Source organism: Strongylocentrotus purpuratus, unplaced genomic scaffold, assembly GCF_000002235.5.
Source record: "Strongylocentrotus purpuratus isolate Spur 01 unplaced genomic scaffold, Spur_5.0 spur5_scaffold_9, whole genome shotgun sequence".
Taxonomy (NCBI): domain Eukaryota; kingdom Metazoa; phylum Echinodermata; class Echinoidea; order Camarodonta; family Strongylocentrotidae; genus Strongylocentrotus; species Strongylocentrotus purpuratus.
In genome coordinates, this window is record NW_022145615.1 from 9,047,295 (window position 1) to 9,270,964 (window position 223,670).

A 223,670-nucleotide genomic window follows, 5' to 3' on the forward strand; every position below is an offset into this window, starting at 1 on the left:
GGGAGGGGGTGGGATAATGGGGAGGGGGTTTGGAAATGAGCGTGGGTTGGGGAGGGGGGAGGGGGTGGGTTAATGGGGAGAGGGTGGGGGTAATGGGGAGAGGGTGGGGGTAATGGGGACAGGGTGGGGGTAATGGGGACAGGGTGGGGGTAATGGGGGAGGGGGTGGGATAATGGGGAGGGGGTTTGGAAATGAGCATGGGGTAGGGAGGGGGAGGGTGGGGTAATGGAGAGGGGTGGGGTAATGGGGTGGGGTAATGGGGAGGGGAACTGGGAGGCAATTACTTCAACTCTATGCTAAAATGGTTTCACAAGCAGACTTTCTCTTGACTGTTTGACCATAAAAAGAAGGGGAAAGGGGTGCTTGGAATGTGAGGATAGAGAAAGGAAGAAAGGGGGAAGGAAAGAAAAGAGAAAAGATGAAACAGGGCAAAGAGGAAAGGAATAAAAGAGCAAAGAGGAAATTGGAAGGGGGAAAGGTGAATGAGGAACGGGAAGTTATACAGGCCCCTGGGAAGAAAGCAAGAAACTCCACCTTCACTTAAAATGGTGTCACAGATAGATTGGGGGAAGGCAACGTACTGGGTTATACATTGATTCATAACTTGATGAGGACTACGTGATATGACTAGCAAACCCTGTTATGAGGCAATTGGATAGCCCCAAAAGCGTAGGAAACCACATGCATCATAATCCCAGTGCTGAAGGCTAAGATAGGAATTACACAGCCAGCTTAAAGGGATAGATTATTTCCCAATCTGATAAATATCTACTAGCACATTTAACACATTTATACGGCAGTCTATCAAATATTACGTTGATCAATGTAACCTAAAGCTGTATGTTTATCTGTATTAAAAAGTGCATGGACACAGATAACTTAAAATATCATTTCAATCAGATAATGGATTGCACTAAAAAAAAAATAATCCTGAAACATCAAAGCAGTATTATTATTTCCAAACTATAAGAAGTATTATGGATCAAATTAAAATCTACCCAATGTAATATCTTCATAAAAGTTATTTTTTGTTTCATTGATTATGTGTACTGTACCTAAATGTAGAAATGCTCACTTGATATACAAATAAAAAGTTGTTTCAGCTGTAAGATAAGAATGTCGAAACTATAAGGCTTACAAAAACGCTATATATTACTGCAATGGAGGACATCTGTTAGAAAAGAGAATGAGCATAGCATGAACTATTGAGGAATGGCCTAATTTTGAGGGTAAAATGACAGAAAAACAAAATTATGACAAAATAAAAGTGCTGATTTGGAACATAAAGTACTCGGTCAATCTAAACCTAAAACAGAACAATGATGCAAAGATAGGCCTCGATCATAAACAGGATACGATCAGAGAAAAACAAAATTATGAAAAATCATTGTGCTGATTTACAGCATAATTAGTCGGTCAATCCACATGAAAACAGCTGCATCCTGTGGTCAATAAAGGATGAGCTTTTTGATCGGTGTCCTTTGAGAAAGATGAGAGATGGATTATAACGGGCTTTTGATCATAGATAGCAGACGCAGCTCCAGGATTTTGTAAAAGAAAAGGGGATACATTTCCCCTAAAAACCTGACAAGCACAACAAAAAAAGAGGCCATCAGATATTTTGGGCGACTTAAGACCCTCCAAAATCAAGAGGGTTGTGGGGTCCCCATATACACAAATCTATGATGAGCATAACAAAAGGGGGGGGGGGGGTTCCAACCCCCTGTGATATCCTCCCCATGGACATACCCCAGGATAGATAGCCATTACATGAACAAAATAGAGCAATAATCCTCTTTCCTGTTCACAATAGTTGAGTGATGCATTAATTCTTTATTGGCTAGAATTTGTGAAAGTTGATATGGGTCCATTAAGTGCAAGGATTTTTGGATTTTTGGACAGGGTTGATAAATGGTGCAGGATGTTGAACCCTTTTTTGTAACTGTTTGTTCATCAATTTCCCCTTAAATATTTTAACAAGCAAATAGTCACTATCGAAGTCACTATCATGTTTTAGAATGATTTGTGTAATACGTCTTGTCTGATAATAATTGGGAAAAAATACTTAATCATCAATTATCTTATCCTCTCTCATTGTCCAGTTTTTGCTATGAATTTGTCAGAATCGTTGTATAATAAATCCATTATGACCTGTTGCTATATTAATGCTCATGAGTTTTGTTGCAACCTTTAATATAACATTTACCTTCACATTGTTGCAGAGACTACATTGTGCAAAAGGAAAAGGAGGGGTTTATTTATTGATTAATTGCAGCTGCAATTATATGTTTAGGTGCAAAATCAATACCGTTTTATAAAAATCATTTCTTGGCAGTAAATTACTTAAATAACTGTAAACTCATGACTCATTGAATGTTCATATCCTGCACTTTCTCGCCCCTCTCTCAAACCCAGTTGCCAGAGTCTGGATATGAAACAAAATCTTAACCTCCCATGCTTGAAAAAACAAAACAAAACAAAACGAGAAAAAAATATTCACAGAGTCTCTAAGGTGTCAATTCACAGGAAATTCAAGAAAAATCAAAGAGATATAAACTAAAGCATGGTTCCGGAGAAAAATAAATAACAACTAAACCAATGACACTTTACATAATTCGTTATTCAAATTTATGTACTGCTTTATGTAGATTGGAGAGAGGGATTTAGGAGAGGTGAGCAAAGGGGCTCGATCTTAATACTCTTTAAGTCTCTTTTTGTATGTGCTCCAATTGCCATAGCTGATACACTATTTTATACAGGCTGCTTCATTACAAAACACTATAGAAATGTCAGCATCTGAGTTGCATTGATTTGACTACCGTGAGCTTAGACAGCTAAAAACCCTTGTCCTATTCCATTTCTTTTCCAAACCATACCTCAAATGGGAGTGTCACGGTGACAGCTACGAGAAGAGAAAGCCAATACTCTGTTATTAAATCCAATGGCATTGAGGGGGTATTAGGGACGTAATACTTAGACCTGTTAAAATATGATATCATTCTGAAATCAATCACCTCTAAATGCATATCATTTTCAGGCTCCTGTTACTGAATTTCATTCCACCAAAGCCATGATGTATCTCCCTTTCATGGAAGGGAATTAAGGGAAAATTACAAGTCAACCATTCCCATTTAGCTCACTGGCGTACATGGAGTATACCTTTTCTTCTGCTTTAGGGGAATTTAATGTCACATGGACATCCTACACTAATTGAAAAATGGTTGGTGGTTAAATATCAATATTGTATTATTTTTGTCATTCTGGCTTGACCAATATCAATCACTTTTGACCAGAGTTACCAGAATTACTGTTAGTTACAGGTAGTTATAACATTTCAAGGCTAAACTTGAGCTTTTTCGTACCAGACCTCTAATATCTTGCTTGTATCTGGCTATCTCTTTACCTTTGTGATAATATGCCACTGAATAACTCTATTTCCCTTAACTGAAACTTGAATTCGTCTCAACAGTATATTCATTCATTCAAAAGCACAGAGATTCATGTGGAATATAAACACTGTTTCGGCTCACATGTAAAGGCCTATAAAGCTAAAATGTATCATGTTTGTAATGTCACGGGCACAAGCAGTCAATCAACACAAAGTGACATGCCTCATGAATTATATTTTGCGGGGACCATATCTGCATCATCATCCTCATCATCGTAACTGATGTGTGGCCAAGTGTGAGGCACAGTTCTAGGTGGGGCCTCAGGAAACGAGAGCCCCCTAGCTCAGCCACTGCATGTTCTCATTAAAGATAAAGTTGAGCTTTTATTGGTCATGGGAAATGAATTGTGAAAGTATGGAAAAGGTTGATTTTATTGTACATAGAAATTCACGTACAAAATTAGATTTTGATGTGATTCCAATTTCATGCACTGCTCACAGAAATGAGTTTATGAGACTACACATGCATATAATTAAGGCAAAACATTCTACTATGATATTATTCCAAAGTGATATAATGTACATAGCAGAATGAAAAAGCTCACAGATAATCTTAAACAATCACTCTACTTTCTCTTTAAGTAACAAAAAAGGGTTTCCTGTGGGAGGGGGGGGGGGGGTTGCGCCCTACCACAGCACAGATTAAATTAACAGGTGAGCCTGATAGGCCGACACACATGGCTCTCACATATGGCTTAATGCTAGAGGTCCGACCCATTATCTGGGTGCAGGATTTCATAAATAGGTGAACAAAAATAGCCTTTCTGGCTTAATCAAATTGGCAATTCATTTTTTGTTTGTATGAATAAAAAGTACATGTATTTTTATAAAAGTAATACATTCAGCAATTTTGTTAAAGCCCCTCTAAAGTGTTGGGAGCCCCAAAAATGTGATAGCAAAATTTAACTCAAAATTGTATTATAATTTGAAAGAGGATATCATTTACGACACACATTTCTGCAAGGATTTTCAAAACAAATGTGTTTGAAGTCTAATATTGATGAAAGAATACAAAACTTAGGTTTTCTGCGTACAACAGAAACACAAAATTATGTATTCTTTAATCAATATTTGTCTTTAAACACATTTTTGGCTATTAGCTGGTTAAAGCAAAAACACTGATAATCTGAAACAAATCAGATGTTTTTTTAAAGATTAAGTTTTAATATTTCCTATTCTTTATAATTATGTATTAAAAAATACTGGTTGTGTCCAGATGTAACAGATGTTTGTAGAACGTTATCTATACCCTGAACAAGGTTTTGCAATGCTGTATACGTTCTGTACATTGTCTATGAAAGAAAAACAACACACACTCACACATGAATAGAATAAACAAATTTAATTCATGTCAGTTTGAGGTAAGATCAAGGTTTCAACAAGGTTTTACCCTCTTTTTCCACTCCCAATCTAACCTTGGTTATCATTCAATTATCGCACAAGTGCTAACACAATAGGTCAGGCATGCTTATCATATCAAGTCTAGTTGAATAGCCAAGGACTCGATCAAAGAGCAATGTTTTCAAACGCATGTCATTATCAACAGGCTGCCTGAGGACACTGTACTTCTAGAGTACATGTTTTGACAAATTACTTGGCAAAAGGACTGTTTGATTTCTTTCACGCACTATCTTTTGACAAACATGCTTCTATTGTGCAATTTGAGATATCCATTTCCTTTACCGGTAATCAAATTTGCAAACCCCTCAATGTTAGCAAATGTTTTGTTCTTAATCTTAAGTTTCTTTATCATGAATATTGAACTGAAAAAAATGAATTTTGATCCTCTCTTAGTGATGTGAAAGCAGTGTAGAATTGTTGTTGGAGTATGTAAGAGTATGAGTATATAAGAATGAGTGAAATTTGACAACTATTTTGCCTCGGAAATAACTTGAGTAAGGGAATGCTTTATATACGCTGCCAACTTGATGAGTACAGCACAATTGTGACTTTCTCTGTTTCAGATTTATATATGCTCTGCTGTCTATTTCTTCTCTTTACATTTTGCTTGAATCTCTCATTTATTCAAAACAAAATAATAAAAGATACCAAGCAAAAAGGTGAGTGTAAAACTTGTTTTCAATCACAGGAGATAATTTTTGTAATTCATAAATTTAAGCAATTTATTTAAGTTAATTTTCAAATATTCTATTTATTTATTTATATCCATTTTACCAGATATTCTTTCAATTTTCAGAGCTCTTTTATACAATTTCTACTGTTTACTGCTCTCATGTATTTTTGTTTTCCTCTGGACAGGGGGACTGTCCCTTTAATAAGCTGCCTTCACACGATTCAGATATAATGATATGCAGCAAACTATGGTGAAAACATAAGACTGAAAAACAAGCTTCTAGCCATGCAGGCATTGCCTACAGGCTCGAGTATAGGCTGGCCTGATTCATCCCATTTTTCTCCAGAAGCGCAAAATCACTCAGTCTAACCCTCCCGAGGGAAACATTCCCAGTTGATCAGCGGCTGACGTTCAATGGCTCCAATCTCAGACAACGGTTCATCTCAGATGATGAGGGCGAGTTGCTTGGCAAAGATCAACTCGGTGATGGTTCGATCAATCGGGACATAGATAGTGTGTGCATGTCTGTTGCTTGTGTGGTCACATTGTGTTAGACTCAAGACATTCAGACTGTGCTAGCGACTCAGGACATCCAGACTGTGTTAGCGACTCAAGACATTCAGACACATTTCACAGTCTGTAAAGTTTTCATTAAACAGAGAGTTCTCTCCCTTCCAATAAGCTGCAATCTCACAATTCACACATGATGAAACACAGCAAAGTATGGCGAAAAATATAAGATTGAAGAACAAGCTTCTAGTCATGCAGGCAATGCTATATAAACACTACAGACTCAAGTAGGCTGTCACAATTCATCCCATTTTTCTCCAGAAGCGCAAAATCACTCAGTCTACTCCTCCCGGGGAAAACACTCCCAGTCGATAAACTGACGTTGAAAGTTGAGTTGCATTGCAAAGATAAACTAGGGGTCGGTTCGGTCGGGATAGATTGTATGCATGTATGTTCCCTTGGTGGTTATTTCACACATTTCAAGCAATTTATATTTACATAAATTTGTCAAAATCACATTGTGTTTAATAGCAGTTTCAGATATTTGGACATATTTTACTGGACATAAAGTTTCTTATTCAATTCTTTAATGTAACAAAAACTCTTAAATTAAAGGGGAATTTTTTCTTGCACAACCTGTTCATATCTTCTTCTGATAAGCAGTCTGCAGGAAGTGGAAGAATCCCCTTTCTAACTCTAGTCATTCAAAGATTATACAAATACTTCAGAGAAACCTGATCCAACAAAATGTCTTGCACCAGTTAATTATTGTCTTGTTCTTGTCTTATTCATGATACAACATTTGCTCCAGCAACAATTGCTCAAGCTTTCATTAGTTAAAAATATAGAGTTAGGGTTAGGGTTGCTATTTGGTTTAACATTAGTTTAGGGTTATTAAGGGTCAGAATATGGTGTACCATTAAACCAAAACTTTCGCAAATTGTTGAGGATGACCTTTTTCTTAGCCAAAAATATTGTAAATGGAAACAAAATGCAGTGTGGTGCCTGGATGGTCCAGGGATGAAAAATGAGTTTAGGAATTCAGTAGTGATGTGCTATCACAAGTCACTGGAGAATGTGTCCTGAAGATGAAACCAATATTAAAACTGATTGATTGTTCATGCAGGATAGCGCGGGGCGTGGGCACAACGGACGGACGACGGAAGATACATTTCCCTCGACAGCTAACTACATTCCTTGTACATAATTGGCTGGGGTAATCAAGGTGTTGGATTACTGGTATGTATATATAGACATATATCAGGGTTGCATTACAGTGATGTGGTGGAAGTATATAGACCGAAACAAGCATTGATGTCATTGGTTCTGTCATTATAGCCCACTCATATCAAATCTATCCAATCTTTTATTACAGAACGCTGGTAATAAAGAATGAGGTAAGTATTGCAGGTCGAAGCCTGTAAACATATGTATCTTCTACCAATAAAGTTGTTTCTAGATTGTTTGCAACCATGCATGTTTCCTTATATTAGTACACCCCAAACATTGTTTTGTTTGCACTGATGGCACTGCCCTGTACATATAAATACATTTACATTTTTGTGTATTGTTTGTTTGTTTGTTTTTGTTTTTGTTTTTGTTTTTTGGGGGGTGGGGTTGATGCTCAAATTTGATCGTAATAGTATACTGAATGTTTTGGTAGTGAGTGTCGAACAAAGAAATGGGCACATATATCACCATGGCATTTTACTTTCACTGTATCATAATAATTCACTGTAAATGGATTAAAAAAAAATCACCCTACCTTCTATGACAACAAAAAATGTTGAGTGCATAGCATTAGTTAACTTGGAAAATGGGGTGGGGGAGAGAGGTGGCTCAGCCAAGGCTGCGACTGCTGATTGCGCCAATGGACTGAATATCGATCTACAGATGATGAGAAGTGATCATATATCAGGTGTCATTCCTGATTTCAAGAGGAGATTCAGAGAGACATTAACCCATTTACATATATCAGCAAGGTGTTCAGACCACTACTGATTCTACGATCCATACTCTAATGACAACTGTTCTGCGATCAATTTTTTCCACATTAACCAAAATTCCGACATGTACACTTCATGTACACTTCAACCCAGCACATTGACATTGACACTTATCCAAAACCTTACCATAGAACTAACATATAATGCAATAACAACCCTAATTACCCTATAAATATAACCCCACTTGTATGCCTTTGATGGGGGGAAATCCCTGAGCAAAATGATAACGAACGATTGTCAGATCACAGGGCCCTGTGTTATAAAGAGTTGCAATTGATCTGAATCAATCGCAAGTTCGCACTCTCCTATCTCTTATGTACATAGTTGCGATTGATATCAATTAATGGCCAATAAGTTGTGATTAATTGAAACTGTTATTAGATGGGGCCCAGGTGAAACAAACCACCACCAGAGGAGATTCAGAAAGACATCACTCCACATACATCGGTGCAGAGTGAAGACTATTTGCACCTCCACACTACATTTACAGGTATGTGGAAGTTGTAATTGCATGGCATATTTCCTTTCAACAATCTTGAGGCTACAGCAGGAGTGCACCAGCATAAAGCAGCTCAATTCTACAAACCAGGCAATTGGCTGACCATGCACAAAGTGTTCACCTTGAACAAATGCGTAAATAGTATATTATGTAGAAAATAGTAAAAGGGTTGCTTTCCTAGTAGAAAAAATGATGGATCACATGAATTGCTCTCAACCAATATAATTATATGAACAAGAAATTTTCTACAGGAGATATATCGTTAGCAGACATCTTGATTCAAGTGGTACTTGCGATATGAAAATAATTGTCATTTTCTCTGAAGAAATAGCAAGAACATATTATCTGCCCGAGCCAGAGCCATGTAACGGTATACATTTAAGACTTAACACGGCTTCTCAGCAGATGATATTCTCTAATCTAAGAATATCAAGGCTAGCTAGGCCATCTGCCGTGGTATTTGTTCTTGATTCTAAAGATATAGGTCAGCATCATCAGGCATGTCTTCATCAGCTCCAGATTGCAAAATATCCCGCTATTTGAACTATCCTGATCACAAATTATTCAGTTAATTTGCGTCTTCATCAGCCCGAAGTTGCAACTAGCGGGATATTTGGTCGAGATAATCATCCCAATATATCTTGGGCTAGTTTGCAAAATATCCCGCTATGTGTCCGGTGCCTCCTCACCAGCCTGAAGACTTGAGCTAATCTCGAGCTAATTTCTCAAGCTCAAGTTTCAAGTTTCGAGGTCAAGTCTCGAGCTGGTGAAGACGCGATTTGTAACTTCAGGATTATTTCCCAAATCAGAAATAGTGGGCTATTTGGCAATCTCGAGCTGATGAAAACAGGCCTCTAGAAGGAGATGATAAGCTGTTATTCAAGATGATGGGCCGTTATCAGTTTATGATGCATCATTGTTTACTGAAGCAATCTACTTGACAATGTGATAACAACTTACAAAGACAAAGTTACATATGAAATTAAAAGAGAGATTGACGACTGTGGGCAAGTTTGCATTTAGCTACATATTCAATGGGACAAAAATTGGACTCTTGAAGTTGAACATATGCAAAAAAAAAACTATTCCTCTGTGATAAAAAAAAGTTGTTCATACATAATTTATACAGCATCATATGTATTTGATACAATACATATGGTAAGTGGCTAAAAGGAGTGAAAAGGTTTTCTAATTAAAACAGCTTTCAGACCCATACTCTAACATACTAATATAATCAGCTTGGCAGCATAAGAAAGCATTCCTTGTAAAATAGCAAGAACTAACAACTAGCCACTTACTTTTCCTTCGGTTCCCACACTACCCTTGGCGTTGTTCCATGCGTCAGACGAGAACAAAGCACTAGCATTAATACAAATTGGCAACTTGAGCGGCAAAGCACGGCTCTAACACCCTGGCTGTATGCTATATCGGTATTTGATTAAATATCCATTCACGCAGTCAGTAGCCTGACACTGCCTGGCCTTGGAGGTGTCTGATCAATTCAGGGATCATCGAGGCCGACACCCACAAACAGCTGGCCAGCCGTGGAAGGGTTTTATCTGATGGGCTAACCAATGCATATTACATTCGTGTAGATAAGTATCACTCGGTAATGGACTGGGGACAGCTAAGTAAGAGGTGTTAGAGATTTGACTGACATATCACCAAATAATATTGCAATGTATCAATCTTGAAGCATGCCTCAGGATTGACTGACAAAACCACAAATACACAATCCCATTGTACAGACCAAGTTATGAAATATAATAGATTTCAGTGGCATAGCAACATTATGATCCCCCCTCTCTCTCCCTCTCTCTCGTTTTTTGTCTCTCTTACTTCAGCCTTTAATGCATTAGACTGTACTCAACCCACCCCCTCTTTCCCAATATCCCCTTTTCTCTCTCTCTCTCTCCCTCTGTCGATATTTATATATATATATATATATATATATGCAAATATATCTCTCCCTATCTCTCCCCCTCTCTCTCTCTCTCCCTCTCTACTGCCAATGGCAATGACAACAGGGAGATCACAGCACCAAGTGCACATACCCCACTCCTTTATTTAAACTCCCCATCCTGAACATCCATTTTTCTCAAGTAGCTAGAAAACCTCTGGCATGACACTTCACATTTAGGAAGAACATGTTGAGGCCACATGTGGCCAATTAAACGTCTCCATGAAAATGTCACAGCATAATGTGAATTACAAACCATGCAGGTTTGGGCTTAAAGAGATGACGGTTGGGTTCAGCTGGAAGAATACAATTTATTGGCCTTCTTATTTTTGCCATGTCAGTTTAGGAGAATATCCCATAGTAGTATAGTTCCCTGGAAAGAATTGCCTTTCAAATGTACTCATTTTCAAAATACGATGAGAGAAAAAGTGAAAGGTTGGATAAAACATTCATATCACACGTTTGTGTAGTCTCAGATACCCATTTCTGTGTGCATTGATGTAATTTCCAACAAGGATCAGTATTGTTTCAACACCTCAAAGTTTACGTCATTAACATTCCTCAATTGCTCCCAAGTGGATTTGTTCATAATGCAATTCCCCATGACCAATATTCCATTTTATCTTTAAAAAGGCAGCCCGTTCTTAATTACTTCCATGCTGCACCTATGAGATTGGAACTTGAAGAAAGACCACCTCGAAGAAGTGCTTCATGTTTCAGACACTTGTGTGAATTACAGAGTGGAAATTAACTGATAACAAATATTTAAAGTATCAATCTGGCATGTGGAAATTCAATAACGATATCTAAAGGAATCATTTGGATATATATTAAGAGCTCAAAACCATAGTCTCTGCATGTGTGATCCATGTTTCTTTCTACCAGCCATTGCATCAAAAGTTTTGTGCAGAATGTCACATTAGTTTCCCTTTTCTGATGAGTATTCCAACCATATGGTCGTCATAAGGGCATATACTATCTGTTGGAAGCCAAAAGTGCATTAAATATGCGTTGAAGTACCGGTAGTATTTGAATTATGCACTTCTGGCTCTTAACAGACGATATGGTGGTTTCTCTCATAATTTACTATAATTTCATAAAAAACAACAAATAACCATACAGGCCCAACATTGACAATATATAAACATATAGTATACAAATATATACGCTGTATTGTGAGGTTCTGGTTGAAACTATGGGCAATAGTACTTTTTGCTGAGGGGCATAGCCACAAAGTAAATTCTAACCTTAAGGTATTTTAAGTTTGTCTGTTGTGCTTTGTTTGTTCTTTCATTTGTTTTGCAGTGGAATGTCACGTTTTCCTTTTTCAAGAAATCAAAAGTAGAATCTCTAGTCGAAATATATTAATTCACAGAGGAGGCCTAGCTTGCTGCCCACAACACAGAATTGATTAATAAAGTACTAAACCATGCACAAGATCCAACTAGAAAAAATTCATGTAAAATGAACCCCTGTAGCTTTACAACTAGTGCTGTAGTCAAACGTTTAACCGTCCGGTATCCGACCGCCCATGGCGGATTCCGTTTTCAATTGGACGGTTTCGTTTTCCCGTTTTTTTTTTTTTTTTTAAGTTTCGATTTATGCCCCTCCACCTGGCACTATGCCTGGTAATGTCTCCCAGCTCAGTAATCGGTGTGATGACTTACCACTTGGAAACTAGAACAACACTCCAATTTGTCTGTCATCTTGGTTTGAAAGTAATCTTTGTAATAGATCTCAATATATATTCATCCAAGTTTAACACATGGTGTACCACAAGGTTCTATCCTAGGTCCTCTACTGTTTTTAATTTACTTTAATGATCTTACACATTATTCTAAAACGACATTGTTACTATTATTTCTGACTAGTTCAAAAGCACAAATCGGCGCCTTCAGTTAAATCACCTTCCTGCTTTTTCACACGGCCAAAAAAAAAAAAAAAAAAAAAAAAAACGATTTTTTTTTTTTTTTTTTTTTTAATTTTTTTATTTTATTTTTTTTAATAAATCGTTTAACCGAAAACCGTCCGGTTTTGACAGGCGGTTAAACGGAATTGGAGATATCCGTGATGTTACAGCACTATTTACAACCACCCACACAGGTCGACAGGTTGAAAGTCAAGGGCCATAAATCCTTCCAGGGATGCCATTCCTTATCTATAGAAGATGTAAACATGTTTTCATGAAACCCTGCACCATCGGAATCAATCACAAAATTAATGCTCTGTGTTGTCACATCAACTCTGAGGTTTTCTGAAAGCAAGACACATTAAAATGCAGGATTTCAAGCAGCTAATATACTTGGTTGGGGGAAACAGGGGAAAACCAAGCTGCAAGAATAGATAACCCTTTGCTATGTTATTATTGTAAAATTGTTTGATGGAGAAGGGTTAACTTGAAACTTGAAACTCTCTCTCTCTCTCTCATCTTTTAAACCTTCCCTCTTTTCCTTCCTCCCTCCCTCCCTCTCTCCATCTCTCTCTCTCCCTCAATCCCTCCCTCCCCCTCACACTCCCTCCCTCCCTCCTCTCTTTCAATCTCTCTATAAAACAACATCAACAGTCTGGAAGCAGCCTTGTAGGAGGTGTTTATTTTCACACATTTCATGCATTCTACACAGCTGGAGGAGCTATAGGCCAACCAAGTCCCTTCATCCTACTTCAATATCGACACATTGCCCTTCAACTTGTGCCAATCTAGGCCTATACCAAAGGGTGTTTACTATATGTTCAATAAAAAATAACGGCTATTCAACAAGTGCCATTATAAACCACTGCAGTGTCTGTGCTAAATCTTTGGCAAGTGAAACTTAAAAAAGTATAGCTGCTTTATAACAAAGGTCCTGTGCAAACTCATAAAATCTGTGTGTTGTTGAGATACAAAATTGAAAAGAAATTTAAGCTTAAATATGTTTGAAATAACTCATGTTAAACTGCAGTGTTTCACAACAGCATAAATGCGAAGGATATTTGCAATTCTTCAGAGATTATTGAGATCTTAACTTGGCCTTTTCATCGAACAAAATTATTCAAGAGGCACATGTACATACATGTGGAAACACAAATGCATACACACCTACAACAAACTTGAAAGGATAATGCAATCATTTTCTCCAGCTTATATCTTTTTTAAACTATTTTATTAAACCCTAACACTGTCACAGGTGGACACAATCCGTCTAATTTGAATAACTAAGTTATCTCATACTCTAATGACAGTTTGAATTCAACAACTGGAGTTATATAAGAATTTAGTCTATACGCCAAGTGCTTCGAGACACAGTAATGACCACTAACCACTTAAAATCTAGTACGTTCATACACAGGTTCTTTATATGGTGTGCACGCCCCTTTCACTGTCTACACCATGATTCTTTACACGTTTCTTTACACAAAATATCGTCTGGTCTGAATGGACCATTCATTACTCACATTCTATCTCATTAAGCATCTGAGATTGGAAATGATCCTAATATGATATAAGTTTGCATTCCTTCTCATTCCACATAAGAGGGTCCCGGCCGGGCTCAAGGTAGTGTCCCTAATCCTAACACCATGATTCTTTATACGTTTCTTTACACAAAATATCGTCTGGTCTGAACGGGCCATTCATTACTCACATTCTATCTCATTAAGCATCTGAGATTGGAAATCATCCTAATATGATATAAGTTTCCATTGCTTTTCACCATGATTCTTTATATGTTTCTTTACACAAAATATTGTCTGGTCTGAACGGGCCATTCATTACTCACATTCTATCTCATTAAGCATCTGAGATTGGAAATCATCCTAATATGATATAAGTTTCCATTCCTTTTCACCATGATTCTTTATACGTTTCTTTACACAAAATATTGTCTGGTCTGAACGGGCCATTCATTACTCACATTCTATCTCATTAAGCATCTGAGATTGGAAATCATCCTAATATGATATAAGTTTGCATTCCTTCTCATTCCACATAAGAGGGTCACGTCCGGGCTCAAGGCAGCGTCCTTAATCCCTCGTGACAGGCCTTTCCCCCCTGTCCCAGGGATTAAGATATTAGCGATAACGACAGAAGAGGCAAGTTCACGGTGCAGCGGTGACCAAACCCTTAATGAACAACGATTGACTGATGTTAGGCAGAGAGAGAGAGAGAGAGAGGGGGGGGGGGGGGGGGGGGGGGGGACAGAGAGACAGCGAGAGGAGGGAGAGGGGAGAGGGAAGAGAAAAGGGGACCTTTCATAGCACATCAGAAAAGTTATGAAGCACTTGCCTCATTGCTTTATAAGCACCATTTTTTATCATTATTATTATGACGTAATTTCATTGATTTGGAGCTGTTTTGTTAGATATGCATATTCAAAACTATGCAATTTCAAATTTTAACCTACTATACAGGTATGTATATTTGAAGAAATGCAGTCATATTTGTTTGTTACTTTAAAGGTGAGGCCTAGCTAAATTAAGTAGAGAAAATTAAATTACTGCACTTATTTTTGCTTCAGAGCAGAAGATATGGCTTGAATTGTGCATGCAATGCACATACAACTCACACTCTTCGATAGGTCCAGAAAAAACAAACCCTGTTCAATTAATTAATTTTTCTCTGCTCTCAGCAATATAATAGAGTCATGCATATATGAATATGTTCATAATTTTAATTTCATGTTAACGCCCATCGGACCGAGTTCCAAACCACTATTCGTGTGAACTCTCATACAACGAGGTGAAGGAGATCGACTACCCTAAATAAGTTTACAGGATGTAGTATTGTCTAGTGCAATGATGAAATACACCTGTCAAACATCTGATAGGAATGATTAGAGAAATCATGAATTGAACTACAAAAGCACCTGTTCCGATCTACAAATACACAGAACATGACCTTATTACAGGAGGTCGATAGATCTAGCACTAGTGGCGGAATGGGCCATTTTGTGTTTTATTAAAATGTCATGTATGCTTTAAGTCTAGTTTAAAATCCCTTAAACTGCATGCGGTGCGTATTCACTAATGTACTCACAAACCTGAATTATTTGTATTGACAAACTTCATATTTCATGAATGAAATATTCATAAGATTATTGCTTCTCTAAGTTAAATCTTACAAACTTTCTTCTCTAAAACTAACTGCCCTAAGCAGCATAAAACAACATTTTGAAAGTAAATGAAGATCCATTAAACAGGACAAAATTATAACATTCCATATTATGAGATAATCATATAGACATCAACCAGACTTTAAATTGCCTACCGACCCATTTGTTGAATATGTGATCAATTTATTAAACCCTAAAATAAATCTGGTCCTAGAAGAGTTAATAAAGGAAACACCCAGTTCCCATCGGCAATGGGTAAATGAATGCCTTTCTGGCTCTTAGTCGACAAATTGATCAAGTACAGGTGAGTGTACATCCCCCATCAATTCAAATTGGAGACAGGCTATAGGTATTCCTTCATACAAGTATTTACCGAATGGTGAAGCTAAACACTGAATGACTGATGCGAAAAATGGCTTTCCTGATCAGTTGAATAAATAGAACCAGGTGCAAAGTGACATATTTACATTGTTCATGCTGTCTGTTCAGAAGCAGAAGGGAGTTATCTCTATGTAAAAGTATATGGATTAATGCCCTCCTGGCTCTACACAGATGATGTATGGTGCATTTATATCCAAGACCAGAGTACTGTTCGTTGGTGCCATATGAAAGTGCATGTTTTCTTGATTTAGAAAAATAACAATTTAGATTCACTAATCGTATATACACAAACAACTCTGTTTCAAATTTGTGATTTTACTTTTTTCTTTTTTCTTCATTCTATCTTGTTTAATATATTTTGTTGGGGTGTAATTATTATTGATATTAATATTATTCATATTACTTTAAAGGTAAAGATCAGTATTGGAAACGCCCCAATTTCAAAAAAATGAAATGGAAGCTGTTATTACCAATCATGTGAAAGAATTATGTTTTGACTAATACATGATGGTAAAAAATTCGCCAGGCAACGGCCTACTAATTTATATATTTGGTAAATTAGTTTATCTATTGGTGTGTGAGAGATAAACGCACCTGTCGCGCACGTGTGCGTAGTCCCATATACATCTTTCTGTGTACAGTGCTTGTAACTTTACGAAGACTGGGCCAAATTTCTTATCCTTTTGATTATTCCAGAACCTTGCAATACACACCAATACTTATATGCTAGATGATCAACCTTTTCTGATAGATTCCACAACGTTTCTTTCACATTGCAATCGCAGGACCATAACTGGTCTTTATCTTTAAATTTGTATTTCTGTTGTGGAGGAGTTAACAGTTATCTTGAACTAATCTATAAAAAAAAGAGTTCTCTATCTTAGTAAAGAGCTGCCTCAGCAAATTATGATTTATACCCTTTTTAAGGGTGGGGGTATCTTTAATACACAGAGCTTTAATCTGTAAAAGTCAATTCTATACCTTAAAGCTCCTTCAGCTGAAAAAGATTGTTTTCTTTCTTCTAACAATTGACAAAAGATAATCATCTCAAACTCATTAAATTTAAAGGCCAAACAGACATATGTCCCTGACTTGCCAATAATTGCAAGAGATAATTCAATTGATTAGTAAATAAACTTACAAGGTGAAGGCTCAGAGCCAGACATGCCCTAATTCTTTGTACAATGATAGGGGTTAATGTCCTTTTAGCATTCAAGTGACAATGTATCTAGACGTTTGACTTAATTATTTATAGCCTTGATTGATTTCAAGGGTTAAAATAATATTATTCAATAATGATATAGGAGAAATAGATACAGAGATTACCTTATCTGAGTATTTTTATAAGAAATAGAAAAACAAGACCCCCCCCCCCTCTCTCTCTCTCTCTGCAATAACAGGATTATAAAAGATATAAATCTAAATAGGTATAGCTCATGTTTTAACAGAGCCATGAAGCAAGCTCTGATACAAATGAAATACATTACAAAATAATATTCCACAGAATAAAAGAGTGCATTGATTGAGAAAATGAGCATACCTTCAATTTGACCATGAATGAAGTTGGCCGGCTGATCAAATCTCTCTCAAAATATTGCTCCTAAAATCCACTAAAATTCACCAGAGTTCCAGAAAGCATCGATGCGGAAAGAATGTATACAAACTGTCTGCCGACAATTGAGTTTAAAGAACTGTGTTTATCACATTGAAAAAAATCATTCACCTAACCCTGTTGAGAGCATCTCCGTAAGTGATTTACTGCAAATCTGTTGCTTGTGTTTACTTGCGTAGTTGCAGGGAACGTGCTCCTCATCGAGCACAGCCGACAGACCCCCGAACGGCTATTTGCATGCTGCTTCAAATGATTGCAAATGATGAGAGGGGGAGAGTAGGAGAGAGTGGGAAAGACGACGGACGTGCCGTGCTCCATAAACAATGTTAGCCACTACTAACATGCATGTAATACCATCGCAATCCAATAGACGCAGCCATCGTGCTACTTGAATATAAATATGCAGAGGAGATTCCTGTGTGTGTAGACCACAAACATATTGTACTGTGTGTGTTGGAGAATGAATGCCTTAGAGTTTCAGCGCACCCAGCCACACTCTTATCTGAGTTATGAGGTCTAATAGATAATCATACAAACATATTCAATTAGTATTCATCATTAATATACATTTGCTTGACTTTTGACGATGTGCATTGTTTATTTTACTATCCAAATATACACAGTATGTATGTCTAGGAAATATCCTTGAAAAGTTCATTTTAAACATCAAACAAATAGACAAATGGGTTCAATAACTCGATCATCTTCTTGTTAAAAAATATACAGGTTGCAGTTCAATATATTTTTCTAATTAAACACAAACATATATTTACAATATGTGATATTGATAGTTTTTAAGATGTATGTATTTGATGTAAGTAGACACAGAGGTATATGAATGTCAGTAGGCAACAACCCCCCCCCCCCCATAAAAAAAACAGACAACAAGGTGAGAAGCATATGAAGTCTAAGGGAATATTTTGGCAAAAGTGCAAAGGAAATAGATAAAAAGTAAGAAAAGGGAGAGGAGAACACAACTACAGCATCAACATTTCCTGAACAATCACGTACTAAAAGTCAGCAGGAAAAGAAAATCGGACAATTATAGAAGCTCTTTAGAAAAACTTTTCTATAAACACAGCAAGATTCTCCAATATCAATTCTAATATCTTTATCCTTTTCCACAGCCATCAAAAACCTTTCTAAAGCTATATTGCAGTCCACTACAGTGTCTTTGAACATTACAAGGCTATCTACTTGCACATGAAAAGAAGACCTTGGTCTGTCATATTATACACACGTACAAGAATGGCTAAGAAAAAAATTACATCTCTTTAAGATCGAGGTCAACTCTAAAAGATCTAAAGAGCTAGGGCCTTGAAGGACTTCATGTCAATTAGAAAAGCCTTTTAACAACTGCTCAAATGATTTTGGAAAATCTTACAATTTTCAGGAGGCAACTTAAACTTTACAGCGATTTAAGTTATCTCTAAATGTATCCTATAAATCATAAGACATAAAAAGGTAAACTCACAAGGACCCTTAAATAACAAAATTAAGTGTTAAAAAATAAATATTCAATATACAGTGTGGCATGGTTAAGAGTAAAATCACATTTTTGATGACTTTTGTTAAACCGAATTATTATGTTCTCTGATTTCATGCATCGGAACTCATTGATAATTTTTTTTAGGGTTGGTTTGCTTATCACTTCTCGTGTCTCTTTTTAATAATTCAGGGAAGCAAATAATGACCAACGATCAGACCACACCTACTCTTTTTCTTTGACAAAATGTTTTTAAAACCACAAGAGAGGAAAAAAAATATCTATAAAGCCATTCACATCATTATACTACAAGGTGGCTATGTACAATAACGAGGACACGAAACGTAATTAAGAGCATGACTCGCTGACTTGTGAACGGGGACTCCCTAATCAAATCAAAGCAAATAGGCGCATCTCACTAAACAGGCCATCGAGCAAAGAAAAAGTAATCATGGAATCTTTTGTGGATGAAAATGAGGATTAATTAGAGTGCGTGGCGCTGGGCATTGCCTCTGTAATTCCATGCATGCTATTGAATAGTAGTTAACGGGTGATTATCTGCAAGTGCAGCAAAGCAATTTCAATCAATTTATGATATGGGATTATTGTTTCATAAGGCCTGTCATCATCAGCTCGAGTTTGCCAATAATAACCCGCTATTTTCAGACTCAGGATATCAACCTGAGCTCGAAATTGCGTCTTCACCAGACCGATACGCTCATCACAAACCAGCTCAGATGGGCGCAACATAGTCCGCTACTTCCCAAATAGCAGGATATTTTGGAAACAAGAACAAGATTTCTCGGGATATTAGAAGTACTTACTGAATGCTTTGCATGTCACTTATGACTGATGCAAAGGTAATACTAGAACTTTGTACCATAAAGCACCTTAAGAATCCCCTTCAATGAATATGTGCACTAAACATAGTAGATATAAATATTTCTAATTTCTATTTTCATTACACTGTGTACCTGCAGTTATTGTGAGTGCATTCTTCAATGTACAATCATGTTCTCTACGTTTGGCATATCTGTGAACATCTGTTCAGAGCCAGGAGGGCATTATTAACGTTGTATTATAGTATATATGAGTTAATACCATTGTGTATGCTCTAAAAAGTATATGAGTTAATACCGTTATGGCTCTAAAAAGTGTATGAGTTAATACCGTTGGCTCTAAAAAGTATATGAGTTTATACCCAGCGCTCAAAATACACGGGGGCGGTGGGCGATTCGCCCCCGTGAGCTACATAATCGCCCCCGTCAGGTTGCTCACGGGGGCGATTGCAAAATTAAAAATCGCCCCCGTGGAATTATAAAACAAAGATTATCTTTTCTGTTATAACTTTAACACAATATTGAGTTTCAATTTTTAAACCTTAAACCAATGAAATGGAACTTAGATTAGCGTGCAAGATTTCTCGTTTTATGAGTAGGCCTAGTTATTACCGATTCAGCTCGCAGTGCAAACACTGCAAACAAAAAAGAAAACAAGGTTATTTAATAAAAGGATCATGTGACAAATAATCATTGTGATTCAAATTGATGCAAGGATTTTTTTTTTGAATAAGCAATGCTTTTCACCAGAATATTCTTTGTAAAAACGACTTTTACAAATCTCAGCCCTGCAAATCTGCCACTGTGTTGTAAGATCACTTTCAGATTAGGAGAAGTGTATTCTTTAATGAGTATTTTACATTGAATGGAACGTCTCAACTCAGTAAGCATGGCTGAGATTTGTAAAAGTTGTTTTTACAAAGAAGATTCGGGTGAATAGCAGTGCTTATTCAAACAAATATTCGCATCAATTTGAATCACAATCATTATTTGTCGCTTAATCCCTTTTAATGACCTGTTTTCTTTCTCGTTTGCAAGGGGAGAAGAAGATATGTCACGTTAAAGACATCATAAAGATCAGTGTTGTATGCGTATATATTATATACACAGGCCAGTAACAGCTATGTAGCTTGTAAATTTGTAAGAGGGAAAATGCTGATTGAAATGATAATGATGAAATAGCAAATAATTGAGGAGTATCATAGGTACCAATTCAATGGACTTTTGTATACAAAAAGAGCCCCCGTCAGTACTAAAAGAGCCCCCGTGAGAAGGCTCACGGGGGCTCTTTTTTGGGGGGAAGAGCCCCCGTGGACAAAAAATTAATTTGAGCCCTGTTTATACCGTTATGGCTCTAAAAAGTGTATGAGTTAATACCGTTATGGCTCTAAAAAGTGTATGAGTTAATACCGTTATGGCTCTAAAAAGTGTATGAGTTAATACCGTTATGGCTCTAAAAAGTGTATGAGTTTATACCGTTATGGCTCTAAAAAGTGTATGAGTTTATACCGTTATGGCTCTAAAAAGTATATGAGTTTATACCGTTATGGCTCTAAAAAGTGTATGAGTTAATACCGTTATGGCTCTAAAAAGTATATGAGTTTATACCGTTATGGCTCTAAAATGTATATGAGTTAATACCGTTGTGGCTCTAAATAGTTTACTAATTAACCTTTCAAGATAAATCTAAAATTCAGACATTCATTGATTTGGCACCTCAGTGACATTTATTCATTGAATTATGTAGAGATGTCATGGTCTCGTGGAGACGTCTTCAGATAGCAGATCACATGGTTCACGGTTTAGAGTCCCGCTGCTGCACTAATGTCCTTTGGCAAGATATTAATCTATATTGGCTACACTCCACTCAGGTGTGAAACGGGTACCGGTAGGAAGGAGTTCCTTGAATGCGGTGAGCACCGGAATCGGTAGCCTAGCAGACCTGGAATTATATTGGAGTGCCCTAAGCACATTGTGTGGTGGATATTTGCGCTATAACAAAATCCAATATCATCATTATTATTAATAAATCCCTAAAGTAAACTCATTCAATATGTCATTCTAACAAACAATGTGGTATTAAGAGAAAAGGTGCAATGGCTTCCTTATGAAATAAACAAAGACAAAAATCAAAACTTTAATTTCCAAGATCACCTTTAATTGCATATATCATTGATACAATTTATATAAACAAAAGAATGGAATAATTTACAAGATTAAACATGAACATTTAAAATGCAATCATAGAATAATTACAGCCTCTGATTATCAAATGATTCTATAGAAATTTAACCATGGTAACGTAATAACATTATCAGGAATGCTCCTGTGCTGAATTCATTGAAGAAAAAAAAAATAATGATGATGTATGACCCTAAAATCCTTTCACAATAGCAAATAAACTAAAGAGGTATCAGAGATAAAATTTGTAAAAACTTTGCATAAAGTGTGGTGCAAAACTTGCCAAAGTTATCTACAAATTGTATTTTGGGGAGAGACATTCAAAGTCATCTTACCCCACTTGTTACATCTATTTCTGTCCTTGACAATTTGGATTGATTTTTACTTCATTTACAAAGCTAAATAGTAATTCATAAATGCCCCCCCCCCAACAAAACAAAGAGAAAACAAACAGAAACAAATGTCCAATTGTTTCTATTGTGCTTTTTGTTAGTTTCTTTTACTGTAAATGTGAATCGTGTAAATTTAAACTTAATATTTTCATCATATTAATCATTGAAAATAATGAGTAAATTAAATCAAATCAATTTACAATTCATAATCCACCTCAAAATGTAGAAATATATTAGCAGACTTCAATAATCCTTGCACTACATCAATGCATGTCCATCCATAACACACATCAAGTTGTTTCATATTATAATATCTATTTACATAATTCTTTAAGATTAGACGAAAACCGGATTCTAATTAGGACAGGTTATATATTAGCCTCATGAAACATTAAAAACATGTGGAGAGAATCGATACATGCCTATGTTTCCACACCTCCCCCCCCCCCCACCCAATTTTTTTTTTTTTAATGCATGGAAATTGTAATTGTTAATACCTGAATTGGATTCATTGCAAATCTGACCCAATTTGTATGAAATACCTTTGAAAAGACAAAGCTAACAATTTGAAGTATCAGTAGTTAACAAAAAATAATAGTTATAAGTCTGACCCGATACCTATTTACTTTTCAGAAAATAAAAACTTTCCATTCGTAATTTATAGGAGCATCTAAAATTGGGATTGATGTGTCCAGTATTCAAATAAAAGCCATGTCATGAAAATATGAGTACAAGGAAAAATATAAATGTTCATTTATAATTATGATTAATGTGTTCAATATTTCAATTAAAGTCATGTCATGAAAATATGTGCAAAAGGAAAATATAAATGCACATTTTGTGAATATAATTATTATTGTGATTGAGAAAATCGAGTTAATAGATACATGGATGCCTATATATGAATAATATGTGTATGCCTATATGGTAATGATGAACAGTGTGTTGTTTCGAACCAGAAGTCGTCTACTTTTATTGTTTATCTAATGTGTGCTTTAAATACAATACTCACATAAAATAATTTTTTTTTTTTCAACGCCAAAAGCATCCATTTTTTTCTCTAAATGCGTACATTATACTAATGGAAATGCTGGATAAAATAATGATGGAAATGCAAGAATACTAATGATGGGAAAGTTGAAATAACAATATCGTCGCTGTTTTCACAAAGTGACGGTAGAGAAAAAAAAATTGCATTCACTTTGCATTACGATTTTCCTCACTACCGTCACTTCGTGAAAATAGGGACGATATAATTCATCAAGCAAGAACATGGGTATGAACCCAAACATTTCTGGGTCCTTTTTTTCAGGAGGTAGAAAATGAAAATGAATTTCATCAAAATATATTGATATGCTATGCAAAATGACAAATTGCTACTGTTGGGGGAAAATGTATTTTGGACTTGCTGAATTGGTAAAAAAACTAATGGATTTGGCACAATCGATCACATTTTATTGCCCTTTCCCCCTTCCTCCTTGATACCCCCCCCCCCCAAAAAAAAAGAAGACATATCATAACAGATTGAGATATGAAATGTAAGTGAAACAGAAGTGAAAGATAGACTATCAGAGAGAAGAGCAATATACTCTGTCAGAATTAAGTTACAGGCATAAGAGCTATACAAATAGGGGGTATATATACTTAGATAAATGAGGACTAAAATTATAACAAAGAAAGAAAATTAATTTGATATATAGAACACAGAATTTACAATTTTCTTTCTTTTTTTTACATTATCTAAAACAAAGTCCAAATACTGTACTTTTACTCCAGATTATACTATTTTACTTTCTCCCTCCTGATAATAACATGATTTGTGTCATGCACAATCTCCTATCACAATCTGTTTAAAAAAAAAACTATTAAAAAAAACTCTAGCAGTGTCATGCACATGTAAAAAGTCAATATCATTTTGTGCTTTTGGAAGACAAGGGGTACAAATTCTAAATCCTAATGCACTTGGCAAAACTATTTAATATCACAGATGAAAACAATAAAACTTTGTACCACACACAAATATGGTTGAACTGTATTCAGTGTGCATATATATCTAAAGATGACAAAAATATAATGCTTGCAAAATAAATTATTAATACAGAGTTTTCCATATTTAGTCGGTAAATATTTGATTGCGCTCTTGTAATTGTACAAAAATCCCCCCCCCCCTTTTTTTTGTATGCATTTTTATTTTTTAAAACAATTTTGTCTCCTTTCCACCTATTAAGTATCTATTAAGCATTAAGTATTAAGTTTTTTCTTTCTTCTCCTTTTTGTCTCCATGTTGTTTCTTAGTTATTTATTTTTTACATGGAAATAAGATTCTCTACATGTGCAGCTTATATGTTTCAAACCAATGTAGCTTTTATGTGCATGAAAAAAATTGTTCTAAAGAGCTTATTTCTCTTTCTTATCGATAGAAATAAAGCACTAACGACACACACTTGACTGAGATAATAAGCACTAGCATAAAGAGTTAGCTTAGAAAATAAACAATCTGCAATATCTAACAAACTACATATTTGAATGAAGACTGAAGCTTTGTAAAATCAAAGGGCGACTACAAGAAATATATTTTGTGACTAAATGAAGCAGAACAAATCGACCTGAAAACTTTAAACATGGCTAAGAAATAATGATGTCTGCCATGAAATATTATTGCAACCTGAGCAGCATCATATACAAAAGAAAATTGCACAATATAATGATGTTTATTTAAGTGGTGCAATAGATAACCAGTTTGATAGTGTTTTTAGTTTTTATTCTAATTTTTAGTAATATTCTTGCAAACTAGTTTTATCCTTTTCTTACCTACAAGCATGTCAGCAGTTTGTAATTGTAAACACTTTTTATATTCAAATGATGTCATGTATTCGAAACAGGATATTTAAGGGGGTTGGCAATTTTGCATTTCTAATAGGAAGGTGTATTTTTCAAGTGAACTCAACGGTATTGTATCAAGTTGTACGAGTGTAGTACATATTATGATGAGAACATACACACAGAAAAGACTTGAATTGAGTATGAAATTGTTTACAAAATGTACATGGTAACATAAATATGGCGTGATATTTTTTCTGCTGGGTGAATGCAATATAGTGTAAGTGTTTTTCATTTTTCATTTTTCTTCATACAGCTAATTTAGACATATGGCATATTCTCTATTATAGAAGGGCAATTTAGGAAAACATTATAATAAAAGCGGCGTGACAAATAAAATAAAATAAGATGATTAACACACAAAAGATGAAGAAGATCTATTTCTCTCATCGGTATTGAAAAGTATTCCTTTAAATACATTGATTGATTGATGAACAGCGGCATATGTAATTTATCTGGGGCCCATTTGTATTCCCTTCACTTGATATCTTTTGTCTGTGGACTGCTGTTCTTATCGACAGGGCCTAAATGCATGCTATCGATGGGAAGCTTTTGTTTCAAAAGACAATGACAGAAAGAGGTTAAGGCCAGACGAGACAGACAGATGGTTGATTTTTTTTTAAAGCAAGGAAATGAGGAAAGAGAAAGGGTGTCATCCACAGAGAGAGAGAGAAGGAGAGAATGTGAAAGGAGAATTAGAGAAGAGCAGGGGAGGAGACAGAAGAGAAATAGAGAGATGGAGAGATAGAAAGAAAGAGAAAGAGAGAGAGAGGGAGAGAGAGAGAGAGTTGCTTGAAGAGACGAGAGATAATGAGTAAAACATTTGTTCAGGTGTGCAAGTATATGTGTGTGTGAGAGAGGGGGAGAGAGAGAAGGGGGAGAGAGAAAGAGAGGGGGAGGGTGAGAGAGAGAGAGAGAGACAGAGAGAGAGAGAGAGAGAGAAAGAGAGGGGGTGGGAGGGAGAGGGAGAGAAAGAGAGAGACAGAAAGACAGACAGAGGGGGAGGGAGAGGGAGAGGCCGGAGAGTTAAAAAGAGAGGAAAGCAGTTAAATTATTGTACAGGCAGCAGAACAGGACAAAATAATGCAATAATGAAATATATGTAATAGGAATCGAAGACCAAAATGGAATCAAATGTTAATGTGTACAATGATATATTACAAACATTGCAAATTAGATAGGAAATAATTATTCAATTGTGGATTGATTAAAAAAAATGTTGTTGGAGGGTGGGGGATTTAGCAAACATGCATGACAGTTGACAGTAATAAGATGTTAATGTCACCAAGACATGAAATAAAACGTCAACAAAAAATATCATAATGCATAATAGTGTACATGAATTGTATGATTTGTTTGTCAAATAAACATTATTGGGTGTTGGGAAATATATCATGGAATTAATGTGTCATGATTACATTTCAAATTACGTTTCAATTTATTTAAAAAAATCATAGCATAAGTATATAGTCAATAACGAATGTGTCAGTACATACATATTGTTTGATGATGATTGATGAAGGTAGTGGTGAGTAGACAAATATTTTTTTTAAATTCAATCACACATGCAAGGTTTAAATGGAGTATTGAAGAAAAAAATGTAGCTTGAACGAACGGAGAGGGAGGTAGATGAATAGACAGTGAAAGATAGGGAAAAAGCATAAAAGGTTGAAGGGTGTACAGAAGACAATGTCATGTTAGAATTATTTTTTGTTTTTGTTTAAAGTATATGATTTAGAATTAAATTTTTAATTGTTATTGAAGTTAAGAGATTTGATGACAGTTATGACAATAACATGGAATAATAATTGAACAATTTAATGACAAAAAGAATGAGCAAAATTAATTTGAAATTGGCAGGAGGGGAGGTACAGATGGTGCAAATCATAAAAGTACAGTAAGATTCAATCAATGGTAGCATGAGAGGAGAAGAGATAAAAGGAGAGAAGTCGGGAGAAAAGAGAAATAAAAACAACGTAAATCATGAGAAACAGAGCATTATATCAAGCCAAGACAGCAACAATGAACACTTGAATTTTACAATAATATATATATTATATTATATATTATATATTTTGTATAAAAGCTGCGCTATATAAATTTATTATTATCATTATAACAAAAAAATGTCAGAACTTTTATAAAGATGGTCATGGATATATTCTTTTTTTCTTTTTTTTAGGGGGGGGGGGGGGTCGAGTTGGAGCGGGTCATAATGTCATTAAGAGAGGAATTGGTGGGTACCGTCATTTCAGGTTCAATTATGAATAGCACATGACTAAAGAGTGATATACAATAAAGGTGTACCATGCAAATGAAAGGAGATAACAGATTATTTTCCATAATTTGCTGAGGAGACTGGCTAATCAAGGATGCCCTCTATAGACCAAAGACAATATAGCCAACATTTCAAGATTTTTACTGCATTCCAAAATATTTGGAGAAACAACTAGCTATGTTTACAGGAATTTTGAACTATTCCGCCTGCATTCAGATTGTGCCATAATAAGAAATAAAACCCTAAATGAATGATTATATTTATATCAAATATACAAGGAAATGAAGTTGATACATGCTTATAACCAAATGGATCCTAGCTATTCATTAATCCAAGCAAGGCGAAATAATGTTTAAGGTATAGACTTTATGTATCGAGGATATGAAGTCCATAATTACTCAAATGCTGAAAATCATTCAATAAGTTACAGAAAGGAGGTAAATTTCAAAATCTTCACCTAGAGTAAAACAATATACATGTTTAATGATTTTGTTTCCCCTTCAATTAGTGCGAATCATTAATGTATTTCCTTTTCTATTGATCTCTAGAATGATCATTTTGCAACGATTAAACAAAAATGAATAATAGTGTAAAGATAAAACTAGAACTTTTATTTAACAACTACCAATTCCCCCAAAATAATGTGCTTGTTCTTTTTCCTTCATATGGCAACGATATTTACATCTTTAATCTTTTACTCTGACATCCATTGTTCTCTACACAAAAAAATAGATCTCTGTGTTATAATAGCCATAATGAATAAAACTTGACACTATATTCATACTTAGGAAGAGTATTCAAATCATATAACAAAATACATCTTATTTACAACCAACATAAAATGATTTTGGATAAATTTAGTAAAGGTTACTGATATCTATTTGTATACACACCTCATTAATAACTGATTGTCATTATAATAACTGCTTTAATCTTTTTTATATTTACAAATAATAACAGTCAAAGCTCTTCACAGGAAATCTTTTTATATTGATTTACGTCAAATGATTTATCCGCAGCTTAATCAAAGAGACGAAACATTCAAATGTATTATCCTTGCCCCTTCAGGCATTCATTTTTGAGACAAAACAATGAATTCATAGACTAAACTTTGTGCGATTCAGGAAGACAGTTTGCATCTATAATCCAATTACCTTCATCACTGCACACACACACACACACACACATAATTTTTTGTTTAATTTCTAAATGTTAGATTCAGTTCATATACAGACTATGGTATCATACATGTATAGTCTTTATTCCCTGTAAATTGAAGCTGTAAATTTAGAGCCACTTTAGTATGTGTTACATGTACATATGTATTAATATATTTGTGAGAAACGTCAACTATGGCAATGAAATGTTGTTCTTTTTGTCTCTCAAAGAGGGTTACGAGTTCATTCATTGGAGGTGATTTCAGTTTCATTTAACACTAATTCCAATAGGTTTTATCCACATTTATCAAAGTTCTAGTATTGTAAAGGTTAAAAAATAGAATTAAGAAAAAGACATATAATATACTCTATTGAGCTGCTCACTCTTTCAGTTAGTGTGTGTGACAAAACAAGGCAGAGTTATGAACTACTATAGGTGCAACTTTGGAAGACAACATTGCAACTGAACAAATATATTCTATCCATAACAAAACAAGTACTATTATTCATCGAAGCACACAGCAGACATTAAAAACACACACTTCTTGAAAAGTGGAAGACAAAAAATGAAGTCTGGATAACCATGACAATTACTGAAGACAAGATTATTTCACATTTTACACATGTAGTTGGATGCTTGAAAAAGTTTGTTCTGTGTTGAAATCTATGACTTGTCACAAAAGTTAAAGCTAAACTTTAGTACTGGTAATGCGATTGCATTGTGAAAGAAAAGGTGTGAAAGGATCAGAAACAGTTGATCATGTAGCATGTAAGTATTGGTGTGCACTGCAAGGTGCTGGAGTCATCAAAATCATAATAAATTTGACCGAGTCTTGGTAAAGTAACAAACACTCACATAGAAAGCTATATATGGGACAACACACATGGTGTCGGGGATGGTACTACCTTGGTTTCCTTGTCTTTCTATGCTCATTACTCAGCCAGTATACTTTTTCTTCCAAAATTGTTTGGCACATGTCATTTATTTGTAATCTTGAACATTCAGTGTAAGTTTCGTTTGATTCTGTGAGAATTATTTTTTTTTTTTTACCAGTACTGGAGTTTATCTTTAAGAAAAGTATTTCTAGTGAACAACAGAGGGCACTATGCAACTTTGCATTCATATGATCATTGATGCTGTTGAGTCTGCCTCCTGTCGCATTCAAATCAATTTTTAACCCCATGAAAGACATTTCCATGTTCCTGTAAATCCATATAACATGAGATTTTATATGCTAACTGTAACAAATTATGTCAAATTTGATGATGGTTTAATCTAAAATGTGTGAACATCCAGAAAAAGCAGTCTACACTTAACCTGAGAAACACAAATTTCCTAAACTTTTTTCATTCATTAGTATTACCGGTAGTCAGCTATCATTACGTATTATCCACCACTCTTTAAAAGGTAATATTTAACACTTAGACAAGCTTATTCTTGTATTTGAAGTAATCATTAATCTTTTTTAGAATATATATATCTATATCAGGATATACTGCAGGAATAGAAACACATCTAGAATCAACAATAGTAGTAATTTCGTAAGAATTCCATGATTGCTATCAATCTACCGTAAATGTACACTGCATCTCAGCACCCTTTCAAATTGATTTCCTCATAGGATATTTTCAAAATTGAACTCGTACATTTGACAATCAGTGTAATATCCAGTAACTTTTAGAATTTGCTTTCTTTTTCATTACCTAGAACTCAACACTCAACACAAATGTTTAAACAACATTTTTTAACGCCCCACTGCACTAGTTTGGCCTAGTCATCTCAGAGCCACCAAAAGGGCATCACCTCGTATTCAACCCGTCATGAACGTAATAAACATCCTTCTGGCTCTCGAACATGCATTATAGAAACCTAAGCATGAACTATCAAGAAACACCCAAACACAACCATCACCCCAACCACCATCAGCAATATCTCCTCTTCACTCGGTGTCTGTGTATTTGGTTGTAACTGCCCGTATGAATCGGACATCTTTCCCAAGATCTTTTCTTCTAGAGAATTTGATATTGTATGATCATCGCTTCTACTAACATCATTCACAGTTTGATCTCCTGTCTTACGGCTACGTGCATAGTTAGATACATCTTTATTGCTCTGATTGTTATTGCTATCGTTAGTAGACACAAGAGATGCAACACTGACATTCACGGTGTTAGGGTCAACTACGGTGTTACTAACTGTACACAATGGTGTTAATTGGGTGTTCTCAGACTGCAAGGCATTTTCTACTGATCTTACACTCTTTTCTACACTTTCTACGTTGGAGGTTTTACTATCTCTCCCTCCCTCTTCCTCTACCTCCTCTTCCCTTTCCTCTACAATACTATCTACAATACGTCGACCACTAGTGCCATCATAATCATCAGTCGACACCGGTGCTTCATCACAAGGTGTTAGTGTCAAGGAAGCCTGTTGTTAGAGTGCAGTCACATTACACCAAACACCAACACCACCACCACCACCCAGATGAGCGTAAAGTTTAAAGCCACAGCAGTCATTGCGAAGCAGAATAATATATACATTTGTAATAATTTAATATTTTTAGAAGATGTTTTGCGGAGAGATGCAAGGAGCGAGAGAGCCGTGTGCGTGAGCGAGCCAGGAGCAAATCATAAGTGATGGTGTGAGAAAATATAAAAGAAACAAAACAAAAACAGAATAAATGTAACTATCAAATAATGTATAACTCAAAAAAAATAAAAATAAAAAATAAACATGTTATATGAACGGAAGTGACATTAGGAACATTTTCTGAATTCGGTGAAAAATTAAAATGGCAATATAATGAATGAAATGATATTATCAACCAAGATGATTATCAAAATGAAAGATACCTCATACCACAAGAAAGAGAATGAATTCTATGTTAAATTATCATTTTACTGAAATAAAAAATATCTGAGCATTGGAATAATTCTAATAATATCATTTTGTCTTCAATTTTGTCTTTGTTGTAATACAAGGACATTTTAATTATTTGATTTGAGTAAGGAATTTATTTTGAATATACATATATGTCGCATTGTTAGGTATGTAAAGTCTTTCAAAGAAAAAAGAAATCCACAGCCTGTCAGTGAGTGACCAGCCAATTGACTGGTACAACATCACTTTAATTGTTAGTCTATTTGGTGTTTTCTTTGACTATATGTAACAACATCCTGCAATATCACTATTACCTTAACTCCTAAGAAAGTTTGGGACCTTGGCAAATCCAAATTTACATTTTTGAAATACATGTATGTGTTGGCAATCCTATTTCATTTTGTTTTTAATTCCCGTCATAGTTGGGTTGTGACATGTAACTCCAAACTGAAATTGAATTGTATCACACAGCTATACTGAGACCCACATACTGAAATCCATCTCGAGTGTATTGGAACAAAACAAATAAAACATAAAACTGAGATGAAAGGAAGAGAACATCTGAACGAAAAGGTATGAAATGAAGCATTTTCAACAAATAATGGCAAGCAAAGGAATAAGCAAGCAAGCATTTATTTCTTTAATGTGGTATTATTATGCAGTATGATACATGCACATGCATTGCAGTTGAATAGCAGAGCTAATTTTAAAAAAAATTTCTTTGTTATGACAGCAAGCTGCTAAATAAGTTACTGTCATGATTTGTGCATGCATTTTACCCCAAATAAAATATTGCTATAGTTGAGTGATTATACTGGCACATTGACATTCTTATCATAAGATGATCATGGCATAACCATCAAACTAATTTGCGATCTGCAGGTAAATATACCTGCTTGAGCATCCTCGAATATGCTCTCTTCTAGGTGATCAATCATTTACTGCCTGTGCATCAAGATTGTGGAATGGTCTTCCCCAAATCCTTCACTCTTGTCACTAGTTGTCCACTTTCAGAACTCAAGTTAAACCTATTTCAAATTGCTTACAATTAGTCACTGCTTTTTTGTCTTTCCCAGTTAGAATCATAAACAGACATTTTTGGTAGTTTTTCAGTCTCATCAGCGCCTTTGATTAGGCAACTAGATATTTGCGCTAAATAAAAGCCTGGATTGGATTGGATAATGTTTCGTTTAGATTCCCTTTCTCCTCCAACTCTAATGGACACTAATTCACTATAAGTTAAGCTAGAAATGTTTTGATATAAACTGCAGACATTCACCTTTAATAAATGAGAATTTAAAAAAATGTCAACAAGTACTTTCATATTTGAAAAGAACAAGTGTTGCTGCCATCTCCTGTTGACAATGTTATAGTCAGTTCAGTCTTTCTCCCATTTCACTTTTTTGTAAACCCAAATACAGTACTTTGAAAAATGAAGAGAACCAGAGTGAAGTGGTACTTCCTTCTAAAGCTGACAATAAAAATGTATCAAGTTTGAACAACAACTCGTTTGACAATGACGTCATGAAATAAGTGAACTGCATTTATGCTGCAGTTTGTAAATGAAGCTTTATGGTCCATTTCAGAAGAAATGATAGCCATTTTCATGTTAAACTCTACATATACACCTGCATACCCTTATATGACATTAGATGCACAAAGAACCAATTTCACATGTATCCTTAACCAGTTTTCCAGAGACTCCAGCTACATTTATCTCAGGCAAAACAGGTTAAACGGGGCAATTCACAACCTGAAGTTTATAATCTGATGAAGCAAACCAAATTACCCAATAACACGCATATTACGAGCATGAGGGATCCTTATTTCATGATGCATGGATATCACTAATCTAGGGTGGGCTATGAGGCAACCGGTTCCCCATCATTTCATTTTTCCAGTGTTAGTTTACGTTCAACAACAGCCTGGAAGAGCAAGAGGCCTATATTTTCGCTTTTCATTACCCCTGCTTTCTTCCCCAACTGTATTAAAAAAAATAGACACTGAAATCTCAAGAGCATCTTGTTATGGTGAGTTACAGTACATGTACATTTATATCGCGCAAATATACATAAATAAGATTATATATCCACGGGGATGCTTGAGGTCCTTACAAAGTATTAGCCAAGCTTTCCTATAAAGGCGCTGAAGCATTATTACCAGGCCCCCATCTTATAAAGAGTTGCGCACTTGATCCAAATCAATTGCAAGTTCTCCAACCAATCGCAGGTTTGCAGTCTTGATATCAATTGCCAATAAGTTGCGATTTATATTAACTCTTTACAAGACGGGGTCCAAATATCCATTTAATACACCAGTGTCACAAGTGGCAATTGCGCGTAATCGCCTGGGAACTCATCATAAAAACCGATTGCAAATGCACAATATGTATGGACGGCAAGCGGTTTGACTCATACCCATCTGAGATAGTAAAGATAATTCCTAACCAAGAGCTTTTGAATGCATTGAAAACATGACATACCTTCTTTCTCAGAACTCTGATACGGCTCTAAACGAAAGAAAGCGGATGGTTTGAAACAATTACAAAGAGCAGGTCGGGCAAATTGTGACAATGATGACAATGATGATGGGTGTTTTTTTTTTATATTGTTCTTATGAAAATATACTTTCTTTGGTGAGGGTTCCACGATGCAAGTGGACTGGGGCAATGCATGAATGTACAAACAATGGTCATTGTGTCACAGGAAGGTTTCAAACAACAACATTAAAACATAAACAACAAAGACAGATACATTCAATGTAAACCAAAACACGATATCTACATGTTACCACTCACCTCCCCCTCCCCCTCCCCTCTCTGCCTCCCCCTCCCCTCTCTGCCCCCCCCCCTCTTCAACAACCACAAGAAGGCCCCTCAATCATTAAAATATTTTTTTCCATCAGGAACCTATTTGCACTTCATCTGGGTAGAGAGTAGGGAATGCAGATTAAGGCTTTGCAAAGAGAAGATAGTCCTGTGACAGGGCTTTGACCCCTGACCCTTGTGGTCCACAGGCAACTGACCTGATGTATATATCTACATACTAGACCATCACACCTCTACTGTACACACTTGAACAAAAAACTACATGTATTTCCCATTTGGAAGCCTGTCATGATGGTTAAACCTGGCTGCTAAGTATGCTTAACGTTCTGTCCAAAAACTTGGCCATCATGCCTTACCGAAAGGCACCAGGCGTTGTTCAATGTTCATGAAATAGACACACACATTTAACAATAATTCATTGCTCTTAAAGAGTGGGAGTAAAAAATAAATCCTTGTGCCAATTTCTCACTAGTCAAAAAGGTCTTAAACTATTTTCTCAATGCCATGGAAACTCCCTATTACATCATACGTCCTTGCAATGTTGTATCACGATAATGACTAAATGGAGACATACAAGTATGCCACGACAAAGAGGCAGACCGAATTGCTAGTCGAGCCAATTATTAATTGCTCTATCCTAATCATGTTGGCTCAAATGTGACAGTAGTAGTTAAAGGCATCGTTTAACAATGTTAAATCTGTGATGCATGGCCCTACATGTACATGTTTTCAGTGTCTGTGACATGATGTAATATTGAAGCCCTACAAAAATTGCGCTTCAAAATGATCAAGAAGTGCCTCAAAAAGAAAAAAAATTTGAGTGACCGGCTTTACTATACTCATTTCCCCCATGAGACTGTAGTGTTATAAAAACCGTTGAGGAAAACGGCTTTTGAAATTTCAATTTCCATTCATAAATATCTTGATAATCAGACAGGTGATCTGCTTGTAAAAGTCATGGGATTCCTGACTGACCTAAAGGTTTATAATTATGACTGCAGCATGAGCTAAATCCAGGATTTTGTTTAGAATCTGAGGCAAAGATACCCAATCCCTTTTAAATAAAGGAAGTTACCGTCTGTTTGGAACCAGAATAAGGGTATTAGGTCATATAATTTACACAGAGTTAGTGCCCTATGGCTCCTAACAGATGTTATGTTTGTTGCATCACATGCCCTATCACTTTATTCTGGATAAGATATTCGGCCTGGACAAATGCAAAGTGCAAATACAGAATATATGTACATAACAGTATACAGCACATTACCAACCCATAGAGTACTTACATGTAGTATATAGAACATAGTCAACAGTAAACTGTTTTAACACAAAAATCAGGGGATTGAAGGGAGAAACAACCACAGAATATCGTCAAGGTCACTTCAACAGAAAGACGACCATAAGTTGTTAGACAAAACAACGAAGTACAGCACCACAATGTATGTACATTTACATTTGACTACCGGTATACATGTACAGTATTATGCACGTACGATACAAATGTATATCTGTGATAAATACAATGTATTGCAGATCATGCAAAATATGCTATATGTGATGTTTTATTTCATTCTTTATGACTCATGATTTACAGCATACTGTAGGTGGCTAACCAAGTTGGTCCAGTAAGAAAAAGTCCTTCAGTTAGATCTAAATGATTATCCAGAAGTTCACATAGAAGGATACATCATATTTCTAGTGTGCTTTAACACAGCTGGAAACTGGCACCTCCCCCACCCCCCACCCCCCCCCCCCCCCAAAAAAAAAAAAAAAAAAAAAAATTAAAAAAAAAAAAAAAAATTGTATTCTTTCAAATGCTGCTTGAATTTAACTTTTTCATTTTTTGGCCTGCAAATGTGACATTGCACCTTACAGTTTCACCAAGCTTGATAGACTATGGAAGATAATGAAATACCAACTCACCCCGTTGACATCCACTGTTGTGCTAGCGCTTCTTAGTCTGGCATTCTTGGAGAGTTTATTGCATATCGATACCACTTTCATTGATTGCTGAATAGAAGAAAGGGAGAGAGAAATATAACTGTAAATTGGCCTTGTGTCAGACTATATCACCATGTAGATGTATAGAATGTAATTATTGATAGCATTGCCTTTTTTTGTTTATATTGCGCAATTACAAACAGTAGCCAGTTAATGTATCGACTTATGAATGTTAACAGCTGGTCATAACAGCAGTCCATGTAAGGAGAGTCCCGAATAGGTTAATCAAAATGGTTCGCTGCTGCTCAGATGATGTTATGTATCATAATTTTGGGGGTTGAGAACTATTCACCAAATAATTGGACCCAGGCTATCGTGGTATTTGACCCCGGCCCCCCCTCACTCAGTGTTATTTAGGGTACGCATATGCGTGTTCCCAGCAACCCCCCCCCCCCCCCTTTTCAGCAAAATTCTGATGTGTAAAGTCAATACGGGTAGACCTTTTTCTTTTGTTACGAGCCGGAGAGTTTGGGAACGTGCATGGTATCCCTCCGTTCACGGAGTGGGGGGGTACATGCCGTAAAAAATGGGTGACCATATAATGTACATGGAACCAACCAAGGTTATACGAGGTAGCATTTAGCTTTGGACCAGGTGTATGAACAACTGCATAAGATGAGTAATGAGTGTTGGACTATCATACGGTTGGACTACATTAGATAAACTAGCCTAGATTTGGACTACAGATCTAGGACTTAAAAAAACACAAGTCCTAGCCTATCTTGCATTTAGGATTCGTTAACAAAAAAAAGTGATCAGGGATTATGAAACCGATAGATGGTTATAGTGGACACTGTAGCTTTGGGTTGGTGTGTGGACCATGATAAAGACTTGGTCCTGGTCTATTTAAGCTAGTCTACCTTCCATCTCTTCTTAGCGTTGAACTTCCTCAGGTTCTCCAATTTGAGATGTGAGGTCTGTCTCTGCACCTTCTGCTTCTTGCTTCGAGGCTGCAATGGAACGAAAATGCAAAAAAGGAAAGACATTATTTGAAAAATGAATCAATTTGTCAGTATATCCAACTTAAATCATCTTTCCATAATGCTATTATATTCTAATCATCTGTGAACTGGCAGCTTAACGTATATTGAAGATGAAATTATGTTATCATTATCAATTAAAAAGAAAACCCTTGGAGAAAAAAAAATGCCTCTGTGAGTCACTACATGTATATACCAAAGGTCTCTATTTTTAGTCAGTTTTGATAAAGATAAACAATTGTAGACAAAATGAGCCAAATATTTATCTAAGTCCTATCAAATATCCAGTATCTATTTTCAAGAAAATCAGCTTCTCTATGACAAGACAAGCAAGTTTATCCATTTAATGATGAAGCTTAATGTCCTTAGTATACACATGCACTGATTCTTTTGATACAACAAGCAGATGTATTTATTTGAAAGAGAATCAGCTTCTCTATGACAAGACAAACAAGTTTATCCCTTATTAAAATAATGCAGCTAAATGTCATTAGTACAGTACATGTGCACTGTATCTTTAAAAACAGTAGTAGTATTTACATTCAAAGTACGAGGATTCAAGTTTAAAATGTAACTGTTTCACCACTTCATTCTCATCTTATGATTTAGGCTAACTTTTGATGACAAAAGATTTTTTTCTTCACATAAGGGGTGCATGTAAAAAATAATCCACCATTCATTGATAAGTGCATGCAGTTCACCTCAACATATGTATGACTAGGCTTGCCAAATCATCGTTATGATTCAAGAATAAATCTAGATACTGGATCAAGAGGTATAACAGATTCTAAGGTTGAACTTTCTTGTATCTTTTTTAACCTTACGTCTAATTAACACCCAAGGTTATAAATTCAATTAAGAGTTAGAATAAAGAGGGTAAACCAGTTTAACGTTTATCTACAGGTGCGTATGTACTCATATGACTAGACCTGCTCTTAACCTCAATAATTTTCTTTGCAAGTGTTGGATCGGCAAGCAGTAAGTTTCACAATTAAATTTCTTTTTCTATTCAAATGCGCCTTTGATTTTCACCAGTTTTCATTTCTTAATAACGGCAAATTTAATGTACATGTACTTGGGGCTTCAAGAGATAAAACGTAGGGGGAAGTAGTCATATGCATTGTTTGAGTGATCTGTCTCTTTTAATTTAGAGGTCTTTTAAAGTGTAAGCCATTAAGAATGACCCCATTATGACTACCCTGCCTGGTAATCCTGTAATCCAAAAACAAATCTCCTAGACAAGTGTACTGTGAGATGAAGTTTTTTCGATTTTCTGTTCAGATTATTTTTTAGTGAGAATTGTTTATCTTGTTCATAGCGTGCTGATGAGAACAAGCTTCAAGGAATATAAGGAACAAACCATTTTTTTAAAATTTCTCTTAATTCCCCCCCCCCCTCTCTCTCTCTCTCTCTCTCTCTCTCTCTCTCTCTCTCTCTCTCTCTCTCCTCCTCCTCCTCCTCCTCCTCCTCCTCCTCCTCCTCCTCCTCCTCCTCCTCCTCCTCCTCCTCCTCCTCCTCCTCCTCCTCCTCCTCCTCCTCCTCCTCCTCCTCCTCCTCCTCCTCCTCCTCCTCCTCCTCCTCCTCCTCCTCCTCCTCCTCCTCCTCCTCCTCCTCCTCCTCCTCCTCCTCCTCCCTCTATTCCTTCCCCCTCCCGCCCTCTTCACCCTTCTCCTTATTCCATTCGGTGTTCCCCTCCTCCTTCCTTTATACCTCTTCTCCTTTCTCCCCTACCTCCCCCTCCCTTACCCTATTCTCCTTTGTCCCCTACCTCCCCCTCCCCTCGCAGCTGCTCCTTTAATAAAAACTGGGTTTTCCCTCCTTAATCCAAAGAAAAATCACCAAAACCAGCATTAAGTTTGGAGGAATCAAGTTTCCCTGTGCCTGTTTCACCATTTCTGTTTAGCCTAATCCTACAACCACACCCTATATTTGTAAAAGTGAGTTCACTTTGGACAGATGATCTTCTGTATCATTTAAATGACGAAGCAACCGTTTCAATCAACAGTCCAACAAATGTATGGATGTATCAAATAATGGACACAATTAATCAAGACATCCTTTTGGGTGGTTGTCCGTTTTGTGGTGAACATTTCAGATCTAAATATATTTGTGATCAAGGTAAGCCACAATGCTAACAGCTGTAAAGTTGTTTTTTTCTTCTTCTTGAAATTGTATTTCTTGAAGAGGGAGAGATGAGCACTCGATCGAAGTGAAAATCTTTGAAATCCCTCAGACAAACTTTTGTTTTCTTTTATTGACTTGACTTGACTTAAATTTAAAGATAAACTTTAGTACTGGTAATGCGATTGCATTGTGAAAGAAAAGGTGTGGAAAGGATCAGAAACAGTTGATCATGTAGCATGTAAGTATTGGTGTGCACTGCAAGGTTCTGGAGTCATCAAAATCATAATAAATTTGACCGAGTCTTGGTAAAGTAACAAGCACTCACATAGAAAGCTATATATGGGACAACACACATGGTGTCGGGGCTAGTACTACCTTGATTTCCTTGTCTTTCTATGCTCATTTCTCAGCCAGTATACACTTTCTTCCAAAATTGTTTGGCACATGTCATTTATTTGTAATCTTGAACATTCAGTGTAAGTTTCGTTTGATTCTGTGAGAATTATTTTTTTTTTTTTACCAGTACTGGAGTTTATCTTTAATTTATTGTCAGAACTTCACATGTTGCGAAGTATAGATGTTATCTTCTTGTACATACATGTACATCATTAAGGTGATAATGTATTTCAGTATTGGTGTTATGTGTTAGCAACTAAAATTGCTTCTTTCATTTCTCTTCTTTTTTTCACTCTTGGAAATATTTATTGTTGCTATTTATGAAAACTATTGAGGGTGTATGATAGATATAAAGTCTTAAAGGTCAAACAAAGCTTTGGGAAATTTTTAAAATTCGGTGGATAGGGATTCTATACAATTTGATATGTTTGGATGACCCTGTGAATGTAATATAAGCACAAGAAAATTTAGCCCCTATAACACTTTTGCTTTTGAGAAAAATTGAATATAAAATTTACTGGTGCTCCTGGTAAATTTTGATGACTTTCAAATAGCGCCTACGGCCGTACAATGGTAGCTGCGACCATGACAATCTCAGAATATGTAGTTGTGATATATTATTTCCAAACAGGAATAGCTAATTGGTCGATTTTAGTCAAGAAACGATGTTTTATAGCTTAATTCATATCTTGACCATGAGAGGGAACTATACAACATAAAGAGTTTATTATTTACAATTTCATAACGTTAGACTTGATTTCAACTGCGACAACGATCACTGAATATTGTAGGATCGCATATGCTTCCAAATGACCCCATACCCAAACTTTGTATTACCTTTAATGGCCCTTTAGGCTTGAGTACCTATCCACATTTTATCCCTAACTCGTGATACTATGAATACCAAGATCTTACCATTATCCACGGATGTGATAGGCACTGGTCAACAGTTGCACGTTTCCTGATTAAAAAAGAAACAAACAAAACAAAAAAGTTTAATATGAGGGTTAAATAGCACAGCAATAAACAGTGTGAAACTATCACTATCAAACATATCTAAGATTGCACAGATAAAACATACATGTACATATGGAGTGTGATAGCTTCATGTTATTTTTACATATAGATTCTTCTGATTTCCTATGGCCCATGGGTGTCGATACTTACGTAATACCTATTCATCAGGGGGGGATGAATGAATAGATCATCCCCCCCTGATGAATAGGTATCAGTTACGTATCGACACCCATGCTATGGCCACACTTTCTGATGAAAACCAGCCCTAAAAACCACAATGAGCGGACACCTTTCTCTAGAGGAAATAAATGCCAGATTTTTCCCCTGACCATCATGGTAATCTAAAACAAGAGGATGAGAACGTTTCCTCCAATTATATCCTGCCCAGGGGCTACAGTTGATAAAAGAAAAAAAATGTATAAGCTTAATAAGATAAAAAGGTAGTTGTACTCCTGATGTAGATACAATGTAGGTCTATTCACACACGAATGAAAGATGAGATTCAAATTGCGATTCAAATAGCGATTCAATCTCAAGGGGAGACAGGGGCTATTTACACATGGGATACACGTATAGAAAATATGCTTTGTTAGCTTCTGCTGAGCTTGGGTATTAATTAACACATGGTGCATTACCAATAATTATTATCATTGATTCTTCAGACAAATAAAAAAGAAGTTGGTGAAATGTTTAATGTGATTTAATTTTCACAGTAACATTCTAAAAAGTCTTCATTACATGGAATTTTGATCAAACTCACAAAATGTTATGTGTGTGAACAGCCCTCATATTTGGTTGCTTGGACATATCTTTTTTTAGAGGGATAGAGTGCTGACTTGAATAAATGATGGTATTGATGATGATAAGAGTGTGCAGCCACAAAGAAAAAGAGGAGAAAGAGATGGAGGACATGATGGAATGATGGAATGAAGAACAGAGTGAGAGTCACAGACACAGAGACAGAACGATAGAAATGGAGAATGATAAAGAGAGGGATGTAGAGCTAGAGGGGAATGGATAGGGAGGGCGGCTGCCTGTTTCATATACAGTGAAGCCTGTATATAAAGACCGCTCAAGGGAAACTTGAAAAGTGGTCTTTATAGACAGGTGGTCTTCAAGTACAGGTTCCTTTAGACAAGGTTTCGAAGAGAAACCATATTTAAATGAAACAAAAAAAATTGTCTTTATAGACAGGTGGTTGCTCTATACAGGTGGTCGATAAAGCAGGTTTGACTGTACTATTGAGAGTCACAAAGTCATTTTGTAACTTCAAATACAGAAGGGCATTTATAACTCCCTTTGTGTTAAAGTAATTGAGTTAAAGCCATTCTTGCTCCAAACACACTATATTCAGTTTTTAATGAATATGAATCAAAAACATTCTAGCTTTCAGCAAAGGGTAACAAAAAATAGCAATGGAAAAGGAAACAGAAAATTTTGGAATAGAAACCTTGGGTCTTTGAGGAGCAGGTGATCGATGAAGTCTTTGGCAAGCTCGCTGGTGGAAGAAAAGAAGTCGTCATCCTCGAAGGAGTAGTTGATGGCCGTTACATTCTCGTACGTCTCTTGTTGATCATCCCCTAGGAATGGTGACAGTCCGCTCAGTCTGAAAGGGGGAGAAGAAGGAAGAAATTGATTTACTTTAATAGCATTATTCATAATGGAGACATTGGAATCAATATTCAGGGCAGGGTGTGGTAATATTCTTATGACTAGTGAGGTTGAGGGGGAGGGGGCGGAGGGTGGGGGAGATTCAGTCTGATAGATAAAAATGAAGAGATGAACTCAATTCAATTTCCAAAGAAATTGATATTGATTACTCTTGAGGATAGGCAGGGGTTGACTAGAATTCTTCTGACATAGAAGAAAGAAGACTCAGTTTGAAAAGGGGAGAAGGAAAAGGGAAATTGATTTAATAGCATCATTCTTAAAGACTTTGGAATCAATATTCAGGGAAGGGTGGAGGAATATTCTTACGACTGATGAGGTTGGAAGAGAGAAATTTACTTTAGCATCATTCATAATGGAGACATTGGAATCAATATTCAGGGAGGGGTGGAGTAATATTCTTATGACTGGTGATGTTGAGGGGGCAGGGGGCGGGGGAGATTCAGTATGATAGGATGAAAGTGAAGAGATAAACTCAATTCAATTTCTAAAGAAATTGATATTAAATACTCTTGAGGATAGGCAGGGGTTGACTAGAAGTCTTCTTACATAGAAGAAGGAAGACTCAGTTTGAAAAGGGGAGAAGGAAAAGGGAAATTGATTTAATAGCATCATTCATGATAAAGACATTGGAATCAATATTCAGGGAAGGGTGGAGTAATATTCTTATGACTGGTGACGTTGGCTTGTCGGGGGGGGGGGGGGGGATTCAGTCTGATAGAATGAAAGTGAAGAGATAAACTCAATTCAATTTCCATGATTCCCCATTTTAAAGAAATTGATATTAATAACTCTAGAGGGTAGGTAGGGGTTGACTAGAATTCTTTTGACACAGAAGAAGGAAGACTCAGTTTGAAAAGGGGAGAAGGAAGAGAGAAATTGAATTAATTTACCATTTTTAACTCATTTCAAAATTACTCTCCATAGTACGAGGAATGTGGAATAAAGAAGGAAGAGAGAATTTCAACTCATTTAAAAATTATTCTTCATGGTACAAGAGAGGGGCGGAGTACCTTGATATCCTGACAACAAAAAGTAAGAAAAGACAATCTTACGGTTGACAATCCTTTAACCATGAAATTGACTACATTCAATCATGCAATGCCCTAAATGTTCATTGTTATAAAGTGTACATGGTTTTTGTTTTCTTCTTCCTCTCTTCAAGATGAGAATGCCGATAGAGTTGATTGCTTTATATTTGGCAGATTTTAAAGGCATCATTAAATCTGAGATGCACGGCCCTACCGTGTTACCAGTGTCTGTAATATGGTGTAATATTGAAGCCCTAGACTAATTGCGGTTCAAAATGAACAAGAAGTGCCTCAAAAGAGTAAAAATCTTTGAGTGACCGGTTTTACCACACTCATTTTCCCCAATAGACTGTAGTGTTATGAAAACCTTTAGGAAACCCCAATTTTGGTTTTGATTTCCAATCACAAATATCTTGATAATCAGACAGGCGATCGGCTTGTAAAAGTCATGGGGTTCCTGACTGACCCAAAGGTTTATAATTATCATTGCAGCATGAGCTAATTAAATCCAGGATTTTGTTTCAGAATCTGAGACAATTGTTACCAGATTCCTTTAAGTAGTATTCATGTTTCCATAGTTACCTTGGTCTATTTACATAAACCAGGCACTACAAAGTAATCTAACTAGTAATCCCTATACAAATGATCATTAAAAAGAAGGGGAATAAGATAGGAGAGATTAACATTGCATGTGTACTACAAAACAAAAGGAGGAATAATAACAAAATGCATGGCAATTAGGGGAAGGTCACTTTCAAAGTCTTATAACAGTGAATTCAACATGTTCAAGTGACAACTGCTAAGTTGCAATCCCATTCATGCCTTCAATTACCTCATATTGTTCGCAATTATTTGTAAGAAATATATACAAAATGTATTTAACCCTAGACTGCATTTAGAAAGTATATTCCAAAGTTAAAGCACAAAGATATAAATATAGTATTCATATATTCTTAGACTTCAATCTGTTTTTAAAGATAAAGACCAGTTATGGTCATGCAATTGCATTGTGAAAGAAACGTTGTGGAATCGATCAGAAAAGGTTGATCATCTAAGAATATAAGTATTGGTGTGTACTGCAAGGTTATGGAATTGTCAAAATGATAAGAAATTTGGCCCAGTCTTGATAAAGTTACATGCACTGTACACAGAAAGATGTATATGGGACTACCCCAACACGTGCGCGACACATGCCTTATATCTATCAGGTTCAAATAGATATAATAATTTACCAAATATATCAAGTAGTAGGCGGTTTCTCTACAAAATTTGTATGATCACGTACTAGTCAAAACATATTCTTTCACATGATTGGTAATAAGAGCTTCCATTTCATTATTTGAGAGGGAGGCGTTTCCAAAACTGGTCTTTACCTTTAACAAAAACTTTAATTTTCAAATGCAAGAGTATGAATTCCCTTTAAGCTCCACCCAAATAGAGCATTACACCTGGATGTGCACAATAATAATAATGATGTTCTAGAACAGATCATGTTGAGCTTGCAGTGAACAGTTAGACAGTAATGGGATAATTAGCAAGTCTAATTGAATTATCATAATTAATACATCCATATTCTTTGCTCATAAGGCTACTGTGTAGAGAGATAGACACATGCAGTATGGATACACATCAAATGCATGGCCGTATGTATTATCTCATTCTATCTTAGCCAACACTAAAGAGGTGGTCGAGTTCTGGTTAATATGAAACACGATTTTGAGTTTTTTCATTCTTTTTATGCCAATGCAAGAGTATCACAGAAAAAATATCCCCTGGAAAAAAAAAGGATTGCTATTTGAATGCCCTCCTATTCAAAACACGACAAGAAGGAGCTGCAATATGGTTGGACCCAGCTTCATACTACATATGTTTGTATAATCCCATATATATATTTTTAGGTGCAGTGCATGTAACCTTAAACAAGAGTGGGTCCATTTCTTATTAAGTTAATGATTCCAATTCCTCACTGGCAGTATACACCAATTATTATGTAGTTGTACATGTAATACCTAATCAGTGCACCCTTCTCTCTTTATAAGACGGGGTGCTTAACTCAACTTTATCTTTGATATTATGTTCGTTTCCTGTCAACATTATGAAGCTGTAAGGGTCATTGAGTGCATTCCAGTTATAAATTAAACAATTTAATAAATTATCAGATCATATACTTACATTGACAATAAATTGAATTGTTTATGTCATAATACAATAATTGTAAAATTAACCAAGCTAGAAGTACTCAACAATAACAAACCGTTTATCACTCCAAAATGTTTTTAAAAAATCAATATAAAAAAGGTCAAGATCCATTAACTGTGCAATTCATAACCATGTGGGCATCATGCAACATTGGAAAACTGACAAAATACATCCCACAGCATGACGTCAATATAAATATTCACTGAAGTCAGGAAGGAATTGATTATAAACAAAAAGGATCTGAAATGCCTTCAAGTCTTTAATGGTCCGTGACATCAATGAGTTTTATTCGGAGCGTGGAAGGCGAACGGCTGGGCAAATGGTTATTCATGACAAAGGCTGTTGACACTAATTAGAAAATGAATGGTTTAATGTTTTCCTGTAATGGGCAATTGCATTCTGACATAACTGGAGAAGTACAAAAACAAGAAATGTGGAAGGTGATAATTTAATGCCTGAATTAGTTGGCTTTTGAATAGCAATTGAATGTTTGTTTGCTTTGTTGCTGTTGTTTTGGGGGAAAGGTTTTTTTTTACAGTATCTTTTAAGGTACAATTTTATAGTGCAAAAGTAAGTACCGGTAGAGAAAAATACAAAAAATATGATATACACTAAGATATGTATTATACAGCTTGCTGTTAAAAACCAAAACAAACTCCACTGAATATACATTGGAAATTTTCCTCTCCCTTCCCTCCCTCCCTCCCTCCCTCCCTCCCTCCCCCTCCCTCCCTCCCTCCCCCCCCTCCCTCCCTCCCTCCCTCCTTAGTTTCTCTCCCTCTCTCTTTCTCTGTAGAACCCAAAACAAACAAATGAAGATCTCTAACCCTCCCTCCCTCCCTCCCTCCCTCCTTCTCTCCATTTCTCTCCCTCTCTCTTTCTCTGTAGAACCAAAAACAAACAAATGAAGATCTCTAACCCTCACTCCCTCTCTCTCTCTCTCTCTCTCTCTCTCTCTCTCTCTTCTCTCTCTAACAGCCCAGGCATGGATTGACTTAATTAGGACAGGGTTGACATTCACTTTGACTTGGTATTAGGGGTTTGTGTAACAGGATTATATGGGACCCAGGCTATAAGGGATTATTGGATTATATCTCTTACAGGAGCATGTCTTGTCTAGCTGTCGACCCACAATTTGGAATCATTTCCTCTGCGATGACTTCAGTGACGTTACCGTATAATAAGACCCACAGCGAACCCAGGCGTGCCTCGAAACCGTACCGCGATCCGTTTAAGAGTCATTAAATTGCCTTACCTGTATGTAACTTAAAATGTGCCTTGAGGCAGCTTAAAGAGAACTAAAGTGGGTTGAAAGAGGCCCTCTGTAGTGTGGTAATGCAATTTTATTGGTATGTTTAGCTTTGGGGAGGGTTGATCTACTATAGATGTAGATGTATTTTGTACATTAATTCTTATCCATTGATGATTTGCGTTGCATTAAAGGTAAAGACCAGTTATGGTCATGCGATTGCATTGTGAAAGAAACGTTGTGGAATCGATCAGAAAAGGTTGATCATCTAGCATATAAGTATTGGTGTGCACTGCAAGGTTCTGGAATCATCAAAATGATAAGAAATATGGCCCAGTCTTCGTAAAGTTACAATCACCGTACACAGAAAGATTTATATGGGACTATACGCACACGTGCGCGACATGTGCGTTTATCTCTCACAGACCATGTAGATAAACTAATTTACCAAATATATCACAAATTAGTTTCCCGGCAAATTTTTTATCATCATGTATTAGTCAAAACATATTCTTTCACATGATTGGTAATAAGAGCTTCCATTTCATTTTTTAAAATTGGGGCGTTTCCAATACTGGTCTTTACCTTTAAGGAGGACAAATAATATGAAATTTCACCATCCGATCATAACTATCTTGATAATCAGACCGGCGATTGGCTTGTAAAATTCATGGGATTCCTGACTGACCTAAAGGTTTATAATTATGATTGCAGCATGTGCAACTAAATCCAGGATTTTGTTTCAGAATCTGAGGCAATGTTACCGAGTCACTTTAAAGGTGGATTAAAAGTAATGTACAAGTAATGTGAGCAAGTAACTAATCTTGTTTGCAATGCACTTACCAGAGAAACATGTACTCCATTAATCCTACTGTTTTGCTTTTCCTGTTTTCATAATTAAAGGGAAACCCTTTTTTCAGTCTTTGCAGTGGATATTAAATTTCATTTTCCAATTTCATCCTTTTAGAGATGTCCATGGTCAGCACACAGCTTGTATTTACAGCAAGCTTCAGGCAAGTACTAATACAGGAAGTCATTCTGCTTTTCCTTTTTGCCTGGTCCTGTGTCTATCCGTTTTCTTCTTCTGTGAAACTGTTCTGCATGTAGTGTATGTAATATGCTGATGCGTGTTTTTGTGTGAATACAGGTGTATGTTTTTATTACTACTGCCTGTCGATTAATTTTATTCAAACTTCATTTATGTTTATTTATTTGTTCATATTTGTACAGGGTACCTCATAATAACCTTCTCTTTCTTAGAGGTACTTCTAATGTATTTGTTTCTATATATTCATTATGTAATGTTTTTTGATGGAAAATAAATTGAAATTGATATTGAAATTGAAATTCATATTGAAGTTGAAATTGAATTCTTTTTTTGTTTTAACTACAGTTGACTCAAAAGAAACAAATAAGACCAGCATGTGCACTGGTTGAATAATCACATTGCTGCTGAAAATGCAATGCTACACAAAGATCAAGTAAAAAACAAACAATTGCAAAAAACAAGCAGCGTTACTGCTACATCAGCAGACTCTTTGATGATTGCCTAACTGAAACTTGAGAAAAATGTGCATGGATTTGGTACATGGACTAGTAAACAATGCTTTGCATAATTTCATGTATTTGGAATTTTAAAAAAAATCACTTTGTTGACTAGCTCCTTTAAGAGCATCCAGTTCTGTGAAAGGCCGTTACTGGCCGGACACCCACAGCACAAAGACGGTACTATTGATGACACAAAAGATCTGTCGCTGTTCACAGAGTACATCATCAAGTTTCAAGGTATTCTCCACTCTCTGTCAACATCCGCCCCTTGCAAGTGTCTTACTCACGCCGAAATCTGAACCGCAGCTAATTGACAAGCCTATATCCAGCCTTATACCAGCAATACCATGCTAGATAAGTCATCGTAATTGTATTAGCTTTTCTGTTTTTTGGTGTAGCTAGTACCGATGGGGACAGGGTTTGTGGTCCTATCTTTTTGTTTTTCAGAATATTACAGAGTTTGTGTGCGATTCTTTCAATGGTAAGTAGTTTGGCATTTGCATGGTGTTCCATTTTTCATTATTCTTTCTCATCATGCATCTTTGAGATACTGTTGTTCAATGTGCATCTTGACCTAATAACTTTTCCATCAATGGTCTCTCTTCCCCACACTCTATCCAATTCATTCACGCTACCTCGTTCTCTCTCTCTCTCTCTCTCTCTCTCTTTCTTTCTTATCCCTCCCTTTCTTTCTTTCTTTCTTTCTCCTTTTCTCCCCCCCCCCCTTCTCTCTCTACATATATGTTTCCTCTCTTTACCCATTCCTCTCATCTAGCTCACTTGCCATTTCTCCACTCCAGCCTTCCTTCCCTCTCTCTTCCTCAATCCCCTCTACCTTCTCTACCTTCTCTACCTTCTCTCTCTCTCTCTCTCTCTATCTCTCTTTCTCTCCCTCCCTCCCTCGCTCGCTCCCTCCCTCCCTCCCTCCCTCCCTCCCTCCCTCCCTCCCTCCCTCCCTCCCTCCCTCCCTCCCTCCCTCCCTCCGTGTGTGTGTGTGTCTCTCTCTCTCTCTCTCTCTCTTTCTCATACCATTACAGCCAGCCCGAGTTCCCCCTTTAATAATGGCAGGGGAGGATAGAGGAAGGAAGAGGAAAAGCAGTAAGCCATTCTTAGATTTCCTGCTGACAGCCAAAGACTTCCGCTCCCTGCATCCGTGGATTCATGGATCACCAAACTTCCCGAAGAGGGTTTCCCCTTGCACTATGAGATACGGATGATGCAGTTCCTGTTCAGATTACGGAATCTAAATCTGATTCCTCTACTGTGAGCCTATGTGGTTTTATACGTTCGCACTCTGGTGGCACGATTAGTGAAAGTTCATATGAACTCAGAGATATCTTATCCACTGAGTTCTTGATACCATGTATGGCACAAAACAGTCAATTGTTATTCTTATACATAGCCCCTCTGTATGGTCTGGACTCCCTGACTGTACACTTTAAACATGACTGTAAAAACTCCAGGAGATACCACATACTGGGTAAATAAATTAATGATTTTTTTTTTGCTTCAACAAAATGAAATTTTGTCAAGTTTTATTAAAGCGCTTTTGTCATTAAAAAGCATCTGCATTTCTAAACCAGCATAAGTTTTGATAAAATCAGAACAGTCATGAATATGCCAATGAACAAGTACAAATACATGTCTACTCTAAAGCATAAGGGATTTTCGTACTTTGCATGTTTTGTCCAGATAAATCCAGATCACTCTTGCTTTATCTCAACTAATCTCAAAGAGATGGGAACAGCAGCATACACAATATGTGCATACATTATAACATGCATTTCATGTTGGCTACATTCTGTAAAAGGGCAAAATATCAAGAGTCATATACTATATGGCATGTCTGATAATTTCACATAAATCCAGATTAATTTTTATTAAGCTAGGATAATCCAGATGCAACAAACACAGTCATACACTTGTAATGTACGAACAACTACACTAATAGATAACATCGTCAACTGTCTCAGCTATAAAAAAAAAAGCAAACAAGTCGCTGAATTATATATTAATACACCTATGATAAAGATTAATACTTACAATATGTATGTGATTACTCCGATGGCCCTGTATAGGATGGGGGAAAAATGTGAAAGAGAGAGAGAAATAAAGAGAAAAACATAGAGAAAGGGAGAGAAGGAGAGAGAGAAGGAGAAGGAGAGAGAGAGAGAAGGAGAAAGAGAGAGAGGGAGAGAGTGGGAAAGAAAGATGGGATTGGAGGGTAAGCCAGAAAAAATAAACAGAGGATAAGGAGGAAATGTAAAGAAAAGGATAAACAAAAGAAACAAACGTTAATATTCATGTAGCCTACAAAGGTACACAATTAAATATTGCAAATTCAATTCATTCACAAATCATTCTGTTTGGAGCCAGGAGGTCATTGAATGAGTAAAATCATACAAATCAATGTCCTTCTGGCTCAAAACGCACAAAACAAACTGTATTTGTTCCGTTTCCATTCAACTTTTTAGCCTTTCATATCTCTCTCTCTGCCCCTCAAGAGCACTAATGTTTCAGCTGAAAATATTCTACCCTTGTTAATTCCTCCTGCGTTGTTTCCAATGTGTCTACCGTACTTCATTCACGGGGCCTGATCGCGACACCTGTCCCTGTTCTGGGTTGTCGAACCCAATAACACAAAAATTGATTATCGCATCGCATTTGACAGTCCCCTTGGCCTTAATTTAATATCTGGCTGCGAGTGAAGGGAGAGGGTAGGAGAGCTAGGTGCCTTCAAAATCTCAGTATAGACATCATAAAAGTTGATTAGATGCTATCTGACAACGCTTTGGAAGTGTCTGGTTTATTTTTATCTTTTTGATTCTATATTGGTGTAAGGAGGTTGTATCATGACATGAAGGCAATACCATGGACAAAAATATATTGTTATCCCTACTGTATGTGCATGTACTGTATTATAGAAGCATAGAACAAATAAAGGTACCTTTCAATGCATAGGAAACTAAATTACAAAATGAAACATGAAACTCCTACATGTATGTATCTCTGCTACCTACAAAGTTGAAAATGTAAATAAATTGCTGAATGGATTATTTCAATCCAGAAAGTCTCACATAGAAAACTAAATCTGCCGACTTGTCAATTATCACACTGTAACTGGGAAATGAAAAACATCAGTATGACTGACTGATATCGAATAGACATTTTCCTCTAAAAAGCCTTTTCAGCAAAAAAGGAATGGAAAGGCACATGACAGGGCATACCAAGCAAGTATCCGATTGGGGAAGGGGGTGGAGGGGGGGGGGGGGGGGTAAAGTAGATCCAAGTATAGAGGGCAAGAAAGGAAAGGCACCCTGGTCCCATGACCATGCACCTCCTTCTCTCCTAAAATATCAAAATAAAGCTAATAAATGAAGGAAAAAAAACAATAACAGAAACCATGCAGAGAGATTCCATCACATGCCATATTCATGCTGCTGACATAGCGCTTGGGTGCCTGCCTTTCATAGGCCCAGCCGTGCGTGGCCCATTTGAGCCGACCGACGGTGGCGATAACCTTTAGCGCCAAACGTCACATCACACGGACCGCTGACTTTGATAACAATGGGCTGTGAAGAGTCCTGTTCAGGAAATTTAACCGACTCAACGCTAATGTAAAATCAATAGAATTGGGGACTTACGGGAGCCGAGATTGACTTAATAGATTGATCCAGGGTTAAAGGCCAGTGTATACAACTCCTGTATAATACTACTAGGTCTGTATCTTAGGCGCCAGGAGAGCGTTAGCTCTGTGTGAAATATCATTGTAATAATGCCCTTCTGGCTCCAGACATGGTAATCTTTCAAATGCACTGAATGAAGAGAAATGAAAAATTAACTTTAAAAAGAAACTTAAGAGAAAAGAGAAGATAAGTGTGAAAATATTTTACAACTGGTATCTGATTCTCCTCTTTATTTTATTTTTTTGATTATATGATGAATCAGGGAAGCTCAAGCTCAAGTTTTTTTTTTTTTTTTAATGGCAATTAAACTTGCACTATATACACTGCCCACAATAAGGCTTGGCACAGACATTATTTTCTGGGTTTGGTGCAAGATCCAAGAGCTTGGTAAAACAAAGAAATCCATCACAAGTTAAAGGGTAAATACAGGCCCATTTATGGACCCAGGGTGCACTGGGTGCCATTTCTATTGTTCTTGTGTTCCGGAATCATATCAACAACAAAATCTAAACTTCCCATTCAGTAAATTATCCTTTCTTTGATTCAATAATAAACAAAAACGACTACCTTTAAGAGCAAGTGTACGAAGCGGTTTTAATTCCAACTGAATTAATACAGAAAAGGTCACCTGCATAACATTGCTAAATGGCTCCAAATCAACGTGTAACAAAAAATGTTGGGAAGCTTTTTGCTTTGAATTCTATTCTTTTTATAAACACCTACAAGGAATTTGTGTAAGAAACTAAAAAATCAATTACAGGATCAAAACGATCCATATAAGAATAAAGGCGTGGGCGACTATGCGGGATGCTTTGTGAATGTTACTATTAAGCCCATACATGCTGACAAAGATTCTATGAAATGAAGTTCTCTGGGAAAAAGTTCAAAACCAGCAGGTTTATCGGACAATGCAAAAAAATCTCCGAAAGAATAAGTAATGTTAACTGTGCATCGCACCCTCTTTCTGTTTAAAGTAATATATGAAAATTAAAGTTGACTATGATGATGTTACTTAATAATGTACAAAGTTGGTGCACATCCACAATTAAAAGCACAGGTTGTTATTATATACTTTTTTCTTCTTTTTTTCTCTCCAAATATTTTGTATATGGAGAGAAACATGCAGATACATTAACTTTCTGTCCACATACTATATACACACTGTACATGTATGGGCAGGTGTATATATATTTGCCCTTAAAAAATGCACTACCGTAGTTGTGAAGTTTATTTCAGTGATTAAGTGATTATAATCTACAGACAAAAAAAACTTTATTAGAGATTGGTTGTACTTGTACTTTCAAACCTGCTTTGCTAAACCTTGAGTACAATAGTGTTAAAGGTAAAGACCAGTATTGGAAACGCCCCAATTTCAAAAAATGAAATGGAAGCTCTCATTACCAATCATGTGAAAGAATATGTTTTGACTAATACATGATGATAAAAAATTAGCCGGGAAACCGCCTACTAATTCATATATTTGGTAAATTTGTTTCTCTCATGGTCTGTGAGAGATATAGGGTAGTCCCATATACATCTTTCTGTGTATAGTGCTTGTAACTTTACAAAGAAAGGGCCAAATTTCTTATCATTTTGATGATTCCAGAACCTTGCAGATGCTAAATGCTAGATGATCAACCTTTTCTGATCGATTCCACAACGTTTCTTTCACAATGCAATCGCATGACCATATTAGCTTTAACGGTCCACACCCTTTTAATGCATGTGTTACAAACATTATAAGTGACACAGTTACATGTATGAGTCATGAATGTTAATAAAAAGAGGTCTGTAAACTTTGTTTAATGTCTTCTCTCTTTGATATCACACTTCAAGATTTCATGCTGAGATCAAGAGTGTTGACTTTAAAAAAGGGTCCACTCAAATATGAAAGTTCTGCATAATATGAATTTAGAGAAACATGATTTCTCCCACATAATGCACAGTGGGACCAGAATTCGGAGAGTCACCAGTACAAAGATGAGGATTCAGTTGTTTTTTAATAACTCAATGCAAAAACTTTTTTCAAGCGTACTTTCATGAAACAATGTTTTTTCCACCATGAGCACAAGTGAACCCAAACATATTCAAACCTGTATTAGTGGTCACCTCTCTGTAAAGGTCACCTGTTTATAATGGCTATGTCTATTGTCTTCTTTGAGAAAGAAATGTGTGTTGTAGAACCTGTCTAGAGAGGCCACCTGCCTACAGTGGCTGTTTTTGCTGTTTTCTTTGGGTGGCCTTTATAGACACATTTGACTGTACTTTAAAAATGATACAGTACTTACAATTATCCCACTTTTACACTATTCAGCTATGCCACTATTAATTATTTGCATATTTATGTTTAATAAGCATACATATAATCCAAAAGCAGATCTGCTTTCAAAATGATACTAATATACTTTTAACACTTGCTCTGTTCAGCTATATATTTGTAATACTATATATATTCATATGACTTCTATTCAAACATGTATATGATCATAAAGTTTCCATAATCTTGTATATTACTTTTTGCACATTATAATCTGTGTCAATTCCATCCTGGAAATGTAATGGAATAATTCAATATAGAGAATCAATATAAAATGCTACTCAGCCTTTAATCCAACTCCCTTAATAATACAATCTTCACAGACAGAAATGACTTCAACATTCTGCTTTTGTTCGCATTTCTTTCTTTAACATGCCTGTTGAAATGATACAGCTCAATTTATCAGTCCGTAAATGCCAGAAGAACAGAGTCATCTTTCCGAAACATGAAAACATGTCAACAGTGACATCGGCAGAAGACAGAAAAAAATGCATCCTCCCAGATTAGAAGACATCATGAAACGTTTCCAGTCGGCTTTCCAAACTTGATTCCTTTTCCGCACCCTGTCTCAAAACAGACCTTCCCGGGATTACGGCATTATCCTCCGCAAGATCGATACCAAGATTTGTCCAAGTTTATTCCTTGATCAATCTGACCTGGATATGGTTATCTTGAATTGGCATGCATCAATGTGGGTAAACCCCCAGATTATGACTAATGTTGATGAGGATCACATGTTATGTTTATTCCCCTCCTGTGCCTAGCTAATGTATCCATGTTAACATCAGATTGTTCTTCTTCTTTAATGCCTCAGTTTTCATATTTCAAACTGCTGAACTGGGTCATAGTATGAGAATGACAATATCAAATGCTGAAATAAAAACTGACCTTATGAAGTACTCTAAAAGCATTGTAAGGTAAATTTTAAATGCAATGTATTTCTAATTTGTACTGCCTGTATAATTCACTTTCTACCGGAATGTTTTGCCTAGGGATCCAGAAAACCGTTTTTAGGGTAGATGCACCTCTTGTTGGCATAGAGCACTGGTTTGCATAGAAACACAGTAAGTGACCAATGTAAGCAACAAAGAGACTCCACAACTGACCATCAGAAATGTTTATTGTACACCAAATATATATGGACTGAAACAGATGTACTTTCTTTCAATGAAATTGATATCGACATTCCACCATATTTTTTAAATAACTAAATTTCTCTGCCATTGCACCATGGTGCTACAGTTTTAGACGATTGCTCCCCTTTAATGGTGAGGCGTAAAGGGGAAAGGTTCTTTGAAAGGGAAACATTTGTTCCTGTGAAGGGAAACATCAAGTTCCTGCTTTCCTGTCATACATCTAGATGGTGCATGACACCCTGTGGAAGGTCTGCTGAACATACGCTCTACCAGGAAGTCTTTGAGGGATCACCGAGGGGTTCTTGTTGCCAAGTCGACTGCTTGCTCTCCCACTCATGTTGTCCATACAGATATCTACCATATGTACATGTAGGGTTGAAGAGTGTTGTTTGTAGGATGTACAGCGTACAGGATATATGTGCTCATTTTATCTCTTTTATCTACTACAAAATTGAAGTACACTGTAAATACAATGCATATGCACACATTTTTAAAAGTGACAAAGTCAACTCTGGCAATAAGTTGACCGCAGCAGGTAAAGGGTTAATGTTCCTTTGCCATTTTGTTTATATCTGGCCAAATGAAGAAAAAAACAGTATCTATAATGTAAAAGAATTATCCAAAGAGGAGTCCACAGACATTTAAAAGGAATTACAGTAAGACATTAATGCTTCTCAAATCAGACACACTCTTTACAGCTCATGTGCTTCCAAACCATCTTGAAATCTTCTTTTTTCCTCCTAAAATCCTCTCTGCATTGTACATAGCATCTTTAGAGTACAGAACTCTGTGGTACATGAACCTGTACTATGTGACACATGCATGCAGCCACTGTTAATGCATAGAAAGTGTCAATTTACATTCAGGGTGCATCATAAATGCAGATAAGGAAGACTGAGAATGTTAAGATGGGATAGGGATGGGAGAGGTAATAGCTAAAAGGGAAGTATATTTTAATTCTCCTCTTGTCGAAAACCACATTGAACATCGACCAGCTTTAATACTAAAAGCTCTCTCAGGCTTGGCATCCAATCTGTCAGTACGTGCTCTTAATGTGTGAGTCGTCCCACCCACGCACAAATGTGTCATGTACCTCGTTCATGTATACGAACAAGCTAGAACAGAGTACCTGCAGACCAAAGAACTATCAGGAATGGGATTAAGGGCTTTGCAATAGTACTTCCCCTCTCCCACTTTAGATGATCCAGCTTTACACCCTTAGCAATAGAAACCTACACCCTTCACATGGAAAAAAAGGGTGAACAGAGAACAAATTCAGGGCTAACAAGTCCTCTGGAATTGATCATTTTCCTTTTAGATAAAGAAATGCACACCCCATCTCTAACTTGCCATGCGGTGCATGCAACATAATGAAAGATGAACATACGTGTGTATCAAAAACTGACCAAAGTAAAAGCATATTCCACCCCCCCCCCCCTCCAAAAAAAGGGGGGGAAGGGGCATGGGAAGTGAGGGAGGAGGGGGGGGGGGGCAGAGGATGGACACGAATCTAAGAAGTCATTTGGAATTGACAAATCACTTTTCTCTCATTGAACAGAGAGGATCGTGCCATTGTCCAATATTCTGATGACTCGATCAGTACCATAAAAGACTTTCAAGGCAATCCGGATGAATTTTTACAATAATTCAATAAAAACATCTTTGAAGGAAAATTCATCTAAAATGTTTAATGATGCTACATGTATGTACCAACAGAATAATTGTTTGATAGTAATTGTAAATTTCAATATCATAATCGTGCTTAAATTGCTTCTTCATTGATCCTATGGTAAAGCAAGACAATTTCAGATATGTTGTCTATATGTAGTCTACAATTAGACAGACTTCAGAAAGCTCTATCAAGTCAGGTTTTCCATTTTCTCCACAGAACAATAAAGTGAAGGTATATCTCTACAATTCAAGCATTCTTTCACCAAAAAAATATCAAAGCTGTATCACTTTAGGACCAATCAAGACCAATCAAAATGTGTCCCTTCTCCAACATTTCATTTAACCAATTGCTCAAAGGAGACCTATTGCAGTAGACTGAGTAACTGAAGAACGTGGCACCATTAAAATAAATTTGATTAATAAAAATGAAACATACTGTCTTGGCAGCATGGTGGCAGACATACGTTACCCGGTCTCTCATCACCGTAAAGTTATGAATGTTCGAGAGACAAAGCTGTCGCGGGAGGATGCCCAAATTATCTCTCTTCCATCTCTCATCAAATGAAATCGGCCGGGAGGGACGGATATATTCAAGTCACGGATACAAATCCCTTCTTCTTATAGACACACTCCATTCATTCAGACAACCATAATTCATTGTACAGCTGTACCAGAATGCTTTAGCTATACAATAAATAATAGATTTTTCCCTAGTCTGAAAGTGGTATAAAGAGTAAACGTTGTCTGTTTGAGCAATTTTACAAACAAAAACTTGATAATAATTGTAATATTCTGCTTTAATATAGCGCTTAATACATCAATGATGTCTCTAAGAGCTATACAAATATATTATTACCCCGGTCATCGGATTCAGGCTTGCCCGCACACAATGTATGCACATTCTCGACTCCCTGGGAAGCATTCCACAAACTACATTAACTTTCACATCCTACCAGGTACCAATTTAACACCTGGGTGGAGAGTGGCAAATGTAGATTGACGTCTTGCCAAAGGACGTTAGTGTCGGGTGGGATTTGAACCCTGTACCTTGTGATCTGCAGTCGGGAGACTTATCCACTGGACCACAACACCTCTACAGCATCAGAATCCCGCTCTAGCCCGCTCTAGTCCGTAATTCCTATTATACAAATACTGTATAACTGGGCAGGGCTCATATCGTGAGTGTGCACTGACGATTGACCAGCTGTCATGTCAACTGACCTCTTCAAGTTCGTGTTTCATACATCGTTTCTTTAAACGTTTTAGTTTTCTAGTCTGAATGCTCCTTACGCTATACAAAGAATCTTTACATGATGTTTCTTTATAATACGAGTTTCATATAAACTTCCTTCAATCTGAACAGACTAATAGCAGGACACGGCTTGCATACTTGGACATTTTTTTTTTATGAGAGTGGATCTGCTGGGGGCTAAGTATAGAGAGCCTTAATTAGCGGACTCTCATTGCCATTTCAAATGGTGTTTATATTTCGATTCCCATCTCTCTAACTAATGTACATGCAGCCAAACCATGATGGCTATCTATAGAATGGCCCGTACATTAAAATCTAATGCCCCTTTTTTTGCTTCTCAATTGCTCCTTATTTATTACTCATCCTCATTTCTACCCCTCTTCTCTAAATGACCTATTTACTTTAAATGACCTATGTACTTTAGGCTTGTATCAACCTTACAATTCAGGAAGCATGCTTTATAAATTCATCCACTCCTATATAGGGACTTCCTCAAGCCAACTAATTCTGGACAAAATGTTCATTGTAAATCCTTGTTGTTTTCTCTTACTTCTTTTCTACTGGTGCTGTATTATCAATAACTGTGCATGTTTGAATCGTAGAGCATTTTGTAATCCTTTTTGCAAATGTTTTTTTTTGTATCCATCCTTCTTTTGGCATCTATCATTTTATGATTCATATTTTTTTCCCCTTTTCTTATAAGATTGGACCTTTTTTCTTCATTCTTCTAATCAATGCATTAAACTCAGGACAATTTTTTTTCAGAAGATAAACATTACAGCTTTCTCAAGCTTTGCCCCTCTATAGCAACACCAGTTGAAGAAAAAAGTATCCACATTTTTAAAAATACTGTTTCTGCAAGAGTGTCCTTCAATTGAACTACAGTCACAATAAATTTGAACCAAACAAAAGACTATTTTGTTGTTTTTCTCCACATAATGGTTTCAACAACAAAAGGATGACCTTTTCATGGCCTCACATTACATTATTAATCAGTTACAGCTCAATGACTGAATACAGTAGCAACTCGTGCTGATATGGTGCCAGCACCTTGATTTTATTGTCTGGAAACATTGAAATCATACCATGAAAAAACGTTCATACTTCTTATATTCAAGTTTCTTGTTTGTTCTCTACTACGGTGAGAGCTGCAAAGAGATACTAGGCCTGTCCTCATTAGCTCCAGATTTCCAAATGGCCCACTATTTCTGATTAAGGAAATAATCCTGAAGTTACAAATCGCGTCTTCATCAGCTTGAGACTAGACCTTGAAACTTATTTTGCTCAGCGTTCGCGCATATAGTGTGAGTCTTCGGGCTGGTGATGACGCACCGGACAAATAGCAGGATATTTTGCTAAATAGTGGGATATTTTGCAAACTAGCCCAAAATATCTTGGGATGACTATCTCGACCAAATATCCCGCTAATTGCAACTTTGGGCTGATGAAGACGCAAATTAACTGGATAATGCAATCGGGATAGTTCAAATAGCGGGATATTTGGCAATCTCGAGCTGATGAGGACAGGCCTATACTGTGACAAACACACTATCGGGTACTTGAAACATAAGACAGTGACAAGGACAGAGCCGTCGTGCTCATGCAAGATGGTTGCAATGATAGAACAAGTTTACCATTTGGTAGAGAAAGAAGACACCAATTTGTGTCATTGTACCCTTCATCCTCTGAAATACGTGGGAGTGGCAGTACCTACAGTACATGTTCATATAGCTGGTAGACTGTACACACCTCCACAAATGGTATCCTACAGGTAACAACTGAATCATTCATACCCTTTATAGGTACTATGTCCCATTTGCAGGCCAAAAAAATGAAAAGATTAAATTCCAACAGCATTTGAAACATAATACTAATTTAGAACTTCCTTTAAAAAAAGGGGGGCTTAAAAATGTCTTTAAGTGGGAAAATAACGACTATAAGTTGTCAAATCGACTTAGGAGCTATAGAGCCAGTAAGTAATAGTCTAATTTTCAGACCATTGTACCGAATGGTCGTACGTTTTATGCTGCAATCAGTTTATTTTTGGCCATTACAAGAAGTGGGTTGTTAAATGCTCATGTACCCTTTACAGCTCATTTTATGTATGTTATTACCAAAGAAGAAAACAAGCGAGTCAGTCACTCAATAGTGTCTGACTGTGAAGTCTAGCAAGTAAACAGGTTTCCTTGCATAATCGAATATTAGGACACTGCTAACGTTTACATTTCACAGATAGGACATACATGACATATTCATAATTCCTGCAAAGTTCTACAGAATTTGATATTGGCTGCAAAAGGGACATAGTATCTTTAATAATAACAAGTTTTGTAATATTTGAAGTTTGTGAAAAATTGATTCACCCCTGATTTTATGTTTCTTGAGAATGTGACATACATGTATTAAAGCTTACATCTAAAAGTATTCAACAAAGGCCCTATAACTTAACCAGTCAACTTTTTTTTCTTGAGTTACAAATAAAAAAAAATTACAAGGGATAGGACTAATTTACTTGTCAACTGTACATTTGAACAAAGACATACTTTATCTTTGATTCAGAGTTTGAATATCCCAAAAGTGGTCATGTATATACAGTAATGATTCCATCCCTGACAAAAATTTCATTTACAATAGAGACTACTTGGTATGAATATTTTTAATACACAACAAGCATGTGGTACAAGCCTATAAAAGTAGGAAATAATGAACTCAATTTGAGTATTACCAATGAATTTGAACGTTTTTATTATTTAGATATCCTAAACCCTAAGTTTTGATTTTTAAAATGCACGGTGAAATTCTTTCACAAGAAAACCACACCATCAACCAATCAATTTTTATCAACAGAAAATACTAGGCCTCTATATCATCACACTTGCTAGATTATAAGCCTGGAAATTGATGTTATTCCAACTGAAAAAGGAATTTTCTCCATCTTCTCCTCTCCTCTCCATCTCACGTCCCCTGAAAGACGTCACAGAACGGTCTTCTTTCCCTGGGATGCAATGAATCATGACGCCAAAGGAGCGATTATCGTCCTCCGCTTCAATTTTCATTAGCCCGGCGCTGGCAGCCGAAAAGTGCGAAATCATGGATATTTCAGAACTGATCGTGCCAGAACAGCACGGATGAGTAGCCATTTGGAGGAAATTCCCAGATGTACCATCACCCGCCGCCGTTGTCGTTGGACGAGGATCGTGAGTGGCGTATAAAAAAACATCATGCCATGTGCCTCAGAAAGAGCTGTGAACTGGATATGATGGCCGATTACACTTTGAGCAAATAGAAAAGGCAAATGTACTGAGGAGAATGAGGATCAGAAATTTAACCCTTAGAGTCCAAAATTCACTCAACCGAGTTGATTGAACCTGTTAACTGCTGAATTTTCCCATAAAAGCTTTAATACAACAGGAACCTCAGGATTTGGTACGTAAGGGGTTAAGAAGCGAACCAACTGGATTATGTAGGCAATATGGGTTTCAAATTGATGGTATTATCTACATGTAGCTGGATTCGCATTCCAGGTCGGAAGATATGGTGGAAAAAAGAAACAATTAAAGAGCACATTAAGTCTTGACAAGACATAAAATGTAAAATATTAGTCTCCCCAAGACTTGGAAGGTGGGGACCCATTTTAGTACAGAGTACTTCTTACCGTATGCACTGTATAGAGCTTTCTAAGAAAACAGAAAGTGGCAAATTTAATTACCCAGATATATTAGGCTAACACAATCATTTTCAAAACCTTCTTTAATAACAAAGGTATGATCTAGATTAAATGTTGCATTTTAAGGTAGACAACTGAATCCATAATAGAAGGAATATAATGATGCAACTAGAAATGGGTGAATAAAAAATCGGTGCATTGTCCGCAATGGTACATACATGCAATGCTTGAGTAGTTATTTTATCCACTAAAAGCTATATTGTGCCAAATTTATTGAATTAATAATCAGTAGGCGGCCTGATCTTTAAAACTGCCGTCAGTAATTAATTTGGGGTGTTCCAATTAACTTCTGACAAGATAATTCCCTCTGCCAGGTTTTGTTCAAATTTGATGAGTCATCTCTCAATGAATCATATTTTCATTTTCTTCTGCTATTGTTTCTGGAATCTATTAGTGCCTGTATGAATAAAGATTACAGTATAACCTAATGCCGAGTTGTGCTTCGTTTTGTCTGGTAATCAATTAGGGATGAACTGACTAATGCAACAATGTATGCACCAAGTAGGTCAGAGACATTTTGGCATACGGAAGTGGGGAGAATGAAATCACTCGAAAAACTTAAAGCAGAAAGGACACAATGTACCGGGTAATACTAATGATGATGATGATGATATTGAAGATAATATTAATAATAATTATAGTAATAATAATACGTCTTGTTGACAAGGGGTAGCATCATTAATAGTATTAATACTGTTTTCCCTGAGGACTGGCCCTGTAATCATATTTTTACCTGGCTTTGGCGTATACATGTGAAGTTACAGATCGTTTTAAATGTCAACTAAATAATATAGTGACGTTAAGGTTCAGTAGATAGATGTAAGTCCCAAGGCTGTTGATCATAAGGTACAGGGTTCAAATCCCTGGCACAGTAATCATGTCCTTTGGTAGGTCATTGATCTACATATTTACATCCCCCATTCTTCAGCTCTTCCCGTAGTAGCCCCCTCCCCCATCCACCACATCCTCTAACTGCAGTACTAGCTGCACTGCAGCGGGATGACGGCAAACACCAGTTATTCATTACCACCTCATCCTCGAGACAAATCACAATCCCATAATGCAAACTGCAAATCCCATCAGTCCTGCCGTGCTTCCCCCATTGCTTCCCAGAGATATAATATTACGCTCTTTTGCTGGTGCTTCTCACAAGACACCGTCCACTTACAGCCGAGATCTATCACAACATTTCACGCCCTGCTGCTCTTACGTACACAACTTTCAATTCTTAAACTCAGCTTCTTTTAATCATAGGTGATAAAATGACATTTGTTCTGACAACATTTGCTCTGATCTTTATCTCATCAAACATAGAAAGATATAGGGCTAGGGTTAATTGTAATTGGGTTTGAATAAATAGGGCTATCATGGTTAGGGTTACATTTCACAAATGGGTTTTATGTTATTTTAGGATTAGGGTTTCATTTTGCAAAAGAGTTAATGTTTAGGGCTAGGGTTACATTATGCGAATTGGTTTTAATTGAGCATGGAACAATTGTTACCGATGCATGTTTTGTAGAACATTATTATTTCCTTTCATCCAGGTACATGTAGGTGTCTCTCAATACATACTGTGCTGCAGGTAAACTCTAGGCTATATTGTGTCACAGATACAGGGTTAGGAAATTGACTGGGTTTTAATGATATTTGGGTTAGGTATAGTGTTAGGTCCAGGGGTATAGAGTAAGGAGTTCAATAAGTATGGGAAATTAACCGCGGAGCAACTTCCGCCAAACTTCTTTCATTTGCGTAGGTGTCTATCCGGACACACAGTATTGGAGGTACCAGACGCACACCTGTTGTAGACAGCATAAAAGGCGTTCACTCGTACAATTCTTTTTACAGAGTTGACGCCTTACTGACTATCAACAGATGATGCAAACATTGGGCAACCACTTGCTTATGGGAACCAAGTGGCTTCTGTATTAAGTTTATGGAGGTGAGAGAATTCAGTTGTCAAGGGGTTAAGTGCATGCAGTAATGGTGTTTTGGAGTGGATGGGAAATAAAAATAAACCTGATGAAACTGCATGCCTGTGTGCAGGGAAGCATTGAGAGCATGTCCAGTCAACAACTCATTTGTGAAATTTGAAGTACCCCGTTTGGGAACATTAACAAAATCCCAATTACCATAATGAGGTTTCCGGGATACTGATGTAATGATGCATAAAATATCCAATCAAAACCAGCAATTCTGTAAAGTGGTAATAACCATTATTTATAGAATTCGAGGAATTTCCAAATCAACATAAAGGAAAAGCTACTAAACTTGACTGTTTTAATACCGGTAGTTGAATTGTGGTGTTGAACATATAACATTTTTTCTTCTTTTCATTTTTTATAATATAAATTCAATGTGAAAGGGGCGGTCCCCCACCCCCCCCCCCCCGATAAAATAGGTGGGCATGTTTTTGGTTGTTGCTGTTTGGTCTATAAATAGTTCTTACCAATTAGTCTATTCCCATCTACTCCCAGCCCGTCTACTATACCCATGGTCTAATAATCATTTCATCTACTTATCATTTGGTCTAAGGACCATTTAGGCTAATATTCATTTCGTCAAATTTCCATTTCCAGTAAGTCTGCTACCCATATGGTCTAATTTCCAGACGATTTAAAACCCACTTTGTCTAATGCCCATTTTGTCCACTATCCATATGGTCTAATAATTATTTAATCTTGAATAGTATTAAACATCAAATGATTTTTAGACTCATAGACCATATATGGGAATATAAACAGACTAATTGGTGGGTAGAGGAACTGGTTGTAGACAAAACTGCAATTCACCATGCTTTTTGCACTCTTTAAAAGCATATAAAAGAGTTTAGGGTATGTGATGTTATGTGTTCATGTACGTCAAGTTTCTAGAGTGGAAAGTGAGGTAACCCAAACCACAAAGCAAGTTCCTGATTTTAATAGGCATGTTTTCATCAGCTCGAGATTGCCAAATAGCCTGCTTTTTCTGATTTGGGAAATAACCCCGAAGTTGCAAATCGTGTCTTCATCAGCTCGATATTCGACCTTGAAACTTGACCTTGAGAAATTAGCTCGAGGTATTTTGCTCAGCGTTTGCGCATAGTGCGAGTCTTCTGGTTGGTGAAGACGCATCGGACAAATAGCGGGATATTTTGCAAACTATCCCAAGATATCTTGGGATGATTATCCCAACCAAATATCCCGCTCATTTTGGGGGGATGAAGACGCAAACTAACTGGATAATTTGCGATGGGGATAGTTGAAATAGCCGGATATTTGGCAATCTCGAGCTGATGAAAACAGGCCTAATGTGAAAAGAATATCAAACGGAAGGTGAGCATTGTTTCACTCTTTAAAAGGAAAGATAAGAGATCAGAGTATGCAACGTCGCATTACATAGATGTTGTAGATTGGAAAGTGAGCGTATCCTTACCACATATCCGTGTTCAGGCTCAACGGCTCAAAGTTGATGATCTCGGGCGCTGAGGGAGGAAAGATATTGGGATACGATCAGGATTATGAGGAATGAAGATAATGACGAAATCAGATTGCAAATCTCACAAAGACAGGTGTTCATACCCTGACGCAAGATACACAATTCTAGGAACTAAACCAGATGTATCTAAATATATATCGATACTATTAAAGATTTATCAATGAAACATTGAGTTCCTACCTAATATTTTGTCTCCTGACAGAAAGCAAGGAGTTGTGCTATATAAGTATGGTATATTATTAATATTATTATGTAAAATTATATGAGCCTGCACCCTACTGTCCTGAGAGGATGTTAGCACAAGCCAGACTCTTCTCATGTTACAAACACTTTAAAACAACCTCTGTAAGAAGATTTCATTATTTATTTTAGTTTATACTAATATTCTCTATTTTACAGATATATGATCACATGACTGATCACCTGATACTTACCTACAAACTCTGCAGTCCCCATGATATCCCGTATGTCTTCTCCTGGTTTGATCCTCCTGGATAGCCCAAAGTCTATCAGCATGATGTTCTGAGTGTTCCGGTTCAGCAGCATTATATTCTCAGGCTGTCAACATGAAAGAAAAAAGAGGCAAATGATTTCATTTATATACAATTTATAAGATTTTAATCATTTTATGATAGGATAAATTGTACTTTATAGAAATGTTGTTTACGGTATTTATAAAGAAAGGAAGTGACAAATCAGTTGCATATATATCAAACATTGGATGGTGAGGTGTCGTGGTCGAGTGGATATGTTACCGGACTGTGCATCACAAGGTCCGTGGTTCGAGTCCCGCTGCGGCATTAATGTCCTTTGGCAAGACATTAATCTTCATTTGTCACACTCAACCCAGGCGAGGTAATTGAGTAGCTATAGTAGGATTATTCCTTGAAATGCATTGTGCGCTGAAATTGGCTGCCGGAGCTTAAAATAGGGTAATAATTTCCAAAAAAGCTCTATGGAAGCACATATACTTTATATCATAATGTGTTTATGCACTATACAAGAATGGACTATTACTAAATGCAATGTAATGAAACCTGTTATGAGAGAAGTGAATAGTTTAATGTATCGCTAGATGATGTTTATACCGTAAGTCAACCCTGATGGCAAAATGACCTATCATTACTCAAAACGATGCAGTTACTTCCATTTCACTATATGACATATTGTATTTGTTTTGCTAGTATACACGTACAGGAACAAATTTGATCTATTATCATAGACATACATGTATAAAGTCATATCATACAAAGCTTTCATGACATGATATGCTTGCAAATTTTAAGCACCAATGATTTTCATTTGATTGTCAGTTGTGATACAAATATTAACTGAATCTTGAATCTTTGAATCTTGAATATATCTGAACCTCTCGTGATATTTTCTCATTATACAACATCATCAAAAAAGAATACACCATACATATATATCATTCCTATATGGGTTTTCAATCTCCATCTGATATAGTTCTTTACAGTTGGTGGTACTTAGCATTTTTTTACAGATTTAAGTCAGATTTCTTGAACAACTCAATACAATATACGAGAAATCAACTCATATGATCATCAATTCAGAATTGCTTTCAGATTGGTTTTTCTAAAACTGTGTCTCCGTCCTAGAAATGAACATCGTCCATAAGCCCTGTCTATTTTCATTTCTCCAAAACAGCAAGATGTCCTTCAAAAATCAATAAGGTCTTCAAGCATATTGATATCTACCCATACTACTACGACAGAGCCAGGGGGAGTAATAAAATCAGGGTATACTGGTAGGGATATCAATATATGCGGGTTGGTCGCCATGGTTTAGATTTAGTTCTGATCTAAATCTGGTGATGGGAAAATCAAATGAAATGATGGATGATAAACCAATGGTGAGTATGACTTGACATAAAAGACAAGAGCGAACAATCACATATCTAAATGGAAAATTAATGAAGATGGGTCAAGTTAATGACATCCATGTATGAAATAAAATGATTTGGCAAGAGCACAACTATATATTTTTGATGCAATAAAGAGAAAGAAAAAATTAAAACTAAATGAAATATGAATTTTAAAAAATGTAGATTTCAAATAAAATCAACTGGTTTTTCATTTCATTTAAAGAGGGTTTAAGGGGATTTTTAACATAGTACAATAGCATGAATATAAAATATGTTAATTAATGACCAATTATGCTTTATCAAGATTTAATCCATGATCATTTTTGGAATATCAGAAAGAAATTAGAAATTGTCTGTTAAATTTATATTCTTCAGAATGAAAAGCATATTTTCCCAAAAAACAATTTACCAACAATAATGAAGTTTCCAACATGATTCTCAAGTTTGATTTAATATGTACTGTTAAAAGACACTGAAAACAAAAATCTGAACACAGTTTTTGGCTAGCAAAACATAACGCAAGATGGGTATTGGACAATGCGCTAAAATTAACAGCAAATAGGTGCAATGATTCAAAGTTTGGGAAAATCATGGAGAATACACCTGTAAACAAGGATGTTACTTTCAAGGAGTACACAACCAAAAATAAATCACACACTAAATATTATCATTCTAAATTCGTGTACTACAGCTATGGATCAAGTTCAATCTCAGAGGGGATAAACTGCAATAATATGAACTCATAATCTGATTAATAGAGTCCCGACCGGTTCAACTATTAGGCTGTGACAGGGAAATCTATAATAAGGCACAGACTGACGTGGTATCGCCAGATTATTATTAGGTCACCCGCCGGGACTCAAGTTGTGATTTTAATCATTACTTTATCCCTCTTATTTATTCCCTGTGTGGAACCTTAAAGGGAAGCTATAGCTCCACAAGAATGTTTTTGAGAATTCAAATTTTTAAATTAGTTTCGTTCAAATGCAATGCCACTTAATACACGTGTACCTATCTCTGACTGTGCCTTAACCTTTTGCTTGCTATAATATCAGGACCTAATGGCACAGACGCTTTTATACCATGTGCGTCAATATGCACAAAACAATGGACACCAAATGCATGACAATAGGATTGCTTTGTGCAACGTACACACCCCGTGTCCACACACAACATTTTCCTTGATTAGGCGTGATTAGCTATACCGTTTCGGGATAGTTATACAATGAAATTGTGTGTGTGGACGCTTACTAACTATACCTTGTATAACAAAACGATGCCCAAACATAAGTTTCGTTATACAACGTATGAATAATCACGCCTAATGACGGAATATGTTGCGTGTGGACGTAACTTGTACAACGTAGTCAAACTAGAACGGTATAACTGGGCGGGGCTAAACGTGACCTCGAGCGAAAGGAGACCTGATCTCTCATTTCCGCTTCCATTTCATGATCGCAGTAGCAAACTGCGCACCTATACGACATTTCGCTGTAGAGTTTCAGGATTACTTTCTTCTGTGTGTGGACATCCTAGAATTTATACCATGATTATACAACGTTTCTTGTGTGTGGATACCCTGATTTTAATAAGATGATTCTTTATACAACGTTTCGTTATAGAGTTTCGAGATAAATTGTTTTGTGTCTGGACACGCTGACAATGACTTTACAAATAAAAGAAATCCCATTTCTGGTCTTGGTTTAGCTCCATGACAGCCCGTTAATAATACCTGCATGTTAGATAAGTCTTGCACATAGTACCAGTTAAATGATCTTGAAGCCTTTGGTATAATCCTATAGTATTTACAATGTGGCGCATAAAGATTATTTGTGAACAAATATTGAGTTAACAAGTGGAAGTGAGGAGCGCAAATCAATTCACGAACAGACACATGTAAGCATATCATATAAGTGAAAATAAAATTGTCTTCAACTCCAACATGTTCATGACATCTCCATTTTCCCCTGTAATACTACAAGACTTTCAAGTTCTCATAATGCAGTGCACACCTTTAAATCTCCTATTCATCCAACTAAAGCATTCTTTATCCCAATCAGTCTAAAATCTTATCTTATTAACATCTCATTCTCATTGAATAGGTATTAAAGGCTACAAATGCATTCCTAAACACAGAAAGATGTAAGCCTTATCATTAACATCATTTTGACAAGGAATGTTAAGCTATAAAAGCATTCCCAACCAAAGAAGGTATAAGCCTGATAAATGCTTTTAGTTGATGGATTATCTTTACTCAGAAATTATCTACTGTTATTGGAAGCTTGAAAAATGATAGTCTAAATTTAGCTCCATCACAAAATTCTAATAGAGCAAAGGGGACGTCTATGTATAAGGTTTCATATGATTTTCCACAGCACAACTCCCCCCACCCCTAACATCACTACAAAACAGGTCCCCAATTTATTTGTGTGAATCTCGCCCACCCCCCCCCCCCCCACCCTTTATGTTTCCCCCTGAAGTTCTGTCTTTCATTTCTTTTTCTTCAGATTCACTGACAAGAGAGGAAAACGTCCAAGTCCCAGTATACTGGCACTACATTTTCACAAATTTTGTTTTCCTTGTTATAGATTTTTTGAGTAAGAGTCACCCATAACATATGAAAACTTTTCTTGCTTTGCTTTGCCAAAGTTATCTGCATATTGTTTTCTCTTCTTACAAAATCCTAAATCCACCCTGTATTTTACATAATTATATTTACTGACAAATAATGTGAACATGTAAACAGCAGTTTAGAAAACAAGGGGGTTTGTGATGGGTTCTCTGTGACATTTCTGAACTGTCATAGACTTTAATTGAAATTCATCACCTTTACACTTCCAAGGTCCATCATATATTTCAAAGGGAAGAGAATTCCCCCAAAAGTTCTAAATCTACTAAGATTTTCGACAACAATGTTGAATTCTCGGGCCTGCTTTTACTTTAAAGGACAGTCGACCTCAAGTTCTTTGAAAATGAGCTTTGCTTAACCTCACACAGAAAGAGGATCATCATTATTAATGATGATGAAAAGCAGGGAAAAGCTACATTCTAAAAAGGTGCTTCCCGGACTCCCCTCCCCCCCCCCCCCAATTTAGCTTGTCTTCATCAGGCCCAATTAACCAAGTGGTCCCTTTTTACCGGTAGATAATTCAGAAGAAGTCCGAGTTCATTTTCACTGTGAAATAGTTGGCAATTTCTGGACTGTTCTATATATACATCAAGACGACATGGGATATTAGTTTGCGCTCTTGATCGCTCCAAAATCTACAGGCTTGCCCTGGATCTGCCTTCGCTGGATTTTTTTTAAACTTGGCCTAATGGAAACGCCCCTCACATGATGTCAGGGGGGGGGGGAACAGCAACATTCTGATATATAGAGAGTAGAAAGAAAACAAGGATTCCACTGCACTGAAAGAGGTCTTTGTGATCCTGTTGACATTATTCTGCAAGGTCCCTGGTACCCTAACAGGTCAGACAATAGGCACCTTTGAATGGATTCTGATGCGCCCTTTTGTTGTAGCAAGGTCACATTAAACTGCATTCATCACACAAGACATTTGAGTCCTCCAGATTATGTGAGACGGTATGTTTAAAAACATGGTTTACCTAGAAACATGCCTCATTAACCAGCATCCCGGGTTTAACATTTTTGTGAGTCTTATCTTTGTCGAACATCGAATCAATTGTGCCAAAATCTGTTCTGACATGTTGGAAAGGAATCTTTGAAAGTGTCAAGCAACAAACAGCTTAAACCGAGCTACTTAAATACATATGTAACAGCTAACAACATCTTTTCACTTAATTTTCACCACTTATTCTATAAATGAAATTCAATATTTTTCATAGCATGTTTTACTGAGATGAAAGTGAAAAACATGTTGATGTGCTATATCTCTAATTGTTTTTTTGGCCATGGTTGACCAAACAGGGTTAATTGGCGAGCCAATTAACCCTGATATTTTTCATGGACGTGACCATGTTTTTGAGTATAGACTGAAATACAAGTACATTACATCACACCAAAGTACACTAGCGAAATATTTTGTTTGTTGGGATTATAATCTGGCATTCTGTGGTAACGTTCTGTCAAGGATAATTGAATTATTAATCCTATCAGATATGGCTGATCAGGGAACCACGAACACCAATATAATCAATTTTTTCATGTCTGTATGACACTTGCAATTGCACTTTGCAGTACTTGCTCAGCAGCAACTTTCTCCACAAACTGGATTCTAAACTTAAAGGTAAAGACCAGTTCTGGTCATCCGATCGCATTGTGAAATAAATGTAGTGGAATCAATAAGAAAAGGTTGATCATCTAGCATATAAGTATTGGTGTGTACTGTAGGTTCTAGAATCATCTAAATGATAAGAAATTTGGCCCAGTCTTGGTAAAGTTACAGGCACTGTACACAGAAAGATGTCTATGGGACTACTCGACACGTGTGCAATATCTATTCGGTCCAGATAGATATAATATTTTACCAAATATATAAATTAGTAGGCGGTTTCCCCGCAAAATTTGTATCATCACGTATTAGTCAAAACATATTCTTTCACTTGATTGGTAATAAGAGCTTCCATTTCATTTTTTGAGAGGGGGGGGGAGGGCGTTTTTCAAAACTGGTCTTTACCTTTAAACCCTGAACCCAACACTAACCTAGCCTCTTGTCGATGCCCTCGCGCTGTTGGAGTCTCTAAATTATGACGAGCGAAGCGAGTCAGAGAAAACGAGGCGCTTGCGCGGAGGGCCTCTTGACAAGTGATCTGAATTTCTTATGTTTTACATTGTTTGGCGAATATTCCGTCCCAGCAGAGTTAGGACGAGCGAAGCGAGTCAGAGAAACTGAGGCGCTTGCGCGGAGGGCCTGTTGACAAGTGATCTGAATTTCTTATGTTTTACATTGTTTGGCGAATATTCCGTCCCAGCAGAGTTAGGACGAGCGAAGCGAGTCAGAGAAACTGAGGCGCTTGCGCGGAGGGCCTGTTGACAAGTGATCTGAATTTCTTATGTTTTACATTGTTTGGCGAATATTCCGACCCAGCAGAGTTAGAGTTAGATTTTTTGAGAGGGGGGGGGGGGGGAGGGCGTTTTTCAAAACTGGTCTTTACCTTTAAACCCTGAACCCAACACTAACCTAGCCTCTTGTCGATGCCCTCGCGCTGTTGGAGTCTCTAAATTATGACGAGCGAAGCGAGTCAGAGAAACCAAGGCGCTTGCACAGAGGGCCTCTTGACAAGTGATCTGAATTTCTTATGTTTTACATTGTTTGGTGAATATTCCGACCCAGCAGAGTTATGACGAGCGAAGCGAGTCAGAGAAACTGAGGCGCTTGTGCGGAGGGCCTCTTGACAAGTGATCTGAATTTCTTATGTTTTACATTGTTTGGCGAATATTCCGACCCAGCAGAGTCCAACTCTAACTCTTAACCCCCTGCATGGTATACCCAAAGTCCCTAACCCTAACAACCAATTGCAATCCCTACCCTCAAAAATACCTTAGACGGAGGAACTGTCACAGAAACAAATGTCTGGTCCCCTTTTGGGCTCAATTCTGAGAGCAAAAGTATAGTGTAATTTCATTCAGGGTTCTACAGCTTTCATATTTCATAGGGCTTCACAAGTTCACAAGAGCACATATATTTGTTTTCATATAAATAGAAAAGAGTTGTTGCTAGTAGTTATTGTAGAGAATATTGTGTTGTTTTCTCAATAAGCAAGTTGTTTAACAATAGTGGCGGTAGTTGAAAGGATTTGAACTTATCACAAATACATAAGAGTTTTTATTCAATAACATTTCAACCATTACAATGAGTACCGTACATGTTTATTTTGCCTGTAAGATACGATTAGTATTTATCAATGTGCGGATCTTTCTCCTCTTGTTTTGTTCATCAGATATTTCCACTCTTGAAAATTCAGTTAAAGGGCAATCCTACCTTTGTAATAAGTTTATTGACATGAAATCACAGATATATGCAGTCCCATAAAGATAGGTCTACTATTCCTTTAACATTCAGAGAAACTGACATTGTGTCATTCAGATCAGTGGTGAATTGTGAGAGAAGGACATCACAATTTTAATATGACCGCATTGCCAAATTTGTCTCAAAGATTCCATGATTTTCATTATTTTGAAAGATTCCATGATTTTCATTATTTTGAAAGATTCACAACTTTCTTATTTGTTGTCCGATTTATTTTAAAACTTACACTGAATTGTTTATCTAATTTTGCTGCTTCTATTAAAACAAATTTAATATCAGGGTGCCCTTTAAGTATTTGTGGTAACGTGTCAGTTTAGAGTCTGTATCTGCAGACTATTACAGGTATTGAGCCTCCAGTGCATGGCTACTTCATAATGCATTTTTTTGTTAATGATGCTAAGTGGTGGAACTAGGATTCTTCAGAAATTGAAGGGGGGCTGGGGGCTGGGGGCTGTGACAAGTTCTAATATTGTCTGACAAGCAAACAAAACAAAATGAATCAAAAAGCAAAGGATCATATCAGCCTATTCTTCTGCTTTTCTTTCTTTGCTTCGATCCTCTTTCCTTCCCTGCCTGGTGCCCCAGGGCTGAATCAGGCACTGATATGCTACATGTACAGTATGTGTATTGAAATCTCTGTCTGTGTGCATATCAATGAAGCTTGACTCTATCATTAGCCGCAAAAGAATAATGATTGGAATCTTTTCAAAGCTTGCGGTTTCGACCGGCACCGTACACGTGGGAATCCTCCATCCTGTATTAAAGCCCTATTCATAACATAAAATATGCAGTATTGTCATTTCCCCCAATTAAGTGCAGGCTCCTATACCGGCAAGGATTGCTGGAATCTGGTTGCAATGAAATTATGAAACCTACAAAAATCCATAAATCTGAGACAAGCTGTCCATGAATGCAATAATTTCATGGATCAATCTCTTCAGATCCTGGGCACTAAATCCCAGAACACATTAATCAAAATGCTACAGATCAAAGGAGAAAAACATTGTTATTTCTATCTCTCTTCGCAGACATCATTTTTCTAGAGCTCCCCTGATCGCTGGGTCATCACTGAATTAAAGCGTCACTGTTACAAGGGATAATTGCTTCTGATGTCAAAATAGCGATGCTGTCATAATCAATGTGTCACCAGTAATCTGCCGTTGAGCCTAACCGTCTCGATGACGTCAAAGTCAGGGTATACCATACTGTATGATATATGCTAAGGATTAGATTGTTACACACCACTTTTAATGCATGAAATAGATTTTGGTTTTTTCCTTCTCTTTTAGTATAACCAATTTGCGTTTGTATTCTTTCATTTTATTTTATTTATTGCTTTATTACTATCATTGTTTCTTTTAAATTTAAAGAGCTTCAAGAAGTCTTCTTCTTCTTCCATTTTGAGTACATACCTCTTTACAGAGTATTATCGTACTATACACAGGGGTTTCCCCCTACTCTTATACAAATAGTGCAGTGGGTTCTTAACGTGCAAAGGTGGTGACTCTTCTCTACACAAGGCCTCCATTTAACGTCCTATCCGAGGGACAGAGTGTTTACCACTTTAACATAGCCTGCGTCTACGAACAAGGGGAGGGGCAAGTTAACACACAATGCAGGCTTCAGTCATCCGCCTGGGTGGGATTTGAACCCGGGATCTTTGGTTCGACAGGCACACACTTTACCGACTGAGCCTTATTAATAATTATAGAACTTATGATGGGAGGGGTCGGTGACTGCTTGTTTTCTTCAAAATGCATTATTATATGTGACTGCATTCATTCTTCTATATTAACCTCATAATCTGATATCCCTTAATTTCACAGTTCATAACTTTTTAATAACAGGATACATGTCATGATATTATACCAGGCAAATATTATTATTATTTCTACATGTATATCCTGAAACCAATATGTATATTAAAAACATTAAAGGTATTACAAAGTTTTGGTAAATTTTGAAAATTGGCTGGATAGTGATTCTTTACAATTATGATATATTTGGATGCCCCTATGGATGTAATATAAGCACTTAAAAATTTAGCCCCTAAAACACTTCTCCTTTCGAGAAAAATTGATTATACAAATTTACCGGTGCTCCCGGTAAATTTTGATAAATTTCAAATAGCGCCTACGACCATACGATGGTAGCTGCGACCATGAAAATCTCAGAATATGTAGTTGTGGTATATATATTCCAAACGGTAATAGCAAATCAGTCGGTTTTATTCAAAGAACATTGTTTTATAGCTAAATTAATATATTGACCTTGAGAGGGCACTATACAACATAAAGAGTTTATTATTTACAATTTCATCAGTTTAGACTTGATTTCAACCGCGACAACAATCACTGAATATTGTAGGATCGCCTATGCTTCCAATATGTTCATTTGAACCAAATTCATGACCCCATACCAAAACTTTGTATTACCTTTAAGGAATAATGGTAATGCATTCATGAAATGGATTGCATTTTATGTAACGGTAAGTCAATTTTTATGCATGTAGGTAAATATATAAAAATTGTACAACGTTTAATAGTGTGTTTCGTTTTATGTTCTACATGTATGTGCACTGTAATTGTAAAATTATTGTACTTTGTCACAAAAACAATGGAAAACAGGATTTGTATGTATTACATGGATCAATAAAGATGTAATGAAATAAATGAAATGAGATAAATCAGTATTCAAAGGGGGAAAAAGCTTCTTTTAGTCAACAAAAACTTTCTGAATATTGTAGTTTCAGTCTTTTTTCAACAATTTCAACCAAGAAAAGGTGTACACAATTTCAACCGAGAAATTTTTTATAATTTTACAATTAAATAAAGTTAATAAACAAACAAACAGATGGCAGTTAAGAGCAGAAAAAGCTCAAACTCCAATGTCACACAGGCCCCAAACACAAATGTATGGTTTACTGTTACCATTGTAATGCCATGCAGGATAACCACAAATTTTAGTATAAAAAGAAGCCTGAATGGAAGAAACGTTTGACAAAATGGGACAGATTTGTTTAGCGGTTTGACTTTCTTCACGCCCACTGTTGGTTTAGTTCATCAAGGACTGTTTCTCTTGCTTTGTTTGATGCACCACTTGGCATATTTTAGCCAGCAATACGGATGTTCCCATGGGACCATGGTAGTTTAAAATTTAAGTTTGCAGCACCTCATCGTTTTAAACAATGACGAACTAACAACGCACACAGGATCACTTGGGACAGAAATTATGAGTGTTCAAACTACTAAACTATAAGTTGAGCAAGTAGTCGTTTTAATTTCAGGCTGGTGAAAACCCAAAGTTAATTTTGTCAGAATGGCCGGCACATGATATCAAGTGAAGATCCCTCAATCTCCCCCTCCTTTTGCCAAAAGACAAAAGATTATAGGCATTTTACTACTTTAACAAACTTAAAGGTAATACAAAGTTTTGGTATGGGGTCATAATTTTGGTTCAAATGAATATATTAGAAGCATATGCGATCCTACAATATTCAGTGATCGTTGTCGCGGTTGAAATCGAGTCTAAAGTTATGAAATTGTAAATAATAAACGCTTTATGTATAACTAGCTCCCTCTCAAGGTCAGGATATTAATTATGCTATAAATCAATGTTTCTTGACTAAAATCGATAAGATTTGCTTTTCCCGTTTGGAAATTATATACAACAACTACATATTCTGAGATTTTCATGGTCGCAGCTACCATCGTACGGCCGCAGGAGCTATTTGAAATGTATCAAAATTTACCGGGAGCACCGGTAAATTTTTATAATCTATTTTTCTCGAAAGCAGGAGTGTTTTAGGGGTTAAGATTTCTGGTGCTTATAATACATCCACTGGGGCATCAAAATATATCATAATGGTAAAGAATCACTATCCACCCAATTTTCAAAATTTCCCAAAACTTTGTTAAAACTTATAAAGTTTCAAAACCATAAATACGCCCACACAGCCCTAATTGACTACAAGGTAAAAGTTCAGTACCTCAAAGTTTAAAACCACTAGCTCTAACTTAAAGTTGATGGACTCTCATGTGAACGCGACTAAAACGTACATTCATGGAAGGACGGATGAACCATCGCTGAATGTGGAGATTGGCAAAACAGATAGTATACACACTGCATGCCGTTCTTTTATCAATGGACGGCTCTGTTTGCACTCTTCTTTCTTGTTATTGTTGTTATTTGTTTGTGACAAATCATCCACTGCATATTTCCCATCATTGCTGCAGTACATGCATGCAAGCAAAAACTTCACACCTCAATTGCCTTTCAAATCTTTGTATACATGTGTGCCTTCTAACTTGTTTCGCCATGCAGAAATGAATTAACCTGTAAATGATTTTAAAGATACTATGTCCCTTTTGCAGCCAACATCAAATTCTTTAGAACTTTGCAGGTATTATTAGTATGTCACGTATGTCCTATAGATCTGTGAAATGTAAATGGAGTATGCTAGTATTCAAATTATGCAAGGAAACCCATTCAATTTCTAGACTTCACTGTCAGACACTATTGAGTGACATTAGAACTGACTTCTTTTTCTTTGGTAATAACATACTGTACATAAAATGAACTGTAAAGGTTACATGAGCATTTGTCTACATCAATAACCCACTTCTTGCAATGGCCAAAATCAAACTGATTGAATCTTTGCACAGCATAAAATGTATGACCATTCGATACAAGGGTCTGAAAATCAGACCATTTACTAAAAGGATTGCAATCCCTAAAGTGATTTGACAACTAACAGTCGTTATTTTCCCACAAAAAGACATTTTCAAGCCCTTTCGTTTTGAGGGAAGTTCTATAAATTAGTATTATCTTTCAAATGCCGATGGAAATTAACCTTCTCATTTTGGGGGCCTGCAAATGGGACATACATGTAGTACCTTTAACATTTGTTGTATGTGTGCCTTCCCACTTGTTTCGTCATGCAAACATGAATTAACCTGTAAATGATTTTCAGGCTTCAATGTGTTGCACAATACAGGAAATGATCTGACAGATTATAAATAATCAGTGGCGTCTATTCAATGATATTTGTATCTTTGCATAGCGTGTGTGAAAAGCCAAAAAAGTTTAATAGTCCGGGGCTAAGCAAAGTACGAGGCTGAAACAAGTGTGAAAAGCATATATCTCAGAGAGTCTTCAGTGAGAGAAAAGTCAAAGCATTACATAAGGCCTGTTGGTCATAAAACTTAAGAATAATCCTGGTGATTGACAACACCTGATATTGGTTAACACCTGAACAGAGTCTAATTTCCCATTATAAGAGCCCACTTCTATGTGCCTTTAACTAATTTTAGTTGCCTAAAAATCTAATTTGGTTTCCCTCAGACATAGGACAATTGATGTTGTCACGCCATGCTATTTCGCTAGAAATTATGTCTTAGCATATGTCATCATACCCATAAAAATACTGTGTTAATACCAGATAAAGAAGAGAGAAATCTAAAAAATAATCCCAAATCAAATAAGACTTTGAACCTTTCTTATTCTCTGAACCCTTTATGGATGTGAATTCATTATTGTCTTTTGAATACACAACTAAATGTCAAAACAGGAACGTGATGAAATGTTATAGACCCTGATGTATCCTCACATAAGACCCGTCTATAAATGTACATTAGCTCGAGTTTGCCAAATAACCCACTATTTCAACTATCCCGATCGCAAATTAACCAGTTAGTTTGCGTCTTCGTCAGCCTTAAGTTGCAATTAGCAGGATATTTGGTCGAGATAATCATCCCAAAATATCTTGGGCTAGTTGCAAAATATCCCGCTATTTGTCCGGGGCGGCTTTACCAGCCCGAAGACTCGCACTATGCACGAACGCTGAGCAAAATATCTTGAGCTAATTTCTCAAGCTCGAGTTTCAAGTTTCAAATCGAGTCTCAAGCTGATGCAGACGCGATTTGTAACTTCTGGATATTTCCCAAATCAGAACTAGCGGGCTATTTGGCAATCTCGAGCTGATGAGGACAGGCCTATAGAGTTTCTTGTTCTTAATAGACATGAATTGTTTGTCTAATTTTGAAATTCAGCACCCAAATATCTTGTCTGTTTAGAGTTGTCAGTCCCAGAAATGGACCAATGAAACTAAAAGCATATTGGCTGAAAGAATTTGGGGGAATTAGTTCCTGTTACAAAAATGCATTGATATTTGCTTATAACATGTCCTTCAAGATTTTGTTGATAAAGTCAATTATACGACAACCATATTATCATCGCACAGAAGCATCACACAGCAAATATTGGGACGATAAAATAAAATATGATATAGAAAAACAAACAAATTAAATGCCACACTCAAACATTTTACTAGAAGAGTTTCATACATACAGGGAGCAGAATCATTCTAGATCTAGCCAGTTGAGACATGTATCTAAATTGGGGAAAGCACACTTCACACTAAACACTCTTTGAACCAAATAACTCACAGGTACATGTATGATGAAATCATAGGGAGGCAAGTTTCCATTGGGCTGTCATGCTGTACATAAATATCAAATGTTTAATATAATCATAAGGTGTGAACTCAGGGAGGTGTGGATTTATGAAACGATTGTTGAATATTTATTTGAAATTGAGCATCTACACAACTAAAAAATAATTAAAATAATGAACACTTTCTCCAAACATATCATCAAAGAGAAACCAGCCCATTAGCCTTAACCCCCCTCACCCCCCCCCCCTCCCTCCCTCAATGGAAAGAAAATGAAAAGACAGAATGAAAGATTGAAATCAAGAATGAATTTGTGAAAATAATCGAAAATGAAATTTACAAACGAAATAAAACAAAACAAAATCAAAATTATAAAAAAAGTTGATTCTTACCTTAAGATCTAGGTGGCAAATGTTCCTGTCGTGCATATGTTTCAGAGCCTCGAGAATCTTCTTGACAAACTGAGCTGCCACCTCTTCGTTGACATGGTCCTCCTCTGCCAGATAGTGGAACAGTTCTCCTCCCGTTACCCTGGTTACAGAAGAAAAAGATGTGGTTACAGGTGATGTTAAGATGAAGAGCTTGGAATCATCTTTGAGGAGGCGAGTTTGCTCAATCGGAAAAGCGTATGCCTGTCGAACCAAAGATCCCGGGTTTGAAGCCTGCGTTGTGTGTTAACGTGCCCCTTTCCTTGTTCATAGACGCAGGTTATGTCAAGTGGAAAAAACTCTGTCCCTCGGATAGGTCATAAAATGGAGGCCCCGTGTACAGGAGAGTCACCACCCTTGCACGTTAATAACCCATTGCCCTATTCGTATAACAGTAGGGGGAAACCCTGGTGTAATGGTCCACCTGCACACCCCAACCAGGCCGAGTATACGGCATAGATCTGCAAGAATCTTCAGTATTGAAGGAGGCAGGTTATCTTGAAGAAGAAGAAGAAGAAGAAGGGTCAATTATACATTAAGTAGCCATGCTGAGTAAATTTGTACATTTTCATAGTACAATCAATATGACATGACTAGCAAACTTTCTCTCTATTTCTTTTTTTTTCTGGGGGGGGGGGGTAATTAAAAGCAATTTTTATTCAAGAAGTGTGCATACAAACATCCCTACTTTAAGAACTACAGTGTGGTAATGATCCTGTGCTACTGTAGTACATGTAAGCGTGAATATCATTAGAACATAATCTCTTAAAGTGTTATTTTATGAATATATCTCAACTACCACAAGACTTTCCGATCGGTGCATTGAGGCAGATTAAGCTACCGGTAATGTTAATCGCCAATTTTCACCCAAGAGCAGTTAAGCATGATAGAGGCATATTCCTGGAGAAATGGCAGCCACAACCACTAATCTATTATCTATTACCAGTCGATAATCTATTCTGCTGCACATACTTAATAGAAAAAGGACAAAATACATCTACATCAGAGGCAATTTTTACTACATGTACATACAGTACATTTGAACATCTATAAGTATGAATGTATGTAAATACGCAATGTACTGTTATTAGCTAATCCACTACCTTAAAGGTACTATGTCCCATTTGCAGGCCAAAAAAATGAAAAAGTTAAATTCCAACTGCATTTGAAAGATAATACTAATTTAGAACTTCCCTAAAAAAGGTGGGGCTTGAAAATGTCTTCAAGTGGGAAAATAACGACTATTAGTTGTCAAATCGACTTTAAGAGCTATAGAGCCCAAAAGTAATAGTCTTGATTTTCAGACAATTTATTGTACCGAATGGTCATACGTTTTATGGTGCGCAAAGATTCAATCAGTTTAATCTTGGCCATCACAAGAAGTGGGTTATTGATGTAGACAAATGCTCATGTACAACTCTTTTCATGTATGTTATTACCTAACAAGAAAAAAAGCCAGTCAGTCACTCAATAGTGTCTGACAGTGAAGTCTAGCAAGTAAACGGGTTTCCTTGCATAATTTGAATATATGAGGACACTGCTAACGTTTAAATTTCACAGATCGGACATACATGACATATTCATAATTCCTGCAAAGTTCTACAGAATTTGAGGTTGGCTGCAAAAGGGACATAGTACCTTTAATGTATAATGTAAATTGTTCAACCTATTTTTACTAAAGATACATTAATATATTGTAGTGTGAATATAAATGTTCATGTACAGTATAGACCTAGATTTAATGTTGAGTGTCAGTCACATAAAGATCTGTCACGTTCGTTCAGTGGTAGAATTGACACCTCCCACTCGGCAATGAGCAGGATAAAGGAAAGAGCAATTGAATCTCTACGGATTTCCTCCTCTACATCATACGGAAATCGGCTATCTAGACAAGAGTTATCAAATAAATGAACCTGAGCTACTGTTGTTTGCTTTATTTGTACTTTTTCTGCTTGCTTTCAAGTTTCAGCCATTTGTATATCATGGAATATCAAAGAGCTGGGTATTTGCTCCAGTGCTTCATCGATCCTGTCTTCCCCTTGATCAATCTTTCTCTCTTGTCTGCTTTCTAAATCCGTCTATCCTTTCTGTTTTCTCTGACAAAAGTGACCCACAAGCTCTCAGCCCCTCCCTCCTCCCCTTTATCTACCCTCCCCCTCTTCCCCTCTCCAGTTTTGGGCAATAGTTTCATATAAAACATGTGAAGTGTTTATCCTTCTTTTTCTTCTTTGACAAAAAAGGCCCTCTAGATCAAATCTCCTCCCTCCAGCTGCCTTCATCTTATACCCCCCCCCCTTCCCCCCCCCCTCCCCCCCCCCCCCCCCCAAGCCCCTCTCTGGTTTTGCCATGTTATGTGTTTCTTATAACTTTCTACAAGACTTTGACATCGATCAAGTTTTACATCTTCTGTTGAGTTGAGAATGTGAGTCAATGCTCTTCTTGATCTCAGTCTCCACAGTCTGCAATATATATAGGACCACTTGCAAATATATCATTCAGAGTTGGCATACAAGGAATTTACCCCTTCCACAAAAAAGGGGGGATCGATGGAGTGAATTCAAATCTAGTTGGAGGAAAGGAAATAAAATATTCAATCATCGTCCTGTTTTCCTGTACGTTGTAAGCTAATTCCTACATTGTACAAATGGTATAGATGTGTATTAATGAATGAATTTACATATAATCTATAGGATTTCCTAAAACATGATATGTGTATACATATTATGCTTCGACCTACATGTATTGCTTTTTGTCTCAACTTGGTGAGATACAATGACAGACACCCGATATCTTTTTCGACCATCAAAAGATCCTTGGTGTCAAAACAACGACACTTCTGCTGGTATATACATGTACCCAATGAAAAATCAAACTAGTCGGCATATACCTGTACAAATGTATTTCCTCCTCCAACAGCAGAAAAATAAGGAAATATTGAATCACTCTGCAGAAATGCCACAGCTAAAAATCATCATAAGCTCACTAATGAATAAGGAAGAGGAAAATGAGCTACGCATCTTGTGTGGTGTTATTAAAAACGTTCAACCTTTTAGCAGTGACAAATATGAAACTACTCAATAAAACTATTAATACAGGTACATACGTAGCTACTGCATGTGACTCCTTAAATGTGAATATATCAGAGATACAATCTAATGTATTTTTCTTTGCATTACATTGTATCTCTGTCAAGTATTTTTAACTGATTTTGGCAGTCACTTTGTTTATTCGATGTCCATCCCTGGATATCAAACATATGTCAAAGTACTTTACTATTTTCTTTTTTTCTTCCCTCTTTTAAATTTTAAAGTAGCTGTACAGGTAGGACTAAAAACAGATTTTTTTTTTTTGGTAGGTGTGTACAACAGATAACGTGTAGCATTCGTGACATCTTTCATTAAAACTTATTTCCCTGAAAAAAATTATTAAAAAATCTAGTCCTCAGTTGCATCAATATTTGCCATCAATATTAACTTATAACTACCAAGGTAACATCACTGAACAGCCAATCAAATCAAGGTTTCCATGGAAGTTACCATTAATGGCAAAATTACCATCAATGGTAAGTTTTATGATGGGGCCAGGGTAGTAAAGTTTGCATTTTTTCCTTCTCCATATCTGTCTGGAAATTAATTATTATTAAAGCATCACCATGATTCACCACAATGCAGCCTTCTGCATACATGTTTACGCCTAAATAAATGTAGTTTACGCCTAAATAAATGTAGTGACAACTCGTTTTTGTGTGTCAGGGACTGGCACAGATGTGTAGAACATCTGGCATTCAATTATTTCCTTCCTTCATATATGATGTATTCCAATGCAAATGTACATTGAACTACTGTTGAACAAATACCGGCACGTGTGAATTTTGCCTTGGCCTAATTCATTTCATTTGATTTTTTTTCCTTTGTATTTATTACTATACTGCATGGGTGAAGGTGAAAATGTTTACAATATGATAAATGATGTGCTATAGCATACATTTCATCTGCATGCAGTGAAAGGGCTCTATACTGTACGCTAATTTTACATGGAGTGTTGATTGAAATCTTTAGGGTTTGCAGTCTGTGTACATTGTACGTGTAGGTATGTTGGGGGGCCCTTTTTAATATCAGGCTGAATTATGGAAGGGATGTAACTTATATGTACTGAAACTTTAGAATGAATGCCTTTCTGACTGTCAACAGATGACATGAAGTACAGTATAAAGAACAATTCATAGGGTAGTCTGAGCTACAGGCCACTGAACGAATGCCCTAGAGACGGACAGCACGCAAGACCGGCACTGTCGGTCTAGTAAACCTTCTGACAAGTGTTCACCAGACCGACATTGTCAGTCGCATGGGCTGTTGGTCTCCCGGGCAATCGGTCTTGTGGGCCATTGGTCTCATGAGCCATTAGTGGACTCTCACTCTCCTGGGATGCTCAAATTTTTTGCTGGGACCATATGCTGAGAAAAAATGAAAACAAATCTTAACACAGCTTAAAGGTATAGACCAGTTCCGGGAATGTGATTGCATTGTGAAAGAAACGTTGTGGAATCAATCAGAAAAGGTTGATCATCTAGCATATACAGTGTAAGTATTGGTGTGTACTGCAAGATTCTGGAATCATCAAAATGGTAAGAAATTTGGCCCAGTCTTGGTAAAGTTATAACCACTGTACACAGAAAGATGTATATGGAACTATACGCGATATGTATACAGTCTGGATAGATATATTAATAGCGATCAGTAGGCGGTTTCCCGGCAAAATTTGTGTCATCACGTACATGTAGTTAGTCAATATTCTTTCACATGATTGGTAATAAGAGCTTCCATTTAATTTTTTTGAGAGGGGGGCATTTCCAAAACTGGTCTATACCTTTAATAACACCATTTCTGCTCTCAACAGATGATGCAGAGTGTCTGATTTAAAACAGACCAACAAAAATTAGTGAAGGTTGTCAAAAATTGACTCACAACTCAAGGATAAGCACCACCTCCTTCTGCAACTCGAAGGCATCATGCAGCGAGATGATGTTATCATGGGACAGCTCCTCAAGGATGCTGACCTCCCGGACGATATCCTCTCGTTTGACCCCTCTCCTGCTGGCAGTCGACCTCCGCTTCCGGATGAACTTCCCCGCGTAGTCCTTCCCCGTGCTCTTCTCGGTCACTTTCTTCACCTCAGAGAACTGGCCACTGGATGGAAGGAAGGTAAAAATAGAATTGGAAAATGGTTTATTTTTGATGATTTTGTTTGTCTAGAGGACATGCTACAAATCATTAGTCACAGGTCACAGGTGGTCTTAGATGAACTGGGGGATGGTTCACAAAGATTCTAATTTGAACTTATCTCTAAGTTGGACTTTTAAATTATGGAGAGCCATTTGTAGTCTTTAAATAAAAATATGTTTAAAAGCACAAAGTCAAATATTTTAGACTTTTCATAAATTCCACATCAAGAACATGAAATCTCCCATGATAATAGAAAATATGAATGATTTGAATCAACATTGTACGCCTTTCAAAAGACTTTTACAACATATTTTCAAAGATGCTAACGGCTTTCCATAATTGTTAAGTCCAACTTAGAGATAAGTTCAACTTAGGATTTTTGTGACACACCCCCCTGGTCCATCAGGGAGTTTAAGGACAGGGATATTCTTGAAAGCCGTCTAATACACATTGGGAAAGGTATAAACTAGGGGCTCAAATACATTGAATAGTCCACCAAATATGAATTTCAGAAACATTTTATATGAACACAATTTGCAGAGCAGCTATTGACAATCATCCCTCAGATAGGACTTCAAGCTAGAGGTCTCCTCCTTGCTCAAATACGTAACAAATTATTTGCTTTTATCACAATAACCCTCATAAAATAATTAAGAAAATGGATTTCATCTCTCTTTGAAATTCTGAAATACCTGTATATATATTTTGACAGCAATCCCATTTAAAATCACAACACCATACATAGTACAAGTAAGCTGTATACATACTGTATTATGACAGCAATCCCATTTAAAATCACTTTACAACACCATACATAATACAAGCAAGCTGTAATAGAGCATATAACCTAATTACAGGATTCCCCCTCCCACTTGATCAATAATGATTAACATGCGTATGATTGACATAAACTTCATTATTGATTTTGCTTTCAGCGTAATTGCCATTCAAGTACACTTTTCAGGAACGCTATATAAGCACTCTAAACATCTGTGCTGAATTTGGCATGCATGCGTGCCTGTACAAGTTCAGGTACATTTAACAATACTGTGTCACTAAAATACAGGGGAGCAGTGAGTGATCTAACTCTGGGAAGCTTGAAAAGATCTCCTGGATATAAAAACATAAAAAATAAAAAAATTGGTCAAAAACAATATTAATAATTAGAAATTTTTTGAATACCAATTAAAAAAAGTCTCATCAGCATCAATGTGTTCTTTCCAAGGGCCCTGCAATTACCCTAGCAATTGCAAGGTACACCAGGGAATAATTTTCCTGGTATCGCATCGCAATTTGCTATGCATTTTCGCATGACTGCTATACAAAATATCTTTTGTGTAGCAGTTTTCTTCCATAGGAATGTACAGAATTTCATTTGAAATATTTATCCATCGGCTGAAATTGCTAATCAAAAAATTTGAGGAAAATTATTCCCTGTACACCTTGGTGAAGAGTGGAAAATGTGGACTATGTCGTCGGAAGACGTTAGTGCTGGGCTAGGATTTGAACCCTGAACCCTTGGATTGACATTTTATAGATGCAATGGAATGAAACATGTACATGTAGTATACCATTGTATCACAACACCTCAACAATAAAGTGGATGAATTAAAAATACAGTGAAACCTGTCTGTAATGACCACCAAAGGGAGACAAGAACAGTGGTCTTTATAGGCAGGTGGTCTTTACATGTACATACAGGTACCTTACATGTGTCAATAAGAAACCATTTTCAAGGGAAATTTGTTTTTAATGTGGTCTTTGTAGACAGGTGGTCTTCTTATATACAGGTGGTCACTAAAGCAGGTTTGACTGGATGAGAAATAAAATTTTGTTCAACCCTATGCCTGTACCAATTTAAGAGGGTTCCCAAAAGAAAACAAGTGGTAGAAGTGGAACAAATAACAAAATAGAAGTGTTTATATAAATCTCTATTTTTATCATTCCCATGTTTAATGATGGAGAAGGTTAATTATGTGTAAATCTACTTGTTTTCTGCACACAAAAAATGGTTGGAATCCATTGCCACAGTCCTGTTTTCGACCTTCTACACGTATATAAACTCATAAAGAGCTGTAAACACTTTGTACTGTTCATGTAGCACCATACAGTCACACTCATCACACCCGTAAACCCTGGCTGTCATATTCATTCCTAATCAGACGCCGGAGCGTTTGGGAAAGTGACAGATGAGACAGACAGACACATTTAGATATTGATCATCTCAAGAATAAACACCATGATCTGCTTCCAATTCTCATCCAGTCTACCCAAAGTTCCATCATCGCCACTATACACTTCCACTCATCACCACTTCATTGCAGTGAGCTTTAAAGGGAAAGTCTACCCCCAAAATAAGTTTGTTTCGATAGAGGCAGAATAATAAGAAAATCAGGTGAGTGAAAGTTTGAGCAAATTCTGAATGAAAATAAGAAAGTTATGAATTATTGAAGTTGTGATCAATCAAATACAAATTGGCAACTCTGTGACTTATTATACGAGCTCTCCTTCATTTGCTTTGTGCATAATATTCCATAAAATCATGTTTTCTTCGTTATTGATGACGGAATATATATTTGTTTCTTGCAGGGGGAGTATAGAAACATATTTGCAATTATTATATTTAGGGTGCATGTATGGTTGAAATTTTTCTTGAGGGAAAATGAAAATTTTAGATTTTTTTAGTACTGAGCAAATGGAAGTTGAGCTCGCATGATACGTCATAGAGTTGCCAATTTGTGTTTGTTTGATTGATCACAACTTCAAAAATCCTAACTTCCTTATTTTTAATCGGAATTTGCTCAAACTTTCACTGACTTGTTTCTCTCATTTTTCTACTCCTATTAAAACTAACTTAATTTCAGGGTGGACTTTCCCTTTAAAGACACTCTTTCACATTTCGGTGTGAAAATAACAAGTGGCTGTATAGTGCATTTCAATCTATAGTTCCATGATATACATTGGACAGTGCCAGGAGTCTGGATAATTAGTGTCCAAGGATAATTTGTCTTCTTTTTGTTTGTGTACTTGTTTTGAAGTGTCCTTGTTTTCTGAGTGCTTTTTTGGAAGACAACAATCATATGGAGTCTATTAATATGGACCAACAAAAGAAGTTATTATTTCTTAAAGAAGTTATTCACAAGATGTTTGTTTTGGGGGCTGTCCATCATGTAGCCCTAATTTGGTAATTTTAAATAGGATCTTCAGTTTTCATCATGGTAACTATAACGTTTTTTTAGAGAATTCAACAAAATTTATAAAAAATATGAAGATGATATTAACACAAATGTAGAGCTGTCAATGGCACAGAAAAAGTTAAATACATCTGAGAAAAGGGCATAGAAATAAGGAAACAGGCTCTCTTATTCACCACACTACTTGTAGAAGACATACTGTACATGTACGTAGTCAACATTTGTGTTGATACTTGGTAGATGTAAATTTAGTTTGCTTACACTGTAAATAACACAAACTGCATCATTATCATTTGTCATTTTCTCTACCCCCTCCCCCCGCGCCCCCCCCCCCCCCCAAAAAAAAAAAATTTAAAAAAAAATTTAAAAAATCTGTTAGCAGTAGGCCTACTCCGGATTACATGTACCTTCCCTCTAAAACATACAAAATACAAATCCCAAAACGCTCCCTCCTACACAACCACCATCCAGACAACCTCTCGTTCTCGTCCCCCCTCCCCCCTCCCCCCCCCCCTCTCCTCCCCCACCCTCTTGTTCCCGACATCGTGATCGTGTGGCCCCATGATTGAGTATTCAGCACACAGAGCGCCCGGCTTGAGTTACCCAGTCTGCATAGCCTCTCGGCATGTCAAATTGCTTCTAACAGCAATCAATAGTAACGTCATCACTTTCCATGTTCTTCAGATGCACTTCCAGGGCCTAAAAAGCAGACCTTTCAGAGTGAGGAAAAAAACGGCCTATAATGTCTCAAAGGAATTCCTTCTATACTACTATCTGACTTCTCAAGGTATAATATAATTTTGGGAATTAGCGTTCATATTCCTGTACAATCATGTACGGTTTCCTTGTCATTAGTGCAGGCAGTATATTTTCCCTTATTAATAACATCCTATTTCATCTGCAATCAATAGTAACGTCATCACTTTCCATGTTCTTCAGATGCACTAACAGAACCTCAATTTCAGAGTGAAAAGAAAAAGCCTAAAATGTTTTGAACGAATTCCTTTTTTGGTACGTACGTACGTCATCATCCTGGAATGACTGTAAATGTAAAGCATAAATCAACATGAACATTCATGTGAGTTTCCTTTTCATATTGGATTTCATGTCTGCATGTAGTATGGAAATGTCGGAGTACATGTATGTGCTTCAATAAGACCTTCCACTACAATATATATACATGTACATTGTATGTACACATCATTGAACAACACATGTACACATGTAGTTGTACTTAAATCGAACACGTTTTTGTTTGTTAAATATGATGACGGATTTTTATCAAGGTTATCTTATTGATTGCTGACACAAACATTACAAAATGACAATTTTTTAATGCTTCAGAGTTCACGGTATCATTTTCCAATTTTAAAAAAAGTAGTCTGTAAAATATACTGAAACTCTCTTCAGTATAGGCCTACATTCTCATAAATTTGTTTAGTCTAATTGCTCTGTAGTGATGATGCTCTGTTGTTCATACTGTATATTTTGATATGTTGTTTTTGAGGGTGAATAAAGACTGAACTGAACAGTTCATGCACACAATGTATAAAATGTGAACCATTTTCTTTATTGGGGGTTATTCTCTATTTGAAAGACTCTCCCAAGGCATTCAAGGATCCATGTGTGCGCAGAGCGCACCCAATCCCAGCCGTCGGCACTTCTCCCGTCAAGTGCGACGGGCCCCCTGGTATAGGATCCATCCAGTCGACGCACCCCTTGTGAATCTACTCATGTTCTTTGTAGAACATTCTCAATGTCTTCGCCTACTCAAGGAATTGGTATTGAACTTTGTTCACTGCTTGAGTAATATGATCGGGGACCACCTAATTGTCTTTGTGTCTGGGTCGATTAACCCTGTTAGTTAGTACCACAGGCTGAAAATATGATAATGGCCAAGGATTTTAAAGTGTGGTGTTGCCCTAAGTATAAATGTCCGATTTTGTTGGTTTGAAGTTAAACATGAGTTCTGGTATTAATCGCAACTACATGTATGTACATAAGAGATAGGAGACTGCAAACTTGCGATTTATTTTGAATCATTCACAACTCCTGTGATTACATCATTAAACAAAACTGTCAGATTTTGATACTGAACATAACACATTGTGTATGTCGTGTAGTTTCATTAAAAATATCTTTTTTTGTTGAATTGACTCAGTCATGCTAGAAGTATTACATTCAGTGAATACAGAAGAAAAAAAATGTTCACACATGTGGTATGATGATGAAAGTTTGTTTCAAAATGTTCAGAATGGTCATACGAATATGAGGCCAAGGGTATTTGAAGGGTTACCTTTTATCCAGGAGACATATCTTCCCGCTGACAATAAAAGAAAGAGAGAGTTCACAAATTATATTTCTCCTTTTACAAAACTCAACCTTCTCTTTAAGTGATAACTATCCATTATATTCTGCAGAATCTTAGCGGTTGAGCCTCTTGTATAATGCTTATCAATAGCACCCTGAATTAGATCTGGACTGATATATTGATGTATTGGACCGACATGTTTGCACATGTTTTGTGTAGAAATTACTGATACTCTAAATACACAATATCTGATTAAAACGGAAAGAAGCTATCATTTTTCTAAGTGTTCTGAATAAATATCATTGCATTCTCTTCCATTACATATCTTCTTTAAGAATTGTTATCTATATAATACCAGCATGCACATGCACATATAGAGTCTACATGTAAGGACTCTAATCTCTTTTTAGCTGCAGAAACATTGAGCGTCACCTACAATGTGCATGTGCATGTACTTTTCCTACAATGTATAGTACATATTCACAAATTACATGAAATCTATGAAAAAGACCAGCCACTAATATGTATGGCTATCAAAACTGCAAAACTTTGAAAAACATACAAGGTAAAGCAATATTACTAATCGGGATCCAATACAAGCCTCAAACAGAAAGCGTGACAAAATGTGGAGTATGTAACACAAAATGACTTCACATCCGCATTAGACAGTAGAACATCTGGGAGGATAGGGGCCTCTTTGTGTCTATCCGAAGATGCTGACACATTGGTTTCATATTTTAAGGAACCTGTGTACTTTGAATTGAGTCATTCGTCCATATAAGGATGAGTATGGGTCTATGGGATTAAATGGAGTGACGGAGGAGAGCATAACATTGATCAAAATCACAATCACCATATTTTTACAAATCATCATCTTACATGTAATAATCTTATCATCATCACCTATCACCAGCATCCTTTATAACTATCACCAAGTGAAAAAAACTCTGTACATGTAAGGCCATTTAAAAAAATATACATGTTTAGCGTCCCCGCCCGCTTCCTTTTTGGGGCCGCCTCCTATTTTTTCGTATTTGTTATTTTTGAATTTTTTTTTTTTTTTTTTTTTTTTTTTAAAGAAAAAAACATGAAAAACACTGCTAAAATGGCTCTATTTCTGATTTTAAAAAAAAAAATTGTCGGCAACCATCTTGAAAAAAAAATTGCCCCGACTGTCAGGGAAAATGTACCGAGCGGCCATTTTGAGCGGCCATTTTGAAATAAAAAATAAAAAATAAAAAGGGCCCCCTCCTTCCTATTTTTCGAAAAAACAGGAGGCTAAACATGTTTTTTTTTTATTTGGCCTAATCGGGACAATCATTGTAATCATCATTACAATCATAATCATCATCACCATCATCATTACCATCCTCATAACCATCATCACCATCATCACTCACTCACTGACAGCAGTGACCACCATCTATTCTACATCAAAATGCTAGCTGGATTGAAGCGTTACGTTAAACTGTGTGGCTACTGGCTACAGCCTAGAGGAGACGGATCGGAAAGAGATAAACCTCTCAAAGCTAGATACCACAACTTGTCAACAAGTTATCGTTGATCTAAATACTTCCACATTTTTTTAAAGGCAATCCAAACAGCTCAAGGGGATATTGAAACTGCTTTCATCACGACTTTGACGCAAGTTCACAAGTTCATCTCAAATGGTGTCCACAAGGGGATTCAGAGGCAGGTTAGGCAACCTTAGTCATTGAAAGATCCTCATCATACAGTAATTATTAGGCTTGTTTGAGGTCAGAAGTTTAATTCATTCAACAAGATATTGACAAGTACAGTATGGCTGACAGTACAGTCAAGTCCTGATTTAACCCTGATTTCTTATTCCATAATTACGTTTATACATGTACAACCTGTATGTACATTCACAACTTCATGTGCAATAATAAAAAGCAATCATTAACTACCTCATATTGGGACAGGTGCTCTAAATGGTGACTCACATATGTACATAAACATGTGCGCATGCTATGCCACTTTGCGGTGATCAAACCCAACTTCTAAGTTCAATGCCCCATATATAACTTTCTAATTCTTTAATATTGATTTAATTCCTTGATCACTCATTCATCTGATTCTCTTGATTTCAGTTTTTATCCAAATGAAAGACTTTTGAACTTCCCTTTCAAGATACATGTATGTACCGTCTAACATGCTGTAGTAACCACCTGCCTACAAAGACCACTGTTGTCTCCCACAAGAGGCTTTTATAATAAGTTTCACAGAAAACAGATGTACAAATATGTAATCCTTTTCTGTCTGCACCCTTCCCTCTCTCACTCTCTCACTCTCTCTCTCTGTCTCTGTCTCTTATGTAATGCTATTCTGCAAAGTCAATTATCTCATGTACTGTCTGTACTCTTTCCGCCCCCCTTCTCTCTCTCTCTCTCTCTCTCTCTCTCATTCTCTCTCTCTCTCTCTCTCTCTATTCTACTAAGGTGACTGTTGTTTATCTAACAGATAATAGAAAAGACTATTTTTACCTCCTTGTTGGTCATCACTGGCTCTGAGTCATCTCACTTTGATTGCATTGTGTCTGCGTACACAATATGCTGTGTCACTGAACACTTTCATTTGAAAATCTATTTGTGTATGTACTAAATACACACAGAGCATGTACTGAAAGTAGGCCCATATCAAATTTATGATTTCATTAATTTAATTTGTACACTGTTCAGTCTGAGAAACTGGTACAACAATAAAAGGAACATTGCATGATGGAAAAACATAAGTGAAATTTTCTCATCAATACTGAAATAAATTAGATAGTAGTTTTTCGTTCTACAGTACTGTACCTATTGTACAACACATACATGTACATACATGTACAATGTACAATGTATGTCAAAATGTGCTAATTGCTTTCCATTCACTGTACCAACCAATACATTTTTAACAATATTTGATTGATTTGGATTAAGTCCAAAAGATGTTTTAACAAATTGTCTTCTGAGAGTCACAGAGTTGTAAGCTATGAAAACTCAAAGTTTAACACAGATTTAACTACTTCTAGCTCTCACTAGATGAAATAATACATGTATAATCATAAAATGTAAATGTATGTACATGTATATTGAATACCCTTTTAAGCAACTTAAGAAAGTTGATTATAAAATAATCAAGTATTTCATAGTTCTGCAATATATATCAAAAGCTTTCCTTTTTAATAGTATTGAACATATTTCACAACAAACAGTCTCTGTACATTTGTTCAGTGACTTCTCTGCACTAAGTGGGCTAAAGTAACGTCTGGAAATATTTTATTAAGATTCCTAAATCCAGCCTGATCGATGTCATTAGTCGAGTCTAACTGTCACCGAAGGAAGTCATGTGTGACGCACAAAGTCATCCAACGCGAACATTTAATGTACATGTATGAGCCTCAAAAATTTTAGGTTACCCGGTAATTCAGAACACGAGTTCTTAGTCATGCTGAGTAGCGCTGGATCAAGTTCTTCCGATAATATGAATTTCATTTGAATAACTGATAAATATCACAGAGATTTGTACTGTAAGCAGGGCTCGAAAGTCACTGTAACCATGATTTGTGATCTGAGTGGCGACTAAAAAACTCATAAAAAATGCAGTGGAAATTGTAATTTTCATTTCATGTGCATTTGGTATCATTCGCTATTATTGCATCAAAACTTGAATTTCAAACCCACATCAATCATAGTTAGCACTAGAGGCACAAAAACTTGTCGTGAGAGTAAGGATGAGAGGATGAGAGTAAGGATGGGAGGAGGAGAGAAAGGATGGGAGGAGGAGAGTAAGGATGGGAGGAGGAGAGTAAGGATGGGAGGAGGAGAGTAAGGATGAGAGGATGAGAGTAAGGATGGGAGGAGGAGAGAAAGGATGGGAGGAGGAGAGTAAGGATGGGAGGAGGAGAGTAAGGGTGGGAGGAGGAGAGTAAGGGTGGGAGGAGGAGAGTAAGGATGGGAGGAGGAGAGTAAGGATGGGAGGAGGAGAGTAAGGATGGGAGGAGGAGAGTAAGGATGGGAGGAGGAGAGTAAAGATGGGAGGAGGAGAGTAAGGATGGGAGGAGGAGAGTAAGGATGGGAGGAGGAGAGTAAGGGTGGGAGGAGGAGAGTAAGGATGGGAGGAGGAGAGTAAGGATGGGAGGATGAGAGTAAGGATGGGAGGAGGAGAGTAAGGATGGGAGGAGGAGAGTAAGGATGGGAGGAGGAGAGTAAGGATGGGAGGAGGAGAGTAAGGATGAGAGGATGAGAGTAAGGATGGGAGGAGGAGAGAAAGGATGGGAGGAGGAGAGTAAGGATGGGAGGAGGAGAGTAAGGGTGGGAGGAGGAGAGTAAGGGTGGGAGGAGGAGAGTAAGGATAGGAGGAGGAGAGTAAGGATGGGAGGAGGAGAGTAAGGATGGGAGGAGGAGAGTAAGGATGGGAGGAGGAGAGTAAGGATGGGAGGAGGAAAGTAAGGATGGGAGGAGGAGAGTAAGGATGGGAGGAGGAGAGTAAGGATGGGAGGAGGAGAGTAAAGATGGGAGGAGGAGAGTAAGGATGGGAGGAGGAGAGTAAGGATGGGAGGAGGAGAGTAAGGATGGGAGGAGGAGAGTAAGGATGGGAGGAGGAGAGTAAGGATGGAAGGAGGAGAGTAAGGATGGGAGGAGGAGAGTAAGGATGGGAGGAGGAGAGTAAGGATGGGAGGAGGAGAGTAAGGATGGGAGGAGGAGAGTAAAGATGGGAGGAGGAGAGTAAGGATGGGAGGAGGAGAGTAAAGATGGGAGGAGGAGAGTAAGGATGGGAGGAGGAGAGTAAGGATGGGAGGAGGAGAGTAAGGATGGGAGGAGGAGAGTAAGGATGGGAGGAGGAAAGTAAGGATGGGAGGAGGAGAGTAAGGATGGGAGGAGGAGAGTAAGGATGGGAGGAGGAGAGTAAGGATGGAAGGAGGAGAGTAAGGATGGGAGGAGGAGAGTAAGGATGGGAGGAGGAGAGTAAGGATGGAAGGAGGAGCGTAAGGATGGGAGGAGGAGAGTAAGGATGGGAGGAGGAGAGTAAGGGTGGGAGGAGGAGAGTAAGGATGGGAGGAGGAGAGTAAGGGTGGGAGGAGGAGAGTAAGGATGGGAGGAGGAGAGTAAGGGTGGGAGGAGGAGAGTAAGGGTGGGAGGAGGAGAGTAAGGATGGGAGGAGGAGAGTAAGGACGGGAGGAGAAGAGAAAGGATGGGAGGATGAGAGAAAGAATGAGAGGACGCGGAGAAAAGGAGGAAAAGAAGGAGCAAGAGGCGGGGAAGAAGAAGAATAAGGAGAAGAAAAAGAAGAAGAAAAAAATTAGAAGAAAAAAAATAGAGGAAGAAAGATGAAAGATGAAGAAGTAGAAAAATGAAGAAAAAGAAGGCTAAGAGAGAGGGAGAGAGGAAAAAAGGGATATTGCGGAGGAGCAAGAGCAGGAGCAGGAGGAAAGAAGAAGCCGGGATGTGCTGAGCATGAGGGGGAGGGGGAACAGGATTAAGAAGAACAAGAAAAAGGAAACTGTGATGGGAGGAAAAGGTAGACAAAAACAAGAGGAGAGGAATAAGACAAAGAAGGACTAAGTAAGGAGAGGGAGTGGGGAGCGCAAAGATGGGAGTAGGAAGGGGAGGAGGAGAAAGAGGAGGAGAAAAAGAAGAAGAACAACGAAACAAGAACATGAAAGAATCTTGAGGAAGAGGAGCAGAAGAAGAGGAAGAAGAAGGAGACAAAGGAAAGCAGAGGAGAAGAACAACACATAGGAGATTGAGAAGATTAAGAAGAAGAAGAAATACATACATGTGTACAACTGTATGTACAGTCTATACAGCCTAACATATTGAAATTTTAATATCTTAAACCTGCTCCGAACCTCACTGTCAAGCTATGCTGAATTTTAAACAATGTTTCTCAAACCAGATTCAGTACCCTGTACGAGGTACTTAGCAATTTGCCATGCAAAATCCTTTCACTGGCCCCATCTCCCTCTTGTCATTTATTCAAGCACTCCATCGCACATCCATTAAGAAACTTGTCTCTATGTCTCCATCCCCATATTATTCTGTGTCTGAATGTCTGGTTAACACTGTCAAATTCATTTATCTTTGCTAAAACTCTGCGGCTCATCATTATTAGTGTTATTCCTCATTCAATAACAGGGGGGAAAATACACAGGGGCTCGGGGCGAATTGGCCCCAGAAAGTCAAAAAAGAGCTCCCTAAAATTTGCATAGAGTTCAATGTTAAACAAATTACAGGGTGTTATTTTCATGCAAGCAAGCTTGAAAAGTAGCCCCCGAAATTTGTTTAATATTTTTTCCCCTGTAAAATGCAACATAATATCAAATACATTTCAATCGTCACTGATTAGATGCCTGTTTCATTAACATTTAATGCAATAATCTTAATCTTAAAAAGCAGAACAGCATCCCCACTGGGCAAGAGAGGAAGTATAATTCACCTGCCTTCAATTATGATTCTGCTTCTAAAGATAAAAGTTCACCTTTATATACAGGTACTATAGTTATGTGCATTAAGAGCACAATATCTGGAGCAAAATCAGCCGGAAAACTGCTGCAGCTGTTAGTTAGTCAACATTCGCAACTATTCATTTCCTTTCAGGACCAGGATATATGACTGAGAAGAAGGAAAATAGACCTACATGTACATGTAGCTTACTACTACATCAACAGTACTTTTCTTCTTGTTGTTAATGTCACAGCACATACATGTATACATGTACACCTGAAAATGGGTGTTCTTGTTCTTAACTCAAATGTAAATGTATTTCTACAGAGACACATTGTACATGTATAATTTAAAAATTTCCCTTTCTGTCTACAAATTTGAATGTAAAACAAATTAGGGGTCTGGAGCCATAAAATAGGAGCTCATGTTAAAGATAAACTTGAGTTCTAGATAGTAAAAAAAGAAAATGAATTCTCACAGAATCTAACGAAACTTACACTGAATGTTCAAGATTACAAATAAATGTCATGTGCCAAACAATTTTGGAAGAAAATGTATACTGGCTGAGTAACGAGCATAGAAAGATAAGGACATCAGGGTAGTACTAGCCCCGACACCATGTGTGTTGTCCCATATACATCTTTCTGTGTAAGTGATTGTTACTTTACCAAGACTCTGCCAAATTTATGATGATTTTGATGACTCCAGAACCTTGCATTACACACCATTACTAACATGCTATATGATCAACTTTTCTGATCCATTCCACATCTTTTCTTTCACAATGCAATCGCATTACCAGAACTCAAGTTTATCTTTAAGCAGAGACCTGTGAGTTTTGCTGTTGGTGCTGTTGTTGTTGTTGATATGATTGTTGTTGTTGTTGTTGTTGCATTTAATTGTTGTTGTGATTTATTTTGTAATGATATTATTTTTCTTTTTGTTTTGTTTTCGTTACTTTTTCAAGTACTCTCATACCAACACATTTGAATAGAAATTCTCTCCTATTTTTCAACTGTCTTCTGTGAAATGAAATACCATCACCTGTGACACATCACCGTTCCCTCATTGCATTCCTCCTGCCTAATTAGCCCTATAACTGTCACACAGTACTTATGATGTGGTCTGATAATTCGCCTATAGATTTATGAATTTGTTTATTTACTTGTTATCGCACAAATAATACTGATTGCCAATTCAAAATATTTCTGGCATTTCTGATTACTTCCTACCCCAAATAACTTCCTCTAATTTCTAATCTCTGGCAGAGAAAGATATTTTATATATTTATACAAATAATACTAAATCAAGGCACCTACACACTGAGCATTACATATTTCACAACAATTGCTGGGCTACAATGAAAGTTTGTCTAAACACACTACAAAACAGCTTGCCTCATAACCAATCCTGAATAGTTATCCAGATAAAAGAACAAAATTAAAAACATACTTTTTAAGGCAAAGTGGGAGTAGGGATAAGGAGAGTATTCAGTACTAAAGATTTAGAGAACCATTAGTATCCTTCTGCATGTTTTCATTCAACATAATAACTAATAAATACAATCCTGGCAAGGATAAAAATACACAGGGCTCGAGGCAAATTCACCCCCGAAATGCCAAAAAGAGCCCCCGAAAGTCATAAAAGAGCCCCCCAAAATGTGCATAGAATTCAATGCAAAACAACTTAAAGAGTTTTATTTTCATGAAAGCAAGCTTAAAAAGTAGCCCCAAAAATAAACATTTTTTCCCTACCTTTTGCATAGATAGCCAGGAATATTAAGAAGAGCTACATGTACTAGAATCTATCCAAAGTGGGCATACTGATAGATACAGCTTTACGTACATGTAGGCCTAAATATGCCCAGGGGGTTGGGCTAAACAATGCTAGAGCTCACTTTGGAGTCAACCAAGAGTACAGTGTATGTAAAAGTTGTATCTTGTATAATTAGCAAAAGAAGATTCCACTTCTGATTTGAACCATAAAATAGGGGGTGGAATACATGTTCATAGTGTAAGCTGCATGGAAGCCTAAAACTAGCTCAACCATGTCTTTTAAAAAACAGTTGTCTAGTTTACAGTGAGTGAGTCTACAGATGTAGAATGTTAAGAATTTATTGTACCTGTAGTACTGTATTAAGCAAATAATTAACACTGACAAGGACTTTTTAGTCCCAAGAACTTACATCTGCATGTACATGCAGGCGATGAAAAATAAACTTCCAAGGCAGCTTCATTGTCTCATTAACGTGACAAAAGAATTTTATCTCATCCAACGAACAAAGTCCAATTTCTTGCATCTATTTCAATTGGATGTGTAAACATTGGTGGGGACGGCCAGGCCTTCAAATTCCAGTATGTATGTGTGTACACATGTACACTTGTACGTGTAAATGCACATGTATACCTGCTGATTTTTATTATCACAAATCATTTTGATTGATTATCCGTCTCCCCATTTCAGCAAAAATCCAGCTCAAAGGTAATCCATGACACATGTATGTACCTCATGATGAATAAAATCAATACTGGGAAAATTATGATCCCATTCCCTGAATTCATGTAGATCTTGCAAAGAAGAAAGTGATCATATTATCTACAGTGAACAATTCTCCTAAATCTAATTAATTACTACTTTAGCGTCTGGTAGTATTCCCTTATGTATAGTTGTTTAAATTGCGATTGTACAGAGCACGAAAAAGGTATAGATAAGTACTATCTACCTGAGATAGTACTTATTGTAAAGTAATTTTTTGCTGCTACCCCACTTGCACACCCTTGCCCATTGAATATGCATAGCAAAGTAGGTTACATGTCAAATGTCAAATGAGCGTGCATCGACTGTATTACGTGTATGCATGTTGCGCTTTGTAAACTCTAGCTGAAGCCAAACTGTCTGCAGAATCAGTTCTTATTATTATGTAAAATTCACTTTAAATAGACCTTATTGCCCATGTGGGATATAAAACAATATTAACCTCCTTTACTCGGGCAATGGATACAAATTATCATCGCCTCTGTGATCTCAGGGCTACCATCATCCCTCGCCTTGGGTAGATAGTAGCCCCGAGATCACCTCAGCGATGATAGTTTGCACCATTACCCTCGTAGTTGATTAATATTTGCTTAATATGGACATTTATAATCATATCAAATTAACTAATAGTCCTTTTGATAATATAAACAATGTAGCTAACAAGCCCAATGGCAGGCTATTACACCATGTGAATTTCTGTGGTTCCCTTAATCCTTAAAAATCAATTTAACAGGATGTACATACATGTACAAATCAATTGTACAACACTGTTACACTTGTACCATGTCCGCTGTACGATAGTTACTGAGACCGGAGAATGTACATTATACACATGTACACACTTCGACAAAGGCCATCTTCAAATCAAAACACCATTTCTAAGGATTCACTCAACTGTCACTTAATCAATAGCTGAACACAGACAGAAAACTTGCAGGCACAAATGGGGTGGAAAGGCCTGAAATCTCTGCCAGACAGCTATACAATAAGCTTTGATAATAAAAGTCTCAGCTTTACATTGTACATCAATAACGTAGAGAAAGAATCCTGAATAGCTGGACCATTTACCATTGCTTGGCAAGGTCACTTACTGATTTATGGACAATGAAACAAACAAAGGAATCCCAAAAATATATGACCCAAAAAGGGAGGGAAATGGTATAAAACCTACAGTGTACATGTGCCGGGACAGTGTTCCACAGTACATGGAGTCCACAGCATTAAAATCTTTAATGTTCTAATGGTTGATTAGAATCAAGTGAATCTCTGGTGGAAGTATAGGGGCACATACCTCCCCCTCCCCCCCCCCCTCCCCCTTCCCCCTTCCCCCACTTCTTTACTTAAAAGCAATATCAATGGAAGGATGAGCTAGTTCTGGTAACAATTGGGGGCAAATGGGCTGGTGGTGAACATTTTTTCCACTACCGGTAGTCTATTGGTTCATATGAACAACAAAAAAGTCATTGAAAGCCTGTTTTGTGTGTTTCGTATTGGCTTCAAAACAATCCGGGTTTCAAAATATGCATTGTTAGTGCTTTTTTCATTTTTATTTTAGAAACTCCAATCTAAAATGTTGCTGTTCTCGTTTTCAATGACATGTGTGCTAGTGCTCCATGTACATACACCAGAGAATTGGGGTGTGTTTCCGTATCCTATAGGTGCTGTGCCTGGAGTGGTGTGTGGCAATGATTGCATATTTTGGCTCAATCAAACGTACAGTACATTCAAACATCCATTGCATGATTCAAACTTAAATTTACTTGTTCAAAATTAAAACTTGTTTGCATAATGTGTACACACCTAATTGAATCTCTGTTTGTATAACTATTACAAGAACTTAAACTGCAAGTGCAAAACATGCTGGTGGGGAGAGAGGAGAGAGGGGAGAGGGGTGAGAGGGGAGAGAGGAGAGAGGAGAGAGAGGAGAGAGAGGAGAGAGAGGAGAGAGAGGAGAGAGAGAGAGGAGAGAGAGGAGAGAGAGAGAGGAGAGAGAGAGAGAGAGAGAGAGAGGAGAGAGAGAGAGAGAGGAGAGAGAGGAGAGAGAGGAGAGAGAGGAGAGAGAGGAGAGAGAGGAGAGGGAGAGGGAGAGGGGTAGGGGTAGAATCTACTTCTGGTACTCTGGTAGTGATACATACATTGTAGATGATAGTGATGATGATAATGATGACAAAAGATAATAATGATAATAATAATGACAACAATAACACCACAACACAATGATGATGAACATTGATGGTGATGATGATGGTGATGATGATGCTGATGGTGATGATGATGATGATGATAATGATTCATTGATTGTGATGATGATTGTGATGATGATTAGATGATGATGATGGTGATAAATTTTCGATTTAGATGATGATGATGGTGATGATGATGGTGATGATAATGGTGATGATAATGGTGATGATGATGATCAGAATTAATGATGAAGAAGATGATCAAAATTATGGTGATGGAAGAATCCTGGATCAATGAACAGGCTTAGACCTACAACATCATGTATTTTAGTAAAGTAAGTAAGTACACTACTGCCTAAAGGTTTTGGCAGCGGGCTGACCCGATGCCCGAAGCGCGTAGCTGAAGAAACGATGTTCGGGTCGCGCCCGAAATCTACCCGAAATCAGCCCGAAATCAGCCCGAAATCTGCCCGAAATCTGCCCGAACTTGCTCACATTTTTGGCAATTGACACTCAAAAAAAATACGCGACCCGCGAGTAGCTTGCCCGCGCCCGCAGCCCGCTGCCAAAACCTTTAGGCAGTAGTGTAGATAATGGTGATGATAATGGCGATGGTGCATGATGGTGATGATGGTGATGATGGTGATGATAATGATGATAATGATGATAATGATGATAATGATGATTATTGATGATAATGATATGATGATGATGATGATGATAGGAATTATAAGGACGAGAAAATCAACACAGAAAAATGAGAACAAATACAGTGGGCAAAGGGGGTATCAAAACCATTGGATGGAGGAATTAAAGAGAACACTAAATATCAAATATTAATTCACAGGCAAAGAATACATGTATGCACAGCCACCAAAACATGATGTGTAGTGCAGGAAAATTAAAAATCTAAATTTAGAGTTCAACACATGGGGGGGGGGCTGTAATTTAATTTTTGTGATCAAGGAATTTATCTACAGCTACATGTACATGTAGATAAGTATCTCTTTGACAATACTAATAGATTTATAGACTAGCCTTACCCATAACATAACTCATCTAAACTGGGGTAAGTAAGTTTCTTCTCTTCTGTTGTACAAACTTAAATGTTTCGCGCATCATTATGTGAAATCCTTTGTCATTGCCTTTTCAATTTCCAAAGCTGCGCCGCGCCGGGGCTTTTACTTAACCAGCCTTTCACCATCACAATAACACAATAACCCAGTACCGGTACCCATCGCATCGCGCACAAGCACATCCCCGGCTCCCTAGATCGGGGACGCACCGGGTGAAACTGGTCACTCGGTTTCGCTTGCTCTTACCTGCCAATATCTTCTCCAATTTGATAAAACTCTTCCACCGATTCCGTCCGAAACATCGCCATTTCCAAGGACCCTGTATTTCCTCAGTGATTCAAATTTGTAGACATCTCGAACTTGAATATCATAAACATAGTAAGTGATAATTCCAGTGATATACAATCCAGGGAATATTGGGAAGCCATACACTTCTGTCACTGTTAGAAACCACCTTGCATCACTGCACGCTCACGGTGCGCGGTCCCGGTGAAATTCAATGTTGTATGGGTTGCATATGTTTATAGTGCATAACGCATGTGACGTGCATTAGTGCAGTCATCCATACAATAAAGGCGTTCGGAGATTTCTTTACTTTTGTTTACTTTATACAAGAAGTAACTTCTTGCTTTATATGATTCGTCAGATTTTTCTATAGTTTGATCAAGTTGATACATACAAGCGCACACACCACCACCCCTCTTCCCCAGGAGCGGATCCAGGGGCTTGGGGCGCACGCCTCCTTTTTACTTGTACCTTCAACAACCGCTCTAAAGGGTAACTTTTTCACAAAAAATCCCTAAACATGGGTGTTTGCCATGCAAACACCCCCCAAAACAAATACAAATTGTGAAAAATGCATCAAAATGACCCTTAATAAAGGATAGGGGTTTCGAGGCTTGAGCGGCACACCCCCATCCACGTCCAAACCAAATCTGAGTCAAATTTCCATTTGCAATCAGCTCTAGCAAGCCTAATTAACTCCTTCACAAAAGAATTAGATATTTATAAATAATATATCTCTTCCTCTCTCTCTCTCTCTCTCTCTCTCTCTCTCTCTCTCTCTCTCTCTCTCTTTCTCTCTTCCTCTCTCTTTCTCCCCATCTCTCCTTTTTTCCATCTCAACTCTCTCTCTCTCTTTCTCTTTCTCTTTCTCTCTCTCTTTCTTTAACCCCCCCCCCCCCCCCTGCCTCATCTCCCCATTTTCCCAAATTATGAACGACTAATTAAAAGAAGTTGTAACATCTATAATGACAAATTAAATTATATAATGGTAGTGATTCAAAATCCGTTGCAGATTATCATTAAATGATGAAACAATTAGCGTAATAGACGTTGGATAAAATCACAACATGATAATGGATATTTTAAAAAATACAATAACCTGCTGAACGACCGTAAGCTGGCGCTGTTGATTTTGTACGGAGTGCCTTATGGATCTATATGACTTTGCATTGATTAACGACTGATAAAAGAATCGTGGATCTTGAGAGGGGTATCAAATTGATTTATTGGGTAGGGGCCCGGAGAGGATGGGGGGGGGGGGGGGTACTCAGATTTGGTTTTGACGGGGTATGCCGCTGAAGCCTCGAAATCCCTATTTTTAAGCGTCATTTTAGCGGATTTTTCTCGAAGTAAAGCCCACAATTTTGAAAAAGCGGACCCATGTTTAGGGGTATTTTTGTTTAAAATGGGACCTATGTTTAGGGATTTTTGTGTGAAATTTTTCCATTAGAGCGGCACACCCCCGTATGTCTTATATGTGAGTGCTCCCCCCCCCCCCCCCTCCCCCGGGTAGGGGAACGTACACCCGAGCTACCCCCTCCCCTGAATATACCATGTTCTCTCTCTCTCTCTCTCTCTCTCTCTCCCTCTCTCGCTCTCTCTCTCTCTCTCTTTCTCTCTCCTTATTTCTCTCCCTTTTCTCACCTTTTTATATCTTTTGAGTACTCAGTTCGAAGTTCCAACAACAGAATTACACATGATAACGATTTGACTTTTTTATATAATATATAATATACTGAAAGACTCGATGTATTTTTACTTTCCAAAGTAAAATTAATATTCAGTGCAAGTATAAACAAAAATAATATGTAAGTGGAAAGGGGCTTAGACATTGCATTGTACTATGCTAACTCATCGGACTAAAATATTGTACATTTAGTACTCGCCTGGTTACGAACAACATACTGTTACACAAAATTAAGTCTTCAGTAGTGGTGCACTTATACACGGCACTTAAAATGCAGAGACAGAGTCAAACGAATCAATCGTTTAATAAAGAGAGTTTGTAACATTGTTAAAGGTAAAGACCAGTATTGGAAACCCCCAATTTCAAAAAATGAAATGGAAGCTCTCATTACCAATCATGTGAAAGAATATGTTTTTACTAATACATGATGATAAAAAATTTGCCGGGAAACCGCCTACTAATTCATATATTTGGTAAATTTGTTTCTCTCATGGTCTGTGAGAGATATAGGGTAGTCCCATATACATCTTTCTGTGTATAGTGCTAGTAACTTTACAAAGAATGGGCCAAATTTCTTATCATTTTGATGATTCCAGAACCTTGCAGATGCTAGATGCTAGATGATCAACCTTTTCTGATCGATTCCACAACGTTTCTTTCACTATGCAATCGCATGACCATAACTGGTCTTTACCTTTAAGATGAGAGAACATTTTGCTGAGGTAGTAACTTCAATCCCAGATGTAGAATTAAAGATAATCTGAATGTTTGAGTGAAAAACAGACCATTATTAATGATACAAATTGGGAAAAAGTGATCTGATCGTAATTTATCATAATAAAATTTCAGATGAATGTAAATCGTCATGAAAGCAATGAATTTGCTTCATGTACCATTCCAAACATTTAAGTGTTGACAGATTTTAAAAAGCCAGTTTTATGTCTAATTTTCATGAGAAAATGGTTGAGAAAATCCAAAAATTAGTTGGGATAATTTACTGTTATACGCCTTCAAAGAAAACCATAAATATCTTTGTAGTTCCCCGTGTGGTTTGAGTATTTTTTTCAGGATTTTGTGCATGTTAGAGGGTTAGTACAGTATATAGGAGCAATGTAATAAGTAACATTTTATACACAAATTACGTAGTTTTTTCCATTAACGTTCAACAATGTTACCGGTTCACTTTTTAATGTACTCTTTACAATATCTTACGCTAGGCACGTTTTTTTTTCTTCTGCAAAAGGGTTGAAATCGACCTTTTTATGAGAAATGTGTACAGTTATCATGGAAGCTATAAATGCATGTGGAAATAATGGCTTCTACAAAAGGTGTACACGTACCTAACCTGCTGAAATCAGACGAGAGATGTCAAACTACTTAATAATGTAACATTTCGATAAAGGTATTTAAAGTCTGGAGTCCATGTAAGAACTCTGACTCAAAGTTATTGGTCCGAATTCACAAAGGAGGTTTGTATTGTCGACAAACCTAGGTTTTATTAGCGTCATAATTATGACGCGTTTCGACGCGTTTCAAACCAAGGTTTGTACAAAATATATGACGCACATAATCCTATGTTTGTCAACAAACCTCCTTTGTGAATTCGGGCCATTATGTGTGAGATAGTTGGACAAAAGGAGGATTTAGATCACTCTAGAAGCTTCTATGAATTGATCATCAGATCAGGGACAGACTGCCCTACAAAAATCTGGCTAATCTGCATGTGAAGCACATTCTATCCATAATGATTGTTACACGCACATCGTCATCGAAATATCAACGCAACGGGTTGCTATACATTGCATGTTATACATGTAATATCAAGTGAGAACAAGATGGGACTAGTATCCACATTCTTAAGATCTGGGGAAAAATAAAGAGAAATATACGCCAGTTGAGACCAACGGTGGTCTACAAAAACCATCAAAATACTACTTTTAAATTGTTCTATTCGTCAAGAAAATTTCGATTGAATAATTCAATGTTTTAGGATGATTCCTTCGGGAAACAAAGACATCACGAAAATGGAAAGAGTATGTCCACAAGGAAATATTCAAGTAGGGGAATTTTTTAAAAACTTTAAAGAGGGTAATACGTAAAAGGGCGTAGTTGTCTGCAAACTTACTCGACGAGGTATAGTTGTCTTGAAAACGGTTTTTGATTTAGATAAGGGGTCAACAAAAAAGATGTTGTATTGCCCTTTGCGCGACCCAAATATCTTGAAATCTACGGTGGGCGTTTTAATAAGGATTTTTTTTTTTTAAACCTCTTTTTAGAAAAAAAAATGTATCAAAGCATTCAAACTTTGGAAATATCAGCCTAAAGAGGGAGACCAAAAATAGATTTCCGACCGACCGACCGACCGACCCATGTTTTGGCACTTAAAGGGCAATACAACATTTTTGTTAAAGGCCTAACTGCATACATTTCGTGTTCGTAAGTCATAGCTAAAACGAACACACAAACAAACAAATAAGCAAAACAACTGTGTTACGTTTTTTCTTCCTCAAACGTTCTTAACGGGGTATGGTTGGACTCGGTTGATGCGGGAATATATTCTGATGAGAGCGATCTTGATTAATCTGAGGACAAGGAAGAGGACTTCGAAGACGCTGATGAAAGACATTCCGATGTACAATCCCATCAGACCACCGATGCTACCAAGAACGCTAGGGATCTGAGGAGTTAAACAATTTGAAAATACACCAATGATGATGATGATGACAATGATGATGATTGGAATTTAAATTGTCAACTTCACATTTATTTCCTTCATATTGACAAGGTGGTGAACAATGAAAGAACAGTGAAATAACAAAATCCAAAAGCAGAAGGAGGGGAAAACCATGATAGCAATATTTAATGCTTGGGTTGGGAACGCCCTTTAGCTTGGACCAGGGACTTGTCCCTGCTTGGACAATACACAAGGACAATACAAGTAACTTTAAATACAGGGAAGAGAATTAGTCATTGAAGGATAAATTCATGTTTGGTAAGAACTTTTGCTAGTAAGAACCTTTGCGTATATTGTTACGATGGCAACACAGACCCAAGGTATCAGTGTACTAGAATATTACTTATAATAAGCAGCATAAATCTCTCATAAAAACCGGCTGACATGACTGTCCCGAGTCGTATACAATCTTATACAAAATATAAAAAATAAAAGACGGTGATTTTTTTTTCTACAAAAAGGGAGCAACGTCAAATTCAAGACGTAAATATAAAATGATGATGATGATGATAATAATAATGACTATGATAATATTAATAATAATAATAATAATAGCGATAATGATAATGATAATAATATAACGATAATGATCATAAGAAAGTCTTGATGGCGGCCATTAATTTGTAAGATGGTTGCCTGGGCCCTCTTGAGCACAATCTGAGATTCTCTATTTTATATCAAACATATAACACCGGTTCCAAAGATACCTATGACACAAAACACACAGATAATTATGATGTATTTTGTTAGTATACTGCTCCGTTCATACTCACCGTGTACACCGGTACCATTTCTACGACTTCGTAGTTAAGATCTTCATAAAAGATCTTCAAGCGAATCAGATTTTTTCTGTTAATATCAAAAAATGAGCATAAAAGAATGAAGGTATTCCTAATTAATTTTCATTGAAAACGTTTGCAATTAAAATCTTCGCTCTTTTTTTTTACAAACTGTATTTTTGCTTCTTCAGATGACGAATTAGTTCAGTTAGCAGCTTTTTCGGTGGAGCATTATTTTTTTTTACGAAATAGAACAGCATTTTTAACATTTTTGAATTTTCCGTTTTCATCTCGATAAATTTTCTCTCATGTGGTCATAAGTCCTCCAAAAAAAAAATTCTTCTCAGACCATTAATTGAAACATTTTTGACATTCAAAGTAAGTTTAGTGATTACAACTATCAAAAGTTCATAACTTCTTGCCTGTAGATAGACATTGGTAGATTGGTAGATTATATGAATGTGTGTGTGGGTGTGTGTGTGTGCGCGCGTGTGTGTGTGTGTGCGTGTATGATTTTTCTCGACAGGGCATTAAAATAAGATCAAGAGCAGCTTGGTATGAAGATGGAGAAAACAATACGCAATATTTTGAACAGTTGTTAAAATCGAATAAAAGGAAAAGTGTAATTAGGGAGGTGTACAAAGAAAATGGGGTATCTACTAGAGATAAGGAGGAAATTTTAAAGGAAATTAAACTATTTTATAAAGATTTATATTCTTTAAGGGCTGATATAAATCAAAACGACCCTTTCTTTTTTAATGATATTTCAAAATTAAATGAAGACAATAGGGAAATCTGTGAAGGTAAATTAACTAAAGATGAATGTTTGAAAGTTTTAAAAGAAATGAAATTGAAAAAACCCCGGGAAATGATGGGTTAAGAGTTGAATTTGATTATACTTTTTGGCCAGTTTTGTTAGTAGAAGTATTGAATGAAACACACGAAAGGGGGGAATTAACGGCATCTCAAAAACAAGGGGTAATTACCTTAATTGAGAAGGAATCGAAAGATACTCTCCATATAAAAAATTATCGACCCATCACGCTTTTGAATGTAGATTATAAAATTGTATCTAAAGTTCTAGCAAAAAGAATGAAAGAGGTTTTAAATGAAATAATTCATCATGATCAAGTTGGAAATATAAAAGATAGGAATATTGGGGAAGCTGTACGATTGATAGATGACATGTTATTTTATTCTATGCATTATGGGGAACAAGGGAAAGGGTTTTTGTGTGCAGTGGATTTTGAGAAAGCTTTCGACTCTGTATCTCATAGATATTTATTTCAAATATTGAAATTGTTCGGTTTTGGAGATTCATTTATCTCTTGGGTATAATTATTGTATAAAGGGATAAGTAGTTGTGTTATGAACGGTGGTCACTCCACGGGGTATTTTGAAATAGAAAGGGGAGTAAGGCAAGGGGATCCATTATCGCCATATTTGTTTTTGGTTGCCATCGAAATTTTGGCGCATGCAGTAAGGAGGGACAACGGTATTAAAGGGATTACATTTGGAAAATCTGAAATTATGCAAGTGTTATATGCCGATGATATGACAATATTTTTGAAGGATATTGATTCGGTTAGAAGGTTGCAATATATTTTTGAATCATTTGAACAAATTAGTGGTCTTAAAGTGAATAAAACAAAGATACATTTTATGTGGATGGGTGAGGATGAGAACAAACCTGATGGGCCTTTATTTGGAAATTTGGTTAAGGAAATACATATTTTAGGGGTTAGTTATTCATTAGATCAAAGATTAAAAGATGATTTGAATTATAAAGAAATTCTAAGTAAAATAAAAAAAAATTGCTTGTATGGTGGAAAGAAAGAGATTTAACTATTATGGGTAAAATACATTTGCTAAAAACTTATGCGCTTTCAAAATTAAATTATATTTCATCTCTCGTTATTGTCCCTCATTGGGTATACAAAGAAGTTGCAAAGATTTCATTTGAATTTATATGGAGGGGGAAAGATAGAATTAAACGGGCAATAATGTATCAGGATTATGACTTTGGAGGATTAAGAATGATTAATTTTGAAATGTCCGTTAAAATACAGCGCATAATGTGGATAAAACGTCTTTTATATGGAGAGAAATGTTTGGGATGAAAATTGTTTTTGATCACTGCTTACAGTTCGTGGGTGGTAGATTTATTTTTGTATGTGATTATGATTTTAAAAAGATTAAACTAGTTTTAAATATTCCACCATACTATATGGAAATGTTGCAAGCATGGCAAGAGACAAGTAATTTAAGATATTTGGAGGGTTATATTAATCCAATTATTTTTAATAATCAGAATATATGTATAAATGGAAAAAGTATATTTGATAGATACTTGTTTGAAAGAGGGATTGTTCAACTGAATCATTTGGTTGAGAAAGGTCATGTTAAGTCTTTTAAATATTTTATGAACCTCGGTATGAAAGGTAATAATTTGCTTATGATTATTGATATTTATGATGCGATACCCAGGTTATGGAAGGATGATTCAGGGTTAATAGAATTCCTCGAGGTTGATTTGATAAGCTTTAATACTTATTTCCATATTTCTAGTAAAAAAATACAGTTTGTGGATGTGGGTTCAAGAACAATCTATGATTATTTTATCAAAGCACTGCAACAAACGTATGATTTGCAGGTAAGGGATGGGCAAAATGATTATGATTTTATAGATAAAGAATTAAAAGAAATATTTGTTAGACCAAGAATTACTATACTCATTAGAAAACAACGTGAATTTCAATTTAAATTATTGCATGGAGCCGTATACAATAATGAGCATCTTCATAGATTTGGTTTTGTTGGTGATAATTTATGTTCGTTTTGTAAGCAGGAAATAGAAACATACAAATATTTATTTTTATCTTGTGGGAGCGTTCAAAGGATATGGCAGGCTTTAATACAACTTTTTGAGTAAGATGAAATTAAAGATTTAGAATGACGAGATATATTTGTTGGGTTGGTAGGTAGTTCATATAGAATAAAAATGTGCAATACTATCATTTTCATGGTGAAGTATGTTACATTTATATCTAGATCGGGGGGGGGGGGCGAGTACTAACTTTAGAAAAGATGAAAAAAAGCATTTTTAAGTATAGGGATGAGGAAAAGAAAATAGCAATTCAAATGGGAAAGCTAGGATCACATTCTTAAAGTGGGAGCAGCTTAAGATTAATTAAGATTTGTTTTCTTCTCCACCGTGAGCCTGTTAAAAGCGTAACTCTATTTTGCGACCTGGATAACTTATTTAGTATATTTTTCTTGAGTTAGGAATGTTGGCAGACATCCACTGAGTGAGTAGTGTGTGTGTGGGGGCGGGGGTGGGTGGGTGGGTGAGTATGTGTGTGGGTGGGTGAGTATGTTTGTGTGATAGAGGGTGAGTATGTTTGTGTGATGGAGGGGCAGGGAGGGGGCAGGGAGGGGGCAGGGAGGGGGCAGGATTGTTTCAGTAAAATTACCTCCAGATTTGTTTAAGTTTTTTTTTTGTAATATATAAGTGAATAACATTTACAATTGACATATTACGTTTAGGTACTTATAAGTTTACTTTGTTGCTAAGTTATATTATACTGCAAATAAGTTTGTTTTTAATTATGTTTATGTAAAAGCATCAATATTGAACACGTTTATTTTATTCAATTGTATGTTATGGTTTGTATTACACATTTGGAGAAATAAAACAAAATTGTTTAAAAAAAAAAAGTGTGCGCGTGTGTGTGTGTGTGTGTGTGTGTGTCTCGGGGCGAACTAACCTGCTTAGTTCGTTGCTCTGTAGTACCCTTATGAGATTTTCATTTGCAGATCCATTCAATCGGCGCAATAAATGTTCCTAATAGGAGATCAAATTGAAAATGATTTGTTGATTAAAGAAAACATTCAAATATTTGTAAAAGTAACCGAAGTAACGTTTGACCCACATCACTATTATGACCCAGGCTTCGTAGTTTTAGTTTCATCATGATTACCCAAGAGAGGAAATGGTGCCACCCCCCCCCCCCCTTCCCCAGGCATGTCGATTTTGGACGGAAAGATTTTATCTGATTATTGCAGAATCAAACGAAAATGCAATAAGCATCAATTTGACCTTTTATAAATTAGTAGTTATATACATGTACATTCAATCTTTAAAATTAAATTAAATTTTAAAAATGTCTTACCTCATAGCGTTCTGATGGCCAAAGCGATGACGAGGGCGTCCTTACGTATTTGAATTCTCTAGGGAACGATATAATTAGACGTCAACACTATATTTATAACACGGTAGAAATAATTATAAAGCTTTTCATGCATTCAAGTAAGTATTGACTGATGCGGGGGAGGGGGTGGGGGGAACCGGCCCCTGTCCAACTTTGAAATTGATGTGGCATACCTTGTGAACAACAAAATGTAATGATTTAGTCTAATCCAATAAAGGAAAATTAAAACTAGCATATATAGACGCACTCTTTATAAAAATGCACTTTACTTTAAATAGTTTCATATTTCGTCGGCTCTAAGCCAAAAGGGCGTTGACTCATCCTAATGTACATAAATTATTGTTAAAAAACCTTCTGGGTCTGAACAGATATTTAGGCTCAGAGCCAGAAAGACGTTATACCATACTTAAAGTTACTCGGTAACATTGTTGAAGGTTGGTGAAAAAACTGCGTAGTTTTTGTATGAAATGTTTATTATGCTCCTTTTACTTTACTAAACCTTTGACATGCAAACAATCCTGAAAATTTCTCAAACCACAAATATATTTATGGTTTTCTTTGAAGGTGCGCCCTCTTACAGTAAATCTCCCAACCATATTTGAATTTTTCCAACCGTTTCCATGAAAATATGACATAATACAGGCTTTTCAAAAGATTTCAACACTTAAATGTCTGGAATGGTATAAAGAGCTAATTCATTGTTTTGTGACGATTTTCATTTACCTAAAATGTAATGAAATTGTATTAATATAATTGGGAGAATTAGGGAATCGATCAGATCAGTTTTCCCCAGTTTTTAGCATTAATAATGGTCTGTTTTCACTCAAACTTTCAGATTATCTTTAATTTTACATCTAGTATTGAAGTCACTACCTTAGCACCATTTCCTCTCATCTGAACAATGTTACCAAGTCTCTTTAAGTGAAGATTGTTCATGCCTTTCTGGCTCTTGGAAGATAATATTTACAATGACTCACGTGCAAGGCGGAGGGCAGCTACACGGTAACTTGTCATCGAGGAACAGGTCTTCCACAAATTTCCGACAGATTTCTGTTTAATAGTTGGTGACATTGAATTAAAAAAGAATGAACAATTTTATCGAAATAATACTTAATGTTTAATTAGAATCTATTTCGGGGGACTAGGTTTTCACATATTTTATGCCCGTCCACACATGACGCGCGACCCCAATGAGATTTTCTGCTTCGTATGAGAACGTGCCTTTTCTGTTGAATGAAATTGAAATTGTTAAGTCTTGAAACATGATACATGTATATGCGTTAATTGGACCTGTATGTGAGTATCTATATCACAGGATTAAGAAAAGTGTTTATACAAAATATATTGATTCCACTACATGTTATAAAACTGAAGATTATGAATCTCAATAGTCATGTGCACTGCATAACTTCCTGACAGAAGAAAAATAGTTTCCATTTTGAATGGCCTGTGGGAAATTCTGTTCCCCCATGGAAAAGATTTCGGTTCCAAAACCTGCTCAAATCAAATTAATGAAGGATTCAAAATCTCAGCGTTTTCTCAGTCCCATGCATGCTATGTAACTAGTTGTTTTGGAACTAAACTCTACTTACGGTGGGTCATATTCAGCACGTCACACTTTGTGGGGAAACCGTCATAGAATTGATCGTCAACGCATTTGCATAATTGACTGAGATGGAGCTGGTAGCAAATCTTTTTACATGCCACCGAAGAATAACTCAACTCAGTGGTGGAGGTGAAGTTAGTATCCTTCCCGTCAGAGGTACAGTTCGTGTAGTAGCCTCCCAGTCGCTTGATGTATTCCTGAGGAATTTAAAACGTGAATGGAAAATGGCTTGTACGTGGAAGCGTGAGAGAGTACGAGAGAGGGAGAGAGATGGAGGGGGAGGGAGAGAAAGATTGAGAGAATGCAATATGGGAGGGGTTTGAAAGAGATTTTCCTCATCTCATTATATAATGATAATTAGTATTGTTGTTGTTGCTGTTGTTGTTCCTCTTATACTGTAATAATAATATTATTATTATCTTATCTTATGTAATAATAATATTATTATCATTATTATTGATTACATGATTATTATTATTAGTAGTAGTAGTACGGCCTAGTTGTATTGTAAATATTATTTCTTCTTCAGAATGTTCATTTTTCTTTAAGGGGATGTCCATGTTAGTTGGTTTCGAAAGGAGCAGAACAATTGAACAAACAGATCAGTGAATAGTTGAGCAAAAACCTTAACATCCGATAAGATAGTTCTATTTTACCTAAAGAAAAGTTTAATCATTCAGACATGCATCTTACCTTCAATAGACATAATCTAATTTCATGCTGTAATCCCTTCATCAATAATTCCAAGAAAATTGAAAATTATTCAACTGTCTGCACAAAGCAAATACTTTGTGTTTGTTTGATTTTACGACTTCAGTTTTTTGTTGGCTCATATTTCACTGATCAGTTTTTCCCATGCTTCTGGGTTTTTTAAAAATCATCTCGATATGAGGCAGCTCCCCAGTTTAAAAAGAAATACCTGTCGAATCCCTATCGACGTTTCTTGTCCGGTTCCCAGAGACAAGGCATTGTCTTCCGGAAACGGATATTCATTAGGATGGTGAATGGTGACCTTTGCCCCCGTTTGATGCGAGAGAACGCCTAGATACTCGGGTTGCTCCACGAAAAGCGTCAAATGTAAACCTGAACGAAAGAAAATAGATAATAGAGTTTACATAGGTTCTCTTCCTATCTTGCTAACAGACTACATAGTGTACCGTGTCAATTAGGTGTTCGTAGTACTTTTTGACAGTCAAATGTGGGGTGCCACAAGGCTCAGTATTTGGGTCCTTGCTGTTTTGTACATGCCTAAATCATATCTGCAAGTTAAAAACTACAATAGTCACATTTAATCTAAGCGCTTTACATTGTGATTATCATTACCCCAGTCATTGGTTTCAACCGCTAATCCGCGCATAATAGTGCTCTACTCTCCCAGGGGAGTATTCCGACCAGGCGCTATTTTATAAGCGCACACATGCCAATCTAACCACATTAACGTATTATTAAAATCAACTAGATATTGGGTTGGAGCTCTCCAGTTTAACAAAAATAACTGTCGAATCCCTATCGACATTAACGTTCGCACCCTACCGGATATCCATAGAACACCTATAGTTGGAGAGTGGCACATGTAGATTAATTAGGGACTTTTAGATTCGCGTGGACTGATACGTGTGCCGTCCATTCAAGGCAGTGCATTAAAAAGGACGTCGATCGTAGCAATCCCCATTGTCTTTGTGCGAATCTAAAAGTCCCTATTATGTCTTACACACGGACGACAATCGGGCCGCGCTGGGTCTCGAGCGCTCCATCAGAATTTCACTTCACATTGAAAACACATCAATTTCTTCCCCAAAATAGTGTTTTTTACCGCCAAATGTTCCTTCAAAGCAAATATGATCTGAGAAAGTGGAATGGCTATAATGATACTTGATGAGGTAATCCCTGAAGCAGCTTTTCCAAGCTATACTGGGATGGGATGTGTTGTGACAGCAGGTGAAGGTGCAGACAACAAAATGGTGTACAATTGCTTTATACAGTAAAATAGTGACGTGCAAGTAAAAAAATCATGCTGCTATATGGTTTACAGCATTCTGGAACCTACAGGAGGTTCCAACCCTCTGATGACAGGGAGGGCGGTCATCTGGAAAGCAGCAACTGTTGGGGCAGTAACTGCAGTGAATGGTAGTTGATTCCAGATGCGAATGGTGCGGGGGTAAAATGAGTACTTGTAGGAGTCTATTGTTGCCTCAGGAACAGAGAGCTTGAGTGTGTGGTCTCTTCTGCTGATGTATGTAGCTTTGGTTATGAGGTGAGGAAGACAAAATTCATATAACTATGATCTATGGGTCCAAGCGAGCACTTGGAAATCACATTTTTGAAAACAATACAAGAAGTGAATATTTGGAAAGTTTCACGGATTTAAGAAAAAGAAGAAGAAACGTTGGGCTAAAGGTAATTTTCCCCGTGTCTACACACACAAAATTCATCGTATAGCTATCCCTAAACGGTATATACGATGATTCTCTTCATACGACGTTTCTTGTGTGTGGACGCCATGTTCGCTATGCGATGATTCTTTATACGACGTTAAATTATAGAGTTTCGGGATGATTCTTGTTGTGCGTGGACACGCTGTTAGATAAATACAAACAATGAAGACATTAACAACAACAAATAACTGATGGAAAAACAGGACTAATTCTTCACTGAATAAGGTCTCTGGCTATTCACTATAATCACCTATCTTCGCTCCAGTGATCTCAGGAGAGCAGACAGCATGACACTTTGAATGAATAATCGCAAGAGTGGATGGAAGCTTGCCTACTAAATATTAAGGTTGGTAGAAGCTTAAAGGTAATACAAAGTTTTGGGAAATTTTGAAAATTGGGTGGATAGTGAATCTTTACAATTTTGATATATTTGGATGCCCCTGTGGATGTAGTATAAGCACTAAACAAATTAGCCCCTAAAACACTTTTTGAAAATTGAATATAAAAGTTTACCGGTGCTCCCGGTAAATTTTGATAAATTTCAAATAGCGCCTATGGCCGTGCAGTGGTAGTTGCGACCATGAAACTATCAGAATATGTAGTTGTGATATATAATTTCCAAACGGGAATAGCTAATTGGTCGATTTTAGTCAAGAAACATTGTTTCATAGCTAAATTAATATCTTGACCTTGAGAGGGAGCTATACAATTTAAAGAGTTTATTATTTATAATTTCATAACTTTAAACTCGATTTCAACCGCGACAACGATCAATGAATATTGTAGGAACGCATATGCTTCCAATAAGTTAATTTAAACCAAATTCATGACCCCATACCAAAATTTTGTAATACCTTTAAACTTTACGTTATGACAACTCCAGCCGATGACAATTTTCTGTATCAAATTTATATTCGGCTGTCTGCTTTTGATTTAAAGGGCCTTTTCCCAATTTCTAAAAATACTCCAAATATGTATTAAACCATATTCTATTTATTTTCAACTCTCTTCTTTCTCAGGAAACCTTGATTGTCATTCAATTAAAAAAATGTTATGCTATTATTGCAAGTAAAGAGAGCAGAGGGGGTTACTTTTTTCCCTCAATTAATCGACAGAAAATGGATAAGACTTTACCAAACTGACAATTTGTTCTCACCATTAAGACCTCCTGTTTTGCCCGTCAATATATTCTTGTTGTCCGGAGACAATTCTGTGTTGAAGGTGAAACAGTTACCATAGTGACGATTCTGCCAAACGTGGAAATCCCGGCTGAAAGAAACAGGGGGAAAACAATCCTGAAAGTGTAGTCTAATATATTTATTCAATAACGGAACGGGGGCGGAGAGCTTCACGTTTCGACCCCTAAGGACTATCTCATAACCAGTTCCCATCAGTTCAGTTCAGTTCAGTTCAATTCAGTTCAGTAGCAACTTTGTACTTAAGAGATATTAATTTGTCAGTTTACAATTGATTGGAGGACCAGCCCGGATAAATCGTAACTCTTTATATTGAGAGCCATGGATTAGCCATTGTTTCAGGATCCAGTGCTGTAAACTTTTTAACTTGCGGACAGTTTCGATTTTAAATTGCAAAAGTAAAACACAGTCCATCTGTGGGATTATTTTGTTAAATGTAAAAACTACAATATGTTATCATCATTCGTGCACCTTATTGAATTCAATTGTCAAGCTTTGTTGACTTTTACGGATCCACAAGTACTATTGTTCAAACTTTCTTTGTATTTTTGTAATTTTTTTTTGTATGTTTATTAATGCTACTTGACATGTAGTTTTAAATCTTAATCTGTTATTATATTCCATCAATTATTCTTCTTTGCCTCTGGATAAGATGTGCATCAAAATAATAACAGTAACCATCACAACTATTCGTCTTTTATAATATAGTCCTACATAAATATGAAAAGATTTACAACATATTCTTTGCAAACTGTTTCAAATTATTGTTTGAAAATCAGCATTCCGAATAGCCATCCTGTTCGGCATTTTTCTGACATAATGACGTGTAGGTATAACATTATGTATCATTTCTGGTCAATTCAATCCAATCTAAACTAACCTGATATTACATGGTCGACGATCGAAGGTACACTGCACAATGAAATCTTCCAGCTGGTGACCGTACTGTTCCAGCTCTTCCTTCGTCGGGTTGATGACGTTAAGAAAGTCGCTGTAGTCATCGGCTTTGGAGGCCTCATAGAAGCCCTGCCAGTCTTCTCCACCAGACACTCCATCCCAGCCGTTTTCAGAAAATTCAAAGTCAGCAAAGAACGAGGGATCGTACCATGACCACTCGTTAACCCAATTAGGTGCTGGGAACTCGCTATTTGGTAACCCAAAAGACGATACTGACCCTGACGGTGGCGGGCCGTAATTAGTGGATGAGGACTGCCCATCAGCTGACCCTCCAGGTGACGATGATGCTGGTTCCTCCGACGATGACGGGCCATCATTACTGGAAGAGGATTGACCATCAGATGTCCCTCCAGACGACTCTCCAGATGAAGCAGACGATGATTCCTCCGACGATGACGGGCTATAACTACTGGAAGAGGACTGACCATCAGATGTCACTCCAGACGACTCTCCAGATGACGCTGACGATGATTCCTCCGACGATGAGGGGTCATAATTACTGGAAGAAGATTGACCATCTGATGATGACGCTGAGTCACTTTGCGATGAAGACGACGATCTACCATTCGAGTTCTGATCACTAGATTGCCCATAAGATGATGCGGAACTCGAGGCGTACCAGTTTCTATATGCCGATGAAAACCACCATGAGTAATCATAGTCGGCACCCTCAACTCCGCCATCGAGATTGACAAGGTCTTCGAACCTACTGCCTTCTATCTGCGACCTTCTCATCATGTTTGCATTGCACACGGTCACCGCCGGGAATGCCAGGTTGGGCCGTCCAACGATGTCGATCTTCGTCGAGTACGGCCATCGAAGGAAATCCTTGAGGATGACGTTTCCCTGAATGAGGAAGACAACTAAGAACGTGGTACAGATGCCCAGCCAGCATAGGCGATAGATGATGTTCTTTTTATTGACGACGAACTGGAGGCCGTGGATGGTCGTCTCGTTACCAAAGTCGGTCACGGATTTTTTCACAGTATCCTTTTCTTCGGTATCCATTATGTTCGTATTATTTTTCAACTGTTCTTGCCATTGGTCATGTAGCAACTGCCAGCACAGCAGAGGGAGGGAGGGAGGGGAAGGAAGAGAAAGAGAGAGAAAACGAATAAGAATGGCGGTAAATCCTCCACTGGTAGTTTCAGGACAATTTCGATATTGCCCTGTGTGTCAAAGATTTTAGAATGAGTTGTACAACACCAGTTACTAGTTAGAATACTTGCATAAAAATGACATTTCATGTAGAGAACAAGCATTCGACAACATCTACCCTAAAGGTCACAGATGATTGACTTCAGCACATACTATTCTAAATACACAGGTACTTTATTTGTCGACCTGCGGAAAGCATTCGACACTGTCGACCATCAAATTCTTATGAAGAAAATGCATAACATCGGTATCAAAATTATGTCTAGTGACTGGTTCCATATCTATTTAAGTGGAAGAACGTGTAAAACCCTTGCAAATCATGCTCTTTCATCTTCATATAGTGCGGGCAGGGTCCCGCAAGGGTTGCTTTTAGGGCCCCTCTTATTTATTATGTACGTTAACGATCTTGCCAAATATAATTATTAAATCAAGCGGTCTAAAATTATATGCAGACGACAAAGTGATACATGTATAATATTCCGTTACCTCAGTACGCAAAATTGAGTCAACTCTGAACAGTGAGCTACTTCTTTTACACCAGTGGATGAAGGAAAATAAACTAGGTGTTACTTATGAAAAACAGTTTGTATGTTAATGGGTAGTCGTCACATGCTGTCAAAAGAAATGAACTTAATATTACCCTCTGTAAGACCAAAATTCAACAAGTGGAATATGTCAAGTACTTAGGTGTCATTTGTGATGAGCAAATTAAATGGAACATTCACACTGATAAGATGGTGAACAATAGGACACATGGTAAGCTTTCTGGTAGATTAAGAAACACCTTGAATGAATCTATACTATAACTAGTATATAATGCAGTTATTCTTCCCCACTTCAACTACGGAGATGTTGTACATTTATATGGTTTGACCTGTAAATATGTAAATGAAAGATTACAAAAGCTCCAAAATCGTGCTAGGCGTTTGATTCTACATATCAATCGTGACTCTTGTATACTCAATTCAGAAAATTCACAATGCCCTTAACTGGGAATCGTTACACGACAGTAGAAATCAACATTTGCTAATTTATATGTTTAAATCGCTTAAAGAAATGATCCCTGTTTATAGAGTATAGAGGAGCTATGGTTTATACTAATCTCCTTGTTATTGTAAGAACTGTCTCAACTTGTAGTGGTTTTAAGCGTAAATTAACCAGGGAGAGTGTTTGTCCCACTCACATCACCAATCCAATCACCCAGACTACCTATTCCAGATTCGGGATATTGTATTCTCTGTATCGGGGGGGGGGGGGGTTCGCAGTCCTTTTATATAACAACCATTTTGTAGATTCTAAGCATTTGTAGGTGTGTGTTGTTCCTTCTTTATATCCATTAATTTAGTAACGAATTATACGTCATGTTTAATATTTACTGGACCCCGTGGAATACCAGGGGGTGTTTCACAAAGATTCTCAGTCGAACTTAACTCTAAGTTGGACTTAAATATTATGGAGAGCCATTTGTAGCCTTATAATGAAAAATATTCAAAAGCAAAAATTTAGATATTTTAGACTTTTCATCAATTCCACATCAAGAACATGAAATCTCCCATGATAATAGAAAATATGAATGATTTGAATCAACATTTTATGCCTTTTAAAATAACTTCTACAAAATGTTTTCAAGGGTGCTAATGGCTTTCCATAATTATTGTCAAGTCAAGCTTAGAGATAAGTTCAACTTAGGATCTTTGTGAAACACCCCCCTGTAAGCCTATGTCGTGCCTGGTACAGCTCAATATGTGCTTTCCAGCCGTTTCATTCATACTTATGTATATACTTGTACTGTATGTTTGTTTTTAATCAAACGGAAAATAAATACTACTACTTCTACTACTACTACTACTACTACTACTACCCCTACAACTACTACTTGCCTGTTGGTGATCGTTTCTTCAACTTCGTCATTCAGCTTAGTTCGATCTGCTGCAGCTCACATGATACGTCAACAGTGACAAATTCAAATCTAGTTTCCCATTGCTTTTGCACGGGTTATGTAAAGTTTTACCTCCACAATATAATTGTAATCAGAACATAATGGTGGTCCATCGCATGAAATGACGTGATTTTATGAAGAAGGTTAATAATAACGTATATACTCAAGAAAATATTGAAGAATAGTTTATACTATATAGTTTATTATTGTCGAAGAATAAAGCATATTTCGTACTCTGTTTTGCATTTCATTACTTTGATATGCAATGTCACACGTAACGAGTATAGGTGGACTTATTTTGTTTTATCTTGCGACGTTCATGTCCACTCCTAAACGAGTCCCATTATATATATGGCTAGTATTTACATTGGTAACTGGTAGTTACAACGATTTCTCTCCGATTGAAAACAAAGTTGAGAAAAAAAACCCCACAAAACTTCATGGATATGCGAAAATTTACGATCATGAATGGATATTATTTGCTGGATTTTATATACTCACCAAACAAGGCCAGACCAAAGTATTACTTTTCAGCTGTCTCCACAAAATATTCTCTCATGTTCTGTTGAAGTTTTGTAGAATGCCATTTTAATACACTTGAAATATCGCCACACGGAAAAGTCTTGAAAAGAGGAGATAAGCGTTTTACACAGTTTGTGAGCTATTCCTTTCTGCATGGATTTATTTGTAAGCCTGTGTTCCGGACAGTTCTAATCCTACATTCTTGCATCACCTACAGAATGGTATCATGTTCCGATTGGATGCACATTCTGCATATTATTTGTGAGACGATTATTTACAAAGTCTGAGCTTTTTAAAGTTTTGTTGTATCCTAGATGTCCCATACACACCAACTTTAATTTCAACTGTATGGCCCGAATTCACAAAGGATGTTTATCGACAAGCCTACACAGTAAAAACGTTGCTTAAAAAAAGTGATGTTTACTTACAGTTGTACACTATTTTAAACAACAGTTGAGCAAATTGTAAACAATGTTGCTAGAAACGAAAGTAATTTTGTTAAACATTAACTGTTTAAAATTTAACATCTGCTATATTTACTATACGAGAGCTTTTAGACAGTGTTGTTTACATATGACGTCATGTGTCACGTCGCGGCCATTAAAGTGCGCGTTGGCTAAAAGCTTTATTTTACATCATGGCCGAACAAGCTACCGATGCACTTCTAAGTGACTGGGGATTCAATGGCTTAATTGAAATCACTTTTCTATTAACCAATTTGAAATGTTTAACTTATAGCGTAAGTTCACAGTTAAAATTTTCAGTATCCGTACGCAATTGTCAGAATATAGGTAGACTTGAAATCCTCGTGTCATGCAGTGCGGCACTGATCGCGCACTCGGTTATAACGTGTGCTAACTTCCTTGCCATAGAGATTGCATGCATCCCTATAATGCAGTTTATACGTGCGTGCATGCAAAATGGGCACTGTTTTGGCGCTAATTCATAAATTGCAGAATTACCCTACCCTATTGTTACTCTTCATATACCTATATAGAGACCCAGAAGTAGTGGTGCACTTATTCAGAGTATCAAACCCAAATTATACCCCATTATACAACCCTTTTGTGGTAAACAACCCCCGCTGAACAGCAGCTCCTTTTTAAACAACTTTCTTTAAACAACCTAGTTGGTGTAAACAACCCCCACTGAACAACAGCTCCTTTTTAAACAACTTTCTTTTAACAACCCAGTTGGTGTAAACAACCCCCACAAAAACAGCTCCTTTTAAACAACCGTCTTTAAACAACACCGGCTGTTTAAATTGTGATTTTAAACAAGTTGTTCAAAATGTTGATCAACTAAGTGTTTAAACTTTAAACAACTCGAGAAGCTTAACATTTTAAACAACTCTCAGATCAGGTCACCCGTTAATCCGAGGTTGTTAAAACAAATTTTAACTGTGTATCTTTTCGTGCGTCATAATTATGACGCGTTTTGACGCGTTTTTACAAACCATATTCGTTTATATCATACCCATCCAGCTCATGATTTTTTTTCTTACCGCAAAACATTCACCCTCACTCGTGTTTATTCTGAATTTTGTAATTCCTAATGCTTCACCTTTTGCATGCATTCGGTGTATCTATTTTTCCTGAATCTTCCATTCTCAGTCTCTCGATTATAACATTGATTCATCAAATTAAATATATATTTTGATAAAAACAGAAGTGAACGAGTGAAAAGGAGCGATGGAGGGAAAGGGAGAGATTGGGGTATATGGGGCGAGAAGGAGAGAGAGAGAGAGAGGGAGAGAGAGAAAGAGATAGAGAGAGAGAGATAGAGAGGGAAGAGAGGAGATTATAGGTACAGAGATGGAGGGTGTGGGATAGGAAGAGGGAGAGAGAAAGAGAGTGAGAGAGAGAGAGAGAGAGAGAGAAAAGAGGAGATTATAGGTACAGTGATGGAGGGTGTGGGATAGGAAGAGGGAGAGAGAGAGAGAGAAAAGGGGAGAGACAGAGAGAGAAAGAGAGAGGAGAGGGAAGCGGGGACACAGAGAGGGAGGGGTGTGTGAGAGGGAGAGAGAGAGAGAGTGTGTGTGTGCGTGTGTGCGTGTGTGTGTGTGTGTGTGTGTGGGAGAGAGAGAGAGCAAATTATGTAGTTAGACTAAAACAATAATGTATCCTCATGACATATTAGCAAGAAAAAATAAAAATCCTCAATGCGTTGAATGATTGGCGATTCATGTTAGATTTGTGTTAATACAAAGAACCACACAATGTGAGTGATGGCAAAAATAAATCATAGTAGACTGTTAAGATTGGCATACATCACACTTATTTATTCATTCTGTCAAACACATACAGAATAATCGGGATAAAATATAAATAAATATTTGTTTCATGGTCGGAAAAGTTCAATCGCATACAAATTGCCCAGGAGAACAACCTCCACTCTCCAGAACGGAAGAAAGTGATCCGACATTCACTGAATCCCCTCAATCATAACAAAAGAATATTGGTCAACAAATCCTCAGTATTTGAAGAGAAATGATGTCTTTAAAAAAAATGATTTCAATCTTTTTACCCACTGCACATGATGATTGAGAAAACCTTACGATATTGTTTTGCTATGCGAACCAATTCAATATTCGGAAGACAAGAACGAAAACTCGGAAGAACCGGTTCTTCGAAATTTAATAGACTATCCAATTTCGGAAATGATCTCCACTAAAATGAGACTTGACTTTGGAGATGCTTATCCATGTAGACTTCATTAGCTGCACTACATGTTTTTCGAGGAGTTCAGTATCACCGATCTTCAACATTTTGAAAGGATGTAAAAGAGACTTTTAAAAGAAACTGATCCTCCATTGACTCCCAACTATCGCGGAAGAAGTGTCTGATCAGTCTGATTTTTTTTCATAAAGAAGGGGTTGCAGAAAGTTGGCTTTTACCGGCTACACGGCACAGCGGGGTGGAAGGGAGATCTTCAAAATTTGAAATGGACGACAATGACGCCGATTTCCAAATCTCTTACCGACTGCATCCCAATGTTAATTGTCAATATTATAAGCAAAGGAAGAGGCTTTAGTCGGATCTGTCCGATCGCAGAAAAAGAGTCCGGTTAATCTGATCTTCGGCGAAGTGAAGAGACGTTGGTCCATCAGGTTTTGATTGGCAGAACACGTTCGCCGTTGAAGAAGAGCTTAGCGAAACCGATCCTACATATTCGGAGGAGGAGGGAGAGGACTTCGAAGACGCTGATGAAAGACATTCCGATGTACAATCCCATGAGACCGCCGACACTACCAAGAACACTGGGGATCTGAGGAGGTAAAGACAGACAGAAACAGAAGCTTGAGTTTATAGAGTGAACGTGAAATATCAATTATAAGCTTTTTCTTTGAATGTTCCCAGTCATCCAGGTAGAATATTAAATAGAACAAAACATTAAGTGTCACGTGATACCTCTACAAGCCAATATGACGCTCGCTGACAAGTACCCTATTATATAACATTACAAATGTAATGTAATAACAAGTCTACTCGACTTCCTTTGTTTAGCTTGCCACGTTTCATGTTTCATCCAAGACGCTTCATCAGACCGACTGGTCTTTGGCGGCAATCTTTTTTTTTTTTTTTGAGGGGGGGGGGGGGCTCGTTTAGTAGTGGACATGAACGTCGCAAGATAAAACAAAGTAAGCCCAGTTGATATCTTTATAACACTTCATGTTATTAGCTTTCCAATCCTCTTCATTGAAATTTAAAGGAATGGAATCGTAGCATAGTTATATTACGAGGATTGCTCTTGAGATGTCCTCATATTTCAAATAAGACTGTAATCCAATGGCGACTCGAAAGATTATTTTTTAAATTGGACTCATTTTTAAGTCACGTGTGTGTGTGTGTGTGTTGTCCCACATACCAATTTCAGTGTGCAGTTAAAGATGGGGTTTACAGATAACAAGTAAATTATAGATACCCCTTGTAAATCTGATGCCGCTTGCGTTTTTCGTTACTCAAGAATGAAAGATGGACTGGTCGAACTAGGTCCTTTGTTGAATAGACACATAAGTCGGGACAAATCAATTTTTCACATACTCAGAAAATTGCAAAGCCTGGTAAGGGTATGAATAGTTTAGTTTGTCTACCCCTTCTCTCCTCCTTCATCCCATTCCACTGACTTCTTCTCACTATATATGCATTTTCATCCTATTTATAAAAACAATCTTTTTTATGGTACATTTTATAAGTACATTTCATAAGTGAAAACTTTTCTTTTTGTGTTTTTCTTGCTTCTCTTTCTCTGCACCCACACAGATTAAACTGATTGACGCCCTCTATGTCCAATTAACAAAAGTCTGGTTGATGAGGTCTTATATACTCACGGTGTAAACTGGAACCATTTCCACGAATTCGTAGTTTAGGTCCTCGTAAAAGATCTTTACACGAATGAGATTCTTGCTGTATTTGAAAATGAAATAGATATGCGATTTTAATTTTGTATGTTATTAATATTGGGTCGAATCAGGTATTAATCCTCACTACCAGGTCTCTCAGAGAGAACCTAAAGCCGTCGGCCGTCTGGTTGCTTACTTACAAGCATTTATGCTTTCTTAGCAGTCAGGTAAAAGAACCAACACAACCAACCATCAAATCACTGTTACTGATAAATGATAACATATTTTCACGAGATATACAATAAGTATTAAAATTGCCTTTCAGTGGATTTCTCGAAATTATATGCGATCGTGATCAACTGATTATGGGACTATTAGTATTCCAACTGAATGTGGGAGGATCCAAGATGAAATGAAAAAAAATATTCTGATAAAACGATATATGATCATTTTATTGTATTTTTTTGGAAATCCTATATGGTTTTAATTAATTAATTTATTTATTAAAAACAAAAATGCATTTTACAATTCTTTATTAATCGTCAATTTATTATGAATCTAACATAGGTCAAAGCAAGAAAGAACTATGTACACATATGTAATTGTACGCATTGTAACAATGTAGGTTTACGAGGGATTGAACCGGAAGGGTCCACTAACCTGCTCAGTTCGCTGCTTGCTAATATTCGTACGGCATTACTATGCGAAGATGCGTTCAAACGGCGAAGAAGATGCTCCTAACAAAAGAAGAAAATGATTAGAAAAATTAATGTACTTGTATTAATGAATGAACAAATTAAAAACTGAATAAATGCAATGTAGACAAAAACTAATTTGATAAATGACTTCTTCTACAACAAGGCGAAGCTGACAATGTTTAAACAAATATATCTTTGCCAGACCTTTACTGTAGGAAGGAAGTTTCAGACAGCTTAATCTTAAAGTAAGACCCTTCACATCGTAATGTAAGCATCTTACCTCATACCGTTCTGAGGGCCACAGCAAGGAGGATGCCGTCTTAACATATTTGGTTTCCCTGGAAGAGAGGAAGAGGAAGAGAGGAAGAGAGAGGGAGAGAGGGAGGGAGAGAGAGAGAGAGAGGGGAAAAATAAAATATACAGATCTATTAGGCCTAAAATAAAAACTTTTTGCATTGCCCTTTGGGTGCCAAAACATGGGTCGGTCGGTCGGAAAGTTTTTTGTTTTTTTAAACTTTTTTTTTGTCGCTGGGCCGATATTTTTCAGATTTGAATTTTTTCCCGCCCTCTTTTGACTGACATTTCTCAGTTTTTAATGCATTAATACATGTGTTTCAACGTCATCATTCCATTGATATCTTTTTCACCTCATAATTATCCATGGTTTGCACGAGTGAGAATTTTGGAATAATTTGAATTTATGCAATTATATCCCATTTAAACAAACAAAATACATATTTTTTTATTCATTAAATAAAAAAAAATCTAAAAACGTTAAAAAAAAAAAATTAAGATGCCGACCGTAGATTTTCAGATTTTTGGGTCGGTCGCAAAGGGCAATGCAACAAGTTTTTATTTTAGGCCTTAACATGAACGATTAGTGATCGAGGTGTCGAAGTTGTTACTGCTTTTATTGGTTGTTGATGGCTGTGATGTGATCGGGGATGTGATGGCGCTCTTTCAACATTCGGGACAGAGCCATATATACACAGAGATTGTCCAACTTGGTTTCACTTGGTCACAACATGGCGTATATTCTTTTGTTTTGTGCTTGCCCAACAAAGCAGCAGTCGCCCTATTGTGACCAATTCGAACCGGGCTGGCAAAAGTCTCCTAATCAATGGCACTGATTTAGGATGATGTTATAGACATCACAACTTGATTTGTATGAATGATTACAATTGCCAATCGATGATTTTAAAAACCAAACTTCTTAAAGCGTTTTTAGAGCTTTGGAAGGGGGTTTCGGGGGACTTCAAGGTTCTTGAAAGCATTTGCTACGAGTGCCCCGCGATAATTCTTTTTGTTTTCCGGGGGGGGGGGACCCTAAATTCCCTGTAGAACCGTTACTGCTAATATTGCATTAAATATATACTCATTCGGGGGGGGGGGGTCTTACATGATGCCCAAGCCCAGGTCTCGGTGGACAAACGGTATGTGTAGCTAAAATAGTTCGGATCTTGTTAATAGACCAAGGGCGTTAGACCGTACAACCTGCAGTAGGCCATACAAAGGGGATGTGTCTGATCGATGGCATTGTTGATGGTGATCTCATCGATTTGCTAATGGTTTGGAGTTTTGGACAAACTCAAGCGCGCTTCCACAAAGAATTTAAATAATAAAAAATATCGATAAGGGTTTCTTCGTGTGACCACCAATCAATATCTCGGTATACAACCTGGCTTTAGAAAGGACTACGATTGACTACAAACACGACACGTGAAGTGGCAAAAATCAGTTTTAGAATGTAGGTAAATATTTCTTCCAATATCGCATATTACGGTGGAGTTCACTTCACAATTCGCAAGTCGGAGTGTTTGATGAGAAGTTCCGCATTTAAATCATGGCCATGTTTAGCACTCCTTTAGCGTTAATGGGTTCTTATATTCACATAACTCAGTAAATTACATATAAATACAATTTGTAAATGTAGACGATGCTCTTGATATCACGAGAAGTGTTAAAGAATTTTTCTTTTTTTTCTTTCCTATGCCATTTCTTCCATGACATACAGACCTAATTTAAAAAAATTGTAGTTTTTATAAACTGTTTCTTTATCATGTGCAAATGTAAGATGTAAAGTGTTAAATATTGCAAATTCATTGACAAATGGCATTGATTTACGAGGTTTACATTATACTTACGCGCAAGGGGACGGACACACACAAGCCAATTCATCGTCGAGGTACCTGTCTTCAACGTACTGTCGGCACCACTCTGTATATTGACGATGGAGACCAAAAAGATTGGATGAATGAATAAGCAATATATAAATGAACTAACAAACAATTAAACAAACAAATAAATGAAAAATAAATAAACAAACAAACAAATAAATGAATATAAACTGAATTTGGTTTAAGAAATATCACGAGGTGTCAAGATTGGCACTTTTCGAATAATACTTATACTTTGCATGGTTTTGACTTTCATTCCGTCTTCATTATTGTGTGATTTGGAACAAATGGAGAGTTGTCTGACCCCATTTGACATGCAGCCATTTTTATCGATTCGTCAATGCAAATTTCACAGGTGAATATTATGATGTCGTCAAATATTAAAACTAATGACCTTTTTACTGATGATCAGGTTTCCTTCAAACTTTGAACAATCTGTTTACGCCATTGTTTTGCTTTTCTTCAAAGGAACTTGCTACAAAGTTTGGAATGCCAAATGATGGCCGTTGCACACGAGAAGTCACGGCCCCTGACGCAGCCTGACTTAGGAATGCGTCAGAGACTGGTGCGGTCAACGTGAGGGTGTTGTACAGACATGGATTGCAAAGCTGAATTACTGGTGTAAGGACAACTTCCTTCACACTCTAATTGATTAGCGCATGGTAATAGCGCAATCGAAATAACGAATCGTGTCCGAGGGGCATCGAGATAACAGACGTACAGGGAACTGCTACTTACGTTGCGTCGCGTTGAGCACGTCACATTTTGTCGGGTAATCGTCAAAGAATTGGTTGTCGACGCATCCACAGAATTGACTCAGATGGAGCTGATAACAAATCTTCTTACACGCCGCCTTCGAGTAAATGTATTCTGACGAAGTAAAGTTGGTATCGTCACCGTCAATAGTGCAATTCGTGTAGAAGCCTCCCAGGCGCTTGATATATTCCTTAGAGAGATAGAAGTGTTATACAGGAACAAAATTATCTTCTTCTGTCTCTCGTAAGTGTGAATTATAAAAAAAGGCAATAATATATAAGTGTTTTTCATAGCAAACCACTAAGAAACGAAATGAAAATAAGATAATCTTCCTTTTGGGGTTCTATACAGACTGCTGAGAAAGAGGAAGAGAGAGAGAAAGAGAGAGAGAGAGAGGGGTGGGAGAGAGAGAGAGAGAGAGAGAGAGAGGGAGAGAGGGAGAGAGGGAGAGAGAGAGAGAGAGAGAGGAGGGAGAGAGAGAGAGAGAGAGAGAGAGAGAGAGAGAGAGAGAGAGAGACCGATGGATGAAAGATAAAAAGGAGAGGGGCGTGTTGAAAAGTATCAATGGTTTTCCCTGGATATGTTTTTTTCTGTTTAAGCGACCTAAAAAAAAATATAAGACAATGTGGGAAGATAAAAAGCAAAGCTCGTGCATTATTGTACTCAGAAGTTTGTAATTTTCTTGGTACTTGATGCGATAAGACATAATATTCTGGGCGAAATGCCTAGTCCGCGGAGTATGTATTTCGGGGGGAGGGGGGTTCCTTTCTTCTAGATAATTTTTTCTACTTTTCCTGCTACAATTTGGTGTGAAATCAAAGAAGAAAAAAAAACGAAATGTCGTAATACCTGACGAATCCCGATCGACGTTCTTGTCCAGTTGACAACTCCAATGCGTCATCCTCCGGAAACGGAAATACGTCAGGGTGGTGAATGCTGACCTTTGCCCCCGTGTGGGGAGAAAGGATTCCTAAATACTCGGGTTGCTCCACGAAAAGCGTCAACTGTAAACCTAGAGGAAGCGGTGAGATAGAAATATAAATCATGTTACCGTCAACGAATGATAAGAGAAAGAAAGAAAGATTAGTAAATCAATCTATGTATACGAATAACTAATTAACTTACTAAATAAATGAATGAATGAATACATGAATGATTGAATGAAACAATGATTATGAGAACTAAATTAAAAAGAAAGAAAGAGTGAGAGAAGTTGCCCACATTTTTATTTAAGATACGTCGAAAAACAAATATAAATGCTACAAATAAAATGAGATTTCCTGGCCACCACGAAGTCTTTGGTTTTACAAAAAAGAGAAAAAGTTCACACTGCTTGAGGATTATGTTTTTGAAAAATTGGTTCTTGCTGTTATTAGGTTATCGTAAGATGCCCATTTGCACCATTTTGTCAATTTTTACATTCTGATTCTTTTATTACTCACATCCTATTTTTTTTACTCCCTCCCTCTGTAGTTTTTTTTTTATACCAGTTTCGACTTATTTTCCTTCTCATAGAATTAAATCATCCATAAAGAATCCGATTAAAAGGTTATCGGGTTCTTACCACTGAGTCCACCGGTTTTACCCGTGGTCCTGGTCTGGTTAGCCGGGGACAGAGCAGAGTTGAAGGTGAAACAATTACCGTAGTACCGATTCTGCCACACGTAGAAATCCTCACTAAAATAGAAGAAAGAAAAACGAAAACAACAACATAAAAACAAAGATAAAGATCAATGTATGATGTCTATATCTTTAATAATTATTATGAAAAGTGAAGATTAGATACACAGATATAATTACATCCCTCGTGGTCCCTCACAGCGGGGGTGTCTCAGCACAAGTTGCATTATGAATGAAAGAGCCGCGGGGGTTGGGGGGGGGGGGGGGGGGAGGTTCGACACCGACTAATGTTGTAAAAAGTGTTTCCGATAGAATACGTGCATACAAACAGATTTCCAATTGACCAGGAGCGTATCCGGACACCTACCCCCTGGACATCCAACCCCGGCTAACCACCCCCAGTCAACTACCCCCTATGACAACTACCGCATATAGGGCAACCACCCTCTAGGATGACTACCCCCAGGACAACTACCCCCGGACAACTACCCCCAGACAACTACCCCTTAGGACAACTACCCCCTAGAACAACTACCCTCTGGACAACTACCGCTTAGGTCAACCACCCTCTAGTACGACTACCCCCGACAACTACCCCACAACTTTTCCCTAGGATAGTTGTCCTAGAGGATAGTTTTCGTGGTGCCACCCATTCCCCTCATGCAAGTAACGAAACTCCTTGCAGTGGCGTATCTAACATTAAGTAAATCCGGGTATATCACTCCCTTTATCACAGCACACAAGGTTGCTAGGGATTCTATCCCGCCTATGTTTAGCCAAAAAAAAAAGGGGGGGGGGGGTCTGAGAAGTCGTGTGTGTGGGAGGGAGGGGGTGGCATCATTGACACATCTTATCAGATTTTGCTTTCGAAAAACAGATCAAGTGTTATTGAAAGAGAGAGACTCTTTGTGCAGTAGTGAACTAAACTCATCGCATATTCTCGTTCAAACGAGATATAAATAAAGTCGTTTATGAACCAACCTAATATTACACTGACGTCGATCAAAGGTACACTGTAGTACAAAATCTTCCAGCTGGTGACCGTAATCAGTTAGTTCTGCCCTCGTCGGGTTAACCACGTCGACGAAGTCGCTGTAGTCGTCGGCCCTCGATGACATATAAAAACCAGTCCAGTCGTCACCGCTGGTCACCGTGTCCCAGTTGTCAGCGTAGTATTGGAAGTCGGAAACGTCGGAGGGGTCGTACCACGAAAACATGTCATAGTCGATCGAAGCGGGCGGGCTACGCTTTTTCCGTTGAACACTACTCGAAGATTGTTCGAAACCGTTGACGAAGTCGGAGGAAAACCACCAGGAGTAGTCGTAGTCGGCACCGCTGACTCCGCCGTCGAGAGCAATCAGGCCTTCGAATCGAGTATCAACAAGCTGCGATCGCCTCATCATGTTCGCATTGCACACGGTCACCGCCGGAAAAGTTAGGCTGGGTCTTCCGACGATGTCGATCTTTGTCGAGTACGGCCACTGCAGGAAGTCGGTGATGATGTCGCTTCCCTGGATAATGAATACGACTAGGAATCCGATGCAGATAACAACCCAGCACAGCCGGTAGATAATATTGTCTTTGTTGACGATGTACTGAACACCGTGAATCGTAGTTTCGTTCCCGAAGTCAGTCAGGGATTTCCCCAAAGTGTCTTTCTCTTTGCCTCTCATCTCGTCGTGCACTTGTCACTAAACCTGCAAAACAGAGGAGAACATGTAACTAGAATACAGTCAATCCAGCTTAACAACAATGCGAAGAATGTTCAACGGTAATATCTGCGCATATGTCTGTGAATACGTTTTACTTTAAAACTCACCTATAATAACTAGGAATTTTCAACGCAAAAAAGAAAAGAATCTCAGAGATACATATTTTGGGCCTACTATACATGCATGGCATTAACCTTGCTGTATACGATATATGAACCAATATTTTTGTTAAAGGATACAGAAAGGAAGTAATAATGTTTTTCCTCTGCGAGATCTTTAGATGTAGAAAACGAATTATGTTACAAATATGTATAGTGTTTACTCTACATCATGTTATTCAAAAGAAGATTTGTTTTAAATCGTAAACGTAACGTCTAAGCTCTGCTAGCAAAGGCTAATGACAATGCACTATTGAATGTTTTTATTTTTGCAACAGAAATATGGCGCCACATAAATGGTGTGAACCGCCATGGATCATGAAAGATATTCTATTATCGGCTTCTGATATATATATTTGCGATCTACTCTCGACGACCCTACCCAAAGAAATAATTCACACTGGTATTGCCATTTCCATTATCACGTAGACAGTTTTCTTTCTTTTTTTCCTCTACAGGAACAATAATCAATAACCAATGATTCTGGACTGGTGGCCACATTTCATGGCGAAACAATAGAAAAGGAGACAACAGCGACCTTTTCTGTCTTTACTCGTTTGCCAAACGGCACAGAAAACATATAATGCTAAACCCCATTTACAAATACGGTGCAAGATGAAGTTGCGAACAACACACTCAGTAAACATTGGGATGTTTATCCCGTAGACTGGTAAACTGTTTTCACACATACAAAGAGTTGTTGTCAATAGTTTTGGGAAAATGAGTGAAACAGATCTGTGCAAATTTGAGGAAAATGCAATTTCAAACTAAAATGACTGATGTTAATAACTACACATATTCAACCGTTAGGAGGAAGAAAAGGAAAAGGGAAAAATCAAACAAACGAATTGCTAGTAATCTTTTCTCAAAGCATGCCAAACATGAAGTTTCTAATTATGTCCACTTGTCGCCTTTAGAAGAAGGATTAAGGTAGCCTACCAAATGTCGTAAAAGTTATAGCTCCAAATGTGTTTCATCATTTCAAAATCATTTGTAACTGTTGATCACCCTATAAGCTAATCATACCTTAAAATCCCTTGAAAATATGTGCATATACATGATAGGGCTTTCATACACCTGTAACAATCTGCATGCTTAGTGATTCGTGATTTAATGGAACATGCATAATTATAATGGACATGATGGATGAGATTCATATTAATAAATAAATGAACATAAACGTGAATATGAATAACTTACCCACATTAAAAAGATGTATGAAATCCACATTAAAATGTCCTGTTCCCCATTTGAACTCCATTGCGACCATTCCCGAAATGTGGTCCTTATCGAACGCCGTGACTAAAGAGGTTTGTCCGACTTCGACCAGGTTTCGGACTTAAGAATGCATATATTACACTTTTACGTCACCTGTGTTTACGTAACTGCTCCGATCTACATTGTCTGCCTATGGTGCTACTGATAATAAGGGGGAGAGTGACCCTTTGAATGGTTTCCTATTCTTCAATCCTCCGTGACGGTCTATTCTTTTATGTCTGGTGTTTTGTGAGCCGCATCCTTGAGGATGTTCCGAGCTAAAAATCGATTTTCGTCTCCAATTTGTTGTAGCGATCATGTCAACATACCGTTTCATTAACATATTCAAATGTTATGCATACTTTTTAAACAAACATTGATCTTGGCTTTCCCAAGGCTTGCCCGTCATAGCAACCCTTACCCTAAATCTAACTTGAAACCCAACTGCAACCCTAACTCAACATCTGCGACGAAATACGACCCTATGATATGGTATCTTGCCTGAAAACGTTTTATTTTGATTTCTGTCTCTCCCTTTCTCCCCTCTTCCCCCTCTCTTTCTCCCCCTCCCCCTCTCTGTTCCTCTCTCTCTCTCTCTCTCTCTCTCTCTTCCTCTCCCTCCTTCTCTCTTTCTCTCTCTCTCTCTATTCTATAATTATTCCTAAAATAATACAAAGAGATCAATAGAAGAAGCTAAAGTCTTATGGTTAAATTATTTGTTTAATACAATTTTAACATAATGTTTGTTTAGCGCCGTATCGGTATGTATATCGAATCAATCGTCTCTTTTGGCTCGTTTAACCCTCTTTAACAACTCGAATTCAATACGAAACACATCAAATATGTAAAGCACACCATGACAGCGGCATACAATTTCGTATCTTCACATTCTTTTGATTGGGTTAAATAGATTAAAGATGAAATCAATTTTCTTTTTTCTTATTTTGCGATTTTACGCGTATTAAAGTTAATACAAAGTTTTGGTATGGGTTCATGAATTTGGTTCAAATGAACATTTTGGAAGAATATGCGATTTTACAATATTCAGTTATTGTTGTCGCGGTTGAAATCGAGTCTGAAATGATGAAATTGTAAATAATACAGGTTTTATGTTGTATAACTCCTCTCAAGTTCAGGATATTAATTTAGCTTTAAAACAATGTTTCTTGACTATAATCGACCTATTTGCTATTCCCCGTTTGGGAATTATATATCACAACTGCATATTCTGAGATTTCATGGTCACAGCTACCATTGCATGGCCGTATACGGTAAGCTACTTGAAATTTATCAAAACTTACCGGGAGCACCGGTAAATGTGTATAGGCCCTATTCAATATTTCTCGAAAGCAGAAGTGTTTTTGGGGCTATTTTTTTAGTGCTTGTTATACATCCTCAGGGGCATCCAAATATCAACATTTTGAAGAATCGCTATCCGGCCATTTTCAAAATTCCCAAAACTTTGTATTACCTCCAAATAAAACACCATAACTTCGTTATGAGACATATCTCCTTTAACACAAACGTATACTTTTTAAAGTATAGCATGTATTCTACATATAAACTTATAAAGACGTCGTCTTAATTCGGACCGAACCTTATTTGTTCATACTTTAATCCTTCCTCTCCAAAGGGGTATTCTGCATTTATATTGCGCGTGTCTAAAGTATGAACTACATGTATTTGCAGATCGCGTCACGGCATACATAACACCTTCAGTTACTGTATTTGACGCACTAAGCAATACGTCATAGTATGAAATGGGCATTATTTAAAGTAAACGTGTATAACATTGTTTGGTAGCTAAACGATTGTGAAAGTAGATGGGATTGTTTGATTTAATGCTCAGACATGAAGTAAACAATCCTCTCCGAGTTGGTATACGTATACGTGTGCGTGTACGCCTGTATTTCGTCTACACAAGAAATTCGTGAATTAAAATACCTCACGACATGACACTTTTTGGTGAATGTGTATACTCAGAGGACGCCATTATGCCACAGCATTAGGCCAAATAACATAAATAACTATTTACCATTTGGCAATTGTTTTTCCAAGATGGCTGCCATGCTAATTATAGCTGGCTATGTGAGTATAATGATGCAATGTATGACAAAACAAATTATTTGTATCACTTTAGAAGCTATTTTATATATATCACAGGCTTTTTTGTGTGTGGCTTGTTTTCTTCTGAACAGTCAATAGTAAACAAAACAAAAAGGAGGCGGCGGCCAAAAAGGAGGCGGGCGTTATTTGGTCTTATACGTGTAGGTTAGCAAACGCTTCTTCTTCTTGTTTTTATTATCATTATTATATTAATTATTCTTATTATTTTATGCGTTTAATCAACTTAAAACAGCGAACCATGCACAGAAATTGAAATAAAAGTCACATACATAAAGTTATACTGAGGATTAATGCGGGCTAAATAAAGTTAAATTTAAATCATTTTACGAAAATTCAAATTTGAAGAAGAATTAGAAAATGATATCAATAATCTTGACAATATGCCAGTTAATAGGTTATTGCTGCGCATCTCATCTGATTATTCAAACATCAGTTCTAATATGAACAGGTGCAAATTAAATCATATCAATAATCTTGACAACATGTAACATAATCAGTTATAGCTATATTTGTTATACCAAGAAACTGTCACTGGACGTTTAGGCTTGCTTGTCTATTTCCTTGTATGTGGATAACATTTTTACGATATCATATATTTATATAAATGGCGCTATACAAATGCTGTTCATCATCATCATCATCATCATATATATTTATAGTAAATTCAGGGGCGGCAATCCACGGAGGCTGGAGAGGAGGGGGGGGGGGGGCTAGAAAAAAATGAGGGGTTTATTTTAAATGAATATATTTGAGACACGTAGCTAATCTAAAGTAATAATCTTCTGTGTTTATAATTGGGAGGGGGTAGCCGCCTACCCCATTTGGCTACCCCCATGCTGGTTAGCATGCTATCCACCATGTTTTTATGAGAGGCTGCACTCCATTGGAAAATAATAACTTTGTACAAAAGATCGTTAAAACGCATAGCTAATCTAAAAAAAAAGAATAATCTTCTGTGTTAATTGGGAGGGGGGGGGGGCTAGCCGCCTACCCTATTTGGCTACGCCAATGAATGGTCATCATGATATCTATCATGTTTTTACAGGCTGCACCCGATTTGGAAAGAAAAGTTTTGTACAAGAGATCTTTGAGACCCGTAGCAGTAAAAAGATGACCTCAAAGACACTGATGAACGACATGCCGGTGAAGAGTCCCATTAGTCCACCCCAGTTACCAAGAATATTGGGAATCTGGAAGAGATGACAAGAAACCGAGAGAGGGAGAACAGGTAGGAGACAGAAAGTTAAAGAGTGAGATGGAGGGCAAGCGGAGGGGGAGAGAGAGAGAGAGGGGGGAGAGAGAGAGAGAGTAAGGGAGAGATAGATAGAGAGAGAGAGAGAGAGAGAGAGAGAGAGAGAGAGAATTAATACTAAATCAGAATATCTTTTTCTATTTTATCTATTTATCTATCCATCTATCAATCATGATTTTTGTTTCTCCCTTTTTATGGATGAGGGGCTGGGGGTGAAGAAAAACGCCACATATCCTTTTGTTCAATATTACGTCATAATGTGCCTCCAATCATGTACAGAAGAGGGTGAGGCTATAGTTTGTATAAACTCTGGCAGAAGCAGAAGTTTTTTCTGCAGAGGGGGGGGGGGGGGGGGGGGGGAGGGGGGGGGGGGGGGGGGGGTGTTTGGAATTTGGTAGCAAACGCATTATTCGGAATACAAGGCCTACACTCGTAGTAAACACCGTTAAATGCCAACATTATTGGAGATTGAATCTGAATTCGTCCTATCTGAGGGATACTCACAGTATATCTTGGTACCTGTTCCACCACCTCGTTGTTAAGGGTTTCATAGTATATCTGAAGACGGATCAGATTACGCCTAAGAAAGCAAAACAAACAAAAGCCAACATTTAATGAAAATTACTTAGATTTCATGCTTAAAGGTAAAGACAAGTTTTGGAAACGCCCGGCACCCCCCCCCCCCCCCCCACTCTCAAATATTGAAATTGAAGCTCTTATAACCAATCATGTGAAAGAATATGTTTCGACTAATACGTGATGATACAAATTTTGCCGGAAAACCGCCTACTAATTGATATATTTGGTAAATTATCATATCGATCCGGCCTGGATAGATATCGCGAATGCACTTCAACATTGAACATTTGGGCATATATTTCTACTTTTTTGCGAATTCAGGTTGAAGTATTGCCATTTAATGCCCGGATTACATTTTGCCTGCGATTAGTCTAGGGAGCCCGTATCCTGTCCGTATTCGCTTTTCCGTGAGATTTGCGTACGGATTCACGGGTTCCGCGGCCTCTACGATTTTATTTCGCAGAAAGTTATACAAATTTGAAAAATCGTAAGCCCGTAGTCCGTATACATGTCGTAGGTGTCATTACACAATCCCAGCACGGGCACGGCGCAAGGAGGACTCGCGCTGATCGTGCAGCAAACGCACGATTTTTTTGGTGAACATGGAGGCAAAAAAACACGCTTAAAAACGGCTCGGCGGCTGCACAGTCGCCGCGCCTTCTCCGCGCACAACCTTTGCACGGAAGCTGCTCGGGCTCTGTACGATTTCTTTGCGAAGACTGCACGGCTAATGCATTGAAATTGCACGATTTGCGTACAATCTCCGAGCAGCCTCTAAAAGGATTTGCTCCGGCCTGCCCCCAAAGGCCACTACAAGAAATGGCACGATGCTCGTAGATAATGTAAACACAAACATCGTAGCCCGTAGCCTCCTACGATGCCCCCACAATCGCACGAAAAATCGTAGACTAATTTGTCGTACGGCGCTCGGGGCAAATATAATCCAGGCATTAACCTCCGAAGTCAATATTTAAACAATATTGAATGGATATTTAGCACCCAAAACCCTTTATAACTTTAATGAATACGGGCCCTGGTCAGAACAAACTCACGTCACATTTGTGCCACCGTGCCACAACACGACAGAACATTTGTGCAAATCATGGGTCATCGGGGGTTGTCGCAAGACAGTCCTACGATATTTTGAGCATCGTGGCATATTTAGAATAGAAAGGCATTTGAAGAGCCATGCTTTTCAGGATACATTTATATCTAATGTTCTTCCACACTTGCATAATAACAACCAAAAAACGCTCACAAATTATTGTTCACATCTTCCGAGAACTCAACCTTCTCTTTAATAACAGCAAATGTAACGTACCTTGCACTTTCCTCATGGTTTATCAACGTATACCGTATCAAAGGATGATTGGTAAACTTGGTTATGAGATGATTCTAAAATGGAATATATTGAAATCATATTAGCAGGGATTAGGAACACAGTTACATACCTCTTACTTGTAACATATAGGCCTAATTAGACTAGTGACAACACAATAGGGATACAGCTTATTAGCTTATTATGAGCTTTACCAAGACATGCACACATGAAACCCATTTCCTATTTTTGTTATAACTTTCTCTGTTGGCTGAAAATTGTCGTAGGGGAGGGGTAAGCGGACACTTTTTTTTTTTTTTTTGGTCTCGAAATTTGAAAATTTAACATTTTTCTTCGTTGGGGGGGGGGGGGTAAGGTCACCTTTTTTAGGTTAGCCGTGGGCATATTTTATTTTTTTATTTTTTTTATTTTTTTAAATAATTTAAAAAAATAAAAATAAAATAAAAAATCCAAAGGGGGGGGGGGGGGGGGGGGGGGGTTTTTAGGTTTTTCTAGGGGGGGGGGGGGTTAACACCCATAAAAATACCAAAGGGGGGGGTTTGAACCCCCAACCCCCCCCCCCCCCCCCCCCCCCCCTGCGTACGCCCCTGCCTCAGGTAGACAAAGGAACATCCCTTCCCTGCTATTATGTAAAAATGTGTAGAACAGGTGTCACATGCATATTCACCTGTTCTACACATTTTTACATAATAGCAGTGAAGGGATGTTCTTTTGTTGAGGGTAGAATGAGGATATTTTGTCCTCTTTCTTTGTCCGTGATGTTCATAGTGTTACTTCCTGCATGCATGTATATCGTCGAATGGAATCTAAAAGATTTCTAATTGTAGTCAACATGGGTAGTTAAGTACGTTGACACGCATGATCAGTCGGCGTTCGTCGTGTTCTTGTCCACTCAATCTAAAAGTCCCTAATGACGCAACGGAATGACGCCTCTTGGGGACTGGCTTAAATTACATTTTGACGCGGCGCCATTTTTATGGCGCTTTAGCCCGTCATGTTTAACCAAGGCTTTACATGTAAATATGACAATAATAACGCATTGTGATGTCCTCAGACTCACGATGAAAAAAATTAACACGAATCCTCCTACCATATATCTCGCTGATGGCCAGTCTATAGATGATATTGTTTTCTTGAAGTTCCTTTCCCTGGTCAGGGTAGAAATATTGGGGAAAAAAGAGGAACAACAAACAATAACGTTTTTTTTCTTCTTCTTTCTAATCAATAATTTTGATCAATTGATAGATAAGAGGTGTATAATTAATATATTGAGGACCTAATTTGTTAATTACACATTATAAACTTATATAATTCATTATAATATATTGTAATTATATCATCATCATTATAACACTATTATCATTATCATCATTATTATTATTGCTAATTTTATTATCATTTTCATTATTATTGGTAGAACTAGTAGTAGTAGTAGTAGTAGTAGTAGTAGTAGTGTCGTTATTATTATTATTATCATTATCATCATTATTATTAATGTTATTTTTATTATCATTATTTGTATTACTAGTATAACTACTTCTACTACTATTACTACTACTACTACTACTACTACTACTACTACATGTACAACTACTATAAGTAATCGTATTTCACGGCGACCTGATCCGAAAAAGGAGCTTTCAGTCGATAATCGGATTTTTTTTAAAGGTTACATAAAAAATTCAACCAAATCATTATTTAATCACAGTAAGAAGCTAGTTCAATCGTATAAGCAAGAAATAAATGCGACTTACTCGCATGGGAGTGGGCAATTACAGTACAGACACCATTGTTGATGTAGAGTTGATGTACCATAGAAACACATGCTCCTATCCAGAAGAAGAAAACAAAATAAAGATGACATATTTTGAGAATCAGATGTGGGGCGGATCCATTATTTTCACGTGGAGGTCAGAACATTCTGTGGCAAGCCTCAGTCACAATCAAAGTAAAAACAAAAAAACAAGTAAACAAACAATGAAAAAGATCATTGCATTTCATTTTGGGATGTCTTTTAGCAACCGTGCCCTCCCCCACCCCCGATGCAGTAATTTTGGTTGAGCATCTTGCCATATTAAGAATTTGAAGAGGTAGTTACACAATAAAGCTCATCAAGTATTTTTTTCGGGGGAAGGGTGTGGAATGTATACATAGGTTATAATGTGTGAGAACATGATCAATATGGACGATAATTTTGTTCTTATTCTGACAAAGTCTCATTGGGACACATAATTATTACTATTTAAATGTATTTTGATTGCAAGGCTCTTTTAGCCACGATCTATCCTTACCACAAAGGGTTTCTCCTCAAATCGCCAATAGAATTGAATTCTTACAATTATTCATCGAGACTGAACTTACGTTGGGTACTGTTGAGGACATCGCAGTGAGTGTAATCAAGTAAGATACCGTCCACACAGCCGCATATATTGATCAAACTCTGCTGGAAACACAACTTGAGGCAGTACGCCACGGTATAAATTGTGTTGGTGCGCGTGACGGTGAAGTTCGTGCCTGCACCGTCTTCTTCCACGCAATTTGTCATCCCTGAAATACGCTCTATCACCTCCTGGTAGTGATGCAAAACAAACAAATAAACAAGGAAATAAACAAAAGAATACACACAAGAAACAAACAAATGAATGTATGCGCAGTTAGTTCACTGATTTTAAATCTTGACTGTCTCCAACTTTTGGGTTCTTTTTTTCTCAGCTACAAGTTTCAACGGGGCAACATTGTGGTGTAACACAATAATCGCTTACTTCCTCTTCTATTCTATCATCTATCTTGGGCGAAGTTTACAAATCCCTGATCAACAAAAGTCCTGTTTTCCTGCATAACCTTAGTTACAATTAAAGACACATAATAGTCAGTGTCCATGCGTATTGCATCATAATTCGCTGGCACCAGATTTGGTTGAATTACCAATTAATGTGTCTGTGTGTGCACAAGTCTATCAAGCAGCGAAGCCATGGTCCACCAAAAACACGTCAATTTGCCTTCATATCTCAGGAGTGCGGCAAATTTTATATTATAATGAGAATTCATTAGGCTACGGTACAGTCCATTACACAAGACCTGTCTGTCGTAAAAGTGAAGTCCATTTTAGTGACTGACTGTTTAGGGGTAAACACCCAAGTGGTGTCAAATTCCCCTGAAGACCCCCTACTTTGAGCCTTTAATTGCAAATATCATAGATTCACCTCTCGTATGCCGATAGATGTCGCCATTCCAGTTCCCACATTGATCCCCTCATCCTCCGGAAACGGAAGTGTATTTTGAGGATGGATGGTGACCTTTGCTCCCCGACTCGGGGATAGAAGCCCCATATATTCATCCTCCTCTACCCAAAGGGTAAGATGTAAACCTATAGGTGAAGGTATTTCAAGAAGGGCGGAGGAAGAGCAGAGGAAGGGTTTAGAGGAGGAGGAAGAGAAGAAGAGGAGAGAGAGAGAGAGAGAGAGAGAGGGAGAAAGAGAGAGATAGAGAGAAAGAGAGAGAGAGAGAAGGGGAGAAATCATTCCATCATTATGGTGATCCATGATTGGGCTCATTTTCCTGTCTACTCTTCCAAATATACATTGCCGTGTGTATTATACTTAAGATATTGATAACAAGCCTGACAGTCGCAGTTACGTTGGAACAAGCAGGTAATGTTTCAATGACTAAACATATAAGTCACGCATTATGATTTCTCAGGTAATGACATTCATTAATCATCAAAGCCTTATGGGCGAAAAGATTGTAAAGGGCTTATAAACTTCTTGCTCTTTTTCACATCAAAACGTGTATACTATTCACTTCTGTTTCACATTATACAAAAATGCCTTTCAAAATTTTAAATTTGATTAATAGAGGATTGCGATATTCATAATGAGTAGTGTCTGACAAAGTACTTGGATTTATAAGTTCAAATATTTCTACTTCGTAATGAATAATTTATCATATAGAATTGTATTTACATGCATTCAAACTGTAACATCCCCACATGGAATCCCCCAAAACACAAAACATGTTTCAAAGCGATTAGAGTTTTTAAAATACTATATCATGATTAAAGGCAGGGTATTCTACGGGCACTACTTCAGATTTACGTATATCGCTAATTATGCTACCCACAATGTCCCTATGTATCGACAGCCATGTCCCACAATGCATCACCGACTGCATGACGCGCATGTGACAATGCTGGATTTGGTACAGGTACCGAAAATCGCTTTATGTATGCCTTCACCGAAAGATGACGCAATAGAAAATACATTACAGCATTGGTAATGATGTTGGTAAAATACCATGCCTTTAAAGCTGTTTATATCTGCTTAAAGATAAAGTTGAGTTATGGTCATGCAATTGCATTGTGAAAGAAACGGTGAGGAATCGATCAGAAAAAGTTGATTGTTTAGCATATAAGTATTGATATGTACTACAAGGCTTTGGAATCATCAAATTGATAAGAAACTTGGCCCAGTCTGGGTAAAAGTAACAAGCACTGTACACAGAAAGATGTATATGGTACTTCGCAAACATGTGGCCTAAAAATGTGGTCTTCATTTTTAAGCTTTTACATGTCAGATGTAGAATATGAAGGCATTTGAAGAGCCATGCTTTTCAGGGAACATTATTTTTTCCTCTGATATTCTTCCACACTTGCATAATGACAATAAAAAACTCTCACAAATTATTTGTCACCTCTCCCCAGAACTCAACATTTTATTTAAGGCCATTGATCCTTGAAAATGTATTCCAATTTTATGAACAGAATTGTTCGTGAATATTGTTAATTTTCAAAATAAAAGCAAAACAACACATTACAAAAATAATATCTACCTTTCAATAAATGAAATCTTACCATTTAAAGCCCCTGTCTTGCTGGTGGTAATAGCTTCTGCGGTTTCCATCATCCCAAAGTTAAAAGTAAAACAATTCCCATAATATCGACTCTGCCAAACCCTGAAGTCAGAACTGACAAAAGGAAATCGATGAATACGCTCATTTTGAAAAAGCTAGGAATATGAGTAGACGTTTAAAAATTAAAGGATAGGTAACGATTGAATTTTTGTTGTAAGTAAATATTCACAGACCAGTTCAGGTTGATACGATAAACCACTGAGATGGTACTAATTCAATTAAAGCATGATGAAATGAGCGGATGAATATTATAAATATAAAGTTGAAGTTATGGTCAAGATATTACCATTTTCCATTTCCCCCCTTTCATTTGTTTGAAATTCCTCTGAAAACTTAGCGAAGAGTTTTTTTCACAGGAGCTTAAAATTATTAGCGTCCGCTCTTTGTTAACTAAAATAAAGGAAGGCTGACTAAAAAGTTTTAAAGGCCTTACCCAAATCTATAAATTGGTTTTAAATTCCAACAAACAAAATTATTCAAGCAAATATTGTCACTTTTACTGCTTTTGATTTTCTAAATGATAAATTCACACATTGATACGCACCTCATATTACAAGGCTGCTGATCATAAGTGCACTGGATAAGAAACTTCTCAAGTTGATGTCCATAGCCCATGAGCTGTTCTTGCGATGGGTTGACGACGTTGATAAGATCGCTGAAGTCATCGGCTACGGATGCTGAGTAGAATCCCCACCAGTCGTACAGGCCGTTCACCTTGCGCCAAATGTCTTCACTTCTTTCTGCTTCTCCATCTTCCCTTTAAAGGCATCATTTAACAATGTTAAATCTGATATGGATGCCCCTATGTGTTACATTGAAGCCCTAAAAATGCGCTTTAAAATGATCATGAAGTGCCTCAAAATATTTTTAAAATCTTTGAGTGACCGGTTTTACCATACACATTTCCCCCAATGTTATAAAAACCGTCAGGAAATAGTTTTTGAAATTTCGATTTTCAATCATAAATATCTTGTAAATCAGACAGGCGATCGGCTTGTAAAAGACATTGGATTCCTGACTGACCTTAAGGTTTTTAATCATGATTGCAACATGAGCTAAATCCAGAATTTTGTTTAAAAGCTGAGGCAAAGATACCCAATCCCTTTAAATGTTTTTTTTGAGGGGGGGGGGGCGGTCGGAAAGTGATATAATAAAACAAAATTAGTATAAGGGCGATTGGTGCCTAGCGATTGCCAAGGCTAAGAATTCCGTTCCAGAAACAAATTATTTGCCTTGTTTTGTCTATTTCCCCTTATCCAGATGAGCTAAATCTAAAATGTACGCAGACCTTTTCTCCGTTTGCCAATTATAGGCCTACCCTTACATTTTCTTTTCGTATGAACAATTTATACATTCCACTATTCCCCTCATGTATCGTTGTTCATATTAATTTGATAAATTTTCCCTCTTTTTTTTTTTTTTTACAGACATTGATACAAGAATGTTGAATTATGTTAAATTTCACTGAATATTCAGGGTGTTGATGGGTCCCAAATGCGATTGATGACCATCGGAAGTAAAGGGTTACACTTTGTACTAAAGCTATAGTATTCAGTAATTAATTTTTTCAAGGAGACTTACACTTCACTCTCTGACCGATTGTTATCGTCGATGTCGATGAGGCCCTCGTAATTTGTATCGTAGAGCATCGATCTCCGTATCCTATTCGCGTTGCACACCGTCACGGCAGGGAAAGCCTTGAACGTCTGCTGTACGATGTCGATCTTCGTCGAATACGGGGAACTCGCGTAATCACCATAGACGTTGAAGGCCTGGATGACGAAGAGGACGAAAGCTAGGACGATGATGGCGAGCCAGCACAGACGGAAGAGAAAATGACCGCGGGCGATCATGTACCGCACTCCATGTACGGTGGTTTCATTACCGAAGGTATTCACGGAGCCTATCACGGTTTCGTTCTGGAGATCGTCGGAGCCCATGCTTCAACCTCTTTACTTGATAATTTGTGTTTGGAGTCTTGTAACTTGAGCAGTGACGTGTATGCTTGATTTAGAATGCATTTAGCTTTCAAAGTTTTTTACACGCCCACTTTAAAGTTCAACAATTTTGTTTTTAATAACGTGGGATAGCCATGGATTCTCTTGGTTTCACCATACTTACTACAGCAAACAAACAAACAAACAAAAAACGCTAATATTCACGCTTTGAGGAATTATGGTAAACTTGGAAGGATCCATTTTGATCTAAGAAGTAACCCAGATATGCAGCATTCCTTCCGCAAATTCAGGTCTATATCTTATACTTCAATCACACCTCCAAACTGATTGCAATCCGACTCCAAACCGACCGATTCTTGGTCAGTCGTCATAATATGATTTCTAGCTTGGTCTGTTGTCGGTCGGATGTCCGTTTCCTCGGCGTGACTGGAGAGTAAGAATTAAGTGGGCGACCGCTGATATAATCTACGATTCTATCAACCGCGATCAAATATTATGAAGAAGGTAAACCGTATTAACAATCCGCCGCGGCAAAATAAAATAACATAAATGTCGTCCGATTCATATTGCGGTATCTTGTAACTCAGAGATAAATAAGTATGCTTTGTGGTTTTCGTGTGTGGAACAAATGCGCTGTCCAATACGTTTCACAGTGTATATATCGCAAGTTTCAATTTTGTAACATGGTGTATATTGAACAAAGAAAAATACAAAGTACACGTAAAAGTGTGGAGCTTGCCGCGGTTTTGAGAACATTTATCCCGTCATGTGTCTACAAGGCTGTTTAAAACACGCTCAACCATTATGGCGATAATGATGGTTCGGAGAGATATGATTTCTTAGTCGGTGCAATTTACTCAGATAATGTCATCGTGACTCATCTAATGTTGGTATGGTAGTGGAATGAATGAGGTGACATTGTCATTCAATTATCTCTTATCGATTAGCGAGGATGAAAGGGGAGGTGAAAAGAGACAAAAGAGGACGAAGTATTAGTGTTGAAAGAAAGAGAAATGAAATGGCAGTAATTAGTGGAGTAAAGAAAAAACAGAGAAACAACATTAGAAAGGAGACAGACAGAAAGATAAGAAACATAGAGAGAGAGAGAGAGACACACACACACACACACACACACACAAATTAGACGCAGAGAGAGAGTTAGGGAAAGACAAATTGATATACAACGTGAAGTACAAAGAAGAGAGAGAGAGAGAGAGAGAGAGAGAGAGAGAGAAGAGAAGAGAGAGAGAATTAATATAGAGGCCGAGAACAGAGTTTGAGAGTAATGCTTCTTGCTAATTAACAATTTAAAAAAGTAATGAACAACGAAATTACTATAATACTTCGAGATGACCATTAACGTCAGTACAAAAAAGATGTAACTTTAATTAGAATTGAGCTTCACTTAAGAAATAAGTAGTAATCAGCAATATTTCTCAGTCAATTACCCGTCAATAAGCCTTTACAATAGTGTGTTATAGCTACACTAATTAACGACATTGTGCCCGCTGGATGTGAAGTATCTCGACAAAAAAGGAGAAGAGTGAAGACGCAGAAATTATAGCAGAAAATAAGTTTGGATTTTGGGTAGAAGATCCAAAATTGGACGGATTCTCAAAACAAAGTTAGCTGATATCTTGCTAGACATTGACAAATTCTTGATGTGGAGCAATAAGTCAGTAACGTTGTTCCATTTTCTGATCCCTGGTATACCAACTAGACTTTCCTTTTCCTTTGCTTTGTAAACTCCTATAGGTCACATCTTAAACAGTGGATTGGAAAAGTGTGCATTTTGAATAGTAATAATAATAATAATAATAATAACTTTTACTTATATAGCGCTTTTCATAAAACATTTATATCAAAGCGCTTTACAATATTGATACAATTAAAAACTATAAAACAGAGTAATGACAAAAAACAAATATAAAGTGAAATTATGAAAACATAAGATAAGGTAAGGTAACAATATAAGAACTAGGTAACAATTTAAGAACTAGGTAACAATTTAAGAGCTAGGTTGAATATGCATTTTCCATTAGGTAAAGAAAAAGATAACAACTAGTATTCTTATTGTTGTGATTTTGATAAGATTTTCTTTGTGCTGCTTTTCGTAATTAAGATTGAATTTTTTAAGTTTGAAGGTATAACATGTATATTATTTTTTTGTTAAATATTTATTTTTAAAAAATAAGGAAACGTTTCTTACAGGCCTTGTGTTTTATATGGCTCTTCGCATTACTGCACGTGTATTTTGGAATCAATTGAAAAACTACTTATGCGGCAGTTTTATGTATATAACGTTGGTTACGAAATGTTGCTATTGATTTTGAATTTGAATTTGAATACGGTAAAGAGCCCAAACAGTTACAAGAATGGATTCCATCGGGGCCGTGTCAATCATTTGAAATAGATGAATTGAAAACTTTATGTAGTTAAAATAGTAGACTAATATAAAATTATTGAAAGATAATGAAAAGTAATGTCATACATCCAAGACAATTATACAGCTAAATGTTCATAATTGCAAGCACCTGATTCTTCTTTTGAAACTTAAAAGACTGATGACAGGGTTGCTTATTCTACTAGAGAATCAACACAATCCGTGTCTGAGAATTACCAATTAAGATAAAATCACTGTTTAAGCAATCACTGTAATACCCATTAATTAATTACCTAATTGCCGAGATGCCTAATGACGATTTCGTCGGTCAATATTGATTCAGTCACTCTTTCCGCCCTGAATTAGCTTTATTCTCCCTTCTCACACATAAGACAGGGGTTATTTGAAGATACGTGGTTGGATGTCGGCATGTGCGTTAGGGAGAGCTTTATGAGTGTATGTGTGTTGACGTGGATCCTAATCAAATGATTGGTTGAGAGCGTACACGTGACTAGGCATTTATTTTGCCTAATACGTAATTTTGATAATAACCGGTCATTATCAAATGCTAATGACCGGTTATTAGTAAAATCATGTTATAAAACATCATTTTATATAACAAATAAAACATAATCTTATAAAACAAATATTACACATCATTCTGTTCGGGCATTAGTAAAATTACCCACACTCGGTACCTTCGAAACAGTCCAAACGCCCGAGGCGAGGTCAGACTGTTCCAAAGGTACCTTGTGTGTGTAATTCTTACATACGCCCTCATTGCTGTATATTATTTGTATACTATTCTATTTCCACTTTCTTTCATTCCCTCTCTCATTACTCTCATTCTCTTCAATTTACATAACTGCCCATGCTTGTTGCTTCTTATACAGTTCTCTTTCTCCCTCTCAATACGGTCTCGGTATTTTCGTGTCACATGCCGGATAAGAATAGCAAAAGTAAGATAATTGAATGCATATTGAGCCATTCTGAGAGCTAAAATTACAATTAAAAAAAAATCTAGTGTATGTTTAAAAGTTACACAGTTACCAAGTTAAAATGTTTGCTCACCACTATCTGCGTACGTAAATGCGGAACGGGTCGAAATGCCCTCAAATCTTTCTTCAGCCATGATCACAGTGTACAAGGGTTTTTGGTTTTTTCCTCACAATTATAATTAATTAAAAAACAAACATAAGATAGCACTTACTGGTATTATTGGTCCATTGTTCTTACCAATTCTCATTAGACTTGGTTCAAGAAAAGGTGAGTGCTAAGGAGACTCAAACAAAAGGATATAAATAGAGAGAGAGAGAGAGAGAGAGGGGGGTGGGGATCGAGAGCGAGGGGAGAGATGAAGAGACAGATACATAAAGAGGGAGAGGGCTAGAGAACGAGAGATTTCAAGACATCATGTGCAAGTTAAGATATATTAATGTTCAAGTGAATTATTAATTGCCATTCAATGATAAAGATTCCAGATAAACTAGCGCCACACGTTTATTATTCGATTATTATCAATTATTAAACAGAAAATCAACAACACAAAATTAAAAATGAATGAAAACCCATTTGTGTCAAGTGTCAATTATTTCCATGATGATGTATATTTCACTTATTGAATGAGATCATGAAAAGAATAAAATAAACAATTAGCCGAGATCTTTATTTGTCTCTTGCTTCATTTTCAGGCCGTTCTTTATCGCCGGTAATGGCTGTAAGAGGTAACGATTCAGTCAAATTTAATTGAAATTATTGTGTACAGGGAATAGAGCGGATGTTATCACAAAATATTCAAGCAGCTCTCTGCTCTTATGGTTATTAAGAATATTTAAATGTGTTGATCAGATATGGGTAACGTAAAGTGCAAATTACCTTGGTCATGGAAGCTATACAGATTACTATTATTATAAGTAGAGGTAGTCAGGCGCGTACGCAGGGGGGGGGGGGGTTAAACCCCCCTTGAGTTTGTTTATGTGTATGTTTTGTGTATGTTTTTTGTGAAAAAAAAATTATGCCAATGGCTGACCTAAAAAAGGTAACCTTACCCCCCCCCCCCCCAATTTCAAGACCAAAAAAAAAATGTCCGCTTACCCCCCCCCCCCCCCCCCCCCCCCCCCCCCCCCCCCCCCCCCCCCCCCCCTGAGCGACCCCCCGGCCGGCCGCGCGATTTTGAAACCCCTCCCTTGAAAAAATCCTGCGTACGCCACTGGAGGTAGTTGGATTTGTATTATCATTACTATTATTATTATTATCATTATTATTATTATCATCATTAAAATTACTATTATCATCACAATTATTGTTGTTGTTATTAATAATAATAATAATATATTAACGTTTATTGAATATTTAGCATTTTGTTTATTCTTGCTTATTTGAATGATAAAGCAGTATTGTTTTGTTAGTTCATTCGAGATGAGTGGGCGAGACAAATGAAATGAATTATCCCTTGACAAATACCAAAGGCTTTTAAAACTGTTTAAGTACATAACAATATCAATGCCATTGTTTGCTGAAGCAGACGATGTGTACAGTTAAGACTTATAGCGTCTATACGAAGGACCACTAAATTTGGTTTTTATGCAAGCAAGAAACTTTAGGTTCATTAGGGGTGGATCCGGGAATTCGTAAAAACGGAGGGGAATGAAAAGAAGAACAAAAGAAAATCAAACTATACACAAAAGGTGATGAAAGATTTTCCAAGCAATCACTCAAGGTCTAGCTCAAGCACAAAGCACAAAAACGCACCTCATGCGTACCTCATGAACGATTAGGGTTTTAAACAGGCGACAAGGGCCAGTTAAATTATTTATCATTCTCTATCACTTCCTTCTCAAAAGCAGTCCTGCTAGCTATAATTCTCAATGCCCTTTCACTTATTATCTGACTTGCTATATTTACGTATCTCTCAGTCTGCTAGCAATTTCTGTCCTGATTCCCAATATATCTCTTCCTCTTCCCTTCCTCTCTCTCTCTCTCTCTCTCTCTGGCTCTCTGTCTCTCGCTCTCTGTCTCTCTCTCAATCTCTAGGTCTCTCTCTCTCTATCTCTGTATAAATATATATATATATATATATATATATATTTATCTTTCTATCCCTCTCTATCGTTCTCCTACTCCTTCTTCCCCCCTAACCCCCTCTCTATCTATCTCTTTCTCTCTCTCTCTTTAAAAAACTCAACCATATACATACGCACCCCATACCAACTTCATTCCCTTCTCTCTAAGCCTCTCTCTCTTTCTCCCCTTTTCGTTGTGAGTACGTGTAACAGACAGGTGCCATGAAAAATATCCAATAGTTTTTTTTTTAAGTCACGCTATGTTTTAATCTTACATTAAATTTCATATTTCAATGACGTTTCATTTCTTTTTATGAAGAAACATGCTAATTTAAATATAGGGCTATTATTACGGTAACATGAATAAGGTCAAATTTTTACATTTTACACTTTAAAACATGTTATCATAGCCGCATGCGAATCATTAAGTTAAAGGTATTACAAAGTTTTGGTATGGGGTCATGAATTTAGTTCAAATTAACATATTGGAAGCATTATGCGTTCCTACAATATACATTGAGCGTTGTCGCGGTTGAAATCGTGTTGTATAGCTCCCTCTCAAGGTCAATATATTAATTTAGCTATGAAACAATGTTTCTTGACTAAAATCGACCAATTAGCTATTCCCGTTTGGAAATTATATATCCCAACTACATATTCTGAGATTTTCATGGTCGCAGCTACCATTTTACGGCCATAGGCGGCGCTATTTGAAATTTATCAAAATTTACCGGGAGCACCGGAAAATTGTTATATTTAATTTTTTTCGAAAACAGAAGTGTTTTAGGGTCTAATTTTGTTAGTGCTTATAATACATCCACAGGGGCATCCAAATATATCAAAATTGTAAAGATTCACTATCCACCCAATTTTCAAAATTTCCCAAAACTTTGTATTACCTTTAAGTTTACACATGAATTTGGCATGTAAAATATTTGATACAATTGAAATTAAAAAGGAGAAACAGTAATATAAAATATAAAAAGAGACATATACCCTATAATTTGTTACCTTATTCAAAATGGAATGTTGATTCGGTTAAACTTATGTAAGTTAATATGAAGCTATTGCTGCTTATGTACGACATCATTCTTATATTTATTTAGTATATCACCAACTTTACAAAGAAATTTGTTACATTATATGTGTACATTTTCTACACGTATATCAAGTATCATTTCTTTTCCAAACCCAATTAAAGATCAAAGCATACGGATGCATATCAACGTATTATAACATAGCCTGTAGGCAGAGATATATATTCTCCTAAGGTAAAACGATAAAAGTAGTAGAGGCTCATCTATACAACAAGCATATGGAAAAATCTATATCAGTAAATGCAAAACTTGAATATAGGCATATTATACATATACATAAATTTATTCTTACTATTCAGGTCAACCAAATAACGAATGTCATTCATATGTCCGCCTGACGTATATGATAAACATATCATGTACTTTATGTCACACATACCTATAGGGAGTATTTTCTCTCAATTAATAGATCTCTACTTAAATTCCTTCACGAGATATTAGTCCTTTTTACTTTCGTTATTGTTGTTATCGTTGTTTCTGTTTCCTTCCATCGTTGCACTCTATACAAGTATAAGGGCTATGTTACATAAAAGCATCATTGCAGCTGCAAACAAGTTAACGGGAAAAAGCACAAGTTTAACCGACTTGATAAATTTTGAGTTTATTTTCTTTTCTTAAATGAAGAGATGATTTTTAAATGTATATACATACAGGCGCATACGCAGGATTTTTTCAAGGGGGGGGGGTTAACATTTTTAAATCGGGCCGAAAATTTCGCAACGACTCAGCCAGCCGCTGAAAAAAAAATTACCAAAGGGGTAGGGGGGCTTGCTTCAAAATACACACATAAAAAATACCAAAGGGGGGTAACCCCCCCCCCCCTTGCGTACGCGCCTGTATACATATATATCCTGTTTTCCTTTTTTGAAAACGTACTCGTTATATTTTACTTAGAATCGATATGTGGATTCTTGATTCCATCTTTCTTCCTTTTTGTCTTTGTTTGTTTTCTCATTCATCTTTTACACATACATGTAGTATATTCGATTGTACTCTTCATTCACGGTTTCCATAGTAATGGCTCTCAAATCTCATAGTCATAATACAAACTCTCTTTCACATGTCACTCACTATATAGTACACTTATTGTTCAACAGTCTATTGATTAGCCACTCAGCGAACATATGACAGTTTTTAGAGAAGAGATTAAAATTATGGTCCTGATGATACCGCACCGCCAGCTCTGTCGCCTGATATTCTGTGCATAGGCTGCGTCCAGCCGTGGTCTTTCTCACTGTAGGGCAGCTGGTAGGGTTAGTTCTCCCCACTCCTCCTTCGTGTAGGACCAGACTATTGGCACCGAACTCATAGGTCTTTCCTCTGAAGTACACCATGGAATGATTCAATACCCTTTTTCCGACACGAACGTCTCGCTTCCCCTTCTTAAATTTTAAACCTCGGTAAGCGGGCGGGACGTTACATTCGAGGTACAAAAGATCGATGGAAAGGTGATAGACTGGGCTACCGTGTCCTCCGTGGTCTCCTAAAATATATCAAATAAAGTTATCTGAATAAATATGGCTGTAGCCTGGAAACTGTGTGGCACGCAGAAAGTTATTTAAAGATAATCTTTGGTTATGGTAGCCAAAAGGAAACTAGAATGGAACCATGTAAAACATGCGGCAAAGGGTTTCATTTTCTTTTGCCTGTATAAAGACCACGGTCATGTGCCATATGATTTCGTGGCCATTTTCTTCGATCCATGGAAGTGTAAATATCGGGAATAAATGCTATTAAAATCGATGCTTTAATATTCAAGTTGGACCCCATTCTCAGACCAATCTACTAGACCGATCCATAGGCACGGTTCGTTTGCCTTCACACCCATCGCAATATTTACCTGATGAGACCCGCAAAACCATAGCAACATGAACCGTTCCTGTTGCGATGACAGCACGGGTCATTTTCGTGCCGGTCTGATCGTCAAGTCATGGATTTTTTTGTTCCCCTCACAAAGTGATTATTCATTTTTCTCCTTTCATGTTCTGTTTCCATTTGTTCTTTATTGTAGTCTTTTGTTTTCCAACCCTCTTTTCTTCAAATAAATTATTTCTTATGAATCCCTTTTTTTTTAATTTTACAACTTTACTCTGTCAAAAAAATATTCATAGTGTTTTTGTTTGTTTAAAGTAATGCTTGCATTTCCATAATTTTATTAAACGAATCCGTTCCACTGGCTACCTGCCCTAACAACAAAGAAGACTTCATGCATGGCTGATTGTCAACGAATCGGAGTCGTGAGTAAAACGAATTCGTTTAATAAATTATGGATATGCAAGCATTACTTTGAACAAAAAGAACTTTGTTATACCTACCTCATTCTTCCTTAGGTCATAATATTTATGAAAGAGCAAAAAATTATCTTTCTGGAAATGTGATTTTCTCTTTGAAATTCAGATACCGTTCGCCAAATGAAGAAGAAGAAGTAAAGTACATTATGGAACCGAAAAGCAGTGCCTTAGGACTGCTTATTAAAACGAAAACAACTTATCAACAGATGCTCACGACATATTAAATCGCCCTGAAATGGCTGTTAACTGAGAATTAGAAAAAAAGAAAATGAATACAAGGTAACTTCTTTGTTATCGACTTACGGATATCGTGCCAGAATTCGAATATTCCGAGGGATGGCGTGAAAAGGATCACCGATATGATGAAACAAATCGTCAACTTCATCTTTTCCGAGCAAGTTTGACTGGTCACTCTGAACCGCCACTATTTGGGGAAAATCTAATGATGATTTTTCAAACAGGGTCGAGTCTTCTCGTCGTCGAATTTTTCTCTCCGAAATGATTGAAACCAAACTACAGACTTCTTTTATCAGCTCGTCACCCACTTCCTCGTACCAGCTTCAGGGGCGGATCAAGCATTTCATTACAAAAAGGGAAGCTAAATATTCCTTGAATTGAGTGAAATGCAAAGAAAAATAAATGGTCACCGCCTCAAAGTGAGGGGGCGCACATCCTTCGACTTGAGTGTCAAATGAGGGGGGGGGGGGGCGACACGGGCTGGTGGTGCCCTCCCCCCTAAATTTGCTTTTGTTTAGGTTCACCTCTTAATCAATATAGTTTGGTCTTCCTATACCACCCTTGGCAACGTCCCTAATAATCAAAGAGAAGGTTCAGTTCAGATAAAGGTGACAATTGGTTTATGAGCTTTCACATTCTCTGTATGTCGGTTTGGAAGAATATCATAGCAGCAATGTCCCCTAGAAAAGATTGCTCTTCATATGCCCTCGTACTCCAAATATGGCTGACAAGTTTGAACTAAACGTTCTTATCGCATACGTGTGTAGGTTCTCATTCTCACTTCCTGTGCTCATACTCTTCAAAAATATTTGGTAAAAGTTTGCCACAAGGGTATAATTGAGCGTACAACCAAAGAGGGAACACCAGTTTTAGGGAATTTCTTTTCCAGCTTGGTTAATACTTTGCCAATTTTTAAGTGGAGTGATTGATATTTGTTGGGATCCTTTAAACGGGATGATATAAAACTCACGATGGGTCAAAAGAAAAAGCCCCAAATTGGCCGAACACATAATTACCTCGTTTTAGGGTTCTTACCCATTGTTTTAAACAGTTCAATTCATGTGTATTTTCATCAAGATTGGATCCGTTTCTTTTTATTTTGACCATTCCAAATCCTTACGGTAAACATCAATTCGTATGTATGACTAAACAATCTTACTCAAATGCTTCTGGTCAGTTTATTTTACAATGTAATCGCAGGACTGGTACTCAACTTTATCTTTAATGTTTTGACACGTTTATCACAGGTAGCACTAAATAGAAATATAACAATAGTAAGGCATGCCAACTGACTGTCATAATGATTTTGCGGATGTGGCATGTCAATGTCATTGATATTTATATCAATCAAATCAGTTCCTCTTTCCTCGTCAAGATTTCCGATTCAAAACATTAAAAGAAGAGAGATCATTAGGTTAGCCAATAAGTTTCCTCTTCTATGTTGGCAAAGTTCCCGATATCCGTTTCAACTTTTATGTTTATTTTTATTTTTGAAGGACATATCGATGAGCGAGGAAGTATACCTGGATAACAAAATATAAGCTTGCAATTCCCTAAAAATCCCCACTGCATAATACCGAAACCAGATGATAGCTTCTATATACACGTCACCTGCATCTCACGGGCATGTCCAAGAAGGCTTTTTTTAAAGTGGGGATCTAGTCACACCCCTACCTCCATTCTAATAGGCAAAAGATACTATCGGAGTTTGGGGGTCTTGGTTTACATCCGACAATCTTTGACCAAAAAGCAGATACAACAAAACAGCATCAATATTTTGATATTTTGAGAATTGCATTTGAATTCAGAATATATATTTCTTTTCGTGATGGGGGATAACTATTCGGGCTTGACTGGATAATGGAAACAAAACTGATGAAAGATGATACCACAAGAACATTTTTTTAAGCGGGGATACAAAATCTTTGATTCAAACTTTAGCAAGATATGTTAAAAGTGATTTTATACATTCTACATGTGTATTAAAATTCCTCGGGGCACAATAACTCTTAACAAATATATAAAACCTGGACAGACATTTCGATAACCGGGCATAGTGGCTCAGTCGTTAGAGCGCCCGCCTCATGAACGGGAGGTCGTGGGTTCGAACCCCGGCCGAGTCATACCAAAGACTTATAACAATGGTACCTTCTGCCTTCTACCTAGGCGCTCAGTATATTAGATTGGAGAAGGGTAGTAATAACATATTATGTTATGCAGGGCCCGCTGGAAGAACAGTTTCATAACTGAAGTGGGTACCCTGGGTGAATAAAAGTTATTATTATTATTATACTCAGACAGACGCACTGGCGGATGCAGGTAGGAGGGGCACACAAACGTCCCATTCCTTAAATACACCCCAAACAAAATATTATCTCGACTTGTTTGATATTTTTTGTTCAATTGTACCCTTTTACATAACCCTCAATCCGCCATTTTAATCAGACGGACACAATAACGCTTTTTATTCCTTTTAAAAAAAATTTTTTTTTACGTGTCTTCCTTTCATATATGTATAGACTTGCTTGTTAACGATTATAGCTGCCATGAAGCTTTTACATGATTGGCGCATGTACGCACATCTCTATGATTTTACTTTTGATTGATATATCCTTTTCATTTTATGAACACAGTGAAGATTGTATTTGTTCAAAGATATATTTTCTTTTATTATATTCCTTTTAGCACTCTAACTTTTTGTTTCTTTTAGAAATGTAAAAAAAGTTACGTATACTGTATAATTTTTTACTATATTATTTAAATGCAAAACAAACAAGTTTTAAATGCATACATTAACAAAAAATCTTGCCAAAGAACGAAACTAGGCTCGACTAGCACTTGTGCTAACTTCTACTTCCCATCAACAACTTCACCTAAATATTAGTAATACACATATATTCACATGTATATCTTATACATTTAATTATATGCAGATCTTTATTTAAATATCGTTTTTAAAACCATTAATGTTTAATCAAAAGAACCGTTCCGTTATGTCTTCATGTATCATTATTATTCTTTGCACTGTATGCTTCTTCATGTACTGTTATTATTGTGATGCGTTGATGTTAATAAATTCAAATTATTGTGCAATATATACCAGGGTAACCATATTAGTTCTGTATTAATACTGCTCTTCCTTCAATCAGTCTTTGCTTTTTAAAGTTATTAAATGTTATAAAGTTTAAAGCTATTAAACGTTAAAACGTCATCTAATGTTATTTAGAATAAATTCATAAAAGTCATTCAAAGAACGAGTAAGCATCAAGGACTTCGTGATGAAGAACTAGACTTGAATACTACCCTTGAATCGAAAGCAGAATTCTATATTCACTGAAAACGAAAATAAAAAAAACTAAAAACAAACAATCACAAACAAATAAAAGTGCGTAGGTATTTTTTGCTTTGGATGGTTGAAATGAATCGTACTTTGAGGGTTGAAATTTGTCTTCATCAGACGTAACAAGGAGTAAATGAAACAGACAGGCTTGTTTCCATCTTGACTGATTCACTCGACGAGGTCAAATCTGGCAAGTGTCTGTCACAAAATGCAACATATGTCAAAGTCAGAGTGTGAACAGACATGTCAAGTCACAATCCTAAATTCTCGTTTCTCACTTACCCAGATGAATAGATCTACTTGATCGCCTTTTCTCTATCAAGGTACAGGTACGCACCCACTGCCTAGAAAATGCGAGAGACGTTTGCAATATGGTGTCCTCTTTTCCCCTTCCTTTCTCTTCATCTCCTACTTCTCTCTCTCTCTCTCTCTCTCTCTCCCTCCCCCTCTCTCTCTCTCTCTTTCTCTCTCTCCCTCCCCCTCTCTCTTTCTCTCTCTTCCTATTGTTCCTCTCGTCGTATCTGTGTATTTCCCGTTGTTCCCCTCTCAGTCTTTCTGTCATTGTTTGTCAATATGCCTCTCTCTCTCTCTTTAGCTCACGATAATTTCTTCAACACCGTTTATTCTATTTTTTCTTCAGACGTTTCATTCTAGAATAAATAATTAATATACATACTCATATTATACTGATTTCTAAACAAAGTAGAAGGTAAATTTGTATATACATGTAAAAATATTTACTAGAATTGTCCGGAAAAGGCCTACAAATACAAAAAACACGACGTGGACTTTTAATTATATGTAATTGTTTCGTTATCAATGAACAAACAAATTTTAGTCGACATTATATACATCGTTTTGATCAATATTACGCCCAGCGAAAAAAAGGGGGAAAAAGATGAAAGTGGACACTTAATTAAGTCTTTCAATAAACATTTAGTATAACAGAATAAACATAAATTGACATTTTTAAAAGATGGTATACAATTGGAATATTATATGTAACGCATGAGTGAGCATCGTCATTTAACAATATATGAGTCTCTGGGGAAAAAATATGCAAAAATGAGGCATTTATCTGGCCATTCAAATGCTGATGAGCAATCCCATCTTTTAGAGTCAAATTTCAACAATGAAAAAAAAAGGGTCACGAGAAACACGACAAAAGTGGCATCTTGACCATGCTCGTCAAAACCATGCAATCATGAGACTACAGTTGATATCCAGAGATAAATTCTCCTCACTGTTTTTCATTCTTCGTCTCATGTTCCAACCAGAATGTACTACATGCAGATGCACATGTCATTTACATTTGAATACCGAACTTTGCTACTTTTTGTGTGCAATGTTGTCAATCAGACCTTATTATACGTTTAATAAATGTGCCTAAACAAGCATGACATTTCAAACTCGATCTTAATGGATATCGTTAGATTAATTACATTTTCTTAAATTTTATAAACATTTTATAATTCTTTATTGACGATTTGTCCGGCGATTTGTCTAAAATTTTGAACATTAAAGAGAGTCCACTTTATATAGTTAGGTTTATACGTAGGTTTATTGATAAGAGGAACCAATAACAATAACAATATGCTCTTTTAAGATTAGCCCCTGTAAACTAATATCCAATCAAATTCAAACTTATTTACAAAGAAAAGTAGAATTTGAAGCGATTTACAATATTTGCAGGAACTGTGATTTGAATTTGGGGGACCTTTAACAAAACTAATACCCCAAAACTCCAACGATCTGGTCTGGTACCGTATTTAAGGATTGACAACTTTTAAAGCTGCTCTTAAAGAGAAGGTTGGGTTCTGGGAAGAGGTGAAAAATAATTTGTGAGCATTACTCATTCTTATTATGCAAGTGTGGAAGAACATCAGTTAAGACATGTTCCCTGAAAAGCATGGCTCTTCAAATGCCTTCATATTCTAAATATGCATGTAACATCGTAAAAATCGGGGGGGGGGGGGCGGCTTTTTACGCCACGTGTTCGTGTAGTCCCATATACATCTTTCTGTGCAAGTGTTTGTAACTTTACCAAGACTTGGCCAAATTTCTTATCATTTTGATGATTCCAGAACCTTGCAATACACACAAATTCTTATATGCTAGATGATCAACCTTTTCTGGTCGGTTCCACACCGTTTCTTTCACAATACAATCGCATGACCAGAACTCAATTTCATCTTTAACCCCTAAACCACTCCTCGAATAAGAAAACACCTCTTACATATTATCAATTAGGCTTTAAGAGAATGCACTCGGTTGGCAAAAAAGAATTTGGTGAAAGTGATTTGTGTGACCTTTAGCAGGAGAAAGGTGACCTCAAACAAACTGACGAACGACATCCCGGTGAATAAGCCCATGAGTCCACCTAAATTACCCAGAATATTTGGAATCTGGAGGTGACGTTGAGAGGGGGTAGAGAGGAAGAGAGGGTAAAGAAGGAAAGAGAGAGAGAGAGAGGGGGCAGTGAGGGCAAGAGAATTAAAAGGGAGAAATAACAATGAATAATACACAATGACACCATTGAAATAGTAAGAGAGACGGAGGGGCGGGAGAGAAAGAGAAAAAAGAGAGAAAGAGACAGAACAGAAAGCATTAGTCAAGGATTAATGCGCAGCATGGTCAAATCTTCCAAAAAATGATAAGAATGTCATTTTATAGCAACATTTTAGATATAAGATTAAAAATTTGAAACAAGCCTGATAAAACGTATTATATTATCATCAACTGACTAAGCAAAAAGTCCGGGTGCTATTTCAAACTTCCACTACCTCGGAAAAAAGAGACAAATAGACGGCTAAATTAGATGAGCTTAAAGCCATATTGATTGTGTTTGTTAACAAAGAAGTACGAAATTACTGGACGCTCTTGTGCAGGAAAAAAGTCATCATAATACAATCGCTGTCCATAAAATGAGTGGATTTTCGCTTGCTGGGACGAGCATGAGGTTTTATATAGCACCGGAGTGTTGGCTCATTCAGTAGAGCGTCCGCCTCACAACCGGGAGGTCGTGGGTTCGAACCCCAGCCGCGTCATACCAAAAGACGTTAAAAGATGGGAGTTGTTGCTACCTTGTTTGGCGTTCAACAATAAGGGATAGAGCAACGTCGATCTGGCGCTGCTCAGTGGCTGCCGGGCTCACGATCAATTGGGCAAAAAGAATTTCCGTTTCGGTTTAATAAAATTTGGAGTGGACTATTAGGCTGTTATTATTATTTATATGAATTAAAAAGATTTAAAAAAATTTGGAATCACACAAAAACAATCCTATAAATCAATGCCACTTACTGTGTATCGGGGCATTTGCTCCACGCGCTCTACGTTCAGCGTCTCGAAGTAGATCATCACTCGAATCATATTACTCCTTAACATTGACAAAAAGAGGGACATGTAAACGAAAATTAACAAGTAAATATGTAGACTCTCGAAGAGGGCTCCAGATGGTTCACTAAATCAAATTATGCATCAATTCTTAAACTTGTGTTTTTTTCTTCAACTACAATGGCCGACTACTACGATAACTAATACGGCGACGATATAACAGCGACGACTACTACTAATACTATTACTAATTGTATACCATTCCTTTTACCACTACTACTATACTACTATATACTGCTTTAATATTATATACATGTATTAGATTACTATTAACTATAACACTTTATTACTATGTTCTATCCTAATATACTACAATTCTACCATATTATTATACTACTATACTACTTTAACGTTACTACTACAACAACTACTACTACTGCTTGCACCATTTTTTATTTTACTACTATACTACTATTTAATATACTACTACTGTATTACCATACTATTACACTACTTAACTAATTTACCACTATAAACCACCACTACTACTCCTTATACTACTTTTACCTCTACTACTATATTATTATACTACTGTACGAGTTTGTTGTTATACAACTGTATTATGTTACTACTAAACTACAATCCTACCATAGCATTATACTACTACACTACTAAACTACTCTACCTTTACTACTACAATTACTACTACTACTACTACTACTACTACTACTCCTCCTACTACTACCACTATACTATTATAACTCCTACTACTACCACTATACTTTATAATTTACTATTTCTTCTACGTTTAGTCGTACATTACTGCTAATACTGATATTAGTATTTCTAAATCTACTACTTGTGTTGCTGGTGTTACTACTTTTCTGTTACCAACACTTTTCCCAACACTGTTTTCTCTTCTCTCTTAACTTGTTACTTCTCTTTCTGCTGTTGTTGTTAATTATACTTACTTGGACAATTCATCGTCTGCTAATATTATTCTGAGTTTAGAGTTGGTAACGAACTTGCTCACAAGATGACTCTACAATAAATGTGTGCATGATGTAAAGGAAAAAGAGAGAGAAAGAGAGAGGGGTAAAGATATTATGGAGGTATTAAAAAGGCCCCGACGTCTAGTAAAATTTGGCATTCATACTAAGTATACTAAGTATATAATTGTTTTTTGTTTGGTCGCACATCCGGGCATTCGGGGGGGGGGGGGGGTAATGGCGCTAGCGAGATTTAAAAAGTGGCTCACTAAAGTTTGCACATCAAAAATAATAAGGGACCAACAAATTTTGATAAGAAATGTCAATATTTTCAGAGTCATGTTTACAACTTTTAAGTACATCTTCATTTTTAGAAATCAATGCCATAACTTATGTGGCTATCAGTAATAATGTGCACACTGTGTCCATGGTTCATGCATTCCACAGTATGTTTTCAATGTCATATTATGTCCATATTATGTTTATCAGAGTTTAACTATTACCTTGAACCTTCTGGATGGCCAGGCTGCAGAAGATATCGATGTCCTGTAGCTCTTCTCTCTTGTCATGAAAACCAACAAAAATACGAGAGCATTTAAAATCAAACCGAGTGTGTCATTTTTACTACGGTAAAGAAGACAATTAATTTGTAAAATTTCTCATTCTTTTATGAGCATTTGTAATATCCCATGAGAAGTATTTTCATGATGTCATATTCTAAAGAAGATTGGAAAACAATTTTAGAAGATTATAAAGTAATTTGCAGCATTTGAAGCTTCACGTTTTTGTGGTCCCATGTTCCCATTTTGGTGCCTTGTGTTTTCGATTTTTTTTCTATAAGATTTATTCTATCTGTTACAGCTTTGATAATTCCTAGTCGAATAAATGATTGCTCCTATCAAATACTCAATTTGCCATTCGGATTTACTAACATTTACCAGTTTTACAAGTTTTCTTTAAAACCAAATTACCATTTAACAACTCAAACTCTCGAAATTTAAATAATATACCGTAGCTGATTACGTCTTTAAGATATCCACAGGACCCACATTTCTCTTAATCTCAACATATAAAGAGTATAATTTCAAAAGGAGCTAATTCCAATATTGTAACTTCAGAGACAAGGGAAATTGTTTATCAGATTTCGTACAGGCGTCTTTGGAAAAGTGAAATTAGAAGGTGCGATTTTTCATAATTGCTCCAAAAATTTAGGTGAATAATTTTAGTGAAAGACAGGTACTTTAGTGAACAATGTTCTGATATCAATAACGCAATTTTCATCAAAAGTGGATTAAGGTCCTTTTGGAATTAAGCTCTTCATATATAGGTGACTCTTCCAAAAAATACAATCTTTAAGTTAGACAATATATCCAAGTCCAGTTGTTGGTATTCACTTTTTCTTAGAACGATGAGCAAGGGAAATTATTTTATTTTAACAATTATTCTATTTTGATAGTGGGCATATACAAATGGGTAAAATACAGAACTTTAATAAGAGCAGAAGAGAACAATACTTATTACAGAAGCTAAGACAAAATCAGATAAAACCAGTTAGTAACTTTACTTACGTGCATGGCATGGGACAGTCGCACCCCAAGTCATCTTCTGCGTACCGGGCCTGTACCTCAGCAACGCATTCAACTATTAAGAAAATTAAGATTAGATAAAACTTATAATAATGACTGAACTCAAGTAGATATGAAAAATACGATACCCAAATCAAAAAAAAAAAATCAGTAGTTCATGACTGCATTTGAAATACATGACTGATTTTTTTTTTATAGCAATATCTCCTCAATATATCATTAATTTGATTTGAAAGGTCCATCCTTAATTATTGTTTTAAAGTACGTACTAAAACCCCCCCCCCCCCCAAAAAAAAAAAAAAAAAAAAAAAAACCAAAACCCCCCCCCCCCCAAAAAAAAACAGTGTCTTTCACAATGCAATAGCGTTACAATTATTCACATGATATTAATAATTCTTCTAAGCTGGTGTATTAACTCCGACGTACACGAGGCGTCATTTTGACTGAGCTACTACCTGCGCTAATAGAGCCTCTAGATCTAGAGGCACAGTAATTCAACGCTCTATTACCCTGATCATTTTGCATTCACCTTTATTACGATACCACTCTCACTTGGCGCGTCAGGGAAATGACGCCTCTTGGGAAACGCTTTTAACTATTATCCTACCACAGGGCTAATCCCCATTGTGCCAAGCCACAAATCCCCCAGTGCCAAGTTTATAACGAGATAATCGGATTATTAACGCGATGGTACTATCAATAGCGCGTGCAAAACACTAGGCACAGTCCAATCAGCATAAACAATAATGCTATTACGAATGCGTGCAAACATGCAAGAAGCAGAGAGGTAGTAGCTTGTACAAAGCACTATAACAATAGCGTACATGCAGCCTTATGGCAAGCTATGAGTTAAGATAACATTCAGTTGAACTTACCTTCACTTTTGTTGGTAACACTGCATTGTCTGTAGTCGAGGAGGAGTATATCATCCACACAACTACATCTTTCTAACAGGCTTTGCTGGTAACATATCTTGAGACAGCAGCGTACGGTGTAATTGGTCCCTGAGATTGAAGTATTGGTTCCAATCTTCCTATCAACCACGCACTGGGAAAACTTGGGAAGGCGCTGTATGACTTCCTAATAATTAAAAAAATGGAAGATTTCGTTTTCAAGTCAAGTTCTTATATAGAAAAGCTATACCCTATTCTATGTACAATTGAAATTATATTTTACACACAAATGCTTTAAGTCATCTATTCAAAAGCAAGGTTTATTTGATATAAAGCTTGCAATCTTCCATTCGATGAAATGTTTGCGCGCGGGTGCGTACGAGTATAATTTCACGAGGGTCGTTGTCTCTTGCCCAAATATCGCACTTTCCAAATTTGTTTTCTTAACTTCATTTTTATGTTATGGTCAAATAGAGAAAACGACGTTGGGAATATATGGTCACAGCCATATACAAGTAGCGCGTTTTTCGCCTTTTTAATAGGGTTTTAACGTAGTTTCGTCATTCAAGTACAGTATATCAAATCTTTTCATGTCATATCATCAGGTAATTTTTACGAAAAAAATATTTGGATCGAAGATGTAAATGAAGATTATTTGAAGAATGATGCTTTGAAGCTTGTACAATAATACAAATTATAATGATAATAATGATATTACGGACTAAAAACATAAACATTGCTGATATTCACATTTCTCAAACTGCAATCTCTGTGTTTACATTTTGGATAAATACTATACCATCAGCATTTCGAAATATGTGTTAGTACAATAGTAATATACATTTTTATCCTACACGACACTCATCCGATTTCCATTTAACTATTAACCCCAAAATTATTATGGCCTATAAATCGATATGACACCATAGTCCAGATATTTGGAATGCTTTACCTGTCAATATTGAACACTCTGCATCGCTATATACATTCAAAACCTCGATGAAAAATAAGATTTAATATCCAAATATTCATGAACATTATAATAATAGTGAACATTTATAATGCCCCATTTCTGTCAAAAATAATACCCCTGGCGCAGTTGTGTGAAAAATTGTATAATTGTGGGCATACGACCATCAAATGATTCAATAAAGAAAGTAACATACACATAAGTTAAAGTTTAACATACTTCAGGACATAATTTTACAATAATAGAATTACGATAATCATTTGTTAACCTAAAAGGTCTTAACGATTTTAAATGTTTGATTATACAAATTAATTTCTTTCTTCCCACTTTTTATTTAGATACTTTCTTTAAAAAAATAATTATACGTGACACTCTATTCTACTTCATACTCCCCGGCTGCATCGACTCACTCAATCATTCATGCTGATGATAGTTGGCGTCTGCATTTATCTTGATTTTTTATTTTATTTACCTCCATACTTTTAAGTTTACAATTATATATATATATATTTAAATATTTGTATTTCAGTTGTCACATGATATGGTAAATCAATTGCATTATATACTTTATTGTTATTAGAATATTTAGTTTTCAATTTTTCAATAAATGCGGAAACATCTGTCGAAAAATAAAATTATAATAATAATGATAATGATAATAATACAAGCATACTTTAGGAAAAACAAGAATAAAAGTACTGATAATTACCTCTCGTATCCCGATAGAGATGGCGCTCCCAGTCTCAAGGTTGATACCGTCATCCTCGGGAAATGGAACCGTATTAGGAGCATGGATGACGACCATTGCCCCTCGGTTCGGCGCCAAAAGCCCCATATACTCCTCTTCGTCAACCATAAGACTGAGATGTAAACCTGCACTCGAATAGATGGAAAGGGGATACAAAGAAAGGGGGAGTAGAGAAAGAGAGGGTGGGAGTTAGTGTGTGAGAAAAGGGAAGATACATGTATGATGATATTTTGAATGATGATGATGGCCATGATCAGAAGACTTTCGACAAAAAGCAAGTCGATGGCAATTTCAAATACCATATTGTTTATCACACTGTCACATACAAAACATATTCGGACTACGTTTTACGTCATTTGATAGTAACATTCATGCATTTCAAAAGATCATCCGCAAAGCTTTGAAATTGCCTCAGATTGGTTTATCGGAAACACTTCCGATCTTGTTAATTTATTTAATTTCTAGATAAAGAAAACGGTGATCTCAAGATATGATTTATTTTAAATTATCTTTTTTCAACAACAGCGCAAAAAAGACTTAAATAATAATTATCAGGTATGCATAACCAGGGACAAAAATTATTACGACAATGAAAATTGCATTTACTCACTCATCCATGTAATTATGATTAATAATAACAAACATGGTATTTTTGGGGGTGGGTCAAGGATTCCATGAAGGGAAAGGGCGGAATTGCGGATTTTTTTCTTCAAAAGAACTAAAGATTTCTCATTTCAGGTCTGTTTTGCGTCTCAAGTTTGAAAGGGGCAAATCAGAATCGCAATGATGGGGGGGGGGGGGGTAAATTGTATAGACCAGTTTTTGGAAACGCCCCCTCTAAAAACATGAAATGGAAGCTCTTATTACCAATCATGTGAAAGAATATGTTTTTGACTAATACGTGATGGTACAAATTTTGCCGGGAAAACCGCCCTACTAATTGATATATTTGGTAAATTATTATATCTATCCGGACTGGATAATATAGCGTAGACCCATATACATCTATCTGTGTACAGTGGTTGTAACTTTACCGAGACTTGGCCAAATTTTTCATCATTTGGATGATTCCAGAACCTTGCAGTACACACAAATACTTATATGCTAGATGATCAACCTTTTCTGATCGATTCCAGAACGTTTCTTTCACAATGCAAACGCATGACCATAACTGGCCTTTACCTTTAAGGTATGCCACCAGTGGCGGATCCAGAGGGGGGGGGGGCGGCGGCACATCCCCCTGGAAAAAAAAAACCCTGATTTTTATCCTTTTAGGCGCCAAGGGGGGGGTGTAAATTTTTAAATTTTCGAGGACCAAAACAAAAAAATGTGCTCATTACCCCCCCCCCCCCCCCCCCCCCCCCCCCCCCCCCCCCCCCCCCACTGAGCGACTTTTCGACCGGCGCGATTTTCAAATTTTCGGGAGCCAAAAAAAAAAAAAAAAAATGGGCCCCCTCCCCTAAGACATCCTTGATCCGCGCCTGTATGTCACTTTGGGTTTTAAAAGGGAAAGGGCCGGTACGCCCCCTCCCCTATTCATACAAAGTTCATTTAATCATACCACAACATTCAACATTACCACTTAGAGCTCCGGTCTTGCTGGTCACCCTTGGGGGTTCGTCATCTCCATCCCCAAAATTGAAAGTGAAACAGTTCCCGTAGTGCCGATTCTGTAACACCGTAAAGTCCGCGCTGGAGAAAGAAAATTAAACATGACCAACAAAAAAAAAGATTACATGATCCGAACATGGTTTCTATAGATAATACATTTGAAACTGCCCATGAATTTTTTTTTTTTAAGTCTTTGTGGTCGTATTTATTGTAGCCTAATTCATAAAGGGACTTGGTAACATTGTTCAGATGAGAGAAAATGGTGCTAAGGTAGTGACTTCAATGCTAGATGTGCAATTAAAGGTAATCTGAAAGTTTGAGTGAAAACAGACCATTATTAATGATAAAAATTTGGGAATACTGATCTGATCGATTCCTTAATTCTCCCAACTAGATTATTACAATTTAATAACATTTTAGGTGAATGTTAATCGTCACAAAGCGATGAGTTGGCTCTATATACCATTCCAGAAATGTCAGTGTTTTAAAAAGCCTGTCTTGTCTCTTATTTTCATGGAAAAACGGTTGGGAAAATTAAAAAATGGTTGGAAAAATTAACTGTAAAAGGGTGTTGCACAATATCGCTTTCAAATAAAATCACAAATATCTTTGTCATTTTGAGAATTTTCTCAGGATTTTCTTTGTTAGATGGTTGGTACAGTGGAAGGAATATAATAAGTAACGTTTCTTCCAAACATTACGCAGTTTTTTCCATAAACCTTCAACAATGTTACCGAATCACTTTAATTTGTTACTACTAGTGGCATGTGATTACCTCATATTACACGACTTCTGATTGTAAGTGCACTGGATCACGAAGTCTTCAAGTGTGTGTCCATAGTCATTGAGCTCGGCCTTGGTTGGATTGACCACGTTGATGAAGTCGCTGAAGTCGTCGGCGCTCGATGCCGAGTAGAAGCCCTGCCAGTCGTAGTCATCTTTCACCGAAGCCCATACATTGTCCGATGATTTGTCCCTGGTGCTGCTTCTCCCTTGAAGTTCAATATATGAATCAATAAAGGCACAGTCGAATCACTTTCTCTCTCTACATAGATATTTCGTCAAATGTAATATAGTTATCGCCAACATAATCTCTCTTTCTTTCTTTAAAAAAAAGCTTTCCCTCTTTTTCTCTTTCTCCCTCTCTCTCTCTCTCTCTCTCTTTCTATCACGCTTTCTTTTTTTCTTCTCCATCTCTCTTTCTCTTTATTTTTCTTTCTTTAATTCTTCCTTCTTTTTTTGTCCTCTCTCTCTCTGTCTCTCTTTCTATCACGCTTTCTTTTTTTCTTCTCCATCTCTCTTTCTCTTTTTTTTAAATTTCTTTAATTCTTCCTTCTTTTCGTTCCCTCTCTTTCTTGATCTCTCTTTCTCTTTTATTTCTGTATTGCTTCCTTCCTTTCTTTCCGTCACTTTCTTGATCTCTCTTTCTCTTTCTTTTTTTAAAGTCTCCTTTCTTTTCTTTCTCTTTTTCTCTTTCTTTTTCTCTTTTTCTTCTATCTCTCCCCCTTCTCTCTCTCATTCCACCTCGGCCCTCTCGCTCAAAGAAAATGTGTTAAAAAAACCTTCTCAGCAGAAATGCTACTTATTTATGCAACATTGTGTTCTGTTTCCTTGGTTGGCCATTGTAGACAGGTCTGGCTTTATCATTGACTATTTGGGAGTAATCAAAGTAACATTGATCCATAATTAGTGGGGACATTTAGCTAGGCAATTGGGAAGGATACTTTACCAATCTAAACAGCACATATAAGTGATATAAAGCTCTCTAGGAAACCAAATTCTTCGACACTCTTTAAACTATTTTGAACGAAGCATATCTGTTGATTATGCCACTTACCTTCCGTCGACCTACCACCGTCATCAATGTCGATCAGGCCTTCATACTTCGTGTTGTAAAGCTGCGATCTCCGTATCTTATTGTCGTTGCACACCGTGACTGCCGGGAAGGTTTTTACGACCTCCGAAACGATGTCGATCTTGGTCGAGTACGGTGAGCTCCGGAAATCTTGGTAAACAATCTGCGCCTGCATGACGAGGAGGGCGAAAGCGAGAACGACGATAGCTAACCAGCAGAGACGAATAAGAAGATGCCCACGACCGATGAGGTATCTTATCCCGTGTAGCGTGGTCTCGTTGCTGAAAACGCGCACAGCCCCCACCACGGTGTCGTCGTCGAGTTCGTTAAGTTTCTCCTTCTCAATGTTCCCCATTTTAATTCTTCTTTTAGGCACACTCAATTATTCTTTCGTTGCTTGAAATAACTTCTACATGGAGTATGGGTAATGGGATTTTTTTTTAAATGGCTGGTTTTGGTAAAATTCGCGATAGAACTTTATGGAGACGCGGTAAATGCAACCATTATATTCACTAGAGCCTTACAGATGACTTTACGTGATGTCCTTTATTCACACACGGTCGGGTTTTGAAAGCAGGCCTCTAAGACACCCCGAAATAGCATAAACTCTTTTTAATCGAGGGGCTATAGCTGCCTACCTTTCTTATACGAATATTACATGAGGAGTCTACATCAATACTACCCTACACACTCATGTCGGTTACCAATTGATGTTTTTGTTTTAATTACTCAATCTTCTTTTTGTTTCACTAAAATTGAAAGATCCCGTTCCCGTTACAGCATTATAGAATGGAAAGATATATGAAAACAACAAACCTGGTCCGGACTTACAAACCCGATTGAGCTACGCCACTTCACTAAGTCCACAAGAAATCCCTTAGCAATTAGTTAATGTGTTTGTCAACAGACCTCAAGGCGCAAGCCAAACATCTTATTAATTTTCAGGCACTCACATTTATTGATTTTCACAGCGATATATTAAATACACTTACAAATTAGAGTTTTGATGTCGTAGTCATAAGCCGTTGGCTCAAACGTGTAACCAACGGTGAATATATCCCCCATTTTGATGGCGACACAATGTAAAATGTTTTTTGTTTGCTTAGAGATTCAGTGAAGTTAGTTTTCTGGTCTTTTAATTTCAATGCTCATTAATTTACTAATGGCTAATGAGATTTTGGAACAATGTATATATTGTAGCAACACCCCCCCCCCCCACGAAAAAGGGCATTAATTTTTTAATATTTAAAGTACATGTAATTTGGTCTGATAATGCTGGAATCATGGAGGAGGAATACACAGCTATTAATTTTAGTCACTCCAAGCACGGTAAGGGGTATCTCACTAAGCGGAAAGTACTTATGCAAAAAACAGTTTTTGAGACACTGAAAACTGTTTGTGAACTTTCTTGCAACCTTTTGGGAACCTTTTGAAACCTTTTACGAACCCTGGCGAAACTCCTAATTCGCTACGTTCGCAGAGAGATACCCCATTAATGATAACGACAGTAATGTCCTTTGGCAAGACATTGATTTACATTTGCCACTCTTCACCCATGTAAAGTGAATGGGTAATCGGTAGGAAGAAATTCCTTGAATGCTTTAACGCCTTGTGATGGCGGCTCAGCTACAGATGGGGGTAGTAATAGGATAATTTAAATTAAGCGCAGTAGAGTGTATTACAGAATCGCTATGATATACGCTGTTGGTCATAATGGTGGAATAATTATTTCTACCCCAATTTATGGAATGATTTTGACAATGATTTATTCCTAATAGATCTAGATAATAGAATACATTCTCAATTTTTTTTAAATAACAATTTTTGAGTGTTTGTTTTGCGCGACTGCTAAAGCATGTGTGTGCTACTATGCTAATCAACTATGTTAATCATATCTGACAGTAATTAGGATTAATGAGGATTAAAAAAACAAAAGGGCACTAAGATAGCATATCGACACAGTTTTGATCCTGGAGCTTCACAATAACGAGGCCACTGCACAGCCACTTAATCATGGCTGTAGGTAGCGGGGATGGGGTACGGGGCCGCCCCCACAAATACAAAAACAAAGTTCGACGATAAAAGTTGGAAAGGGGTATTACGGACAAACTATGTCTATTTTATTTTGGTAACAAATAGGTTCAACTGGCCGAGATTTACATCGTAGCCGAGTTTCTTGTACCGGTATTGTATTCGCAGCCGAGTACGCAGGATTTTTTTCGAGGGGGGGGGGGGGGGGGTTAAAATTTGAAAATCACGCCGAAAATTTCGCATCGACTCAGCCAACCGCTGAAAAGAGGGGGGGGGGGGGGGGTAAGAGGACATATTTTTGTTTTGTCTCAAAAATTTCGCAACGTCTCAGCCAGCCGCTGAATAAACGGAGGGGGGGGGGGGGGGGGGGGGCTAAGAGCATTTTTTTGTGTGTGTCCCAAAATGTAAAAATTTGGCCGATCGATATTTCGTTTCGTTTGGGGGGGGGGGGTAAGGTTGGCTTTTTTGGGTCACCCATTACCACAATTTTTTGTTGTTTGGTTTAATTAATATTTTGTTTTTATTTAAGAAAAAAAGAAAAAATTTCCCTCCAAAACACACGCATAACAAAAGTTTAAAGGGAGGGGGGGTACCCCCCCCTGCGTACGCGCAGAAAAAATTGTATCAATATTTTGTTTTTATTTAAGAAAAAAAGTTTTTTTTTTTTCCCTCCAAAACACACGCGCCTGAGTATTCGCAGCATTTTTGAAAGACATTGAAGTTTGATATCCTATTATTTATATGTCATATATTCTCTAATCAAAAGTCTATTATCTTTTTATTCAGGTAAAACGGAATATCTTTATTTTTCTAACTAATAATTTTAAGGAATATATACACTGGTACTTTGGTACTGCGTTCAATGTATTGACCAGTCAGGTTTTTCTTCGCTTATACTTACAGACATCTTCACTTTGTAAAATGTGAAACCAGTGCAATTGCTGAATGATAAATTGAATTCACTGAACTGTAATTATTAAAGTGCTTATTTATTTTGAGAGATCACGTAGTTAAAAAGTTGGAATGCTGAGTCGCCGTGCTAGATAGATTGGTGTGTTTGAATTTGTTATTGCTTTAAAAACATATCAATACTTTCACTCCCATTATTGAGAAAAGTCAGTTTCGTCCCATTAGGGGTAATAGTTGTGGAACGCAAGAAGTGTTAAGTCTGACAGACATGGGATAATAGTTAAGTCACTACCTTTCCTAGTTTCTAGTTGACTATCACACACACACACACACACACACACACACACACGCACACACCAACGCGCGCACACGCACAAAATCTCTCTCTATATATACCTGTCTCTCGCTGTCTCTGTCGCTGTCTCTCTCTCCCTCTCTCTCTCTCTCTCTCTCTCTCTCTCTATGTATACATGTATATATATATATATATATATAATTCATTTTCCCCTCCGCTTCAATATTCATCATAATCTCGTAAACACTTTCTTAAAATGATTCGATGATAAAGCGATGCCGAGAAAGATAAAAACACATATGTCTTGCAACATGAATTATTAGTACATTTATAGAATACATTTAATGAAGAGCGCAGAATAAATACATATCAATCAAACTGGTACGTTTAGCTACAGGAAAATAACTTTTAACACAATGTCAAATGTTTCTTTACTTCCCGCCGCACACGAGGCGTCAAAATAATACCTGGGCCAATCATGTCCACGAAGGAAAAATGGCCCATGTGCCCATAATTGTTTGCACTGATTATTTCCATGCACTTTTTGTAGATGACATTCTCGCTTGGTGCGTCAAGGACTGCGTCACTTGCTGACGCTGTCCTACGTCAGAAAAATAACGTCCCGTGTAAATCAGGCAAAATAAAGACATCAGCCTGTTAGGCACAATATCAAAGGTGATGAAACAACAAGTCAAGACGTTAGTTTACGTTTGCCACTCTCCACCCAGGTGTTAAATGGGTACCCGATAGAATGCGAAAGTTAATGAAGTTTGCTTAATAGCATTGTGAGCGTCTGTGAAATGAAGCCTGGCTCGAATGCTCCCCAGGGAGTGGAGATTGTGCATACACTGTGTGCGGGCAAGCATGAATCTAATGACCGTGGTAATAACATCTCTGTAAAACGTTTAGAGACATCGTTGATGTATTAAGCGCTATATAAAAGCGAAATATTGTTATTAACAAGTCACTCCGTAATCATAAACACATCCAGTTTGAATATTAAAGATCTTGACACTTTTAAGATTGCCCTTCATTTTCAGAGTGAAGAGACTCATTTGATATATATGTAAGAAATATTTTACACATTAATGTCGGTGCAATATCCATCAGATGGTATTTCACTATTGACTGAACATAAACCAATCTACGTCACTCAGTGACTTTTATTCTTTTAAACAACTCACTATTAAATGAATATATGCAATTTTTTTAAAGTGGCATTGCTTCTGACCTGTGCAAATGTATGAACTATTAAGGAATTGCTTACTATTCTCCTTAAACTGCCTTAGTTTTACAATCTATTTTTTTCTTTTTCGAAAGCGACAGAGTTGTTTGGTAAACTTTTGCACAAATGGACGATGCTTTCAGCTATTAGATGTATTTACACAAACACGGACAAATATATTCTCTAACACATTGAAGTAAACACATGTAGCCCTAAAGTACTGATGGAAATGCACACTGAAAATAGCCACTTCTTATACTAGTTTTACAAGTAATAAATAAAAAAGCATTTTAGTGACAGATGAGTTGATATTAATCTAATACTTATTATTTACAATGTAATATTTGAAAGGGCATCCAACACAAAAATAACGTGACTTAAACAAGGCTTAAGATCACGAAAACCAGCTGGGCTGATAGCTTCCTCCTCAGATCTAGCCTGGAATTCTGGACGCATACACGAATCTCATAAATATTAACAAATTGAAATTAACTGTTCAACCTTCTCATACTAAGATACAGGCGAGCCGAAAGCACTTTGGGATAGGGGAGGGGGGCAAACATTCCAAGGGGCTCACCTTTATGGGGCAGTGGCGTAATGAGCAAAAACGTTTGGGTGGCAAAAGAACAATGCATCACCATCATTCTTACATGCTACATGCAGGCCCCGCGGAACACTTTTCAAAGTGGAGTATTAACGATCAGGTAGAGCGTAAATTTTAGGGTCTGGGGGCGGAGCCCTTGGAAGCTCAGCGTTTTGAGGCATTAAATTAAGGTAAGATGATCATCCATGGGCCAGCCACGTTTGATTTTTTTAAAGGGGGGGGGGGCAAGCCCCCCAACAGTACGCCACGATATGCGCATATCGCTATTATAAAAATCCTCCATTGATAAATATAGGAGCATGCGTAATGTCTAGGAAATTTAATTCTTGTTTACTTTCCTTTTATTTGAATGGAATTTGATTTGTATGTCATTCAATACAGGTTTAAATATTTATTATTTCTTTTTGGTTAAAAAATACAAACCATTTATATTCCTTTACTGTTGATTTTTTTCGGGGGGGGGCGCCTATGCTAAGAGAATAACAAATATCAAAGAAATAGTTTAAGATATTTTCAGTTTTGGAGTAGTTTATATTCACATAAAACGATTGCAACTATATACATGCCAACAATCTCTTTTTGGTTAATCCTTCTCGAAATTCAAACCCTAAAAATGTGTAAAATCGGTCTGCAATTACCTTAGTTAAACGTTAGAATATTGAAAAAGCAGCATGCCTTTAGCATTTTTCAACGATTAAAAAAGACGTTTCTTCAAAGTGGAGAAACGGGGAGCGCTCAGAAAAGGCCATGGGTGTCTACTGGTGTATAACGTTTGTTATATACCTCACTTAAGAAATCCAGCCATCTGATTGGTCGAATTGCATTCATAAACTTCAACTGTTCCTGTAAAATTCCCGGTAACCATGCATAAAACATTTAATATTTTTAATAACCATGGTTATTAAAAAAATAGGTCAGCCTCCATGGTTACCCCATAGGTTTACATGTTAAAAAATGGTTTGAGCGATCGAGGATACCGTATGTGTGCGAAGGATTGGTCGGTAATTTCAATACAATTGAATCTCGATCGATCTTACCGACAATTTTATCTTGCACTGTTGACATGAAGACGAAAATAAACTTCCAAAAACAAAAAAACAACATCTGCCGATAGATCTTGATTTAAGTTCGTGCCAATATGCATTGCAAAAGTAAAAGAAGGGTGCTTTTGCGAAGCATTCATCACGCCGAAGCCGGTTTCAATCCATTTTAATGTATATATTGTACAAAACTGCCAAGCATGTGAACAGTGCGCGATGGCAGAGTGGTGTAAGGCGTTGGTGTAAGATTCATCACTCATTGTACGCAAGAGTTCGACTCTCACCTTCGACAAAAAAAAAAAGTATTTTTTATTTTTTATTTTTTAGTCTATTTTTTTTCGGCATATAAAAGTATTAATGACTGCTTTAATATTCGAGAAATAGTTGTTTTCATACGCTCTCGGGAAGGTTACAATTGGGCTATTCCCCTCGGCAAGCCTCGGGGAATAGCACAATTCTAACCTTCCCTTGAGCGTAATAAAACAACTATTTCTCTCAAAGCAGTCATTAATACTATACTGTTAACCGGGGACTTCGGTCGTCGTCGAAACACGCCACACCTTATGACCATCTGAATTCAGTGTTAACCATAATTTTCCGGTTTGATATTTATAAAGACTAAGTTAAATACGCGTTTCACCGCGTTGCGCTCAATTGCCATTCATAAACACTATATACAACAAAAATACCGCGGCGGGTTTTTTCTTTCTTCCAGCGGTTAACCATGTCATATTTAAACCAGCCTTTCAGCATGCTTAGACCGGGTCAAAACATATACTAAGGTAGGTACGCTCTGTATGACAACCAGTCTCAGAGTCCAGAAACTTTGGTTTTCTTCGGACAGAACAGAGACCGCAGCAATTCCATGATGAAGACCAGTATCTCCATCAGTGATATGAAAGACATTCCGACGTAAAGACCCATCAATCCACCCACACCACCGAAAAGAGCTTCCACCTGTCAAGAGACAAATTGATAAAAAAAAGGAAGAATAATAGTAATTCATAATGGTAATGATCATATTCATTTGGTCTTAGTTACCATGTTTAGCCACAGTAGCCACAATACTGTTCTTCATGTGGGCCCTGCAATTATCATTACCTATTCACACATGGGTGTAGGGTGGCAAAATGTGAATTAATGTCTTGTCTAAGGTCACTAGGGCTGGGCTTGAAACTACACCCCTTGGATTGAGAGCCAAGTAAATGAACCACTATACCACGACTGCTCATTATGTGGTCCCTGCAATTATAACCCAGCATTGCTAGGTTCCCAATTCATACGAATGGGTCTAGACTCTAGAGGAATACAGGGGGCCTCTTTGCCATACGTTCCGTAAGACCTATACTAGAGCAGCATCAATACGTAGGTGTTCCCCTCTGATTTGAACCCTATTCGGTGTGTCCATTACTAGTTGTGAGAATAATGTTGCCTCGTTGATTAGGAAAGACAAAGTGAGTGATATGTACTACGTCTAGGCATTTTATTAATAACTAATTTTAATGAAAAATTCACATTGATATTATGTTCCCGCTTTCGACATAGACAACACATGAACATTTTTTTTTTTCGAAAGTGGTTCGTTCGTTCGTGTCTCCTTAGATCAAGATTGGTATCGTGATCTTCGGAGTAGTTGCTACAACCGACCGTCTTCAGACACGTTGGCCCTTGATGCGAGATAGGACTCTTCAAAAGTGGTGAGATGGCCCAATGGTTAAAGGGTTTGTATTCTAAGAGGAAGGTCCCAAGTTCAAAAACAAACTGATGCCCTGATATCCTTGAACAAGGCATCCCTATTTAATACCAAAATCGTCGGATAGAACCGTATATTCCCTGGTTGCAATATATAAGCATTTAAGCCCATCGGCTTCCTAGCAAGTTACAGACATCATTCAATAGCAAGTTTACTGTGGCAGTGAAAGAGACTGACTCAAAGATTTATTTCATTAAATGCATATCTGCGGCAAAATATGTGAATCTAAATGGAATGAAATACACAAACATGAAAATACTCTATTTGTTACAAAATAATAAAGCAAAATGGTTACACTTTATGGTTTCGCAATACTATGAGGACTAAAAGAGCAAAAACATTGAAATTTCAATGTAAAAAGTTTTCTTTTGTCAAAAGTGAAGTTTATACTCATGAAGTGAGTATTAGGAAAAAACAGTAGAAGACTTTTATGTTCTTATTTTGTTTACATACCGTAATCAATGGAGATTCTTGAACCTCTTCGAAATTGAGTTCTTCAAAGAACACCCTAAGTCGGACGAGGTTGTTTCTGTCAAAAGTTAAAATAGCAAAGACACAGTGATGGAAATGTACATATTGATAGTGTCGTAATAATGAATGTCGACTTTTGATAAGATAAGTCGGAGATAAAGTTAATGCCAATATGAATTTGAACTATATACATTGTAAAGTAGGAATCAATGTCTAGTTCGGTTTGACTTAGTTTTGAAATCTCCTAAAAAAGTATAAATAATGCTTTATGATTTTGTTTTTGTTTTTGTTTTATTTTAACTTTTGGCAAAACTGATGCCGGAAATTCTGCGTACCAGTAATTGATTCTGGGTACTCCGTGATATGTTCTCATTATCATTGATGATGTTGCCTAAATAAGATGCAATGCAAGTTGTAGGGAATGATAACCACTCTAAGAAACATAATTAACAATATACGTTAAACTACCGGAAAATAGCATGAAAGTGATACTCCCTCGGCAACTTTAAACTGTCAAAACAAACCTTATTTCTAGAAATTTCATTTTCTGCCCTTTCATATGACACCTAAATCAGGAGAAATGAGCCAGGAATAACAAAGTTCTGTTTTTTAAAGTAATGCTTGCATTTCACCATAATTTTATCAAACGAATCCGTTCCATTGGCTGATTGCCCTTACAACAAACAAAGAAGACGAAAGACTTCATGCATTGCTGATTGTCAACTAAACGGACTTAAGGTTTGTTGATACGGCAGGCAGCCAGTGAAAACGAATTCGTTTGAAAAACTATGGAAACTCAGGCATTACTTTAAACAAACGGAACTTTGTTATTCCTGGCTTATTTTTCCTGATTGAGGTGTCATATGAAAGGGCAGAAAATTAACTTTTTACAAATGTTTTTTTTTCTTTGAAATTCAGAAACCATTCGCCAATCGACTTTTGGGTCTTTTGTCAATTATTTTTAATTACTCATGCGTGAAATATGCGTTGCATGAAATGAAAGAGGACGATCTAAGCTTTACAGATATGCGTCATTTGTTAATTATAATTGTGATAGAGTTATGATAAAACATCGATAACTCTCGGTTTCGTTTCTCTGGGACGCACTGTATATATATATATATATATATATATATATATATATATATATATTTGGAACTTTGTTCGTTAAACGTTTGAGGCACTGTACAGTATATTAATCGTTGACGTTAGAACTTATTCGAGTTAGAGTTAGATGAATGTTGATTCATTAGGAACCTCAAGACAGGAGCAAATAAAGGTGAGTTATTCTGCATGATTATACATTTCTTATGTAGGATATAAATCAAATATACACTGCCTTCTTTTCGAGGTACTGGTAAAAACTATGGGCCTCGGTGACTCGACCAGTACTATTCGGGTCACCTCTCACCAATAGTATTATCCAGAACCTCTCAAGACAGTGTATATTTGTATGGTAACGTACCTCGACTGCTCAGCATTGGTAAGAATTTTAGCTGCTTTTGCGCTGATATTCGCCAGCCTGTGGTACATATGAGCCTGTAAGACATACATGTAAACAGAAAGAAAGGTTTCTTATCGACTATTCCCAAAAAGGAATAAATCCTGCAACTACCATGTTTACAGTTTATCAAAAGCCGCAGTCACGAATTGAACGTGAAGGGTCAACCTTTTGCTGCCTGAATCTCTCTTGTGTTATTTGTTGCAATTTCTTTTTTTTAATTTAATGGTGTAATTAATATCATAACAAGATTTGAAGCTACTCGATTGCTCATCAATGGTATATACAAATCGGCATCCTATAAGGCGCTGTTTTGAGAGATCACCCGACCAACAATCTAGTCGTCTTTCCTTAATTTTCTTTATTGTGTCGGTCTCATGAACTTTCGGTCTTACTTATAGATGACCACGAATTTTTGTTCGACCATTATCATGTTTGGTGCGGGCGAAGGGATTCCCCCCTCCCACTCACCATACCCTTTATAATATAGAATTGTGTCATTGGGAAAATCGAAATGTAGGGGAGAGATCTTAATCATGCATGAGCCTACCTCGTATCTTACACCTGGCCATCGTGATGTTGATATTGTCGGGTTAAACAAAGTTTCACTGTAGGAAGAAAAAAAAAGATATTGAGACTTGAGAGACACAATCACGACTGCTTTTGAAAAATGACACTTGTGAATCCCATATTGAAATGTGTGAACTCGACAACGAGGTATTATGTAATCTGACAATTGGTATTGCTTTTGCGCTTGTGTTGTTTCCATTTATAGTATACATCTTATTGGGGGAAATGGTTTGATGCCCTTTGTCTACAACGATCTTTTTTTTGGGGGGGGGGGGTGGGGAGGGGCAAATCGAATGTGCATTTTTAGTGGAACAAAAATAAGTTTTTTTTTCATTTTGACCACAAAAAAATGAAATAAATTAAAAATCTGGTGCATCAAAGGCCTTGCTAGCTGTTGAGGCAATCATACGTCAATAAATTGGCGCTCCGCTTACAACGACTAAAAATTTGAGGAACCAAATAAATGGGATTGATTAGGATGAAAGTTTGGAACGTATCACGCAGACAACTGTGAGCGAAATTTCTCTATTTACCTTGTCAAAATTGGGTACTGCCACCTACAAATTGAGTAGACGTTGATAACATTATCTTGTAGGAAATTTTTTTTTCTCCTGATTTTGTGCCGATTAAAAATTCAGAACTTAAAGGGATAGTTGAGTTCTGTTGCAGAGGGCGCTACACAAAATAATTTTGTCGTGAGATAATGAAAAACTGAGTGTCAAATTTGAACATAATATTTAAATGACAACATCATCTTTGTTTGATCAAAATCGGTTCAGAGATGGCTGAAATATAACAATTTCTAATACTTGTGTACCACAACAAATATTAGATATTTTGAAAAATTTGAAAAAACCGTTGAAAAAACGAAATAACGCCTTTTACGTCGTATTTCAGCCAATGTCGATGTTGGCTTTTTTGTTGGCATTTTCGTGTTGCTTATCTGATGCACAACCAGCCGGCCCATGTAGTGTTATTTTTAATTAAATAATTAATTAACGGTCACCATGTTTTTTTTACGTGGAGCTGAATTGGTATGATCGTATTGGCTAAATTTCACACATTTCGGGATCTAAAATTACCTTCATAACTAAAAGGGCACTAGAAATGTCATAGATAAGAATAAGAGCAATAACCATACACTTTGAAGGCATGTGCGGTCTGAAAACAGGACTCAACTTGATCCACTCCTAGGAGACTTGCACTTGCATTAGCTAGTTTCTTATAATATTTAATTACATGCACTGTAAATCGCAAACCGTTTCTCACCTGCAAGGGTTGGAACATTGGCATCCAAGGTTGTTTTTCAGAAACTCTCTTAAAACAAGTGACCTGCATTTTACTGTAACAAAATGAATGAATAAAAAAAGTACTTGTAATTGTATCAAGCACTGATTATCATTATCTAACAAGTAAAACAAAATGTGTGTGTGTGGGTGTGTGTGTATAGAGGGGGGGGGGGGGGGTCTTCCTCAAAAATCCCGTAGGCTATCAAATTTCCATTCTTAATATCCTACTCCTTATGTCCAGGAACTTACCATTGTTCAATATCATCAGTGTAGCCCCACAAAGATGCAACAGAAGAAGCTCATTAAGTTAAACCTTCTTTCGTAAATAGTATTGTGTAACTAACATTTTTTTCTTCAAACAGCGCTTGTTAGAGCTTTAGTCCCGGAGCTAATGTTGCGACGCTGTAAATAGTAACTTTAAAAAGTTTAAATTCCAAAGTTCAGCTTTGAGAAAACATTTAGTAGTGTCGTAGGTTCGGTCCCGGTACGGCACTAATGTCCTTGAGCAAGGCATCGTAATAGTATCCAGTGATTGGGGTAATAATACTTTGGTCGGTTACGTTCGAAATCGTTGTTATTATAATTATCATTATGATTATCATTTTTACAGCTGTTATTATTGTGATGATGATGATGATGATTATTATTTTTTGATTATTAATATTATTATTACTATTATTATTATTATTATTATTAATAGTATCATTAATATTATTAATATCATTATTAATATCATTATTATCATAATGATTATTAATATCATGCTAATCAATATTATAATCATTATTATTATTTTTATCAGTATCATCATTATTACTACTATTATTATCATTATCTATATTATTATTGTACCTTGCTCTTTGTCGATGGCCCCACACATGTCTCCATCGATGAGGATGTCGGTTATGCAGGAACAGTTCTGTTTCATGATCTTTTGAAGGCAAAGCTTCATACAGGATCGCCGGTTGAAGTCGTATTTCTCGGGTTCGTAGTACTCTGATGACTCGTCACTCTTGCAGTCACCGAACGGCTTGGGCAGTCGGGTGATTGTTGTCTAATGGAGGAAAAGATAGACATTGAGCTTGTCGAACTAGACATCGTATTTGCACTTCTTTTGAATGCAGAAGAGTGAACATTAACTCCGAAATTGGTAGGCGTACCAGTAATGCTGGGTATTAATTAGTGCAGGGCCCACAAGAAGAGCAGAGGTAGTAGTAGTAGTAGTAGTAGTAGTAGTAGTAGTAGTAGTACAATTATTATGATTAGTATTGGTAAGCAAAACGTCATAATACCTTCTTTAGCCCGATGGAAGTGGCGATTCCAGGCGCTGCCATAAAGCCGTCGTCTTCAGGGAACGCGTGTATGCGGGGGTCGTTGATGGCGACTTTGACACCAGAATCCGGGCTGAGAATACCGATGTATTCGGGCTGCTCCACCATCAATGTCAGATGAAGGCCTGGGTTATAAGATAAGAGGAGAGCATCAAACACCTGCACCAAACTATAATTTGTCTATATAATTGTTTTACAAACGGCGCCTCATACCAAACACGAGCGCAAGGACTTTCGAAAATCAACATATGCAATTTCAATCACATCGTGCATGACCTACAATTATAAGTGAAATGGGCAAAACATATATAACAGAATACCATATTACATTATTAGAACAAGCCTACATTTCTGGGAAGTCTTTGCAATTGCGTTTTCAGCAGTACTGAAATTTTGTTGATGAAAATGATGATTCGATTCAATTATATATTTCAAAAAAAATATATATGTATATAATCATATATGTTTATCCACTGTTGAATGCACGAATAGAACTTACTGGGCCTAAACATACTTTTGACTGAAACCATGCCAAGGGAAATTCAGGAATACAACCCTGATAACATTGTTATTCTTTCTGGTATGCTTTGGGTACAATGGTCACTTCAGTATAATCACGTTTTCAGTGACCTTGTAATATATTCCATGGTTGCATATTCTGGAAGAATTTCAATAGAACAGAAAATTCTGACATGTTTTGATTCTCTAAAAAGTATGAAAGAAGAAAAAAGAATTTCTGTCACAGCTCGAGGACTCTTATCAGTTCGTGGGTTGCATAATTGTGATTGAAAACAATTTATATGTTATCCCTAGTTTCATTTTATTGTTGAAAACTATAACTAAACGTCAACCTTGTACTGGCTTATACTGACAATAAGCTATACAAAGTCAATGACTTTTCCTTACGTGTCCTTTTCGTTTGACTGCTTTATTATAATCCCATAAGCTCGATTCCATAATAGTATACAGTGTGTATCTATATTCATATTGTTGACATTTCTTTTATTCTCGAAACAAGATGAAAACAAAAACAAACATTTCTATCACAATTTCACGACTCTTTTCAAATCGTGGGTTGCAACCGTTGCATTATGATCGAAAACAGATATAGCGTTCGACTAGTTTTGTTTTCAATTGTTGAAAACTACAACCAAAAGTCAACCTTGAACTGACTTAAACTGATAATAAGCTATATAAATATTATGAATATGGTGTCATTGGGCAGAAAACAAGTTAATCTTCATCATGAAATAGATTGGTTATGAATTGGTATCATATTGGTTATGAATTTTAGATCAGGAGCTACAAGAGTTGGGTACACTTTTTGTATACGCACTGAAACGCACAATTTGTACTCACGAAATATTGCCGAAACGGATATTTCAACAAAACTATTCCTTCGGCAACACTCCGTATATATTCGCATATATAGTTATATTTGATTCAATGATGTTATTGTTTTCCGAAGAGGAACAGAAGTCGTCGCAAGAATTTTCCGATTGAAACTAACATGCTTTAATTTCTTTATCCATCCGAATGTTCGTTTTGTTACGAAGAGTATTAATATAGGATTTATTGAAATCAAATAAAAGCACTTCAAAAAAATGAGAATAAACGGTCCGAATACTGCCACCTGTCCTTGGTATAATATAAAATATAAAATATAAGTCAAGTATACATAATAGAATGGCATCAACGAAAACATAAATAAGTTACATAACTGAGTTAAAATATCCTGTAAACACTATCACCACTGAATATTGCAAAAAAGACATATAAACCCTAACATCGACAATAGAGGACTCTCGAGCTGTGCAATAACTAAATCAGGCACAAACCGAGAGTCAACAACAAACAAATCCTTCACAATTTAAGAAGATGCAGGGGTTTTAAAATATTAACGATTAAAGACAAAGAGAGAGAGAGAGATGGACAGGCAGAGAGATAGAGAGAGAGAGAGACAGAGAGAGAGAGACAGAGAGACAGAGAGACAGAGAGACAGAGAGAGAGGGGGGGGGAAAGGGGTGGGGGTAGAGATGGAGAAGACAGTCAGTGAGGCAGACAAAGATAAGGAGCCGTGCTGCCGAAAGACAGAAGGTGATACTAGATAGACTGCCAAAATAAAGAAGAAATTTGCTTTCCTTCAGTTATAATTAGAAGCATTTATGGTCTTGGCAAATACATACCGTATTGACTGCCAGTCCGCGTAGTATTGATGGTTGTACTTCTGTTCAGTTTATGTGCGTTGTTAAACACGAAACAGTTTCCGTAGTTGACATTTTGAATGACTGTGAAATTTCTAAAAATGGCGGAAGAAAAACAAAAAGAAATATACGGTATTTTGTGAAGAGGTCATTCAGCAAGTCCTAAAAAATTCACTTAAATTCAGATTATTCAGTTCAATTCAATTCTACAGAAGAGGCAAATCATGACTTGAAAATGGGGAATAACGCACATTGTATGTAGAACCATCAACGGTAAATGCGAGGCAGTGTTTACAAAAGACATGGCGAAACTTGTGCTTAGTCAACTTGATGTCCCTTTTATATTTTTGAAAAATAATGCTGTGGGTCAATTTTCATCAAATCCCTGCTCACTGACTGTGGAATGCTTTCCGTTTTTTAAATATTTGTCGTTTTCCAGATTTTTTTTCTGACTGTTAGTCGATAGTCATGAATTTCTTCAAATAGAACATAAATACTTTTTAAACAGCACAAGTTTTTAGAAATCTATTACTTGATCTTCATGAAGTGTGCAATCAATAATTACGTCAAGTATTGTTTGCTGCTGTCTTCCCTAGCAGGATCAAGAGAATTTGACTAATTTTCTAATAGACGATCGTTAATTAATCAACATTTGCCACTCTTCACCAAGGTGTAAATGGGTACCCTGTAAAGACGGCTAAATATTGGACTTCTTTGCAATGACCGGGGTAATAACGCTGGTGCGCCTATTAAAACAAGTGCACTTTTTTCTGAGAAGCCACCAACCATAGCATTACACATGACGAGTAAAATGCACGCAAATGCAGCTAGGATCATTAAATTACTATGCAATTCGACATCTCAACCCCCCCCCTCGATTTTTTTTGACAGTCTAAACAGTCCTACCCGGTTCGGTCAGCAGCCAATGTCGGAGATAGGGAATACATCTTCCCTGTCACTTTTTTTCTTCTCCTTGGGTGGGGCGACCCCTTTGTCCTCCTTGGCTCGCTAGAGAATGCATGAAGGATATTAGCTACGCCATTATTAATCACTCACTTGTAACTACACGGCTGGGTATCAAAGGTGCATTGCAGAATGAAATCTTTTGCCTGATGTCCGTATTTCTTCAGCTCTTCCTCCGTCGGTCTGACTACGGCCTGGAAATCGCTAAAGTCGCTTGCCGTGGAACTCTCGTAGAATCTCTCCCAATCATTCGGGTCTTCTATGCTGTCCCATGTATCGTAATTGTAGTCATAATCTGGGCAAACAAATAAAGAGTGGACGAGTGGAAACAAAAGGAATAATGACATCATTGTTTAAGAATGTACGATACAGTTCAGTCCAGTTAAATTTGTCTGGGTTTATTTACCATCTTGTACTGAATTCATTCGAAATATTCATTCTCTATGTAATACATCATGTTAAAGACATTCACTAAGATATGAATACGATTCTCTCACTTTGATACAATTACAGTCTAACATAGCTTTATTTCTCAATAAAATCGTATCGTCAAAATTGAGTGGTTCCAGATAGGAAGGGGGGTGGTTCTCATTAGAATTTGTCTTGATGACCGAAATCTTGACAAAACAGGAAGTAAATACTATAGGGTATACTCATGCTTAGAGAGTTTAAGTTCAGCCCTCATGAAGAGTACTCAGCTTTTCACAGAGTGCAATGACAAGGGATATGATGGAAGTCAGAATGTATGTTAATATAAAGAGACAAAACACTAAACTGTAAGAATTGTCGCTGCTAACTGCACGACGACGACGACGACGACCAGGTTGAGGAGTGGTTGAGGGGTCACCCCCTGGCGAACTGGGAGACGCATCATCGCTACTGAAGAACCAATCGTAGTCGGAATCGTCGTGGCCGATTCCGTCGATGTCACTAGCCTTGTCCAAATCGGCTAGGGCTTCGAACCTGGTCCCTACACAAGATATAAAGATTTTTTTTAAATCATAGTTGATAATCCTATAAGTGAACAGTTACGGTTTAAAGGTTCAATAAAAATTATACATAAGTATTGAATATTTTTAAAGATCAACTGCATAAGGGGATCGAGGTACTTCAATATGGCCCCGGCTCTGCTAGGCTACCTACCAGTACTTATTTAAACCTTGATGGAAAGTGGCAAATGTAGATTAATATATTGCCACAGGAAAATAGTCATACAGCGGGACTCGAATCGCGATCCCTGCGATCCACAGTCTGACGACGTATCCACTAGCAAAAGATACCTCTAGTCAGTGATTTCTGACTTATCTAATTATTTTTCCCATGTGTAATAACGTCAACGTATCAATATCCATTTAAGGATTAAATTTAAATGTCATATGCTTCATGGTTGTGTAGTCATGTATCGAAATCTGTAGGTTCTGTGTCTGGTGTTTGTGGTTTTTATTTTTTTTAAATATTATTTGATAATACAGTAGGCTTGCGGGTGCACCATGTGAGAGAGAGGGAGGATTGAGAAGTCCTGAAAAGGACTTTCGGTAATCTTTCTTGAGGGTTTGTAGTCCTGAAAAGGACTGTTGGTATAGTCTTGAAAAGACTGTTGGTTATCTTTCTTAGCTTATAGTTCTAAGGAGAACTATAGCGCTTGGAGAGGATGAGTGGCGGGAGTGGCTCATTATTTGATAATGTTTCTCAGTCAATTATTATAAAAAATATTCCTGATAATGAATGGGAAAAAAAAAATCAACAAAAAACGGGCTATAAAAAGGAGAAAATGTATTAGAAATTAAAAGGTCTACCGTTCAGTTGTGATCTTCTCATCATGTTCAGGTTACAGATCGTGACGGACGGGAATTCGAGCTTCGATTTGGTGACGAGCGAGATTTTGGTCGTAGTCGGCCGACCAATGAAGGAGATGACGAGCTTCGAGCCCTGGTAAAGAAGTGCAGCCATGAGTCCTACTGTGACAAGGCACCAAAACAGCCGGGAAATCGACGAGCGAGACGAATTCAGGACTCGCGGTATCCCATGGGTGGACGCGTTGTCGACGAAATCTTCGACGATTGTTTTGGTGCCAGATTTTGGGACGTCGTCGTCGTCGTTGTCATAGTCGGACATCTTTTGTGAGATCGTGTTAGGGCCGTTGCTGATTGGTAGAGTGTTCATGGCGACGTTTTCTTTCCTGTACATGCCGGAAGCAAAGAACAAAAGTGAGCAACTAAAGTTGAAGACTATGACTTTGTGTCTTCCAAATGTGTCGTCTTTTCAAAATGAGTATCCCGTCACTTTCCTCATGTTCTGGCACTTTTTTTAGGCGGCCGGCCGGGAGGGTCAGATATTCTCTAGGAATACCTAATTCCTTAATAAAAAAACACACATTCGTTCTAGGTTCCTCCTACCTTTCTTCCAGTCTTTTAGCCACTCTGCGGATGTTCTGTAGAACAAGCCATAACGAGTGTATGCGTGCGCGCGCGTCTATGTATGGCCACCGGTGTGGGCAAGGGCGCGTGCGTATATGTGTGAGCGTGGGTACGTGCGTGCATGCGTGGGTGTGTGTGCGTGCGTGCGTGTTTGTGTGTAGGTGGGTTGTTTCATACGTGTACCAACTATCAATAAGATATGATTGGAGACCGACAATTCAATTTCTGGTCTGAAAGACCCGACTCGGTATTGAAGCTGAGTGCTTCAGAGTCTGTTCGAAGGCTGATATACCGCTTATCAACTCATATCAGTCATCAGACGACATTTTACCGTTCCCGAAAATAGACAAAATTAAAAGGGCACACGTACAAAAGAATCCTTTTTAAACAGACTATTGCATTTACATACGAAAATTACATTGTTTCAAAGGTAGGCCTACATATCGAAATCTTTAAAAAAAAAAATAGTTTTAGGAATTTTTTAAAAAGTAGTAACAAAATAAGCTATGGTTTGATTCACTGGGTCCCAATTTATGGTATCTTTTCCCAGCTTGTAGATTGAATGTCAGAAACTTGTTAAACACACATACATTTTTATACTTTTGCAGTGTTATTCCACTACAGGTCTTCATATTTTCCTTTAAGTGGGTTGTCGATTCTCCTCTTGGGCTAGAAAATCGTATTTTCCCTTCCCACAATTTTTTTTTTGGAGACTTTGACACGTCTGATGTTTTTAGATGTGACCAGGGTATTTTCAATAACACAAAATTCCAAACACGTTTAATGCGATAAAATCGATATTCGTATTTTGATATGAAGTCTTCATCATATTTCCGCTTCGAGACAACTCATTGCTGCTAGAGGGACAAAGACGACGTCAGATCCTGCAACGACAATACGATCAGTTTTGATGCATTACGTGTTGTGTATACACGGATACACCAAAACATAATCTCCAGAGATGATATCGAGAACTGATATCACACAAAAGAATTTTAACCTTGTCTATAAAATAGGATATTTTTACGGGTATCCTATTGGGTGAAAAGTTGTCACCGTGACACTTAACAATTTGTTATATGAAATGTGAAATATGTTAGTAAGTATCCTATTGGCTGAAAATCTGTCACATGACACTCAACACATTATGTGCACGGGACCCAAGTCCAAACCCAAGTCCAAAGCCAAGGAGCAAGGAGCAGATCAGAAATACCCTCAATTTTTTATATATGATAATTATTACATGCATTTCGTTGTTCAATGTTACATGAATGATATTCAGCTCCCATACAGACCTCCCATAATGCCATTCTATTTCAACGTCAGCCTATCGCCTCGGTGAAAAAGAACATCACTCGGGAAATGTTGAATTTGTCTGCGCTTGACGATATTTCACATTCATAACAGATGATTGAATGAGAGTGTAGGCCGTACCAGAGAGAAGGCTTTAATAAAATGGGGGAGGGGGGGCGTAACCAAAGATAGATGTGCGTAAAGAGGTGTTGGAATCTTCAAGCCAATCAGTGAAGAAAACAAAATATAAACAGATTTGGCAACTCTCGTGGAAGTAAATGCACTACAAAAGGAAAATGAAGAATTCCCCGCTGTTAACCTCATTTATTAATTTTTGGTAAAGGTTGAACATGATATCTTTGCCCAGGATCCTTCTCTATACCAAATACTAACCCTAAACCTAAACCCAACGAAAAATCCAATCCCAATCTTAATCTTTAAAAATAAACTTTTTAACGAAATAAAAACCCGGACGCCGGAATCACCCAATGTATCCTTAACATGCTTCAAGATAAAGGTGAGTTCTGGTTAAAAAAAGGAAAGGAAAATAATTCTTACAGAATTAAACAAAACTTACAAATAAATGTCATTTACCAAACAATTTTGGTAGAAAATGTATACTGGCTGAGTAATGAGCATAGAAAGATTAGAAATTCAAGGTAAGTAGCCCCGACACCATTTGTGTAGTCCCATATACATCTTTCTGTGTACACTGCTTGTTACTTTACCAAGACTGGGCCAAATTTATTATTATTTTGATGACTCCAGAACTTTGCAGTACACACCAATACTTACATGCTACATGATCAACTTTTTCTGATCCATTCCACACCTTTTCTTTCAAAATGCAATCGGATGACCAGAACTCACATTTATCTTTAATAACCAACTACATGTACTTATACGACACTCTTTTCATAAGGTTGTTAGTAAGTAATAAGACATATCCATGGAAATGAAACCGATATACTCCATTATCATGTCATTAGATAAGGTGCATGTACATCTTTTAAATAAGTGACACAATTATGGCAAAGCCATTTTCTAATTACAAACATACACTATTAGAGGCTTGTAGGGATTGACAGTTGTGACATCCGTTGCTATGGAAACAAGGTGTAAATACATCAATTCCGTAAATACAATACATCATCAAGAGACATGCATCATGACACAATCATGACAAAACAGTGATCTGAATGGAAATAAAAGGTAATTTCCATGCTTTATAAGGCAAGAAAGAAAATAAATCATCCTACTTCCGGTAAATAAAAATGCTGAAACGTACATAGAAACATCAGCATCCTAATGAGTTTTTGCATCGTGAACTTCTCTGAATTAAAACAGTCATGGCAATTTATCTTTATTAAGACGAATAAACTATTTTATAGACCCGAGAGAGAGAGGGAGAGAGAGAGAGAGAGAGAGAGAGAGAGAGAGAAGTGTGTGTGAGAGAGAGAGAGAGAGAGAGAGAGAGAGAGAGAGAGAGAGAAACATTATTGTCATCTCATTTCTAATAATTGACATTATTTCCATGGAAAACTAACTTAATTCTTTTTCAATATAAAGCCTTTATTCGATGATTTATCATGGTATTTCAGAGAATGCTAGCGATTTTTGTGTGTGGATGGAAATGAAAAGTAATTATTTACACGTTGTAGGCTTCTTTGAAACGATAATTATTTGTTGGGGTTACACCTAGACCTATGGAGATGGGGAGAGAGAGAGAGAGAGAGTCATCTCATTTCTGATAATTGAAAGTGCTGACATCACCATGACAATATGAATTACATCCGATAAGCCATTTTTCATGACATTATGAGAAATTTAATTAGATGAGGTGCATGTACATCTTTTAAATCTCATCTCTTTTTGAAGAACTGGTAGGCCTTGGACGATAGGGTAACTATTCCCAGTTCTGCTAATTGAAAAATGGTGCTAGTGTCATGTAAATATTTGACTTGAAATAAAAATAAATTCTACACTAATTGTTGGCCTGAAGAGAGGTGGCTCAAGTCATCCCATTTCTAATAGCATAAAATGATGACATTTCCACAGAATTGTAATTTACATGCTATAAATCCACGTTTCATTAAGTAAAATGAGTGAAAAATCATGAAAAGCTATTTTCATGGAAGCAAACACCTATTTTTCACAGCTTCCAGACTAATCGAGATGGGTGGAGAGAGAGTAAGAGAGAGAGAGAGAGAGAGAGAGAGATAGAGTAAGAGAGAGAGAGAAAGAGAGGAGGAGGAGAGAGAGAGAGAGAAAGCGTAAACTGTAAGAGGACACAAAAGGAGTCAACAGAGAGAGATATATGTCAATATATTTTACATCCTATGAGCCATATTCATGACAGTGATAATAAAAAAACAACTATTACAAGTTGTCTTCACGAAAACAATCTATTTTCCAATAATTGACAATGACGAAATTGCCTATATATTTTATCCCTTTTCATGAAAATTAGGACCATGATGACAAGTCATTTGAAACGAAGTAAAAACTAATATAGGCCGAGAAGAGTGTCGATTATCACATTGTAAATAATTATTAATGTTGGTGTTTCCATAGAACCAGTTCTATAAACAAATAAATTCATTATATATAATGAATATAATGAATAATTGAAAATTATAAAATTGCCTATTATCACTTTTCATAGAAATTAGGACCATGGTGACAAGTCATTAGTAACGAAGTAAAAACTGATATAGGCCGAGGAGAGTGTCGCTTTTCACATTATAAATAATTATTTATGTTGGCGTTTCCATAGAGCCATTACTATAAACAGATAAATGCATTAGATATAACAGCCTCCTGCCAAATTTAAGGGAAATTGACACAAATACGACTTTTGCATGAAAGGCCATCGGATGTGGACTAAAAAGAGCATCAATTACTCTTTAGATCTAATAAGTGGAGGGCCAAGGTCTGAAAAAGGGGTTCGCCTGCCACAACCACACATACTACTAAATGGCGAATCACTATTGTCAATTTAATATACCGAGATACTGGCCAAAATTGGAGGGACAAAAATATCTACGTCAAACACTTTATCGGCTCAAAATTTATATTTCACACACTACATCACTCAATGAAATTGATACCTACTTAAAGGTATTTCAATCATGGTGATTGGAGGTTTAACGTAAAAGTTATCTTTAAAACTCGATTTAACACACCAAACACGTCCTCAATTCACCAATACACGAATGGAGACACAGTTTATACACATGCAGATGGGCAAAGATGCCGTTTTTGTGGAAATCAAATCAACAACTTTGGGTTGCTATAACTTTTCATCGAAGAAAGAAAAGAGCCTCTCCTGCGCCCATGATTTTGTCTTTGTACATAAGGTGCAAGGACTTTCGAGTCTGTAATTTATAACATGAACATTGTTAGGTTTTAATCAAAAGTTTCTTTTATATTGTATTATATGTATACATAAATATAATCCTGCTGCACATCACTAAACATAGACGTATATGGGCACAATAACTCGAGGGGGATTCTTAAATCACGTTTTTCAGGTGGGCTGTATAACGTACAGACCACCTTATAATTTCGTTAGAATTGCCTTTATTTATTTATTTATTTATTATTATATATTTTTCTTATTTCTAACCACTTTTTTGTTGGCAAGATAACTTGGAAATGGCTCAATCAAATGCCTTGAAATTTGGCACACATATGTATAGGCATATGTACAAAGCACAATAACGTTTTCAACGTTGACCTTCACTGATGACGTCATCTAGGCGCCATTTTGTAAAATTTTACGAAAATCAACTCATGATCATATCTTCATAACCAAAAGGCATTTCTCATTCATATTTATCATGATCAAGGTCAATATCCGTCCGGTCAATTTGAGGTCAAATAACGCGCGCGTGCGCGTATGTCCGCGCGTCAATGCGCGCGCAAAATTTTGAAATGCTCAAAATCGTCTCAAAATCATTTTGCATACGTTTTAGGCCATTCTAAGCATTTTATAAAAAATCGCGCACGCGCGCATGCGCGCGCGTTTTCGCGCGTAAAACTATTACACAACATAGAATCGCCATTTTTTTCTTTAATAATATTGCACCTATTTTTACAAACGAATTGATACAAAGTTTATTTCTTTATGACTATTAATAACGGAATGATCAACCGTTTAACATAAATTTCTGTGCGCGCGAGCTCTTGTAATACATAGCATATATGGGCAAAAACATGCCTATACAAAATCCATTGTGGCTCTTTAGGATGCAAGGTGACCCCAATTTGTTTTTAATATCCTGATAAATTATAAGTCGGAGATATGATTTCATTTCTCATTTGGCCATTAAGTGTATCGTGACATCATCATGTTGGCCTTGGAACTCAAAATACGAATTTGCATATTATGAAGTCAGCATATTTATGGAAAATTGATTGTATCTCTGTAAATATTGATCGATTTTCTTCCAAATTTTGATATGTTCTAGCTGAGACAATTTTCTACAAATGCAGTTTCAATCATTCATCATTTTGATAAAGGCATCAGTCACTTTTTCACATTTTGCGTGTATTTTCTATGGGACATGATTTTTTCTCAAAACTTGATTCTACATTCCCATCTTTCGCGAGCAATATCTACGTTGTTTTAGTTTCGTTTTCGCTGAACTTCGAGTATGTTGTAGCTGAGACGAAAAGCTATCTCAAATGAACCCTTTATTTTCTCTCAATTTTTTGTTGGATCAGCCCACCTATACTTGTTCCAAACAAGTATTACAAATCTAGTTTTCTTTGTTGTGACCCAAGGTAATTTGAGATAGGAAATAAAAAAGTAAAATTAGATCCTCTCGATGGCAGATCTACGAATATGAAATGGCCTTGCACGCCTTTGCACGTGAAAAATTTGAGATTCATGAGTTTACTTTTTTATTCTAATGATGATTTCTCTTGTACAAATTCGAAAATCAGCATTTTCTTAATACTATGTTTATGCTATTCATGTTTATGTGTTAAGATGTTGCATATTGATTGACTTATTTTAAAAAGGTTAATTATAAAATGTACGTTTGAATATTACTGTGTAGATGTAATGTGAGTTAAAAAAAGTAGTCTTTTCCCCAATTATAGCACACGTATGTGACACATCAAGACAGGGGCTGGAAAAGTCCGTACTCCCTCCTTTTGCAATCTAATGACATAACTTAAGTCCGTACTCCCTCCTTTTGCAATCTAATGACATAACTTAAGTCCCCCCCCCCCCCCCCCCCCCCTGTGACTCCGTTTCGACGGTGAAGGCACCCCGAAATGTGAAGAAATAAAAATTATCTCATTCTATTGCGCCCCCTTTAACAGTGAGTTTCGGGTGAGTTTAAAGTGCAAAACCCTGGATCCAACTAAAGATAAAGATAAAGGCCTAAATTGAGACCAAGTCTGGAAATATAACGGGGGAAAGCGTTATCCTATCCTTCGTTTTTTTTTATACTGACAATTTTTTTCGAAAAGCCTTTATCGTTATGTCAAGGTATAATTATAGAAAAAGCACAATTATTTGAATTCATTTTTTGGTCGATTTATTTGGTAGGCCTTTGACGTCCGGTACAGTTTATAGATAAGCACGAAAGCAAAATTATTCGATGTCATGGTCGTTTTGCGAATTGTCCTCAACAGGTAAAAATCAATAGTTTAGTGGTTTGTCTAATAAGAGAAAACCTGTTCGATGCTGCAATCATTTTTCATTTTAATTAAACGACCAAATATAAGTAAATCTAGAAAACAAAATGCTTGTCCGGAAATTAAACGCAGTGTTATCTTGTCCGTGTATTCTACAATTTTGAAGAGCTTTTGTGGCTAATTGGTCTATAAAAGATCAAATAAAAGATACAGAGTAAGGAGGAAAAAAAGCTGTCACGGGTTTGGGTCAATTTGTGAGATATAAACCGGATAAAAAGTCTAACAAGCTATTGTTCATACAAATATAAGATAGAGCCCGTTTGATCTTTACAATCGAGCCATACCCACTTTTAATTAAACAGTGAGGTATTTGATTGTATCGACAGCATATCTGGAGATAATGTCTTGAATACAGTACCGTCTTGTCTCCCTCCCCTCATTTTGTTGTAGCTAATAAGAGCCCGATCGCAACTACTTACACACACAAAATCAACTCATGGGCATTTTCCCCACCCTATTTCCCATTTTCTATGCCTATTATAAAATTGCAATGCTCGGCAAAAGGTGATGGACTAGGCTATGTTGTTTTTTTTCTCGAAAGTTGCTGCGATTGTGTTTTTTTTTTTATCACTGTTCTTTATTCCTTTTTTCTGATGAAAAGAATTTTCATAAGCTTCTGTGATTGGGTGACTTCCAACTGAGTTATGAAATAAAGTATAATAAGCTTAAAGCCAGGGATGAAGATGTCTTAACATATACATATAAAAGCCAATTAAGTCATCATTTAATGCACATGAGAAGGAGAGAGAGAGAGAGAGGGAAAAGAGAAAGGAGGAGAGAGAGAGAGAGAGAGAGAGAGCGAGAGAGATCTTCCCGATCCCTTGATGCCGCCTGAAACGATAAAGTAACACCAAACAATGAGCTTATTGTCGCTAGATTATCTATGACTAAAACCTTGACGTTTAAAGAGCATGCATGTAGAGCACACAGTGGATTTCTTGTTCATATTTTGGACAGACAAAACTGTCTGGTCGAGACCAATGGATTGAAAGGCGGTCAAGCGTAATTGATATCATAGCCTTGACTCCTTTTGTGTCCTATCATGGTTATAGGATGAAAGCTTGCTTAGGGACAAAGACACAAAATGAATACCTATTCGATATCCATAATCACAATAACGAGCTTTGAGGAGTAATCAGCCTAATTATTCATTTTTCGAAAGGAAGAAAAAAATATTAATCAAAGCCTGTTATGGTCGGGTTCAGTTATTATTTTTTTAGATAATGGCTGTTCAGTAAAGCCTGATTGATTGCATTGTCAGAGGCCACTCTTGTGTAATCATCTTTTAATTGCCTCTGAAAATTAACAATAGCAACAAAGAGGTTCTAATGAAAGCCACTCAACCACTCATTGTAAGCCTTACAATAATTAGCAAAATTAGAAAAACTTTTGTTTTTCACCTTTACAATATTGGGTAACGGATGTATCGTTCTTCATAATGATTTTTCAAAAATTACAATATTAATGAAAATAATAATGATAATAATTATGATAATAATTATTATAGCAATGGTAATAGTAGTAACAATATTAATATTAATATTATATTTCCATGAACATCAGAAATACTTTATTGAAAGTATGTTAGTCTTTTGTTAACTCAACAGTTCAACAAATATTTGTAACTTGAGTGGTCAATTTTATAAATGTAAATTACCTCGAACATATGTTTGTTAATTGTTGCAAATGAAAATCAAAAAAATCCCAGTAGATGGAAAAATTTGGAAGGAAAAAAAAATAAGAAGGAGAACATTCATAATAATAACAATAATAGTTTGGGTCATGTAGATACAGGGTAATCATATTCAAATCGATACTGCAGTAATTATTACCGCAGTGCTCCCACGTAATAAAGAAAATAGTAATAACCAAAATTTCAACCCTTCTGCCTCTTATTTTGAAACAAAATCCTGTATTAAAGGTAATACAAAGTTTTGGGATTTTTTGAAAATTGGATGGTGGTGATTCTTTTCAATTTTGATATATTTGGATGCCCCTGTCGATGTAATATAAGCACTAGACAATTTAGCCCATGAAACACTTCTGCTTTCGAGAAAAATTGAATATAAAACATTTACCGGTGCTCCTGGTAAATTGTGATAAATTTCAAATAGCGCCGTACGGCCGTACAATGGTAGCTGCGACCATGAAAATTTCAGAATATGTAGTTGTAATATATAATTTCCAAACGGGAATAGCTAATCGGTCGATTTTAGTCAAGAAACATTGTTTTATAGCTTAATTAATATCTTGAACTTGAGAGGGAGATATACAACATAAACAATTTATTATTTATAATTTCATAACTTTAGAATCGATTTCAACCGCGACCACGATCACTGAATATTGTAGGGTCGCACATGCTTCCAATATGTTCATTTGAACCAAATTCATGACCCCATACCAAAACTTTGTATTACCTTTAAGGTCATGCTGACATCATAATTATAAACCTTTAGGTCAGTCAGGAATCCCATGACTTTTACAGGCCGATCACCTGTCTGATTACCTAGAAAAATGTTTATGATAGGGCCATGTATCTCAGAATTAACATTGTTAAACGATGCCTTTAATGTTGCTTGACGGGACTGTAGCACTCCTCTCTTGGTATTTGATTTATAATTATTGGTAATTTAAAAGTTGATGCATTAAAAATTGTACGGAGTTCATGCATCCGTTGTGATTATGAACCATCCCGTTCCAATATTTACTTTATTTGCGACGGTTATCATGGAAAGATATTGACTAATTATCCGTCAACTCATGATCTGATCATCGTCAGCCTTCACCCTTAGCTCAGGGAGTCGGAATCATTCCCTGTTTTATAGATTAAGCAATCTCCTCTTGATATTTATATTTGAATTATAATTATAAGAATTTAACATTTGATGCGTCATGATGCGTCAAAAGTTGCACTGATTAGTTGCCTCCCTCGCAATAATGGACCATCTCTTTCGAATATTTACGGCGGTTGTCATGCAGATGCATTAACTAATTACCCTTGAATTGTGAACGAAACCACGTAGGACCATCTATCATTAGACGTAAGTGGAATTTGTGATTATGATGGGTAAAGTAAGACAGCACTAATTATAGGAAATTTTTTAACAACCAAGGCTATTGATTTTGATAAAGGCAACTGGACTTCAAACAAATAGCTAATTAAACTTTATGGGATCTACGATGAAGATTTTTTTTTAGCTGGAGAGGGATTTTGGTGAGAAATGGTTAATTATTTCCTCTTTTCTTTGTGAGTGAAATTAGATTTACAGTGGCGCCTTAATGTCTGGTTGCGCCATGCCTATACATAGATTTCTCTCTAACGTGCAACGGTTCAAAGACCCTGGCACACGAGGCGTCATTATACATGCGCTAATCGAGCTTGTGATTGCTATTACTATACGCATTGTTTGCGCTCTGAAATGCCGTACCATTCACTGATGGTTCAATGACCCTGGTACACGAGGCGTCATTATACATGCGCTAATCGAGCTTGTGAACGCTATTACTATAAGCATTGTTTGCACTCTGACATGCCGTTTCATTCACTGACGCAGTTCTACGTCAAGAAAATGACACACCTTAAGCAACAGTATTACTAGTTCAACATATATCTCTGTATTCTATTTTATAGCTAGAGCTTTCAAAACGGTTGCACGACACATGCTCGGGATCAACCGGGTTTAATACCCTCCCCCTGGGTGACAAAGGGTGACAAAAAAAAGACTTCCCCCTACTGAACGAAATATCGGTCGACCTAATTTCAATTACCACGACAAAAAACAAATGCGCTCTTATACCCCCCCCCCCCCCCCCTCCTGAGTCGTTGAAACGGCAGCTGCTTGGAATAAGTTGTTGCCAGTTGGGTCTCCAGCTCTTAAAACTCCTTGCTCGGACCACCGAAACACCATCCACTGCAACAGGTGAATGCAAGAGCCTGTATAGGCACTTGACAAAGAGGTATGTATGCATTAAACCCGAATACACCAGAGAGGTGAAAGAAAGGAGAGGAATAAAGCCGCTTTCCTTTGACCCCATGCTCCAAGCCGCCGAAAAGTTATGCGCTAATCTGCAACTGTTGACCAAGTGATGAGATAAAAGAGTGCATGAAATTTCAGGATTTTAAATTCCAACATCACAAAATGGTATCCCAGCAACTGTTTTCTGTCCCTTTCAATGATTTCTCATCAATTGTTGAATGTGTAATGAGTAGAACAAGCGAACAAAAACTTGTGTAATTTCATCCTTTTTTCCAACTGCAAAAATACAAAAAAACACGCGAAAACACGCATTAGCAAACTTAAAGTTATCAAAGATTGTAAATCATGGATTAAATCACGGCATCTAATTTTTTCTTTTACCAACTCTGGCACACAAATTATAGGAAGGGTGGAATACTAAATTTGAAAAGTTGTTTGATGCACTTTTCCCAATACAATCCCCCTATAAAGTATATAATTTACACTGAAATTTTGCCGGTAATTTAATATTTTGTAATAAATGTGAAACTGGTGCCTGGCCTCCGAAATTCCCCGCAGTGGAAGCGCGGCTCGGAGCATGAAACTTGAAAGCCAAGTGGAATGTTACACCTCCCAGTGTTACGCTTTAGAACTCACGAATGCGTTTGAATAAATTACAAGAGTTTTCACTCATTTCTTTCACCTCCCTGGTCCATGCGGGTATACTGTAGGACTACTAGATAGGTGAGCATGGTTAATTAAAGGTTAAATGTATTACAAAGTTTTGGTATAGGGTCATGAATTTGGTTCAAATGAAGCATATGCGATTTTACAATATTCAATGATCGTTGTCGCGGTTGAAATCGAGTGATTAAATTTTGTTGCAGAGGGCGATACTCAAAAATATATCTTTTGTGAGGTAATGAACAACTGAGTGTCTGTAACTTCCATTGTTAGCGAGATTACAGGCGCACGCCACAACTCCCCCAAAATATTTCATAATTTGAACAAGCCTATGAAAAAAAGAAATAGCGCCTTATACGTTTTTTATAACTCCACTATCCCTTTAAATGGAGACAACTATGAAATATATATGTCATCTCAGGAGTTTAAAAGCGTTTCGAGAGAAGCGATCTACGTCAATTTTGTTGATAGGAGGTGATATTAGCAAATCCACTTTTTCCAATTTATCGCTACTCCTTTTTTTTCCCCTGCTACATGCTCCAGTCGACTAGAAATGTGCGATGACGCGTGGGCGAGGGTAAGCGTGGGTGGATAGCGTGCGTGGACATGCTTGGAGGTGCGAATGTGTTCGTGCGTGTTTACCCAACGAAATGAGATTTAAAAAAAAATCATCATTATCGTTGGACCTACAAACAAGCATCAAATTTCCCACTTGCGCTTCGAATTGTTCACTGTGACTCAAAATAGCACATAACTTAGCCTTGCTTGCCGTACTTTCATTGGGTATATGGAAACATCAAAAAGTAACGTGACACTACCAGTAGTTATCAAAGCACGAGAATCATCTTCATCATCACACCATACATTACATTCTCGATAGAAAAAGTGGCATATTAAATGTCAGCGGTGTAATGTTCACTTGTTGATACAAATACTTGATTAAAACACCACAGAGCACGAGAATATCTTGAACTTGAGGGGCGAAGGTCACAATGTGTTCCCGCTAATTTCCCAATAATGAAGACAAATAATAACAACAACAAAAACAACAGTAGCAGCAGCAGTAACGACAACACCAAAAACAAGTACTGTAGCAACAGCAGCAGCAATCACGACAATTACACAGTAAGTAAGGAATTAGTTAATAGCAGCGATAAACATATTCGCACGAGCCGAAATGGCCTTGGGGCTGTACATTTCATAAAGAAGTTTCAAGGACACGTTTTATGGACTAATTTATTAAGCGGTTCAGTAATTTATTTATAAACCTTTCCATTATTCATTTAATTAATTTCTGTATTCAATTGGTTACTGACGATCCAACATAACGCACTTGGCAACACGTACCTGAACCAAGTCCAATCAGGTTGAAAGACAGTACCATACAAGGATGAACGACAGACCAATAACATTATACATCCTGACTTGCTCTATATCATCCTGATAGCCACCAACTACACCCAACGGACGCCCTTGACCAATGTCCGTAATTACCAAGCTCAATATCAAGCATTGAAGAGTTGTGAGTCCTGGAGAACTTGTGTGGAAGTGGAATGGCTAGCATTTGGTGCCATAAACATCATAAACATGGATTGTTGATGAATCACTTTTATCGATTCAAAAATAAAATCAGATTTGGACCAGATTCGGCACAGCTGGCTTCCACCGCAACTTTGTCTCCTACTTTTTTCGATAGTTTTTGTGTTTATTCCCCTCTAAGATTTAGTAAAGTGTTGTCAAACATGTTGCCTCAGCCAAGAAAAGTCACGGCAACCATGTTGCTAATGTTTTTAATACTCGGGACTGTGTATTCCACGACTTTTGCGATGGAAAACGAACCACGTTCGGTTTGTAGCCTAGTCTACACCAGTCTCGAATTTCTCATCCTCCGGCGTTCTGCACCGACAGCTAAACCGGCCGACTACGGAAGCTTTCCTAGTGATATAAAGCTACGAGCCAGAGGTAAGAGGGGAGGAGTCAAAGTAAGTACCAGGAGGAGAGGTTCCAAACCACTTCTCAACAATGATACTTGGTAATGTTAGATCACTACCGAACAAATCGATGAATTGCATACCCTTACTCGCTATATGAATGAATACAGAGAGGCCTGTCTAAAGGGATTAACTAAAACCTGGTTAAATGAGAGTATACCTGATAAAGTTATTAATATTCCCTATTTCGATGTTGTGAGAGAAGATCGAACGAGAGAGTCGGGAAAGATAAAATAAAAGGAGGGGGAGTGTACCTCTACACCAACAGGAGTTGTTCCACTAACTGGGCAGTCAAAGAAGTTAAATGTACTTCTGATAATGATTTCATTACTTTGGGTTTGCGTCCATAGTATGTACCACGGGAGTCCCCTCAGATCTTCGTTACAGTATGTTACATACATCCAAGAGCGGACTTAGCAACATCAAGCGGTTACCTTGCCAACCACGCCCACGCTATAGAAACGTCTTCTCCAAATGCATCCATTTTCATTATAGGGAATTTTAACCAATGCCGGCTGAATGATGAATTACCCAACTACGGACAATATATCGACGTCAGAACAAGGGATGAGCCAACCTTAAGGCCCTGGGGGGGGGGGGGGGGTTCATAAAGCTGTTCGTAAAGTTACGCATGACTTTACGAATGACTAATATATGAAAAGCCAAATGGGATGCTCAATCATTTTTTAACTGCATCAACTAAAGTTGAACTGTGCAGATGTAGATTAACATTCTTATGATATAACAAACATTTTTAATACAAACTATAATTTTTGCCATAATTCAATTCAGGTTATTAAAGTCATGCGTAACTTTACGAACAGCTTTATGAAACACCCCCTCCCCCCCCCCCGGTCACATATAGGGGACGCATGGGGGACGCACGGCCCGCGCATTGAAAATTTGCAATTTTGCCAGTGCGATGTCATGCGTTAGGTGTGCGTCATCGTTCGTTACTCTTTCCTCGAGTTTGCTGGACCAACGCTATGCATTCGTCGTCATTCGCTCTGTGCGTCGTGAATTTGTGTACATACGTGGAGCACACGCCCTGTATACGCGCAGCGCGGTAGCAACACGCTACACATTCGGTGTCAGCTCGCTAGGTTCTCCCAAATCCTGACGAAAGTTGGGCGCACGACCTTTACCGGTTTTCAATGCGCGGGCCGTGCGTCGTCTATGTGTGACCGGGCCTTTAGCAAAGTCTGTTATCAATGGGGAGTTCGGATCACAAGAACATTCACCTTATTCCATATTACAAGCAGAAACTGGAGAGAACAAAACCCGTCACTAAGCAACGCTACGCCTGGACGGCTCTCCGCGCCTGCCTTGACTGTAAACGGATTGGGAGTAACTAGGGACTTTTAGATTAGCACGTCGACATAGTGGACTAGCTACATGAGACGTCATTTTAAGGCACTACGCACTCGACTATCAGAATTGAGCACGCGTCCACCTTTATTTTCCCGTCTTCTTAAATATAGAATGCAGGGCACTTGTTCCCACATAATTATGTGACGTCATCTCAAGCCTCAAGATGAATGACAAAAAAGTCAAAAATATAGTTTTGTTCTTGAGCAACAACAGTTTTCACTAAACTGAAGTAAGTTTTATGGTACCCTTCTCTCTTTTCTCATTAAAAACTTTTTTGTCTTGAACTATGAAAGTTTGATTGGTGTGTTAAAGCATCCGTAGAAAGGTTTATATCCAGTGGCAGTTGCAGTATGCATGAACTTCGCTTCGCACCTTCCCGTCGACGTATATCGTCGAGTGAAATGTAAGACATCTCTATCTGTTGTCAAACAGGGGCTGTTGACTACGTTGACACGCCTGATCAGTGAACATTCACGCTGTTCTCGTCCACTAAATCTAAAAGTCCCTTCTATTGGACGATGCAAACTCACTGAATGCCACAGGTTGATACAATTACCGATTATATTAGCTTTTGTGTTGAACTTACATTTTTACAATACCATATAAAGTAATTAAGGTCTTTCCTAACAGCAGACCATGGTTTACAAAAGAGTTAAAGGATTTTATCAAACAAAATAGAATTGCAGTATCTCAAGGTAACGATATACTCAAGAAAGAGCTACAGAAAAAGATTAATCGACTAATTGTACATTGAAAGAAGGTTCAGAGAGACAAAATTGAAAAGAGCTTTCAATATATATACTAGATCTGCTCGGAATACTATGCAAAACCTAACAGGATATGGGCAGAATAAAAGCCAACTGAATGTTCTGTCAAAAGAGTTTGTTGAAGAGCTTTACGAATACCATTGCAGGTTTGATGACGAAAAATTTAGGAGTATGAATAAAGATATTGTGGTTAAACCTTTATTACAAACTAATGTTAAAGATGATAATGAGGAGAATAACCTTTGTGTAACAGAGCACGTTGTGAGAAGCAGGGGAGGATCCAGCCGGCGGCAAGAGGGGGGGGGGGGGGGGGGGGGGGCAATTCGTGAGAAAATATTTAGCGGCAAATTGCACAAAACACACAAAATTGTGTAAGAAGAAAATCCAAGTCTCTACTTTCTAAGAATGGTGACAAATATCACGTTGACTGAAAGATTCTCGTTATGTTTTATCAGGCTTTAAATAAGGCATACTGATATATAACGTGATTTGTTATTACGGAAATGGGACCCAGAAAAACCGGGCTCACTTAAACCGGGTGCGACGAGCGGCACAGAGAGTGATAGTGCATGATTTGTCTGATATGAACTGTTTGTTCTAAGTCATGTCGAAAGCACACAAAATCATGAAAGATCAAAGTCACCATCTCAATACCCAGTATTCTTTCAACCGTCCTGGAATTCGACAAAACGTCCAACGCATAAACAAAGCAGGCTTCCGCCAATCCTTCGTACCAAACTCGATTCACATGTTCAACCAATTCGCAAAGAGATAATATACGATAACATTTAAGTTACCAACTATTGTTAGTATACATTCATGGATAAAACCTATATGACTTAAATACGACCACAATGGTATAACTGCTCTATAGTTAACTATCCATTTTGACGAATAATGATGGCGTTGATGATGATGATGACAATATCAATACTACTACTACTACTACTACTACTACTACTACTACTACTACTACTACTATTAATACTACTTCTCCTACTGATAATAATAATAATATTTAATTTTTACATAGCGCTTAATACAAATGTCTCTAAGCGCTTTACAAAATATACTATTAACCCGGTCATTGGATTCAGTGCTTGCCCGCACACACTATGTGCACAATCATAAACATCATCATCATCATCACCATCACCACCATAATCATTTTAAATCATAATCTGTTTACAAAATATACTATTACCCCGGTCATTGGATTCAGTGCTTGCCCGCACACACTGTGCGCACAATCATAAACATCATCATCATCATCATCATCATAATCACCACCATAATCATTTTAAATCATAATCTGTTTACATAACGTTTGATACATCAATGATAATTATATTGAAATGCCCGTTAAAGTCATTGGAGAGATACTTTTAATCATCTAATCAGAAAAGAAGCTTAACACTTTTGGACGTTGTAAAAATTATTTCTGTGAAAGGACGAGATATTTTCTGGTTTGAAATTGTTTGCTTAATTGTTTTGTATGTTTCATATTATAAGAGGATGACGTGGATCCTAATTAAATGATTGGTTGAGAGCGTACACGTGACCAGGCATTTATTTTGCCTATGCGTAATTAGGATAATGACCGGTCATTATTCAAGGGTTACAGCTAGCCTTACTTTATTCTACACATATTCTTTTGTCATGTGTAAATTTGCAATGTTTGTTTTATATATTTGTAAACATGCAAAAGAAACAGAAAATCAAACAGAAATAAATAAATCATATCAAATCAAATCAAATTATCAAAATCATGTTATAAATCATCATTTTATAAGACAAATAAAACATAATCTTATAAAACAAATAATACACATCATTTTGTTCGGGCATTGGTAAAATTACCCACACGAGGCACCTTTGGAACAGTCTAACATGCCCGAGGCGATAACTAATGCCCTCACTGATGTGTATTATTTGTATATATTGTACTGTGTTTCTTGTATTATTGTAATGCTGATGGGAAGCATATTTCCACATTGCGGACGAACTAAATAAATATCAAATATCAAAATCAATATCAATCGGATATATAGACTCAGATACTTTCAATCCAAATTTTTATTAAAGATTTTGAAAAAAGGAGATTTACTCAATAATCTTTGAAAGATATTTGCGTTTGAGATGGATTATTCTTGGTCTCTGATTGGTCACAACTGTCGTCGATCAAAACAAAAAAGTTTACCATTCATCCATTAAAGATCTTTTTATTGAGGCAAACTATAACGACGTTTTTTTTTCTCCTATCAGGCGTCTGGCAGGAGGGGGAAACCGTTCTGCGAAACTCACACGCGCATTATTGCATCAACTGAAGGGGCCGTCACTCCATAATTACGTGCTTAATTGATCCGAAACTATTCAAATTAAGAATTTACCATCCACTTTCACAAATTTATCAGTTGATGGATATGGAACGTGAAAAAAGTATTCGGAACTCCTGAAATGTTAGAAGCGAATTACAACCAAAAAAGTCGCTGTATGACATGGCATGCCGGCCACACGACTGTTCCTTTTTTCAGATTGATGTTACAAAAACAGTTCGCTCTATTGGTTGTTTGATAGTTAACGTAGGAAACCATGTTTTACAACCCACTCTGGAATATGTTTATCTTTTTACAGAGACATCAATTTATAATTATGTACTTACCGTTGATGAACAGGCAACATAGAGCAACATTTTGCTGACTTTTAATTTTCAATGATTATGAATTGTTAATGACACAGGTGCAATAATTTCAGTATTAGCTTTTTACTTATTTGTATGTTATGTATTGTATTGCTTTTGATCAACTATTGTTATTACTGTTGTGAAGTTTAATAGATTTTAAAAACGTAAATAATATATAGTGATTGATTTTAAATGCTACACATAAATACTGTTAAATGTTACCAATACTGTTTGAATGAATGATTGTAACAAATGAAATATAATGTTATGTAATGAAGCTCATGTATACATGTAAAAATGCACAATGCAGCATTTTGGCTGCGAGGCATTGTTTTTTAATAAAACCATTATTGAATTGAATTGAATTGAATATGGCGTTGATTGTATACCATACTACTGTTGGCATCGATCGAATGAGGAGGGACGGATTTTTAATTTGCAAATTAGAAGAATAGATAAGTGCACACGAGCTGGGAATAATACGTGTGTTTGGCACAAAAGAGCGCTTAGACTTAAACACGCTCCTACGGTATCTTGAATTGACATTTTAGGGTAGAAATGTTAGGGCGTCTAGAGTTTACCAAAATGCTTAATTCGACTCATTGAATTCCACACAAATAATCTCCCTGTTCTCCATTGAACTTATCATGTAATAGATATCCCAAAGGCCTCAATATCATTTTACTGTTTCCCGTGCAAGGACAGTAAGGGATCCACATTCTACAAGCACTACTTCTTAGTGGATCTCTCCATTTCCACATTTTTTTTTACTTTAAAAAAGAAAGAAGCATAACTTACAGCAAATATATACATCTTTTGGTGAATGCATTTAATTATTTGCAAAATGCAATATATTGAGTACGTTGATTTCATTTATTGATTTCTTGTCATAATTGTTCCGTTGGAAGTGAAAATAAAACTGAAAATGAAACAAAAGCGTTTGCCTGGAAATCTGGACGGGAAATGGGTAATTTTGCCAAGTGATAGTGTTGCACAAAGCAATCCTAACGTCAACTGGTGCCTCCTGTTTTGTGCAAAAATGCATTTGTGGCAAACGAATGACCGTGCAGAGAAACAAGGAATGCAGCAGAAGTGCTCAGGAGAAGCATGTACACCGGTAAAGATATTTCTTCACCAGTAACAATACAACTTTTTCTTTAAAGGAAATCTGACCCCCCCCCCCCCAAAAAAAAAGTGTAGGTATTCTGAAAAATTAGATGTATTCCTGCCCTTTTATGTATATATATATATATATATATATATATATATATATAAAGATATTCTTGGAACGATGTGATGCCTTTTAGCATGACATGGGCGCAACCATTTCCTCGTAAGTGTTACGTACCAGGTGAACTTGTACATGAATCATGCACCAAGGATTAGTTGGAAAGACTTTTTAAATAAAAAACAAACCTCTACTGTTCAATGAGGAAAAACCATAGCTGAAAGGATAACAATTATATTTGGCGAAAAATATATAACAAGGGAACAATCATTGTATTAAATTCATTTAAAAATACTAAAATTTAGCAGTTGACAAATCTGTTTCATTTACGAGAAACCTTCACCCCAGAAGAGCACCAGCTTATTTGTGAAATTTGCGTTCTATTGTAGTACAAATGATAATAGCAGATGAATGAAATGCTTCATCACAACACATACCTGGGAAGGAAGCATCCATAAATTTGAATACATTTACTTGCTAAAAGCTTCGCACAGTACGTCACGTTATCACGAAAATGGCGAAGCACATGCCGTCCTGAGTAGCTATACATTAGTCTTGTAGCTTAATGGGCAATAATATAAGAAATCTCTCAAAATAAGTGAGGCTTCCTTTAATCAGTGAAAGATCGATTAGATTTTTGTTCTCACCACATTTTCTAATATCTAATCTACGTGATTTAGGAATTAATTGATGGCAAATCAATCTAGCTTCCAGAATGATGAAATGATATTGTGGATCAATCCACATTACAGACTTTAAAAGATCGATGACGTTCAAGTGCGAAAACCTTTTCAATTCAATTCAATTCAATTTAATTCAATTCTTATATTCATACAAATTACGAGAATACGTGGAAATTTGTTTCGGTCACACATTTCAAACTGTATCGTTGTGTTTATAATCATAACAGTATGAACATTTCACCAAACAATAAGACTTTGCGACGTAATGACGGACAATAATGAATAAAGTTAATGATGATGATGATGCTAATGATGATGATGGTGATAATGATGATGATGGTGATAATGATGATGATGATAATGATAATGATATCGGAAAATAGTGCTCCAATATTTCACAATGTCACCGCTATGGAAGGGGAATGCAAAGCCCACGAGCGAGAAGAAAATATTTATCTTAAAAAGGCATGATCACTATGATCCAGATGTTACATAGGTACATAGTTACGAAATATGAAGAACAGAAATTCAATCAAATGCTAATTCACATTTGCCAATCAGCAATTCTGATAACAAGTCATACATAACGAATAGCACTTACGACAATGAATTCTTTTCATTATCACGCCATTGGTCGTGTGATGAATAATGGATTGATACAAAAAAAAAGTTTATTATTGAAAGAGGATTTCGCCATGGTTGCCCATTATCGGCATTACTTTTAAACATAGTAGTGGAAATATTAGCATGTAAAATAAGACAAAATTCAAACATTAAAGGGATTGATACAGTCAGTGTTCATTTAGGTATCGATAGTTAAACATTTTCCCAATATGTTTGTTTTGTTATTACAAAACAAAAAATATGCATATGATATGACATATTTGTGATTCATGAAAGAAATCAACGAGTTTGGAGAATATGCAGGTCCGAAAGTAAATTGGAATAAGACGGAAGCTATAAAACTGAATATTGTAGATAATTATTTTCATGAACATGACATTACATATACGGATCAACCTGTTTAATATTTAGAAGTGTATGTAGGCAAAAATAAGAAATTGTTACAAGGCCTAAACTAGAATGTAAAAATACATAGCATTCGCAATGTGTTAAATATGTGGAAAATTAGAAATCTTACTTTTTATGGTAGAATTATTGTTTGAAAATGTTAACATCGTCACAAATTGTGCATACTGCAACTGTTGTACCAGTACTGCAACATGTTTACCGATATTAAATAGACTATTGTTTTGTTTCTTTTTGAATTCCAAATAACATAAAAGTAAATGTAATGTAATTATAAATTATATTGAATATGATTGATGTTGCTAGTAAAATATCTTCACTTCGTTTGGCATGGATATTTCGTTACTTTAATGATGATGGTTCTGATTGAAAAAATATGTTTAGATACTGGTCAGATAAAATAGGACGTTTGCCACTTTGTTTACAGCTCAATTGTAATAATTATAAAATATATGAATTTATTATGCACTAAACATAATTTGCCAGGATTTTATGTAGTTCTTTGTTGTACTTGGTCAGAATCAAGATTCATTGATATGTATAAGTAAGAAATATTCAAAATTAAATTATTTGGAAAAATAGTAACATGACCTTTAGAAAAAAGAGTTTTATCGAGAATGGCAAGATGCTGGTTTATTGAAAGCCTCGCTTGAGGAAAAGAAGAACAGAATGCACCGTTGCTAACCTTATACATTGCAAAGTATAATATTTTCAGGTATACGAGATACAATCGGTGAGGCCATATCATATTGACAAGCGTAGCCGCATGCCTAAATAGGGTAGGACACCCCCCCCCCTTCATATTAAATACACTTGATTGAACCTTAACGTTGTACTTTGCCTCTTGAAACCAACGAGTTTCTTTATGAAGTAACTACTTCGTTGATATGTTTGCATGTGCTGGGATGAAGAAAAAAATCTACCTAGTTGACTTTAATAACCCACTCCTCCGCCCCCGGTTGAGGTGAACTGAAATTCGCATATTTGGCCAGTGAGATGCCCATATAGTATCATTTTGAGGCAAGAAGTTTCCCCTTATTTCATAATTTTTAACGTTATGTTTAGTAAAATACGTCACTTAAAGATAACCATCGTATAATCATATGCTTTTGTAAATACCTAATGTTCATTCAGATATCTTAATTTATAAACACAACCATTAGTTGGGACCCACATATTACAAACTTTGCTTTTTAGTAGATCCCCCACTTTATTTAGCATTTCAATGTATTTCTCATACTTATGATTGTTCCATTACTGTATGTTTTATCATAACTATTACCATTTACATTATGTTCCAATATCTTATGTTTAGTTATAATTATTACCATTTACATTATGTTCAATTATTTTATTTTCGATGAAGTGGAAACAAATAAACTTTAAACTTTAATTTTAAAGTGCAATGATACGTTATTTATTTAGTGTTGTGCGCAAGCAAAGCGACATCGCAGAAAACGTGTATAAAGGTGTATGTTTACCAACGGCGCGAGACCTTTGAACCTTTCAATTTTTCAAGAACAGTTTTGTTATTTAAATAAATAAACAGATCTATACATAAAGTTGTGCGATTCTGTCGATTCAATAATTGAACTTAAATAAAGTTCTAAAAGTCCAAAACAACAACAACAACGACATCCCTATATGCAAATTACTTTGGAGTCTCTCCTTTACATAAATATACAATTATTAAAAAGGAAAATGAGAAAGAATAATGTGTATAGCTCAATCAAGTAGCTCAGTCAAGTTTATTATTTTGCAAACGTTGAAAATTTTCCTGAATTTATTTGATTAGAACATGTAGTGAAAGAACACTTTTTTGTTCAGCTCGACAACTCAGTGATAGTATAGTTATCATGAATGCTTTTTAATTCATCAAATGATTGTCCAATTTCAATGGACATGCATTCAGGTGCACCGTTAGCTATCCCCTCACTATGAACATGACAGACAATGAAAGCGGACAAAATATACAGTTCCTCGGGTAGACAAAGGAACATCCCTTCACTGCTATTATGTAAAAATGTGTAGAACAGGTGAATATGCATGTGACACCTGTTCTACACATTTTTACATAATAGCAGTGAAGGATGTCCCTTTGTTTACCTGAGGAACTGTATATTTTGTCCGCTTTCATTGTCTGTCATGTTCATAGTGCCTCATGCTAACTAATTAGCATTTTGTTATATAGACAGAGATTAAAAGATAAAGGAGCCTCTGATCGTAACAATAGACATTGACATGCACTTAGTGTCCCTGCCATTCTCGTTAAAGGCTAAGTTCACTCCAAAAATAATTTGCTTTTAATAGATGCAGAAAAACTAGAGAAGCAGAGCGAAACAAATTTGAGTAAAAATGGAAAAACTAATCAGGAAGTTACGAATTTTTAAAAAGTATGAAAATCTATGGAACATTGAAAATCACTATACAAATTTTTAATTCGGTTATTAGTTTGTGACGTCACTGCCTCACTATTTATCAATTGCTTTCGTATATTTTCATCCCATTAATTTCCATTTTTATCCCAAAAACTTGATTTCCCCATGCCTTTGCCCAGGTTATATCATTTGTATCATATTGCGTGCATGACATATAAGAAAATCTGTTATTAACTTTGAAGAATTAATCCTATTTTCTGAATATTGTATATGCATAATCATTGATATTTATATGAATAGTTTATCACAATTCACATTTTTTCATGATTTATCCTGAAAGAAATTACTCTATTATGAGTGCGTCCACACCAAAGGTATTACTATCAATCTAACTTGGATGCTGGTATGAGGAAATAAGATTCTTCGGGGGGAAATGGAAAATTTATATTATCAATATAAAGAAAACAATTAGTGGATAGTGTGGCCATGACGTCACAGACTCATGAGTGAGTTGTAAATTTGTCTTGTGATTTTCAAAGTTGTTCATGTCATTAAAAATTTCAAAAATTTCTTATTAATTATCCGATTTTGCTCCAACTTTTTTGAGTGGTTTGTCTGATTTTTCTGCTTCTATTGATAATAAGTTATTTTTGGAGTGGACCTGCTCTTTGACCGTTTCGAGACAGTTATTCCACATTTTGTGGTTCAGCTCAATATCTTTTGATACAGAACCCTAGAAATAAACAAGTTGAGTAGAAAAGACAATTATGTATGCGTGCACTGTGTCGATTTTAGTTGTATGACTTTATCGCGTTTGACGCCCTGAATTTCGAAACGGAAGATAAGCTTTCAAATCCTAAAAGCGGCAATTCGGAGAGATTCAAAATCATTAATTCGATCGAAATTGATACATTTTGTCAACTCTTCGATACAGTTTCTACTTATGTAAACAGTTTTCAGAGATATTGCACTTTTTTAATACTATGTAGCATTAGAAGAAAAAATTGCAAATGTTCCCCATTTTAAGAACGTTATGTGGTCAATTATTAAAGCCCTTAAAAAGAAAGAGAAAGAGATTTGGTTCGTGTAAGAGCAGTTTTGCACACCCACAGTCAATGACGTAACGGGGATCCAAAGGCCAAAAAGGGGGGGGGGGAGGGGCATTGATGATAACGATGATAATAATAACAATGGTAATAACAGTAGTCAGAAGAAGAAGAAGAAGAAGAAGAAGAAGAAGGAGAAGAAGATGAAGAAGAAGGCAGAAAAAGAAGGAATAAAAAAGGAAAAAGAAAGCTTTACACCTGGGTGGAGTGTGTCAAATAATGATGCCTTGGCAAAGGGCGTCAGTGCCGTGCTGGGATTCGAATCCTCAACCCTTGGATTGTACTTGATGAATGAAATGCTCACTAAGCAGAAGGATAAGATTGTATCATCTCCTTTTCACATCCCTCCCACCCCTTTCTCCCTCTATACTCTCTTTTAAATTACTCTCTCTCTCTCTCTCTCTCTCTTCCTCCTCCTCTTCTCTCTCCTTTCCTCTATTTCGTTAATCGATTGGGGACACTTGGGAATTACGTATCCGGAAAAGGATTGATGAATGCCTTTCTTTTCATCTCTTATACCACGAATAGAAGGAGGATATTAGGAGCTGCAGAAAATGTCTTTCCCTATCATCGAACTCGATAATATAAGAATGGGTTACACGTATTATCTAATTCAAAATGTTATAATCACCATTCAGCTTCAGTCGTTCATATTGTATCATGATAGACATTTGAATCCTTCACATTCTGTGATTTCATCTGAAGTTGACAAACGCTCCTCATTGTTTTATCGGTCATTTCCCATTTATTTCACATTCTCATAATAAGCCAAGACCAACATGAAAATCATTATAATCGTGCTAGGTAAAAGCCGCACCTAGTAAAATTATTGTATCATCAGAAGCAAAGGGTAGCAGGCACATTTCCGATTTAATCTGAAAATTAAGATGTATTGAGTATTGCCAACATGAACTGCATGTACGATCTACTGACTTCATTTACAGAATGGAAATACTTGTATATCACTCTATATACTAATATGATTATAAATATTTTCACAAATAATAAATACATATATATACAATGGAATATACTTGTGTGTGTGTGAATAGTTTGTTCTTTTCTTTAAACACACCAAGAGCACAAGTAGAAAATAACGACTTGAATGTTATTTTGAAAAGATACCAACTCAAAGTCAAATGGATAGGGCGGGTATGCAAATTATCTACATTGAATTCTTATAAGATAAAAAGAAAAAACAGCACATTACATAACAAAGAAGATCTGTTATTTTATAAAACAGTTAAATCACATCACAGTAACCTACCGCATATGCTCTGATCTAATGTCCTTAAATGACTTCAAGCTTACTACTAAATGGGTTTGGAGCACAAGGGGCAAGTCAATATGATACAAACGTTACAATATTTACACCAGTCGGTCAAAATTACAGTGGCATATCCTGGATAGAGTGGAGCCGGGGTACACCGCCCTCCATTTTTGGGGACCCCGTTAAAGAAGAAAGAAATCAATACAATTTTGTTTCAAAGAACGATAATTAAAGTATCAATGTTACGTCACATTGCATGAAACGACACTTGAATACCTCGCAATGTTCTTCAGGAGCATATTCAAAGAACTTTAGGGCCTAGATATTATGGAGTCTGAGTGCATGAATTTGCCTCCATGTTTAACAAATAGACACTATGAACATAACGGACAAAGCAAGAGGACAAAATATACAGTTCCTCAAGTAGACAAAGGAACATCCCTTCACTGCTTGTAAAAATGTGTAGAACATGTGTCACATGCATATTCAGCAATTTTACATGATAGCAGTAAAGGGATGTTCCTTTGTCTACCTGAGGAACTGTATATTTTGTCCTCTTTCTTTGTCCGTCATATTCATAGTGAGATACGCCACAACAATAATTTCATTATAATTGTACGCGCAATGTGAGCTGCAACATCTACAACACTTGAGCACCAGAAACGGAATATCAAAAGAGGTTTTTTAACTTACTTTGAGTCGTTGTTTTCACCAACTTCCTTCACCAGCACAGTGCGGGCAACTCCGTCATTCCCACGGCCATCGGACCACGACGACCTGTTCATCTACTATATTACGATGCCAGCTACTGACCAAAATATCCGTTTTCCTGCAGTGGATTAATTCCAGTCTAATTTACTAATAAATAATTTTTCGAAAAGATGCTTGATGTGTATTACACAGAGCGTAAAGATTGGTCATTAAAACGTAATCAGATGAGCGGCTTATTTGTTGTGGAGCCGCGGCATGACAGCACAAAACTACGCCTTCCATCCCGTATGACTTATGAAGAGATTAGAGGCTGAGCCTAACACGTTGCTGTGATAGGAAGAGTGAGAGAGAGAGAGAGAGAGAGAGAGAGAGAGAGAGAGAGAGAGAGAGATAGGGGAGGGGTGTCATGGAGACACAGAGAGAGATGAACAGGCAACATAGAGCAAAATTTTGCTGACTTTTAATTTTCAATGAATATGAATTGTTAAAGACACAGGTGCAATTAAATTCAATTTCAGTATTAGCTTTTTACTTATTTGTATGTTATGTATTGTATTGCTTTTGATCAATTGTTGTTATTACTATTGTGAAGTTTAATAGATTTTAAAAATGTAAATAATATAATAGTGATTGGTTTTAAATGCTACACATGAATACTGTTAAATGTTACCAATACTGTTTGAATGAAGGATTGTAACAAATGAAATATAATGTTATGTAATGAAGCTCATGTATACATGTAAACATGCACAATGCAGCATTTTGGCTGCGAGGCATTGTTTTTTAATAAAACCATTATTGAATTGAATTGAATTGAGAGAGAGAGAGAGAGAGAGAGAGAGAAAGAAAGATATAGAGGGATATGATAAAGAAAGGTATACAGGGATAAATATCTAGCTAGACAAGAAAGGTATATTACAAAAAGTGAAACGAAATGTGGTTATATAGATCGAGTTACACAAAGATAGACAGATAAAATATAGAGAGAGAGAGAGAGAGAGGGGGAGAAATAGAAAGATTAATATAAAGGATGGATGTGTTGGAGAGTGAGACAGAGATAGATGAATTAATAGATTAAAAATAGATAGAGAGATAGATAGATGTACATAGAGTGAGAGAGAGAGAGAGAGAGAGAGAGAGAGAGAGAGAGAGAGAGAGAGAATTGCGTTTTCACACGACCCGCGTTTGGATCACACACAATTAATGATACAGCGTTACAAACAGACAATGAATTTGCTCAGAAGCATTCATCTGGCGCGCCATTTCAAAGTGCTATAGAAATTATCATGAGTAAGTATCTTATTAATGATAACATGCAAGTTTTCCGATACCCGACCGATATAAGGCAAATGGGAGCCGGTGGGAAGAAATTCCTTTGACACAATGACTGCCCCAGGGTTTTCTCAGGGGAGAAAGCCTATAAAAAAAGCAACAACATAAGTATGTGCAATGTAAATATGATGTATTTGTTGTTGAAGTGACAGTTGAAGATGATGATGATGTTCTTATTCCTTTTGTTGTTGTTGTTCTTCATCTTATCAATGTTTTCATCATCAGTATTATTATTATTATTATTATTATTATTATTATTATTATTACTATTATTATTATTATTATTATTATTATCATTATTATTATTATTATTATTATTGATGTTATTGTTAATGTTATTTTTCATCAGTATCATAACCATCATCAACTTAGCTTGTTTAGTAGAGAAAGTGATACCACTATAACCATAATCGTTATTGTGGCTGTTATTGGTATCGAACCTTTATGAACATGTGTGTTTTCAGTCCTGTTTCCAATGAAATTGATACACAACATTTGATAATCCAACTTTAACCATGTTAAATTATTGTTCATACACCCAGTAACAGATCTTGTGTACGCTATGGGTGAAATGTAGGCCTAAACCAAAAGGTTAAAGGTAAAGACCAGTTATGGTCATGCGATTGCATTGTGAAAGAAACGTTGTGGAATCGATCAGAAAAGGTTGATCATCTAGCATCTAGCATCTGCAAGGTTCTGGAATCATCAAAATGATAAGAAATTTGGCCCATTCTTCGTAAAGTTACAAGCACTATACACAGAAAGATGTATATGGGACTACCCTATATCTCTCATAGACCATGAGAGAAACAAATTCACCAAATATATGAATTAGTAGGCGGTTTCCCGGCAAATTTTTTATCATCATGTATTAGTCAAAACATATTCTTTCATATGAGTGGTAATGAGAGCTTCCATTTCATTTTTTGAAATTGGGGCGTTTCCAATACTGGTCTTTACCTTTAACTAAAACCTTAAACATGGTCTTTTAGAATGGCATACAACTATCGACTTGCAGGCTCTTGAATGCATATACCTGTTATATAAACAAAAAGAAGAGTACCAGCATTTCTGTAGGTATATCATTTTTCATTCATTTTCATTTTTATTTTTTCATTTCCAACAAAATACAACACATAATAACGAATACAATGTAAAATATATACAAAACATAGTTACATTGGTAATAAACAAATCTTAATAATAATTTATACATTTTAGGAAGACAAAAAAATGAATTTTAAAATTTAATTGCATTTATATTTTGAGAAAATGAAGAGGTCCACTGAAAAGCAAAGCTTGTAAATTGTGGACCCCTCAGATGATAATGAGTGTGAACAAAATATTGAATACATAATCAATGAAAGAAGAATAATGGCCAACAGAAAACATTTATTAAAACACGTAATGAGTGTAAACAAGAAGACGTAACAAATTACATGACGAAGAAAGAACAGAAAAAAAAGAAGAAAAAAAGGGGGAAAAAAGGAAAAAAAATGCGGGCTGCGTTTGGAGGGAAGGAGAGTGAGAGAAAAGGAAAGTTGTAGAGATCGAGCACGAAATAGGGAGCGCACAAAATCCTTGAGATAGCTGAAACAATAAGAGCAAGAACATGACGGCAAGTAGTTTTTTGTTTTGAGATGGGCTGAAGAAAGGAGGGAAAGAAAACAAAATTGGGAATGAGATGTTCTATCACAATAATTTTCTAAATATTATAAGATTGTAATAAGGAAAATTTTAACTTTTTTTTAAAAAGCAATTAAAGAAGGGGAAGTTTTCAAATCGTTATGCAAAGTATTCCAAAATTTAGGGCCTTCAAAAATGAACGTGTTCTGTGCAGAACATGTTCTCAAAAGAGGTAAGTGAAACTCATCGGATTGTCGAGTGGGATATCTATGAACAGCATGGTTTTTAAGAAACATATCATTAAACACAGAGGGCAGTATACCTTTATTGTAATTAAACATAAATTGACCGAGCTGAAATAAGTACAAATCCTTAATTTTTAAGATGTTATTTTCAAAAAGCAGAGGATCCGTATGGGAGCGTATGGGGGCATTACAGATAATACGAATAACTCTTTTTTGCAGCAATAGAACTCTTTCCAACAATGTATGATGTGTATTGCCCCAAACTAGAAGACCGTAATTCAAATATGGCAAGATCAATGAAGAACACAGCATAAATAATGATGATTGTGGTAAGTACAATTTTAGTCTATTAATAACACCAATATTGCGCGAAATGATTTTACAAATATTATCAATGTGTGGTTTCCAAGAAAGTTTATCATCGACTGTTATACCCAAGAATTTGGTAAGAGGGACATGTTTCAAAGGGGTATTGTCAAAAATAATGTCAGAGGGTAATGAATCCAAAGAGTTACTAAATAGCATGTAGTTTGTTTTCTGGAGATTAAGTGACAATTTATTTGCTTGTATCCATTGCAATATATTCAATAACTCATTGTACAATTGATTTTAGCAAGTGGTTGAAATCAAAAGAAGAAAAAATATGATATGCCTGGTAATACTGGGAATCTTTTGTTTGTTTTAACGGGCAACCTAACTTTCCACAAGTCTTGGGGCGGTTTCCTGAAAACTCACTTAGTTCACTTAGTAGCATGGCAAATACCGGTTAACGCCATCTACGACTTCTTTTGGACAACTGCACGGAAACGTATGTTGTTGTTGTTGGGTAATTGTTTATTGGCGTTCATTCAATGTTGAATATATACGCCATAATTATTTTTAATTTTATAAGGAAAATCAGTTATAAATAAGAAAACTGAGGATAAAGATTTGTAATGATATAATTAAAAAGTAACGCAATTTTTTAGGAGTCTCTGGATGGTTTGCAACTTCGTGTTTCTGCTTTTTTTAAAAACGTATGGACTTGATTAACGGTCAGCGCGCGCTGGCGTTCGTGAAACAGACCGCAGTTCCCCAGTTCTCCTCAGCTCACGCTTCGGTTTTGCGTATGTTGCACGCACGTGAATACTGCGGTCGCGTCGTCCGTAAAGTATTACTAGGGACTTTTAGATTTGCACGTCGACATAGTAGACTGCTACTTTAAGGCAAAAGGACGTCACACGTAGCAGTCCACTATTGTCGACGTGCAAATCTAAAAGTCCTTATATCCGATTGGCCCCGAGTCAGGCCACGGGAAAGACACGTAGTCTCGTCATGTAACTCCCCCTTTAACATTCCGTTGCGCTCAGTTGCCATTCAGCTTCATATCTTAACGAGCCTTCATAGACTACGTACTTACAGGCATTAAAATTCATATACTTTTCCATAACATCATGATTAGGCTTCTACGGTCATATACATCACTTAAATATGTGTTAATTATAGTGAATGGCAAAGTTTTATTCGTAAGACTAAAAATACAATTATACTCATATCCTCATCAATAAAATATATGAAAGTAATAGTTTATATTTGGTACGTGCTTAAACGCACAGTAGGTCCTACTTCCACAATGATTTCTTATTACATTTCCTTTAGAATAGACAAAGCATTCTTCTGTTATTGTGAAAAAAAATAGGTAATACAATCACGTAGTCGTTAAAAATGAAAAGAACCTAAATTGTAACAGAAGTGACAATTAAAAAAAAGGAATGAATTGAGACGAGATGTCTCAAAAACTCACCTTATTCTCCCCTTTAAAAAAAATTTAAACAAATTATACCTTACACATATCCACACACACATTCAAAGTTGAACATAGTGCTCAACAACACGCTGGTGGATAAAACTTTCAAACATTCCAATAAATATGACCTCAGAACCAGAACACATTGTTTGAGTATTTTTTATCCAAACTTTTAATCATCTTCAATGTCATCATTCTGACATCTCCCCTTTCTTACTTTCTTGTCTGTGTATTAACTACAGCTAGATTTCGTATAGTTTGATAGGTTGAGTAGATATCGAAGTCGTCTTTTCGTAACCGACAAGTCACCTTTCATGTAAATTTAAACGAATCAATCAACGCCAAAGAATTGATGTATCATCGCGGTAACCCGACACATGCTCCGCCGACCATTGCTCCGCCGACATTTACTCCGCAAAACGCGACAATTGCTCCGCGACATTTGCTCCGCCGACATGTGCTCCGCCTGAAGCAACACTTGCTCCGGTGACATTTGCTCCGCCGACACTTGCTCCGGTGACATTTGCTCTGCCGACAATTGCTCCGACGACATTTGCTCCGCATGAAGCGACACTTGCTCCGGTGACATTTGCTCCGACGACATTTGCTCCGCCCAAAAAGTGTCCCATTAAATACAAATGCTACTGGTACTACGACAAATGCTTCGCCGACAATATTTTTTTTTCACGGGTTATTTTCGTTTTTTCTTTTTTTTTCTTCATTTTCTG

At 36.8% G+C, this 223,670-nt stretch overlaps 7 protein-coding genes and 1 long non-coding RNA gene across 10 annotated transcripts; all 8 read right to left on the minus strand.

Annotated features, from left to right (window-relative positions):
- Positions 1-25,153: 25,153 nt before the first annotated feature.
- On the minus strand, positions 25,154-104,307 carry LOC115920601 (death-associated protein kinase 2-like). Of its 2 annotated transcripts, none has more exons than XM_030976699.1 (11): positions 103,945-104,248; positions 85,693-85,914; positions 80,693-80,831; positions 66,409-66,532; positions 65,912-65,960; positions 50,755-50,781; positions 42,467-42,622; positions 40,915-40,960; positions 37,360-37,449; positions 36,422-36,508; positions 25,154-25,904 (listed from the first exon to the last, which is right to left on the minus strand). In XM_030976699.1, the coding sequence occupies exons 1-11, from the start codon at positions 104,004-104,006 to the stop codon at positions 25,833-25,835; spliced, it is 1,074 nt and encodes a 357-aa protein (XP_030832559.1). In that variant the 5' UTR covers positions 104,007-104,248; the 3' UTR covers positions 25,154-25,832. The 2 variants fall into 2 exon arrangements, with proteins under 2 accessions (XP_030832559.1, XP_030832558.1); XM_030976698.1 differs by lacking the exon at positions 25,154-25,904 and adding an exon at positions 29,866-31,218 and having other exon boundaries at positions 103,945-104,307.
- A 3,437-nt stretch (positions 104,308-107,744) lies between these two features.
- LOC100891497 (amiloride-sensitive sodium channel subunit alpha) lies at positions 107,745-123,523 on the minus strand. 2 transcript variants are annotated; one of them, XM_030976902.1, is made up of 10 exons: positions 123,187-123,523; positions 119,512-120,644; positions 118,592-118,704; positions 115,920-116,083; positions 114,987-115,197; positions 114,372-114,444; positions 113,356-113,413; positions 112,951-113,027; positions 109,178-109,253; positions 107,745-108,347 (listed from the first exon to the last, which is right to left on the minus strand). In XM_030976902.1, exons 2-10 carry the CDS (start codon positions 120,594-120,596, stop codon positions 108,177-108,179), a joined length of 2,028 nt encoding a protein of 675 aa, XP_030832762.1. In that variant the 5' UTR covers positions 120,597-120,644; positions 123,187-123,523; the 3' UTR covers positions 107,745-108,176. The 2 variants fall into 2 exon arrangements, with proteins under 2 accessions (XP_030832762.1, XP_030832763.1); XM_030976903.1 differs by lacking the exon at positions 123,187-123,523 and adding an exon at positions 121,233-121,376.
- A 1,938-nt stretch (positions 123,524-125,461) lies between these two features.
- On the minus strand, positions 125,462-134,473 carry LOC100891438 (amiloride-sensitive sodium channel subunit alpha). The gene is made up of 9 exons (XM_030977089.1): positions 133,782-134,473; positions 132,745-132,857; positions 132,122-132,192; positions 131,163-131,370; positions 130,392-130,464; positions 128,528-128,585; positions 128,210-128,286; positions 127,538-127,613; positions 125,462-126,474 (listed from the first exon to the last, which is right to left on the minus strand). Exons 1-9 carry the CDS (start codon positions 134,471-134,473, stop codon positions 126,313-126,315), a joined length of 1,530 nt encoding a protein of 509 aa, XP_030832949.1. The 3' UTR covers positions 125,462-126,312.
- Positions 134,474-138,900: 4,427 nt separating this feature from the next.
- LOC580984 (amiloride-sensitive sodium channel subunit alpha-like) lies at positions 138,901-148,889 on the minus strand. Its single transcript, XM_011681424.2, has 10 exons — positions 147,714-148,889; positions 146,677-146,889; positions 146,074-146,186; positions 144,428-144,591; positions 143,586-143,793; positions 142,979-143,053; positions 142,315-142,372; positions 141,207-141,280; positions 139,811-139,886; positions 138,901-139,244 (listed from the first exon to the last, which is right to left on the minus strand). The coding sequence occupies exons 1-7, from the start codon at positions 148,070-148,072 to the stop codon at positions 142,338-142,340; spliced, it is 1,167 nt and encodes a 388-aa protein (XP_011679726.2). The 5' UTR covers positions 148,073-148,889; the 3' UTR covers positions 138,901-139,244; positions 139,811-139,886; positions 141,207-141,280; positions 142,315-142,337.
- A 6,562-nt stretch (positions 148,890-155,451) lies between these two features.
- Positions 155,452-157,455, minus strand: LOC100891356. Its single transcript, XM_003723293.3, has 2 exons — positions 157,227-157,455; positions 155,452-156,115 (listed from the first exon to the last, which is right to left on the minus strand). Exons 1-2 carry the CDS (start codon positions 157,306-157,308, stop codon positions 155,703-155,705), a joined length of 495 nt encoding a protein of 164 aa, XP_003723341.1. The 5' UTR covers positions 157,309-157,455; the 3' UTR covers positions 155,452-155,702.
- A 5,258-nt stretch (positions 157,456-162,713) lies between these two features.
- Positions 162,714-164,871, minus strand: LOC764304. The gene is made up of 3 exons (XR_004062414.1): positions 164,805-164,871; positions 163,801-163,876; positions 162,714-162,905 (listed from the first exon to the last, which is right to left on the minus strand). It is a non-coding gene; the product is annotated as an uncharacterized LOC764304 (long non-coding RNA).
- A 2,398-nt stretch (positions 164,872-167,269) lies between these two features.
- On the minus strand, positions 167,270-172,840 carry LOC105436466 (amiloride-sensitive sodium channel subunit alpha-like). Its single transcript, XM_030977090.1, has 5 exons — positions 172,468-172,840; positions 171,406-171,622; positions 170,581-170,711; positions 168,981-169,144; positions 167,270-167,488 (listed from the first exon to the last, which is right to left on the minus strand). Exons 1-5 carry the CDS (start codon positions 172,838-172,840, stop codon positions 167,270-167,272), a joined length of 1,104 nt encoding a protein of 367 aa, XP_030832950.1.
- A 6,273-nt stretch (positions 172,841-179,113) lies between these two features.
- LOC100891272 (degenerin deg-1) lies at positions 179,114-190,942 on the minus strand. Its single transcript, XM_030977359.1, has 11 exons — positions 190,468-190,942; positions 189,447-189,641; positions 188,765-188,966; positions 187,691-187,803; positions 185,466-185,629; positions 185,026-185,227; positions 184,154-184,226; positions 182,865-182,922; positions 182,279-182,352; positions 180,796-180,871; positions 179,114-179,546 (listed from the first exon to the last, which is right to left on the minus strand). Exons 1-11 carry the CDS (start codon positions 190,856-190,858, stop codon positions 179,400-179,402), a joined length of 1,695 nt encoding a protein of 564 aa, XP_030833219.1. The 5' UTR covers positions 190,859-190,942; the 3' UTR covers positions 179,114-179,399.
- Positions 190,943-223,670: the final 32,728 nt, after the last annotated feature.

What these genes read in the sequence shown, in the direction of transcription:
- LOC100891356 (XM_003723293.3), bottom strand. Translation starts at nt 157,308, where the DNA reads ATGAAGTTGACGATTTGTTTCATCATATCGGTGATCCTTTTCACGCCA. An exon ending in CGAATTCTGGCACGATATCC is followed by an intron (nt 156,116 to 157,226) that starts GTAAGTCGATAA and finishes GATATATTTTAG; the next exon opens with GAGACCACGGAGGACACGGT.
- LOC580984 (XM_011681424.2), bottom strand. Translation starts at nt 148,072, where the DNA reads ATGGGCTCCGACGATCTCCAGAACGAAACCGTGATAGGCTCCGTGAAT. An exon ending in CAAGACAGGGGCTTTAAATG is followed by an intron (nt 144,592 to 146,073) that starts GTAAGATTTCAT and finishes CTTCACCTATAG; the next exon opens with GTTTACATCTTACCCTTTGG. An exon ending in TGTCCTCAACAGTACCCAAC is followed by an intron (nt 143,054 to 143,585) that starts GTAAGTTCAGTC and finishes TCTTCTGGATAG; the next exon opens with GAGCATGTGTTTCTATGGTA.
- LOC115920601 (XM_030976698.1), bottom strand. Translation starts at nt 104,006, where the DNA reads ATGGCGATGTTTCGGACGGAATCGGTGGAAGAGTTTTATCAAATTGGA. An exon ending in AGCCTGAACACGGATATGTG is followed by an intron (nt 50,782 to 65,911) that starts GTAAGGATACGC and finishes CATCCTATACAG; the next exon opens with GGCCATCGGAGTAATCACAT. An exon ending in CAACAGTGGATGTCAACGGG is followed by an intron (nt 31,219 to 36,421) that starts GTGAGTTGGTAT and finishes CTCTAACAACAG; the next exon opens with GCTTCCTTGACACTAACACC.
- LOC100891438 (XM_030977089.1), bottom strand. Translation starts at nt 134,473, where the DNA reads ATGAGAGGCAAAGAGAAAGACACTTTGGGGAAATCCCTGACTGACTTC. An exon ending in CGACGTCAGTGTAATATTAG is followed by an intron (nt 132,858 to 133,781) that starts GTTGGTTCATAA and finishes CTTCTATTTTAG; the next exon opens with TGAGGATTTCTACGTGTGGC. An exon ending in CGTGCTCAACGCGACGCAAC is followed by an intron (nt 130,465 to 131,162) that starts GTAAGTAGCAGT and finishes GTCAATATACAG; the next exon opens with AGTGGTGCCGACAGTACGTT.
- LOC100891497 (XM_030976902.1), bottom strand. Translation starts at nt 120,596, where the DNA reads ATGGATACCGAAGAAAAGGATACTGTGAAAAAATCCGTGACCGACTTT. An exon ending in CAAAACAGGAGGTCTTAATG is followed by an intron (nt 116,084 to 118,591) that starts GTGAGAACAAAT and finishes TCTTTCGTTCAG; the next exon opens with GTTTACATTTGACGCTTTTC. An exon ending in GGCCATCAGAACGCTATGAG is followed by an intron (nt 113,028 to 113,355) that starts GTAAGACATTTT and finishes ATCTCCTATTAG; the next exon opens with GAACATTTATTGCGCCGATT.
- LOC100891272 (XM_030977359.1), bottom strand. Translation starts at nt 190,858, where the DNA reads ATGTACAGGAAAGAAAACGTCGCCATGAACACTCTACCAATCAGCAAC. An exon ending in GAGAAGATCACAACTGAACG is followed by an intron (nt 189,642 to 190,467) that starts GTAGACCTTTTA and finishes TATCTTGTGTAG; the next exon opens with GGACCAGGTTCGAAGCCCTA. An exon ending in CTTCCATCGGGCTAAAGAAG is followed by an intron (nt 185,228 to 185,465) that starts GTATTATGACGT and finishes TTCCTCCATTAG; the next exon opens with ACAACAATCACCCGACTGCC.
- LOC105436466 (XM_030977090.1), bottom strand. Translation starts at nt 172,840, where the DNA reads ATGGGGAACATTGAGAAGGAGAAACTTAACGAACTCGACGACGACACC. An exon ending in CAGAAGTCGTGTAATATGAG is followed by an intron (nt 170,712 to 171,405) that starts GTAATCACATGC and finishes TTCTTTCTCCAG; the next exon opens with CGCGGACTTTACGGTGTTAC. An exon ending in TGGTAATGTTGAATGTTGTG is followed by an intron (nt 169,145 to 170,580) that starts GTATGATTAAAT and finishes ATTCGAGTGCAG; the next exon opens with GTTTACATCTCAGTCTTATG.